Below are 288358 nucleotides of genomic sequence, written 5' to 3'. Positions count from 1 at the left end.
CATGTGTTTTGAGAGAACATTTTTTTCTCTTCAACATATATTTCAAGTATAAATTGGTATAAAATATAAGCCTGTATCTACCAGATACACAATAATCAATTATGCTTCCAATACTTTAAATATACTTGCTGGATTAACATCACAGACTATCAGACCACCACATGCCATCCTGCTTATCCTTCCCTGAAGAAAACTGTAATTCTCCAGTAGGTGTGTACCCTTCATGTCCACCTTTATACACTGCCAGCATCCACATGTGCTTTCATAAACTGCGTACCATCGCTGCAAAAATTTCACATCTTTGCTCCAACTTTTCTTTCACTGACATTTTCTCACTTAAAAATGTTTTTTACTTAGACTTATTGACAGTTCTAATGTTCTCTTCTATGATTAGCTGTTCATATCCTCTACCCACTTTGTACTCTTTTTTTAACTTATGGTTCTGCAGGAAGTCCTAATACATTCTGGAAAACTGCTAAATGTTTGCTAAATGCTCTAAGAAAAATCCTGTCCCAGTCTAGCTTCCCTTTTTATCTGTTTACTAGCTGTTTGCCCTAGAAGAGCTACAAGTCAAATTTATGGATCTTTTCCTGGTTTATGTTTTTCTTTTCTTATCTTCCTTAATCTCATTATCATACTAGTATTATACAAAATTTTCAAAAATATTTTAAAGCTTTGCTTCCTATAGAAAGATCTCTAGTCCATTTAGAGATCGGACTAGTTCTTTTTCTTGTATAGCATATGTGTGCGTGTGCTCAGCCATGTCCAACTTTTGGCAACCCTTTGGACTATAGCCTTCCAGGCTCCACTGTCCACGGGGTTTTTCAGGCAAGAATACTGGAGTGGGTTGCCATTTCCTCCTCCAGGGGATCTTCTGACCCAGGGATCAAACCTGCATTTCTTATGTCTCCTATATTGCAGGCAAATACTTTACCTGCTGAGCCATTGGGGAAGCCCCCCAATATATAGCATAAGTAATGATCTATTTGCTTTTGCCATAAGAGGAAACATTTGAACATAATTTCATAAAAGTCTGTGCTTTATGCACTGATAGGCAGTGTCTTCTTAGTCATTTACCAGTTTCCCATACCTGTTTGTTGTATGTGCCCATAGACATGATGACTTAATATCTGGCAGGAAGACTACCCCTTCTTATGTTCAAAATAAATTCAGCACTTCATGACTCTCTATATTTATAATATTAATAATATTTTAATTCTCTGAAATACAATTAGGGCTTGGCTTTAAAATGCACTGAATTTTAGATATCAGGATTACAATAATTACATTTTTATGATTCTGAGTCTTCAAACTCTAACATATACTTATTGCCATCTATTTTGTATTGTTTTTATGTTCTTCAAAAATTTCCCTAAATTATTCCAGTGGGCATCCAAATATATTGTTAGTCATAGATTTCTTTTTAAATAAATGTGCTACTTTTATATTACTTTTTATTACTGACTGCTGCAGTGCTGTATAAGTAAATGATCATATAGTACCTTTATTTTGATCATGGCAGCATTTCTGTAAGATCTTCCATCGGTTTATAAGGTTCATATGAGCTTTTCTGGCCATGCTTTTTAAAATGTCAATTTTTAAAAGTTCTTTCTCCATTACATTCCCCAGTTCTCTCCTTTACATTCTTTTTTTCTACATAGCACTAAACATGATATAAAAACTGTAACTTTTGTACATTTTAACACATAAAAAAAACCAGTCTCCATGAGAGAAGTGCATTTTGTCTATTTTATTATTATACCAAGTCTTAGAATAGCAACCAGCCCACAAATGGAGCTCAAAAAATACTTGTTAAAGGATGAATAACTGAGTGAACAGAGTTAATAACTGAGAACTACTGAATCTAGACATTTTCAGAAAAAATATGAATGAGGATTTTGATTTGTTACTTGCATAATTCTAGCAGAGATTGAAAACACCTACATTTATAAAACAACATGATTTAATAGCTTAAAAGAAACAGATTTCTAACACTCATATCATGAAATGTGAAAACGTCATAATTTTTGTCACCTTTTGTCCAGGTTATTTTACTGACCACATACTACTATAAAAATAATTTAACTCCTCAAAATATGTAAAGCAGGGTTCTAGGAAATACTAGAAAATTTCAGGAGAAGCAACAATTTTTGATTAAAGATTCTAAACTCAGCATAAAAATTGAAGAACGATGGGGAAATTCTCCAGTATGAAAAGTGGATCTGTTGTTAACATTTTCTTCTGCCTGATTTGTTAGATGCTGAAAATGTGGACATGTCAATTAGGACACTAAGTAGGATTCTTTTAGCTTAATCAAGTCTCATCTACCTTTATGGTTTGGAACCAGAATTATTGGTAAAGTAATTAAACAAATGTAAACTAAATAAGTCACTCACATTTTAAAGTATTGCTAATTAAACAAATGAGATATAGTCATTCACACCTTATAATTTCATATCTTAACATTAAAAGGAATGCTTCTGTTTTTAATGTGAGTTGCAGAAATTCCTGAATCCACAAAGAACACAGCTAGCTTTATTTGTATGTACCAGTTTTTCACCAAATATCTTCAAAAAATTTGACTTCTTCCTAAAATTATGCAACTCTAACAAGGTTGATGACTTGCATATCTTCAGTGTATTGATATAAACTAGCAGTCTCCAGAGAGGATTTCTAAATTCTTTAGGACATCTGCCACACCCCTCCCTCCACTCCCCACCCCTGCCAACATATACTACAGTTGCAGAATAAACTGTGGAGAATAATAACTGGGCAACATCACAATCTTTAAGTGCACAGTTCTCTCAGTAACACCAGTAGAATTCACTGTGAAAATATGTCATTAATATTATGTGGAATCATTGAGTTACAGCTGACCCTTAAACAAAAAGCAAGTTTGAACTGTCCACTTATACACAGATATTTTTCAACAGCAAATTCTACAATCTGTGGTTGGATGTAGAGCGTAACTACAAATCACATGCTGATTAACCCTTCAAGTGTCAACTGTAATTCTTTACTTCTTTCTTTTCTTTTGTCATCACAAGCTTGTATTGTTCACTCACTGTGCCAGGCTATATAAAAGGCAATAAGCAGGGGGAAATATCTTTCTTTAAGGAATTAAGTGGCATGTACAGAAGAAATGATTAGTAAACACATGTAAAAAAAGTTTGATAAGTGCTAAGACATGGTATGGTAGGAAGTTAAAAAAAAACAAAAATAAACAGGTCTCAAGTCTAACATAAAGAAAAGAAAAACACATAGAAGATATAATGATTCAAGTAAATCTGCTTTCATGCTTAATAGAAATCTAAATTTCAGGAAATCATTTCAAACAAAAGAAAACTGAGAAAAAGTAAACAAAATATGAAGGTGTGAAACATCCTAGTCTGCTTGTGAAAATGAAATTAGTTCAATATTCTGGATGATACCTTTACTAGTTTTCTAAGCCTTCTGTAACAAATCATCACAAATATAGTGACAATGCAGATTCCTAATCTTACAGTTCTGTCGGTGAGAAATCCAACATGGGTTTCAATGAACTAAAATTAAGGTGTCTTTAGGGCTGTATTCCTTTTTTAAAGGTTCTCTAGCATAATCCACTTCTTTGCCTTTCCAGTTTCCAATCTCCCCCTATGTCTCGTGGTGCTCAGCCAACAATGTTGAGTATCTCTAACTATTCAACTGTAGGCAACTTTGCTCTTACTCTTCTGACTCTCTCTTCCAAGTCTAAGGACCTGTGTGATTACACTGGGCCCACAGGATAATCCAGTGTAATCTCCCTATCTCATAGTCATATCTCCAAACCACATTGGCAAAGTCCCGTCTACCATCTTAGTGACGTATTCAGATTTCAAGAATTAAGACATGGATATTTTTGGACGGTCATTATCCTGCCACCAGAGTATGTTACATAGGTTATGAGGGGAACCACGGGGAGAGATGAAACTGGTGATTGGAATCTGACCAGGTAATGCAGCCATTAGAAACAATCCCACAGATTTAAATGTACTAATACTATGTCAGTGAGAAGCCAGTGATACAACACTGATATGATTACTTAGTACTGAAAAAGTTTAATCTGGGAGTTATATAGTAGAGAAACGAGAGAACAAGAGTAGAGAAGGAAGGGAACAACAAAATGGATTTAGACAAACCAGCTGAGAAATGTAAATACTTCAATTTAATCAGGAGTGGGGACTTCCCTGGTAGTCCAGTGGTGAAGACTGAGAGCTTCCGATGCAGGGGGTGCAGGACAGGTTCAATCCTTGGCTGGAGGACAAAGATTTGACATGCTGCTCAGCCAAAAAAAAAAAAAATCAAACTGCATTAAAAAAGAAAGAAAGAAAGAAAAGCAGGAGCAACAGATGGTAGAGGAGAGAAGGTAACGGATTCAACAAATATTAGGAACATAAAATCGACAAAGCTCGGTCTCTGGTTGAGATAGACAAGGCTGTGGTCCATGTGATCAGATTAGCTAGTTTTCTGTAATTTTAGTTTCAGTGTGTCTGCCTTCTGATGCCTACCACAGCCTTGTCTATCTCAATGAAACTAAGCCATGCCATGTGGGGCCACCCAAGATGGATGGGTCATGGTAGAGAGGTCTGCCAGAATGTGGTCCACTGGAGAAGGGCATGGCAAACCACTTCAGTATTCTTGCCTTGAGAACCCAATGAACAGTATGAAAAGGCAAAAAGATAGGACACTGAAAGATGAACTCCCCAGGTCAGTAGATGCCCAATATGCTACTGGAGATCAGTGGAGAAATAACTCCAGAAAGAATGATGGGATTGAGCCAAAGCAAAAACTATACCCACCTGTGGATGTGACTGGTGATAGAAGCAAAGTCCGATTCTGTAAAGAGCAATATTGCATAGGAACCTGGAATGTTAGGTCTATGAGTCAAGGCAAATTGGAAGTGGTCAAACAGGAGACGGCAAGAGTGAACGTAGACATTCTAGGAATCAGCGAACTAAGATGGACTGGAATGGGTGAATTTAACTCAGATGACCATTATGTCTACTACCGTGGGCAAGAACCCCTTAGAAGAAATAGAGTAGCCATCATGGTCAACAAAAGAGTCCGAAAGGCAGTACTTGGATGCAATCTCAAAAACGGTAGAATGATCTCTGTTCGTCTCCAAGGCAAATCGCAGTAATCCAATCAATATCCAATTCAATATCACAGTAATCCAAGTCTATGTCCCAACCAGTAACACCAAAGAAGCTGAAGTTGAACGGTTCTATGAAGACCTACAAGACCTTTTAGAACTAACACCCAAAAAAGATGTCCTTTTCATTATAGGGGATTGGAATGCAAAAGTAGGAAGTCAAGAAACACCTGGCGTAACAGGCATATTTGGCCTTGGAGTACAGAATGAAGCAGGGAAAAGGTTAATAGAGTTTTGCCAAGAGAACGCACTGGTCATAGCAAACATCCTCTTCCAACAATACAAGAGAAGACTCTACACATGGACATCACCAGATGGTCAACACCGAAATCAGATTGATATATTCTTTGCAGCCAAAGATGGAGAAGCTCTATACAGTCAGCAAAAACAAGACCAGGAGCAGACTGTGGCTCAGATCATGAACTGCTTATTGCCAAATTCAGACTTAAATTGAAGAAAGTAGGGAAAACCACTAGACCATTCAGGTATGACCTAGATCAAATCCCTTATGAGTATACAGTGTAAGTGACAAATAGATTTAAGGGACTAGATCTGATAGACAGAGTGCCTGATGAACTATGGACAGAAGTTCGTGACACTGTACAGGAGACAGGGATCAAGAAAATCCCCATGGAAAAGAAATGCAAAAAAGCAAAATCGCTGTCTGAGGAGGCCTTACAGATAGCTGGGGAGAGAAGGGAAGTAAAAAGCAAAGGAGAAAAGGAAAGATATTTCCATCTGAATGCAGAGTTCCAAAGAATAGCTAGGAGAGATAAGAAAGCCTTCCTCAGCAATCAATGCAAAGAAATAGAGGAAAACAACATATTGGGAAAGACTAGAGATCTCTACAAGAAAATTAGAGATACCAAAGGAACATTTCATGCAAAGATAGGCTTGATAAACAACAGAAATGGTATGGACCTAACAGAAGCAGAAGATATCAAGAAGAGGTGGCAAGAATACACAGAACAACTGTACAAAAAAGATCTTCACGACCCAGATAATCACGATGGTGTGATCACTCACCTAGAGCCAGACATCCTGGAATGTGAAGTCAAGTGGGCCTTAGAAAGCATCACTATGAACAAAGTTAGTGGAGGTGATGGAATTCCAGTTGAGCTATTTCAACTCCTGAAAGATGATGCTGCGAAAGTGCTGCACTCGATATGCCAGAAAATTTGGAAAACTCAGCACAGTTTTCGTTCCAATCCTGAAAAGGTCAGTTTTCGTTCCAATCCCAAAGAAAGGCTACGCCAAAGAATGCTCAAACTACCGCACAATTGCACTCCTCTCACATGCTCGTAAAGTAATGCTCAAACTTCACCAACCCAGGCTTCAGCAATACGTGAACCGTGAACTTCCAGATGTTCAAGCTGGTTTTAGAAAAGGAAGAGGAACCAGAGATCCAATTGCCAATATCCGCTGGATCATCGAAAAAGCAAGAGATTTCCAGAAAAACATCTATTTCTGCTTTATTGACTATGCCAAAGCCTTTGACTGTGTGGATCACAATAAACTGTGGAAAATTCTGAAAGAGATGGGAATATCAGACCATTTGACCTGTCTCTTGAGAAACCTGTATGCAGGTCAGGAAGCAACAGTTAGAACTGGACATGGAAAAACAGACTGGTTCCAAATAGGAAAAGGAGTACATCAAGGCTGTATATTGTCACCCTGCTTATTTAACTTATATGCAGAGTACATCATGAGAAACGCTGGGCTGGAAGAAACACAAGCTGGAATCAAGATTGCCGGGAGAAATATCAATAACCTCACATATGCAGATGACACCACCCTTATGGCAGAAAGTGAAGAAGAACTAACGAGCTTCTTGATGAAAATGAAAGAGGAGAGTGAAAAAGTTGGCTTAAAGCTCAACGTTCAGAAAACTAAAATCATGGCATCTGGTCCCATCACTTCAAGGCAAATAGATGGGGAAACAGTGGAAACAGTGTCAGACTTTATCTTTTTGGGCTCCAAAATCACTGCTGATGGTGATTGCAACCATGAAATTAAAAGACGCTTATTCCTTGGAAGGAAGGTTATGGCCAACCTAGATAGCATATTTAAAAGCAGAGACATTACTTTGCCAACAAAAGTCCGTCTAGTCACGGCTATGGTTTTTCCAGTGGTCATGTATGGATGTCAGAGTTGGATGGTGAAGAAAGCTGAGCACCAAAGAATTGATGCTTTTGAGCTGTGGTGTTGGAGAAGACTCTTGAGAATCCCTTGGACTGCAAGGAGATCCAATCAATCCATCCTAAAGGAGATCAGTCCTGGGTGTTCATTGGAAGGACTGATGTTGAAGCTGAAACTCCAATACTTTGGCCACCTCATTCGAAGAGTTGACTCATTGGAAAAGACCCTAATGCTGGGTAGGATTGGGGGCAGGAGGAGAAGGGGACGACAGAGGATGAGATGGTTGGATGGCATCACTTACTCGATGGACATGGGTTTGGGTAGACTCCGGGAGTTGGTTATGGACAGAGAGGCCTGGCGTGCTGCAATTCATGGGGTCGCAAAGAGTCGGACACGACTGAGCGACTGAACTGAATTGAACTGGTCTCTGGTTAGAAATGTTCGATGGTAAAATTATGAGGTGATAATGTGTATAAGAGGGCTTTGCTGGTCTCTCAGTTGGTAAAAAATTTGCTGGAAATGCAGGAAACCCAGATTTGATTCCTAGGTCTGGAAGATCCCTTGGAGGAGGAAATGGCTACCCACTCCAATATTATTGGCTAGGAAATCCCATAGACAGGGGAGCCTGGTGGGCTATAGTCCATGGGGTTGCCAAGAGTCAGATACCATTTAGCAACTAAATCACCAATGTGTATAAGATACTTGGTTTGGAGGATCATCATCATCATCTGCGCATGCTCAGTCATTTCTGGCCTTTTGCGACCCCAAGGACTGTAGCCCACCAGGAATTTTCCAGGCAAGAATACAGGAGTGGGTTGCCATATCCTTGTCTTTAGGGAAACTTCCCTACCCAGGGGTCGAACCCACCTGGGTCTCTTGCACTGCCAGTCAGATGCTTTACTGTCTATGCCACAAGGGAAACCCTGGTGGTTTACCAATGTTAAATCCAGATTAAGGTCAGGTGATAAGCAGTAGAATACTTCCATAGGTGAATATCCATGTTTTGAAATTTGATCCATGAATGAGGCCTTAGAAACTAAATTTGAGCTAGGAATTCACATGTGCAAGATAGTACATTGGCCCAGAAAAGACCACTGAAGGTGGTAGGTGGTCATGAATAAGAAAAGAGCCAGCACCAACAGACAGGTTAGCTGAATAGGTAAATGGAGTGCACACATTGACTATAAGTATAAAAGATGGATCTGGAGATTCATTCACTTTTTGTATAAGAAATTCAGCAGCCTGAGGTACCCTGACCTAACTCAATAATGTTTCTCACTAGTATGTGAATTTTTTAAAAATTCTATGCCATGTGATGGAATATATTATGATTAAAACTCTCTCTGATACCTGTTAATGTCACACTTCATAACATCATTCCCTTGTGGACATCAGAGACAAATGTCCTGGGGCTCTGATTCCAAATATAGAATTAACTAGCTCTGTAGTCCTTGAGAAAAATCACTTAATCTTTCTAAGCCTCTGTTATTCTTCTATAACTAGGGATAATAATCTCTGCAGTAAAGGATTATTACACAGATTAAAGACAATGTACACAAAGAGCACTTGGCATGCTGCCTGATCCATAGCAGGTAGCCAGTGATTAAATGCTGCTTTATTGTGGCCCTTGGTGTGCATTTCCATCGTTTCATCAATGAGTGGCATATCCAAACTGATAGATGAATGCTCTGGAGTGTGTAATTCCTATTTTCCTCAATCTAGAGAAAAACTGGTCTCCAGTGTCTGCCTTGATTTGAAGCTGGTCATATCAGGAACATACATCTCAAATGAAAAGACCTGCACGAATATTGATATACACAACCAAGTTGGGAGTCTTAAAAATGACCATCCTGTGCAAAACAATCACTGATAATTTTAAATTCCAACATTTGTGGTCAAAGACAGTTCTGCAAGGTAAACAGCATGGCTTTTGTTCAGACAGTGAATCTTTCTGTAAAGCTGCAATTTTAATGCATGCCTAATGGCAAGCAAGTAACCTTGCATGTTTATTAAATATCTCACTGCTAGATAAATGAAGGCAGTAAAAGATGTTAGAACATCACAAACAAGAGTTCACCTAAGAGACCACCACTAACCTTAAAACTAGAAGACACATCAAAAGCTTTCAAGATAGAATTATAGGGAACATAATTGTTAATATCAAATGGTCAGCTTCCTACTGTACAGTTCAGGGGATTCAGTTCAGGGTTCTGTGATGACCGAGATGGGTGGGATTTGGGGAGAGGGCTAGGAAGGAGGTCCAAGAAGGGGTTCTAAGTATCCATATGGCTGACTCACTTCGTTGTGCAGCAGAAACTAACATAACATTGTAAAGCAACTATACCCCAATAAACAAAAAATAGTTTTAAAATTGAAAAATAGCTTACACCAAAGTGGTTGTCACCTTTGAAGAATCAGTGTAGTAAAGTGATTAGGAATCATCTACAAAGTCCATCAAACCTGATTTTGAATGTCAAATACATTATTTATAAGGCATATTATATACAAATCTCCAAGTTTCAATTGCCTTATTGATTAAATACTTACCTTCAGTAAAACCTAACACTAGCCCAGCCCATATAGAAAATACTCCAGAAGGATTCCTTGTTTCTATAAAATCTTAATGGTATTTCTTTTCTGGAGCAAACTGACATTCCTTTATGTACTGCATATCAGGAATTCTGTCTAAAAATGAACTTGGAGGCCTGAAGGACTTAATGGGAAAATAAAAGAAATTATTTTTAATACCAATGCTATTTGTTGTTGTTGAGTCGTTGAGTCATGTCTGACTCGTTGTGATCCCATGGACTGCAGGACGCCAGGCTTCTCTGTCATTCACCATCTCCCAGAACTTGCTCAAACTCATGTCCACTGAGTCAATGATGCCAACCAACCATCTCGTCCTTTGTCATCCCCTTCTCCTCCTGCCTTCAAGCTTTTCCCAACATCAGGGTCTTTTCTAATGAGTAGGCTCTTTCATCAGGTGGTCAAAGTATTGGAGCTTCAGCATCAGTCCTTCCAATGAATATTCAGGGCTGATTTCCTTTAGGATTAACTGGCTTGATCTCTTTGCTGTCCAGTGGACTCTCAAGAGTCTTCTCCAACAACACAATTCAAAAGCATCAATTTTTCGGCTCTCAGCCTCCTTTACAGTCCAACTCTCACATCCATACACGACTACTGGAAAAACCATAGCTTTCAACAGAAGGACCTTTGTTGGCAAAGTAATGTCTCTGCATTTTAATTTGCTGTCTAGGTTGGTCATAGCTTTTCTTCCAAGGAGCAAGCATCTTTTAATTTCATGGTTGCAGTCACCATCTGCAGTAATCTTGGAGCCCAAGAAAAGAAAGTCTTTCACTGTTTCCATGTTTCCCCATCTGTTTCCCATGAAGTGATGGGACCAGATGCCATGATCTTAGTTTTTTGAATGTTGAGTTTCATGCCAGCTATTTCACTGTTTCTCGTTCATTTTCATCAAGAGGCTCTTTAGTTCTTCTTTGATTTCTGCCATAAGGGTGGTGTCATCTGCATATCTGAGGCATATTGATATTTCTCCCAGAAATCCTGATTTGGTGCTTCATCCAGCCCAGCATCTCGCATGATGTACTCTGCATGTAAGCTAAATAAGCAGGGTGGCAATACACAAATTTGACTTACTCCTTTCCTAAATTTGAACCAGTCCATTGTTCCATGTCCATTTCTAACTGTTGCTTCTTGACCTGTTTACAGGTTTCACAGGAGACAGGTAAGGTGGTCTGGTATTCCCATCTCTTGAAGAATTTTCCAGTTTGTTGTGATCCACATAGTTAAAGGCTTTAATGTAGTCAATGAAGCAGAAGTAGATGTTTTTCTGGAATTCTCTCGCTTTTTCTATGCCATAAGGAATAAGCCATAAGGAAGAGTTCATGTGTGCTAAAAACTATAATATTTTTCTACTAATTTTTGGAAAAAAATGCTAGGTCTACTCTTAGCAGTAATTTGTTTTCTCAAAAAAGACAGCTCATTTAAATACACTGCACATGGTCATTTAAAGATATCACTATTAGAATGTCTTAAGTGTTCCAATTAGCAAGTTGTTTAGGATTAGTTCTGTAGACAAATATATATGTATGATATCAGTCTTTCATATTATCTGAAATAGAACTTTTTATTTATGTTTAGGTTAAAATGAAAAATATAGAGTATTTTTCATTTTTAATAGATTGTGGATTTCATAACTTTAATATTCAGCAGTTTCTCATGTGGTAAAACTTTATTTTTAAAATTGTATTTGTTTTCCAATGACAATGAGAAGTACTGTCAAACTGAATACTGATTTGTAAAAGAAGAAATGGAAAAACTTAATCTACTTTAATTATACCTTTGAAAAGATAATTATGTGACTTAGTTATCCCATACTCATTACAAGGTTTAGACTTAATACCATAGTGAGATACATAATTATTTTTATGATGGAATTTATAGTAATAATAAGAAGTTCTCAAGAGAGAGAAGGTATAAGAATTATAATTCTATTTTTGAATCTTCCTGTGGGTATTTTTCAGAGCTTTTATTAAAATGGCACTTCTCAAGGTGGTTTAACAGTCACATTCAAACACCTAAATTAATCTCCATACACAATTAAAAGAAAGACTATGTACTGGGCATAGCTACTTATATTCTGCAGCTCAGGTCTAAATCTGTTCAACACTGAAGTGAAACACTGGAGGATAGAAAAGGAAGATTTTGCATCAGATAGAAAATATACCTAAGGAATTTACATTATAGCTCACATATATTTATGTAAGCAAAAATTTTACTTAGTTTCACATAAGTAAAATATTACTAAACAATTATAATAAATATTTAATTATCATGGGGCTCATTATGGTATTTCTGCCACCACTACTATATAGGGCATCTACTGTGCTGCTAATAGTGTTTTTCCACTGTGTAACAAAAACATTGCTGTATCCAGTTTGGTCAATTAACACATTTGAAGAGCTGCCTCATCAGAATATATACGCATGCAGCAGTTTAAAACCTAACACTTTTGGAATACTATTCTCTACTACATGGAAAACCTATTCAAAACCTCATTTAAGAAAAAAATGACCATTGTAAAGAAAATAAATCCCAACAGGGCAAATTATATTTTTTTTGGAAACATCATTTAAAAAATATTTATGTAAAGTAGGTAGCCACCAGGAGATTTCTAATCATTAAGTGTTCACACTACTGGTTAGCAGTGGAATTGTGTTAAATTTCTTTAGTGGTTCTGTTGTATTTAAGATGGAGCTTGTTATTTACTGCACAATAAATATTTATAATGGTAGTATTAATATATTTTTTCTTTTATTATTACAACATCTCATCATTATTAGTTTTTGCAAATCTGGGAAGGAAATTTTTAAGTTTTTTTAAGTTTTTTTTTTTAATTAGTTTATTTATCTATTTTTTAACTTTACAATATTGTAAATTTATTTTTAATTGAAGGATAATTGTTTTACAATATTGATTTCATTTCTGCCATACATCAACATGAATTAGCCGTAGGTGTACACATGTCCCCTCCTTTTTGAACCTTCCTCCCACCTTCTACCCTCTTCCACTCCTAGTATTAATATACTTTTGTAGGTCAAAAATAAAATGTTAGCTGATAAACTTAAATGATTGTTGTTGCTGTTTAGTCGCTAAGTCGTTTAGTTGCTAACTTTCTTTGCAACTCCATGGATTGCAGCGCACCAGGATCCTCTGTCCATGGGATTTCCCATTCAAGTATACTGGAGTGGGTTGCCATTTCTTTCTCCAGGCTATCTCCCCAACCCTGGGACAGGGATCTAACCTATATCTCCTGCATTGGCAGGCAGATTCTCCACCACTGAGTAAATCCCCTAAAACAAGTGAAATGACGTCAACAAGTAACTGTGGAGGCTGTCAGTGGATGCTATGCCATCCCAGCCCCAGAGCTCCATGGGATGGGCTGAAGACTTGTGGACTGCATCACAACTTGATTTCTCCTTCCACACAAAAATTTCCCTTAAGTTTCCCATAAGTTTTAATTGTGAAAACCCTTCTAATTAATTTCTTGAGGGAAAATTTTTATTTCAGTCTGCTTCTTGGGGAACACAATCTGAAGATACAGTTCTTTTCCAAAACAGACCTTATTTTTACTTGTCAATTAAAATAATCTGAATAAGGCATCAGGAAATAATCTTAATTTGAATTATAATTTTAAATTATAATTGCTAGCTTTTACTTACTGATTTATTACTTACTGGTTTATTTGCCAGACATAAAGCAAATACAAAACAAATATAACACAAAGATTGTACATGACCTCTATGTTGAAAGCAATTATTTTTTAAGAAAGTATTAGTTGTTTGGTATCAGAAAGTAATATATATATATATATATATATATATATATATATATATATGCATATATTTACTTTTTAACAGTATAATCTTTTTCTTGCAAGTGTTTTATTGCATTTTGGTAATATTTTTTGAAAATTGCTGGGGGAATTTAGTTAGATGTGCTATGTTTTCTATGTTTTTTCTCTTGTAAAGAGATTTTTTTGGCATTTTATAAAAACACTGCTACTTTTAAGAACAGATTTTTGGTGTTGATCTACAGATGGCTTTGGATGCATAAGAATTATTTTAGATTATATGGTTTGATTTTTCTATAACTTAACATATTTTTATCCATTAGATCTGACTTCAGCTGAGAACAATGGCTTACAAAGTTATAATATTGGTGGGTTTATCCAGCCTATTTCACTTTGTATCTTTAAGGTTTTTGCATTGTTTGGTTATTTCACTTTATTTCTCCTCTTTTCCTAGTAAGCATGTGGTTGCATTCATTATTCTTTTGAGATTTTTGCTAATTTGTCTGTATTGCTAAGGTGATATTTTATTTTCCTTCGAAGTGTTTCTTGAGTCTGAGTCTGTTTTACACATTCCCATTGTTGGTATTGTTTTTTATTGAGCTTGTCAATACCTTATTTGCAGTTTTTGCATACCCAAAATACATTAAAAGAATAATTAATGCTAGAGAGTTGTGCTGCCAGTTTTCTCTGGTTTGAGCTTCACATGGGGGGCAGTTAACTAATTGAAATTTTTATATTTATATCTGGTACTGAATTTATTATATTGTATTTATATAACTTTTTACATCTTTTCACTTCATGAATACTTTCTATTGGATTTTTCCTAAAAGCAATAGCAGATGATCATATTATGTTAACAGTGAGAGAGTTTTTACAGTTTAACATATTTTTTCATTGAAAAGAGCACTTTTTCATTCCTCATTCTAGTGTATTTTCTGTACCAGTGTCACTTTGTTTTTTTTCAAAGCAGTTGTTATCCAAAAATGGAAAAAAAAAGCTGTGGAGAAAAATTAGAAACCAGTTCATTTTTATTTGAGCAAAACTACTAACAAAGCCATTTTCAGTTTAATCATTCATGGCATAATGCTTGAGTATATTAAATAATTTTCTGGCATCTTAAAAAGCATGGTGTGTATCATATAGAAAGAACTATGTACCATCACTATGTGGGATTTATCAAGTATGCAAGCCTGGGTTAACATTCAAAAGTCAGTTCATGTAGCACTTTCTTGGTGGCACTGGACATGGAACAACAGACTGGTTCCAAACAGGAAAAGGAATACGTCAAGGCTGTATATTGTCACCCTGCTTATTTAACTTCTATGCAGAGTACATCATGAGAAACGCTGGGCTGAAGAAACACAAGCTGGAATCAAGATTGCCGGGAGAAATATCAACAACCTCAGATATGCAGATGACACCACCCTTATGGCAGAAAGTGAAGAAGAACTAAAGGGCCTCTTGATGAAAGTGAAAGAGGAGAGTGAAAAAGTTGGCTTACAGCTCAACGTCCAGAAAACTAAGATCATGGCATCTGGTCCCATCACCTCATGGCAAATAGATGGGGAAACAGTGGAAACAGTGTCAGACTTTATTTTTGGGAGCTCCAAAATCACTGCTAATGGTGATTGCAGCCATGAAATTAAAAGATGCTTACTCCTTGGAAGGAAGGTTATGGCCAACCTAGACAGCATATTTAAAAGCAGAGACATTACTTTGCCAACAAAAATCCATCTAGTCAAGGCTATGGTTTTTCCAGTGGTCATGTATGGATATGAGAGTTGGACGGTGAAGAAAGCTGAGCGCCGAAGAATTGATGCTTTTGAGCTGTGGTGTTGGAGAAGACTCTTGAGAGTCCCTTGGATTGCAAGGAGATCCAACCAGTCCATCCTAAAGGAGATCAATCCTGGGTGTTCACTGGAAGGACTGATGTTGAAGCTGAAACTCCAATACTTTGGCCACCTCATTCGAAGAGTTGACTCATTGGAAAAGACCCTAATGCTGGGTAGGATTGGAGGTAGGAGGAGAAGGGGACGACAGAGGATGAGATGGTTGGATGGCATCACTGACTCAATGGACATGGGTTTGGATAGACTCCGGGAGTTGGTGATGGACAGAGAGGCCTGGCGTGCTGCAATTCATGGGGTCGCAAAGAGTTGGACACGACTGAGTGACTGAACTGAACTGAGTGAGGGGAATCCACCTGCCAATGCCAGGGGCACTGGTTCAATCCCTACTCTGGGAAGATTCTGCATGCTGCAAAGCAACTAACCCCAATGACCACAACTACTGAGTCCACTCTAGAGACCATGAAAAACAATTACCGAGCCCAAGTGCTGCAATTACTGAAAGCTGTGCACCTAGTGCCCATGCTCCACAGCAAGAGAAACTACCACAATGAGAAGCCCATGCTCCACAATGGAGAGTAGCCCCTGATCACTGCAACTAGAGATGGATCATGTGCTGCAACAAAGATCCAGCACAGCCAAACCTAAGTAAATAAATAAAATTATCCTTTAATGTGTCAATTAATGCAATCCATCACATCAACAGGCTAAAATACAAAAAAAAATCTTCATGATTATTTCAATAAATGCAGAAAAAACATATGACAAAATTGAGCACTTTATTAATGATAAAACTCTCAGTAAACAAGGAATGGACAAGAACTTCCTCAACTTAATAAATAATATCTACAAAAAACCTACAACTGACATTATACTTAACAGTGAGAAACTGAAAGCTTCCTTACCAAGATCAATTTTTCCCCTCTCACCACTCTTTCCAGCATCATACTGAAATTCCAGCTAAGTGATACAAAAAGTTAAAATGGTATACAAATTGAAAAGAAAGACATAAAATTACCCGCATTTTCAGATAGTATAACTCTCTAGGTAAAAAATCCAGAATAATAAACACAAAAATCCTTGGAACTAACAAGCAATTATAGTAAGGCTGCAAGACAAAAGGTTAACATACAAAAGTTGAGTTTATTTCCCTACAAATGAAATATGAAATTAAAAACACAGTAACATTTACATTAGTATCAACAAAAATGAAATATTTAAATATACATCTGACAAAATATCTACTGAGAAGAAAACATGGATAAAATTTTAAAAAAAATTACTAAATAAATAGAGACATATTCCATGTTTATGGATAGGAAGACAAAATATTGTCCAGATGTCAGTTATTCTCAGCTTGATCTACAGATTCCATGTAATCTAATCAAAATCATAGCAAGGGATTTGGTAGATTATATAGAGGCAAAAGAACCAGAATAGGCAACATAACTGAAGGAAAATAACAAAGTTGGAGGACTGACACTACTGTAACAGCACCGACTTCAACAATGACTGGAAGTCTACCTGACATCAACACTTACTATAAAGCTACCATAATCAGAACAGTGTAGTACTGGCAAAATGAATAGACAAACAGATGAACAGAACAGAGAGCCCAGATATGGACCCACGTTGAATATAATTCAGTGATTTTTGACAAATGAGAAAAGGCAATACAATGGAGTAAAAGTAGACTTTTCCACAAATGGTCATGGAACAGCTGGACATCTACAACAACAACAAAAGAATCTAGATACATATCTTACACCATTTACAAAAGCCAACTCAAAATGGATTATAGAGCTAAATCCTATGTTTAAAAGTGCAAAACATAGGCTAAATGTAAAGTGCAAAAATAAATCTCGGTGATATCTTAGAAAACAATCTAAGTGAACCTGGCCATTGTTTAGGCAGTGGCTTTTTAGGTACAACACTTAAGGCACAAATCATGAAAGAAAGAACTGACAAGCTAAACTTCATTAAAATTAACTATTTTTGCTCCACAAAAAACACTGTCAAGGGAATAAAAAGACAAGCCACAGAAAGGGAGAAAATATTTTCAAAAGACATATCTGAAAAAAGATTCATAGCAGCTTTATTTATAATTGTCAAAATATAAAAGCAGCCAAGATTTCCTCAGGAAATACCATGAAAAAACATGGAGGAAACTGAAATTTATATTCCTAACTAAAAAAGTCTGTTCAAAAAGGCTACTTACTATATGATTCCAACTATATGACATTTATTTAACAGAAAGGGGACAACTATGATACAGTAAAAAGATCAGGCTACCAGAGATTGGGAGGGAGAGGACAGAAATAAGAGATAAATAGGCAGAACACAGGATTTCTGCAGCAGAGAAACTACTGTTGGATATTATTCTAATGGATATATGTCTATAAATTAGTCCAAATTCACAGAATGTACAACACCAAGAATGATCTCCAAAGTAAATTATGAACTCTGGGTGACAATAATGTGACAATGTAGGTTTATAAATAGGGACAAATGTACCACTCTGGTAATGACTGCTGATAATGAAGGAAGCTCTATGCATGTGTGGTGGCAGGGGATAAATGGAAGATTTCTGTACCAAACTTCCTCCTAATTCTGCTGAACTTACCCTGCTCTGTAGTAAGAAAGAAGGGGAGGGAGAGGAAGAGAGACAGAAAGAGAGACAGACAGACATCAGGAGGGAAAAAAGGGTGAAATATGTTGCATCAAAATTTGGAAGGAAAAAATTAACCTCAAAAATATAAACTTTAGTTTACATCCTGCTTTCCAAAACAGTAGATGGATTGTCTTTAATTTGCTTAATCTTTCACTGAATAAAAACAGGGAAGGCAAAAACAGCAATAATAGCGGGTATAATAGAAACAATTAGTAACAATCAGTGAACACTTTTTGTATAAAGGGCCATCTCTTAAGCACTATATACATTTTTTTTAAGAAAATTGAACCCTCCCTCCCCAAATTTCCCAGGCTAATTACATGATCATCTCCTGCTATAGATGAGAAAACAGAAACTACAGATTTTACTCTTACCAAGTTGTGACAGCTAACATATTGGTGAAGGTTGATCTTGACCAGGTATTCTAGCCTCAGCACTCATGTCTTTAAACACTCCACTATAACGTTTCCATTTCCTCTTACACGAAATGGAGGTATTATAATATGTACAAAAAAGGATGATAGTGAGGATTGTCTAAGGTGATATACACAAAAACATTTATCAAATATATTGCACTTTAGAGTTAGTTTCTATCATTTCCCCTATTTCCTTTAACATCAAATATTCAGAAACATCATCATAAACTTGGGTTACTGAACTTTGTTGTAGTTTAATCATCAGACCCTAGTAACCTGCATGTGTGTATGGCTTCCGCTGGAGTAGATGTTCTGAGGTGAGGGTTTAGCTAAACTAAGGGTAAGTCAGGCACTCTGTCTATCAGATCTAGTCCTTTAACTCTATTTCTTACTTCTACTGTATAGTCATAAGGGATTTGATTTAGGTCCTACCTGAATGGTCTAGTGGTTTTCTCCACTTTCTTTAATTTCAGTCTGAATTTGGCAATAAGGAGTTCATGATCTGATCCACAGTCAGCTCCCGGTCCTGTTTTTGCTGACAGTATCATTGGAAAAGACCCTAATGCTGGGAAGCATTGGGGGCAGGAGGAGAAGGGGATGACAGAGGATGAGATGGCTGGACGGCATCACTGACTCGATGGACATGGGTTTGGGTGGACTCAGGGAGTTGGTGATGGACAGAGAGGCCTGGCGTGCTGCGGTTCATGGGGTCGCAAAGAGTCAGACACAACTGAGCGACTGAATTGAACTGAACTGAAGGGTAAATAGCTAAACTATTTACCAGAGCATTGTTTGCTTATTAAAAATTGTTTTAGGGGTACTAGTTCATGATGTTTCCAGTTTCATGAATATTTTCTGATAAAATGCTTGCAAAATTCTTTTTCATGATGAACCAAGCTTCTACATTGAGCCTTCTTTGTGTAGTTAATATGTTTATTTCACAAAATCTCTACTGGCTACTCAAATATAAATTAATCGTGATTTTGCTAGAAAAGGTTCTAATCTAATAGAGTATGTCCTATAAGTCAACTAGAGGAATTTCAGAATGAAAATTTTAATAAATCTACTTTGACTACAGAGTTGTTTTTTCTTGTATTCCTGGATCTTAAAATTTTGTACTTGTAAACATGTTTAATTAAATGGAATTAGAAAGGAGTAAAATCAAGTTAAATGTGCAGTTAGACAATGATGGATGGTAACTAAAATAGCTCTTGAATATAAATTTCCTCTTGTTACTCAGTTGAATTAATCCCAAATTCTTATCCTGTGGAGATTGTTTACATATACTAAAAGAAAAGAGGATATTATAGTAGCATATGAGAGCTCCAAAATTTTAATTTCAAGCATTTTAACACATTACATGGAAATTTAAATTTTCCATGTAATGTAGCAGTTGCTGTTGCACTTTCTTACAGTATTTTATTCATTAGTGAAACCAGATTCTTTATGTATAGCAATAAGCAAGTCTAACTTGCAAAACAAAATATTTTAAGAGAATTTTTTCTCAATTTTATTTTTTTCACTGTTATGGTTTTTTTCTTCCCTAAAATGCGGCTTTTCTAATAAAACCCTATGAAAGTTCTCAAAAAGACAATAAAGATATTATCCTGTCAAGAGAAGATTTGGATGCAATTGAAATCATTATATTTATGATTTAAAAGATGAACTAATTCAGAGTAGTACATTAAACCCTTTAAAACAATGCAAATTAAAAAAATAAAATAAGGCAATAAATGTTATAAACCAGGATTCAATTTTAAGTTGTAACATGAGGAAATGATTGATTTTAACTATTTTGGAAAAACATTATCAGTTGTAGAAATGTGCTGCTACAAATATATTAAGGAGAAATATATTTGTTTAAAGATGTAAAAAAGTTATAAGGGTCAATCAAAACACTTGTCAGCAACAAAGCTTGCTATAGTTTTTCTGCACTCTTCAAAAACTGGTTTTATGAAACTGTTCTTTGATATGATGCCTCGGGTTTACAGAGGATAAACACAGAAAACATCCATGTGTTTCATTTTATTAATATAAATTAAATATTTCATTAAATCCTTTGCCTAAATTTCCATTACATAATGCTCCTCATAATACAATACGTTCATAGCTTAAGGTCAGGAAAAAAATTTCTTTTTACAAACAGTTGGGCTTCTTATCATTTGCTGTATAGAGAGCTAGAGAATTTGATTTATAAATATGGGGAATTTAGAGGAAAGTTCCATTCTCTCCTATGTTGCTTTTGTCAGGGGACAATTCTTCATGGTATGGTGTCACTATGTGTTGTGTGACAGTGTTGTGTGACAGCTTTTTTTTTTTTTCTTGGACTAGCTTTTCAAAAATGTCTGTAGAGCACAAAAGAGATAGTATATCTCCCTCTTGAGGAAAGGGGAGATTTTTTTTCTTGACCAGGATAATAAAAATAACATCTTTCTCCAGAAAAGGTCATGCACATTACGCTTTCCAGTGGCCTCTGTGTAAGATGGGGTTTTCCCAAGTTCGGAATTCCTGTCTTAAGACAAGAGTCACCCTTAGGAAAGCATTCTCTCCCCTGCCACTAGTCATGCCCATGGGTCCTTGGGGACAAGGGGACTGGTGTGAACATGCAGTTCAATTTGTCTGGAGCAATAACGTCCTCTCTCTCTCACTCAGGAGTCTCTTGTATTCTACCAGCATTTATGAAACCATAGCAAGAGAAGGAATCTCAGTACTCCATTTTTGACAAACTTCTCTCTTCAAACCTCTTCTTGGTCTTGAAAATACTACTTAAAAAAATTTTTTTTTGTATCCTCCGAAGTCTCTTTTGGAAGTAGGTCACTTATAAATAAATGTAATTTCAGTGCCAACTCTGGTATCTTATCCAAAAAGCCTTCTCAGAGTTTATCTGAATCCCATAGCTTATTATCTCATAGACTTTAAATTCCTGTAACTTAGAGGAGAAATAAAAAAAAAACACATGAAGTTTTGTTTTCTCTCAACTCAGCAAATATAGTTTGATATTTTAAGCTAAAGAGGCAGTTTTTCAATTATCAAATTGAAAAACTTAGAAGCTAGAAAATCTGAGTTCAAATTTCAAGTTTGTAACTTGTTTTAGTTTGGGAAATTAATTCAATTTCACTGTACATCAATCTTTTTAACAGTAATTAAGTGAGGATAAGTCTGTTCATCCTCTGTGTGTCAATACCCACTTCATCGTGTTACTAGGATTTTATAAACTGACACATAAAAGCTTTCTTGTAGTGTCTTTCACATGGTAAGTATTTAAAATTTTAATTATTAAGAATGTAATAATTTGTCATTATCGCAACATTTGGGTAGAATAAAAATAATATATGCATGCTAATTTGCTTCAGTTGTGTCTGACTCTTTGTGACCCTATGGACTGTAGCCCAGGACAACTGAGAACGTGATCATTACAACCATCAAAAAAATATCTATCAGAAAACACTGATTTAAAACATAAATTACAATTTCAAGTTTAGATTATTATTTTTCTTTAGTCTTCTCAGGTAGTGCTTGTAGTAAAGAACCCACCTGCTAATGCAGGAGACAGAAGAGATGTAGGTTCGATTCCTAGGTTGGGAAGATCCCCTAGAGGAGGGCATGAAACCTCACTCCAGTATTCTTACCTGGAAAATCCCATCCCAAGTTTCTTTCCTCTTTCTTACATTATTTATAAAATACCCTACAACGTGGTACTATTCTGGGTTTTTAAGGGACATACTGTTGTAATGAATGCTACGAAATGAAAACAGTAATCAAAAAGAGAGGACTTTTGGCTGAGTCATTCAGGAAAGACTACCTGTACGTGGTAGCTTTTGAACTGGAAGAGAGAGTTCAGGTGGTGTTCTGGCACATGAAATTCACAGAGACTATCTGAGACTGTAGGAAAAAAAAAGTAGAGAACAAAGAATTCTCAAATCTAGATTATTATATAACAAATGTATCCACGTACAGGTAGAACTAGTTTGTTTTACTCCTTTATTTCAAGGATCTGAGTTAATAAGCAGGGACACAATACAATTTTTTAAAAACACTACTTCAATCAAGAATGAATTGTTGTACTTGTGAAGGCACCAATTTTGTACCTGAGTAAAAACACCTTGTATGGGAAGTTCTTCTGTGTGAGTGGGCTACAACACAAAGGGTTGTATAGTTGCAGTTTTCCTCTACAATGTGCAATGTGGAAATAAGCCATATCCACAAATCTCACTGAAGTATGTTAAGTAAGCTTTAATTAGTACTACTTTGGGGTGATGTTTATGAACACTTTAAAATTCAATGGTATAGTTACATATGTTGTACTGTGATGCTTAGGAAAAAAATGATATAGTGACAAAACAATTTTTGTGACAAATGCTTCTCAAATGGCCAGGCTGTTTGAAAATCTCACACATATTTTCCCTTAAGAATATAATAAAAATTAGCAGAAATACGGAAAATTCTAAAGCATTGATACATGGTGAGTTCAAAAAATACTAAAATCTTATACATGTAATTTATGAATAGTATTCAAAAGACTTATTTTTAAGGTAGAAAAAACGTGTGTAAAACTTTCAGATATTAAAAATAATACATGTAGATCATACAAATATGTATAAATTTTACTGCAAAAATATATGAAAAAGGAATAAGAGGTAAATAAGCAAAAAATGCCTCAAGGAAGAAATAAATATGTAAGGAGGATTGTTTCTATCATGTTAATCCACATGCATTTTTTTTTTAAACAATAACAACAAAACTTCTAACTAACATTTAAGACTGAGCAATTTGCCCTGTTCTTTCCTCAAACACTGGTAAATAAACATAAACAGACTTTTTTTCAGGTGAAATCTCACAGGGTCCAAGAAAAAGGAAGAAAATATGACAGAAATACAACTTTCAAAGCTGAAAGGTAGAATGCATGCTAACTGCAATAAGCAAGCTCAAAATATAGAAAACAAAACTGTTTTTGGAAGAACTGGAAATATACAAGGCTAAAGAATGGACAATATCAGACATTTTAAAAAGTGACATCAATATGGTGCTAAAACACAAATAGTGTGGTCTTATGAAATAATATTTAGATCCCAAGGCTTCATAGTCCCTCCTTCACCATGACAGAAACTTAGTGTACTGTCTTAAAAAAAAAAAAAAAAAAAAAGGATAAAGCAACTATAAGTCTCTCTATACAAGACTGAGGTGCATGGCCCTTTCCCTCATGGGAGGTCATGACAGTGAGAGCCAGTGTTGTTCTAGACACAGAAAAAGGAAATGCATTTCTCTGGTCAATGTGAGCAGCCTGAGCACAAAGACAAAAAACACTTAACCCTTTGGAGTCAACCAAAGAAATCTATAAAGCCCATTAGCCACCAAGACAAATCAACACATACAAAGAAATCTTGAATCATTTTGTAGTTATGATCAGTGGACCCCCAAGCATTTGAGGAACATTCATAACAGGAAAGTCTGAGACAAGTTAACAGAATCTGGTGGAAACTTAAGCAATATCCTTAAGAGAGGAAGGACAATTATTCTTAGAGAGAAAATGTGTTACATCCATGAAAGAAGAAATGAATGACACATAAAATGAAACAAATTTAAAATATGAAGATTAGAAAGTAAAATACACACACACATGTAATAGGATAAATAAGATTTTAATCAGTTTCATGAACTCCATCATAAACTATAGTTTCAGAAAGGAAGAATAGTAAAAACAGAAGAGAGATAAGTTTATGATAAATATTTATTAGAAACAAAGGATAAGCATTTCCAGATGAAAAAAGCTATGATTTCAAATATTTCATTAAAAAATATGTACCTTGAGGCAAGCCACTCTGAAACTGAAGAGTACTAGAAGCAAAAAAAAGATACTGAAAGCTTTCAAAAAGGAGGGAAAAAGGTCACATAAAATGTATATAGGTTAATATACACGTATATATGGAATCCAGAAGGACGGTACTGATGAATCTGTAGCAGAGCACCAATAGAGATGCAGACATAGAGAAGAGACTTACGGACAAGGGTAGGGGAAAAGAGGGAGAAGGTGAGATAAATAGAGAGAGTAGCATGGATGCATATACACTAATGCATGCAAGTAGATAGACAAAGGGCATTTTCTGTATGACTCAGGGAACTCAAACAGGGCTCTGTATTAACCTAGAGGGGTGGGAATGGGCAAGGAGGTGGGAGGGAGATTCAAGAAGGAGAGGACCTATGTATACCTATAGTTATTTCATGTTGATGTATGACATAAATCAAACCAATACTGTAAACCAATCATCAGTCAATTAAAAATAAGTAAATATTTAAAAAAGATCAGAAATTAGAACAACACCCAACTTCCTGTCAACATCTACAATCTAGTAGTCAGTACAAATCTTTTCAAAATTCTGAGCGGGAAATAGTTTTCTTCCTAAATTTGACATGCAAAAACATCACCTACGAACTATGTGTGTGTGTGCATGCTCAGTTGCTCAGTTGTGACCAACTCTTTGAGACCCCATGCACTGCAGCCCACCAGCCTCCTCTGTCCATGGGATTTTCCAGGCAAGAATACTGTAGCAGGTTGCCAGGGGATCTTCCTGACTCAGGGATCGGACTTGTGTCTTTTGCGTCTCCTGCATTGGCAGGCGAATTCTTTACCTCTGCGCCACCAGGGAAGCCATCCTATAAACTATAAATTCAAACAATTAACACAGCCAAAAACAATATTCCTCTATGGAATAATCCAGTGAAGAAAAAGCATCTCACTAAAATGTGGACCAAATAATAAAAGGAAAAAGTAAATTTTCTATAATGGAACTCAGTACACAGGAAGAAATCCCAGGGAAATGATGAGACATTCCAAATGAGAGGTGTGCAATAGGCCTAAGAGCATGTCCTGTCCAGCTGTCCAGCAATGTAAAGGGATCTAGGACATTCATACTTTCACAAATTGGGAACATGCATTTTATAGATGGTAACTTAGGATTCAATTCATATGATACATAAGTTCAGTTCAGCTGCTCAGTTGTGTCCGACTTTTTACAACCACATGGGCTGCAGCACACCGGGACTCCCTGTCCATCACCAGCTCCCGGAGTTTACTCAAACTCATGTCCATTGAGTCAGTGATACAATCCAAACATCTCATCCTCTGTCATTCCCTTCTCCTCCCACCTTCAAACTTTCCCAGCATCAGTGTCTTTTCAAATGAGTCAGTTCTTTGCATCAGGAGGCCAAAGTATTGGTGTTTCAGCTTCAACATCAGTCCTTCCAATGAATATTCAGGACTGATTTCCCTTAGGATGGACTGATTGGATCTCCTTGCAGTCCAAGGGACTCTCAAGTCTTCTCCAACACCGCAGTTCAAAAGCATCAATTCTTCAGCACTCAGCTTTCTTCACAGTCCAACTCTCACATCCATACATGACCACTGGAAAAAAATAGCCTTGACTAGACAGATCTTTGTTGGCAAAGTAACGTCTCTCCTTTTTAATATGCTGTCTAGGTTGGTCATAACCTTCCTTTCAAGGAGTAAGTGTCTCTTAATTTCATGGCTGCAGTTATCATCTGCAGTGATTTTGGAGCCCCCCAAAATAGTCTCTCACTGTTTTCATTGTTTCCCCATCTATTTGCCATGAAGTGATGGGACCAGACACTATAATCTTAGTTTTCTGAATGTTGAGCTTTAAGCCAACTTTCTCACTCTCCTCTTTCACTTTCATCAAGAGGCTCTTTAGTTCTTCTTTGCTTTCTGCCATAAGGGTCGTGTCATCTGCATATCTGAGGTTATTGATATTTCTCCCAGCAATCTTGATTCCAGCTTGTGCTTCATCCAGCCCAGCATTTCTCAAGATGTACTCTGCATATAAGTTAAATAAACAGGATGACAATATATAGCCTTGACATACTCCTTTCCCTATTTGGAACAAGTCTGTTGTTCCCTGTCCAGTTCTAACTGTTGCTTCCTGACCTGCATACAGATTTCTCAAGAGGCAGGTCAGATGGTCTGGTATTCCCATCTCTAAGAATTTTCCATAGTTTGTGTTGATCCACACAGTCATAGGCTTTGGCAGTTCAATAAAGCAGAAATAGATGTTTTTCTGGAACTCTCTTGCTTTTTCGATAATCCAACGGATGTTGGTAATTTGATCTCTGGTTCCTCTGCCTTTTCTAAAACCAGCTTGAACATCTGGAAGTTCACAGTTCATGTATTGTTGAAGCCTGGCTTGGAGAATTTTGAGCATTACTTTACTAGCGTGTGAGATGAGTGCAATTGTGCAGTAGTTTGAGTATTTTTTGGTATTGCCTTTCTTTAGGATTGGAATGAACTATGGATGGGAGGTTTGTGATATTGTACAGGAGACAGGGATCAAGACCATCCCCAAAAACAGAAATGCAGAAAGCAAAATGGTTGTCTGAGGGGGCCTTACAAATAGTTGTGAAAAGAAGAGAAGCTAAAAGCAAAGGAGAAAAGAAAAGATATACCCATCGAATGCAGAGTTCCAAAGAATAGCAAGGAGACATAAGAAAGCCTCCCTCAGTGATCAGTGCAAAGAAATAGAGGAAAACAATAGAATGGGAAAGACTAGAGATCTCTTCAAGAAAATTAGATACCGAGGGAATATTTCATGCAAAGATGGGCTCAATAAAGGACAGAAATGTTATGGACCGAACAGAAGCTGAAGATATTAAGAAGAGGTGGCAAGAATACACAGAAGAGCTATAAAAAAAATATCTTCATAACCCAGATCATCATGATGGTATGATCACTCACCTAGAGCCAGCCATCCTGGAATGGAAAGTCAAGCGGGCCTTAGGAAGCATCATTCCAAACAAAGCTAGTGGAGGTGATGGAATTTCAGTTAAGCCATTTCAAATCCTAAAACAAGATGCTGTTAAAGTGCTGCACTCAATATGCCAGCAAATTTTGAAGACTCATTAGTGGCCACAGGACTGGAAAAGTTCAGTTTTCATTCCAATCCCAAAGAAAGGCGACACATGATACATAGAGAACAAAACAGCAAAAATGAAGCAAGTGTCAATAACAGTTGCAAAAACAAAAAATGCAGTCATGTATAATACAGGTTCAAGTTGTAAGGAAGATAGTATAACCATAATAATGTAAATACTAATATGTAATCTAATGAAAATAATGCCATAAATCTACTAGAAGATATGATGTGTGTGCATTTATAGATAAGGAAGTGTGAATTGGATGTTTCTCTTCTGTACCAGATAATATTCAATAATAAATTAAAATCAACAAATATGAGAAGTGTAATATTTCAATTATTAATTTACCATTTACACATGGCTCACTTTTTCAATATTCAATAAATCATTTTCCATTATTTTTAAAGCCTTAGTCATTTTAATAGATTCCTATCACTCAAAATTATTAAAGACCCATAATGTCATTACTCTGATGATGAAAATATTAGTGATAGTTTCTAAGATTTGAGGCTTGAGCACACCTTGGTAAATTATCTGAAAACTGTGAATTAATGAAACATTGCAGTTTTTCTTTGCTTGGTTCAAAAACAAGAGAAATATCTGGCTGTTAAAATTAAGCAAGAGCAAAAAGAGAGAAAGTGAAGAAAGTAGAAATAATACAGTCTTGATATCAATGATGTGTTAGTAAGATAATATATTTTTAACTTCTTTCCATGGCAGCGTGTAGGAAATTTATTCTAGTCTGTATCTCATTTGAATACAGGAAATACTATATATAATTCAGGATGTCTGCTTGCGTTTCAACTTACTAGTTTTAATCTTACCCCCATTCTCATGCCTTTACTATAGTCCATGACTTTCCCCACTGCTATAAATTCATTCTTCTGTGTGTTTAGAATAAGACTGGCTGTCACTGGAAAGGCATCTGGTGAATGGACCGGCCATGTGTCTCAGACGTCTATATATAGACTTAGAGCTGCTTTTTTCCCAAAAAGGTAGAATAGAGACATCTGAACCGCCCTTATGGCAGGATGTTGACCCTCTTCACAACAGAGTCTTCATCTTTTATAATACTAATTTTAACTTCCCAGATTTAATCAGTCAGAATCTCCTGAAATTCAAAGCCAAGAATAAAATTCCACTTAAATAATTAAATAATTATAGTTCTGTAATGAGGCATCCATTCTGAACACTGTATTTAGAATTTGTAAAGTAGACTCGGGCTTTATCATTTTCTGCCAAATTTTCTGCCAAATTTGGTGTATAATGGACAATGCATTAATCAAAATAGTGAACTCACTTGATAAACAATACATTATCACATGTCACGTGTGCTTGAGAAAACGTGAGAATTTGTGGTGACAATCATAAAGTAGTAGTACATGGCTTATCCACAATTCAAATTTAAAGTCAGAAAAAAAGATATCAGAACTGTTAAAATTACCAGCTGTCCATAAAGGAAAAAAAAATATTAAGGTGAATTAATGATAAAAATAAACCAGAGGAGCAAGATTTCTCAGCAGGGAATGCTAGCAGAGCTTGGGTCTGTGAAGATAAGCTGGCTGGCAGTCGCTATAGTGAAAGAATGCCATAGCCAGTTTAAACTATTTTAATAAGCTGTGGCTAATAAGCAAATATGGATTTGGGAGAGAGTCATGTTGCATAAAGGGGAAAAACAAGTCCAGTTATATACAACTAGAATGCTATTATATTGGCATTAGTCATGTATATGGTAAAAAACTAATAATAATAAAATATATAAAACCACAGACCTCAGCTACAGACTGGCATAATTTAATTGAGCTAACCATCTTAATGGTTACCAGGATAAAACCACCAGCTTTTTGCATTGAGCAACTGATTTCACTCTAAGGAAATGTATAGTAAAGCTGAGGCCCGGAGTGTCCCAGTTGATAAAAGGTCCAAATTTCCCGGATCACAACCAATTGTCAGTTGGTTCTAGTACACATCTAAAGAAGGCAGAAGCAACGGGAATCCCAGTAGAACTGATAAGTGACTTTTTCTCATTTTCCCTTTTGAATCTTTCTCTTGGTTCCTTATTGCCATCTATTCTAAAATATTCCCCAATTAAATTTTCCCCAACGTTTTACACTCTTCCTTTTCCTAAATTTTCACAGGAAAGAACAATTCACCTTGCTCTGATATTCTGCTTATGTCCCATGAGCAACTTTTTCTTTTTTTTCCAGTTCAAAGATTCTATCAGCGTGTTTTTCTAAGTAGTAATTATGACACTATCCCAACCATTTCTTGCCTTATATTGAGTGCAACCTCTACATCTGCACCACTTGAGAAAAAAAGAGAGTATGCAACACAGCATGACATGAAACACTGTAGTGTGATGGAAACATTGTCTCAAACTTAAAACGAGCAAGATTTTTGTATAATGAGACTTACAAAATCCTTTGGGGAAGAAACTAGCATTTCTATTAAATTTTGTGTACTTGCATACTACCCAATATTGGACAAAATGGACAGGAAAAGAAACACATCCACGAACAATCATTTTTAAATATTGGAAAATGAAATATAATATACCTGAAGGAATGAAACTTTCTCCCTGAATAAAATCACCATAAAATAAAAGACAACACTCAAACCGAATTAACCTTATTTAGTATCTTCATATGCAATACTATAATTCCCATAGAAATATATACTAATAATAGGGAAAATCACCTTCAGTCAGCAAAACAGAGTGAAAAAATCAGGAAGAAATGAAAAGAAAGTGGATTAAACTCAAGAAAGAAGTAAAAGGAAAACATACAGCGATCTTAAGTTTTCAGACTCCAGACTCCGTATTACCTCTCGGGCACTCAGGAAACAAAACACAAAACTCTCACTAATGTAAGACAGAATAGACTAATTAAAATTTAATAAAAGGCATTGAAGAAAAGGAAGAAGACAACAGAACAAAAATGAGATAAAGAAGGAAGTAAGCATGTCTATTTGATCTCTGGTTCCTCTGCTTTTTCTAAAACCAGCTTGAACATCTGGAAGTTCACGGTTCACGTATTGCTGAAGCCTGGCTTGGAGAATTTTGAGCATTACTTTACTAGCATGTGAGATGAGTGCAATTGTGTGGTACTTTGAGCATTCTTTGGCATTGCCTTTCTTTGGGATTGGAACAAAAACTGACCTTTTCCAGTCCTGTGGCCACTGCTGAGTTTTCCAAATTTGCTGGCATATCAAGTGCAGCACTTTCACAGCATCACCTTTGAGGATTTGAAATAGCTCAACTGGAATTCCATCACCTCCACTAGCTTTGCTCGTAGTGATGCTTTCTAAGGCCCACTTGACTTCACATTCCAGGATGTCTGGCTCTAGGTGAGTGATCACACCATCGTGATTATCTGGGTTGTGAAGATCTTTTTTGTATAGTTCTTCTGTGTATTCTTGCCACCTCTTCTTAATATCTTCTGCTGCTGTTAGGTCCATACCATTTCTGTCCTTTACCGAGCCTATCTTTGCATGAAATGTTCCTTTGGTATCTCTAATTTTCTTGAAGAGGTCTCTAGTCTTTCCCAATCTGTTGTTTTCCTCTATTTGTTTGCACTGATCGCTGAGGAAGGCTTTCTTATCTCTCCTTGCTATTCTTTGGAACTCTGCATTCATATGAGAATATCTTTCCTTTTCTCCTTTGCTTTTCGCTTCTCTTCTCTTCCCAGCTATCTGTAAGGTCTCCTCAGACAGCCATTTTGCTTTTTTGCATTTCTTTTCCATGGGGATTTTCTTCATCCCTGTCTCCTGTACAATATTACGAACCTCTGTCCATAGTTCATCAGGCACTCTGTCTATCAGGTCTAGTCCCTTAAATCTATTTGTCACTTACACTGTATACTCATAAGGGATTTGATCTAGGTCATACCTGAATGGTCTAGTGGTTTTCCCTACTTTCTTCAATTTAAGTCTGAATCTGGCAATAAGCAGTTCATGATCTGAGCCACAGTCTGCTCCTGGTCTTGTTTTTGCTGACTGTATAGAGCTTCTCCATCTTTGGCTGCAAAGAATATAATCAATCTGATTTCGACTGGAAAAGGTCAGTTTTTGTTCCAATCCCAAAGAAAGGCAATGCCAAAGAATGCTCAAAGTACCGCACAATTGCACTCATCTCACATGCTAGTAAAGTAATGCTCAAAATTCTCCAAGCCAGGCTTCAGCAATACGTGAACCGTGAACTTCCAGATGTTCAAGCTGGTTTTAGAAAAGGCAGAGGAACCAGAGATCAAATTGCCAATATCCGCTGGATCATCGAAAAAGCAAGAGAGTTCCAGAAAAACATCTATTTCTGCTTTATTGACTATGCCAAAGCCTTTGACTGTGTGGATCACAATAAACTGTGGAAAATTCTGAAAGAGATGGGAATACCAGACCATCTGACCTGTCTCTTGAGAAACCTGATGCAGGTCAGGAAGCAACAGTTAGAACTGGACATGGAACAACAGACTGGTTCCAAATAGGAAAAGGAGTACATCAAGGCTGTATATTGTCACCCTGCTTATTTAACTTATATGCAGAGTACATCATGAGAAACACTGGGCTGGAAGAAACACAAGCTGGAATCAAGATTGCCGGGAGAAATATCAATAACCTCAGATATGCGGATGACACCACCCTTATGGCAGAAAGTGAAGAAGAACTAAAGAGCCTCTTGATGAAGGTGAAGGAGGAGAGTGAAAAAGTTGGCTTAAAGCTCAACGTTCAGAAAACTAAGATCATGGCATCTGGTCCCATCACTCCATGGGAAATAGATGGGGAAACAGTGGAAACAGTGTCAGACTTTACTTTTTTGGGCTCCAGAATCACTGCTGATGGTGACTGCAGCCATGAAATTAAAAGACGCTTACTCCTTGGAAGGAAGGTTATGGCCAACCTAGATAGCATGTTTAAAAGCAGAGACATTACTTTGCCAACAAAAGTCCGTCTAGTCAAGGCTATGGTTTTTCCAGTGGTCATGTATGGATGTGAGAGTTGGACGGTGAAGAAAGCTGAGCGCCGCAGAATTGATGCTTTTGAACTGTGGTGTTGGAGAAGACTCTTGAGAGTCCCTTGGACTGCAAGGAGATCCAATCAATCCATCCTAAAAGAGATCAATCCTGGGTGTTCATTGGAAGGTCTGATGTTGAAGCTGAAGCTCCAGTACTTTGGGCACCTCATGCGAAGGGTTGACTCATTGGAAAAGACCCTAATGCTGGGTAGGATTGGGGGCGGGAGGAGAAGGGGACGACAGAGGATGAGATGGTTGGATGGCATCACCGACTCGATGAACATGGGTTTGGGTAGACTCTGGGAGTTGGTGATGGACAGGGAGGCCTGGCGTGCTGCAATTCATGGGGTCACAGAGAGTCGGACACGACTGAGCGACTGAACTGAACTGAAGCATGTCTATATTGAAACTTACTGAACACATGGAACATACAACCCCCTTTTCATAAAGACATCCCAATGAGTTATCCATTTAGTTCAGGGTTTTACAACCTTGGCAATACTAACATTCTGGACCAGATAATTCTTTGTCAGGGGAAGTGTGATAATCTTGTGCAATGCATGGTGTTCAGCAGCACTCCTCGCTTCTAACCATTAGATGCCATAGCATCTCACACCTTTCCCAGGTGTGACAACCAAACTATCTCTAGATGTTGCTAAATGTCCTGAGGCTAGGGGGAGGGGTGATCATTCTTAGCTGGTAATTATGGATTTAGCACATGCAGGATGAAATAACATGCCTTACATGCCTAACATGTCAAAGATTAGAAGTTAAATAATGCTATGTAGTTCACAGAACAACAAATGATATCTGAAAAATAGAAACAGAACTAAAAACAGATGGAACATTATTTTATGACAAATTGGGATTGCAGAATGGGGGAAATGTTTCTTAACAAACGGTTTGATGTCAACTGCTTAAATCTATTTGAAAAAACAGAGACTTGTAACCCATATTTTCCCTATGCATAAAATTTTATCCCTAATAAATAAATCATTAATGTGATAGAATAAAATCACAATAAAACCGCAAAGCGGAAAACAGAATAAAACCATTATGAATCAAAAATAGGAAAATATTTCTTACATAAAATATAAAAATGTCTACTATAAATGATAAGACTGACAAATATGATCACAGCTAAATAATTAACCCCTGTTCATATATGTTCATATAAATATACAATAAAGGAAATTAAGGATCAAGTCACTAAAATGTGAGACATGCAGATGATATCACTCTAATGGCAGAAAGAGCAGAGGAAATAAGAGCCTCTTGATGAGAGTGAAGAAGGAAAATGAAAAAGCTGACTTGAAACTCAGCATTCAAAAAATGATAATAGTGGCATCCAGTCCCATCACTTCATGGCAAGTGGAAGCAGTGACAGATTTTGTCTTCCTAGGCTCCAAAATCACTGTGGATGGTGACTGCAGCCATGAAATTATAAGACGCTTGCTCCTTGAAATAAACACTGTGATAATCCTAGACAGTGTATTAAAAAGCAGAGACATCACTTTGCCAACAAAGGTCCGTATAGTCAAAGCTATGGGTTTTCCAGTAGTCACATTCAGATGTGAGAGCTGGACCATAAAGAAAGCTGAGCACCAAAGAATTGATGCTTTTGAATTCTTATATTGAAGAAGAGTCTTGAGAGTCCTTTGGACAGCAAGGAGATCAAACCAGTCAATCTTAAAGGAAATCAACCCTGAATATTTATTGGAAGCACTGATACTAAAGCTGAATTGAAGCTCCAATACTTTGGCAACGTAATACAAAGAAATGACTCAAGGGAAAAGACCCTAATGCTGGGAAACACTGAAGGTGAAAAGAGAAGGAGGAGGCAAAGGATGAGCTTGTTAGATGTATCACTGACTCAATGGACATGAATTTGTGCAAACTCTGGGAGATAGTGGAGGACAGAGGAGCCTGGTATGCTGCAGTCCAAGGGGTCTCAAAAGAGTAAGACACTACTTAGGCACTTAACAACCTCAATAAAATGTGAGATGACGTTATATACATATATATATAAATATATATATACATATATATACATACACACACATACAGATTAAATAGATGATTGATTGATAGGCAATAGATATAAATAAAGATAAAGATATCCCGGTAGATGATAAAAAGAACAAATCAGAATACAGAAAGCCCTTCTTTGGAGCAATAAAAAATATTGACTATACAAAAGCAAAATAAAAAAAAAAATCACTAAAATAGCAAAAAAAAAAAAAAAAAAACCAAAAAAATGACTGATAAATATTTGAGGAGATGAACAACCTCATCAACAGTCAGGGAAATGCAAAGAAAACTAGAAAATATCAAGTATTGGTCAATTCAATTCAATTCAATTCAGTCGCTCAGTCGTGTCCGACTCTCTGAGACCCCATGAATTGCAGCACGCCAGGCCTCTCTGTCCATCACCAACTCCCGGAGTCTACCCAAACCCATGTTCATCGAGTCGGTGATGCCATCCAACCATCTCATCCTCTGTCGTCCCCTTCTCCTCCCGCCCCCAATCCTACCCAGCATTAGGGTCTTTTCCAATGAGTCAACCCTTCGCATGAGGTGCCCAAAGTACTGGAGCTTCAGCTTCAACATCAGACCTTCCAATGAACACCCAGGATTGATCTCTTTTAGGATGGATTGATTGGATCTCCTTGCAGTCCAAGGGACTCTCAAGAGTCTTCTCCAACACCACAGTTCAAAAGCATCAATTCTGCGGCGCTCAGCTTTCTTCACCGTCCAACTCTCACATCCATACATGACCACTGGAAAAACCATAGCCTTGACTAGACGGACTTTTGTTGGCAAAGTAATGTCTCTGCTTTTAAACATGCTATCTAGGTTGGCCATAACCTTCCTTCCAAGGAGTAAGCGTCTTTTAATTTCATGGCTGCAGTCACCATCAGCAGTGATTCTGGAGCCCAAAAAAGTAAAGTCTGACACTGTTTCCACTGTTTCCCCATCTATTTCCCATGGAGTGATGGGACCAGATGCCATGATCTTAGTTTTCTGAACGTTGAGCTTTAAGCCAACTTTTTCACTCTCCTCCTTCACCTTCATCAAGAGGCTCTTTAGTTCTTCTTCACTTTCTGCCATAAGGGTGGTGTCATCCGCATATCTGAGGTTATTGATATTTCTCCCGGCAATCTTGATTCCAGCTTGTGTTTCTTCCAGCCCAGCGTTTCTCATGATGTACTCTGGTAGGGTGCATAAAAAGGAGAACATATATTTTTTATTGGAATTTAATTGGAATAATCACTTCTGGAAATAAATTTGGAATTTTTCAGAAACACTGATGTAAAGACACTCGAGGAACACTGAAGGACTTTTTTTTTTTTTATCAATCTCACTTAAACATTGTTTCACAGAACTGTTCCTAACCTCTCTTGCTAATCCTAGAAACTAATACCTGGTAAAACCTTAATTCCTGTCTTGAAAGTCCATCATCCTACCACATGACAAATGCAACCTAAATTACCCATAATTCCTGAGATTTTGAAAAGTAAGCAAGCCATAGAATCAACCTGATTTTGACCTTATATTTGTCCAACCTATAAATTCCTCAGGACACTCGCTGTGTGATACAACAGCATTCTAAAGTTTCTTTTACCTTGCAGTGGTGTTGGAGGTGGCTCAATCATATGTGACTCTTTTTGACCCCATATACTGTGACCTGCCAGGTTCCTCAGTCCATGGGATTTTCCAGGTAAGAACACTGGAGTGGATTGCCATTTCTCCTCCAGGGGATCGTCTCGACCACTGATCAAACCCAGGGATCGAACCCGTGTCTTTTGTGTTTCTGACATTGGCAGGTAGATTCTTTACCACCATGCCATCTGGGAAGCCCCGCCTGACAGTTTTCTTAACAAAGGGGTAAGTTAACCACTTTCGTTTGGATGTTCTTCTTTAATATTTATGATCCAGAAATATTACTTTTTTATGGACTCAAAAAACCCTGTAGGGTGCTAAAGAAAAAAAAAACATTGTAAAATAATATTTATTGTGCTTTTGTTTCTTGCAACCCCAACTGATGGAATATAAGTGTTATTCAAGAGTAAAATAGATAAATTGTGTTATGTTCATAAAATGGAATACTATCCAGAAGTTAAAAAAAAAATAGCAAACATGAATAGTACTATTTAGCTATGCTAAATATGTAATAAAAAACATTGAGTGAAAAACTAATCACAGAAAAATACTTATGCCATAAATAAGTTGAAAAAATATAAAGCTAGGCTATATGTTGGAGAGGGAAATGGCAACCCACTCCAGTGTTCTTGGCTGGAGAATCCCATGGACAGAGGAGCTTGGTAGGCTATAGTCCATGGGGTCACAAGAGTCGGACACGACTTAGTGACTAAACCACCACCAAGCTATAGGTGGCAATGGAAACCAACATACATGGGGGAAAATAAAGAAAAGTAATGTGATTATAAATACAAAATCTGAATAATATTTTCCCTTATGGGACTGGGAAAGGAAAGGAGTCAGGAAGGAAGATATAGGTGAGATTTCAAATATAACAATTACGTTCTATTTCTTAAGATGGTGCCTTTGCATTTTTGTTCTCTACATCCCATTATTACTCATATATACTGGTAAATCTACTATATATTTAATAAATATCTGTAATCAAACTAACAAATTTACAAGACAAAATTTACGTAGAGAGAGTTTTTAAAGGAGGCGAAACAGAGAGAAAAAGTACAGATTACTTCAAATAGTTTTGTGGATTAAAAGTGAAAACCTCTGGGAAAACCTTTTAAAGCACAGTCATCACTCTATGTTCTTCCAACATTAGCAATTGCTTCTTAAGCTTCATCTTATTTTTCAAAGGGCAATTCATGACCAAGACCTATTAAAACATTGTCCATGGAACTCTATCTCCTGGAACGCCCTTACTGTTAAAAAAAATAAAAAGGCTTACAAAGCTGTCGTTTTTAAGGTTTTCCAATATATGATGGACTTCATGTTTAACTAGTTTCCAGACTCAAGACTGTTGAGAGATCCCATTATATAAAGAATTATGTTTATATGCAATATTGTTTTTATTAGGGATAATTCAATTGATAGAGATTTATTTATAGCAATTTAAAATGAAACATAATTTTGTTTTTAGACATTTAAGGCTCTTAAATTTTAATATGGCCTAACAATAATCCAATTGGATAGCTTCTCACTCAGAATGGAGTAAAATCTCCTGAGTAAATGTATTTTCATAAGGCCATACCACTACTATTAGATGCTGCATTTTGCCATTGCCAAACTGGATTAGAAGCTCAAAAATCTCTCTTTTTTTATAAGCAATAAAAGCAATTTGCCTGAATCTATTACAATATGTCTAATTTATTAACCATACCTTCAAGTATAATATGCTTAATAATTTATACTTTTGAACTAATTCTACGGGTCTTTAATTTTTTAAAGAGAAACTTAACTGATGGCATATGGAAAAGTCATTATTCTAATTAGAAAAATACTGAAACCTTAGAGTTCATTCAACAAATCGATATTTAATTAGCCATGTGCCAAACTGAAGATACCAGTTACTATGGTATATGTTACTAAGATGAGATGTCCGTTTATCATTGATGTAGCTGTGAAGACTAGGTCACAGAGATCCAAATAAAAATGGAATTAAGTACCCACATGGCACTGGCAGACAGCCAAAACACCTCTTCTGTATGACCCCAATAATGGAAACATGTCATCAGATTTCTAAACAAAGCATTTCATCTTTTGTCATTTTTATAGCTGGCTTGTGTATGTGACTGCAAGGAACTTAACAGTGGTAAAATCACAGAGCCGAGTTTCCCTGACTCGGGAATTAATTCAGGCATTTACTTTTTAATAGCCTAAACTTTTAATAAAAACAGACATCCATAAGAAAGTTTTTGTGTTCTTTATATGCTTTAATGCATCTGTATGATTACTACAGATAATGAAAACTATTATTTCTCTTACCCTTGTAAAACGAATCAACACTAATGTCAAGTGAATTTCCCAGCATGGTGCAAGGTAGTTGTAAAAAGTAAAGATTAAAAAGAAAAGAAAAATAAAGAAATATTCCTAATTTGTGAACTGCACAGGAGGAATACTGACTAATCAATACTCTAGAGTCTCACATATTGAAAACACTTCTTTAGAAATATTGTAAGGTAATAGGTGCATACAAAATGTATATATATATATATACTTATTATAGTTAGATATTACAATAATCAATGAAAATATTTATTAGTACATGATGATTTACATATGAGATACTGACTTTCTTATGAAATATTGTCTAAATTCTGATGCAAATATGACAGAAAGCTGCACAGTAGTTCATTTTTAAAATACTAAATATTCACTAAATAGGAACAAAATGTTGAGATATGTAATTGAGATATAGAAATTTGAGCTAAGTATTTTTCATTTGAAATATAAAAGTATCAAAGTAACAGATAATACAAATATTAATCTAAAAGAGGTAACTTAAAGTGACTTAATATTTGAGAACCTAGATTCAAATAAGAGGAACACATTCATAATATTTCATAAAAGAGGTCCTATGCAATCTAACAGTAAAGAAAAGTCAGATTTAGATATATGCCAAGGGCATTCTGTGATATGAGAGAATACAAATTATGATACTTAGTGTAAGATATGATTATGAGTTTGGGGACTATCAACTGTAGGATGTGCCAAAATTAAAACACAGAAAATAATAAAATAATGAAATAGAAAACTTGGTTTTATAGAAAATCTGATGTTGATAGAAGAGAAATAATATTTTTATCAGAAAAACTCAAACCAGTATGGTCTCTAAAGGTGTTAAAACCTAAAAATAAGTCTCATAGTAGCTATGCTAAGACGATGCTTACTTATTTCACTTCAAAATTAATGCAGCCTTGCAGTACTCAACACACTTAAAACTACTTTAAATGAATACTTTTATTAGCATTTCTTACTTTAAGGAAAGAGCATCAAAGTCCACAGAGTCAAAAAAAGAGACAGGAGAGCCAAAAGATTAGAGAAATAGATTTGAATAGGAGTCAAGAGTGTGATCTCTGGGGCCAGGTTTGAATCTCTGTCATCACCTCCTGGTTGTGTGAGCCTGATTAACTTAGCCATTCTCCTATGTTCCCAAATTTATCAAATGCATCTAATAACTGCATTTATTTCAAAATACTTTTGTAAGCATATTTTGTATTCATTAATATACTTGTGTGTCTATAACAATACCTGTTAGAGAGTAGTGCTGGGCTTCCCTCCTGGCTCAGATGGTAGAGAATCTGCCTCTAATGCAAGGAGACCTGGGTTTGATCCTTGGGTCAGGAAGATCCCCTGGAGAAAGGAATGGCTACCCACTCCAGTATTACAATACCTGTTAAAGAATAAATTATCAATAAATACTGACATACTGCTTCATGTTCTTCATTTTCACAAGGTTTGGCTAATCTAAGCAACAAAGCTTGACATATCCAACGTTATAATTCTATACAGTTGGTTAACAAAAAGCTTTACCACAAATTAGCTGCCATTATCTTTTGCAATTACAAACGGTTTTCAAGCAACAGGTTTTTAAAATTTTAAACGGAAAGTTAAGATGCCTATCTATACCAATATCTGTATCTGCCTATCTATACCAATATCTGTATCTAACCCTCTCGCCTCCAACACATTTTCATTTATTAATCTACTAATTGAAAGCAATGGCTATTTAGTGCACATTATGCAGTTTTACTCCTCTATCCTTGATAGCAAAAGACAGAGGAAATGGTATAACCAGAAACAGTAAATTCATTAGACTTATTACCTGAGAAACAAAAAGAATAGCTTGCTTTAACTAAAATCTCTGGATGATGTTACAATATTAGTTTTTATGATAGATGAAAACAAAACTTGGGATTGCAGGGGAGAATGTTTATGTGGGTATACCTTTTATATTCATTTTCTTAACATCAGAGTATATCTCTAATAGTTAAAGTCAGATTGATTGTTAAAGGCCCCTGGTTTTGTTGTTATTCCTTTTGGCTCATTTACACTGAAATTTAAGGATGTTTATGTACAAATAGTAGAGATTTATAAAGGAGAGAGAAAATTATTTGGGATCAATCAAATGAGGTCTCTGAAAAGAAAGGGGCGAATGGAACCCAGACTACAATTTTACAGAATAGAAACACCCTTTTCACTGAGACCAGCAATAGGAAAAAAAAAAAAAAAAGGATCAGTTTTTTAAACATTTTTTATAAGTGAGATTTAAGATGCATCTATGTCAAGAGATTTAATTTTTTTAATTCAACGTCAGTTTTCAAACTGAGGAAGTGGGTAAGCAGATTGAAAATATGAGGGGATTGAGGAATTTGAAATAGCTATTGTGGATAATATTGTCAGGGCCTACTAATTAAGGAACCACAGCAATGTCAGAAAGCATTAAGGACCCCACTGATGTTGTACTAGGAATGTATAATGCCTATCCAACCTGAGCTGGTGCATTACTGCATTATTCAGCATTCATTAGCCTGTTTGTCTGTGTGTGTGTGTGTGTGTGTGTGTGTGTGTGTGTGTGTGTGTGTGTGTGTGTGTGTGTGTAAAAGGAAAGAAAACTGCACTGATTCAGAGGTTTGAGATATTGCCTGCCGTTGGGCTAGAAGAAAATGTGGAAGTGCACACTAAACGTGAATTGAGATGGTGAAGATCTTGTAAAAGGAGTCAGCAGAGAGCCATAGAATTCCTTATAGATTAAAAAAAAAAAAAGGGAAACAATCGTGGATTTAATTAAATGAAGAAACAGAAATCATTTCATCACATATGCTAGGAGTAAATATTTCTTATGTTAACACACTGAAATCTCCAGGTTAACAACCTATAGGAGCTATCATTACAAAAAGTAATTTGTACCACCCTCTACTTTCTTCCCCCATCCCGTGTCCATAAGTCTTTATGTCTCCATATCTATTGCTACCCTGCAAAAAGGTTCACAGAATGGAGAGGGTAGCATGAAAACATGTACACTACCATATATAAAACAGATAACCAAAAGGAATTTGCTGTATGACTCAGGGTATTCAAAGGTCTGTCTAGTCAAAGCTATGGTTTTTCCAGTAGTCATGTATGGATGTGAGAGTTGGACTATAAAGAAAGCTGAGCACCGAAGAATTGATGCTTTTGAACTGTGGTGTTGGAAAAGACTCTTTGAGAGTCCCTTGGACTGCAAGGAGATCAAACCAGTTAATCCCAAAGGAAATCAATCCTGAATATTCATTGGAAGGACTGATGCCGAAGCTGAAGCTCCAATACTTTGGTCATCTTTATCAAAGAACTGAGTCACTGGAAAAGACTCTGATGCTGGGCAAGATTGAAGACAGGAGGAGAAGGGAATGACAGAGGATGAGATGGTTGGATGGCATCACTGACTCCATGGACATGAGTTTGAGCAGGCTCCAGGAGTTAGTGATAGACAGGGAAGCCTGGCGTGTTACAGTCCATGGTTCGCAAAGAGTCAGGCACAATGAGTGACTGAACTGAACAGGGAACTCAAACAGGGGCTCTGTTAACAACCTAGAGGGGAAGCAAGGGGTGGAAGATGGAAGGGAGGTTCAAGATGGAGGGGATATATGTGTACCTATGGCTGATTCACGTTGTTGTATGGCAGAAACCAATTCAATATTGTAAAACAATTATCCTTCAATTAAAAATAAATAAATCAAAAAAGAAATTTGTAATATTCCTCACTTGAATAAAATTATATACATATAGTTGTTAAACTATAAAAACTTGATCAGGATCTAGAACAAAAAATAAATGAAGCATATTATTTTGAGTAAAATTGTCTTTAAAAAATCTGTATCACTCTAGATTACATAATGAGAAATTGCATTGAATTATAGATGCATTTAAAGATATCTACTTTTGATAGTCTGATTAGGAGTCACAACTCTAAATGTCCCCTGCTGGACTATAAATCCTAATGATATCACAACTAACTTTTAGATATAAAATTATAGATTTACCTATCACTGGAGTTGACCCATGTAATTGACCCAAATTAGAAATTATTATTTACATAGACTAATGCCATAATTTCAAGTGATTCCAGAAATTTTCCAAAATTTTACTCATTCTAGAAAACAAATGATCAAATTACATATACAAACATTTTTAATAAGTACAAAGAAAAGAGAACTTGGAAAATCTGCATAACATTGAATAACTACAAAATTTTCTGTGAGAAATGTTTGATATAGGGTAAATCACTGTGAACTTGGAGAAGAAACGGCACCCCACTCCAGTACTCTTGCCTGGAAAATCCCATGGACGGAGGAGTCTGGTAGGCTACAGTCCAAGGGGTTGCAAAGAGTCGAACATGACTGAGCGACTTCACTTTCACTTTTCACTCTCATGTATTGGAGAAGGAAATGGCAACCCACTCCAGTGTTCTTGCCTGGAGAGTCCCAGGGACAGAGGAGCCTTGTGGGCTGCTATCTATGGGGTCGCACAGAGTCGGACACAACTGAAGCAACTTAGCAGTGGCAGCAGCACTGTGAACTAGACTTTTATTTTTAACAGTATTTTGTATGTTTCATAGTGTTTCTATTAGTTTTTAAGGCACTAAACTGTAGGGATTCAAACAGCCAATGTCTTTTGAGAACTAAGCTTATGGAATATAGTCCATTTATTCTGTGGTCTGGCATGTCACCCAACAGTAACTTGACACAAAGCTACCACATTAAACAAACAAACAAACAAACAGGAGTATAAATCTTTTTCTCTGCAGAATGTTTGAGAAAAATATATGAGACAATTTATTAAGATTTCCTCTTATAGTTTCTGGCGCAGACCACATGATAAAAATTTGAGAGCTATTGTTATTTTCTACCATATGTTAATTTTATATCATCAGGGCTTTTTTTTAACATACAATTAAGGATGAATTATACACATATCATATTCCAAGTACAAAAATATGGAAGAACAGTTTGACTATAACAGGTGGCAGTTTCCTTGTCATTTGCCACTGTCATTGCAGTGAAAAACAGAACGAATATTTTCTATAAGAACTGTATTTTTTTTTTTTACTGTTGCAACATCTAGACATTTTTCAGAAGAGAGAAAGACTGATACTATTTTTATGGAGGAAAAAATGTCTTAATACTTCATATACCATGTTCTGAAGCAGAAAGCTATGTTGTTTTTCTCCTCAAAACAATGCATTTGCTTACTGTTAAAATTATTTTGGAAAAGTAGATGTGCACAACACATCTGGAAACTTTTAAACCATATTCTACAGGGCAATAAAATACATGACTTCTATTTATCGCTGATTTCCTTCAACACAGACATATCATTGGCAAGCAGAGAATTGAAGTGTGAAACTGAGCCATCAATTGATAAACAATTTTTATACCATAAAAGGTTATGTGTGGATAATAATGAGAGGACTTCTATTTAAAATATCTTTTTTAAACAGATATAAGGAGTATCAATGGTTTCTGAGGTGGCTCAGTGGTAAAGAATCCACCTGCCGATGCAGGAGCTGCAGGAGACTCCGGTTTGATCCCCGGGTTGGGAAGATCCCTGGAGGAGGAAGTGGCAACCCACTGCAGTATTCTTGATAGGATAATCCTGTGGACAGAGAAGCCTGGCAGAGTACAGTCCACAGGGTCCCAAAGAGTCAGATACAACTGAAGTGACTGAGCATGAACGCAAGGAGTATCTATGGAATATATGTATGTCCCACTACATTCACTTATTATTTAAAAGAGATGGTTTTGGAAACTTGCTTTTTTCACTAAGGAATTCTCTCACATTGCTTTTTTTTTTTAAACAGGAATCCTTGAAAAATTAACATATTCCAATCCCCTAACTTATGGAATTGAGGGAATTTTGACATATCAAATTCAATTTAAAATGAATGTCTGCCTCACAGAACAGCTTCAGTGCATTATCAGTATTTACTGTCAGCTAGAGCAAAAGATACTATTTTTGAAATTTTATGATCGGAGATTTCTGGTTCAAAATGACAGCTGGTTTGCAGGCCCCAAGGGAGCCTTCCACAACTATTCATTAAATACTGATGGAGATACAGTGATATGTTTTTAAAACCCTTAGCAGCCTCCTACAGTAATTCTGACAGATAACCTAATATTGGAATCATGTATGAATTGACACTACTATCAAATACTTAAGAGTTAGATAGAGGAAAAGTGAAAAGATACAGAGCTGGGTTTCAACTCTTAGACTGAGTCCCTAATCTTCTAACAGCTTATTTTAGAAGTGAGAAGATGTCTCATATTCTACTGCCACTGATCAACTAACTGAGCCACAGACTCTGTGACAAGCAGAGACCCTCTCTAAAACACTGGTTTGGAGCTATTCCCTGAGACGGAGATTTCGAATCACTGCTAATTACGTGAAGAACATAGGAAAAAAACAGGTGATGGCAGAGTGCTTTAGGAGGAGAGTGGTACCTCCCATGGGTAAACTGCTGTAAGTAAGGGCAGAGAAAACATAACCTGGCCTCAGTGCTGGCTGATGAGTGCACTCCTCAGTGTACGACACTGGCTCTGTTGTTTTGGTGTGACACCAGAAAACCTGGAAACAATGTTTGGAAACAAACACTTAATCAAAGTAGAGCAGGGCCAGAAGATGAAGAACTGCCAGAAATGGGGAACTGGACTGGGAACTGTGCACATCAACCTTCCCTTCTCTTACAGATTTGAAAACAGAATCTTGAAATGGTGCCAGTTAGCAGGAAGTGGAATTCAAGGTCAATTCCTTCACCTTACCTATTATGACAAGAGTTATACGGATCTTTCCCAAATAGGGGAAGAATGTGAAGAAAAGCAAAAACATGGGTACTATGAAAAAAATACTACAAAGCAAGGGAAACTGAGGGATGGCATAAAAATTTTAATGTTGGTTCTAGATAAAAATACTGAAACACGTACACAGATGTGATTAGAATTAAGAAGGTCAAAGCATGCCTGTGTATATCTTTGTGTACAAAGAGATATTCAATAGAATACTTAGTATAAATAGAAAGCAATTTAAAGAATCAGAAATGCAAATTTTAACAAATACGAATCATGAACTCACTGATAATTAAATGAATAAAAACTACAGTAACAAGAAACTACTTTTCCTATTTAAAGAAAAAAAAGTATTTTTAAAAGGTAACATATTGTTGATTGAAATATGGAAAATGAGATACTTTAATGCATTGTTAGCATGACTGCTAAATTCTACAATCATTTTTATTTGGCTGCATGCAAATTTAAAATGCACAAATACTTAAACACTAAACTTTAGTTCTCAAAACCTTTCCAATAATGATACCTGCCAGAATGTACAATAAGAATGGGCCAAAAGAACTTTCAGTTGGTGTAAATGCTCTACGTCTTTTCTGTCCGATATCAAGGCTTCAAGCAAGACTTGCTTACTGAGCTCTTGAAACAAAGCTAGGGTGCTGACAATCTGAACTCTTGATTTTTAAAAGAAACATATTTAAATTTAAAAGGCTACATGTGCCAGTTGCTACCATTCTTGACAAGAACGTTATAACATATTAAGTTTGAGAATATTTATTGAAACATTTTTGCAATGACAAAGTAATTGAAACAACCTAAACATACACAAATATGACACAAATTAGTATGTAAACAAGCAAATTAACGAGGTTGATCTTTATATATGCACATTACATAGAAATCCCATATAAAATTTTAAAAACTAACAAAAATACAGTAAGCACTACAAAATATCAGCTATTATTATATAAGAAACTGTACAAATTTAGGTATATAATTTATTTATACAAAGATACATATGCATGCAAAATAAGCACCAAATAGATTGTTAACTTCTGGATATGAAATTTAAGCAAAAAATATGATATTCCCCTTCATTTAATTATGTATCAATTAATTTTTTACTTTTAACTAAATTTTATATAGCTTCTAATAGTAATTTTATAGATAAACCCTTGGACTTATGAATAAAGCCTAAAATTAAATAATCTCATTATTTAATTTTATTTAACAAGAGAGAAAATGATGAATACACCAAGATGAAAAAGGTATATGAAACTGATACAGATGACAGTGGATATTAATGGCAAAAAAATGAAGCTATCAAAAAATGAAAAACAGTGGGTGGTCTTTTAAATCAATTACAAATAGATAAAAAAACATCTGGAACATCTGGAACTTTCAGATGTTCAAACTGGTTTTAGAAAAGACAAGAGGAATCAGAGATCAAATTGTCAACATCCGCTGGATCATCAAAAAAGCAAAGGAGTTCCAGAAAAATATCTATTTCTGCTTTCTTGACTATGCCAAAACCTTTGACTGTGTAGATCACAATAAACTGTGGAAAATTCTGAAAGAGAAGGGAATGCCAGACCACCTTACCTGCCTCTTGAGAAACCTGTATGCAGGTCAGGAAGCAACAGTTAGAACTGGACATGGAACAACAGACTGGTTCCAAATAGAAAAAGGAGTACGTCAAGGCTGTATATTGTCACACTGCTTATTTAACTTATATGCAGAGTACATCATGAGAAACGCTAGGCTGGAAGAAACACAAGCTGGAATCAAGACTGCCAGGAGAAATATCAATAACTTTGGATACACAGATGACACCACCCTTATGCAGAACGTGAAGAACTAAAGAGCCTCTTGCTGAAAGTGAAAGAGGAGAGTGAAAAAGTTGGCTTAAAGCTCAACATTCAGAAAACTAAGATCATGGCATCCGGTCCCATCACTTCATGGCAGATATATGGGGAAACAGTGGCTGACTTTATTTATTTGGGCTCCCAAATCACTGCAGATGGTGAGTGCAGCCATGAAACTAAAAGACGCTTACTCCTTGGAAGGAAATTTACGACCAACCTAGACAGCATATTAAAAAGCAGAGACATTACTTTGCCAACAAAAGTCCATCTAGTCAAAGCTATGGTTTTTCCAGTGGTCATGTATGGATGTGAGAGTTGGACTATAAAGAAAGCTGAGCACTGAAGAATTGATGCTTTTGAACTGTGGTGTTTGTGAAGACTCTTGAGAGTCTCTTGGACTGCAAGGAGATCCAACCAGTCCATCCTAAAGGAGATCAATCCTGTGTGTTCATTGGAGGGACTGATGTTGAATCTGAAACTCCAATACTTTGGCCACCTGATTCGAAGAGCTGACTCATTTGAAAAGACCCAGATGCTGGGAAAGATTAAGGGCAGGAGGAGAAGGGGACAACAGAGTGTGAGACGGTTGGATAGCATCACCAACTCAATGGACTTGGGTTTGGGTGGACTCCGGGAGTTGGTGATGGAACAGGGAGGCCAGGAGTGCTGCGATTCATGGGGTCGCAAAGAGTCGGACACGACTGAGCGACTGAACTGAACTGAAACAACAAGGAAAATAGAGAAATGAAAAGTATACAATAAAATATGGATAAATTAGGGAAAATTACATTTATGGAGAAATCTGAATGAAACTGAGTGCAGAAAATATTAGTAAAATGATTACAACACTAATTGAACACTCAAAGTCATCAGGTAGTATATAAATAGTAAATACATGCTAAGCAAAGGAAATGGAATTATGATACAAAAATCAAAAAAAAAAAATTTGAGGTTTCTGCTTACTCTTTTGAAATAGGACCAGAGTAGTCACAAACTGCTTTCCTAGACAAATGAAGAAAAAAATATCAAACTAGATGCCTTTATACCTGGGCTAGAGAATTTTTTTTATAATTTTATCTAATTTGATGAAATTCTGTTCTCAAAAATAAAAATATCTTTGGCTGCCTCTATAGGTACAGAAGCATAGAGAGTTATAGTAGTATATCAAAACCTGAGAATTATCTATAAAAGTCTAGAACAACCAAGTTCTTTGAAAAATCATTTATGTGGTTTGTTAATGAGCCCAGCAGTCAGACAAATTTTCCCACTTTTATCTAATCAGGGAAAACAAAGTGGTCTACATTGCAAGAATTATTATATCATTCTCTTAATTTAAATGATAGTGTTATTAGTTTTAAAAGATATTTATTTTCTTAATTAGTTTTTATTGGAGTATAATGTGCAGACAGAATAAAAAGCAGATTGTAGGATGTCTCTCTTGTGGTATTGCAGAGCAACAGATCTTTGCTTAGGACAAGTTCCCAGAATGGAGAATTGTTTAAAGTTCACTACAAGTATTCCTACTTTATGGAATCTATGGAGTTCAAGAGGGATTTCATTCTTATTTGTGACCCAAGTCTCTGTATGTATCTGGGCCACAAATAAAAGCACATACTAAGTATGTGCTTAATTGCTCAGTCCTGTCCAACTCTTTGTGACCGCATGGACTGTAGCCCGCCAGGCTCCTGTGTCCATGGGGTTTCTCCAGGCAAGAATACTGGGGTGGGTTGCTATGCCCCCTACCAGGGCATACTAAGTACAGACAACCCTAAAAACATTTCCATTTAGGAGCCCAGCTGGTCCCCTCTGAAAGATGGCTACATACTCTTATTCTGAGTCACAGTCTGGAATGTTCTGGATTTCTGCACTTTGTTCTTGCTGAGGTCAGAGAGTTCAGAAACCTGCAGTCAGAAAAGGTCTCTATCTACAGTTTAGCAACAAAGGCAACTGACAGGTAATAATACATTGAGATTACTCTCACCGTATTATTAGGTGTCATTTCCTCACTTGGTAAACTCAGGAAGGAACTTAACTGTCAAGAGTGACAGCAGGAAAAGGTAAAATCTGATTGCTAGGCCACTGGATATGGCATTAGTCAAGTCCCAGAGGGTGCCAGCTGGTTTAGCAGCCAGACGCTGCCACGTAACATAGTGATCAACCCTTCATGAGTGCCAGAAGATGAAGTCGCAGGTCATAAGGAAAGAATTCTGTCATTTCCAGTGAAGACCAGTAAGGGATCCTAAACTGAAAAATATATATATTTTAAGAAGTCTAATTCTCACTTGAAAAATGTCTGTTTTCCTGCATACTGATTCTAAAAAGAGAAATTTATATTATCTAAATTTATCTAAAAAGAGAAAATATATTATAAATAAAATATATAAATTCTAACCAAAAGATAGATGACTCCCTATGACTTTCTAGAAAACCAGAGAATGAAAAATTAAATATATCAAACTTGATTAAAAGCATGCAAAAATCCAAGGAGACCACTCTAGCAGAGAGACAGAAAAAAATTATCCTTTAGAGTATTTCAGGAACAGTTTCAGGCAATTTATTCTAAGATTTCCAGAAGCAGATAATATGCACATCCTTCAAACTGACACTCAGAACAACCAAAACGTAAAACAATGGAAAATGCAAAAGAAAAAAAGTCCCATTCACAATAGGAAGGTACTTTATCAAATCCATAGCAATAAAATTAATAACAAATTGCAGAAATTATAAAACTTAGCTGAACAACATAAATAAAACTTGGCAAAACAGAAGTCTACAACTACATTGGTATTGGATACACCTGTTTGTTTCCAAAATTAATCTAAAATTCATTGAAACGCTTAAAAATTCCAGACTTTTCATAAAATTTAATAAGATATTTACAATTTTCTAGAAGTGAAAGTCAGTAAAATATCTACATTAAAAATCTTAGAAAAACATTAGAAAAATGAGGTAGACCTTGCCCTAAGGTATTAAAATATTTACACTGATTTAGGAAAAATTGAACAATTTAGTTGTATTTAAAAGAAGTCTTTTTAAAAAATGGCAACCCACTCCTGTATTCTTGCCTGGAGAATCCCATGGACAGAGGAGCCTGGCAGGCTGTAGTCCATGGGGTCGCAGAGAGTCAGACATGACTGAAGCGACTAAGCATGCAAGCATGCAAAAGAAATTTTTACTTTTGTGAATTTTTATAAACATAATATTTCTAGAAAACTTTTATAAGAAATATTTAGGTGTATCTGATTTAATTTAAACATCCTTAAATCAAGAGTATAAATCATACTTATATTCTGTAAACTGATTTTCAGAGCTTAGAAAGAAACAGAGTTAGTGTAATAAAGTAATTTTTAAATTTCAAAGCTCATGTCAAACATAAGAGAGAATAAAACCGATTGGAAAATAAACAATAGAAAGGAAACTCATAAAACATATCAAAGGATTTCTAACCTTCAGCTAACACACCTAAATTGCTTAAATTCAGTTACCTATACAAACCTTTCCCCAAGGCATGCAACCCCGTCCGGTATTCTTGCCTGGAGAATACCATGGACAGAGGAGCCTGGTGGGCTATCGTCTATGGGGTCATAAATAGTTGGACATGACTGAGGACTAACACTTTCACTATCATACAAAACTTTAAGAACAAATAAAAGATCTGAATTTCCTTCATTCGTGTTGAAACTCATGGCAAACAATGGGAAGAAAAATACTGTTATAAAAACATATAAAAATATATGCAATATATGCAATGTATTTTGGGTGAGGGGTCTTCCCAGGTGGCTCAGTGGTAAAGAATCTGGTTGCCAATGCAGGAGACCTGGGTTTGATCACTGGGTTGGGAAGATCCCCTGGAGCAGGATATGGCAACCTGCTCCAGTATTATTGCCTCAGAAATCCCATGGACAGAGGAACATGGTGGGCTATAGCCCATGGGGTCACAAGAGTCAATATTTAGTGGAGACATGACTTAGTGACTAAACCAACCAACATACTTCACTTTGTAAATTAGGAAAATAGTCTGGTATGATATACTGTATTTGTTCTTCTGGTTCTTTAGATTTATTCAACTACCTTTAATATAAGAACAATCCTCTTTTCAGATGGCAGTTAGGGAAACTGGTCTGACTAAAAAAGAAAGATCATTTCAGTTCAGTTCAGTCACTCAGTCATGTCTGACTCTTTGCAACCCCATGGACTGCAGCACACCAGGCTTCCCTGCCCATCACCAACTCCCGGAGCTTGCTCAAACTCATGTCCATTGAGTTGGTGATGCCATCCAACCATCTCATCCTCTGTCATCCCCTTCTCTTCCCGTCTTCAATCTTTCCCAGCATCAGGGTCTTTTCAAATGAGTCAGTTCTTTGCATCAGGTGGCCAAGGCACTGGAGTTTCAGCTTCAACATCAGTCCTTCCAATGAATATTCAGGACTGATTTCCTTTAGGATGGACTGGTTAGACCTCCTTGCAGTCCAAGGGACTCTCAAGAGTCTTCTCCAACACCACAGTTCAAAAGCATCAATTCTTCAGCACTCAGCTTTCTTTATAGTCCAACTCTCACATCCATACATGACTACTGGAAAAACCAAAGCTTTGACTAGATGGACCTTTGTTGGCAAAGTGATGTCTCTGCTTTTTAATATGCTGTCTAGGTTGGTCATAACTGTTCTTCAGATGGATGGATATCTGAGTCTCTAGTTTTTAACCACTGACATGGAGGAAGTATAGATTTCTGATATAATAAACATACAAGTCAGTTCAAATTCAACTGAAATCTCAACATCTAGTATCAGTAACAAGTGATAGTTGTACCAGTATTGTTTCTATTACTAATGTATTCATTTTATTGATTTGCTTATGACTGCATGTATTTTAGCATTATATTCTCTATTTTCTTTAGTTAGTTAATTCCTAAGGGCATAAACAGTTTCATTAAGATATGTTTAGAGAGATTGTTGATATTTTTCCCAGAAATCTTAACTCTGGCTTAAGTATTTTGCATGATGTATTATGCATAGAAGTTAAATAAGCAGGATGACAATATAAAGCCTTGTCATACTCCTTTCCCGATTTTGACCCAGTTGTTCCATATCCAGTTCTAATTGTTGCTTCTTGACTTGCATACAGGTTTCTCAGGAGACAGGTAATGACATAGTCTGCTATTCCCATTACTTCTAAGAATTTTTCAGATGATACCCACTCTAATGGCAGAAAGCAAAAAGGAAGTAAAGAGCCTCTTGATGAGTATGAAAGAGGAGAGTGAAAAAGCTGGCTTAAAACTCAACATTCACAAAACCAAGATCACAGCATATGGTCCCATCACTTCATGGCAAATAGAAGGGGAAAAAGTGGAAGCAGTGACTGATTTTATTTCCTTGGGCTCCAAAAATCACTGAGGATGGTGACTGAAGCCATGAAACTAAGAGGCAATTATTCTTCGGAAGGAAAGTTATGACAAACCTAGACAGTGATATCACTTTGCCAACAAAAAAGCATAGATAATCACTTTGCCAACAAGCATCCATATAGTCAAAGCTATGGTTTTTCCAGTAGTCATGCATGGGTGTGAGAGTTGGAACCATAAAGGAGGCTGAGTGCCAAAGAATTGATGCGCTCAAACTGTGGTGCTGGAGAAGACTGCTGAGAGTCCCTTGGACTGCAAGGATAGCAAACCAGTCAATCTTAAAGTAAATCTGCCCTGAATATCCATTGGAAGGACTGATGCTGAAGCTGAAGCTCCTACACTTTGGCCACCTGATGTGAAGAGTCGACTCACTGAAAAAGACCCTGATGCTGGGAAATCGAAGGCAAAAGGAAAAGGGGACAGCAGAGGATAAGATGGTTAGAGAGCATCACCGACTCAATGGACATGAATTTGAGCAAACTTCGAGAGTTAATGAAGGACAGGGGAGCCAAGTGTGCTGCAGTCCATGGGGTTGCAAAGAATTGGACATGACTTAGCAACTGAACAATAAGAGATTGCATTCAAAATTATAATGCAACTAATTTAATACAATGTAAATTAGTTGAGATTGTAAATGATGAGGTACAAAATTCTGCATAGTTTTTTTGAAATTTTGATAGTGAATCTTCCAACTTTGTTATTATTTTTCAAGTTCATTAGGTTATCCTGGGTCCTCTGCATTTTCATATGACTTTTAGGGGGCGTTATTCAACTACCTGGTGGCTCAGACAGTAAAGCGTCTGCCTGCAATGCGGGAAACCCAGGTTCGATCCCTGGGTCGGGAAGATCCCCTGGAGAAGGAAATGGCAACCCACTCCAGTACTCTTGCCTAGAAAATTCCATGGATGGAGGAGCCTGGTGGGCTACAGTCCGTGGGGTCTCAAAGAGTTGGACACCACTGAGCAACTTCACTCACTCGCTCACTCACTCATTCAACTACTACAGTCTGCACTGCTATCCTCAAAAATTCACATTCAACCCACACAGAAGATATGATTCCTCCATCACAGAGTCAACAAAAATGTCATCATATTCTACTACCAACACAAATGGAAAGTACATCTAAGTTTCACTAGGTCAGAAATTCCTAATCTTTTCATCTAAATCATCTAGTTATCAACAGGTGAGGATCCAGTGTAATCCATCCAAAAGTAGAAGTCTTCTCAATCCATCTACTTATAAAACTAGAAAATAAGTTATTTATTCTCAGAGTACTACGGTGGGACAGGCATAGTATAACAGCTATAAACATTTGTACTCAAAAGAGAGACAATGACAGAAAACATTCAGTCACCAGTCACAATTTTCCAACCAAATCCCATCATATCTTAGAAATAACAGAATAACCTTCTGTGGTTTGTAGCTCGGCCTTTTAGACTTGTGGCCCCACTCTCTAAGCCACCATTTGTTTCTTGACAGACAGCATATATTTACATATCTACATATCTACAGAAGCCAAGTAGATTTTTATCATTTTTTTTTTTTTTTTTACCTGTAGAATTTGGGGAGTACAACTGTCCTCTTTCATTTCATACTTTTTACCTTAGACCTTGCTTTTTAAGCTGGCAGTTTTCCTGCTGGTATAAAATTTTCAAGATCCTTGTCTGTCTTTTGTGTATGAAATGTGGGTTCACCTCTTAGAAAACAGTCTCCTTCAGAGATATTTCTTGGATAATCACATTTCTGTTACCTCCTTCATCTGTTAATGGCTGAGGAGCTGAGGAGACCCATGAACCACTGGTATAGCCTTTTCAAAGGGCCTTCACTGTGACTAAATGCTCTGGCCTATTGATTTAAGTTGTTATCCAGTGTCATTTCATTTCAACATAAAGGACTCCTTTTATTTCTAGTTCATCATGTCTGCTAGTGACACATCCTCTCAATTTTTGATGATCTGAGAAAGTCTTAAGCTTTCCTTTATTTTTGGAAGAATGTTTTGTTGGATGCAGAACTCCTGACTGGCATTATTCAAGGACTTCAAATATGTCAATCCAGTTCTTTCTGGCTCCCACAGTTTCTTAAAACAACTGTCAATCTTATTGAAAATCTCTTATATGTGATATCACTTCTCTCTTGCTCTTTGCATGGTCCTGAAACTTTTTTTTTATATTAATTTATTTTTTATTGAAGGATAATTGCTTTACAGAATCTTGCTGTTTTCTGTCAAACCTCAATGTGAATGAGCCATAGTTATACATACATCCCCTCCCTTTTGAAGCTCCCTCCCATCTTCCTCCTCATCCCACCCCTCTAGGTTGATACAGAGCCCCTGTTTGAGTTTCCTGAGCCATACAGCAAATTCCAATTGGATACCTATTTTACATCCTGCCAATTTTGCCTTTGATAATCTTATTAAGAGGTTTCTAGATGTGAATTACTTTGAATCTATTCCATTTGGAGTTTGTTGAGGTTTTTGGATATACAGATTAGTTTTTCATCAAATTTGGGATAGCTTTGGCCCATGAACGTACTGCGGTTCATGGGGTCGCAGAGAGTCAGACACGACTGAGCAACTGGACTGGCCATTATTTATTTTTCCAATATGTTCTACATCTTTTTTTTCTCTTCTCTCTTTCTGGGACTTTTGTTTTACTTCTGTTGGCAGGCTTGATGGTGTCCCGGTATCTCATAGGTTGTGTTCATCTTCATTATTTTTTTCTTCTGTTTCTTAGCCTGAATAATTACAACTGATATATCTTAAATTTTGCTGATTTTGCTAAACATCTTTAATGAATCATTTTAATTTCTTAAAATTATAGTTTCTACATCTCAGATAAAATTCTGTATTTGGTGAGAAACTGTTCTCATATGTTTCTTTAGTTTTCAGATTTTTTTTTTTCCTATGAACATAACTTAAAATCACCACTTTAAAATCTTTGTCTCATTAAGTCCACATCTGGGCTTTGTCTTAAGATGATTTCTATGGACTATTTTATTTTTATGGACTGTTTATATTTTTCTTTCTGTCTTGAGATCATCATTTCTTATCTTTGCAACTCTTGCAAATTTTGGTTAAAAATTAGATGTTTTAAAGGTCACAACATGGCAACTTTATTAAGTAGTTTCTCCCACGTCTCCAGGATTTGTTTTGGTTTCTGTCTTTTTGGTTTTTTTTTTTTTTTTGGTTTATAGAATTTCTTGCAACAGCTTGACCCAGGTGGTGGGTTGTTGTTTGTTTATTTAGTAATTTTTCCAAAATAATCATGTCAAGTTTGTATTCTGTGCTTATGTGGCCACCAGGATGTGTGCAGTTAGCTTAATGGTCTGTCAGAGACTGAACAAGATTTTGTAAGATGCCTGAAATCTGCAAGTCTCCTATTTATTTCCAAGGGCCTCTGTCTCCATATTAAAATTCACCTTCAACGACCACCCAAAGCAGTTTACTACTCCAACTTAGCCTTCACTTCCTGCTGGCATGGAGCTTCAGGTTAGCCAAGGTGAGAGCTTAGTGTCTCTTCAAGCGTTTTATGAGTATGTCCAGTTTGGGCATGTACACGGCCTAGCCCATACATGTGGCCAAATCTCCAGAATATGCTGTAGCTTATCAAAGCCCTCTCAAAGCCCTCTCTGGATGTCTCACTCTCCATATTTTTCCTTTTAAGCTTTTTAGTTAGCCTATAGTTTGTCTCAACTGTTATCTACCACTTAAGGCAGCAGTTCAACATTTCCTTCTGTTTGTTTTGATGAATGATTCCTCAAAAAAGGAGCACTTGATGAGCTCAGTCTGTCAAATAAAAGGCAGTTTTGCAAGCAGTCTCTCAGGGAACATGGCCCTGAAGAATCTCCATTCCTACTCTGCCCTCTCTACCCCCCACCCTAGGGGCTGCCAAGCTGCTGGTTTTCATCCTCAATTCAGGTTTCTGGTTTTCAAGAATACTACAGAATTGAGGCGGGAGAGTTGGAAATGGGGCAAATTGAAATGCCATAAAGCTCACTGTTCTCATTGAGAGTCCACAATTTTTTTACAATTTTTTTTTTTTAATAAATACTCTTCAGGATTGCTGCCCATGGTGGTTAGTTTTCAGAATTTTGGAAAAATTGGCTTTTTTTTTTGGTGGAGAAAAAAATCATTTTTCTGTTCCTCAAGATGACATCCATTTTTAGCAAACATTGCTGGTATTTACATTGTTGGTATTTCTGCTAATCTCTTACATTATGTTGATGCTCTGCTCCCTAGCTTTGGTTTTTTATCTATCATCTGTACCCAGGACTTACAGCAAAGCACAGCTCCCAGGTATCTGGAGCTGTACTTCTCTATGTACACCTATAGTAAGAGCCCTTGCCTACCACTATTTGCCCAGACAGCTCTTGGTTCATGTATAACTGATGTATAAACTTGAAAGCCTATTTCCCTGAGCTCTCTTTGGCTCAGGTTGGACTTTATTGTAGCTATACCCTTAGTTCCTCCCTCCTTTTCCCAGATTTCCTTCCTGACTGTACTTCATTCAAGTTATGTCTTCTGACCTGTCACAGGTATCTAAATCCTTCCTCAGCTGTTTAAAGTTTTCTACTGCCAAATTCATAACTTAGTGCTTAAGCTGAGCTGTATTTTTAGACATATTTCTTTTTGAACTATTCAGTGTTAATATTTCACTTTATTACGTATAATAATTTAATTTCATTCAGAGTAAATAAATTAGAAGAAATTTAACCTGTATTAAATAGATATTATGGCTAATTTTAGTAATTTTACATAATGGAAATATTAGCTGTTAGCCCTGTTCATACTGATTCTTCCATCTCAAATTACTGTTTACATGCTTCAGGCTGAGTTCTAGTTATAATATCTGATTTCATTCACATATTTTAAAATATTCACCTATGTCTGTTTTCTTGTTTATCTGGATCTTATGCAGTTGCATTTTATTGTTATTTTTAATAACAGTTTCTGCTTTCCACTGTATTCCTAACTATTGAGTGCCACATTTTATATATGGAAATAAGTAGAAATAACTTGAAATTCAAATAATTTTACCTCAGAGATCCTTTACTTTTGTTCTGTTGCCTATTTAGCACTCTGATGTCCTTAAGAACAACTTTTATATTTTTTCAGCTTTTCTAGTTGTTCTCAGTGGGACAATGAGTACAATTACATAATCTATAATTAATAGAATTTCATCAGTCACATAATATTTATATATCTGTTTACCTTCTTGTGTTTTACAGCAAATTGTGTCTTTCCTAACGGCAATAGCTTTATCTTATCCATTTTAGATGCCCAGCATCCTGTATGTTGTAACTGTTCTCCATATACACATATTAAACTGTCAATGAAAAACCAGTGGACTAAGATGGTTGCGAATAAATAACAGGAAATCCAGGAAATGTGATAAGCACTCTAGGCAAATAGCAGCATCCAGTAACTTATTGCAGCCTGAAAGATCTGATATGAAATTCTGCTGCTATAAATTCACTAGCTTTCAGAATTCTGTGCAAGTAATAAAAACTCATCAATTTCATTTTTTTATGTAAGATGAACTAAAGTTGTTTCAATGAGAAAACAACTGAATTGACATAAAGTTCCTAGCAAACTAAATAAATAACGCATGAGTGCTCAAACACTGAACTTTTATTATTGTAATTATTATTACCTGATATGTGTACTATGCTAGAACCCAGCCTGTAGGTATCAAGTGGCATGTGAGCAGGAATTTGGGGTTGAAGAATAGGATAAACAAGGCTAGTTGAGCTAATGCTTCCAATACTTAAAATGACTAAATTGGCTATATCTCTTATAGAGATTAAATTTCTTCTAATTCTTTCTCACTAGTCTTATTCTCTAGTGAGTGAGTATTTTTGTGCTGTTGTTTTCTGGGAACTTCTCAAGAATTCCTATCTCTCTTTTACTATATTCTAGACAGGAAAAAGAAATCCAGTAAAATTAAGAATGCTTCATAATTCCTTAGTGAACTTTTCTCTTGATCCCTCAAAACTATTAGTGGGTACGCTTTTACTTTATGATTGGCAATGAGTAAGGACATACAAGCCAAAGTACCCAAAAGAGACTAAACCTGTGTAGCAGACACATGGTTTTGCTGCCCAGCATTCATCCCGTATCTGCCAGTCGAACTGTAACTTGGGGATATCTCTTGGGGAATTTCTCTTCTCTTGTTGAAACAAAGCTATTTCAGTGACATTCATTCCAATCTCAGATTCAATGCCAAGGTTTCAATTAAACACTTGGCCTCAGGGACTGTCATACAACCCAGTTCAGCCATGGCTAATTTTGAAAATGTTTAGTGGGAATCTGGAAGAGCAAGTTCTTTACTCTCCTCTCTGTGGTTTTAGAAGTGAAATATTCTCTCCCCACTGGACCTGAGCAAGAAAGTTTTAGGCCACAGGAGCTTATAGCAGGCAACTGCTGAAGAAATCATTTTGAAAGGCATAGGGGAAAACTGGAAAGAAATTATTACTTTTTAAAATCTTCACCAGGTAACTTCTTACCTGATTTAACTTTTGGTTTTCTGTTTGTGTAAGCCAATCAATTACCACTATACTTTAAGCTGGTTAAATTGAGTTTTTGTAAATATATCTGCAAACTCTTAGTTAACTTTCAAATAAAATAATTCTAAATAGCACATTTTATGTTTCTTTGATTTATAAATATATTCTTTTCTTTAAATGGCAGATACAGACGTTTGATTAGTAACCAAAGTGTAAAGCCATTTATAATGGTTTTCATTTGTTGAAGATCATTTAAAGGACTTCATTGTGTAAGTTTTTCTCACTTTTGTAACTTCAACTTAATTTTTTAATGACATGTTAATAGCAGTTACTCAACAAAAATTTTTTTTAATGTTTGAAATGGTACATTTTATGTTATATATGCTTTTCACAAGAAAAAAAAATCAAAACAAAAAGTTTCCTAATGAGTGGAGAAAGTGAAAAAGGATGAGCATTGAAGGAAAGTTACAGGGCTCAAAATAGCCTGGAGTTAAAACTTCCCTCAGGGTCCTCCCCACCATTCTATACAAAACAAAGAACTCTCTCACCTGAAGAAAAAATGGACATTAAAGTTGATTACACCCAGCTCCCAGCCAGTCCCAGCCTCCGGCTGATCTCCTGAATTCCTTAACCTCAGCATTTAAGAGATAACTAATCCGAACAACCTTGGAGAAGAACAGGCCCCCTTAAGACAGTAGATTTCCACATATATGCCTATATATATACTTACTCTTTTCCTGGGTTAGTGCAGCAGCTCACTAATCTGACTGCTGCCCCTTCTCGCCTGATTAAAGGTGATCTGTTGTTGTAAAGTGACGGTCTGATTCTTTCTCCCAACCTCGCTTTCTCTAATTCCCTTACCCTACAAACATAGGCTTTGGGGACTTCAGGGTGGAAAAGAAGTCTGCAGGTGTCATTTTAGTGGAATCTAAATAGAGAAAGGACAATGGGGGCTGCGACCTTGGTGGGTTTTCTTTGTCCTCCCCTCCACTCTGAGCCCAGGCGTCCACAATTTCCCACCACCCTCACTGTTCTGGAACACCAACCTTAGATGGACGAAAAGATGAGACCCCTGATGGCCTGGAGTCAGCAAGTTATGGGGGCCAGGGTGCTCGACTCCTTGAAGAAAGGAAGCCTCCAGCCCCAAGGAGTCGGCAGCTCTTTCACAAGCAGCTAGCCAGGCCCGCATGGATTTCCCAGCAGCTTCATCTTCATAGAAGTGGGAACACGCGAGGCTGAGACCACGTGCGTCCTCCGACGTCCCAGGGCGCAGCCTCTGATGTCACGGGTCACAGGTCATGACCTCTTACGTCGCAAAGCGCGCTTGCTGTGTGTGTCACGTCCTTATGGATCCATGTGGATAGGCAGCTCTCGGTTTCCACACAGTGTGGTGCTCAGTTTGGTGGAGTGTGGTGCTTCTGCGAGGAAGCTGTTCGTGATGCCGGCTAGTTCCTGGCACGGGTGCCTGGTGGAGGCCAAGGGGACCTTTCCCGCCATCCTGTGTTCTCCTCGGGGCCACAGCATTCCGGATGGAGATGCCCACTGGTGAGCCCTCGTGACCCCTGCAAAGTAGATTGTTCTTCAAAGAGGATTCCGAGCCCAACTCAAATCCCAGTCTCTGCTGAACCAGCCTCTGATGTTATTTGCATGGGATCCGGTGGTCTGGACGAGGTTCCCTGCCCTTGGGTCTCTGGGACGCTGACCCTGGACCAAACTTAGTCCTGCCCTAGTTCTCCGCAGGTGGCTGCCGTGGGGGACGATCGGACAGGGCGAGGTGGGCTTGGGGAAACGCTAATAGGACAACCAGAGTGACCGTATGTCTCTCTTTTCCCTGCTCACCTAGGGAAGGCGTGTCTCCTGGAACCCAAGCACAGGCAGGTGAGTTTCCTGTGCCTTTCTGTGCTCATGGCTCGGTTAGAAGACACCGGCCATAGAACCGCATTCTCATCGAGATCCACTGGGTCTGGTTCAAACCGGAGCCTCAGAAAAACACAAAAAGCACACCGCAACTGGTAGATGCATTTCACATTTCAGCAAATATCTTTGAGTGCTGTTTGTGTCAGGCCTTGTTCTTAGCCCCAGGCATGCAGTAATGCACAAGGATGAAACTGGGCTTTTATCAGGATGAGTGTGAGAAGGAGGGGAGACAGACAAAAATACGTAAACCAAAAGTGCTGTGTCAGGTGGTGATGCTTCCTGTTAAAAACAATGTAGTGAAGGCAGAAGGGAGGACTGACGGTAAGGAGTATTCACCTTAATTAGTAAGATCCAAAAGACTGCATTAGTTGATGCCTGCCTGCATGCTCAGTATGATAGATAAATAAGTTGTTATTATTGTCTAGTTGCTAAGTCGTGTCTGACTCTTGCGACCCCATGGACTGTAGTTAGCTAGGCTCCTCTGACAACGGAATTTTTCAGACAAGAATACTGGAATGGGTTGCCATTTTCCTCCTCCAGGGGATCTTCCCAACCCAGGGATGGAACCCGTGTCTCCTGCTGTTTCTGCTTTGGCAAGTTGATTGGTACCACCTGGGAAGTCCATAGTGTTCTAGTAAAACATGGTATGTGATGTACCGGCCCTATCCCTAAATTCAAGATTTTTTTTTTCTGAAGTAATGCCCTTTATCTTGCTAAGAAGGATATTATATGCAACACTATTAGTTCTGTTATTTATTTAGATGTTACAAAATGTACTGGGTATTGACAAGAAATAAATTATGTATTACTCCAAAGAACACTGATAATTTATGAATTTCTATTAATCCCATTTTACTCTATTTTATTGAACTTGAGAGCTGTGACCTATCTAGAGATTTCAGTTAAATTGAGCTAATTAAAGCTTGGAAATAAGAAGGGGGAAAATGGCATACATGTAAATTACTTAATGCAAATTTAAACTAATGAGTAAAGCAAATTTAGAAGTGTCCTGTTTTTATACACTTAATACACTGTTGTCTCTTTGCCAGTACAGTAAAGTCACAATTATAATATCTATTAAAGAGTGTTTTTTTTTGAAATTTGACTTTTATACATTTTAATGTTTAGAGATCCAGGATAATTTTAATAGAAATACTTTCTTTTGAATTTTTCTGATGGACTACAGTTTATCTTAGGGTTATATGCTGTAAAACTTACTTTGTTATGTATCTGTGTTTTATTTTTAGTGAAACAACTTTGTAGTTGTTTTTAATCTGTAGCACAACATATATGTATGCTTAAAATAATAATTTTATTACATAAACACAGTTAGTAAAATGGGGACATGCAGAAAGAAAGGGATGGAATAAAATAAAGTTCATTGAAAAGCATATGGAGGAAAATGAGAAGAACAATGGTAAGCTAAGAATTAAATATATATTTAAATGTCTTGAATATTTATATGTGGGTTTGTATATGCACAGACACATACATATATGCATGTGTGCATGTGTGTATGAACGTGCTGAGTCGCTTCAATCCTGTCTGACTCTTTGCAACGCTAGGGACTATGGCCCATAAGACTCCACCGTGCATGGGATTCTCCAGGCAAGAAAACTGGAGTCAGTTGTCATTTTCTTCTCCAGGGATTTTCCCAACCAGGGATGGAACCCGTGTCTCTTTAAGTCTTCAGCACTGGCAGGCTGATTCTTTACCACTAATAACACCTGGGAAGCCAGGAAAAAAAAAAGGCTATTAATGGAAATCTAGGTTATGATAATATGTTTAAATAATGTATATATGTGTATGCATGTGTACACATGTAAAGATATGCACCTATGTGCACATACATATGCATGCATGTGTACATATATACATGTGCGTGTATATGTACGTTTGCACATATGCATATATACACCCACAAATATATACATTATTTAAATGTATTATCATAGCCTAGATTTCTGTTAGTAGAATTTCTTTCTTCTGGCTTTATTGAAGTAAAATTGACAAAAATTTTATTTACTTAAGGTGAATAACATTAATTAATATGTATACGTTGTAGAATAGTTCCCACAATCAACCTAATTAACACATATTTCACTTCCGATGGTTATTATCCTTTGTGTGTGTATATCTTTGTGGGGTGTGTGTGTATGTAGTGAGGATACTCAAGATCTACTGTCAGTAGATTTCAAGTATATAGTACAGTAACATGAACTATAGTCACCGTGCTGTTCATTAAATCCCCTGCTGTTCATTAAATCCCCTGAACTTACTCATCTCATAACTGAGAGTTTGTACCCTTTGACCAGCATTCCCATGTTTCCTCCATCCACCAGTCCCTGGCACCACCATTGTATGAGTCTGGCTTTTTTAGATTCCACACCTAAGTGAGATCATATGGTATTCGTCTTTTTTTGTCTCCCTTTTTTCACTTATCATAGTGTTCTCCAGATTCATCCACATTGTTTTAAATGAAAGAATGTTTTTCTTTTTATGGCTGAATAATAATCCATTGTTTATATGCATGCCACAATTTTTTTATCCCTTTGTTTGTTGTTGGACACTTAAGTTGTATCTGTATCATGACTGTTGTGATTCATACAGCAATAAATATGGAGCTATACATATATATTAGAGATACACATTTCACTTCTTTAGGGTATATGTATACCTAGATATAGGATTGCTGTATCATGTGGTAGTTTTACTTTTAAAGAAATTTCCATTCTGTTTTCTATAGTGGCTATAAGAGTTTACATTCACATCAACAGAGTACTGGTTTCCTTTGTCTCCATATCCTCAGCTATACTTGATATCTCTTGTCTTCTTGACAATAGCTATCATAATGGGTATGAGGTAGTTTGACTGTGTTATGACTTGCATTTCCCTGATGATTAGTGATGCTGAGAACCTTGTGATATACCTGTTGGCCATTATTATCTCTTTGGAAAAATGTCTATTTGGGTCCATTGTCCTTTTATAAATTGGATTATTTCTGTTTTTGCTTTTGCTATTGAGTTGTATGAGTTCCTTATATATTTTAACTCTTTCACCCTTTATCAGATACGTGGTTTACAAATATTTTCTCCCAATATATAGGTCACGTTTTAATTTTTGTTGATTATTTCCTTTGCTGTACAGAAGCATCTTAGGTTGATGTTGTTTCACTTGTTTATTTTTACTTTCTCTGCCTGTATTTTTAATGTTTTATCCAAAAATCATTCAGTGCAGTTCAGTCCCTCAGTCATGTCTGACTCTTTGCAACCCCATGGATTGCAGCACACCAGACTTCCCTGTCCATCACTGACTCTCGGAGCTTGCTTGAACTCATGCCCATCAAATTGGTGATGCCATCCAACCATCTCCACCTTCGTCCCCTTCTCCTGCCTTCAATCATTCCCAGCATCAGGGTCTTTTCCAATGAATCAGTTTTTGGTATCAGGTGGCCAAAGTGTTGGAGTTTCAGCTTCAACATCAGTCCTTCCAATGAATAGTCAGGACTGATTTCCTTTAGGATGGACTGGTTGGATCTCCTTGCAGTCCAAGGGACTCTCAAGAGTCTTCTCTAACACCACAGTTCGAAAGCATCAATTCTTCTGGTTTCAGCTTTCTTTACAGTCCAACTCTCACATCCATACATGACTACTGGAAAAACCATAACTTTGACTAGATGGACCTTTGTTAGCAAAGTAGTGTCTCTGCTTTTTAATATACTGTCTAGGTTGGTCATAGCTTTTCTTCCAAGGAGCAAGCATCTTTTAATTTCATGGCTGAAGTCACCATCTTCAGTGATTTTCTCCCATGTTTTCTTCTAAGCATTTTATGATTTTTAGACTTTGTATTTAAGTATTTAATCCATTTAGGGTTTAATTTTGTTTAATCCTAATGTAAGATAAGGGGCCAATTTCATTATTTTATGTGTGTGAATAGTCAGTTTTCCTAACACTATTTATTAAAGAGAGCATCTCTTTATCTTTGTTTATTCCAAATCAGAAAGGACAAGTTATTAATAAATAGTCCTTGTTTGTAGATTATGTATATAGAAGACTTTAGAGTACACACACCACAAACTGTGGGCCCTAAAAAATGAATTTTGTCAGGATACAAAACTAACATACAAAAGCATCAGCTACATTTCTATACACCTGCAGCAAGTTACCAAAAATAAATTAAGAAAACAATGGTCATATGTAATAGCAGCAAATAGAATAAAATACTTATAACTAAATTTAACCAAGGAGGTAAAAAATGTATACACATAAAGCTATTATGACTTTGATGAGAGAAATTGAAAACACAAGAAAATGAAAAGATATCCCTTGTTCATGGATCAGGAGAATTGTTAAAATGCCCATACTACCCAAAGCAATGTACAGATTCAGTGTAATCCCTATCAAAATTCCAATGTCATTTTTCACAGAAATAGAAAAACAATCTCAAAGGTTCTATATAACCACAAAATCAAGCAATCTTGAGAAAGAAGAACAAAGCTGGAGACATCACACCACCTGATTTCAAACTACATGTCCAGGCTTCAGCAAAGCTACCACATAGTAGCTGCCTTGGCATCCATTTTGTTTGATCAAGCAACCAGCAGTAACCTCAAACTGGCACTAGCTCCCGCTGCAAGCATATTACCTAGGTAACAGCCTCCAGAGTCACAAGCAAATATAAGTTCCTGATACAACATACACAAAGTCTTTGTGATCAACAATATCCCCCTACTTCTTAGAGCCTTCCCTTTATGTGTTCTTTAGGTAAGACCTCCATCGGGCTTACCCAAACCCTGCTATTTAGTTTGAATTGACCAATCTGGCCTTAATAGAGGAACCCCCAAGCACCCCACCCATAGACACTGATCAAGTCATGTACCCCAAGTTTGCACTCTGACTTGTCTTCCTGGGGCCGCCCTTGAGGTAAGTGAGTTACTTTTCTATTATAGTTCTTCCTGTGGTTTGTTGTTAAACTGTGACTCACCTTCTCTGGATCCCTGTACTCCACTTAGTGTTAATTTGATAAGTTCATAACACTCTCTTACAAAGCTGCAGTAAAGCAAAACACTATGGTACTGTTATAAGAACAGAGAACAGACACCTAGACCATGGAACAGAATAGAAATCCCGGAAAAAAACTCATGAACATATAGTCAACTACTCTTTAATAAGGGCACCAACAATATTAGTAGAGTTTTTGAATTAAAGAAAATAACCCTTTATTTTAAAGAAAATTATAATAATAGTTTTAAATGCCAATAATTCTCTGTGGTTTGGATTGCTTTAACTCATAGCTATCTGTCAGTTAATTATACATCATCATTTTAAATTTTATAATAATTTCTAATTAAAAATAGTTTTAATGTTTGTCTCTGTCCCATACGTTGTCTGTTTCCTCTGGAATCTCCTTTGTTCAGTGTGTACTTTATTCTCTTTATTCTTTATTTGATGTGTATTTTATCTGCATGACTGTTTTATCCCAGACTTGGGGGATTTTTAATAATTCCAGTTTTACAAATTAAGAATCAGATTGATTATTACATATAGCTGTGGTAGACCTTGTTTGAAGGTAGGAAAGTCTTTCCCAGTTAGAATGTAGAAGACCAACTGTACATTTTTATTAAATTATTTTTATCAATATAATGAAGTATGTTTTCTCTCCTATGAAGAAGAGCTCATATGAACTTGAAAATGATTCTACTTCTGCTTCATTGACTACACTAAAGCCTTTGACTGTGTGGATCACAACAAACTGTGGAAAATTCGTAAACAGATGGGGATACCAGACACCTTACTTGCCTCCTGAGAAACCTGTATGTGGGTCAAGAAGCAAGTTAGAACTGGACATGAAACAATGGACTGGTTCCAAATTGGGAAAGGAGTATGTCAAGGCTGTATATTGTCACCCTGCTTATTTAACGTCTATGCAGAATACATCATGTGAAATGCTGGGCTGGATGAAGAAAGCAAAGAAGAACTGAAGAGCCTCTTGATGAAAGTGAAAGAGGAGAATGAAAAAGCTGGCTTTAAACTCAACATTCAAAACACAAAGATCATGGCATCCAGTCCCATCATTTCATGGCAAATAGATGGGAAACAATGGAAACAGTGACAAACTTTATTTTCTTGGGCTGCAAAATCACTGCAGATGGTGACTGCAGCAGTGAAATTAAGAGATGTTGCTCACAGGAAGAAAAGTTATGACAAACCTAGACAGCATATTAAAAAGCAGAGATATTACTGACAAAGGTCTGTCTAGTCAAAGCTATGGTTTTTCCAGTAGTCATGTATGGGTGTGAGAGTTGGACCATAAAGAAAGCTGAACCCCAAAGAATTGATGCTTTTGAACTGTGGTTTTAGAAAAGTCTCTTCAGAATCCCTTGGACTGCAAGGAGATCCAGCCAGTCCATCCTAAAGGAAATCAGTCCTGAATATTCACTGGAGGGACTGATGCTGAAGCTCCAATACTTTGGTCACCTGATATGAAGAGCGGACTCTGAAAAGACCCTGAAGCTGGGAAAGATTGAAAGCAGGAGGAGAAGGGAACAACAGAGATGAGATGGTTGGATGGCATCACTGACTCAATGGACATGAGTTTGAGCAAGCTCCAGGAGATGGTGAAGGACAGGGAAACCTGGCATGCTGTAGTCCATGGTGTTGCAAAGAGTCACACGAACTGAGTGACTGAACAGCAACAACAACAAATTGTGTTTCTACTTTGTAATTTCTCTGCTTATATTATCCTAACTTTGTGCTGTTATCTTTATTTTTCCTTTCTAGGAATGAAATATAATTTAATACCAAAAGTGATGCACTGTTGTCTGAATTATTTTTCCCATCATGACTAAAATACTTGAATATATGAAAATGCTTTTGGGTAAAAATCCTAATAAAAGTCAAATAGTTTAGGTTTTATCTATATAATCCCATTGAACCTTAATCACAAACATAATATTTAGATAATTTAAATAATTTCCAAGTGACTACTGTTTTGTGAACCTCTGCATGTTTGCCTTTCTGAAAATAAAATATGCATTAAATAACATTTTTTTCTGCTTTTTGAAATACTGTGTTACCATTGCTCATCTGTAAAATAGTAATGATAATTTTAATCATATTACCATGATATTTCCTTTATTTAATTAAAATATTTTACTTAAATTATTTTTCTTTCTTCTTAAGGCCCTATTTTCAGGCATTTTGGTTTTAAGTTACAATAATATATGTTCACAGGCAGTTGGCAGCATGGTAAATTGCTTTTAGAAGGCTAAAAATGTTTTTATTTTTCAGTATTTAAATACTGAAAATATTGTTTGGTAAATTCAGTGGCATTGCTTACTTTGTAAAATTTACATTTCATTTTTCATGCATTAAGGGTAATCACACTTGAATTTAATATAATTACCTATTTATTATAAACTTAGGTTGAGCCCTGAGATTCAAATATATTCAAACACACATTACTTTGAGACATATTCATTTTGCTGAATATAAAGACATCAGTTATTCCATGAATAATGTTTGATGTATATTTCAGTGATAGCCTACTTATTCTATTTGCTTACTACCTGTAAGTTATGATCCTTCATTGACAGTCATTCATTAAATTATTTATATTCTGTTAAATATTTTGAACATGTTGAATGACTTAAGGTTTTACAGACTACTGAAGTAAGGTAAAGAACGACTAAATTCAGGGTTCTACTTACTTATGCTAAAGGACTATACTTAAAAACACATTTTACTTTTTATCACTCTCTCTCAACATTTTCAAGAAGACTTATAAAATGGCTTTTGTACATTCTGAAGTTGAATAGTACAGTCAAGGAGAGAGTCTCTTTATTTTGTTGACAGACCTGAAGCTCGAATTCAAATAAAGAGAAAGAGCTTCTTCACCTACCTATTAGAAAAATAGAAAAACAAAATCTCAGTAACATAGAAATAGTATGTATATTCTAGAAACTGGGGTAAACAAGAAACAAAACCAGAAAGTCAATCACCATTTTTAAATATCCAGTCAAGGGGATGAGACTCACAAAGCACAACTTTTAGGTTGCGTGCATTTTTTCAATTGACATTTATCATACACTGCATTAATTTGAATGTTGTTTTGATGCAGCAAGAAATCCTTAAAGAACTACAGAACATTCATTCTTAGTTACCTGAGACTGCATTATATACAGCACATACTTAGAATAGTACCCTGAAGACATTGTATGTATTTTAACTAAATGGCCTGGGAATAAAAATAGTCACAAATCTACTGTATACAACTGGTCATTTCATAGTACACTAAGGAAGTTTTTGACATAATTCTAATACCTTTTTTCTTGGGATGCTATATTATGACAGTTATATATCACTTGATTTTCCAATACTTTTAAAAGTGTATTTTATATTAAAATCTTAAAACCTGCACATACTTATGACAGCAATATTGATAATTAAATATGGAATCTAAGGGGTTTTTAAATCTTCAAATCACAACAACCTGGAATATATATATTATATATTAATAATTAAATTGATATATTAAATATTAATCATTATATATTAATACCTGTCTTTATCTCATGTTTGTTTATTCAATATCTAGTTAAATATACTTGTTGGTGGAATATTCAGAGTTTTTTATATAGTATTACAACTGTAAGTTCTAGGTTTAACAATAAACTTGTATATAAATGATTTTTGTTAAACTGCAAAGAGAATATATAAATACAATCCCAATTGTTATTACTGATCCCAGACATTACAGCCAAAAATTTTATCAAAAATTAGAAAACATGTTTGAAAATAAAGGATATGAGTATAAGAGAGATGATCAATAGGTATAAATCGTAAATAGCTGTCAGGTGAGTGCTGCATTTCAAATACTTTGCCAGGTGAATAAAATTTCACTTGGCAAGTTTCAAAAGCACCTGGTAAAGGATGCTAAAAATGGAAACCAGGCACACTTCACACTTTCTATCTCAATTTGGTAAAGTACATTTGAGTGAAATGTAGAAATGAAGTAGAAATCTCATAGCTCCTTGCTATGCTGTGGGTAAGTAAAAATATAAAGTGCAGAACCTCAGGAGATGCAATGCATTTCAAATTAAATGCAGGGTCTTCATGTGTGGAAAATGGACAGGTCTGACCCAGTATTTTTTAAACTTTAGCTTATCTTATAAACACTCAGACATTTTATCATACGGAAAAGGAATTACCTTTTCTATAGCATTTCCTTCAGAAACCCTTCATCTCAATTCCTCACTAAGAACGTTTGCAAAACATACCTACTAGACCAGTAATGTCTACAATATTTATAAGTAAATATTTCATTTACGGAAGAAAAGACTTTAGTTCTTAAGAAGACATGGAATTGTTCTTACTTGTGTTCAACAGCTCCATTTCATAGTTGGTTGTCCAAATGTATTATGTGATTTTATGTTATTTTTACATGATATGAATCATTGATGTCTAAAAGAAAATATATTTGATTTAATTTGTTTATAAATTTTAGTATTGGGACTTTACTTTCTAGTCATGATATTGTATGATTTTCAGAAAAGGAATTATGTTTTATCTCACATTATTTTCACACAGCCCTCTGAAGTAATCAGTTGTTATTATTCCCTTTGAACAGTTAAAATAGTTGTAACCAACAAAAGTTTTGTGTGACTGAATCAAAGTTAAACCACTTGTAAGCAGTGGATGAGAGACATAAAAATGGTTTTCTGGCTGTTACTCTTATGCTGTTCCTTGCAAATACTTGAGCCAAGAAAAAACTAAGTTCTGTAAAGAAAAAAGAGAGGTAGTGGAATATTGCCAAGGAAGAATGAAGTTTTTAAAAAAGACTATCATTTTATATTCTTATCACATTTTATAAAAGTTTTGCCTTATAAGGCCAAATATCCAGAGGGTATAGCTTCCGTTAAATATTTTAGAAGTATGTTTGTATATTTAAAAAGCTGAACACTAGAGAAGTTAGGTAAGATAATTACCTTTATAATCAAATACCTATATCTGTGACATATTCATTGGTGGCAATAAACTACATGTCAGAATTAATTTGCACATTTAATTTAAATGTTCTGGATATAGCACAGGACTCTCAAAAGCTTTCATGTTTTAAAACTGTATAACATGGAAATAGAATGGCATACTTGATATTTGTAAACTAATACGAAAATTAATAAAGTCAGAAAATGGTGAATGATTGACACATTCATCATATAAGGGTTCTTTATAAATGAAACAATGTAAAATTCCTGAGAGTCGCGGAAAAAATGCTTGAGCATCAGCAAGCAAATCAGCTTGCACAGGGATTGCTGTAAAGGGATTGATGTCTCAGCATTTCTCCTCTCAGTGGAAAGAGACCTATTCTCAAATTAAGCCTGGCTAAACAGATAAAGGTTGAACTTTTCAACTGCAAAGTAGGTATAGGAATTGCTCCCTTTTTTTTACTGAGACAAGCAGTAAAATTTTACTACACACATCGCCAATTGGGCTTTTCAGCATTAAATACCAGAGAGTCTATTGTGTGGTTGTCTGCAATATAAATGAGGGCTGCAGAGGGGAGAGGTAAACAGGCATCTCAAATGGTTCAGAGGAAGATGGAGAATCAAAAGTAGTAAAGCACCTGCTTTTCTTTGATGAGGTTTCTGACTTCTTGATATTTCAACTTTCATGTGACAGAAACACTATGTGAAAGGAGTGGAAAGAAAGGGTTGAATGAAACTTTGAAAAGTAAAAATGGAAGTTTGTATGTCTGGGCCAGATGTATAAAATCATTAGTTTTATCCCAGTGACAGAATTTTATGGAAAACGATAAAAGTTGCATAAAAGAATGCTGATAGCATCACTTTACTCTCTATTAGCATTAGTTTATATGTGTATGAGAGCGAATATGCACCAGGGAGAAGAAAGGATGGAGACATTTTTTTTTTTGACCATTAAGTTAATGGAGCTGATAAATGGAATTGTAACATTGACACTAAGTGACAGTCTTGTTCCTTTAAAATCTGCTGTTTCATTCTAGTTACTTCAACCTTGAATTTCTAATGTGTTCAGCTATTACATTTAATAGTTGTGTTTGGTGATTTTATGAGATTCCGAAGAATAATAAAAGAAATGCCACTTCTGCCTGAGTAAACTAAGTTAAAACACATTAGTGAAATTTCAAATCTGTATCTACATATAATTGTTGCAATTTCTTTAAAATAAAATCCATTTGATTTTTCAGACTGAAGATGAGAAAGAACAGTGCTAGGTAGCCAGTGAAGGAGAATTATTTCTTCCTGCATTTAAAGAAACAAGGTAGAGAATAAAATCTTTTTGTTTGTTTGTTTTCATTTAATTGTTCTTTTCCTGGGACAGCAAAACATATCTGTGTGTATACCTTCCTGGAGAGAAAAATGTGATCCCATTCTATATCTTTTCAAATATGTAAACCTAGCATCTATTAAAAAATAGTAACTAATACTTATGGCCTATATATATTTAAACGAAGAAAATTTAGCCACGTAATTTGGAAAGACTAAAAGTAAAATTTTTTCTGTCAATACTCTTGAAAAACATGTTGTTTGACATGAATGATAAGGACTGGATTTCTCTTTGTTGGACCTACTTGAAGTCCAGTCAAATTATTGATTAGGCATATAAGTTTTTGAGACATTTTAATTCTTTATCATACTTTTATATTGCCATAGACTTTTTGAAAATAAAATTGTAACTTTTAATAACATCAATAAAAATTTGTTGCCAGATTTTTTTACAGAAAAAATTAATTTTGAATCCAGGGGGAAAAGCTTATAGATTTTTGTATTAGAAAAAGAAAAACTCTGGCTTAAAAAAATGGTATCTTTTCAAAAAGAAAAAAAACAGAAAGAAGGAAAGGAAAGAGGGAGGAAAGGAAAGAAGGAGCCTATAGAGCAAAACTAATCCTTGAAGTTGTGCAATAGTAAGTGTAGATTATTCTTTTTCTAATTATAAAATTTTAGAAGATTCAAGTTCTTAAAAATATAAAGCCAACTATAAAAGTAAGTAAACAATCTCAGGGAACAGCTGTTTCCAAAAACTGCTTCTTTCATACCAAAAAATAAATAGAACAAAGGATTACTTTTGTAAAATTGACATGTTTGTAAATGCTTGACAGAGGTCAGGGGCAAGAGAGGAATTAATTCCAATTGATATCCATAGCTAGACGGGAATATTGAGACTCCATCCAACTGTTGTGACTGAAAGTAAATAGGATACATGAAAAGCATTTTAGAGAGTGCAACATTAAATAAACACAGGCTAATGCTGACACAGTTGATTTATAAGTAAAAGTTCAAGTTAATTTATACTTTGTCTTTTTTTCAAAGGACATCTTCAATTAATTATAGTCCTTGATTGTAAAACTACCTAGCATCAATGGATGATTTTATAACTTGGATATGTTTATTGATGAATAAATGACTCTGGGTATATAGCTCTCTCCTGGTTTTGAAGAGTGCTTCTCTGGAGTGCTTTTGTTTAGAATCTCTCAACTGGACAGTTAGTGTATGAAAAATAGATGCCAAGATATTGTCCAATCTTACTTTCACTTATTCATTCATTTATGTATATATTTATATATTTATACACTTTCAGCATGCATCCATAAGGGCTTTAGGAAAAGAATTTTAACCAGTCCTTCTATTACATATCATTATATAACAACTCTGAAACACAGATGTATACTAAAAAAATTATTTTAATTTTCTTACATGCTTCCTTACCATGGGCTGAGGTCAGCTGAGTTGCCGTTATGCTGTGGTTGGGTTGGAGTGGAGGATAGTGACTAGAATAAGCTGGCTTGCTGAGATGACTAGCACACTCCTTTGAATAGTGCCCCCTCCCAAAGTCACATCCTCCCACAATGTCAGAATGTGACCTATCTGGAAATAGGGTCATTACAGATCAGGGGGTCCCTGAATCCCCAAACTGGTGTCTTTATAAGAAAAGGGAGAGAGGTTCATACACAGAGACACAGAGGAGGCCCTCGGCCAAGAGCCACCATGCGAAGGTGGAGACAGAAATTGAAATGATCTGCATAATGGCCAAGGAAACCAAGGATGGCTGGTCACCACCCTGAACTAGGAGAGAGGCCTGGACAGATTCCCTCTCCCAGAGTCAGGAAGTAAGCAGCCCCACTGACACTGGGTTTCACATGTCCAGCCACCAGAACTTTGAGAAAGTAGGTTTCAGTTGCTTTAAGCCATATACTTAATGGTACCCTGTTGCTGCAGCTCTGGGAAATGAACACAGCTAGCTGTCTTCTTCTCTCTCCATGTAACTCAGCATCCTTCCCTTTCATGTGGCTTCATCACCCTGTCTCTCTATGTGGTCTCTCCACCTGGACAACTGAACTTCTTCCATGCATGTTCAGGGTGCCCACGAGCCCAAACTATTCTAAATAAAAGCCATCAGGGTAATGAAAGCTGAGAAGTAGAAGGGGTATTGTATTACTTCTGCTAAATCTGGTTCAGTTCAGTTCAGTCTCTCAGTTGCGTCCGACTCTTTGCAACCCCATGAACTGCAGCACGCCAGGCGTCCCTGTCCAACACCAACTCCCGGAGTTAACACAAACTCATGTCCATTGAGTCGGTGATGCCATCCAACCATCTCATCCTCTGTCGTCCCTTTCTCCTCCTGCCCTCAACCTTTCCCAGTATCAGGGTCTTTTCAAATGAGTCAGCTCTTTTCAAGCAAATCTCAGGTCACACCCAGGTTTGTAGGAGATGGTAGCAGTGATGAGCACCAGCAGTTGTATATTTCATCAGTGGCCTCTAGTGTCAGTAGGATAATAGTCTTCCTCACACAGTTAAAGATAAATGTCAAACAGGCAGTATGGATTAAAATAAGTTGTAAAACATTAAGGTTCTGTTTCAGAATAACTAAGAAACAATCATGCTCTGAGCCAGAAAGAAATCACAATTAAGCAATTTTTCCTTCTTATTCTTTTCTCATGTTACTAATATCTATTAAAATGAAAACTGTTACATCCATATGGAATCTTCAAAATTTTGACTTGTATATACCAAGGACAAATCAAGTTGTATTGCTTTGGTCTCAAACATTCACATCCGCCTTTAGAGCCCTTTAGTCAATAGACCAAAATTAATGTAAACAAAAAAGCTGTTAAGATTTGAGAATTTTCTTAGCACCTTCATTGAGAAATTACATTGCTGGATAATTATACAATGTGAAGCTTTACAATAGAGGGTAAAGATGATACTTATTGATAATTACCTTGCCTTAATGAAGCTTTCAGTCTATTGGATGATATAGGCACTATCCAAGAGGGAATATATCTATCAAAAATCCAGTAATAACTGTGATGAAAAGTAAAGCAGGGTAATAAGTCATACAGGTTTCATTAGAGTTCACAAAATGTTTTCTGAGATGATAAAAATTTGAGCAGAAAGATGAATTAGCTAAGAGTATAAGCCACTTGAAGATTTTGGGGAAGCTGCAGGCACATAAAATTGTGAAAACAAAGGCAAACAGATAAGAATCCAGTAGCAATTTCTAGAATTTGGACAGCAGGATTTCAATAGTTTTAATTCGGTCCAAAGATGATTATTATTTCTTTCATGCCTTTCTCTTTTCTGATGTGCCAAAACCACAGTGGCTCAGCTAAAACTACTATACAAATCCTTGTCAATTAGCTTACCATTTAACAGTATCTTGCCAAGGCATTAGGTTTTTTTTTTTTTTGATGGCTTTTAAATCTTGGATGCCAAAAAGAGATTTATTTCTCTAAAGACTTCTTGGCACAAATTGAGACATTGGTCCCATGAAGTTAGCCTCACAACTCAGAATCAATTGAAAGAAGTCTTATGTGTGTTTCAGAACCTATGATTTATCTGAATTCCATATGTAAGATCCTAAATAAAGGTTCCTACAACTTTTTTGAAGCTCAAAAGTTATTGAAGTATAAAACCTGTCATAAAAATTAAGGTGGAAATTCTAGTTCAGAACCACTACAGCTCTAGTGTGTGCTCTCCTTACCACCTCATTAGGTAGAACTATCAAAGAGATAAGTAGAATATTTAAAGAAAAAAAAAAAAAAGGATTTACTCACAATGGGCATCGTTGAACATGTTTTGCCAACTTTAAAATAATTGAGAGGAAAACACCCAACAACTACATTATGCTGTCACTTTTGTCACCTGATATCTTGAAAAGAAACATATTTTCTTTAACAGTCACTTCACTTCCTTTTATATGGTGGTCACCATTCCAAGTGCTTTGTTGTTTCATTTTGTTCATTTGATTAGTTTCCCCACAGAGTTTCCCTTAATTTTTGCCCCCGCTGTAGTGCCTTCTGATCACTGAAATTATCTTGGCCAGCTACAGCTTTTCTCTTTGGAAAACTGTGCAATATGTAGCACCAGAGGCTCCAAAGGCTGCATTCTGGTCACCAGCACTGTTCTTTTCAAATTATTTGTTTTTTATAACTGAAGTTAAGATCAATTAATATATTTATAAAATTACCATTACCATCTTTGCTTTTTATTAATAATTGGAATATTTAGATAATTTATATTGATATTTTGTGCAATATCGGGGTTTCCCTGGTGGCTCAGGCGGTAAAGAATCTGCCTGCAAGTGGGAGACCCAGGTTCCATCCCTGAGTCAGGAAGATCCCCTAGAAAAGGAAATGGCAGCCCCACTCCAGTATTCCTGCCTGGAGAATTCCATGGACAGAGGAGTCTGGTGAACTACTGTCTATGGGATCACAAAGAGTCAGACACAACTGAGTGACTAACACTTTCATTTTTGTGTAATTTGGATATGTTTGGGTTTAAGCCTATGATTTGATATCTATATTCTCATTATCTAATCTTTTCTTTCTTGTACCTTCTTCTAAATAAACTCATTTTCTTTTGTGATTTCATCTTTGTTTGCCTCTTGCCTGTAACTCTATGTTATTTTAGTCTTTGCATAGAGTTACATTCAGTTCAGTTCAGTTCAGTCGCTCAGTCATGTCTGACTCTTTGTGACCCCATGAATCACAGCACGCCAGGCCTCCCTGTCCATCACCAACTCCTGGAGTTTACCCAAACCCATGTCCATCAAGTCAGTGATGCCATCCAACCATCTCATCCTCTGTCGTCCCCTTCTCCTCCTGCCCCCAATCCTTCCCAGCATAGGGTCTTTTCCAATGAGTCAACTCTTCGCATGAGGTGGCCAAAGTATTGGAGTTTCAGCTTCAACATCAGTCCTTCCAATGAACACCCAGGACTGATCTCCTTTAGGATGGACTGGTTGGATCTCCTTGCAGTCCAAGGGACTCTCAAGAGTCTTCTCCAACACCACAGTTCAAAAGCATCAATTCTGCGGCGCTCAGCTTTCTTCGCTGTTGAACTCTCACATCTATACATGACCACTGGAAAAACCAAAGCCTTGACTAGATGGACCTTTGTTGGCAAAGTAATGTCTCTGCTTTTAAATATGCTATCTAGGTTGGTCATAACCTTCCTTCCAAGGAGTAAGCATCTTTTAATTTCATGGCTGCAATCACCATCAGCAGTGATTTTGGAGACCAAAAAAATGAAGTCTGACACTGTCTCCACTGTTTCCCCATCTATTTGCCATGAAGTGATGGGACCAGATGCCATGATCTTAGTTTTCTGAACGTTGAGCTTTAAGCCAACTTTTTCACTCTCCTCTTTCACTTTCATCAAGAGGCTCTTTAGTTCTTCACTTTCTGCCATAAGGGTGGTGTCATCTGCATATCTGAGGTTATTGATATTTCTCCCGGCAATCTTGATTCCAGCTTGTGTTTCTTCCAGCCCAGCGTTTCTCATGATGTACTCTGCATAGAAGTTAAATAAGCAGGGTGACAATATACAGCCTTGACGTACTCCTTTTCCTATTTGGAACCAGTCTGTTGTTCCATGTCCAGTTCTAACTGTTGCTTCCTGACCTGCATATAGGTTTCTCAAGAGACAGGTCAGATGGTCTGGTATTCCTATCTCTTTCAGAATTGTCCACAGTTTATTGTGATCCACACAGTCAAAGGCTTTGGCATCGTCAATAGAGCAGAAATAGATGTTTTCCTGGAACTCTCTTGCTTTTTCGATGATCCAGCAGATGTTGGCAATTTGATCTCTGGTTCCTCTGCCTTTTCTAAAACCAGCTTGAACATCTGGAAGTTCACAACACTTCAATTTATTATAGTCTGTCTTCAAGTAATATACTGTATCACATAACCATAAGAATCTTGCAAAAATAAACTAGTATTTGTCCTTTCCTGGCCTTGATGCTTATATTGTATGACCTTTTATTTATATCTATATTGTTTTATATTTGCTGTAATCATTTCATTATATGGTAGAGAGATTTGTCTTTTTAAAGTGTTTTATATTAATATTTCCCCACAGTTACTCTTTGCAATATTTTTCATTCTGCTTGGTATTACGTTCCTTCTTCTTGAGGATTTCATTTGATATTTTTTCTGATATAGGTCAGTTGGTTGTTATTTCTTTCAGCTTTTGTGTATCTGGGGGGAAAAAAAAGCCCCTTATTTTTCTTTTCTTTTTGAAAGCTAGTTTTACTGGAGATAGGCCCCTGATTTGGCAGGTTTGTTTTTTGCTTTTCCTTTCAGTACTTTAAAAATGGTGCTTGTCTGTCTCCTGAGTTAGATTGTTTTCAATGAGAAGTTTCAATAAGAATAAGACTTCTCTTTGTAACTCTGTATGTTGTATGTGTTTATGAGTTCCAAGGTCCAGGGCAGCTGTCTTCTGAGCCACCCTAACCTCAGTTCCTTCAGCTAGTCTTCTCCCCACCCCTCCTTCTGGACTCACACTCACCACGCTTACTTCCCCCAAGCCACACAGCATAACCTGTGGTCTACCACTGTACTGTATTTCCTTCCTGGAAGACCCCAGCCTCCACACATCTGGCCAGCCCCACCCTGGCCTCCAGACTCCATCATGGTGTTCAGAAGAGGATATTTCCTGCCAGAGAGGTCCCAGGAAGGGCCAACTATACTGACAGTGGGCTGGTCAGATTGAGAGAGTAGTGCTCTGAGGCTATTCTTCAGGGGAAAGGCTCTGCTCAGAGGAAAAGACAAGGATGGACTTCCAGGATGAGGCGTAGACACCTCCTACTGGCATGAGGAGCATCTGGCCCCTTAGTCATGAGGGAGAGCCTGGGTGTTTTTGCTTGTATGTAAGTGCAAAACTTACCAAGTGAGTATGTGTATGTGTTTGCATGTATTTTTTTTTCTTTTTTTCTCCACCTTCTATGCGAAGTGCACTTATTTGACTAAGGGATTCACTCTTCTTCAAGAGTAGTGTCAGAATGGGGAGCCTACAGTGTCTTAGGACCCACTGTGGACTGTATACATGTTACTGTGCCTTGGGTACCATATGTAAGGGCTTTTCTTTCTCTGGGACTCAAATGAGCTGAGAAGGCCATTTCATTCACTGGGATAGTCGCCTAGATCTGTTTGTGAGACTATCTACTTTTCCACAGTTCTGGGCATCAAGCTATTTTTGTGTTGTTGTTGTCTCACAATAAGGATCTGAGAGGCTTATTTGGTAGCCTGTGACAAGATACAAAGTGATTCATGATAATAACAACTATATTCTCTCAGCCACATACCACCATGACACTATCCGGAAAGATATCCCTGGGCTCAAATTTTCTACTGGGCTATCCAAAGAGATGAATCTCCTCAATTCAAGACTCTGACACAAAGCAAAACTTTTGGATCATATTTTTTCCATACAGTGACTTAGTCTGGAGTCAGGGGCAGAGGTGGAAGCATGGTCATGTAACACACATATGAATAGTCATACAAAGTGCTAGCTATGTATTAGCAAACAGAAAACAAAACGTATACGAAATTTTGTTCCTTTACCAAGTGTAAATTACCACAGAAATGTAAAATGGCTCAATATAGACCATCAGTTAATATAATCACCATATTAATATGGTTGAGAGATAAAAATCACATGATTAATACCATTAATGTTTAAATGAACTCAAATAAACACATATTTTGTTTAAAATAACCTATGATTAAATTATTAATTGACATTTAAGAACATTAAAATATTGATACTTAAGTTCAAAAAACATCATCCTATTTAAAAAGAAAACATTAGAGATGCTATTATAAGTCAGATATATTCATTGCCATATTGTTGAATTAGAAGTATTGGCTAATATAATTAAGAAGGAGATAGAAATCAGTTAATACACATTGGAAAACAAAGTAAAATTGTCTCTATTTATGTAGATTACCTGGAATCTATGACACTGTCAAGCATGATTTATGAGATCAGGGTTGAAGAAGAGGAAATTCAGGGTGAAGGAAGGGTGGGAAAGGTGAGAAAAGGATGCGAAGAAGAGTTTGGAGAGCAGTGTTAGGGAGACCATCTGCAGATTGACGTGCTTTTTACAGTTGTAACTTTATAATCATATTCTTTCAGTTCAGTTCAGTCACTTAGTCTTGTCTGACTCTTCATGACTCCATGGACTACAAGATGCCAGGCTTCCCTGTCCATCACCAACAACCAGAGCCTCCTCAAACTCATGCCCATTGAGTCATTGATGCCATACAATCATCTCATCCTCTGTAATCTCCTTCTCCTCTTGCCTTCACTTTTTCCCAACATCAGCATCTTTTCCAACGAGTCAGATCTTCTCATCAGGTGGCCAAAGTTTTGGAGTTTCAGCTTCAGCATCAGTCCTTCCAATGAATATTTAGGACTGATTTCCTTTAGGATGGACTGGTTTGATCTCTTGCAGTAAAAGAGACTCTCAAGGGTCTTCTCCAGCACCACAGTTCAAAAGCATCAATTGTTCAGTGCTCAGTTTTCTTTACAGTCCAACTCTCACATCCATGCATGACTACCAGAAAAACCATAGTGTTGGCTAGATGGACATTTGTCAGCAAAGTAATGCCTCTCCTTTTTTATATGCCGTCTAGGTAGGTCATAACTTTTCTTCCAAGGAGCAAGTGTCTTTTAATTTCAAGGCTGCAGTCATCATCGACAGAGATTTTGGAGCACAAGAAAATAAATTCTGTCACTGTTTCTATTGTTTTCCCATCTATTTGCCATGATGTGATGGGACCAGATGCCATAATCTTCATTTTTTGAATGTTGAGTTTTAAACCAGCTTTTTCATTCTCTTCTTTCACTTTCAGCAAGAGGTTCTTTAGTTCCTCTTTGTTTTCTGCCATAAGGGTGTTGTCATCTGCATATCTGAGGTTATTGATATTCCTCTTGGAAATCTTGATTCCAGCTTTTGCCTCATCCAGGCTGGCATTTCACATGATGTACTCTGCATATAAGTTAAATAAGTAGGGTGACAATATACAGCCTTGGCATAATCCTTTCCTAATTTTGAACCAGTCCATTGTTCCATGTCCAGTTCTGACTGTTGCTTCCTGACCTGCCCGAAGATTTCTCAGAAAGAAGGTAAGGTGGTCTGGTATTCCCATCTCTTAAAGAATGTTCCACACTTTATTGTAATTCACACAGTCAAAGACTCTGGTGTAGTCAATAAAGCAGAAGTAGATATTTTTCTGGAACTCTAGTGTTTTTCAGGGATCCAACGAACGCTGGCAATTTGATCTCTGGTTCCTCTTCATATTCTAAATCCAGACTGAACATTTCAAAGTTCTTGGTTCACATACTGTTGAAGCCTGGCTTGGAGAATTGTGAGCCTTCTTTTCCTAGCATCTGAGTTGAGTACAATTGTGCAGTAGTTTTAACATTCTTTGACACTGCCTTTCTTTGGGATTGGAATGAAAACTGACCTTTTCCAGTCCTGTGGCCACTGCTGAGTTTTCCAAATTTCCTGGCATACTGAGTGTAGCACTTCAACAGCATCATCTTTTAGGATTGAAACAGCTCAACTGGAATTCCATCACTTCCACTAGTTTTGTTTATAGTGATGCTTCCTAAGGCCCACTTGACTTTGCATTCCAGGATGTCTGGCTCTAGAGGAGTGATCACACCATCGTGATTATCTGGGTTATTAAGAACTTTTTTGTGTAGCTTTTCTGTGTATTTTTGCCACCTCTTCTTAATATCATCTGTTTCCATTAGATTCACTGTTTCTATCCTTTATCATGCCCATTTTCGCATGAAATAGTCTCTTGGTATCTCTGTGTGGGAGTCGCAGGAGCATGACCTCTGCTGTGGGCAGACAGCATTTCCTTTCCTCCTGCTCAGCTGTTTTGACCTTGGAAAAGTTATTTTGTGATATCTGTTTGCCTCTTGTATTTGCAGTCACCCTACCCCTAACCTGAATAGTAGGAAAACTGGGGTAATGTGGGAGGGCCTGGCGCTGGTGCAGTCTGTGACAAAACATGGTCTACTGGGGGAAGGAATGGCAAACCCCTTCAGTATTCTTGCCTTGAGACCCCCATGGACAGTATGCTGCTGCTTCTGCTGCTAAGTCGCTTCAGTCATGTTCGACTCTGTGCGACCCCACAGACGGCGGCGCATCAGGTTCCCCCGTCCCTGGGATTCTCCAGGCAAGAACACTGGAGTGGGTTGCCATTTCCTTCTCCAATGCATGACAGTGAAAAGTGAAAGTGAAGTCACTCAGTCGTGTCTGACTCTCAGCGACCCCATGGACTGCAGCCTACCAGGCTCCGCCGTCCATGGGATTTTCCAGGCAAGAGTACTAGAGTGGGGTGCCATTGCCTTCTCCATGGACAATATAAACAGTATGAAAGCACATTCTTAGAGACTGAAGAAAAGTGAAAGTGTTAGTCGCTCAGTCCTATCTGACTCTTTGAAACTCCATGGACTGTAGCTCACCAGGCTCCTCAGTCCATGGAATTATCCTGGCAAGAATACTGGAATGGGTAGCCATTCACTTCTCCAGGGTATATTCCCAACCCAGAGATGGAATTAAGGTCTCTTGCATTCCAGGAGGATTCGTTACCACTGAGCTATCAGGGAAGCCGATTTTTAGAGATTATTAGAGTCTGCTGCTGCTGCTAAGTCACTTCAGTCGTGTCCGACTCTGTGCGACCACATAGACAGCAGCCCACCAGGCTCCCCCATCCCTGGGATTCTCCAGGCAAGAATACTGGAGTGGGTTGCCATTTCTTTCTCCAGTGCATGAAAGGGAAGAGTGGAAGTGAAGCCGCTCAGTCGTGTCCAACTCTTAGCGACCCCATGGACTGTAGCCTACCAGGCTCCTCTGTCCATGGGATTTTCCAGGCAAGCGTACTAATTAGTAACAAATCATTTGAATGCTGAGCAACTTGAGTTAGGGTTAAACTTGAGAACCCCATGAAGAGTATGAAAAGGCAAAATGTATGACACTGCAAGATGAATTCCCCAGGTCGGTAGGTGCCTAATATGCTACAGGAGAAGAGTGGAGAAATAACTCCAGGAAGAATGAAGAGATGGAGCCAAAGCAAAAACAACACCCAGTTGTGGATGTGACTGGTGATGGAAGTAAAGTCCGATGCTGTAAAGAGCAATATTGCATAGGAACCTGGAATGTTAGGTCCATGAATCAAGGCAAATTGAAAGTGGTCAAATAGGAGATGGCAAGGGTGTGAACATAGACATTTTAGGAATCAATGAACTAAAATGGACTGGAATGGGTGAATTTAACTCAGATGACCATTATATCTACTACTGTGGGCAACAATCCCTTAGAAGAAATGGAATAGCCCTCATAGTCAACAAAAGAGTCCAAAATTCAGCACTTTGATGCAATCTCAACAATGACAGAAGGATCTCTGTTCATTTCAAAGGCAAACCATTCAATATCACAGTAATCGAAGTCTATGCCCTGACCAGTAATGCTGAAGGAGCTGAAGTTGAACAGTTCTATGAAGACCTACAAGATCTTCTAGAACTAACACCCAAGAAAGATATCCTTTTCATTATAGGGGACTGGAATGCAAAAGCAGGAACTCAAGAGATACCTGGAGTAACAGGCAAATTTGGCCTTGGAGTACAGAATGAAGCAGGGCAAAGACTAATAGAGTTTTGGAAAGAGAACACAATGGTCATAGCAAATACCCTCTTCCAAGAACACAAGAGAAGACTCTACACATGCACATCACCAGATGGTCAATAATGAAATCAAATGATTATATTCTTTGCAGCCAAAGGTGGAGAAGCTCTATACAGTCAGCAAAACCAAGACTAGGAGCTGACTGTGGCTCAGATCATGAACTCCTTATTGCCAAATTCAGACTTAAATTGAAGAAAGTAGAGAAAGCCACTAGGCCATTCAGGTATGACCTAAATCAAATCCCTTTCAATTATACAATGGAAGTGAGAAATAGATTCAAGGCATTAGATCTGATAGACAGAGTGCCTGAAGAACTATGGATGGAGGTTCATGACATTGTACAGGAGGCAGGAATCAAGACCGTCTCCAAGAAAAAGAAATGCAAAAAGGCAAAATGGTTGTCTGAGGAGGCCTTAAAATAGCTGAGAAAAGAAGTGAACCAAAAGGCAAAGGAAAAAAGGAAAGATATACCCACTTGAATGAAGAGTTCCAAAGAAAAACAAGGAGAGATAAGAAAGCCTTCCTCAGCGATCGATGCAGAGAAATAGAGGAAAAGCATAGAATGTGAAAGACTAGAGGTCTCTTCAAGAAAATTAGTGATACCAAGGGACCATTTCATGCAAAGATGAGCACAATAGACAGAAATGTTATGGACCTAACAGAAGCAGAGGATATTAAGAAGAGGTGGCAAAAATGCACAGAAGCACTATATCAAAAAGACCTTTATGACCCAGATAACCACGATGGTGTGATCACTCACCTAGAGCCAGGCATCCTAGAATGTGAAGTCAAGTGTGCCTTAGGAAGCATAACTACAAACAAAGCTATTGCAGGTGATGGAATTCCAGTTGAGCTCTTTCAAACCCTTAAAGATGATGCTGTGAAAGTGCTGCATAAATATGCCATCAAATCTGGAATACTCAGCAGCAGCCACAGAACTGGAAAAAAAATGAGTTTTCATTCCAATCCCAAAGTAAGGCAATGCCAAAGAATGTTCAGACTACTGAACAATGGCACTCATCTCACACACTGGCAAAGTAATGCTCAAAATTCCTGAAGCCAGGATTCAATAGTAGGTGAAGCGTGAACTTTCAGATGTTCAAGCTGGATTTAGAAAAGGCATATGAACCAGAGATCAAATTGCTACATCTGCTGGATCATAGAAAAGCAAGAGAGTTCCAGAAAAACATCTACTTTCCTTTATTGACTATGCCAAAGCCTTTGACTGTGTGAATCACAACAAACTGTGGAACATTCAAGAGATGGGAATACCGGACAACCTTACCTGCCTCCTGAGAAATCTGTATGCAAATAAAAAGCAACAGTTAGTACTGGACGTGGAACAACAGAGTGATTCCAAATCGGGAAAAGAGTACCTCAAGGCTGTACATTTCTACCCTGTTTATTTAACTTATATGCAGAGTACATCATCTGAAATGGCTGGCTGGATGAAGCACAAGCTGGAAACAAGATTGTTGGGAGAAATATCAATAACTTCAGACATGCAGATGACCCCGCCCTTTTGGCAGAAAGCAAAGAAGAGCTAAAGAGCCTCTTGATAAAAGTGAGAGAGGGGAGTGAAAAAGCTGGCTTTAAACTCAACATTCATAAAACTAAGATCATGACATCTGGTCCTATCATTTCATGGCAAATAGATGGGGTAACCATGGAAACAGTGACAGATTTCATGTATTTATTTATTTATTTATTTTGTGCTCCAAAATCACTGCACATGGTGACTACAGCCTTGCAATTAAAAGACACTTGCTCCTTGGAAGAAAAGCTGTGACGAACCTAGACAGCATATTAAAAAGCAGAGACAGTACTTGACAAACAAAGTCTGTCTCGTCAAGGCTATGGTTTTCTTCAGTAGTCATGTATGGATGTGAGAGTTGGACTATAAAGAAATTTGAGGGTCTAAAAATTGATGCTTTTGAACTGTGGTATTGGAGAAGATCTTGAGAGTCCCTTGGACAGCAAGGAGATCCAACCAGTCCACCCTAAAGGAAATCAGTCCTGAATATTCATTGGAAAGACTGATGTTGAAGCTGAAACTCCAATACTTTGGCCACCCGATGTGAAGATCTGACTCCTTTGAAAAGACCCTGTTGCTGGGAAAGATTGAAGGCGGGAGGAAAAGCGGACAACAGAGGATTGAGATGGTTGGATGTCATCACCAACATAATGTACATGAGTTTGAGTAAGCTCTGGGAGTTAGTGATGGACAGGGAAGCTAGGTATGCTGCAGTCCATGGGTCGCAAAGAGTCTGACACGACTGAGCAACTGAACTTAACTGAATTAATTAGTAACATTTTTTCCATTTTAATTTAAGTAGATTTTCTTAACAGTCTATATAAAAAAGTCAATAGTACTGCCTTAAATCTGACTTCAATAAATTCATTGAGAATGGAAAGGATTGTATCATCAACATTCACTTTCTAAGAAGAGGGTTCGCATTTTGAAGCAAATGAAATGTATCTGGAATTAGAATATGTGTGTAAATCTCCTATCAAAAAAAAAGATCCTCTGAAAAATATTGAAGAATCTTTGATTTGGGGGAACTTTGAAATTTCTAGCTTGACAGGGTTTTTGGCTTTCATATTTGCCCATTTTGAACATTTAACTATGGTAATAAATTATATCTTTAGTTTTACCATACAAGGAGTTTCTTTGATTTGAAGAGTATTTGAGAAAGCTTCATGTATTACAGGGGAAAAATAAATGCTACAAATTATGGAACCTAAGTTTTTATTCTTGTATCTTTTTCTTTCATGTAGCATACACTTAGATATTCTGTATGTATTCACTTGAATGTCAGCTCAAAGAAATTGTAAAACCTTTAGATGAAAAATTTTGCGATGTCTTCAGCATTGTAGAACAGATGTAGAAAACACACACACATAAAATGTTAGAACTTATTATTCTTTATTAAAATGGATATAATGATTTCTTTGGGACACAAATGGAGTAAATTACACTTATATTTTAAATCTTTAACAATATTCATGGGATATTTGATTTTGAAACTTGTAACTTTGGGAGCAAGAATATCATCTGTCAGATGCTTCTATTGCTCTAAGACTCAGTTATAAGGATTAAATTAATATTGAATGAAATGCCCTATTTTATTTAGGCAAATGCATTTATTTAATTGAAATGAAAGAATGATATATTCTGACCTTGATTTTCTACTTTCCAAGATGAAAAAAGGCATAACAGTGTTATGAAGGAAAATACATTCCTGCTCTGAGGTTTGTATGTAAACAGATCCCTAATTGTTGATGCATATTATTTTAAAAATATATTATTCTCTATCAACCAAAATGTGAATGAAAATATAAATAAAAGTTATGTATCAATCCCTCAAGTATATGAAATCATATCAGTTACTTCAGATCATTTTTGTTAGAAACAAATATTATGGAAAATTGAAACCCCATGTCAACTTATTTCCTAAATCTTTCTCTTTGAGGAAAGCATTCTCCTGTATCTGATGTTTATGGGCCCCATTTATTAAATCCTTTCCCTACATTAATATATTCTCTTAAGCCATATTTAATATTACTTTACCCACTTTTGAAATATATATTGTTTTAAAAAGTTTGCCTGAGTGAAGTATAGGATGTTCCAGAGGTTACTGTATATGCTAATTGAAGAAAAATATTTTTCTCAAATATCATGTATATATGTTTATATTTTTTAACTTGCATGCACCTTTACTAAAATGTTGTCTTTTTTTACAATGTAGTGTATAATTTATTGAATCCTACATTTTTTTTACAGCTTAATATATTTGTATTATCCTCCTATGTTCAGTATAATAATGACAGTGTTGTCCAGAAATGCAGAGATAAAAAGTTTTGCCCTTTCTATAAGGTTGCTAGAATTTTATAGTGTGTGCAAAGAAATGTGTACAAACTTTCTTTGTTGGCATCATTAACACACCCATGTTGAAAAATTAAAATAAAATCCCAAACCCCATACAATTGAATACTATAAAATGCATAATGTCACTGACATGGAAGATAATTTTTTAAAGTATTAAAATGAATTTTTTTTAGATTCTTATCTAATTAGTACCCAAGAGCAATGAAAGAAATAATGCATGTCAGTAAGAGAGAGTCTTTTATATTTTTCCTAAGATCACCTAACTTTTTTTTTAATCACTTTCTTAATCATAGTGTTTGTTAGTGTTGAATGCTAGTTATTTTAAAATTTTCAAATCAATATGTATAATTATATCAGTAAATGCAAGTTAACATTAAACCCACCTATTGAGAAAAAGAACATTTCAATTCCAATCATTTTTTCTATGAGCATTGTTTCACCCGATTATGAAAGTAAAACACATTTTGTGCTTGGATTGCATTAGCTTGGGACAGTTGTGGTTAACTAGTCTTGATAAATAGATCAATATGAGAATAATACAATTCATCTTGTTTAAATTTCTCTGATATATTAAGTATTCACACAGAAACGCTAACATGTATCAAATAACAATTGAAAATACAAACATTCCTACCGTTTGAAGAGGTTTCAAACAAAAATTGTTTTACATACAGAAGGTTTTTAAAAATATTTCCCTGTAACTTTTTTCATCTAGCCAACATTTATTCATATTTTAATTTTCACTATAATGCTTTAATAATAGCAGAAATGTAATGGTCAGTTTCTCAGTGCCAGACATCTAGTCAGCGTCCGTAATAGCAGTTGTTTGGAATAGTGCCAGTTTGTAATGGAGTTAATAATGTAAGACGATAAAGTAGGCTTTTCACAAAGGTTAATGACTTTAGTTAAATACTGGAACTTTTTTTTAAATATACTGAGCATATGGGCTTTGCATTATTATTATTGTTTCTTTAAATTGTAGTGAACAATAATTATAGTAGATATCAATGATGTGTATCTATTTTTTATTTCAGAAATTTAGAGGACAACTTATTGCATTTTTCTTTTACTATGAAGTGTTTCATTTAAAAAAATCATGAGCTGCAAATGCAACAAAAGAGTAGCAGAAAAATCATCTTATTTTAACTGGTATAAACCTGTATCACTGAATTATCAAATACTGGAGAATGACTCACGGTATCTTTGTGTCTCACAGGGAACATTACATAAATGTGAAATAGGCATTGTCACATTAAACTACTTGGGATTATATTTTTACTGTTGTGTGACCTAACCTATGTTCTCTTCTATTTCTTCTATTGAAGTATAATTGACATCTAGCTTCATATTAGTTTTAGGTATACAATATAATGTATACAATTAGGTATACAATATAATATTTGCACATATTGAAAAATGATTACTACAATCAATAAGTCTAGTCAACATCTATCACCATATATAGTTACAGATTTTTTTCTTGTGATAAGAACTTTTAAGATATATTCTGCTAATTATATATTTTTAGCACTTCCTGGGCAACATATTTAAGAAAGTAAAAGGTATTGAAAAATAACTTAGAGAAAGCATTGTTTCCATGTTAGAGGGAAAATTGATTTTTGTGAAAAGTGTTTTGGAATATATTCTAAATTTGCCATCAACTTATTTAGCTTTTTCTTTCAACATTGTTTTTCAACACAGAGCTAATGGGCCTATTTATATAAAAAGTGATCAAAGGAATTAACTAAGAGTTCATCAGTAGATGTTACCAAAGTATAGGTAGAAAAGAAAAAAAAGCATATGTAAGATTAGCCACATAGAAATAACTAATCCAAGGATACACATAGAATTTCAGATGTAATTCTAAGACCTGAAAGCAGTTAGCCTCTGGTCGTAAAATATATGTGTGCTAAGTTGCTTCAATTGTGTCTGACTCTTTGCAACCCTGTGGAGTGTAGCCAGGCAGGCTCCTCTGTACATGGGGATTCTCCAGGCAAGAATACTGAAGTGGCTTTCCATGCCTTCCTCCAGGGGATCTTCCCTGACCCAGGTGTCTCCTGCATTGACAGAGGAGCCCTTCACCACAGTGCCACCTGACAACTATGATTAAATAGGTGGTAAATTAACAGAGAAATAATGTAGAAGTTATGTAAATTGAAAAATAGACACCTAAATACCACATGGAAACTAATAGATACAAGTATCAATAGAAAGAGGCTGGTGAAATGGATAAGGAACAAATAGAATGCAATATGCATATATGTACAGGAGAAACAGAAACGTGAAAATTTTCCAAAGAAATGTCATTAATACATAAGAAGAAAATCTGAATATACATATTGAGCAACAACTCGATGTTCTATGGAAAAATAATGTAGTTAACAATCAAAAAGACATTCTGTTAAAAACACCAAACTTGAAGAGATAATGGGTAAAAGTTACATATTACAATATCCTAAAAAAAGCAATAACTTTATATTAGTTATATAAGTCCAAAAATTTGAATTTATTTTTTCTTAAGAATATAAACATAGTAGAAGAAGAAACTAGAATACACAGTATAAAGATACTCTATGTATTATTTCTTGGTGGTGGGATCCTGTGTAAAATGATAAATGAAAAGTAATTAAAAATGAAAAATATGTGATTTGAAATGATTGGGATTACCAAATTAAACACATTTTAATGAACTGTGCCTAAATGATTAAGATATTGCTTACTATATAAAATGTAAGTACACTAATTATTAAAAATTAAATTATTTAAAATAAGCAACATTCTGTTTGGTAACATGGACTTGGAAATCTACTTAGTAATACCCTCATCTTTTACAATAGTCAATCAAGATGTTTAAAAATTATAAACCAGAGGATGTTACAAATTAGTAAAGCTGGAGATAGACTTTATAACCTGAGAGTCTGTTTTGAGTGCTAAAAGGAACATGATAAAAGTATGTGCTCAGTTACTCAGTTGTGTCCAACTCTCTGCAACCCCGTAGACTATAGTATGCCAGGCTCCGCTGTCCATGGAATTTTCCAGGCAAGAATTCTGGAGTGAGTTGTCATTTCCTCCTCCAGGGGATCTTCCTGACCCAGGGATGGAACCCACATCTCCTGCATCTCCTTCATTGCAGGCAGATTCTTTACCACTGAGCCACATGGAAACCCTGTAAAACTACATTGTATGTTAAAAAGTACAGAAAGTCAAGATAAGAAAAATGAGGAGTTCTAGAGGAGTATAATCCAAAATGGAGAGTTTGTTTTAAATAAGGGCCAATTAAAAAGAAGACATTTGAACAAAAACATGAAGGTGATAGTCAAGCCAACAGTGCTTCTATCTAACATTCCTTCTAGAGGAAGAACACCCCAGAGGCAGAGAGAGCTGTTGGTACAAAATGTACTCATTGTACGCACTATGGATTTTAATTTAAAAGAAATGGGAGAACCATTTGAATTTTGTTATGTTATAAATGATCTTATCCAGTTTGAACTTTAACAGATTGCTCTGGCTGTTTTGAAAATGTTTGTAAATAAGCAAAAGGGAAAGCTTAGAGACAAGTTTTGAGATCTTTGCAGTAATTCAGAAGAGAAAGAATGGTGAAACAGAACATAAAACAATGGACATGCTGAGAAGTGGTTGGTTTATACATATATTTGAATGTAAAGCCGGTAAGATTTTCTGATGGACTGAAAGAAAGGTGAAAGAAAAAGGTGTCAAGGATAATTCTAAGGCATATGGCTTGAGCAAATGGAAGGACAGACCTAATGGATGAGGTGTGAAGATCATCTTCTGAGCAGTTTTTGTATAAGAATTCAGGAGTTAAATTTAGGACATATAAAAATTTTAGATGTTTCTTACAAATGTTGTATAATGATGACAATTAGATTGAAAATGCAAAATTGATATTAAAGGGGTGTGCCCAGAGTGGAGATGTACATTTGGAAGGATTAAAGGTATATATTTTAAAGTTGTGGCAATGCATGAGCTCTGTAAGGGAATCAGTAAAAATAAAGGACAATAGAGAAAATAATTTTTAAAAGAAGAGTTGAGACATTTTTCAAGGAGTAATCATGGTGTGTCAGAAGTAGAGAATGGGAAGAATAATTGTCAAAAGAGAATGAGAAGAAATGCTGCAAGTTGGGTAGAAGGAAAATCAGATGATTATTATGTCCTGAAGGCCAAATAAAGAAAGTGTTTTAGGGAAAGTGTATCACAGTCTCCTGATTAACCAAGTAAAATGAGTATGTTCAATTGACCATGAGGTTGAATACCATAGAGGTTATTTCAACTTAATATTTTTGCTAAAGTGATGGAGTTAAAAACTTGATTGGAGTAAGGTGAAAAGAAAATTGGGCCTGAAGAATTCAACATTGTGAATAAAGATAATCTTTAATGCAATCTGATGTAAAGGGAGATAGAGAAATAGACCCAAATAAAATCAACTGATCTTTGACCAAGGTGCAAAGGAAATAAAATGGAGCAAAGATAGCCTTTTCAACAAATAGTGGTGGAACAATCAGACATCCAAATGCAGAAAAAAAATGAATCTACATATAGACTATATTTTTCACAAAAATTAATTCAAAATGACTTCCAGACCTAAAATACAAAATACAAAGCTATAAAAATCCTAGAAGATAATGTAAGAGAAAACCTAGATGACCTTGGATGTGGCTTATGACTTTTAAGATCCAATACCAGAAGCACAATCTGTGAAAAAAATATTTTATAAGCTGGACTTAATTAAAAGCTTTATAAAAGACAGTTTCAAGAAATTGAGAAAGCAAGCCACAGATAGAGAATGAATATCTGCAAAAGACATATATGATAAAGGACTGTTATCAAAAATATATGAAGAACTCTTAAAACTCAATAATAAGAAAAGAAGCAATCTGATTAAAAAATCTGCCAAAGATACTAACATACATCTCACCAAAAGATATACAGATGATCAGTAAACATGTGGAAAAATATTTTATATCATATGTCATCAGGGAAATGCAACTTTAACAAGAAGAAGCTACTATTTATTGAGCTTACCTTGTGGCACTAGTGGTAAAGAACCCGCCTGCCAATGCAGGAGACATAAGAGACACGGGTTCAATCCCTATGTCAGGTAGATCCCCTGGAGGAGGACATGGCAACCCACTCCATCATCCTTTCCTGGAGAATCCCATGGAAAAACTGTTTATTAGAGTGGCCTAAATCTGGCACATTGACAACAACAAATACTGGCAACTATGTAGAGCAACAGGAATGCACATTCATCACTGGTGAAATAGTACAGACAGTTTCTAAGACACTTTGATAGTTTCTTAACAAAACTTAACTTACCCTTATCCTATGGTCCAGCCATCACACTCTCTAGAATTTTACCTAAAGAAGCTCAAAACATGTGCATACAAAAACCTGCATATTGATCATAATGGCAGCTTTATTCATAATTGCCAAAAGTTGTAAGCAACTGTGATGCCCATCAGTAGGTGAATGGGTTAACAAATTGTAGTACGTATGTTGTTGTTGTTCAGTCACACAGTCATGTCTGACTCATTGGCAACCACATGAACTGTAGCACGCCAGGCTTCCCTGTCCTTCACTATCTCCCTGAGCTTGCTCAAACTCATGTCCATCGAGTCAGTGATGCCATCCAGCCATCTTCTCCTCTGTCATTCTCTTCTCCTCCTGCCTTCAATCTTTCCCAGCATCAGGGTATTTTCTAATGAGTTGGCTCTTTGCATCAGGTGGCCAATGTATTGGAGTTTCAGCACCAGTCCTTCCAATGAATATTCAGATTGATTTCCTTTAAGATTGACTGGTTTGATCTTCTTGCAGTCCAAGGGACTACCATATAGATGCAATGAAAAAGTCATGGAGGAAACTTCAGTGCATATTACTAAATGAAAGAAACCAATCTGAAAGACTTCTGTATGATTCCAACTACATATGTGATATTCTGGAGAAGGCAAAATTACGGAGACAGTAAAAAGACCAGTGGTTCTCAGGGGTTGTGGTAGGAGAAAGCATAAATAGGCAGACCACAGAGAATTTTTATGGCTGTGAAAATACACTGTGTGATATCATAATGATGCATTCACTGTACTATACATTTATCTAAATCCACAGAATGTAGCAGTCCCAAAGAGTGAATAGCATTGTAAACTGAAACTTTGGAGTATTTTGATGTGTCAGTGTAGGTTTGTTAATTATAACACATGCACACTCTGCTACGGGGTGTTTTTAACAAGGGGTGCTGCGTGTATGTGAGGGGCTGGGGTATGTGGAAAATCTCTGTCCTCTCAATTTACTGTGAACCTAAAATTACAGAGAAATCTGGCATGCTTCAGTCCAAGGGTTCACAAAGAGTCAGACACGACTGAACAACTGAACAATAACAACTAAAACCACATGGAAAGATAATCTTAAAGAGATATATATATATATATTTTAAATGCTGGCCAACATAGCCTTACTATTTCTCTAAGCTTGGCTAAACATCAGACTTTTTCCTGTCTCTCAGCCCATGACCTCACTCCTATTCTAGCCCTTGTGAAATCCATATAGCCTAACCACAGAGGTCCCTCACCTCTCTTATCCTAGAACATTTACCTTAGAAAACTTGTGAACTTGAACACTTCTCTGCCTCTTTGAGATACAAATCTTTTAAAAAAGTGTCTTACCAGTTTTTCAACCCACGACTGTCTCCTTCTAGGACTTGGGGTGTCATCGTCAAGGATGCTACCATCCCTGCCTGCATCCTAGTCTCTGTGGGAGAGTGGGAGCCTAACCTCACCGTGACCGTGCATCCTGCTCAGAGTTATAAAACTATCCTGTACCTCTCATCATAAAACAGACGGATAAGCAAGCACAAATGGCCTAAGATTCTTCGAACTCCACTCAAATATTCTCCTGTCTTTTTTTTTTTTTTGAGGAGTTGTGTTTAGACAGTGTTATGTTCTCTCTAGTCTGTTGCAAGAGCCTTCAATACAATCTTCCTTTACCTGTTTAACTGCAATTTTTGCTTTAACTATACTTAGTGTCATTTTTGTTTTATGAAATGAGTTTCAAGAAAGAACTGTAAGATGAAAAATACAGATGAATAATACTGATTAGAAATAAACTGTGTTAGAATAGCAATCCTTTTTGTTTTCTTGAAAATATCTTTTAAAAGCACAGATCTATTCTAAAACTAGGTATAATCGCTTTAAAAAGGACTAGCAGAGCTTCTTCTTTAGCACATTGTGATTGGAGTATGGTAATTGTGTTCGTTTTAATACATCTGATTTAATGCGTAGCCATTGGCATTTGCCCTGAATATAAAGGAAATATCTTGGACTAAAAATCAATAATAGCAGTTTTGAAAATCATTTTCTATTGATGAGATTCTGCTTCCAGAATAAGACTTAGCCCACAATTTGAAACTTGATAGTAACATGAAAACAGTTCACAAGTACTGTAATTTAAAATTTAACTCACATTCAAATTGAAATGGGAGGAAAAATAAATCCCTGTATGAAGCTGTTCTCACTGTATGTGTTTTGAAGCTTATTCTAAAATGTAAAAGCAACATTGCTATTCTAGTCACAGCAATGCACTTTCCCAAATGTCGTATTAAACTCATTACTGGGAGAATGACAAGGCTTGCTAATGTGATTGTTCTTTCCTCATAATAAAAGCAAAAATTACCAGTGCTTCTGAACTTAAAATAAGATGTGATTGGAGTTAGATGAATTAGTTCTGATGAATATATATTTCAAGTGGTTATGTTTAAAAATATGTATCTGTGAGTATGCTTTATTTCGGTTTTAACCTGTATTTAGCAGACTAAATTTTTACTTTGAATATCCTCATAATAACTTTCTTGATATCAAAGTTGCTGCAGAGTTGCATATTAAAGAAAAGGTTGACACAATATTTGGTGTAAATTGAAAGGCTTTGACTTTCTTTTTTCTAGTGTTTGCTATTTACTTGCATCATGCTCATATAGTCTTTATCACTCCAGTTCCCATTTCCTTGACTTCCTTTTAGAACACCATAATGTGTTTTTCTCTTTGTGTTTAGTGAAATGGTTGGTAGAAAACAAAATTGATGGATATTTCATGAAACATTTTAGCTACATAAAACAGATGCCAGTTTTTTTGAAGTAAATTATAATAGACTACAATAAACTAAACAATTTGCTATCATCTTTCAGCTACATCTGCAACTATTATGCTTAGGACATAGTAACAGTTTTCTGATTGTAACAAATTATGTTATTGACATGTATGAAAAGTTTTAGACAAACAATTTAAGACATTTTGAGATTAGAGGAACATTCGAAAAAATAGATGCATTTTAGTATACAGGTTTAGGTTTTCAAAGAAATATTTTTGCATGTGACTTTAACTTCTCTTTAATAAATACTGAGTGAATAACTAATATTTTCTCTTCATTGCCCCCTACTGCTTTTTAAAATTATTCCTTTTTGTTTTGTTTTGTTTTCTCTGCCACTTTACTAAAATGACCTTGCTCAGGTCATTAAATCAAATTGGCATTTTTCAATTTTCCCTTTATTGGTTTCTTTATCAACATTCCAAATATTGGACCAAACTCCGGTTTTTGAGATGCTCTTTGCATTTCTTTCCTCAGAGTTATTTTTCACATTTTACCAGTTTATCCTAGATTGTAACCTTTGCTGAACTAAAATCTACCTTAAAGAATGTTAAATGTCCTTAGGTGTGAGCTTAGGGTGTTTTCAACTCCTATTGTCCTTTTTCGCTCTAGTCCATTTGCTATCAAGTACAGTTAACATTAGAATCACCCAGGAAGAACTGAAAGCCTGCACATTTTGAGACATCTGCACACAGATTTACTAGTAATGACAAAACAATGTGGGCCATCTCCATAGCTCTTGGAGTGGATATCAGAGACAGTCCTGCCAGAGTAATAGAAAACCTGGGCTCTAGCCTTTGAATTGCAGAAATGGCGGGGGATGGAATGGGTGCCTAGAATTTCTCCTGACCTGTGATAAAGACAAATTTGAACTTCAAACTACTACTGAGTATAATAAATGTGACTATTAAGAATTTCCAGTTTTCTTCCCAGAAAAAGATATTTTGTTGGCACCGACTCTTTATATACACACACAAGTTTTTATTATACTAGAGGATCATAATAATGTCATTATTCTGAGCTGTATCTATTCTGAGTAGAAGGTTCAGGTTTATATATGTTGCATTTAGAATAATACATCTTCCTTAATGAGGATTTTTCATATATTTCTTTGAGATTTGCACTATTTATCTTTGTAAATATTTCTCTCTCTGTTTGAGTATATTGGGATAACCCTCTTATCCTTGTGATTAAGTGATAAAGTGGTAATCTTTATCCTACCCTGGACCTACCCTGGAATGTAATGAACAAGCAACAAATTGATATTTAAAAAGTCACACTGAGCTGTCTTGTTTATTGTGGAAAACAGTACCAGAAAAAAATCTACTGTAAAAATATCCTGTGGTCAGAACTTTCTCTTTATCATATCACCCAGCTGCCTGGTTTGAAGTCCTTATTCACTTGATTCTGTGCCAGCTGCGTATCACTTCTTGGTCTCAGTTACCTCAGTGTCTTAACAGTCAGGGAGCAAACTTTATCTTCATTATCTTTTTCCAGCATAATTGTTTTAAACAATGGTACCTGAAAACATTACCACATCTTTGAATTTCTCAAGAATTTGATGAAGGCAACAATGGAAGCTCTGATGATGATGTGATTATGTAGTGGGTAGGCAGCCTGTTGATAATGAATTTACTCCAGCATTACTTTTTCCTGGATATTATTAAAAGGAATCTCTAGTTACCTTTTAAAATAATGTCCATCATTGGGTCCCAGAGACCAAAGGTAAGCTAAAAATTGTTGGCATATGCATTCACATCAATAAATTTAGTCAGATAGAAAATTAGGTTGCTTCTTCTTTTCTTGACAATCATACAGATATGATTATGCATACAGTGAGGTTATTCCAGCACCTATAGCTGCGTGTAATACCAGAGATATTCACCATTTAGAAACGTGAGCATCGGGGTCAAAGGGAATATAAAAGCATGGGTGTTGCAGATGTGTCACATGGTTGAAGAGATAAGATTGGCAGTGAAGGTCTACCAAGAGGGTAAAGATAGGAGTGATCAAATTCAAAGAGAAATGAGACCTATAGAGGAATAAGCCCCACATTCTATGATATTTTTTCCTCAATACACCCAGTAACCCCTAAGCTTGGCAACCGAGAAACTTTGATTCCAAGTAGAATGTGGCAGTTATGATGCTAGTCACACAGCAGTTTTGGCAGCCTCATTAATTGAGAACACAGACTTTACAAATGTCCAAGGAGGAGTTCTCCCTGCAAATTTCTTTGTCTTTAACTAAAACCCCAGAAAAGCTGTATGTTAGAATTAAAGTCAAATAGTCCAGCCCTCTTCAAAACTAAAGTTTCACATGAATCAATTCAATCACTATATAGGGAAAAGAAATCTTAAACTACTAAAATTACCTGTGGAAAAGTGTTCATTCCTCTCTGTAGGAATATGCACTCATTAAGACCTTACACATTTTTAAAATATGATAGTCATTCAGTAAAAAATAAACAAGCCAGCTAATAAACAGGACCAAATGACAAAAAAAGAGCCCTTAACATATGTTTTTAAATAACTAAGTCAAGTAAACCCAGGAACTCATTTCTTACCTTTATTAAGTACATCAGACTTTATTCCATTCAAAATACTTTCATTCAGTTATCTGATTTCATCTACACAGTAGTCCTTAAGCCTGGTGGAGCAGACAACAGAAATAGACACAGGAGTTATCAGTACACTGTAGTTATTAGACAGGGTCTTTAAAACAATTTTGATTAATTTATTCTCAGAATAAGTGATGAAGAAAAAAATCACACAGACAACTGTCATCTACTTTATTCAATAGAAGTTTTAGAAAGGCAACGGAAGTCATAAAACTTAAGAAATAAACAGATTAATGTATAGTATTCAAGGCAGCTGCAGATAATAATAGTGATGTGGAAGAGTTTGTATTCAAGCCATGATCATTAACCAGTATTTTATATAATTCTATTTATTTATATATGTAAAAAGTTATAGTTAATTGGCTTCCCTAGTGGCTCAGATGGTAAAGAATCTGCCTGCAATACAGGAGACCTGAGTTCAATCCCTAGGTTGGGAAGTTCCCCTGGAGAAGGGAATGGCTACCCACTCCAGTATTCTTGCTAGAGAATTACATGGACAGAGGAGCTATATCAAAAATACTTATTTTAATAAAGTCAATGAAAATTCGTGTTAAGAAATTCTTTCTTCCTAATGATAAAAGGATTGTGGGCCACAAAGTCATTTCTTGACTCTGAAAAAGTACAGATATGTTAGCTTTTTTTTCTGTTTTTGGTAAGAGGGTTTTGGAAAATAAATTTTCTTAATAGATTTTGAGGCACTTTGAAATATGTCAGGTGCTGTTTTCAATGTTACAAAGAATAATAAAAAGAATAGATGTCAAAAAAACACAGAACTGATGATGTAAGTATTCAGAGAATCATTTGTTAGGTGAATACAGCTCAGTATACCTGTGTTGTAGCGTGCCATTGATTTTAGGCCTTTCATTTGTTGGTTGAAAATACATTGTAATGAACATTCTCTCAGCCCTGTGAAAAATTCAACATTTTTCTAAAAATGGAAAGAAGTATCCAATTCACTTCACTTGTATATCAGTCTTCATTTCCCTCTCCTCTCATTGAGTAGCAATCATGCTTTTCTTTATCATCATAGTATTATGAAAATATTTCTTTTTATTGCCAGGTTTCAGCAAGTCATTATCTCAAGATATCCTTACAGTTTTTAAACATTCAAATCAATTACAGAGCTATTTTCTTCCTTACCTTTTATAATTTTCTAAATGTATTTGGATGTCATTATAGTTGAGAAGTAGTTTCATGTCAGTCTGTTTATATATCATTGTCTTCACCTTTTGACATAGCTATGAAATATCATTTAAAAATGAGTGTCATGTATTATTTATAATAGCATGCACATACTTCAGATTTTACTTACTTAAGTGTTAAATGTTCAATGAGTAGATAAAGAAGCAGGTTGAAACTGGAAGGACAATTTTTCGTTGGAAGTTTTGAGAACAATTTAAATAAGAAAACTTTTATGTTCAAAATTGTAATATTTGTATTTTGAATAGATTATTTTAAGATGATCATGTATACTTGATAATTTGCTCCCCAAGGAGAACATACATATACAAGTGATTATTTGAACTTTTGCATTACTTTCAATGTTATCAGCCAGAAATTAAAACTCACACATTTGTGACATAATTCATGATAAATTATGAAAGAAACATTGAGAATGATAATGGTCATAATATTAAGATGATGGCACAAGCATTGGGTAGAGATTTTTAAATTTTTCTCTGCATAATCCATAAATAAATCAATTTATTTAGTGCAGTGACTTCAAATGGACTCAGTTTGAGCAAACTCTGGGAAATAGTGAAGGACATGGAAGACTGACGTGCTATAGTTCATGGGGTCGCAGAGAGTCAGACAAAACTTTACAACAGAAAAACAATAACAACTCAAATGTTAACATTTTTTAGGACTTTTTTGTGCCAGATAAAAATGCTAAGCGCTTGATATGGATTGTCCCAACTGATCCTCTTTAATTAGAACTCTATGCTGAGGAAATTTTGGAATATATTACTGTTTCACAGTTGAGGAAGTGAGAGTTTGAAACTGTGACGCGGAGATTGTCACACAGCTATTATTGATAAAATTCAGAACTCAAAATAAGGTCATCTAAACACCACAAACTTAAACCTTTCCCATTGGTTAACTTGGGTAACAAAGAATTTGTAAAATTTTAATAAATATGAAATAGATGAAACATCAATACAGAGAGAGAAGGGGAATATATACTTGAATTGATATATATGATATGTAGTTTTGGAATTTTTTTTTTCTGATTTGCACTTTTATATTTGGTAATCATATCGGGCTGTGTGTGTGCTAAGTCACTTCAGTTGTTTCTGACTGTGACCCTGTGGGCTTTAGCCTGTCAGGCTCCTCTGCCCGTGGCAAGAATTCTCCAGGCAAGAATACTGGAGTGGGTTATCATGCCCTTCTCCAGGGGATGTTCCTGACCCAGGGATCAAACCTGTGTCTCTTGTGTCTCCCTCATTGGCAGGTGGGTTCTTTACCACTAGTGCCACCTGGGAAGCCTGGAAATCATATTAACAGAAGAAAATAAGGATTGTTATCATTATCTTCAGTTATTTAAGTATCCATTATTATAAGATAATGTAAGCCTTCTTGCTTGAGGGCAAGAAGCCTTCAAGCCTTCTTGAAGCAAGAAGCCTTCAAGACTTATGATTGAAGAAGACAGAAAAAAATAAAAGTTCTGAAAGTCCTAGCTACAGCAATCGAGAAGAAAAAGAAATAAAAGAAATCCAGGTCAGAAAAGAAGTAAAGCTCTCACTGTTTGCAGATGGCATGATACTGTACATAGAAAACCCTAAAGATAGCATCAGAAAATTGTTTGAGCTAATCAAGTGAATTTAACAAAGTTGCAGGATACAAAATCAATATACAGACATCATTTTCATTTCTATATATCAACAATGAAAAATCAGAAAGACAAATTAAGGAATCAATCCCATTCACTACTGCAATAAAAAGAATTAAATATCTAGGAATAAACTCACCTAAGGAGACAGAGAACTGTACACAGAAAATTATAAGACACTAATGAAAGAAATCAAAGATGACATAAACAGATGAGAAATATTCCATGTTCCTGGGTAGGAAGAATCAATATTGTAAAAATGACTACACTGCCAAATGCAATCTACAGATTCAATGCAATCCGTATCAAATTACCAATGACATTTTTCACAGAACTACAACAAAAAATTTCACAATTCATATAGAAACAGAAAAGACCCAAAATAGCCAAAGCAGTCTTAAGAAAGAAGAATGGAGCTGGAGGAATCAACCTTCCTGACTTCAGATCATACTGCAAAGCTACAGTCATCAAGATAGTATGGTACTGGCACAAAAACAGAAATATAGATCAATGGAACAAGATAGAAAGCCCAGAAATATACCCATGCACCTATGAATACCTTATTTTTGACAAAAGAGGCAAGAATATACAATGGAGCAAAGACAGCCTCTTTAGTTAATGGCCCTGGGAAAACTGGACAGCTACATGTGAAAGAATGAAATTAGAACACTTCCTAACACCGTACACAAGGATAAACTCTAAATTTACATTTTGAGTTGCATTCATTACATTTAGGATTAAAGAGCTAAATGTAAGACCAGAAAGTATAAAACTCTTAGAGGAAAACATAGGTAGAACACTTCTGTTTAGCTATAAAATGTATGAATTTCACTCCACCTTTATTAACAGATAAGCAGTTATGTAAAGTCCTTTATATCCTGTGAAATTTTCTTTTGGGTGAAATACTTAAATCCTTAGGAGTTTTTAGAAATTCAATTAATTAGACAAAGAAACAAAATGCATTTTTAGATTGAGCATAAAATAAAGGAGATAACCTGAAAAAGTCTTAAACAAGCTAAAATCCTGTGTTTGTGCCAGGTTTGAAATATAAACCTACTTTTCCCTCTGATGAGAATTATAAAGTTCTACATTTGGGTAAGCTTCCTATTACCTTTGCAGTTTTAAAATTTCCATTTATGATGTAATTGAACACCTTTATTTGCAAGTGCATGTATGAGTACTATAGGTTGCTAGAGAGACATTTCTGATCTGAGAGATCAAGGGTTTGGTCCATTTCTTTTCATGGGCTTATCCAAAGCTGAAATCCTAGCAGTGACAACACTAGCAGTGTCACTAGCAGTGACAACACCGTGGATGTTTTAAAACTATTGTTAACAGCTGTTTTGTATTAATTTAGTATAAAGAAAGCAAATATCATATTGTAGTACATTTATTATTATCAAGAGAGTAAATATTGAAATGATTGTACACTTTGAAAATGTAAAGTCCACATTTTTAAGATACTTGGCCCCCAAACATGAAATGCAACCACAAATTGCAGCCCGAGGAATGTGATATGGAGGAATTTGATCTGTTGGTCCTGAATCAGTGATAGATTCACATGCTCATTTCATGTACACTTCAGGTGAATTTATGCTTTACATTTAACCCTTATAACTTTTTAGTATACTTTATAATTTCTTCCTTTAACTTAGTATTTAGTCTACTGTTTGTATCATCTTTATATATAAAGAAAAATTATATACATAATTTTATGTATATATATACGTATATATATATGTAGAGAGAGAAAGAGACCTATACAAATGAATATTTTCTCCTATTTTCAGATTACTGGTTTGCTTTTATTATACATCATTTTCATCATTTTATCCTAATTATAAAACATATAAGGAATTATAACATACTGTGTTTTCTTTCCAGTGTCAGTGAACCTCTCAATATTTCAATACCAACTCAACAACATTTTCTCTTGGTTCTACTAGGCTGAAATCAGTCTTGCCTCTCTCTATGGCAGTTTGATAGCCATTACCCAGGAGTAGGCCTCTTTGTTGCAGTTGAGCACAGTCAGCTTCTGTTAGGTTAAGGCACACTGCTAGGTTAATTCCCCTGAGACTAAGTACTTTCTTATGTGTCTTATATATTAAAATACAGACATATGATAAACCATTTATGAACAGGCACTTATCCATGGAAACTGCTGGTCCAGGGACTTCACTCTAGTGAAAATTGAACTGAGAACCATGTTTTCAACCAGAAAAAATACCATTTAAAGAATGTGGCTTGATGGTTTGCCACATTTATAGTGTCATAGATATCATATCCTTTGAGATAATTTATTGAAGACAGTTGATGTGGTCCCATGATATGAACTTCAGTACTGTTTGTTCTGAGAGATCAATGTGGCTAAGATGATGATCTGGAATTAGCAGTGAGGAGTTAGGAATGCTGCTGTTTCATCACAAACCCAATTTAAGAGTAGTGTAGAAGAAGCAAAACACAGCCCCTGGAGAGAATTTCAGCCAATGCAGTGCTCTCAAGGGAAATACATATATGAATCAGACATAGAAGCTGAAAGAAATAGAAGAGGCTCAAGATAGAACATCCTTTAATCACACTGGCAGTAAATGTTTAGAGTCAGGAAAGGGTACATGTGTAATGAGATGAGGGAATGTACAGAATTATGTAGGGATGGAAGATATGGGTAATGAATGATATCCTGGGACTCTGGGATTTCATGTGGTCACTGATGAAAGAGAGATGGAAGTGGTGAGGGGTTGTGTCCTGATTGTTTCTTAGGCAGATCTCTGGGGTGTTCGTAGCTGTTTGTCGCTGGAGCCATGTGTTAGCACTCTGTTGTCCCTACTTCATTCTTGGTTAGGAGGGACAGTGTAGCAAGGAATACATAAAGTTCAGGAGTCTGATTCTCATTCCTGCTCATGGTGTTTTAGAGACAGAAGGATGTTTCTGGGATTGTAGTCAGCTCTGCATATTCTTCACTCCTGTCTATTCCCTCAGGCCCCAGAGGTGTATTTACCATATGGAACTTCAGAATTTTAATGCAGCATTATTTATTGGTGATAGCATAGTAGTTTCATATTTTTAAAGTTTAATATTATAAAAGTTTTGTTTATTTATGTAAGAATGCTTATGCTCATTAGCAGAGAATTAGTGCCTCACCTAACAGAGAAGTCCAAGAATTAATATTTAAGTAGTTGTTTGCAGATTTAGAGCAAAATGGTACCAGGAATCATTATTTACTCAGGATATTTTTTTCTTGCTTCTTCATCTTGTCCAATAAAAAAGTTACCTAAAAAATTATATGGATTAGGACCTGATTCAAATAATGGGAATATAAATGTTTTGAAGGAAAGAAATGTGTAGAGAATACAGGAGACAGTGAACTGCTTTGTACAGTGTAAACAGCAATCAAGACTGAGTTTTGAGTATAGCCCCTGAAAACTACCACTCAACCTCTTCCTTTCCAGATGTTGGAGAGTCTTTCTTCATGAAAACTGAAATCACAGGACTCATTTTTAAACACTGGCAAGTCTAAGAGTTCAAGAGTTCAAGATGATTCCACACTACCAAGTAACACTTAAACTCTTTTTTTTAAAGGTAAGATTTAACGGATGTTTAATAAAATTAGACTTTCTTCTTATTCTAATCATGAAAACAAATAAAATGGTAGAAAGAGAAATTATATATATATATTATAATATAGATATATATAGATATAGATAATATAATATATATATATATTCACAAGATTTAGTCTCCTTTCTTTTGAGAAAAGTAGTTCATGACTCCTCATCTGTAAATATGAATGGTGACTATAAGTAGGCAGAAATATGAAAGAGAAAATTTCAGTTTAGCCTAAATGACAACAGCTTATACTTCTAACAATTTACATAAACAGTCCAGAAAACTTCCTTTGCTTTCTCAAAGGATCTCTGAAAAAGTTAATGTTAAAAGCAGAGTTGGACTTATGGTTTACTGCATTTCAGTTTCAATCCAGTTGTCTTCCCCTTATACACTGTTCTGTAGTTGATAGGATGTTACAATTAATATAACTAATAAACTTTAAGTGTTTTTTTATGTATAGGCACTTTACATGGATAATCTAATTTAATTTAATCACTACTTCAACAAGATTTGATTAGGATTGCACAGCCAGTAAACTGAAGAGCTCTTATACCATCCTATGGACTCTTATTCCACGAACTGCTTTGCATTGGTATCTCTCATTTTTAGATCATCAGGGTCAGAATGAGGACAGTGAGTGTGGCAGACCAGACATTGTCTGTCCTAACTCAAACAGTGTTTACTTCTCACTTTATTATGTTTCCCTACCTTATAAACATAGTATATTTCCAAGTAGGTTGAATTACCTAACCATAGCATTCTGTGGAATATTTCAGCCACATAAACATAGTATAATACATAAAATGAAAGCAATTCAAAGTGAGTTTGTCCAGGATTTGTCCTTGAAAGCGTGCTGAGTGGGTTTGAGAGCTGAAAAATAATTGAACTTATTTGATAATGGTTGAACTACACATCTGAAATTCTCTATAATCCTAGTGTCAAACATAATGTTCATAATTATATAAAATACCTTTAATAATCTAAAAATCATTGAAGGCCCTATGTACTGTGGCAGTCTCAATCAAAGTAAGCTCACTGGTGATATGCTTTTAACAGAACATTCAGCAGACCCTAGAGACACCAAGTACACCAATCTGAGGGACTCCTAGAACAAGTAAACCGTCATTAGGTTTGGAGGGCAGGTCAGCATAGCAGTCATTTTCAAAGCACAGTCAAGTAGAAATGAATTGAATATAATCCCTGGGCTGCATATATTCCAGATCAGCTGCTACTACTTTAATAGCCTTTTGGATAAAGGAATTTTTAACAGCTACTCCCTCTGGTTAGTTCATTAAAAGGGTATTTCTTGCACATTAACTTTATGAGAGATAAGAAATCAGAATGTACATAAAATGTGAAGGGAGAGAAATTAATCTATGTCATCTATTAAACAACTACCTGAAATCTAGTTTTAAGTATATTGTGTAGTTTAATCCGAAAATCAATACAGTTTCTTTTTTAAGAAAAACAATTGCACAAACATGAGAAAGAAAAATATCAAGAAAATCTTGTTTCCATATCATACATATCCTTACTCGAAAGCTTCTCTAGTTTATTTTTTCCAACCTTTCCTTATATTCACTTCTCCTTTGTCTAGCAGGAAGAGTTATCTATTCAATGACTGTATCCCTGTTTTTTTTTTCTTTTGCTTAGACATCAATAATGTGTTATATAACCAAATCAGTCCATAGCCCTATGGTCTGTAAGCTATTTGCTTAATATTATAATTTCTCAATAATAAGAAAGACCATCTATATCATTGTCTGCATTTCATTTTCTTCAGTGACACAGGAAATTTGGAAAAATAAATTGTTCTTACTCTCAAACAACTTCAATCAAGTAGGGGAAATATAGCATGAACATATGTACTTATGGCAGGTTATTGTTGATCCCTGTTATTTTTAAAAGCTAATATTATTTTAAAGTCTTTTTTAAAAAAGTTTTACTCTTCATGAGAGTTAAAGGGAAAAATGATATTAGAAGTCAGAGTAAAATAAGTTGCTTTGAAATAAAATAGGAAGTCAATAACAGATGCCAGGAGAGTATATTCCTTCCTTCTTTCATTTAACAAACATCTAATAAGCATATCACGCTCTACTTAAGGTTCCAGGGAAAAGCTTCAGGGTTAACAGGACGACACAATCTCTGTCCTCATGATACTTAAAAGTTGCTGAGATTGAGAGATGTGAAAAACATGCATGTAAGTTAGAGGAGAGAGAACCAGGACAAATACAGAAAGGAAGAGGCAAATACATTACTTGGGAAAATAATAATAATAAATCTACTTACTACCTTAGACAAATATGATTAATCTGAAATTAGATTTGGGACAGCCAATTAGGAAAGACTCTGGAGAAAATAAAGAACACGTTTAAATCATGCATTTTTTTACACAGGCATTGAGGAGGTGTTGAAAGTTTTTCAACAGAGCATTGGCATAAAAAATAAGTTTTGAGGAAAATGAGTAGCCTATAAGGTGAACACAGGAAAGAAAGGTTGGAAGTGGCAGTTAGGACAGTCTGGGGGTGCTTGTGATTTATGCCTCCAGAAGGCGGTACCTCTGAACACAGAAAGGAAAAGATGAAAACTTGAATAAGAGGAAGGAAAATAATACTTATTGTTTGTGTAGGATATGTGTATTTAATGTATGAGCCTACTTAATTCTCAGAAAAACATTTTATTTCATTTGATGTGAATAAATAAACTGGACAAGTCAATTTTTTTCTTTAAGAGGCAGAGTTGAGATTTAAGCCCAGGTGTATGTGAATAAAACATTTATTAGTAGGAATGGCAAATAAGCATATGAAAACATGTTTTATTAGGGATATAAAAGTTACTCAGTGAAAAGCATACAGTGAGAATTCCTAAAAGACTAACATTAAGTTACAAGTTGGCTTCACTTCATGCATTAGCTATCTTCTTGTAAAAGCTACACATGGTATGAAAGTATAAAATTCAAAGTATATTTTCTTATTTGATTTTTCTCATGATTCTCACTATATGTGACACAGACACTGTTCTGACCCTAAAGAAATTTAAAACATCTTTAAATCCCAGAATTCATTGAAACAAGGATCCTCTTTGTATTAAAATGCAGTCTATCAAATATCATATGCTATTGCTTATTATGTGGATTCAAAAACAATGATACAAATGAACTTATTTAGAAAACAAAAATAGAGTCAGAGATGTAGAAAACAAACTTATGGTTACTAGGGGGCAGGAGAAGGATAATTTGGGAGATTGGGTTTGATATATATATATATATATATATATATATATATATATATATATATATATACACTACTATACATAAAATAAATAAATAATAGAGACCTACTGTATAACACAGGGGACTATACTCAATAAACTGTAATGACCTAATGGGAAAAGAATCTAAAAAATAATGGATATATATATATTCATTCTTTTATATATATATATATATATATATATATATATATATATATATCTCCAATTTGCTGTGCACCTGAAACATAAAATTGTAACCAACTATACTGTAATAAAAATTATTTTTAAAAGTACCAAAAAAAAAAAGATTACTCAGGAAAATGGCAGAAAAGAAAGGAAGGAAGGAAAGAGAGAGAGAGTAAGAAAGGAAAGGAAAAAAGAAAGGAAAAGAAAGGGAAACAAACTGTAAATGCTAATTACTAGGGACATTTTGAAACATCTGGCATCAGTACAAAAAGAACATCCTCTCTGGAAAATGGTGTGACACTTTCTTAAAGTGTTAAGCATAGTTTTATCATATGGTTCAGCAATCCAATACTCCTAAGTATTTTCACAAGAGGAAAAAAAAATGTATGCCTACATGAAAGCCTGCACACTAGTTATTCATAATTGTCAAAATCTAAAAACAAAATATCCATCAGCTTATGAATCAACAAAATGCTATGTATTTACTTAATAGAATACAATTCAGCAGTGTAAAGGAATGAAACACTAATGCATTAAAAAATATATATGGGGGACATATTAAAAGCATCATGCAAAGTTTAGGAAACCAATTATGCAAGACACTTAATTATTTACATGACCTTCTGAAAAAGGCAAAAATCTAAGGACTGAAAACAGATCATTGATTGCCAAAGGATGTGGGTGGGAGAATGAGTTTGTTTATAAACTTGTGAGATTATTTGGGGAGACGATAAGAATATTCTCTCTCTTGGTTCTGGAAGGAGTTTACATGACTTTGCATAGTTGTGAAAGTTCTTAGGATTATACACATAAAGAAAAAAAAGGAAATTTATTGTACCTAAATTATTGCTCCATAGAAAACAGCAAATAGTCCATGACTGCCTAGCAGAATGGTGGGTTATGAAGATGAGCTTTAGGGAATGGCCTCCAGCTATTAATATCTACAGGTCTTTTGGAGTGAAGTGGTTTAGGTGTGCTTCTTGACTATTTTTTACAGCTTCGAATAATTGCTTAGCTCCTGTGAAACTTAATCTCTTCATCTTTGAAGTAAGAATTCAAGCATTCCATTGTTCATCCAATGTTTATTGAGCCCCTACTATTATGAGATACTTATTTTCCTATTAGAAACAAATCAGCGAGGAAATGATTCAGTGCCCAATTGTTGGACCCCTTGGAACCTTCGTTATACTGAGTTCAAATAGAAAATAAAATAACGGAATGCCTAATCCAAAGGTTGTTATTGAGGTTAATAATTATTATATATTTAACTTAAGATAGATATATATGCATATTATATATTTAGTGTAGTTATGTATCATTATTTTGTAAGTGGCTTTATTATTCGCTCAATGACAGATGTTCTAATATCATGGCAAAGTGGAATGCCTGGCTGCCATCATTCTGTCAGACTGTTGGGAGTGGAGACAGTCTCACTTAAAAAGCGAGTGTCCTTTTTCTCCTGTGTCAGCTTTCCTAATGCCTTTGTTCTGAGTAGAAACTCTTGCTTAGTGCCTCTAAGCCTTCCAAGAGTGTGAAATGAGATAGTCCTGTGGAAGTTCGGAGGTGAGGGTGGAATATCTAGGGGTGCTACACTGCTGCAACTTACACAGGTTTTGAATCTGCCTTCCTGTTTTCAGCCACACTCACCTTTCCACTTTCAAACCAGGCCTCAAAACCTTTCCAAGTTCCACGCTGAGAACTGGTGTTTTCCAGAATCACCCTCTGCCAGATTAGGTTGACCTGCTACATTCATAATCATTTGCTGCTTTAGTCTCCTTTTCTCTTGTTGTGGGTTGTGTGCTCGTTCCTCCCTTTGCTGTCACTGAAGTGAGCACTGAGGAGGTGTATTAGTTTTGGGGGCTGCCATAGCACAGTGCTGCAGATAGGTTACTTAAGCCAGCAGTCCCCAACCTTCTTGGCACCAAGAGCCGATTTTGTGGAAGACAGTTTTTCCAGGGACCCAGGGACAGGGATGGTTTTTGGATGATTCAAGCGCATTACATTTACTGTGCTCCTTTGAGAATCTAATGCGCTGCTGATCTAACAGGAGCTGGAGCTCAGGTTGTGATGTGAGCGATGAAGAACAGCTGCAAATATTGATGAAACTTCGCTCACTATCCTGCCACTCACCTCCTGCTGTGCAGCCTGGTTCCTAACAGGCCACAGACTGGTACCTGTCTGTGGCTTGGGGGTTGGGGGACACCTGCCTCAAGCAACAGAAATATATTTTCTCACAATGCTGGAGGCTGCAAGTCTGAGATGAAGGTGTAAGCAGGTGCTTTCTTCCAGGTGCTCCTTTTGGCTTATGGTTGGCCATCTTCTCCCTATGTCTTCACATGGTCTTCTCTCTGTTTCTGCGTCTCTTTAAACCTTCTCTTTTAAAGACACTGGTCATGTTGGATTAGGGCCCATCAGTATGACCTCATTTTAACTTCATTACCTCTTTCTGAAGCAATGGGATTTAGGACTTCAGCATACCAATTTTGAGGGGAAAGAATTCAATCTCCAACAAAGTATTCGAAGTCAATTGTTTCTATTAGGAAAATTCTGTGAGCCATTTTACATAGTAAGTGTATGTAAATAAGGAAATAAACAGGCCATTTCATACTTTTTAGAGAACTCCAAAGTTTTTTTATTAAATGGAATTTTTCATATAACCTAAAATAGCTTTCTTATAAACTAAGAGCTATTTGTGGCAACTTTTAATCCTAGAATCTAAACCTGAGCGATCTGTATTGGACATCAATGTCATTACTTCTCTGAAATCTTAAATATAATACTAAATTATGGAAACTGTACACCTTAAATAAATATTTTAAGTGAAAAAATGAATAATTTAATATTAATGAATTAATTAATAATTCATTAAATGAATGAACCTAGAATATCAGCCACTTTCGGCTACAAATCCTACCTGTGAATTAACTCACAAATAACTACATATGTGCCTCCTCTTTGGGTCAGAACTTCTTTCAAATAACAGAAAAGTAATTTTTAAAGAGATAAAGATCATAGAATAACACAAATCAATAGAAGATATCAGTTTAGTGGCTCAGTTGTGTCCGACTCTTTGCAACCCCATGGAATGCAGCATGCCAGGCCTCCCTGTCCATCACCAACTACCGAAGTTTACTCAGACTCATGTCCATTGAGTCAGTCATGCCATCCAACATTCTCATCCTCTGTTGTCCCTTTCTCCTCTTGCCTTCAATCTTTCCCAGCATCAGGGTCTTTTCCAATGAGTCAGTTCTTTGCATCAGGTGGCTAAAGTATTGGAGTTTCAGCTTCAGCATCAGTCCTTCCAACAAATATTCAGGACCGATATCCTTTAGGATGGACTGACTGGATCTCCTTGCTGTCCAAGGGACTCTCAAGTCTTCTCCAACACCACAGTTCAGAAGCATCAATTCTTCAGCCAAATATTTGGAAGTCAGAAGAAAAAAAGACGGAGGATTTTCTACCTGACATCAAGACTTTCTATGAAGCTAGAGAAACTAAATATCTGAACAAAAAATCCTACTGGTAATTAATACCTATGGGTCTTATATTGAACTATGGAATCTGTAAACTTTAAATAAGTATAAATTTGTACAGCCACTATTGAAAATGGTATGAAAACAGTCCTCAAAAATTTTAAAATGGAACAACCATATGAACTAGAAATTCCACTGTTTGCTAATTTTCTGTTGGCTTGATCAATCCATAGGGGTGAGTGAGGTATTAAAATCTCCCACTATTATTGTGTTACTGTTAATTTCCCCTTTCATACTTGTTAGCACTTGCCTTATGTATTGAGGTGCTCATGTGTTGGGTGCATATATACGTATAATGTTATATCTTCTTCTTGGATTGATCCTTTAATCATTATGTAGTATCCTTCTTTGTCTCTTTTGGCAACATTTATTTCAAAGTCTATTTTATCTAATACAAGTATTACTGCTCCTACTTTCTTTTGGTCTCCACCTCATGAAATATATTTTTCAGCCCTTCACTTTCAGTCTGTATGTGTCCCTTGGTTTGAAACGGGTCTCTTGTAGACAGCATATATAGGGGTCTTGTTTTTGTATCCATTCAGCCAGTCTTTGTCTTTTGGTTGGGATATTCAATCCATTTACATTTAAAGTATTTATTGACAAGTTTGATCCCATTGCCGTTTACTTTGTTGTTTTGGGTTCAAGTTTATAAACCTTTTCTTTGTTTCCTGTCTAAAGAAGATCCTTTAGCATTTGTTGAAGAGCTGGTTTGGTGGAGCTGAATTCTCTCAACTTTTGCTTGCCTGTAAAGCTTTTGATTTCTCCTTCATATCTGAATGAGATCCTTGCTGGGTATAGTAATCAGTGTTATAGGTTTTTCTCTTTCATCACTTTAAGTATGTCCTACCATTCCCTTCTGGTCTGAAGAGTTTCTATTGAGAGATCAGCTGTTATCCTGATGGGGATCCCCTTGTGTGTTATTTGTTGTTTATTCCCTTGCTGCTTTTAATATTTGCTCTTTGTGTTTGATCTTTGTTAGTTTGATTAATATGTGTCTTGGGGTGTTTCACCTTGGGTTTACCCTGTTTGGGACTCTATGGATTTCTTGGACTTGGGTGGCTACTTCCTTCCCCATTTTAAGGAAGTTTTCAACTATTATCTCCTCTAGTATTTTCTCATGCCCTTTCTTTTTGTCTTCTTCTTGGACTCCTATGATTCGAATGTTGGGGTGTTTAACATTGTCCAGAGGTCTCTGAGGTTGTCCTCTTTTCTTTCAATTCTTTTTTCCTCTCTGTTTCATTTCCTCTCTTCCACCATTCTATGTTCCACCTCACTTATCCTATCTTCTGCCTCAGTTATTCTACTGTTGCTTCCCTCCAGAGTGTTTTTGATCTCAGTTATTGAATCATTCATTATTGATTGACTATTTTTTATTTCTTCTAGGTCCTTGTTAAATATTTCTTGCATCTTCTCAATCCTTGTCTTCAGGCTCTTTATCTGTAACTCCATTTTGTTTTTAAGATTTTGGATCATTTTTACTATCATTATTCTGAATTATTTTTCAGGTAGACTCTGTATCTCTTTCTCTTTTGTTTGGTTTGGTGAGCACTTATCCTGTTCCTTTACCTGCTGAGTATTTCTCTGCCTTTTCAACTTGTTTAGATTGCTGTGTTTGTGGTGGCCTTTCTGTATTCTGGAAGTCTATGATTCCTCTTTATTGTGGAGGTTCCACCCTTTGAGTGGGATTGGGCGAGTGGCTTGTCAAGGTTTGCTGGATAGGGAAGCTTGTGTCGGTGTTCTGGTGGGTGGAGCTGTATTTCTTCTCTTGGAGTGCAATGAAGTGTCCAGTAGTGAGTTTTGAGATGTCTGTGGGTTTGGTATGAGTTTGGGGAGCCTGTATCTTAAAGCTCAGGGCTATGTTCCTGCCTGGCTGGAGAATTTTCATGGTATCTCTTGTTCTGGATCTTGTTGGCTCTTGGGTGGAGCTTGGTTTCAGTATAGGTATGGAGGCTTTTGGATGAGCTCTTATTGGTTGATGTTCCCTGTAGTCAGGAGTTTTCTGGTGTTCTCAGGTTTTGGATTTAAGCCTTCTGCCTCTGATTTTCAGTCTTTTTCTTACAGTAGCCTCAAGACTTCTCCATCCATACAACACTTATGATAAAGTTCTAGGTTAATGGAGAAAAGATTCTCCACAGTGAGGGACACCCAGAAATGTTCACAGAGTTACATGGCGAAGAGAAGAGGGAGGAGGGAGATTGAAGTGACCATGAGGAGAAGAGGGGGAATCAAAAGGGAGAGCGCAATCTAGCCACTAATCAAATCCCTATGTCCTCTCCACAGTCTGGAACACCCAGAGAGGTTCACGAAGTTACATAGAGAAGAGAAGAGGGGGGAAGGAGATAGAGGTGACCAGGAGGAGAAGAGAGGGAGTCACAAGGAGAGAGACAGATATAGCCAGTAATCAGTTCCCTAAGTGCTCTCCACAGCCTGGAATACCCAAAGCGATTCACAGAGTTAGTTAGAGAAGAGAAGGTGGAGGGAGGAGATAGAGGTGACCTAGGGGAGAAAAGGGAGAGTTAGAAGGGGGAGAGGGCAATCAAGCTGGTAATCACACTCCTAAGTAAAAATGGCTACTGAAGATTGGATTCTTAAAGGTACAAAATTGATAACAAATAACAAAAAGCAAAGATTAAAAATCTAGAGTAAAGGTTAGACTCTCAAAAATACAATATTAAAAAAACAAAACAAAATCACAAAAATTATAAAGATATATATGAAATTTGATTTTAAAATAGGGTCTTTTTTTTACAAGGTAATAGTAGGTGATAAAAATGAAAATTAAAGGAGTAATAAAGGACTTAAAAATAAAAAGAATTAAAAATGATAATAGTAAAAATATATCTAGGAATTTCTCTGGAGCTGTTGCAGGCAGTGTGGGGTCAATTCAGTTTCAGATAGTTCCTTGTTCCAACTTATACTTCTTAAGGTCTACAGGCTCTTCCCAATGTAGTCAGTGCTAACTACAGGGTTTTAATCTGTTGCACCTGTTACTTCCAAAGGAGGTCCCTCTGTTTATTTTGGCTTCTTCTGTTTGCAAGTCTCTTCAATGTCTAATTTCTGCCCTGACAAAAGGGGGTGAAGGTGGTCACTTATTTAGGCTCACTTGTTCAGTTGTGCTGTGGGGAGGGAGGAACACTGCAAACAAATATCACTGGCGAGTGTGGGGAGTGCTTGCAGGGTCTAGGCCTGGGTTTGCCCCCACTCACGGTGTGTGTGCTTTCCCGGTATACACTGCTCAGGCTCCAGGTTGCTCTGCAAGGGAACTGTCTAAAGCAGGCCCTGTGTGCACTTCCCAGCTCTAAGCCACTAAGGTTCAAGTTCTTGGGTACTCCACAAAGGCACAGACTCTGCTGAGCCTGCATTGTGTGCCCTTCCCAGGTCTGAGCAGCTCAGGCGACCAGGTGCCCCAGTTGGAGCAGTGCATCTTATCACCTTGCCAGTCCCAGCCTCTTGGTTTCCTGGGTGCACAGTGGGAGCACCGTCTCAGGTGTGCCATGTGTCTCTTCTGAGGAACTGATCTCTGGCTGTGACCCTCCCGGCAGATGTCAACCGTCCAGGATCCCAGGAAGACTTGGTTAACAACTGGGAGCCTGCTCACAGTTTGGTAGGGGATGCCATCTCTGGGGCCAAGATTGCCCCTTTCCAGCTCTGGCTGTTGCCTGCCTGCCTCTCTGCCTCCAGTGGGGAATGGGCTGGTCCGCAGCCAGCTACCTCTCCTCTGGTATTTGCTCAGTCCTTTGTTCTGTGACTGGGTCCGGCTGTGCCTCGGGTTAGAGCTTTTCGTGGGAAAGTTCTATCTCTCTCTCTCTTTTTTTTCTCTCTCTCTGGCTATCCCACAGCTTGCTATCTCACGTTAGCTCCCTCATATTGTCCTCAGGGCATTCAGGCCTGGTCCTTATCCTAAGCAATGCAGCCTGTGCCTCCCTGTTCAGCCCCTGCTTGCTGCTGGTGGAAGCAAGCATCTGGGCTACTTCTCCACTGGGAGTTGCAGTTAAGCATGTAATCTGTGGGTTTTATTTATTTATTTATTTATTTTTCCTCCCAGTTATGTTGCCTTTTGAGATTCCAAAACTCCCCACAGACCTGCCAGTGAGAGGGTTTCCTGGTGTTTGGAAACTTCTCCTCTTTCAGGACTCCCTCCCTGGGACGGGTCTACATCCCTATCTCATTTGTCTCTCTTTTTATCTTTTATCTTTTGTCCTACCTCCTTTCAAAGACAATGGGCTGCCTTTATGGGTGCCTGGTGTCCTCTGCCAACGTTCAGAAGTTGTTTTGTGGAATGTGCTCTGCATTCAAACGATCTTTTGATGAATTTGTGGGGGAGAAAGTGTTCTCCCTGTCCTATTCCTCCGCCATCTTAGGACCGCCCCATTCACAATTCAATATGATTAAGAGAAATAAAGAGGTGTACTATCAAACCATGAAAAGACACGAAGGAATCTTAAATGCATAGAAATGCTAAGAAAAAGGAGCTAGTGTGAAAGAGCTACATTCTGTATGATTCCACTTTATGCCATTCTTTACAGGGAAAAGCCATAACAATGTAGAAGATCAGGATCTTCCAGGAGTTCAAGAGGAGGTAGGGAGGGATGAGTGCATGGAGCATGGAGAGTTTTAAGGCACTGAAGCTCTTCTGTGTAACACTGTGATGTTGGATACAAGACATCATGTGTCTGGCACAACCATAGAATGTATAACACAAAGAGTGAACACTTACATAAATGATAGATTTTAACTAATAATGATGGATGAGTATTGGCACATCACTTGTACTAAATTCCCCACAATTATGTAATATTTTAATAATAGAAGAAACTGGTGAGGGAAGTGGATATATATGGAAACATTCTGTGCAGCTCTTCTGTAAACCTCAGTTCAGTTGCTTAGTCGGGTCCGACTCTTTGCGATCCAATGGACTACAGCATGCCAGTCCTCCCAGTCCATCACCAACTCCTGGAGCTTACTCAAACTCATGTCCATTGAGTCAGTGATGCCATCCAACCATCTCATCCTCTGTCATCTCCTTCTTCTCCCACTTTCAGTCTTTCTCAGCATCAGGGTCTTTTCTAATGAGTCAGTTCTTTGCATCAGGTGGCCAAAGTATTAGAGTTTCAGCTTCAACATCAGTCTTTCCAATGAACAGCCAAGACTGATTTCCTTTAGGATGGACTGGTTGGATCTCCTTGCAGTCCAAGGGACTCACGAGTCTTCTCCAACACCACAGTTCAAAAGCATCAATTCTTCTCCACTCAGCTTTCTTTATAGTCCTACTGTCACATTCATACATGACTACTGGAAAAACCATAACTTTGACTAGACGGACCTTTGTTGGCAAAGTAATGTCTCTGCTTTTTTATATGCTGTCTAAATTGGTCATAACTTTTCTTCCAAGGAGCAAGCGTCTTTTAATTTCATGGCTGTAGTCACTATCTGCAATGATTTTGGAGCCCAAAATAATAAAGTTTGTCACTGTTTCCACTGTTTCCCCATCTATTTGCCATGAAACCTAAGCTTCTCTAAAGCTAAACTCCATTAAAATGTATTGTTTAATCTTTACATCTAGAGGACTTTTCCTGTTATAAAGTGTTGTATCTACATGAAAATATATAGTAAATTGCTTCCTGAAAATAAGTTATTTTAAAAATAACTTTTAAATAAGTTAGTTAAATAAACAAAATAAATAAGTTATTTTAAAAGATTGGGAAATCATTACTTTGCAACTGTTTTCTTTTTGAATGTTCTTATAAATATTTTAAAATATTTTTCTTCCTGTATTTCTGCCAATCAGGCTCTACCAACAGTAAGAAATATGTTGCAAAACCTTTGAGCTTTCTTCATTTGCGCATTTGTTTGTGTGCATTTGTAGTGTGCATTTGTAGTGTGCAAGTACTCTTCTCATAAACCTGACACCTGTTAAACAGTGCTTATTTCAAGCAGAATTTAATGCTTTACTTCCAAAGTAGTTGAATTAATCTTTCGTTTAACAAAAGTTGGAATAAAATACTATGGACTAATATTAATTATGGCAATCACTCACAAACATTTTGGTTTTAAATATATATAGTGTTTATTGTATAAGAGAAACCATAGTTGACCAAAGGAAGTTCACATTTAAAAACAAGATATGGTGTTACCAGGACTAATCAAACCAGAATTTGACTTGTAGACTCTGTCTGTATCTAGATGAAAGTCTTCTAGCATAGAAATAACAAGTATTCACTAATCTTCAAGTAAGCTTTACTACAGAACAACTGTGGTGGTAAAAACCTATTATTGCCAAAAATTATAACCCATTCAAAGAGCAGTCCATCGTTGTTTCCCTAATGTGAATTTAATGATGTTAGAAACAAATAAAAATTTATCTACATTCTTCCATCTGGTTTACAGTATTATTGTACATGACATCATATTTCCTAGATTTTCTCTTTTCTTAAAGTCATGGAGAAAGTTAAGAAAAATGAAAAGTTCCCCTACAATAAGTATAAATACTGGGTAGAATGCCAAGCCTCCATTTAACTCGTATTTAATTTGTATCGTTGGAAACAACAAGGGATTGTAATCCATCTGCATTTTAATTTCATTTTTAAGGCAGCTTTCTTTGGGAGAAACTCCAGGGAGAACTTCATATGAATTCCTTCAGTGGCTCTGAACTGTACCATATCCTCATTATGATCCTTTAGGTATGCTCAAGAAATTGATTGAGTTCCACAGAAAGAGACAGTTTTACAAATTATTCATAAAAATGCTAAGTTTGCTTTGTATTATTCTAGTTGGAGAATTGTGAGACAGGACAAATAAAGTATCTGCGTTGGTTTCTGAAATATGTGATCTTGGGTGAGGTTTAACTCAATTTCAGTGCTCTTTCCTTATCTCAAGTATACTTTAAAACAGTTATTGGCATCACTGACAGAAGTAACGATATTTTCCTGCTAAATTCAGTGTCTGGAAGGGCTCAGATTCCTTGGAACAAAACTAAGCTCAATGGCAATGTTCTTGATAATATTTTACAACTTTTGCTTTGTGATTCATTAATTAAACATTTGAAACCAGCTGTTTTAGAAAAAAACTTCCTTTTCATCAAAGATTGTAGGGCTCACATTTTTTTTGCTGTTATTGAACAAGTTGACAGTTTTGAGACTGTTTATGAGATGAGTCAGCAATCAGGGAATTAGGCATCTGGAGCCAATGAGTAGAAAGTTCCTCCCTGATATCTCTTAAAATAGTCATTTTAAAGCTGAATTTGGAAAAACAGTCTGTCCTGGACAAAATTCAAGATGAGAGGATATGTTATAATGCATTTAATTTATAACCAATGGTTGTTAAACAGTGTGCTCTTCAAATATTATAGACTGTCTCCTGGATGTTTTGACAATATATGTTCTTAACATGTGAGGCTATGTTAGATATGAAATGGAATGTATCTTTTCCCCCTTTTTCATTTCTAGCATAACTGTGGTGAAGTTAATATTTATTATTAGATATGAACACTTTGTTGCACCTGTAGGGTTGTCACTAATACTTCTCATAAATAAACTTTGAACTCTCAGAAATGAAGAAAAAATACATTCTAAATAGACCAATTCTTGTTGTATAGAAAACATACTGAAAACATAATTTAGGAGACTGACAGGTAAAACAGCAAGTAGCCAGTAAACTTCAAGTAATATAACATCTACTGTAATCAACATCTTCAAGATGGAACTATGTCTTTTGATGTTAATTCCAGTTAAGATTTTAGGATAAATTTCTCTATTGTTTAATCAAGATGAAAAATGAATTAAGCAGTTCTGTTACTCATTTGGACAGGTCATAAGTTTAGTCTGCTGCTGCTGCTCAGTCACTTCAGTTGTGTCCGACTCTGTGTGACCCCATAGACGGCAGCCCACCAGTCTCCCCCGTCCCTGGGTTTCTCCAGGCAAGAACACTGGAGTGGGTTGCCGTTTCCTTCTCCAATGCATGAAAGTGAAAAGTGAAAGTGAAGTCGCTCAGTCGTGTCCGACTCTTAGCGACCCCATGGACTGGAAGCCTGCCAGGCTCCTCTGTCCATGGGATTTCCCAGGCAAAAGAGTACTGGAGTGGGGTGCCATTGCCTTCTCTATTTAAAAAAAAAAACAACTTATTTTCTCTTGACTCATATTATCAATTGATTACAATATTGAAAATATATTTTCTCATAAAAACATAAATACAGATATAGGAAATAAATTATTTTATTAAATTATCTTAAACTGTCATTCTATTCTTTTCTTTTTTCCCCAATGTTATAGCAGCTGTAATTATTGTTAATATATTAATCATGGATAGTTCATGAGAATTCGTCATGGAATTTCATGGGACTATAACTCTCAATATTTACATAAAATTCTTATATCCAGGAAAACAGACCTTATGTTAAAAATAAAAGCAGAACGATTAATGCAATTTTACTGGAAACTAACTTGCACTGAATACATTATATATACATACTATTTATTTCTTAAAATTCCATGAGATATTTCCCTCATGTTACAGATAAGAAAGCTATTTAAAGAGTTTAGGTAATTAGTTTACAAATTTGCAAAGCCAAGATTCATGTCTGCTTTGCCTCACCCAAGGGTGTGCTTGTAACTATTTTGTGACACTGCCTTCCAGAAAGTCCATTTATACAAAAAGAATAAAATCAAAGTATTTAGTAATATCATTACAAAGTGTTCTCAATGACCATTAGATATTTGCAACCTGAGTTTTTTGACATTATTAAAACAACTTTCATTTACAAGGAAGTAAATCCCTCTCATTTAGTAATTCAATACCTGTAATAATAAGTTGGAAGAGCATGTTTGCTATGACCAGTGTGTTCTCTTGGCAAAACTCTATTAGCCTTTGCCCTGCTTCATTCTGTACTCCAAGGCCAAATTTGCCTGTTACGCCAGGTGTTTCCTGACTTCCTACTTTTGCATTCCAGTCCCCTATAATGAAAAGGACATCTTTTTTGGGTGTTAGTTCTAACAGGTCTTGTAGGTCTTCATAAAACCGTTCAAGTTCAGCTTCTTCAGCGTTACTGGTAGGGGCATAGACTTGGATTACCGTGATATTGAATGGTTTGCCTTGGAAACGAACAGAGATCATTCTGTCGTTTTTGAGATTGCATCCAAGTACTGCCTTTCGGACTCTTTTGTTGACCATGATGGCTACTCTATTTCTTCTAAGGGATTCCTGCCCACAGTAGTAGGTATAATGGTTATCTGAGTTAAATTCACCCATTCCAGTCCATCTTAGTTCGCTGATTCCTAGAATGTCGACGTTAATTCTTGCCATCTCCTGTTTGACCACTTCCAACTTGCCTTGATTCATGGACCTAACATTCCAGGTTCCTATGCAATATTGCTCTTTACAGCATCGGACTTTGCTTTTATCACCAGTCACATCCACAGCTGGGTATTGTTTTTGCTTTGGGTCAATCCCATCATTCTTTCTGAAGTTATTTCTCCACTGATCTCCAGTAGCATATTGGGCACCTACTGACCTGGGGAGTTCATCTTTCAGTGTCCTAACTTTTTGCCTTTTCATACTGTTCATGGGGTTCTCAAGGCAAGAATACTGAAGTGGTTTGCCATGCCCTTCTCCAGTGGACCACATTCTGGCAGACCTCTCTACCATGACCCATTCATCTTGGGTGGCCCCACACGGCATGGCTTAGTGTCACTGAGATAGACAAGGCTGTGGTCCGTGTGATCAGATTAGCTAATTTTCTGTGATTATGGTTTCAGGGTGTCTGCCCTCTGATGCCCTGTTGCAACACCTACCATCTTACTTGGGTTTCTCTTACCTTGGACGTGGGGTATCTCTTCACAGCTGCTCCAGCAAAGTGCAGCCGTTGCTCCTTACCTTGGACAAGGGGTATCTACTCATGACGGTCCCTCCTGACCTTGAATGTGGAGTAACTCCTCTCGGCCCTCTACTGCCCATGCAGCCGCCGCTCCTTGGACCTGGGGTAACTCCTCTTGGCCAGGCTTCAGCAATACGTGAACCGTGAACTTCCAGATGTTCAAGCTGGTTTTAGAAAAGGCAGAGGAACCAGAGATCAAATTGCCAACATCTGCTAGATCATCGAAAAAGCAAGATTTCCAGAAAAACATCTATTTCTGCTTTATTGACTATGCCAAAGCCTGTATGGATCACAATAAACTGTGAAAAATTCTGAAAGAGATGGGACTACCAGACCATTGACCTGTCTCTTGAAAAACCTGTATGCAGGTCAGGAAGCAACAGTTAGAACTGGACATGGAACAACAGACTGGTTCCAAATAGGAAAAGGAGTCCGTCAAGGCTATATATTGTCACCCTGCTTATTTAACTTCTATGCAGAGTACATCATGAGAAACGCTAGGCTGGAAGAAACACAAGCTGGAATCAAGATTGCCAGCAGAAATATCAATATCCTCAGATATGCAGATGACACCACCATTATGGCAGAAAATGAAGAAGAACTAAAGAGCCTCTTGATGAAAGTGAAAGAGGAGAGTGAAAAAGTTGGCTTAAAGCTCAACATTCAGAAAACTAAGATCATGGCATCTGGTCCCATCACTTCATGGGAAATAGATGGGGAAAAAGTGGAGACAGTGTCAGACTTTATTTTTTTGGCTCCAAAATCACTGCAGATGGTGATTGCAGCCATGAAATTAAAAGACGCTGACTCCTTTGAAGGAAGGTTATGACCAAGCTAGATAGCATATTGAAAAGCAGAGATATTACTTTGCCAACAAAGGTCCATCTAGTCAAGGCTATGGTTTTTCCAGTGGTCATGTATGGATGTGAGAGTTGGACGGTGAAGAAAGCTGAGCACCAAAGAATTGATGCTTTTGAAATGTGGTGTTGGGGAAAACTCTTGAGAGTCCCTTGGACTGCAAGAAGATCCAACCAGTCCATCCTAAAGGATATCAGTCCTGGTTGCTCATGGGAAGGACTGATGTTGAAACTCCAGTACTCTGGCCACCTCATGCGAAGAGTTGACCCATTGGAAAAGACCCTAATGCTGGGAAGGATTGTGGGCAGGAGGAGAATGGGACGACAGAGGATGAGATGGTTGGATGGTATCACCGACACGATGGACCTGGGTTTGGATAAACTCCAGGAGTTGGTGATGGACAGGGAGGCCTGGCGTGCTGCGATTCATGGGGTTGCATAGTGTCAGACATGACTGAGCGACTGAACTGAACTGAACTGAACTGAACTGAATAATAAGTTTCAGATACTATTTAAAGAAAATAAAAATGTTCCCCTGAGTAAAACAAACCTCAGTATCAGTGGTTCTCCAGCTGTTCAGTGTTCTCTTCCCTGCCCCATGAGTGTGCCCAGCTTTTGCAGCTGTGGAGCTGAAATATGAGTGGGCCTCTAACCATGCCCAATACAGAATGCTGCATTAATAGGAACTACATTGCATTCAGAACCTTCTGTATTGGTAATTTAGGACAGTTGCTTTTACAGAAGACATATGGTTAGCTTATAATTTTTCCTATTGTGCATAAGGTCAAGTAAGTTACTTCTCTTAACTTTTCTAACTGTACAGCCTTTAGGCACACTTGACCTGTAGGAAAAGTCTAAAAAGACTTTCAACCCATTCCTTCCTCCATAGCTTAAGAAAATCTGCTTTTCTCTTCTTGGGATTCAGTCAGAGTAGATCAGAGAGGCTGTGCATAAAGAAAATAAATCTTGGTCTCCTAAGGGAAATGTCATTATATGGGATGAGATTGCCTGAATTAGTACTCAAGACTCAAGGCAAGAGCTTAGGCATTCATTGGGTTGCCTGTTACCAGCGCAGAGTTCAGTTCAAAGTCTCTCTGCTGAATCCAGCAGGCTCTATGCTCTTAAGAAGCACAGAGCATGTTCTTGTGAAGTAATGAGTATAAACATGCAAGCCTTGGTTCGACATGATCAGAAAGAGTGTTGCTACATCTGTGCATAAGTATTAATTGTCGTATTTAGTTTTGTCTTTAATACAAATGTGTTGTGACAGCAACACATTTAAAACTGTTCAGATTTTTGAATTTGGAAAAATTTGATGTAACAAAATGAAGTAAGGTCAAGATAATTTCAAGAAAAAATATTAGATTGGTTACTCTTGAGGCAGTTGGAAACCTGGAAATTAGAGACATTTATATTGATTTATATTTTGCAATTAAATAAATAAAGATGTCAAGCATTTTTTTTAAAAGCTAAAACTAGTATCTAATTTCCTATTGTTAAACTAGCCATGTTTACTGTATTTCCAGGTAGAATCAATGGAATTTTATGTTAATGTTTCATATGACTAAAAAATAAGTATTATCCACCTTATATACATATCTTTTCTTAATTCTGAATAAGTGAAGTCACTCAGTCGTGTCTGACTCTTTGCGACCCCATGGACTATAGCCTACCAGGCTCCTGCATCCATGGGATTTTCCAGGCAAGAATACTGGAGTGGGTTGCCATTTCTTTCTCCAGGAGATCTTCCTGACCCAGGGATTGAACCCGGGTCTCCCGCATTGTAGGCAGATGCTTTACCATCTGAGCCACCAGGAGTTCTGAATAAAGCTATAAGGTAATCACAGAACTGACCATTTCCATCATAGTAAAACAAAGTAGAGGAATGTTAATTAGAATAATATCCTTTTATGACCAAACATTATATGATTATATGTCCTTTAATACGCTTTAACATTTTTTTGCAGTAAGATTTCCATATTAAGGAATTCTTTTTTTTTTAATTAGTTTATTTATCTATTTTTTAACTTTACAATATTGTATTTGTTTTGCCATACATTGACATGAATCCACCATGGGTGTACATGTTTTCCCCTTCCAGAACCCCCTTCCCACCTCCCTCCCCATCCCATCCCTCTGGGTCATCCCGGTGGACCAGCCCTGAGCACCTTGTATCATGCATCGAACATGGACTGGCGATTCGTTTCACATATGATAGTTTACATGCTTCAGTGCCATTCTCCCATATCCTCCCACCCTCGCCCTCTCCCATAGTCTATAATACTGTTCTATTTATCTGTGTCTCTTTTGATGTCTTGCATACAGGTTTATCTTTACCGATTAACTAAATACCATATATATGTGTTAGTATACTGTATTGGTGTTTTTCTTTCTGGCTTACTTCACTCTGTATAATAGGCTCCAGTTTCATCCACCTCATTAGAACTGATTCGAATGTATTCTTTTTAATGGCTGAGTAATATTCCATTGTGTATATGTACCACAGCTTCCTTATCCATTCATCTGCTGATGGGCATCTAGGTTGCTTTCATGTCCTGGCTATTATAAACAGTGCTGCGATGAACATTGGAGTACACGTGTCTCTTTCAATTCTGGTTTCCTCAGTGTGTATGCCCAGCTATGGGATTGCTGGGTCATATGGCAGTTCTATTTCCAGTTTTTTGAGGAATCTCCACACTCTTCTCCATAGTGGCTGTACTAGTTTGCATTCCCACCAACAGTGTAAGAGGGTTCTCTTTTCTCCTCACCCTCTCCAACATTTATTGCTTGTAGACTTTTGGATAGCAGCCATTCTGACGGGTGTGAAATGGTACCTCACTGTGGTTTTGATTTGCATTTCTCTGATAATGAGTGATGTTGACCATCTTTTCATGTGTTTGTTAGCCATCTGTATGTCTTCTTTGGAGAAATGTCTGTTTAGTTCTTTGGCTCACTTTTTGATTGGGTCATTTATTTTTCTGGAATTGAGCTGCAAGAGTTGCTTGTATATTTTTGAGATTAATTGTTTGTCCATTGCTTCATTTGCTATTATTTTCTCCCATTCTGAAGGCTGTCTTTTCACCTTCTTATAGTTTCCTTTGTTGTGCAAAAGCTTTTAATTTTCATTAGGTCCCATTTGTTTATTTTTGCTTTTATTTCCAATATTCTGGGAGGTGGGTCAGAGAGGATCCTGCTGTGGTTTATGTATTAAGGAATTCTAATAGTATTCATTACTAAAATTCCATGTTTACTCCTCAAGAGATAAAAGTTCTGCTTCCCACTATTTATAATTTGAACAAGGAGCAAGTGGTCAATAGAAGCATTGTCAAAATTTAGGCCATTAACAATACCGGTATTTCACAAATACCAGGAATTTATACTATATCCTGTCAGCGTGTATATAAGTTTAATAGAACTCTTTGGTGAGTCTTCCGGTCTCAGGAGGATATAGATTGATAATATTTGGTGTTAAGTGCTGGGCTCTGCACTTACAAGATGTTTTCTAAATCTTTCTTATGCTTTCTATTGAGTCCATTGTCAAAGGAAATCTGTCCTTAGAGTAATTGAAAACTGCTCCATATTGTCATTGGATGATATACAGCAATACACTTTGATTATAGTGACAAACATTTTTATCTTTTACCGTCACATTGAACTGTGAATATAAATGATTTGTCAACTGTTGACAAGCAGATAATTGGTGTAGTTTGTTCAACGGAAATTACGTCTATTTTTTAGATCTTCTGCATGGTTAAAAATATTAATACCATAAGTCACGTTTCAATGGAAATTTGATAGCCTTACAAGCTCTTCTAAATTCTAATCAGAATTTGTTTTCCTTCATTGCTATATATTGTTTGCTAAAAGCAAAAATCACACATCTTAGCAGTATTGTCAGGATAACAATTTATTTGATCAATGGTTTAGGAATCATTTGATAAGTACACTGTGTATTTAATTATTTTGGCTTCACTTAGATAATAGTATTAAAGAATAATTTAAATACAACAGACTGCATTACCTAAATTCTCATGCATTGGAAAACTTTCACTGTTTCAAGTGAACACATGTTTGGGTTGTTCAAGACATCAGTAGAAAGGATCCTAGGAAAACTATGCTCCAAAGCTACTATAAAGGTGCTAATATAATACTATAAAATACAAATGTAGTAATAAAAAACTCATTTTTAAACCCCACAAACTATTGCAAATTTCTAAATTTCTACAGGTTACTCCAAAAGAATGACAATCCTAGTTTTCAGGAGAAATATGAACACTGGACAGTTCTAGTTGCAAATTCTTACAATGAATTACAACTCAGATTTCAAAACATGTAGTTTTTATTCCTTGTATTACGTATGATACATACATATACATATGTATATAGTATTCATATATGTATACATATATATATATACACACACATACACACAATGTGTGCTAAATATCTATAATGCACACATAAACATACATGTATACTAATTTTATATTGAACCAGAATGCATGCAAGAATGTTAATATTTTATTTGGTATGTCTATGTTATTCAGAATTAAAGCTTAATCTTTCAAAATGATATAAATTAGAAAATAGCAGCTTTGATACAAGGGTTTATAGAAAATATATTTTATAATAACCCTTTACTCCAGCTACAAGGATCGCAAGAGGCCTATTTTGAAAAGCTACTCAAAGCTGAGATAGTGAATGACAAAAAAGAATAATGAAAGCTATTGGTAGTTATTATTAAAATGTTATTTCATTTTAATTGAGTAAATTTGTTGTATCAAAATCAGACATATACCTTGGAGACTGTGCTTTCTGTTTCAGGCCACCCCAGTGAAATGACTTTCATGATAAAGCGAGTCATATAATTTTTTGTTTTGCAGTTCATATGAGATATGTTTACAATATATTATTAAGTGTGAAATAGTATTAAGCCAAGTAAAGAACATACCTTAATTTTTGTTTAAAGTGCAGTTGGGAAAATGGCACCAATAACTTTGTTCCATGCAAGGAACCAGACATCCTGGAATATGAAGACAAATGGGCCTTAGGAAACATCACTATGAATAAAGCTAGTGGAGGTGATGGAATTCCAGTTGAGCTATTTCAAATCCTAAAAGATGATGCTATGAAAGTGCTGCACTCAATATGCCAGCAAATTTGGAAAACTCAGCAGTGGCCACAGGACTGGGAAAGGTCAATTTTCATTCCAATCCCAAAGAAAGGCAATGCCAAAGAAGCTCAAATAACCGCACAATTGCACTCGTCTCACACGCTAGTAAAGTAATGCTCAAATGTCTCTAAGCCAGGCTTCAACAATATGTGAACCTCAAACTTCCAGATGTTCAAGCTGGTTTTAAAAAAGGCAGAGGAACCAGAGATCTAATTGCCAGCATCCGCTGGATCATCAAAAAAGCAAGAGAGTTCGGGAAAGACATCTATTTCTTCTTTATTGACTATGCCACAGCCTTTGACTGTGTGGGTCACAACAAATTGTGGAAAATTCTGAAACAGATGGGAATACCAGACCATCTGACCCACCTCCTGAGAAATCAGTTAGAACTGGACAGGGAACAACAGACTAGTTCTAAATAGGAAAAGAAGTAAGTCAAGGCTATATATTGTCACCTGCTTATTTAACTTACATGCAGGGTACATCATGAGAAATGCTGGGCTGGATGAAGCACAAGCTGGAATCAACATTGCTGGGAGAGATATAAATAACCTCAGATATGCAGATGACACCACCCTTATGGCAGAAAGTGAAGAAGAACTAAAGAGCCTCTTGATGAAAGTAAAAGAGGAGAGTCAAAAAGTTGGCTTAAAGCTCAGCATTCAGAAAACTAAGATCGTGGCATCTGATCCCATCACTTCATGGCAAATAGATGAGGAAACAGTGGAAACAGTAGCACACTTTATTTTTTTGGGCTCCAAAATCACTGCAGATGGTGACTGCGGCCATGAAATTAAAAGACTCCTTGGAAGGAAAGTTATGACCAACCTAGATGACATATTAAAAAGCAGAGACATTACTTTGCCAACAAAGGTCCATCTAGTCAAGGCTACGGTTTTTCCAGTAGCCATGTATGGATGTGAGAGTTGGACTATAAAGTAAGCGAGCACTGAATAATGTATGCTTTTGAACTGTGGTATTGGAGAAGACTCTTGAGAGTCCCTTGGACTGCAAGGAGATCCAACCAGTCCATCCTAAAGGAGATCAGTCCTGAGTGTTATTGGAGGGCCTGATGTAGAAGCTGAAACTCCAATACTTTGGCCACCTGATGCAAAGAACTGATTCATTTGAAAAGACCCTGATGCTGTGAAAGATTGAAGGCAGGAGGAGAAGGGGATGACAGAGGATGAGATGGTTAGATGGCATCACCAACTCAGTGGACTTGAGTTTGGGTAAACTCGGGGTGTTAGCGATGGACAAGAGGCCTGGCGTGCAGCAACCTATGGGGTTGGAAAGTGTTGGACATGACTGAGCGAATTCACTGAACTGAACTGATGCAAGATTGCCACAAACCTTCAGCTTTTTAAAAAAATATATATATATGCAAAGTGCAATAAATCAAAGTTCAAGAAAATAAACTATGTCTGTATTGGAAATACATATCCAGATTGTCAGTTTGCATTTATTTGGGGATGGGCATATAAAACATCAGTAGACACCACTGAGCTCATATAGACTTACATGTAGTCATAATTATGGGACTTCCCTGGTGGCTCAGAGGTTAAAGCATCTGCCTCCAATGCAGGAGACCCGGGTTCGATCCCTGGGTCAGGAAGATCCCCTGGAGAAGGAAATGGCAACCCACTCCAGTATTCTTGCCTGGAGAATCCCATGGATGGAGGAGCCTGGTAGGCTACAGTCCATGGGGTCGCAAAGAGTCGGACACGACTGAGCAACTTCACTTCACTTATTGTTCAGTCTCTAAGTCTTGTCTTACTCTTTGGGACCCCATGGACTAAGGCATGCCAGGCTCCTCTATTTCCCACTATCTCCAAGAGTTTGCTCAAATTCATGTCCACGGAGTTAGTGATGCTATCTAACCATCTCATCCTCTGATGCCCCTTCTTCTTTTGCCTTCAATCTTTCCTTGCATCAAGGTCTTTTCTAATGAGTCGGGCTCTTCACATCAGGTGGCCAAAGTCTCTTTATATACACTTACATGCACTCATAATTATAAGTAGTTATATATATGGATTCCCTTGTGGCTCAGATGGTAAAACATCTGCCTGCAATACAGAGGACCCATGTTCAATCCCTTGATTGGGAAGATCCCTTGGAGAAAGAAATACCCACTCCAGTATTCTAGCCTGGAGAATTCCATAGACAGAGGAGTCTGGCAGGCTACAGTCCATAGGATCACAAGAGTCAGACACAACTTATCAACTAATAATTGAATGCATTTAGGAATTCTTATATGATTAAGTTAGTAAAAATCAGCATAGCGAATTTAAGTGGTTGCTGAAAATAAGATTCTTAGTCTATAACAGACTATTCAGTTCAGTTCAGTTCATTCGCTCAGTTATGTCCGACTCCCTGCAATCCCATGGACCACAGCACGCCAGGCCTCCATGTCCATCACCAACTCCCGGAGTCTACCCACACCCATGTCCATCGAGTTGGTGATGCCATCCAAACATCTCATCCTCTGTCATCCCCTTCTTCTCCTGCCATCAATCTTTCCTAGCATCAGCTTCTTTTCAAATGAGTCAGCTCTTCGCATCAGGTGGCCAAAGTATTGGAGTTTCAGCTTCAACGTCAGTCCTTCCAATGAACAACCAGGGCTGATCTCCTTTAGGATGGACTGGTTGGATCTCCTTCCAGTCCAAGGGACTGTCAAGAGTCTTCAATACCACAGTTCAAAAGCATCAGTTCTTCGGCGCTCAGCTTTCTTTATAGTCCAACTCTCACACCCATACGTGACCACTGGAAAAACCATAGCCTTGACTAGACGGACCTTTGTTAGCAAAGTAATGTCTCTGCTTTTTATATGTTGTCTAGGTTGGTCATAACTTTCCTTCCAAGAAGTAAGCATCTTTTAATTTCATGGCTGCAATCACTATCTGCAGTGGTTTTGGAGCCCAGAAAAATAAAGTCAGCCACTGTTTCCACTGTTTTCCCATCTATTTGCCATGAAGTGATGGGACGAGATGCCATGATCTTAGTTTTCTGAATGTTGAGCTTTAAGTCAACTTTTTCACTCTCCTCTTCCACTTTCATCAAGAGGCTCTTCAGTTCTTCTTCACTATCTGCCACAAGGGTGGTGTCATCTGCATATCTGAGGTTATTGATATTGAATTGAAACAAATAACTTGATTAAAAAGTTTAGTTAAATTATCCTTTAATTGGTTGTAAAATTGTATTAAACCCAAGCTATTATTGTTGTTTGCAAGCAATGACCCAAATCTGTGTTGGCTGCTGTTTATCCTGTATTTTTTGAGAAAAGTTAGTTCTATTCTTTTTATTCTGCTTATATAACAAAATTTTTTATTTAGAGTTTCTTTTTGTCTAATTGCAGATTTTTGATGAAGATTTTATAAAATATTATTGTTAGGGCCAAGTAAATCTTAGTTTTGTTACAGACATTTTATTTTCAAAATTCTAAATTTTCATGAGAAAATTACCAGCATATTGCAAGAGCATTAATTAAATTATCAGCATTTGTCTGACTGAGATTTCAAAAGATGTTGTCCTAAATATCGATGTTGACTCATTGTTTACAAGCTGTTATTATTTTATAAAATATAACATTTCCTTATTAAAATTATAGAATTTTTCATGTCTCTGTAATCTTTTATTTTTTTCTGTTTAAATTACAGTATCTAAAACTATGTTGAGACTGTTAATCATATGTTAGAAAAGAAAACCGTAACATTAAACAAAAACTGAACTTATATATGAATATGTGTGAACAGAATGGCAATACGTAGACTCTAAAAATGTCAGTGTAAGTAATCTTAAAAATCAATGGGAAAAATGATAATTGCTCTGTGGCCTTTTTGTTTGTTTTAGCTGTTAAAACACTAAAAACTCTCTAACAGATGGAGAAAACCTCTCTAACTGCTGGGCAAATTTATAGCGAGAATTTTTTTTAAAGCCCAGTACAGCTAATAGATATTTAGAATATTATAATACCAAACATTAGAAATATTGAGTATTAGAGTGTTACTTTTCTGTTTTTTTAATCTTATCAAGTTTGAAAAATGCTCTCCTTTTCTCACCATAAGATTTATGAAACATAGTATCTTTCTATGCTTTGATGAATTACGACTACTTCCTAAGTTTGGATAAGCTTTCAACATTTTACCCTTTGCAGTTTTAAATGTCATGAAATAGATCTCACTTCCTTTAATGAGAACTTTTTGCCAGTGTCACTTCCTCTGGGACATTTTCATCCTTTTTGTCACAATCATTTTTCTTACTTATTTTGATAATGTTGCCTAGACTAAGTTTATCTGTATGCATATCTAGACTCTGTAGAATGACAACTGTGTCAATATTCCATGGTCAGCTATTTCTTCTATAACTTCATATACCTTCATTTTAAATTTGTCATCCAGCTTTATCACTTTTATTTGCTGCAGTTTCATCTTTGGATAACTCTCTCTTTTGTTGGGTGACTCTCTCTTTTGATTATCCATTTTTGTAAATTTTCACATGGATTAAGCACTGGGTATATAACCAGCAATAACTGATTATGAATACAACTTTGCTGTCTGTGCAAGACTTCAGAGAAACAAATGAACCAAACGACAGATGGCCAAAAATAGAATTTGGATTGTTATAGAAGGTTAGGAGACAAGAGACTAGAGAAAAAGACAGGGAAGGATATGGTTACAATTTATGCTATGAGTTCTGTGCATGAATAGTGCCCAACAACAATGATAATGGTTGTTGTTCAGTCACTCAGTCATGACTGACTCTTTGGGAACCCATGCAGCATGTCAGGATTACATGTCCTTCACTATCTTCTGGAGTTTTTCAAAATCATGCCCATTGAATCGATGATGCCATCCAACAATCTCATCCCCTGTTGACCTCTTCTCCTCCTGCCCTCAATCCTTCTCAGCATCAGGGACTTTTCCAATTAGTTGGCTCTTTGCATGGGGTGGCCAATATGTTGAAGCTTCAGCTTCACCATCAGTCCTTCCAATGAGTATTCAGGGTTGATTTCCTTTAGGATTGACTGGTTTAATCTCCTTGTTGTCCAAGGCAATCAAAGAATCTTCTCCAGCACTACAGTCCAAAAGTATCAATTCTTCAGTGCTTAGCCTTTTTTATGTTCCAACTCTCTCATCCATATGTCACTACTAGAAAAAACAAAGCTTTGACTATACAGATGGACCTTCGTGGACAAAGTGATCTCTCTGATTTTTAATATGCTGTCAATGTTTGTCATAGTTTTCTTCCAAGGAGCAAGGGTCTTTTAATTTTATGGCTACAATCAACCTCTGCAGTGATTTTGGAGCCCAAGAAAATAATATCTGTCACTCTTTCCATTGTTTTCCCATCTATTTTCCATGAATTGATAGGATCAGATGTCATGATCATGGTTTTTAAAATGTTGAGTTTTCAGTCAACTTTTTTATTCTCCTCTTTTACTTTCATCAGGGGGCTCTTTAGTTCTTTGCTTTTTGCCATTAGGGTGGTGTTATCTGCATATTTGAGGTTATTGATATTTCTCCCAGCAATCTTGATTCCAGTTTGACTTCATCCAACCCAGCATTTCACATGATGTACTCTGCATATAAGTTGAATAGTGTGTGAAATTCACTCAGTCATGTCCAACTCTTTGAGACCCCATGAACTATACAGTCCAGAATACTGGAATGGGTAGCCATACCCTTTTTCAGGGCATCTTCTCAACCCAGGGATTGAAGCCAGGTCTCCCACATTGCAGGCAGATTCTTTACCAACTGAGCTACCAGGGAAGCCCATAAGTTAAATAAGCAGGTGACAATATAAAGCCTTGAGGTAGCCCTTCCCCAATTTTGAACCAGTCCTTTGTTGCATGTCCAGTTCCAACTGTTGTTTCTTAACCTGTATATAGGTTTCTCAGGAGACAAGTATGGTAGTCTGGTATTCTTATCTCTTTAAGAATTTTCCACAATTTGTTGTGGTCCACACAATCAAAAACTTTGGCATAGTCGATAAAGCAGATGTAGATTTTTTTTTTTCTGGAACTGTCTTGCTTTCTCAATGATCCACGAATGTTGGCAATTTGATCTCTGGTTCCTCTGCATTTTCTAAATCCACCTTGAACACCTGGAGTTTCACTGTTCACACACTGTTGAAGCCTGACTTGGAGAATTTTGAGCATTACTTTACTGGCGTGTGAAATGAGTGTAATTGTGTGATAGTTTGAACATTTTTCAGCATTGCCTTTCTTTGGGATTGGCATGAAAACTGACCTTTTCCAGTCCTGTGGCCACTGCTAAATTTTCCAAATTTCCTCATATATTGAGTGTAACACTTTAACTGCATCATTGTTTAGTATCTGAAATAGCTCAGCTGAAATTCCATCACCTTCACTAGCTTTGTTTATAGTAATGCTACCTAAGGCCCACTTGACTTCACACTCCAAGATGTCTGGCTCTAGATGAGGGATCATGCCGTCATGATTATCTGGATCATTATGATCTTTTTTGTATAGTTCTTCTGTGCACTTTTGCCACCTCTTAATCTCTTCTGCTTCTGTTAGGTCCATATCATTTTTGTACTTTGTTGGGTCCATCTTTGAATGAAATGTCCCTATGGTATTTCTAATTTTCTTGAAGAGATCTCTAGTCTTTCCCATTCAGTTGTTTTCCTCTATTTCTTTGCATTGTTCACTTAAGAAGACTTTCATATCTCTCCTTGCTATTCTTTGGAATTCTGCATTCAGATGAATATATATCTTTCCCTTTCTCCTTTGACTTTCATTTCTCCTCTTTTCTCAGCTATTTGTAAGGCCTCCACAGAAAATCATTTTGCCTTTTTGCATTTCTTTTTCTTGGGCATTGCTTTGGTCACCACCTCCTGTATAATGTTATGAACCTCTGTCCATAGTTCTTCAGGCACTCTATCATGTCTAATCCCTTGAAACTATTTGTCACTTGCATTTTATAATCATAAAGTATTTGATTTAGGTCATACCTGAACAGCCTAGTGGTTTTCCCTACTTTCTTCAATTTAAGTCTGAATTTTGCAATAAAGAGTTCATGATCTGAGCCACCATCAGCTCCTGGTCTTGTTTTTGCTGACTGTGTGAAACGTCTTCATCTTTGGCTGCAAAGAATATAATCAATCTGATTTTGGTATTAACCATTTGATGATGTCCACATATATAGTCGTCTCTTGTGTTGTTGGAAGAGGGTGTTTGTTATGACCAGTGCATTCTCTTAGCTAAACAACTCTGTTAGCCTTTGCTCTGCTTCATTTTGTATTCCAAGGCCAAATTTGCCTGTTAACTCCAGTTATCTCTTGACTTCCTACTTTTGCATGCCAGTCCCCTATGATGAAAAGAAAATCTTTTTGTTTTTTTTTGGGGGGGGGCATTATTTCTAGAAGGTCTTGTAGGTCTTCATGGAACCATTCAACTTCAGCTTCTTCAGCATTAATGGTTGGGGCATAGACTTGGATTGCTGTGATACTGAATGATTTGCCTTGGAAACAAATGGAGATCATTCTTTTATTTTTAAGATTGCACCCATGTACTGCATTTTGGACTCTTTTGTTGATTATGAGGGCTACTCCATTTCTTCTAAGAGATTCTTGCCCACAGTAGTAGATTTTATCATCATCTGAATTAAATTCGCCCTTTCCCGCCCATTTTAGTTCACTGATTCCTGAAGTGTCATCTCCTGTTTGACTACTTCCAATTTGCCTTGATTCATGAACGTAGCATTCCAGTTTCCTATGCAGTATTGTTCTTTACAGCATCAGACTTTAGTTTCATCATCAGACTCATCCACAAGTGGGTGTTGTTTCTTCTTTGGCTCAACCTCTTCATTCCTTCTCAAGCTGTTTCTTAGCTCTTCTCCTGTAGCATATTGGACACCTACTGACCTGGGGGTTTCATCTTCCAGTGTCATACATTTTTGCCTTTCCCTGTTCACGGAGTTCTCAAGGCAAGAATGCTGAAGTGGTTTGCCATTCCCTTCTCCAATAGGATTTGTACAAATGAGTAATGTAAGTTGGGCACAAAGGACAAATACAAACAGAAGTGTGGGCAAAGAAAAAAACACGAACTAAAACATACGCAGAAATACACACACTGTGGCATGCATGATAGTGAATACCAAAAGATGTCAACCTCCTGGCACCCATAGATAAACTAATTTTACATCAAATAGGAATTAAATTTTCAGATGGTATTAAGGTTAACACTTGTGTTGGTTAACTGTGTATATATGTCAGCTTTGCTGACTAGGCCACAGTGCCCAAATATTTGGTCAAAGATCAGTCAAGACGTCCAATGAAAGTGTTTTTCAGTTGAGATTAACATTTAATTCAATAGATTTAGCATAAAGCAGGTTATTTTCCGTGATGAGTTTGGACTTCATCCAATCAGTTACAGATCATAAGGAAAAGGCTACAGTGCCCTGAGAAAAAGAGGATTCTGCCCCAGATTTCCTTCATTCTTGAAGTTCGAAGTCAGCTCTTCCCCGAGTCTCCATCTTGTGGGCTTTGCCACCATCTTTGGACTTGCCAGCCTCAATAATCGCATGGGCTAATTCTTTAAAATAAATCTCTCCCTCTCTGCATATGTGTATATCCATCTATTTGTTCTGTTTCTCTGGTGAACTCTGACTGATAACAATAGTGAACTAATGTTAAAATAAGGAGATGATCCCAAATAACCTGGGAGTGCATATGATTGTAATTAAAAGGGTCCTTAAAATTGGAAAAAGTGAGAGCCAGAGAGACACATGAGCATGGAAGACGCCATGCACACTTGCTGGCTTTGACAATAAGGTAAGCAGACCGACAGTCAGGGAATGCCAGAGGCATCTGAGGAGCTGAAAAAGAAAAAAAAAAATCAGGTGCTCCCACAGTTCAGTTCAGTTCACTTGCTCAGTCATGTCTGACTCTTTGCAACCCCATGAACCTCAGCACATCAGGCCTCCCTGTCCATCACCAACTCCGGAATCTACCCAAACCCATGTCCATGGAGACGGTGATGCCATCCAACCATCTGATCCTCTGTTGTCCCCTTCTCTTCCTGCCCTCAATCTTTCCCAGAATCAGGGACTTTTCAAATGAGTCAGCTCTTCGCATCAGGTGGCCAAAATATTGGAGTTTCAGCTTCAACATCAGTCCTTCCAATGAACAACCAGGGCTGATCTCCTTTAGGATGGACTGGTTGGAACTCCTTGCATTCCAAAGGACTCTCTAGAGTCTTCTCCAACACCACAGTTCAAAAGCATCAATTCTTCGGCGCTCAGCTTTCTTTATAGTCCAGCTCTCACATCCATACATGACCACTGGAAAAACCATAGCCTTGATTAGACGGACCTTTGTTGGCAAAGTAATGTCTCTGCTTTTTAATATATTGTCTAGGTTGGTCATAACTTTCCTTCCAAGGAGTAAGTGTCTTTTAATTTCATGGCTGCAATCACCATCTACAGTGATTTTGGAGCCCAGAAAAATAAAGTCAGCCACTGTTTCCACTGTTTCCCCATCTATTTGCCATGAAGTGATAGGACCAGATGCCATGATCTTAGTTTTCTGAATGTTGAGCTTTAAGTCAACTTTTTCACTCTCCTCTTTCACTTTCATCAAGAGGCTCTTTAGTTCCTCTTCACCTTCTGCCATAAGGGTGGTGTGATCTGCATATCTGAGGTTATTGATATTTCTTCTGGCAACCCTGATTCCAGCTTGTGCTTCCTCCAGCCCAGCGTTTCTCACGATGTACTCTGCATAGAAGTTAAATAAGCAGGGTGACAATGTGCAGCCTTGACGTACTCCTTTTCCTATTTGGAACCAGTCTGTTGTTCCATGTCCAGTTCTAACTGTTGCTTCCTTACCTGCATACAGGTTTCTCAAGAGGCAGGTCAGGTGGTCTAGTAGTCCCATCTCTTTCAGAATTGTCCACAGTTTATTGTGATCCACACAGTCAAATGTTTTGGCATAGTCAGTAAAACAGAAATAATGTTTTTCTGGAACTCTCTTGCTCTTTCAATGATCCAGCGTGTGTTGGCAATTTGATCTCTGATTCCTCTGCCTTTTCTAAAACCAGCTTGAACATCTGGAATTTCACAGTTCATGTATTGCTGAAGCCTGGCTTGGAGAGTTTTAAGCATTACTTTACTAGCATGTGAGATGAGTGCAATTGGATGGTAGTTTGAGCATTCTTTGGCGTTGCCTTCCTTTGGGATTGGAATGAAAACTGACCTTTTCCAGTCCTGTGGCCACTGCTTGGTTTTCCAGATTTGCTGGCATATTGAGTGTAGCACTTTCACAGCATCTGCTTTCAGGATTTGAAATAGCTCAACTGGAATTCCATCACCTCCTCTAGCTTTGTTCATAGTGATGCTTCCTAAGGCCCATTTGACATCACGTTCCAGGATGTCTGGCTCTAGGTGAGTGGTCACACCATCGTGATTATCTGGGTCATGTAGATCTTTTTTGTACAGTTCTTCTGTGTATTCTTGCCACCTCTTCTTAATATCTTCTGCTTCTGTTAGGTCCCTACCATTTCTGTCCTTTGTTGAGCCCATCTTTGCATGAAATGTTCCCTTGATATCTCTAATTTTCCTGAAGAGATCTCTAGTCTTTCCCATTCTATTGTTTTCCTCTATTTCTTTGCATTGATTGCTGAGGAAGTCTTTCTTATCTCTCCTTGCTATTCTTTGGAACTCTGCATTCAAATGGGTATATCTTTCCCTTTCTCCTTTGCTTTTCACTTTCCTTTTTTTGACAGCTATTTGTAAGGCCTCCTCAGACAGCTATTTTGCTTTTTTGCATTTATTTTTCTTGGGGATGATCTTGATTCCTGTCTCCTGTACAATGTCACGAACCTCCATCCACAGTTCATCCGGCACTCTATCAGATCTAGTCCCTTAAATCTATTTCTCACTTCCACTGTATAGTCAAAAGTGATTTGATTTAGGTCATACCCGAATGGTCTAGTGGTTTTCTCCACTTTCTTCAACTTCAGTCTGAATTTGGCCATAAGGAGTTCATGATCTGAGCCACAGTCCATTCCTGGTCTTGTTTTTGCTGACTGTATAGAGCTTCTCCATCTTTGGCTGCAAAGAACATAATCAATCTGATTTCGGTGTTGACCATTTGGTGATGTCCATGTGTAGAGTCTTCTCTTGTGTTGTTCAAAGACGGTGTTTGCTATGACCCGTGTGTTCTCTTGGTAGAACTCTATTAGCCTTTGCCCTGCTTCGTTCTGTACTCCAAGGTCAAATTTGCCTATTGCTCCAGGTGTTTCCTGACTTCCTACTTTTGCATTCCAGTCCCCTATAATGAAAAGGACATCTTTTTTGGGTGTTAGTTCTAGAAGGTCTCGTAGGTCCTTAGAACTGTTCAACTTCTGCTTCTTCAGCGTTACTGGTCGGGGCATAAACTTGGATTACCATGATATTGAATGGTTTGCCTTGGAAATGAACAGAGATCATTCTGTCGTTTTTGAGATTGCATAGAAGTACTGCATTTCGGACTCTTTTGTTGACTATGATGGCTACTCTATTTCTTCCAAGGGATTCCTGCCCACAGTAGTAGATATAATGGTCATCTGAGTTAAATTCCTGGAATATCAATGTTCACTCTTGTCATCTCCTGTTTGACCACTTCCAACTTGCCTTGATTCATGGACCTAACATTCCAGGTTCCTATGAAATATTTCTCTTTACAGCATCGAACCTTCTATCACCAGTCCCATCCACAACTTGGTGTTGTTTCTGCTTTGGCTCCATCCCTTCATTCTTTCTGGAGTTATTTCTCCACTGATCTCCAGTAGCATATTGGGCATCTACCGCCTGGGCCTCGAAGAAAAAAAAACAAAAACAAAAAAAACCAACCAACTCCTTGATTTTAGCCAGTGAGACTTGTGTTGGACTTGTTACCTACAGAATTTCATGGTAATGAATCTGTGTTGTTTTAAGCTACAAGTTTGTTGTAATTTGTTACAACAGCAATAGGAAACAAGTGTAAACCTAGAGATATGCAGCCATATCAAAAATTTCCTCATGAATTCTGAAAACCTGCTGTACATCTTTGAAAGCATTTGAACAGCATCACTTACTTTACTAGAAATAAGATGTCCCTCTGACATTATAATTACCTCAAGGATAAGAGATCTTATGGGGTGAAATTTGTAGAACATTTTGTTACTAAAACCAAATAAATCACCCAATCATAAATTAATAATAGGTAGAGTTTTTACATGAAATTTTGATATTAATTTAATTTCTCTTAACATGTCAGATCATAGCTCCCTTCTTGTTTGTAGCAGCTAAATGTATACCTGCTGAATGGACTACCAACTGAAAATGCTGCTAAGTGTGAAATTTCTGCAAGATGTTTGCATTAACCATGTCATAATATTTTTGATTGTTACGGGGCAATTGAAATGAGATGTGTATATTCTTCCGTTTTTCTATCCTTATCTCTTTTCTACCCACTATCTATGTGTGGTGGAAGAAAGTATGATTTATAGGTGCATCCTATCAAGAAGTGTAATCATTTTCTCACTTTTTATGTTAGAATAGTTGCCAGTGATTATAATAATGGCTATTTATTCCCATATATGATTGATACTACATTGCTGATCTGATCTACTTACATTGTAGTCAGGTAGCTAGAAAATCCTTAGTCAGTGTTGATGGACAGGAAGGAAAGGACATAAAGATGCCTTTAGCTATTTTTAAGTATCATAGAAATCATCCCAGATATATTAAATTCAGGGACCACTTAATTTTCAAAGAACTCTTATCCCTCAAAGATGGTATAAGCAAGAGGAAAGGTTAACTGTCAAAATTTAAAGCTATTAAATAATTTCTATATCTCAAATATTGCAGACCATGCTACATGTATGGATTTTAGATTTTTAAGTAGAATTATTTTTATCATGTGTTCACTGAAAGTATTTTGAGACTTTTCTAGTGTGTGCAAGCAAACTAAAAATGAAAATCCTGGGAATAAAATGGTCTTTAGGAATTATTAGTATCACATAATCTTTATCAAATAACAGTAAATTTTTAGAAATTGATATATAATAAAACATACTTATGTATTAACTTTTGCACAGCAAGCACAGGAAATTGTGAATTAAATCTGATTCCTGCCCTCTAAGCCAGTGTTGAGAAGAAAACTTTTTCTTTACTTTCTTAGGCTTGAAAATGGAAGCCTGCAAATTAAACTACCAAAAAGCAGATCAAAAGGACAAAGAAAACATTCAATTTTATTAATATTTTGCATTCACAGAAGTTCACAAAAGAAATGAACTTCAAAGAAACAGGTAGATCCGAGGGCTTATATATCATTTTAACAAAGGAAAGGCGATTTAGGTTTCAGAGGATGAGAAATCATGGGGAAGGGGAGAGGAAATATATGGGGGAGCTCATGGGAGATCATGGTTATTTTATCTCTAATTTAGTAAAGTCTGCTTTTGCAAACTCCTGTGTCCTTCTCTCATCAGTGTCCAGTGATGAGTGTTCTTCTTCATCCTAATATAGGAAAGACATCTTCATGAAAGGAAATTATGTCCTGCTTTGAGATAGAGAAAGGGATGGCAGAAAACACTTCCTGTATCTGTTGCTTTTCAGTTGCCTTAAATTCAAAATAATCCATATGTCAAAGTGACATATTTACAGTGGTATATTCTGTCCTCCTTCACAAGGCACTGCACTTAGACCTTGACATACTTAAGACGCTTAACACTTTCCACAACCCTACCATATAAGTACCATAATTATCCCCATCTTAAAGACTTACAGTCTCAGAAACTTTTCCAACTCATATTGCAGTACAAATGACAAAGTTAATATTTGAGCTCAGATTTGTCTGGCATGGAATTCTGTGCTCTTCAGCCATACACTTCATTAAGTAGGAATTAGATATGTAGAAAGAGTTGAAAAATGTATTCCAGGAAGAGGAAGGAACTTTTAAGGAGACTCATATATGAGAGAGATGTACACCTGGACATTAGCGTATAAATCAGAGAAATGAAAAGAGATGAAGCTAGAGAAATAACCAGGGGTCAGCTAATGAACTGTTTTAATGAACCTGGACTACATCCAAAGAATTCAGGCTGAAAAGATGATGGGAGCAAGATTTAGGTTGAAAGCTCATCCTACCGGAATGCAGAAAAGACTGGAATGGAAATGGCCTAGAGGCACAGACTAGTATAAAGAAGCTACGTATTAACATGATATGATCCAGCTGAGGGATTCTGGTGGCCTGATCTGAGACAGTCCCACTTGAATGGCGGGAAGTAAATGGATTACAGAAACATAAAGTAGGAAGGATGGTACTCAGTGAATACCTTGAAGGAGTGAGGCTGAGGAAAAGGAGGAGTCAGATTTACCTATGGAATGATAATGGGTAGAACAGAAAAGAGCTTTGGTGGGGGGGATGAGATGAGGCTCTAGTGAGTAGAAATCTCTGGCTTCAAGACAGGGATAGAAGTGTATCACTTAGGAAAATATGGATTGCAACTGAGGCATGATAGTTGATAAGATCTCCTACGTTGTGTATGTAGAATGAGGAGAAAAAAGGTTCCGAACACAAGGAGCAGTACCAAGGAGGGAGGCATTAGTGCAAATAAAACCAGAGAGGGAGGAGTAAGAGAGAGAGAGAAGATTAACAATTTGTTGAATATGGCCCTTACGTTGAGGTATATTCCTTCTATGGCTACTTTCTGGGGAGTTTTTATCATAAATGGGTGATGTATCACCCATTGTTGTAACGAGCCCACAGGAAACATTAGTCTCGATGAAAAACTGAAAGCATTTCCTTTAAGATCAGGAACAAGACAAATGTGACCCCTCTCACCACTGTTATTCAACATACTTTTGGAAGTCCTAGCCACAGCAATCAGAGAAGACAAAGAAATTAAAGGAATCCACTCTCAATGTTTGCAGATTTCATGACACTATATACAGAAAACCCTAAAGAGGCTACCAGAAAATTACTAGAGCTACTCAGTGAATATAGCAGATTTACAAAATATAAAATTATTACACAGAAATCCCTTGCATTCTATACACTAACAATGAAAACTCAGAAAGAGAAATTAAGGAAACAGTCCCATTCACCACTGCAACAAAAAGAATAAAATACCTAGGAATAAATCTACCTAAAGAGACAAAAGACTTGTGTACAGAAAACTAAGATACTGAAGAAAGAAATCAAAGACAACACAAACGGAGAGATATGCCATGTTCCTGGATTAGAAGAATCAATATTGTGAAAATGATTATACTATCCAAAGCAATCTGCAGATTCAGTGCAATCCATATGAAACTACCAATGGTATTTTTCAGAGAACTAGAACAAAAAACCCCACAATTTGTATGGAAGCACAAAAGATCCCGAATAGCCAAAGCAGTCTTGAGAAAGAAGACTGGAACTGACAGAATCAACCTGCCTGACTTCAGACTATACTACAAAGCTATAGTCAACAGACAGTATGGTACCAGCATAAAAACAGAAATATAGACCAATGGAACACGATAGAAAGCCCAGAGATAAACACATGTGCCTATGGGCACCTTATTTTTGATGAGGCAAGAATATACAATGGAGAAAATATAGTTTCTTCAATAATTGGTGCTAGGAAAACTGGACAGCTATGTGTAAAAGAGTGAAATTAGGATATGTCCTAACACAATATACAAAAATGAACTCAAAATGGATTAAAGACCTGTAAGACTAGCAACTATAAAACTCGTAGAGGAAAACTCAGGCAGAACATTTTTGACATAAATTTCAACAAAATCCACTTTAAGTCACCTCCTAGAGTAATAGAGAAGGAAATGGCAACCCACTCCAGTACTCTTGCCTGGAGAATTCCATGGGTGGAGGAGCCTGGTAGGCTATACTCCATGGGGTCGCAAAGAGTCAGACATGACTTAGTGACTTCACTTTATTTCTTTCTATAGTTTCTTTTGGAGAGGGAAATGGCAACCCACTCCAGTGTTCTTGCCTGGAGAATCCCATGGATGGAGGGGCCTGGTGGGTTGCAGTCTCTGGGGTTGCAAACAGTCGGACAGGACTATGCAGCTAACACACACATAGTAATAGAATGTGCTATTTTAAATCCTAAAAGATGATACTGTGAAAGTGCTGCACTCAATATGCCAGGAAATTTGTAAAACTCAGCAGTGGCCACAGGACTGGGAAAGGTCAGTTTTCATTCCAGTCCCAAAGAAAGGCAATACCAAAGAATGCTCAACATACCACACAAGTGCACTCATCTCACATGCAAGTAAAATAGTGCTCAAAATTCTGCAAGCCAGGCTTCAACAGTACATGAACTGTGAACTTCCAGATGTACAAGCTGGATTTAGAAAAGGCACAGGGACCAGAGATGAAATTGCCAACATTCGTTGGATCATAGAAAAAGCAAGAGAGTTGCATAAAAACATCTATTTCTGCTTTATTGACTATTCCAAAGCCTTTGACTGTGTGGACCACAACACATTCTGGAAAATTCTTAAAGAGATGAGAATACCAGACCACCTGACCTGCCTCCTGAGAAATCTGTATGCAGGTCAGGAAGCAACAGTTAGAACTGGACGTGGAAAAATAGACTGGTTCCAAATAGGAAAAGGAGTCTGTCAAGGCTGTATATTGTCACCCTGCTTATTTAACTTATATGCAGAGAACATCATGAGAAACCCTGGGATAGATGAAGCACAAGCTGGAATCAAGATTTCCAGTAGAAATATCAATAACCTCAGATATGCAGATGGCATGACCCTATGGCAGAAAGCGAAGAAGAACTAAAGAACCTCTTGATGAAAGTGAAAGAGCAGAGTGAAAAATTTGGCTTAAATCTCAACATTCAGAAAAGTAAGATCGTGGCATCTGGTCCCATTACTTCGTGGCAAATAGATGGGGAAACAGTGGATGCAGTGGCAGACTTTATTTTTGGGGGCTCCAAAATCTGCAGATGGTAACTGCAGCCAAGAAATTAAAAGATGCTTGCTCTTGGAAGGAAAGTTATGACCAACCTAAAGAGCATACTAAAAAACAGAGGCATTACTAACTTTGTCAACAAAGATCCATCTAGTCAAAGCTATGGTTGTTCCAGTGGTCATGTATGGATGAGAGAGTTGGACTCTAAAGAAAGCTGAGCACCAAATAATTGATGCTTTTGAACTGTGGTGTTGGAGAAGACTCTTGAGAGTCCCTTGGACTGCAAGGAGATCCAACCAGTCCATCCTAAAGGAAATCAGTTCTGAATATTCATTGGAAGAACTGATATTGAAGCTGAAACTCCAATACTTTGGCTACCTAATGTGAAAATTGACTCATTTGAAAAGACCCTGATGCTGGGAAAGATTGAAGGCAGGAGAAGGGAATGGTAGAGGATGAGATGTTTGGATGGCATCACCAACTCAATGGACATAAGTTTGAGTAAACTCTGGAAGTTGGTGATGCACAGGGAGGCCTGGTGTGCTGCAGTCCCTGGGATCTCAAAGAGTTGGACAGAGGGACTGAACTGAATTGAACTGAGAGTAATAGTAATAAAAATAATCACAAATGGGATCTAATGATAAAAATACAGTGGCTAATCAAACTTAAAGACTTTTGCCTAGTGAAGGAAACAATAAACAAGGTGAAAAGACAACCATGGAACAGGAGAAAACAGTAGCAAATCAAACAATTGACAAAGGATTACTCTCCAAAATATACAGGCAGCTTATGTAGCTCAATACCAGAAAAACTAACAAACCGGTCAAAGTGTGGGCAGAAGACCTAAACAGATATTTCACCAAGAAGACATACAAATGAATAGTAAACCAAAGATGCGCAACTACGCTCATTATTAGAGAAATGCAAATAGAAACTACAATAAAGCATCAATTCCTACTGGTCAGAATGGCTGTCATCAAAATATTTACAAAACAATTAATCCTGGAGAGGGTGTGGAGAAAAGGGAACCTTCTTGCACTTTGATGGGAATGCAAATTGAAACAGCCACTATGGAGAACAGTATAGAGATACCTTAAAAAATTAGGAATAAAATTACCATATGGCCCAAGAAACCCACTACTGTGCATTATAACTTAAGTAAACCATAATTGAAAAAGACACATTTCAAAGACATTTGGAAAAACTCAGCAGAGGCCACAGGACTGGAAAAGATCAGTTTTCATGACAATCCCAAAGAAATGCAATGCCAAAGAATTGTCTGAGTAACAGACAATTGCACTCATCTCAAACGCTAGCAAAGTAATGCTAAAAATTCTCCAAGCTAGGCTTCCACATTCCTTGAACAAGAGCTTCCAGATGTTAAGCCTGGATTTAGAAAAGGGAGAGGAACCAGAGATCAAATTTTTAACATACGTTGGTTCATAGAAAAGGCAAGAGAATTCCAGAAAAACATCTACTTTTGCTTAATTCACTATGCTAAAGCCTTTGACTGTGTGGATCACAACAAACTGTGGAGAATTCTGAAAGAGATTGGAATACCAGACCACCTTACCCGCCTCTTGAGTAACATGTATGCAAGTCAAGAATCAACAGTTGGAAACGGACATGGAACACGGACTGGTTCCAAATTGGGAATGGAGTACTTCAAGGCTGTATATTGTTACCCTGCTATTTAACTTATATACAGAGTACATTAAGTGAAATGCTGGGCTGGATGAAACACAAGTTGGAATCAAGATTTCCGGGAGAAATATCAATAACATCAGATATGCAAATGACATGACCCTTATGACAGAAAGTGAAGAAGAACTAAAGAGCCTCTTGATGAAGATTAAAGAGGAGAGTGAAAAAGCTGAAACAAAGATCATGACATCTAGTGCTATCACTTCATGGAAAATAGATGGGGAAACGATAGAAACAGTGACAGACTTTATTTTCTTGGGCTCCAGAATCACTGCCGATGGTGACTGCAGCCATGAAATTAAAAGACTCTTGCTCCTTGGAAGACAAGCTATGACAAACCTACATAGCATATTAAAAAGCAAAGACATTACTTTGCCGACAAAGGTCTTTCTACTCAAAGCTATGGTTTTTCCAGTAGTCATGTCTGGATGTGAGAGTTGGACCATAAAGAAAGCTGAGTGCTGAAAAATTGTTGCTTTTGAACATGCTGTGGTGCTGGAGAGGAGTTTTGAGAGTCATGTCTGAACTTCTAATCCATCAGTCCTAAAGAAATCAGTCCTGAATATTTAATGGAAGGACTGATCCTGAAGCTGAAGCTTTAATACTTTGGCCACCTGATGCAAAAAATTGACTCACTGGAAAAGACCCTGATGCTGGGAAAGATTGAAGGCAGGAACAAAAGTGGACGACAGAGGATGAGATGGCTGGATGGCATCACTGACTCGATGGACATCAAGGCCCAGGTGTTGATGATGGACAGGGAAGCATGGCGTGCTGCAGTGCATGGGGTCACAAAGAGACAGGCTCTACTGAGCCATTGAACTGATCTGAACTGAACCCCAATGATCATTGCAGCACTATTTCCAATAACTAGGACATGGAAGGGCTTCCCTGGTGGCTCAGATGGAAAGGAGTCTTCCTGCAATTCAGGAGACCCAGGTTCGATCCCTGGTCAGACAGATCCCCTAGAGAAGGAAATGGCAACCCACTCTGTTATTCTTGCCTGGAAAATTCAAATAACCGAGATGTCCATTGACAGGTGAATGAATAAAGAAGATGTGGTACATGTACACAATGGAATATTATTCAGTCATAAAAAGGAATGCATTAGACTCAGTTCTAATAAGGTGGATTAACATTTGTTGTACAGTTGCTCAGTCATGTCCAGCTCTATCCGACCCCATGGATTTCACCAGGCTTCCCTGTCCTTCACCATCTCCCAGAGCTCAAACTCATGTCCATTGAATCAGTGATTGCACCTATCACCTTGTCCCCTGTCATCACCTTCTCTTCCTGACTTCACATTTTCCAGCAACAGGGCCTTTTCAAATAAGCCAGCTCTTCACATCAGGTGGCCAAAGTATTGGAATTTCAACTTTAGCATCAGTCCTCCCAATTAATATTCAGGACTGATTTCCTTTAGAATTGACTGGTTTGATCTCCTTGCAGTCCAAAAGACTCTTAAGAGTCTTCTCCAACACCACAGTTCAAAAGCAGCAATTATTCGGTGCTCAGCTTTCTTTATACTCTAGCTCTCACATCCATACATGACTACTGGAAGAACCAGAGCTTTGACTGGAAGGACCTTTGTTGGCAAATTGATATCTCTGCTTTTTAATATGCTCTCTTGGTTGGTCATAACTTTTCTTCCAAGGAGCAAGCATCTTTTAATTTCATGGCTGCAGTCACCATCTGCAGTGATTTTGGAGCCCAAGAAAGCAAAGTCTGTTATTGATTCCATTGTTTCCCCATCTATTCCATACCATTCCCAATTTTGAATCTATTTACTATGAAGTGATGGGACTGGATGCCATGATGTTAATTTTTTGAACTTTGAGTCTTAAACCAATTTTTTCATTCTCCTCTTTCACTTTTATCAAGATGCTCTTTAGTTCCTCTTCACTTTATTCAATAAGGGTGGTGCATCTGCTTATCTGAGGTTATTGATATTTCTCTCGGCAATCTTGATTCCAGCTTGTGGTTCATCAACCTGGCATTCCGCATGATGTATTCTGCATAGAAGTTAAATAAGCAGGGTGACAATATACAGCCTTGATGTACTCCTTTCCCAATTTTGAACCAGTCTGTTATTACATGTATGTTTCTAACTGTTGATTTTTGACCTGCATGCTGGTTTCTCAAGAGGAAAGTAAGGTGGTCTGGTATTCCCATCTCTTTTAGAATTCTGCACAGTTTGTTGAAATCCACATGGTCAAAGGCTTTAGCATAGTTCATGAAGCAGAAGTAGATGATTTTTTTCTGGAATTCTCTTGCCTTTTCTATGATCCAACAGATATTGGCAATTTGATCTCTGGTTCCTCTTTCTTTTCTAAATATAGGTTGAACATCTGGAAGTTCTCAATTCACATACTATTCAAGTCAAGCTTGGAGAATTGCGAGCATTACTTTAATATTTAATATGAGTGAAATTGTGCAGCAGTTTGAATATTCTTTGGCATTGCCTTTCTTTGGAATTGGAATGAAAACTGACCTTTTCCAGTCCTGTAGTGACTGATGAGTTTTCCAAGTTTGATGGAATATTGAGTGCAGCACTTTAGCTGCATCATTGTTCAGGATTTGAAATAGCTCAACTGGAATTTCATCACCTCCAGTAGCTTTGTATCTCTGTGTTTAGTGTTGCTTCCTAAAGCTTTCTTGACTTTGGACTCTAGGGTGTCTCTCTTTAGGTTAGCAATCACACCGTCATGGTTATCTGGGTCATGAAGATCTTTTTTGTGTAGTTCTTCTGTGTATTCTTGCCATCTCTTTTTAATATCTTTAGCTTCTGTTAGGTCTATACCATTTCTGCCCTTTATTGTGTCCATCTTTGCATGAAATGTTCCCTTGGTGTGTCTAATTTTCTTGAAGAGATCTCTAGTCTTTCTCATTCTATTACTTCCTCTGTTTCTTTGCGTTGATCACTTACAAAGGCCTCTTATCTCTCCTTGCTATTCTTCGGAATTCTGCATTCAGATGGGTATATATTTCCTTTCTCCTTTGCATTTTGCTTTTCTTCTTTTCTTAGCTATTTGTAAGGCCTCCTCAGACAACTATTTTGCCTTTTTGCATTTCTTTTTCTTGTAGATGGTTTTGATCACTGCCTCTTGTACAATGTCATGAACCTCCATCCGTACTTCTTCAGGCACTCTATCAGATTTAATCCCTTGAATCTATTTGTCATTTTCACTGTATAATTATAAGGGATTTGATTTATGTCATACCTGAAGGATCTAGTGGCTTTCCCTACTTCCTTCAATTTAAGTCTGAATTTTGCAATAAGGAGTTTATGATATGAGCCACAGTCAGCTCCTAGTCTTGTTTTTGTTGACTCTATAGAGCTTCTCCATCTTTGGCTGCAAAGTATATACTCAGTATGATTTTAGTATTGACCATTGGTGATGTCCATGTGTAGAGTTTTCTCTTATGTTGTTGGAAGAAGGTGTTTGCTATGATCAGTCCGTTCTCTTGGCAAAGCTCTGTTAGCCTTTGCCCTGCTTCTTTTTGTACTCTAAGGCCAAACTTGCCTGTTACTCCAGGTATCTCTTGACTTTCTAGTTTTGCATTCAAGTCCTCTGTGATTAAAAGGACATCTTTTTTTGTGTGTTAGTTCTAGAAGGTCTTGTAAGTCTTCATAGAACTGTTCAACTTCAGCTTCTTTGGCATAAATGGTTGGGACATAGACTTAGATTACTGTGATACTGAATGGTTTGAGTTGAAAATAAATGGAGATCATTCTGTCATTTTTAAGGTTGAACCCAAATAATGCATTTCATACTCTTTTGTTGACTATGAGTACTACTCCATTTTTTCTAACATACTCTTGCCCACAGTTGTGGATTTTATTGTCACTGGAACTAAATTCACCCATTAATGTCCATTTTAGTTCACAGATTCCTAAAATGATGTTCACTCTTGTCATCTCTTGTTTGACCATTTCCAATTTACCTTGATTCATAAACCTAACATTCCAGATTCCTATGCAATATTGTTCTTTACAGCATCACACTTGGCTTTCACCACCAGACAAATCCAAAACTAGGTATTGTTTCCACTTTGGCTCAGGCTCTTCTTTCCTTCTGGAGCTATTTCTTTGTTCTTTTCCAGTAGCATTTTGCCACCTACTGACCTGGGGAGTTCATCTTTCAGTGTCATGTCTTTTTGCGTTTTCCTACTGTTCATGGGGTTCTCAAGGCAAGAATATTGGAGTGGTTTGCCATTTCCTTCTCTAGTGGACCATGTTTTGTCAGAACTCTCCACTGTGACCTGTCCGTTTTGGGTGGCTCTACATGGCATGGCTCATTGTTTCATATAGTTAGACAAGGCTGTAAACCATGTGACCAGTTTTGGTTAGTTTTCTGCAATTGTGATTTTCATTCTGTCTGCCCTCAGATAGATGAGAATAAGAGGCTTGTGGAACCTTCCTGATGGGAGGGCCTGGCTGTGGGGAAACCTGGGTTTTACTCTGGTGAGCATGGCCCTGCTCAGTAAGTCTTTAATACGATTTTATGCAGATGGGAGGGGCTTTGTTCCCTACCTGTAGTTTGGCATGAGGCCAAACTATGGTAGTGAAGTGGTGGTAATGGTGACCTCCTTCAACAGGACTTATGCCAGCATGTTGTGCTTCCCTGAACTGTTGTATTCAGTGACCCTGACCCTGAGGCATGCCACTATCGACCCACACCTCTATGGAGACTCCTGGACACTGTTCAACAGAATGAAGTAAGTCAGAAAGAGAAAAACAAATATTGTGTATTGATGCATATATATGGAATCTAGGGACTTCCTTGGTGGCTCAGACAATAAAGAATCTGCCTGCAATGCATGAGACCCAGGTTCATTCCTTGGGTCAGGAAGATCCCCTGGAGAAAGGAATGGCTACCCATTCCAGTATTCTTGCCTGAAGAATTCCATAGACAGAGGAACCTTGCCAGCTACAGTCCGTCTGGTCACAAAGAGCTAGACATGACTGACTGAGCAACACACACACACACACACGGAATCTAGAAAAATGATACTGATGACCCTATCTGCAGAGTAACAGTGGAGACACAGGCATATAGAACAGACTTGTGGACACAGATAGGGAATGAGAGAGTGGGACGAATTGACAGAGTAGTCTTGAAACATATATATAGTATACAAAATAGATTGCCAGTGAAATTTCTGCATGATTCAGGGTGCTCCAATCTGGTCTTTGTGACAATCTAGAGGAGTGGGAAGAGATGGAAGGTGGGAGGAAATCTCATGAAGGAGAGGACATTTGTTTACCTATGGCTGATTCATGTTGATATATGGTGGAAACCAACACAATATTGTAAAGCAATTATCCTCTAGTTAAAAATGAATAAATTTAAACAGAGAAGATTAATGAATCATTTGTCTTGAAAAAGCAGAGATTCCTAGAGTGAAGGGAAAAATTTCAAAAGAACTGCCCAAATTTATCACAGTACTGCAATGAGTATCAGTCTTTCAGGTTAAATAACGCAAACCTAGGTTACTAACTTCAGCCAGTGGTCAGATGGCATAAGTGAAAAAAAAAGTATAAAAAATAAAAATTAGTTGTGGGGCTAGAATGTATTTTACATATGTATTCTAGTTGTTTTTTGGTCTCCCACCACTGGGAGGTAGGCCCTATGAAGATTGCGGTTTATTTTCTATTGTTGTATTCCCATGAGTTAACTGATTACCTTTTTCCTAAGAAAATCATCTTCATGCAGAGAACTTATGAATATAAACTGCAAATGTTTAATAAAAAAATCATAAAGAAAATCAGTTGAAATAATACATTTAAGGATCTTTCTGAACAAGGCAAAACAATACTTAATCAGTTTTTTTTTTTGCCTTACCAGGTACTGCAGTTTGAACATGCCACAAGCTTTATTTCATATTAGGATATTTTGCTTTCAGCAAAAGTTTTTATATAATTGATTGATCTTTTTCAAGTGTCAAAAAGCATCCAGGAAGAAAAGTTTATTTAACATTTATAGACAATACCTTCTAGGGTAATGTTAGATAACTTCTCATGGAAAAATGTGAAGATAAGAAAACACATTTTAATTCAAGTAATACAGTACCTTGAATATATATTTAATGACGCCACATTTTTTAAATCATGGAGAGTACTTTTGTGATTTGATGACCACAAGAGTTCAAGTGAAGCAAACAAAATGTAGAAGGTTTGATTACAAAAGTTGTAATATATTTCATAGTCAGGGCTTGCAAAATTTTTAGTTATGTTTTTATTTTCTCTAAAAACTGACATATTGTGGAGACTATACTGATGTTGACAGACCAGGGTTATAAATATATTTATGGGAAGAATTATTGCATTAACTAAACAAGCTATTGCACCAGGAACAGCCCCTGGGCATTTATATTCAACTTCTGCTACATTTCCAAGGACAGACCACCCTGATACTGCCTGTCTGTGAAAAGTAGGTAGTGTTGAATATTGGCAAGTCCCAGTATAACCTTTGCAGAGACCTTGTATGGAAAAAATTTCTTCTGAGACTAGTAAGAATTTGCTGTTATTTCCAGTAGCATGTTTCTTCCTATTTTTGTTTTTCCAAACTTTGAGTATTTTACAGTGCTTTTAAAACCATGATGTGTTTATTTAAAAATGGATTCATATTTAAAAAATTTTAAAGTATACAATGTCATATCTAGAGCTTTAGGTAAATAATTATTGGCTCTAGACTTTACTTCACTTATGTTTTGTACACTTTATTTTGTAGGTATTAACGATTTAAGTTAATCAAAAGCATTATATTTGACCTATATTTAATACACCTACTTTTTCCATTTCCTTTTCTTTCATATGGCAGGTATTACTTATGGCTATAAGAAAAATGTATTACAAACTTTTCAAATATCTACCAACTAGTAGCCATAGTTATTTTTGTAAATGTTCTTAAGTAAGAACTCACAATATGTTTTAGAACAGATTGTTATAGTTGCAAAAACATGAATATTCTGAATTTTTAGCCACAAATCACTTTGTAAATGGTTGTGTGTGCAGGGGCAAAAGGTATCACCCAAGAGAATTTTCTGCATTGAACCTGTGCCAATTTTGAAGCAACACTTAGGACTTGGCCATAACATCCACATTTTTAAAAATCAGATTGCATGAGGAGACAAGAAGGAAGCTTTGAAAAATAGTATTTGGTTAGACTTATTGAAAATACTTTTTCATGTTACTTATTTCCTTCAGATTATTTATTTCATAGCAGTCATCTCATCTTTCCATTGAATTGGAATAACTTCACATATTTTCCAATGTAATTCTGTTGTTACATTAGGTATATGTTCCTAATTTTATAATATCAAAATTGAAAGTGAAAATCAGCAATTTTCCTCTTTTGTATGTACATTAAAATGTGTGTGTGAGTAATCTTTGCAGACATGTAATCTAGTTCATCGAGTTGTGTAACGATTGAGCTATAATAAAAATTACATTGGTATCTACATGTTCCTAGACTTGACCAGATCTCCACGACCTCATTTTCCTTAGGCCCTACTAAATAGAGCAGGAGTCAAAACATCTCCTTCCAAATGAGAAAGGACTACAGTTCTGACTAAGTAAACCACAGTCATCGAGTTTAGAGGCCAGATGTAAGAGGAAAATGAAAATGCCCCGGGGAAGTGTTGTCACAGCTGTGATCCAAACGCCAGAATAAGAATATTGCAAATAATAAATGCTGAATAAATAAACAAATGAAATAAATACTAAGAAAAAAGCATTAACACGTATCTTAAAATTAGACATTTTTACTTTGTCATGAAAAAAAATGAAAATGAAAATGATCATGAAAATGATCACTCCATCCTCGAAAGAAGAGAGAATCTGAACAAACTGGAAATCAGTAGTTCTTGTTAAGGTCACAGGTAAACCTCTTCCCTGAAAACTGGAGAGACAGTGAATACAGAGAATCAGAGCTTATAGACAGGTGAAGCCACATTTGAGAGGCCTTAGGTCAGAGCCTTGGAGGAACACCAGAGGGTTATTGACTAGTTACTGGAGACTGAATTTGGATTAGAGAAAAAAAATCAAGTGTCAAGTTTTAAGTTATATCCACATGCATAGTCATGATTTTTACCTCCAGAATTAGCACTGGGTTTTTAGGGTGAAGAGCAAAGAAAATTTCCCTAGTGCTTCCAGCAAGGAGAGGGGGAAAGTAACTAACTTGAAATAAACTTTAAGAATTATTTTCTCATTAACAAAGGCCTGCCTTCAAGAGAAATTAATTTGCTTGAACCAAAGTAATGTGGAGAAAAGGAAATACCCAACTCGAAGCCCCTCTAGTTTTGAACATAAAGAAGGGGAAGTAGCCAATTCCAGGTCCTACTGAACTTTCTATCTCATGTAGCTGGGAAGTAGGCAAGCTGAGAAGCACTTCTGAAGGTCTCAAGAGGTGCAGGTTCACTGAAAGACTGAGATCTAATCATAGGACTGTAGAATGCTTCTCCTCCCTCCACACTTTACCATCACATAAGCAAGACTTTTACATGAGAGAGGATTACATCTGTAAGGAAGTGCAAGGCTCAGACTCTGTACAAGAAATAGTCTCTATGGAAATATACCAAAAAAAGTTAGATCATCAGAAGAAAGTTTAACCTCTTATTCCTACAGGAAAAGCAAAAATAAACTGAGCCAATGTTTATTAGCCAGGTAAACATGAAAAACTCACCTAAAGGTTGGTTTACTTCAGTTCTTTTTACTAAACACTATGTCAAGCTCTCAACAAAAAAATTATATAGATGCTAGGGTATTAAAAAATAAAGCTTCAAAAACAGACTCAAGTATGGCAAAGGTGTGGAATTATCAGACAAGGAGTTTTTAAACTATCAAAAAATAAATAAAATGATGAGATGCCAGATTAAGAAAAATACAGAGAAACAAAATATCCCAATATATGAGAGAAACAGAAGAAAAATTTTTAAAAATCTGAATTAATAATGAGAGTACATGTGCAATTATGTGACATCCAATTTTAAAACCTGTAATCACTAAAGGACAAGGAAGCCTTGTGCACTGTAGTCCATGGGGCTGCAAATAGTTAAGGCTGCAAATAGTTAAGACACACCTGAGCAACTGAACAACAACAACAAATCAATGAATTTAATTTTCTAGTAACATAAACTATTAGTTCTACAAAAGATATATATTTGAATAGACTACAAGCAATATTTTAACATTAAATACCTGCCATTAAACAAGATTACTTTATAAATGTTAAAAATCATATACTTCAAAATTTGTTTAAACTTTTCTAAATCATACAACAGGGATAGGTAAAACATGGAAGAGACATCTCTTAATTTCTTAATAGTAAGATCTGACTGAGATAATACAAACTGGAAAACAAAAAATTACATATATAGTTTAACTCAAAAAATTATAGACAAATATTAGTAAATTGAATGCAGTAATGAAAAGAAAGACTAAAGTGAAAGTCATTCAGTTGTGTCTGACTCATAGTGACCATATGAACTGTATGGTCAATGGGATTCTCCAGGCCAGAATACTGGAGTGGACAGCCTTTCCCTTCTCCAGGGGATCTTCCCAACCTAGGGATCGAACCCAGGTCTCCCACATTGCAGGCAGATTCTTTACCAGCTGAGCCACAGGGAAAGTCATAGTTAAATGGGTTTTAGTTTTACAATGAAGAAATAACATGCATAAAACAACCAGCAACATAATTCATTAAAATTGCAAAAAAAATAAAAATAGACATAAATGACAAAAATTATCATTTAATGACAAAAATAGATAAATTTTAGGGTTCACACCTATTAAATATTTACACTAAATGTTTGCATTAAAATGATCTTAATATAGGAGACCTTTCTAAAAAACCAACCTCAATATCACCCAGAATCATGGAATGTCAAAATAAATTCCTTTAAAATAGAGAAGAAGCCAGAGCTACAAGACTTAACCATTATTATTATTCATTATAACTTTTGAAGTCTACCTTATAAAAGAAGATCAGAAAATACAATAATATTTTTTGATGATGTGCTTATTATATAATTTCTCCACATATGACTCTTGAAAATAATTTATGTTCTTTGTTTGCCTCAATATTCTCATTTGTAAAATGAAGTTAATAAAAGAAACTATTTGACTAGTTTGTTATGAGGATAAACTTAAGTCAATTTACACAAAATATTCAGGAGAGTATCTGGTATACAGTAAATACCATAGATGTACTTGATGGTATTTACTATTATTACATCTAGAAAAACAAGACCATACATTAAATATTCACTTTACAATTGGTGAGATGTTAATAATTAGCCCCAAATGTTTTATGAATATTAAATGTTATGTTTTAATCTGCTTTTCTCAGTGCCAGAAGTAAGAAATCATTAATACTAAAGAGAATATATGATTATTGAGGATTTGTTACTAAATGGTTCCATATAGAGTCCTTACAAATAAGTTTTCAGTCTTGATAACAAATGAAGATATTAATGATGATGATGATGATGATGATAAAAATAACTGTCTCCTGTTGATTCCTTACTATGTAATTTGCCAGCTTTAGACTTACCCATTATTCTCCTTTATGTTCACTCCTAATTCTATCCAAGTATTATTTTTTGCCATTTCCTAACCTGAACTTAAGACTAAATCAGCACCAAGACATCTAATATAAACACATGAATCAGAAACATATTTATTAGGCAATAAGTTTAACCATTAACTTTATTGGTATTTGTGGAGGATAAACTGAGAGTATACTGCTTCCATGTTAATTATTTTGTCTAAAGATCAAGCCATATTATACATGTAACCATTAGGATAGATTTGTTTGGAATGCACAATTTTCCTTCATTGTATTTGCATTTTAAAATACTACTTTCATTTGCAATGAAAAGCATTACTAGGTCAGTTACAAAGGACATGACATGATATTCATGACAGTTACATTAATTTGGGCACATTTTAAGAAATCACTGTTTTCCCAGTAAATACACATATAAAGACAAGTAGAAAAAAGAAATGTAGGTTCCTCACTCAGACTCACTCAAAACCTAGGTAATTCAGTTCCATAAACCAAATTTACCACTTGAAAAATTTCCCAAAAGTTATTCAAATTAATATTTCCACAGAATGAGAAGTTTCTGTTAGCAAAGTGTCCCTACCACATGTCAAATCTCTACATGTCAAACTATGAGGACTTTCCATATTTCTTCAAAGAGATTTTCCATGAATACTATAGAACTGCACTTAGATTTGAATGCCCAGAAAAACTTCAGCTTTCCTAAGTCTTTAGTATATATTTTTATTTCTTGTGATCAAAACTATGAGTTCATGTGTTTCTATTCTCTACCCAGGTTATAACATTATTGTGTACACACATCTATGTAATGACTATAGTCCTACATTTATCCTATTATATTATTCTTGTTTGCCTTGATATAAAATTTTTCCTCTTGTCTGTTTTTTGCTTATATCTTCTAATTGCTTTTTGATCTTATAATCAAATATGAAAACTATGTATATTTGATCTTGTAATCAAATATGAGAAATATATTTTTATGGGTGTGATAACATGCCAGTATGAATAGAACACAGGGCATCTCACATGAAGTAGTTAGATATGAAATCAGGCTCTTAAATTAGGGACAGAGATTAAAGGGAAGATACATCACACTAAAGAATCATAATTTTATCCATTAGATAATGGGGAACAGTGAATGAAGATTTTTAAAGCTGAGGTTGTTTGATAAGGTTAGACAAGCAGAATATTGGATATAATAATGCTTGATAAGAGATAATTGCATAAACAAGTGACCTGGAACATTTGGGGCAGTTCGGAGACAGCATTATTTAAATATCTCAGTGTTTTTCTTTATAAGAAAGGAGTAGCTTCAGGTATTCAACAACTATGATTCATGTGCTACAGAGATTTTTTCATTAAAATTTATGAGTAAATATTTTGAAATCGCATTATATGAAAAACTTGCTTTCAAAGATGTATAACCAGAGGACCAGTGAATCACCACGGTGAGTGTAATTAAATGCGGTTGAAGTAAGGAAACTTTCATTTTGGAGAGATGAATTAGTCCCAATTAAAATAGCACAATTATAACTAAATTTTGTGTTGGCATATTTCAAATGCATTTAGTTATTTAATTTTCCTGCATTACTATGTGTGCTTAAAAGCAAGAACATTTTCCCTCAGTAAGTAATGCACTGAATATTTACAGTATTGTGGTGTTAATGTTCAATTTAAGTTTACATGAAATGAATAGGACTTATAATTCCTAATACACAGATTCTTCTGAAGCACCACTTTTAAATAACTTAAATTCATCTGCTAATGATCTAAATTTCTATTTGTTCTTGGAACTACTTATATGACAATGATATCAACTGCTACAATGTAATTGGTTTATTTAAAAATATTTATAAAAAATTAAACTATGATCTCATGAATTCTAATTTTAGAATAATAGAATCTGTAAAGAATTTATAACTAAAAGGAATTAATTTAGTGACTTTTTAAGCTATAAGCCATTTATTCACTTAGGAGTAAGCATCTACTATGTAAAATACTGCTTTGGACAGCAAAGAGATCAAACCAGTCAATCCTAAAGGAAATCAACCCTGAATATTCATTGGAAGGACTGATGCTGAAGCTGAAGCTCCAATACTTTGGCCATCTGATGCGAAGAACCAACTCATTGGAAAAGACCCTGATGCTGGAAAATATTGAGGGCAAGGAGGAGAAGGGGGTAACAGAAGATGAGGTGGTTGGATTGTGTCACCGGCTCAATGGATGTGAGTTTGAGCAAACTCAGGAAATAGTGAAGGACAGAGAAACTTGGTGTGTTGCGTTAGACATGACTTAGCGATTGAACAACAACAATGTAAAGTACTAAGCTGAGAATTGTGGGGAGGATAAAACAATAAACATATATTTTCTCCTCTCAGGAAATGTATAATATAGATAGAACGTGAGACAAATAATATCTGCATTTTATATGAAAAAAAAAAGACGGTAAAAATTTTTAAGCATTGTGTGTAGAGAGCACATCTACTTAAGGAAACCAGTAAAGATTAAATAAGGTTTTGAGTGGATCTCTTATCCCTTGTGATTGTAATGTCTTTGAATTTTTAATTCTAAAGTTGTCTGAATGAGGATAAAATTGATTTATTTCTTGACATTTCAGTAGAGTGTTTATACATAAGATAGACTGACTTCCTGCCCTAAAATTTTTCTTTATAAGATTCTTTCATGTTGTTGCACATAGCTATTGCTTCTTCCAATTCATTTATTATATAGAATTAGCTTATATCACAATATTATAATAGATTTATTCAACAGTTGCTCTTAATAAATGATCCCCAAATGTAATGATAAAGGTACTCCATTTATTTTACGCTGACAGATTCTATGAACCACAATTATGGCTATAAATCTAATAGGGAGAGCTTATCTCTGCTCCCCAAGGAGACTCTCAGCCTGAGTACTAGAAAATGGCATCTCCATATGGAGTGAAAGTCATTCAATCATGTCAGACTCTTTGTGAACCCATGGCTTGTAGCTCACCAGGCTCCTCTGTCTATGGAATTCTCTAGGTAAGAGTACTGGAGTGGGTAGCTGTTCCCCTCTCCAGGGGATCTTTCCAACTTAGGGATTGAAGCCAGGTCTCCCACATTACAGGTGAAGTCTTTACCATCTGAACCACCAGGGAAGCCCATTCCTACAAGGGATCTACCCAACCCATATGGTGTAGACTTCCTAAAGAAATATGTTGGTTGTATTCCAGTTGCTGGTAATGAGAGAAGGAGGGAAGGAAAGAGAGAGAGAAAGAAAGGTGTCTTCTCACTTCTGTAAGTTGCAAGGATGAAATGTCAGTGTCACATTATAAGAGTAGCCTGTAGGATGGAATAAATGGTTTGTCTTGGAATAAATGATTTATCTATTGAATATATCGGGTTCAGGTATGAATGCAGATTCTCAAGTATGGATTTGAAGATTAAAGAGACAAGTTATTTGCCACCACACACCCCCAGTACAATAGCGCAGCAAAGCATAATGCAACCAGTATAGGCACTTTCATTTAGAAAATGGGAAAAGAGTGGGAGTTCATTGGACTGTATCATTTCTGAAATCCAGCTGGACCCATGTTTCCAGTTCCTTGGATAGCGGCTCAGTTCTGCCACCTGACGATCATTCTCTGCGTCTCTGGGCTCCACTTCCCAGAACCTTGGTTCTCTCTGAGCCATTGTTTATTTCCCAAAAGAAAGTCTCGTCTACAACTGAGTAGTTTTCCCAGCCTCATTCTTGCCCAGAGTGGTTTTTAAGTTCAAAAGTTTAATTTTGTAAAATTTTTGCCCCTTCTTATTCCAATTTGGCAGTGATTACATCTGTAATATTCTCTTTTAAAAAGTCTGTTTCCGAACACCATTCCATGTTCGATGCATGAGACAAGGGCTCAGGGCTGGGGCAATGGGATGATCCAGAAGGATGGGATGGGGAGGGAGGTGGGTGGGGGGTCCAGGAGGGGGAACACATGTAAACCCATGGCTGATTCATGTCAATGTATGGCAAAAACTATTGCAATGTTGTGAAGTGATTGGCCCCCAACTAAAATAAATAAATTTATAAAAAAAATAAAAAATAAAAAGTCTGTTTCCAAAAAATGTGATTGGGGATTAGTTCTTTAGACAAAGAGTTAAACTCTCAAATCATTTAGAGATAAGCCCTTCATTCCAATCCCAAAGAAAGGCAATGCCAAAGAATGCTCAAACTACCCCACAATTGCACTCATCTCACACACTAGCAAAGTAATGCTCAAAATTCTCCAAGCCAGGCTTCAACAGTTCATGAACCGTGAACTTCCAGATGTTCAAGCTGGATTTATAAAAGGCAGAGGAACCAGAGATCAAATTGCCAACATCCGCTGGATCATCGAAAAAGCAAGAGAGTTCCAGAAAAACATCTAATTCTGCTTTATTAACTGTGCCAAAGCCTTTGACTATGTGGATCACAACAAGTGGTGGAAAATTCTCAAAGAGATGGGAATACCAGACAACCTGATCTGCCTCCTGAAAAATCTGTATGCAGGTCAGGAAGCAACAGTTAGAACTGGATAAGGAAAAACAGACTGGTTCTAAATAGGGAAAGGAGTATGTCAAGACTGTATATTGTCACCCTGCTTATTTAACTTATATGAAGAGTACATCATGAGAAATGCTGGACTGGATGAAGCACAAGCTGGAGTCAAGTTTGCCGGGAAAAATATCGATAACCTCAGATATGCAGATGACACCACCCTTATGGCAGACAGTGAAGAAGAACTAAAGCGCCTCTTGATGAAAGTGAAAAAGGAGAGTGAAAATGTTGGCTTAAAACTCAACATTTGGAAAACTAAGATCACGGCCTCTGGTCCCATCACTTCATGGCAAATAGATGGGGAAACAGTGGCTGACTTTATTTTTGGGGCTCCAAAATCACTGCAGATGGTGACTGCAGCCATAAAATTAATAGATACTTACTCCTTAGAAGGAAAGTTATGACCAACCTAGACAGCATATTAAAAAGCAGAGACATTACTTTGCCAGCAAATGTCTGTCTAGTCAAAGCAATGGTTTTTCCAGTAGTCATGTCTGGATGTGAGAGTTCGACGGTGAAGAAAGCTGAGCACTGCAGAATTGATGCTTTTGAACTGTGGTATTGGAGAAGACTCTTGAGAGTCCCTTGGACAGCAAGGAGATCCAACCAGTCCATCCTAAAGGAAATCAGTCCTGAATATTTATTGGGAGGACTGATGCTGAAGTTGAAACTCCAATACTTTGGCCACCTGATGCGAAGAACTGACTCACTGGAAAAGACCCTGATGCTGGGAAAGGCTCAAGGTGGGAGGAGAAGGGGACAACAGAGGATGAGATGGTTGGATGGCATCACCGACTCAATCACATGAATTTGAGTAAACTCTTGGAGTTGTTGCTAGGCCGAGAGGCCTGACGTGCTGCAGTCCACGGGGTTGCAAAGAGTTGGACATGACTGAGCGACTGAACTGAACTGAATTGGGGAGGTTTATATCATTTTCCAGTTCATGAATCATGGCGATATGATGGGTGGAAGACAGGTTTGAAGAGGATGATGCCAATGGGGTTAAATGGAAGTTAGTGTCTTCTGTATTTCCCTTGATATCCTCTTACAGCTAAGTAAAAACAATAAATCTCCTCTAGTGGGGAAAACCTTTTATGATTGGTTCTTCTAATGTATTGATATCAAATGAACTGACCTTGAAGCTGGTGTTTTGTCATATATCATGTTTCAGAAACTCTATTGAGACTAGAGTTTCTTTGTCTATATTTTTGTCCAAAGAACAATTATTCCTGGAATATTTTATGTAATCCCATTTTTTATTTAGTAGGAGTTCTTTTGCCTTCCCATAACTGCTTATCTCTTATCTTTAGATTTATTTTAAAACTATTTCTCTTTTGCTTACATTCATATATTCTTTAGCCTTCTTTTTATAATAATAAGAACAAGTTTCAGGAGAGAGCACAGGTCCCTTTTTTTCTGTAATCTTCTAAAGAATCTTGCTCTCATTCTCTTGATTTGGAAGGTCACCAAGGTGATATAGTCACTAGTTTAATGGAGCAACTAGTCTCCCAACTGCTGACCTCTTTTACACTTTTCATTCTGTTAAATTTCCTTGACCTTAAAATTCATACTTTCATTAGCCTTGAATCAGAAATGCACTACTATTAAGACCGACATTTTAACTTTTATAGTTAATCTCACTTTCTTCACATTTTTCTCCTCCATTTTTATCACAGTTCTCCTTATAGTGCTCAAATCTTTGTCTTTTACATATCACAAATTAAAACTGGTTTAAACACTGTTTTTGACTGCACAAAACATTAGGCTCCTAAATAGTCTTACTGGGAGATCAATTGTTTGAATATGCTTGAGAAACCAACTTCAGTCTCCAATAAAATGCATGGTTACTATAAAAGAACCTTCATTCCCTTCAATTAGTCATTTTCCTTCTCTCCATACCCTTTCCTGGATTTGTTGTTTGTGGATTTTTTGATGATAGCCATTCTGATTGGTATGAGGTGATATCTCATTGTAGTTTTAATTTGCATTTCTCTACTAGCGATTTTGAACATCTTTTCATGTGCATATTGGCCACCTGTATGTCCTCTTCAAACAGACATCTTTCTACACTGGCAATATAAACTAGGTGACTGTCATGTGATATAATTATTAGCTACCTATTTTTCAAGTAGGTAAGTCACTAAATCGTTTCTTCTTGGTAGCTGACTTGTTTAACATTCAGAAGTAATATACTCTTCCTTCTAACTGGCTTCATTATGTGAAATTATTTTAAGCAATTATTTAACTCTGATCCAGCACCAACTGGCAGATAAATTCTGAAGAGAAAAGAAAATAATTTTTACACTGTGACCATTACTACAGTAACATTTACAAAACTGTGTTCTATAGGACATAGATCTAACAAACATTTCATTTTGGTTAGGAACCAAAAAGCTTCCTAAGGGAAAATAAGTTTTGAAAATGCTGCCAGTATATTCTCCTTCACAAAATGGTTTTGTATATTAACGACTCTGAGAATGCCTGTGATGAGAAGTACCTGACTTTGTTTAACCTGAGAATTTCTCATCTTATTTGTCTAAAAAGTAATCATTAAATTTTTATTTTTAAAAACACATGTTAAAAATATTCGGGACTAGTATATCATGAGACACTTATGAGATGTGATTTGAAATTATACCGTGGGTCACCTGGAACATATGCACATGACATATTTGCTACCTATTCTTAATCAGAGAATAGAAACCAGTGTTTACAGATAATTTGTATTATAATTTCATAAGCACTCGTGTTATATTTTGATCATCAGCAGTATAGGATTACACATAAATATAAAACTATGTAGAACTGTAATATATTCACTACTTAGGAAAAGTAGAAATACATAGACTTTAGTGTTTGTTTAATAATTAGTCCCAAGTGACTGGTCGACTCTCACTATTGAAGATAATATATGTACAGCAAGTTAGGAATTAAAAACTTCCTTTTTTTTACATAAATGCCATAACCAATTATCAGATTAGCTTTATATATATTATATTTATTTTTTCAGCTACTCATAAATCAGAAATACATATAATTATACTTACGTACATAAAACTAACAACCAAAAAACTACCTGTTGAAAACTAGACTTTTAAAAAAAAGTATAACTATTTTAAATACTCTGTAATGACATATATGCAGAAGAATTTTTAAGAGTGGATATAACTTTGCTGTACAGAAGGAACCAATGCAGCATTTTAAATCAGCTATACTCCAATTTTTTTATTTAAAAAATAAAAATAAAACTCAACAATAAAAAAAGATATACAGTTCTCTTTGATTAGGCAGCAATATTGAATACTACAAAGCTAGAAATTATTTTCAAATGGAAATATTGGGTTTAATTTAATGTGTGTATTTGAGAATATGTAAGTGGACCATGTATTAGCACAAGTATTAGCATTGCCTAGTATACCTTTGCTGCCAATGAAATTTAGGTAAGTTGGTGAGAACTATTGGAAAGGTTTTCTCACTTATAAAGTGATGTGTATAGAAAGAAACTTCAGCTTAATTCATAAGTTGTTTTCATATCTTTACATGAAGGGGTTATTAAATGTATGGTTTATTTGCAAAGGCTCTTACAGAATGGTGGTATAAGCTATAGGTATAAAATGACTGTGATGAAGCACAAAACTCAGCATCTAGAACAAAATGTGTTGACATTACTGATGTCTAACATTATTACCTCAGTGAACCAAACCAAAATTTACATATCCCCAAAGAGGGCATAAGTGCTTCCCTGATGGCGCAGTTGGTAAAGAATCTGCCTGCAATGCAGGAGACCAGTCCCACCCTGGGTTGAGAAGATCCCCTGGAGAAGAAATTGGCAACCCTTTCCAGTATTCTTGCCTGGGAAATCCGATGGACAGAGTAGCCTGGCAGTCCATGGAGTTGCAAGAGTTGGACTCGACTTAGTGACTATACCACCGCCAAGAGAGCATAATAGCAGTTTTTGTGATGGTTAAATAAAGTTACCGCATAGTTGATGGCTGATGTGATGCTCTTAGCAGAGCCTTTGCCACAAAGTTCAGTATATTCTAATCAGCCTTATTACTACTCTGTTATTTTTAAGATGGGCTTCCCTGGTGGTTCAGATGGTAAGGAATCCACCTGCAATGCGGAAGACCTGGGTTCTACCTCCAGGTTGGGAAGATCCTCTGGAGGAGGGCATGGCAACCCACTTCAGTGTTATTGCCTGGAGAATCCCCATGGACAGAGGAGCCTGGGGGGCTACAGTACATGGGGTCACAAAGAGTCGGACACGACTAAGCGACTAAACACAGCACATGGTACATTTTTTACATGTTCAAATTCATCTTTGCCTATGCTTTGTTCCATACAGCTAAATAGCTCAAATAAATAAAACTCGGCTAAGTGTTGTGTCTCTGATGAAAATTTATTAGGAATCAAGTGAATTAAAAGGTCAGACATGCGTAATTAAAGTAGATTATATGTAAATCCTGAATTTGCATACTGAAGTTTAAATAACTGCAAATATTTTTTTCTTAAATGAAAATCTTTGAAAGCTAAATGATTTGAATAGATCAGTTCAGGTTACTCAAGCTATTGACCACACAACTGAGATGTAAACTGAAGGAAATGACCTTACATTGTAGAACTTGATTTCTCTGAAAATAATCATTTAGTGAATAATATAAAAATTATTTATTATTTTTAAAAAATCTCAATGCATCTTTTCTTCCAAAGTCATCCCACCTCTGTACTTACTGTACTTAAAAAACCTTCCACTTGAAGAGATGTACACTGATGAGTACATAAAATAGTGATAACATTTTTAGAATGTTTTTCAACACTGAATAAACATATGGAAATTTTTTTTTAGCTTCCAGATTTTCTGTATGAACAAGTCATAGAATAAATCTTAGAATTCAGGTGCAGTGTCTTTCATTTTGTAGGAAAGTCTTCTTTGTTGCCACATAGTTGATAGTCCAGAGGCATTTACACTGAAATATTATTTTCCATTCTAGAGCATGTCTTAAAATTGTCACTAACTAGAGGGAAAATCTCCTTCCTGTGTTATACATTTTCTGCAATAAAAATATAAAAAGAGCCATTAAGCCCTTCTCCCTAATATATGTGTGTAATAATGGTTTTGTGCCATTCTAAGCAAATTATTTGTTTAAAAAAATGTGTTGGTATTTAATTACTCTAATCAATTGTATCTTAGTGATTATATACACAGATCAGACATGTAATATTAGAAAAAGTACCAACCACTCATCCTGCTTTTTCCTAAGTGTATTTTCCACCAACTTTGAATCTTATTTTACATCTTCCTAACAGTATGATGTACTAGGATTTGAGTTTTCTTCTCTGTAGACTGCAACTTTAAATGATATATATAAATTTGATGTCCTCACTGCTTTCAATTACCATATTTACTAAATGAGGCCTGCAAAGCTTTATTTCCTGTTTATCCTTGAAATTTATGCTTATTTTTAAAGGAGATAACTGTTTTTATATAAAGATGACTCAAAAATCTTTACAGTGACTCATACCCTGACACTTATTCTCAATTTAAAATTCAACTTGACCCTTTATTTTTTTTAGAATTTGTTCTCTTTCCATTGTGCTGGATAATTTATCATTGCTATCATTCCAGATTACATGTAGGATATAAACTAATTTTCAGTTGCTTATAACATCAGAATTTTATTTGTGTTCATTTCGTATAGGTTGGCATGGGAACTTGATCATCGTCTCCCAGAGACTTTGACTAACAGAGGCTGCAGTGGGACATATGTTTTCATATCAGAGGCAGAATAAAAGAGAATGTTGTGACTTATTTTGAAAGCTTCTTCCCAAACACTGCTCATTTAACTTCTTCGAAGTAATGCCCAAATGTCAGTGAACAACAAAAGTGATCTCACATTGTCTCCATCAGGAGAGAATAGGGCACTTGTGGTGATTCAATCACCAAGTCGTGTCCTATTCTTGCGACCCCATGGACTGTTGCCTGCCAGGCTCCTATGTCCATTGGATTTTTCAGGCAAGTATACCAGAGTGGGTTGCCATTTCCTTCTCCAGGGGATCTTCCCAACCCAAGGATTGAACCCTCATCTCCTGCGTTGCAGGCAGATTCTTTACCAACTGAACCACCAGGGAAGCCCAAGGCACTTGAAAATAGCTTTCATGATGATCACACTTAAGGCCAACAATATTCATATTAAAATTACAGTAGTCCCCCACCTTATGCACAATTTCAGTGTCCCTCAGTCAACTGTGGCCTGAAAATATTAAATAGAAAATCCAGAAATAATTCATAAGTTTCAAATTGCAAACCTTTCTCTGCATCCTACCTAGGATCCCCAACCATTAACATCGTCTGTTCTTGGCATTGACCCATGGACATTACCACAGGTTAATGATCCAGGATCACCCAAAACAGATGATGCTTCTACTGAAGGATCATCAGAAAGTCAATAGCAGTCCTACAGTGTGGAGTCATTCACCTCACTTCATCTCATCATGCAGGCATTTATTACCTTACATCATCATAAGAGTGAGTACAATACAGTAAGATATTTTAAGAGACCAAATTCATACAACTTTCACTGCAGTATAGACATAATTATTCTATTTTATTATTAGTTACTGTTGTTAATCTCTTACTGTACCTAATTTATACATTAAACATTACCTATATATATAGGAAGAACATAGTATATATAGGGTTCAATGCTATCCAGGGTTTCAGGCATCTACTGGGAGTCTTGGAACCATTTGCCTGTGGATAAGGGGGGAAAAATGAACTTCCCACGGGGTGCTAGTGGTAAAGAACCCACCTTCCAACGCAGGAGACATAAGAGACCTGGGTAAGATCCCTGTTTGGGGAAGATCCCCTGGTGGGCTACTGTCCATAGGGTCGCAAAAATCCTATCTAATAACAGCTTCAAATCCAAGTCCCGAAGTTATATTTCTTGATTCAGACAACTTCCAATTTAAAAAAGATTTTCTTTTTGCTGCCTCATATTAAATAATGGAATACAGATGGAATTAGCTTTAAAAAAAAAAAAAAGCATCCCTATAATAAAGAGGAGAAGCACAGAGTCACAACAGTCCCTTGTCAGTAGTTTCCATCAACTCTCACGGGGCTGAGATTAGGCTGGGCTCCTACCCGGGGGTGCGCTTTGCCTTGTTGAGGCTCTGATTCGTCCTTAGGAAAGCTTCTCTGGAAGAACCAGCTTCATGAGTGTGAAGCAAGTGTGGTAACACAGAGCCCTATTTTCAGGAGTGTCCCCACCCTTCATGAAATGTTTTTCTGTCGTCCTTGGAAGTTCTAAACTCCATCTTTGAACATTAATTTTGTGAGTGAAGTCTAACTGCGCAGTGGAGCATGCGTGTGAGCCAAGGAGATGCTGGGTGACGGAAGCACACGTGGACCCTGGCTGTGGGGACCCTGGGTGGAGGGAAGGGGTTATGGGGCCCTTAGAATAAGGGTGGACAGCGCGTGCCCTGAGCACACACGGCTGCTGGGCACACGCTAGCCTGGGCGGTCAGAGCCATGAGACTCTGGGGAGCTGGTCTGAGCAGGACGTGAACCAAAAATTTTGATGATGTTGAGGGTAACACCCACCAAAGCAGCAGTGAGACAGTGGGACTGTGATCCAGGGAGAGGAAGGCACTTTGCCCCAGGGCAGCACCAGCCTGGAGGTCAGAAATCATTTTGCCAGAGATCCCCCAGGATTTGTGCAAATATTCATTCTCTGCGAAAAAGAACTGCTGGCACTCAGGCGACCCACCCTGTCAGTAAATTATTATAAAACTATATCACAGACATGGCAAAAAAAAGTCAAGAATGAAGCCATCTGCATACTGTTTGAGAGTCAAATTGCAAAACAATACCAAATCCCTCAAGCATGCATATAATGTCCCAGCATAATAAATTGGGTCTTCCTGTAAACACCTTGGGGTGTGACTATCCCAATATACTAATGATTTTCCACGGAAAGGAGAGAATAGGTGTTGGGAGTTGGGGTGAAGTGGTGTGTCGAAGAAGTCAGTATAAGTCAACAGTGGCAAAATGAGTGGCAGTGGAGGGCGCGGAAGTTAGAATAGTTTTTGTGTTTGGGACACAAATGAATCTGGGTTTAAGATTTTATTTACAGCTTACAAATCTTGGGCCAATTGGTAAAAATTGGTTAGATGACCCTGCCTCTTGGTAAGATGTGTGCGCTGCAGACACTGGAGGTGGGAATAAGAAGCCCCTTGTCAAGGAGGCCTTGAATAATAGACTAATAGTAGTAATAATAATAATCACTATTAAATGACAATAATAATTAATATTAATTAATTATAAATATAGTTAAATACATATAATGATATTTAATACTAGTAGTATCATTGCTCAGGTTTTAAAGGGTACTGGCTGGTGTAGGGAGGTCATAGTAGGATCTCCAACTACTTTTAAGGATCCTGTTTCCTGAATAAGCTGGATAGCTCTAGTTTCCTGAGCCCCAAATGTGTCAGGAATGTGAAAGAACATGTTCTGATTACAGGGATGGTCAAGAGGAGGTTGGGCTTCTTTAAGAAGGGAAAGAAAACCCAGATGACTTCTCAAGGCTTTCAGAAGGCAAATATAGGGTAACTAAGTTTATCCTAAGTTCTCTTCATTGTTTACATTTACAGTTGAATTCTACGTTACACTAGTTATGCTTTTATTTTCATCACTGCTAGGATAACTTAATAAACCATTTTGACCCAGTGATTTATTTTCATGAGTTGAAGCTCTGATGCAGTATAATATTAACAAAGAGAAAGTTTGACAAACAATAGTAACAGTGTGTTAATAATGTGATAAAATGATAAGCTGAGATGAAAGGCATTGTGTTGACATATACTGAACAAAATGATGAACACATTCCTTGTAACACATTTACAATCTTGAGAACACTAGTGATTCCTATATATGCAATTCAATGAGTAGGAATATTGGCTATTAATATATTTCAGACTTGTTTTAAATTCCAATTTTCTTTTTTGCTCTAAACATTACAAATTGCCTTAGAAATACCTTTTATACCATAAGACTGCATCAGTAGTCTATGGATTCTGTTTGTTAAACAGTGTTTATGGAAATATTTTGCAAATCCCTAGTATTTCAGTGAGGTAGAATTTACAAACGTCTCTTCCTTTTTAAACATTTTGGAAGCAAAAAAATCATTAATGCCAGTGAATTACCCCTAAATTCAATTTGCTTCCATCTTAAATAATGTTGAAAAACAAATCACTTATATTTGAAGCCGTATCTGTGTCTATGATTAGTAATCAATGAGTGTCTCTGTTTCCACAGTTAGTTACTGCCTTTGTCTTATTGGTGAACTCTTTGTCAACAGAGCAATTCTTTTTTTCTTGTTTGTTTCTTTGATTATTTTTAATCATAATGTAGGTCCTTTTACAATACCTAGTCATGGGACAAGTCAAAAAATAATTTTTAATGGATGAAAATGAGGATAACTGCTTTCCAAAATTGACTAATTGTATCAAATATCACATCAATAAAATTATTTTATATTCATTTTCTTACTGCATGATTTTCATTAAACATGTATTAATATACTTATCAAGAAACGTTTTACAACAAATGAATAATAAGGTCACAACAAACAGAATAAAATTTAGTAGTTGAAATATTCATTTTCCTATGCAAATGTATAGAGCAAAAACTTTACAATTTTCAAGGATGAATCCATTCTAAATGGTATTAGATTTATAGTGTTGTTTAAGAGAAAAGCATTACACTATCAAATATATGATACAGTGTTAGTCACTCAGTGGTTTCCAACTCTTTGTTACCCCATGAATTATAGACCATCAGCCTCCTCTGTCCATAAAATTTTCCAGGCAGGAATACTGGAGTGGGTTGCCATCCCCTTTTCCATGGGATCTTCCTGACCCAGGGATTGAACACTGGTCTCTTTCAGGCAGATTCTTTACCATCTGAGCCACCAGCAAAGCCATATATGATAAAATAAGCCACATATTAGGATATCAGACTTCTTTATATTTTCGCAATTATTTTTCATCAGTGGAAATAATACATTATGGACATAATCTTGGATGTTTCTATTTAGTTGCATCAAATTGATGAGTGGCAACATCGCAAATAGATGGGGAAATAGTGGAAATAGTGACAGACTATTTTTTGGGCTACAAAATCACTGCAGATAGTGACTGCAGCCATGAAATTAAAAGATGCTTACTCCTTGGAAGAAAAGTTATGACCAACCTAGACAGCATATTAAAAAGCAGAGACATTACTTTGCCAACAAAGGTCCCTCTAGTCCAAACTATGGTTTTTCCAGTAGTCATGTATGGATGTGAGAGTTGGACTATAAAGAAAACTGAGCACTGAAGAATTGATACTTTTGAACTGTGTTGTTAGAGAAGACTCTTGAGAGTCCCTTGGACTGCAAGGAGATCAAACCAGTCCATCCTAAAGGAAATCAATCCTGAATATTCATTGGAAGGACTGATGCTAAAGCTGAAACTCCAATACTTTGGCCACCTGACGAGAAGAACTGACTCATTGGAAAAGACCCTGGTGAAGGCAGGACCCAGATTGAAGGCAGGAGAAGAAGGGGCTGACAGAGGATGAGATGGTTGGATGGCATCACCGACTCAATGGACATGAGTTTGAGCAAGCTCCGGGAGTTGGTGATGGACAGGGAGGCCTGGCGTGCTGCAGTCCATGGGGTCACAAAGAGTGGACGTGACTGAGCAACTGAACTGAACTGAACAAATCTGCTAGATACAAATACCCACTTTAATGCAATATTATTACAAATACATTTGAAAAGCAACCACTGGTTTGAGCTGTTTGAGCACTTCCTGTCTCTCCTCTAGAACTTGGACCCTCATATATAATCCACCCGCTACTTCATACTCATTCCACACCTACTGATTTTTCAGGGCCTGTTTCATTGTTCCATTTCTCACTGCTGTTCTGTCATGTGTTTCTTGACCCCTCATGAAATCCTGCAGGTCTTTCACATCTAATTCAACATATCTAAAACTAAAGCCTATCTTTTTTTCTCAAACCTGTGCCTTTTTATGCCTTCTTTAACTTAAGAGGTTGCAATATCTCACCTCCTGAGCCAACTGAAACTCTCCCCATAAAATGAAAAAACTGCCCATCCTTTATTCCTCACAGCCACTTCTGGTGACTGTAACTGTGGCCTGAACCTTGAGTCCTTCACAGAGCATCTCCATCCAGCATTTGTATGTGCATGGACTCTGATCTTCAAGCACTGTTTCATGTAATCCCATGTCATTCATATTGTTGATGTATTCAAGTCTTTTATAGCTTCTAGGTGCCGAAGGTATAATTGGAATTCTGTTCAGTCTGATTTCAAATTCTGTTCAGAACTAACTTCCCTTGACGAGAATGATTCAATTGTCCTCTAATTGATTTCCATGAAACGTCCCATGCTACAATCAATTCTCCGCAGTTTCAGATTTTCCTAATATTTAAATCCTTCTAAAATGCAAATACAATTTTACTTCCTTGCTCAAATATATTCATAGCTCTTTGTAAGCAGTGTAAGTATAAACTCCATATTTCAAGGCTCTCTTTGATCTGTCTTTACACAGATCCATTTCTCTTCATAATCAAATGCTATACTTAAGCCACCCTAGACATTATGTAATTTCTCAGTAACCTCCAGGATATTTTTAATTGCTTCTGATCAGTCTCTTTGCTTTTCCTGAAATTGTCTTTCTCCTCTGTGTAGATTAAAACTCCTTCCTGCTAATTTGGTCAGAAAATTTCATTTCAATCTAATTGTACCAAAGATGTAGCTCTAAGATATGTCTATCACAAATTTGGTTTAGACACATTAGAGAAATGAAAGAATAAGAGACTTTTGTAAGAATATATCCATTGTAATTAGAAAACAATTTTATTATATTTTATTCATTGTTTATAGGTAAGTAAGCACTTTTATAACACTATGGCATTATATTAACATATCCTATATTCTTTTGCCACAAAATGTAGATATAGTCATTCTACTGTTTATTCCATTTTTAAATTCTCAGAATGTGAAGGTTTATATCTTAGTTCTAGTAGTCCGTACATTTGCAATGACATTTGCAAAAGTCAGCTCTTAAACACAATGCTGCCAAACACATCACATATTAAAACATGTAGAGATTAATCCCTTTTATTACTCAACAAACAAAAGCATCAGTTACATGTATATTTTCCAATTACTTTCAAAATAAAATATACAGAAATGGCACAGGCATATATTAGCAGAATGTTCTGTTAAGCTGTATTTTCAGTTAATTGTTTCTGAAACTAATGTGTTTGAAATAAAAGAAACAATTTTGATCATTTTAATGTTTGTAAATATTGGAGGTAAAATTTGAAAAGAATATCTCAATGCCTTGTCTCACTTTTTTATATACTTCATTTATAAGGGTATTTAATGTTTTATACAATTTATTTTATAACGAAAAACAAATTCAATAGCTCTTTATCCAAATTTCCTTACCCCTCCTCATTTCTCTCTACTTCCTCTGCTTCAAAGATAACACTATTAACAGATAAATGTGCAAATGTTAATATACTGGTTTGACCCTAGGCAAGTTATTTAATGTTTCTGATCTTCAATTTATTCATCTGTAAAGTGAGGATAGGTATAGAACGTAGTATTTCCATGGTGGTCCAGTGGATAATTATCTATCTGGGAATGTGAGGGAGATGGACATATCAACACAAGTTAGTTGTTTCTTTCAAAAGCCCATATCCAAGAAAGGTTAAACCATCAACCAAGAAATAACTTGACAATTTACTTGAAGACATTTTGACCAGTAAATTTCAAAGACAACAGCAAACAGCTCACTTCTTAAACACTTTCTGTTTGTCCATCAACATTCAAAACCCTTTCCTCACTCTGCCAATCCTAACAATATCACAAATACTATCACAATTTTACCAAATGCCAAGCAATTGCCTACCATGGAAAGCCTATCTTAAATTACCTGAACCCAGGCCACAGAGTGCTATGCATTTCCCACTTTTGATTTTCCCTTCTGAGAGAATGCTGACAATGCAACAGGATAGTTTTCTCAGTTAGTGCTGTAAGTTTAATTTTGTTCTATTAACAGCTTCTCTAGTATTATTTGGGAGAGATAAAGAGTATTTTTTAAGTACTTAATAATTAATTAATTGATTGAAATATTTAAACTTTTACCTCACATATTTCCACTGAGAACGTTTTCACTAAAGAAAACATTCATAGTTTTAGTAACTTTTAAAAAATATTGAAAAGAAAATTTTTCCCATTTTTATTATTTTGAGAAATCAAATCGAGGTTTCTTCCTTTAAGACATAATGGGGAAAAAAACGCTTACCTTACCTATCTTAGATATTGGCAATTTAAGGAATCATAATTTATTGTCACTTATGTCAAGAATCTTAAGATCTGAAATCATCTTTACCTTCTTCAACTTTTTGTGCTTTCAAGATTACATATTTTGGACTCAGTTTATTAGCTTATTTTTTCATAAAATAAATGATCAAATTGTGTTATTTCTCTGTGGGTGCACTATGCCTTCCAAGTCTTTAAATGTAAAGACAAAATTCCAGTTGCAGCAATCAGTGTATTTACATGGTTTATGGTAATTGGAAATACCCCCTCCATTTCCCACAGGCTTAATTAGGAAAAACATCAAGAAGTTTAGTGACTTTAATTAGATAGTTATTCAGCATATATTTTTTTCATAATTAAACAGTTCTGTGGCTACTACTCTCATCACAACTATAATGAGGAAATAAATTACATTTTAGAAATTGACCAGAGTTAATAAGCAATTTCAATGAAAGCTAGATCTATCTTGACTCCAATAGTCAATGGGTATGACCAGTTTATCATTTCAGATTTATGGTATTCTGAGCTTCCCTAAATTGAACATAAACTACTTTAGCCATAATATTATAATGAATTGCTACCCTGGTAACATGAATCTAAAGTGAAGTTTAATAAAATATATATAGTAGAATTTTTATTGAAATAATATACTGTCACATTTCCAGAAACTTTTTTTTTTTTTTTTTACTGGGCTGCATGTTTATTTTAAGCATCAGGTTTTCTTTTATACTTTTACAAAAGCATTAGGTCAGAGGTATGACATCTTCAGTTTCCCCTTACCCATATTTACTGTCTCCATAAATCATTGTTGTCCTTCAGGGTTCTCTCTTAAGTGTCTTTGTGATAACATTGTAACTCAACTTTGTCTCTGGGCTCTATATCACATTCCTCAGTTTATTTCTTATCTTTCTAAATCCTGTTATCCCCTAGTAACTTAAGCTCATCATCTCCTAAAAAGGCTTTTAGCTATTAGTATCTCTAAAATACCTAGTTTCCATAAGCTATAGTAAAATATGCCAACACTACAACATACCTTAAACTTTTAGCTTCTAACTATTCTTAATTATTCCTAACCCCTAAACTCAGCAAACTTCTTTTGCCATAAACATTCCCCTTACAGGCAGGTTTCAGATAACAGTGTTTCCCATGGTCTCAAGCTGCAGCCTATGTGCTCATCCTGGAGCATTCTTTGTAAAGATCCTTGAACAAATGTCAATAGTTAACTTTATGGATTAGAACATTCTTTCCAGCCAACTCAACTGGAGGAAGGAAAGGACAAGTCAGAATCACAAGACCTAACTCCTTCATCCCGGGACCATGCCTGCCGGATGAGGAGAGGGGGTTGGGGCCGTGCCTCCATTTTGTCAGTAATGCCTATGGCGGCTCCCGACATCTCCCCCTTTTTTATTTTTTAGAGCATAGGTGTGAAACTCAGTAGATAAAGCAGAAACACTTCGGTTGAGTATTCTGAAAAGGCACGGGGCTAATACACAAATCAGAACCAACAGGCATAAGTACATGGCTGTATTAATCATTGTAAAGAAGGATCCATGGGAAAGATATCCCTCTAGATTTTTAAAAAGGGAATTAGAAAGCCATTGAGAGGAAAAGTCAGACTCCGCCTGGTTCATATTCTGGATATTTTGATGTAACTTAGAAATATCAATACTAGAATCTGAGTGATTCCAAACGCCTAAAATACGGTTTCTAATGCGTTCCCAAGAATGCACAGAATCATTCACTTGTAGAGGGGTAACGCACATCTATTTAAATTCAGCATGGCACCTTAAAGACAACTTAATTTTTAAATTTGTAATTTCTTGCCCTACAAGCAGGACTGCTTCTTCTAAAGCATTGACCTTACTTTCTATCTTCCTATCTATAATTTCCTGTGTAGCAAGAGCTACGGAGACATTTTTGGACAGGTGGTCGACAAACGAGGCACATGTTTTGACAGGGCAACAGCAGAAACCGCAACTGAAGCAATTGTGGCAATCAAGGCAGTTATTCCCACAATCAGAGCTGCAATGAATCTTAGGTCGAGAAATTAAGCCATTAAATTCATACAAAACTTTCAATGCATAATCATCAAACCATCGTCCCTCTAATTTTACAGGAACCATCAAATATGGTGGTTGCTTTACAATCATCACAGCCTTATAATTACTATAATCGTTCCCATCAACACAATTTGATATAAAACAATTTACACATTCAACATTATAAACAGTTTTTCCTTTAAGAACTCTCAAATCATTCCGATTTTTGGCCAACAGAAAGGCATAGGGAGAATGCATGCAGGCCCGTACAATATATCTTTGTTCATTTAAAGGTCTGTGTAAAATCACAGGTGCCATAGCAGCCAATGCTCTCCATAATTCAGGTTGTATAGGACCTGTTTCATCGAAACTCACTAAAGGAGGAACCCATCCATTAACATGCCACCTAGTAATTGCTAAAGGATAAGGGATAAATGAATTATTTCATATGGATCTATAAGGTTTTTCAAAAATTAAATTCAACCGTTGATCTGAAAGATAGGGGCACCCCCTTTCAATCAGAGAATGTCTGGTGGCAACAATGGGAATAAATAACTTTAGGGCATACATGCATTCTTTCCAACGAGGAAAGACAGAAATTCTGCTTATACTTTCCCAAGCCTGTAGTCCTTGTTCATCAGAATCCGGGGCAGGGAGTACACAGCTCGGAAAGTCCTTTAAATGAGGGGCTGCCTGTTTTATGGCATCATATTGTCTTTCTTGCTCCCCCGGCATCGGCAGCTGTAAGGACCAAAAGTCTCTCTTGCCATTGCTTCTCAGAGAATCAGTAAGCATGCCTTTCAAGGAAGTGCTAACACATCCATTCAAAACCAGAGCTGATCTTAGTAAGGAGGAAGGTTGCTGCTGCTAAGTTGCTTCAGTCGTGTCCGACTCTGTGCGACCCCATAGCCGGCAGCCCAACAGGCTCCGCCATCCCTGGGATTCTCCAGGCAAGAATACTGGAGTGGGTTGCCATTTCCTTCTCCAGTGCATGAAAGGGAAAAGTGAAAGTGAAGTCGCTCAGTCGTGTCCGACTCTTAGCGACCCCGTGGACTGAAGCTTGCCAGGCTCCTCCATCCATGGGATTTTCCAGGCAAAAGAGTACTGGAGTGGGGTGCCATCGCCTTGGACAAAGCAAATAGGTGGATAAACGGACACGCCTGAAAAATTGAAGGGAGCACTGACCACTGTTTTAACATTATTAGGATAGATGGAAGCCCCGCCCAAAAGATGAGTATCATTAACAAAAACACGAATGGTCTCAATTATCCAATCTACAGGCCGGAAAAAAGGTGGATTAGGCAAATAGGTCCAATGAACTTTTTCTGCGCTGGAGGGCCTTGGCTGACAAGCCAACACAGCAAGCATAGCCACAAACATTACCATAGGAGTGGCCTCATATCTCCCCCTTTCTATTAATTCTTCAGCCTGCTGAGCAAAGTGTTTCAGCTGGCCCCATGTTGGCACCGTGCTGGAGGTAGTTGCTTGAGTACGATGACGACGGCGGCGAGGTGGAGCAGAATACGGTTGGACTCCATCAGCATATCTCTTTTGAAGTGCCAGGTGCCTGAAGCGATGTACTAGCAGTGAAGCCTCAGGTGAAGGGTCACCCGCCCTTCGGCTTTTCCCTGGTTCCCTCAGGTCCGGACTCGACAAGCTTCTGATCTCCCCAATATCCTTCAGTCCCAGACTCCAGGACTCCAGGGATCTCAGTGACCTCAGTGGTCTCTGTGGTCTTGGAGATCTCATGGGGCTGGACATGTCGAATCAGTCTGTCAGGAATCTAAACAGGAGAAGTGGAGTCCCTTCAGGTGTCCCTGTTCGGGCGCCAGGGAATCGCCCTGAAGGGATGAACGAGGTCGGCTAATGATGCAGCCTCTCACTCATTTGGACTGCATCTTGGCAGAGAAAATGATGCAGCCTCTCGCTCAAAGCACTGGGCTGCATCCAGAAACTTTTTATTATCCATTTTGTATGACAAAATATAAACCTAAGATGAAAAGGATATTAGTGATGAATGGTTGAATTAGCAAGTATTCACAATTTTGGAGAAGAAAATAGTGGGATGCAAACAAGATCAGAAATTTAGTGACCTCAAATAAAATGAGAAAAATCTATTAACTAGTTTCTCTCTATACTTTAAAAATAAGTATTCACAGCTTTAATCATATGATTTGCTCACAATTATTAATGCAAGTAAACTAGTACAAATTATCATTCAAGGGTAAAAACAAAATTGATGCTTAACTCAATAAACAAATAATTCAATACTTTGTTAAGGACCTTTATATATCCATATTAAAGTTGTGAAAGCTAATTACAAAGAACATTAAACACTAAAATATTTTTCTTTAGAAATATCATGGATCTTATATGTATTATAAGTATTATTCATAATGTAAGTTATGTCAGAAAAAAGGTAAGTTCTTCATTGTGATTATAATAATAATGTAATACAACAATACACTAACACATGTTTGTTGTTCAGTTGCTCTGTCATGTCCAACTCTTTGCAATCCCATGGACTGCAGCATGCCATGCTTCATTGTCCTCCACCATCTCCCGGAGCTTGCCCAAACTCATGTTCATTGAGTTGGTGATGCCATCCAACCATAGCATGTTTAGAATTTATGAGATATAATAATAACCAAAAAATGTCATGGTGAAGGAACAACATTATACATTTAAACATACCTAAATTATCTTCTAAATCTTGGGAAAATGGAATTCATCTACAAACACTTTATCTTAATTTAAGCAGAAATACTATTAGAATTAGAGATTTGCATTTACATTTCAGCCTCTTTCACCTCTGGAAGCAATGAAAACAATTTCTAAACTATGTGCATTCCTTCCAGGCTCAATGTCAGTAAAGTAGCTTATCTTTGAATTTCTATCATTCATTCATGTCTAGATATTAATGTTCTTCCAATTTTCAACTATTCAAGGATGTAGGCCTGAGAAAGAAAGAACAAGGGAGGGAGGGAGGGAGGGAGAAGGGGAAGGGAGAATAGGAAGGAGGGAGAGAGAGGAAAGAAAGGAAGAAGAAAGATTATTAGGTAGTTGATTAAAAAAAAGCATGCATGCAATTGTTTTGTTAGGAGGGTTGTGAACTTCACTCAGCGTGGTATGGAAGGGGAAGACTGGGGCTGCATTAATGTTTCTGTAATTAGGACCCTGTTGCAGAGCTGGCTACAGGTCTCTGAAGATGACATCACACTCTTTTTCTTTCACTCTCTCTCTTCTCCTCTTCCCTGTGTTGCCTTATTTTCACATTCCATCACCATCATACCAACCAACATTTGACAGATTGTGACTCCCTGAAATACCTCAGTAGTCTTTGGTCAGTTTTCATTTTTTTCCAGTCCATGTGCTTCTAGTAGCCAATGCTTCAGTTTTTCCATCCTTAAGTAAGATCTGTCTTTAAATAATAGGTTTGAGTGCACCACTCACTTTTCTTCCTGAGGCCAAGTCACTGATACCTTGGCCACTATCATTTTGGTCATTTTATTAAAAGAATAGGAATAGTTTTACTCCTTCCCTTTGCTATATCCTAATGGCTTAATCTTTTTTTTTTTCAGTTTTAATGAGATATAGTTAATATATAGTATTAGTGTTAAGTGTACACCATAATGATTGGATGTATGTATATAATGTGAAAAGATTACCACAATAATTGTAATTAGCATCCATCAGCACACATAGTTAAAATTTTTCCTTGTCAAGAAAACTTTAAAGATCTACTCTTGTAGCAACTTTCAAATACACAATTTGAAACTACAATCAATGTGCTTTGCCTTACCTCCCCAAACTTATTTATCTGATACCAGAAGTTTGTACCTTTTGACTACCGTTTCATCAGAGACATACAAATACAGTCATTTCTCAGTCTCCACAGAGGACTGATATCCCCATGGATACCGAAATCTGCAGCTGCCCAATTAATTATGTAAAATGGTGTAGTATTTGCATATACCCTTTACACATTGTCTCGTGCGCTTTAAATAATCTCTAAATTACTTATTTTACCCACTACAATGTAAATGCTATGTAAGTGTTGCCTGTGCATGGCAGATTTAGGTTTTGATTTGGGGAACTTTATGGAATTTTTTTCAAATATTTTTGATCTCTGATTGGTTGAATCTGCAAATGTAGAATCTGTGGATAGGAGGGACCAACTATACTGTATGATCTCATTTAAATGTAGAATCTTAAAAAAAAAAATCAGCTCATAGACAAAGAGTAAAGATTGGTGGTTTACTTTTTACAGTGAAGTTTCACATTCGCTAAGGAAACCGCTGGAATGGGTCACAGTGACATTTCCAACTGTTTCTAGCTTCTGTGCCTTTTCTTACACCAATATGAGCTTTAGAAAGGGAATTTCACTTTCAATCCCTACGAGGTGTGTGGCCCTCTCTTACAAACATCTGGTTCACTGACTTCAGGTATAATGTCTTCTTTATGAGGGCAGAATTCATCTTTCAATTCACATGTGCCAGTTACAATCATTTCTCTCTTTGTTATAAATTCTTATTGAACCTCCCTTGACATTTTGATATTTACCCTGATATCATCAAAGCCTGTAGCATCAATAAGTTTCTGATCTAAGCAACCAGAAAAAACAAAGTTTGCATTAGTTGGACATTTTGTTGGGCTTTCCTGGTGGCTTAGATGGTAAGGAGTCTGCCAGTAATGCAGGACCTGGGTTCCATCCCTGGGGAAGGAATTGGCAGCCCACTCCAGTATTTTTACCTGAAAAATCCCATGGATGGAGAAGCCTGGCAGGCTATACCCCATGGGGTCGCAAAGAGTCGGACATGACTGGGCAACTAACACACACATAACACACAGACATTTTGTTATTACTTGATTAGGATTTCCGACTCCCTACCTTCCTATCCCCAACACTAGTTACTTTAGAAAATTACTTCTATCACTACCAACGGCCTATGCATCATTACCAATTTGTTTATTTTTATTAAATAATCTTTTTATGTAACAAAAATCCAATTTAAAAAGTGTCTCAAAAATGAATTCATGGATTCACTCATGAGACTGGGAAGTTGAGTCCTTCATAATCTTCAAGCAGAGCTGAATATAGGAGATCAAAGAAAATCCATATGTCCCAGTTTAGTTATGTCCCAGAAATCTTTCCTTCTTTTTTCTATTTCTTTTTAGGTTTTTATTTAGGGGCAAAATTGGTTCCAGCCACTTTAGTTTTATAAATTGTAACCCTAGGAAAGACAAAACGTCTTTCTGATAGTGGCATAAAAAGGCAGAGGCATGGCTGTGACTGGCGTTAAGTCCATAATTCACTTGTCTCTGAAAAAAATCTCCATGCCCATGAGGTGAGCCCCCTTCTAACTGAGTGTTGGGGAACAGTGTTTCTCCATAGAAATACTTTGCTTTCACAAAACAAAAGGTAACTATTTTAAAGGAGTGTATTGCTTGAATTATTGTATCCAGGATTAACAAAATAAAGGATTCTATCATGTAGCAATAGTCAGAAATCCTGTGGAAAAGAGTGATATACTCAGAGTATTACATTCTAAGAGTGTTATTAACTATAATAACCGCATACAGTGGAAGGTAAGGTATACCTTACCTTCATACTTCATATCTTTACTGCATACAGGAAAGATAACTGGTAACATTAATGAATTTAAGGCAAGGGAGAAGTGGATCTTACGTGAGACATAAGAGTTGTTTCCATGTGTCTATGTAACTCTTGTTAGCAATATATGAAAAAGTTTGCTATATCTTTCTAATTTGCAGTATCTTGCATATTATGTAGATATTCAATAAAGTCCTCATAATGAAAGCTCTTCATTTGCTATACTCTTGCCTGGAAAATCCTATGGACAGAGGAGCCTGGTAAGCTGCAGTCCATGGGGACGCTAAGGGTCGGACACGACTGAGCGACTTCACTTTCACTTTTCACTTTCATGCATTGGAGAAGGAAATGGCAACCCACTCCAGTGTTCTCGCCTGGAGAATCCCAGGGACGGGGGAGCCTGGTGGGCTGCCGTCTATGGGGTAGCACAGAGTCGGACACGACTGAAGTGACTTAGCAATAGCAGATATATTTTACAGGATCGAAATAAAACTTAAGATGAAATACATAGAAACCTATAAACCAAAAATAACTACTCTTAAGAGATTTTAAATCACCTTAAAATTTATTGGACATGTGATATCTCATTTGACATAAATAGAATATATCACCTGTACTTTTCTTTAGATTGAACTCTTCAAAATAAGGAAGATGAGCATATATGTGGGCAAGAGTGTACTCTGTTTCAATTTTCAATGACAAAAATGAATTGTAAATTTTACTGTATTCTGTTGATTTAGTGTACTATAAAAGTCTCCACCATCCATTACATTTTATTCCTTAACTGCCTTAATGTAGCAATTAGGAGTCGATTAGAAGTGTCCAAGAACAATAATACTTAAAGATCAATTAGGAACCCATGCTGCTAGGAAGATTAAATATTTACTAAAATAACAACAGCCTTGAAACTAATGGTTCAAACTTCGTTACTTGAATACATTGTTTGAACTGCTATTTTCTGCCTCACTTCACTGTAATTGCAAAATGTAACAGTAGCAGTAAACGTTTCAGACTAAAGTACATAAAAGGCACAAAGCTTTTAGGTCATAATGACACTTGTTTAGATATTGTACACAGAACACAAGCACTTTTTTGGTACAAGTTTAGAAAGGTCTGATTGAAAAGAAAGATTTGTAATTTTAGTATTTAAGACTAATTATATTTATTGCCATTGATGGAAAATAAAGCTACTGAGTTTATTTCTTATGGAGGAAAGAAAACCAAAATTGAAATGTGTTGGACTACACATTATGCTTTAGTAATTTACATGGCAACAATTAAAGTCACAGCTATGTGAAAATTAAGTCACAAGTTTCCAAGGACACTCTTTCCAATTTTTCACCACTGTAAATGTTGCTGCTATAAGTTGTTTCACCTATAAAGTTTGTGTATTTACTGTGTAGACTATTGATAGGCACTGAGTAGTTTTTTTTAACAGTAGCTTATAGAGTTTTCTGAATTATTTTACCATCCTGAAGTTTAAAACATGTTTATTTTTTATATATTTTATTTATAGGCAAATAAAGCCCCCCAACAATTTTGATCCCATCATTATTGTAAAATTTCTAAGAAATTAAAAAAAATTGTAATCTTAAGCAGGATTATTTTACCATCCTACATTTTAAAACAATTTTAGTTTTTAATTTATTTTTTAATTGGAGGAAAATTGCTTTACACTATTGTATTGGTCTCTGCCATGCAACAGCTCGAGTCAGTGTTAATTATACATATATCCCCTCTTCCTTGAGTTGACTTTCATAGTTATACCTCTGAGTTATGTCCACAGACAGCAAAACTTCAAGGATACCAAGGTGGACTCATGAGTACATGAATACCTAAATAAATAATGACTTGGAGGGATCCAGTGGTGACTAGATCTGTAGGCAGGATCAGACCTTAAAAGGAGAATGTAGACCTGGATTGCAGTGTGAAGGCTGGTAGGAACACTCAGAAGTCCAGAGAAAGTGAGCATTGTGCTTTTTATCTCCCTCTGCTTGCCTTCTTCAGGGAGGAGAAAAGACTAAGGTCATGTGAACGTGCCCCTTAGAGACAAAGCACTTGAAAAGACTGATCATATTGTTATTAATAATATAGCAGAAGGATATATAAAACTGAAGTGTTATATAGATTGTGGGATACAAATATTCAGCCCTGCCCCCGCAAAAAGGCTTATTTAAAATGAAACAAACATGTTTAGTTGGAATGATCTAAAATTTAGATATATGAATGTGTGTATATATGCATTCATTCTTCACTTTATTTTAAATATAGCAGTTTTTCTTAGTAAAACTGATTAAAGGTAATATTGAGAAAATGGTTTGTCATTAGGGTTTATACATGGAATGATGAAAAAGAAAACATTCCAGGTCACTTTTTTATATCAATCAAGTAATAAAAACTTTAAGTATCAGTACTAATTCATTCTTACACCTTTTCTAACATATTTATGCTATATAGGTTTCAATATATGTTTGAACATTAAATTTCTTAAAATAGCACAAATCAGTGATAGTATATGAACATATTCATCAGAAATGCCTGTCCCTAAAATGAGTGCATTTGAATATACTGTAACCATTTCAACTATTTGTAAGGCCATGAGGTCTCATCTCCAGGAAACCAGCTAGATGATATCTGATTGAATTTGTTGGTGTTCCAGTGTTTAGAAGATAATGACTCATTAAAATCTATATTATTAGTTAATAAACAGTTCTCACATAAGTGACATCATTTTGAAGACCAAATAAATTAGTATCTTTTCACATGCTATGCACAATTAATATAAGCTTAATTAAAAATAAAAATAAGATTAAAATTATTAAAATGGCAAATGATTATATATTTTTATAATCTCTTAACAGAAAGTTTTTCCTTAAGAAACCCAAGAGCTACAAATAAAAAATATGGACACCTATGAAATATGTTATTTTCTCTTTGCAAATTATGTTTATAGAAATAAAAGAAAAAGAAATCGCTCATGAAAAATATTTTTTAAACCAATCACCTTTCATTGTCAAATGCCAGCCAAAATAGTGACAATTTCCACCTTGTCGAGATGCTTTAATGTGTCTATAAAGGCTTCTCCCATCTATCCAGTTTCTCAAAGTCAGAAATCTGGAAGCCATCTTGTATTCCTTCCTGTCTTTACCACCTATGCCCAGATGATCACCAATTGTACTGAATCTCTCTACCTCTGCAGTGTTGTCATTAAATTGAACCATTTTCTGGTATTTACCTCTCAGCCACTCTAACAGCCTCCAGGGTGCTGCTGCTGCAGTCCATGCATTCACTCTTGGAACTCCAATCTATTCTCTAAAAGCAACTGCCAGAAAGAGCTTGTTAACATGTAAATCAGAGATGGAGAGGAATTAAATGTGGGCTGAAAATATATAACTATGCTAAATGCAGTTCAGGGAAAGCTTTAACTGAAGAGACATCTGTGTTTAAACAGTGTGAATGAGCCTTTATAAGAAAAATAGTTTCAAATGCAAAGATGAAAATGTGTTACTGCATTTTCAGGTCTCATATGCTGGAGGGGTTTTCTTTTCCTTTTTTCTTTTCTTCTGAAGCATCTGGATATTAAATCATTCTTGGCAAGGAATGTGAATAAGTAGACAGGGAGACAGTTTTAAATTCCTTTATCTCTCTGTTCTTCCCAAGGAGTGAAATAATTTGAATTTCTTTAGTAAAATTAGGATCTAGTCTTATAATTGCAGTAACAGTGGTAGACTGTATGAGAAATAATGATTAAATTTATGAGTAGTTGTTGTGACTTTATGCTGAATATTTAGTCATTACAGAACCTTAACATACTGCAGAAGAAACTTGTTTTCAGCTTTTCCTAATCCCATTTAGTTTATCTTGTCTTTCCTACGTCAGTATATAACAGCACCGTACACACAAGAATCTAGGATTAACTCTTGATTTATCTTTCTGATACCACATATCTAAGCCAATTTTTCAAATTATGAACATTTAAAAACTCTGCGTCTGATACCCTAAGCCACACCAGCATCACATTCCCTCTCTTTTGAACTATAGAGAATCCTCCACAGATTTATTCATTTTCCTCATCCCAGACTTAATTTCTTTATTGTGCATCTCATTAGTTAGATTATTTCACATGTTACAAAGTCTTAGATATTAGATATGTTAGATATGTTAGAATATATAACATCACATTATATTATTTTTTTGTTTCTTGATCTCTCTCTTCCCACCAAAATGAGGATTCTGTGGAGTTCTATATCATTAAATTCCAGAATGATGGTGATACTAGAGTAGGCTTTTAAAAATATGATGAATGTCATATTGTTAGATAATGGTATATTAAAACAACAATGAAAAGCTGAAAAACCACTACATACTTGTTAGAATGGTTGTACTAAAGCACTGACAACAGAGAACACTGGTGGGAATGTGGAGAAACAGGAACTCTCATTGACTGCTGGCAGGAATGCAAAGTGGTATAGACATTGTGAAAGACAGTTTTTTTACTTTACAATATTGTAGTGGTTTTTGCCATACATTGACATGAATCAGCCATGGGTTTACATGTGTTTCCCATCCTGAACCCCCCTCCCACCTCCCTCCCCATCCCATCCCTCTGGGTCATCCCACTGCCCCTGCCCTGAGCATTTGTCTCATGCATTGAACCTGGAATGGCGTTCTGTTTCACATATGATAATATACATATTTCAATGCTATTCTCTCAGATTGTCCCACCCTCACCTTCTCCCTCAGAGTCCATAAGACTGTTCTATGCATCTGTGTCTCTTTTTCTGTCTTGCATATAGGGTTATTGTTACCATCTTTCAAATTCCATATATATGCATTAATATACTGTATCATTGTTTTTCTTTCTGGCTTACTTCACTCTGTATAATGGACTCCAGTTTCATCCATCTCAATAGAACTGATTCAAATGTATTCTTTTTAATGGCTGAGTAATATTCCATTGTGTATATGTACCACAGCTTCCTTACCCATTCGTCTGATGATGGACATCTAGGTTGCTTCCATGTCCTGGCTATTGTAAACAGCGCTGTGATGAACATTGGGGTACACGTGTCTCTTTCAATTCTGGTTTCCTCAGTGTGTATGCCCAGCAGTGGGATTGCAGGGTCATATGGCAGTTCTATTGTGGAAGACAGTTTTGTCATTTCTTATAAAACTAGACGTATTTTTACCATATGATCCAGCAATTATACGCCTTGATATTTAGTCAAAAAAGTTTAAAACTTATGTCCACAAAAAATCTTTCACATAGATGTTTATAGAAGCTTTATTCATAGCCGCCAAAACTTGCAGGCGACCATGATACCACTGGAACAGATAAACAAACCATGGTACATCCACGCAATGGAGTATCATAATGTGACATGAAACAGTGAAATCCAAAGCCATGAAAAGAAACGGAGGAAACTTAAATGCATATTACTAAGTAAAAGAAGCCAGTCTGAGAAGTCTGTATCCCAAATGATTCCAATTATATGATATTCTGGAAAAGATAAAATTATGGAAACAGTATAAAGATCAGTAGCCAAGTGCAAAGATGGATAGAAGAAAGAAAGGGATAAATAGGTGGTACAAAAGAGATTTTAAGGGCCATGAACGTATTCTCTATGTTATTGTAATATCCAAATATGCCATTATAAATTTGTCAAAACCAATGAAATATACAATAAAATGAATGACCCTTAAGATAAACTATCAGTTTACTTCAGTCACTCAGTCATGTCTGACTTTGCAACCTCATGGACCGCAGCATGCCAGACTTCCCTGTCGATCACAGACTCCTAGAGTTTGCTGAAACTCAAGTCCATCGAGTCGGTGATGCCATCTAACCATCTCATTCTCCATTGTCCCTTCCTCCTCCTGCCTTCAATCTTTCCCATATCAAGGTCTTTTCCAATGAGTGAGTTCTTCGCATCAGGTGGCCAAAGTAATGGAGTTTCAGCTTCAGCATCAGGCTTTCCAATGACTATACAGGACTGATTTCCTTTAGGATTGACTGGTTTGACCTCCTTGCAGTCCAAGGGACTCTCAAGAGCCTTCTCCAACACCACAGTTCAAAAACATGAATTCTTTGGCACTTAACTTTCTTTACAGTCCAACTGTCACATCCATATATGACTACTGGAAAAAGCAGCTTTGACTAGACAGACCTTTGTTAGCAAAGTAGTGTCTCTGTTTTTGCATATGCTGTCTAGGTTGGTCATAGGTTTTCTTCCAAAGAGCAAGCAGCTTTTACTTTCATGGCTGTAGTCACCATCTGCAGTGATTTTGGAGCTAAAAGAAAATAAAGTCTCGCACTGTTTCCATTATTCCCCCAACTATATGCCATGAAGTGATGGGGCCAGGTGCCATGATCTTAGTTTTCTGAATGTTGAGTTTTAAGCCAATTTTCACTCTCCTTTTTCACTTTCGTCAAGAGACTCTTTAGTTCTTCTTTGTTTTCTACCATAAGTTTGGTGTCATCTGCATATCTGAGGTTATTGATATTTCTCCCTGCAATCTTGATTCCAGCTTGTTCTTCATCTAGTCCAGCATTTCACATGATGTACTCTGCACATAAGTTAAATAAGCAGGGTGATGATATACAGCCTTGACATACTCCTTTTCCAATTTGGAACCATTCTGTTGTTCCATATCCAGTTCTAACTATTGCTTTCTTGACCTCCATACAGATTTATCTGGAGCCAAGTAAGGTGTTCTGGTATTCCCATCACTTGAAGAATGTTCTATAGTTTGTTGTGATTTACACAGTCACAGGTTTTGGTGTTGTCAATAAAGCAGAAGTAGATGTATTTCTGGAACCCATTTGCTTTTACGATGATCCAATGGATGTTGGCAATTTGATCTTTGGTTCCTCTGGCTTTACTAAATCCAGCTTGAACATCTGGAAGTTCACAATTGATGTACTGTTAAAGCACGGCTTGGAGAATTTTGAGCATTACTTGGCTAGCGTGTGAGATGAGTGCAAATGTGCAGTAGTTTGAACATTATTTGGCATTGCCTTTCTTTGGGATTGGGATGAAAACTATACTTTTCTTGTCTTGTGGCCACTGCTGAGTGTTCCAAATTTGCAGGCATATAGAGTGCAGCACTTTCAGAGCATCATCTTTTAGGATTTGAAATAACAAAACTTGGATTTCATTACCTCCAGTAGCTTTGTTCATAGCAATACTTCCTAAGGCCAACTTGACATCACATTCCAGGGTGTATGGTTCTATGTAAGTGATCACACATCGTGGTTATCTGGGTCATTAAGATCGTTTTTTGTATACTTCTTCTGTATATTCTTGTCACCTCTTCCTAATATATTCAGCTTCTGTTAGGTCGATACCATATCTGTCCTTGTTTGTGCCCATCTTTGCATGAAATGTTCCCTTGTATCTCTGCTTTTCTTGAAGAGATCCCTAGTCTTTCCCATTCTATGGTTTTCCTCTATTTCTTTGCATTGAACACTTACAAAGGCTTTCTTATCTCTCCTTTTTATTCTTTGGAACTCGGCATTCAAATGAGTATATCATTCCTTTTCTGCTTCACCTTTAGCTTCTCCTCTTTTCTCAGCTATTTGTAAGGCCTCCGTACACAATCATTTTGCCTTTTGCGTTTATTTTTATTTGGGGTGGTCTTGATCACTGCCTCCTGTACAATGTCACGAACCTGCATCCATAGTTCTTCAGGCACTCTGTTTATCAGATCTAGTCCCTTGAATCTATTTGTCACTTCCACTGTATAATCATAAGGGATTTGATTTAGGTCATACCTGAATGGTCTAGTGGTTTCCCCTACTTTCTTCAATTTAAGTCTGAATTTGGCAATAAGGGGTTCATGATCTGAGTCATGGTCAGCTCCCTGTCTTGTTTTTGCTGACTGTATAGAGCTTTTCCATCTTTGGCTGCAAAGAATATAATCAATCTGATTTCTGTATCTATCATCTGGTGATGACCATGTGTAGAGTCTTCTCTTGTGTTGTTGAAAGAGGGTATTTGCTATGACCACTGTGTTCTCTTGGGAAAACCCTGTTAGCCTTTGCTCTGCTTCATTTTGTACTCCAAGGCCAAACTTGCCTGTTTGTTACTCTAGGTATCTCTTGATTTTCTCCTCTTGCATTCCAGTCCCCTATGATGAAAAGGGCATCTTTTTTGGCTGTTAGTTCTAAAAGGTCTTGTAGATCTTCATAGAACCATTCAACTTCAGCTTCTTCAGCATTACTGTTTGGGGCATAGACTTGGTTTGCCTTAGAAATGAGCAGAGATCATTCTGTCATTTTTGAGATGGTACCCAAGTACTGCATTTCAGACTCTTTTGTTGACTATGAGGGCTACTCCATTTCTTCTAAGGGATTTTTGCCCACAGTAGTAGATATAATGGTCATCTGAATTAAACTCACCTATTCCAGTCCATTTTACTTCACTGATTCCTATAATGTCGATGTTCACTCTTGCCATCTCCTGTTTGACCACTTCCAATTTACCGTGATTCATGGACCTAACATTCCAGGTTCCTATCCAGTATTGTTCTTTAAAGCATCAGACTTTACTTCCATCACCAGTCACATCCTCAACTGGATACTGTTTTCACTTTGGCTCCATCTCTTCATTGTTTCTGGAGTTATTTCTCCATCTTCTCTAATAGCATATTGGTCACCTACTGACCTGGGGAGTTCATCTTTCAATCTTATATCTTTTTTTTTTTGCCTTTTCATAGAGTTCATGGGATTCTGAGGCAAGAATACTGAAGTGGTTTGCCATTTCCTTTCTCCAGTGGACCACATTTTGTCAGAACTCTTCACTATGACCCATCCTTCTTGGGTGACCCTACACGGCATGGCTGATAGTTTCACTGAGTTAGACAAGGCTGTGGTCCATGTGATCAGTTTGATTAGTGTTCTGTGATTGTTGTATTCATTTTATCTGCCCTCTGATGGATAAGGATAAGAAGCTTATGGAAGCTTCCTGATGGGAGAGACTGTGTTGGAAACTGGGTCTTGATCTGGTGGGCAGGGCCATGCTCAGTAAATGTTTAATCCAATTTTCTGTGTTCCTTCTCTGTTGTTTAACCTGAGACCAAACTATGGTGGAGGCAATGAACATAATGGTGATGTCCTTCGAAAGGTTCCAGTGTAGGAACTGCAGCCCTCAGTGCTCCCAACCCTGCAGTAGGCCACCCCCAACCCATGCCTCCACTGGAGACTCCTGGACACTCACAGGCAAGTCTAGGTCAGTCCCTTGTGAGGTCAGTGCTCCTTTCTCCTGAGATTATAAACTAGAGACTTTGGCTAATAACAATGTATTGTGGTTGTACCAGTATGCCACACTAATATGTCAGCAAATTTGGAAAACACAACAGTGGCCACAGGACTAGAAAATGTCATTTTCATTCCAATCCCAAAGAAGGGCAATGCAAAAGAAAGTTTAAACTACCACACAATTGCACTCACTTCAAATGCTAGCAAGATAATGCTCAAAACCCTTCAAGCTAGGCTTCAGCAGAATGTGAACTGAGAACTTCCATATGTACAAACTGGATTTAGAAAAGGCAGAGAAACCAGAAATCAAATTGCCAACATCAGTTGGATCATATAAAAATCAAGAGAATTCTAGAAAAATATCTATTTCTGCTTCATTGACTGTGCTAAATCCTTTGACTGTGTGGATCACAACAAACTGGAAAATTCTTAAAGAGATGGGAATACCAGACCACCTTACCTGCCTGCTGAGAAATCTGTATACAGGTCAAGAAGCAACAGTTGGAACTGGACATGGAACAACAGACTACTTCAAAATTGAGAAAGGCATCTGTCAAACCTGTATATTGTCACCTTGCTTATTTAACTTATATGCAGAGAATATCATGAGAAATGCTGGGATGAATGAAACACAAACTGAAATCAAGATTGCCACAAGAAATATTAAACTCAGATATGTAGATGACACCATCCTTACAGCAGAAAGCAAGGTGGAACTAAAGAGCCTCTTGAAGAAGGTGAAAGTCAAGAGAAAATGTTGGCTTAAAACTCAGCATTCAAAAAACTAAGATCATGGCACCCAGTCCCATTACTTAATGGCAAATAGATGAGAAACAGTGGAAACAGTGACAGATTTAATTTTCTTGGGCTCCAAAATCACTGTGGACAGTGACTGCAACCATGATTTTAAAAGACACTTGCTCCTTGGAAGAAAACCAATGACAAACCTAGATGGCATATTAAAAACACAGACATTACTTTGCTGACAAATGTCCGTCTAGTCAAAGCTATGGTTTTTCCACTAGTCATGTATGGATATGACAGTTGGGCCATAAAGAAGACTGAGCACCAAAGAATCGATGCTTTTGAACTGTAGTGTTGGAGAAGACTCTTGAGAATCCCTTGGACAGCAAGGAGATCAAACCAGCCAATCTTAAAGGATTTCAACCCTGAATATTTATTGCAAGGACTGATGCTGAAACTGAAACCCAGTGCTTTGGCCACCTGATTCAAAGAGCTGACTTATTGGAAAAAACCCTGATGCCAGAAAAGATCGAAGGCAGGAGGAGAAGGCGTCGACAGAGGATGAGATTTGTGGATGTCATCACTCACTCAATGAACATGAGTTTGAGCAACCTCCGGGAGCTGGTGAAGTACAGGGAAGCCTGGCATGCTGCAGTCCACGGGGTCACAAAGAGTTGGACATGACTGAGTGACTGAACAAAAATTAATAAGGGAAACTGTGTGAAGAGGGAGGGATTAAATGAGAACTCTGTATGTTCTGTTCAATTTTTCTCTTAAATGTAAGCTTCTCTAAGAAATAAAGTCTGAACTTAAAAAATCTGTAAGAGAAAAACAGAATGAACATCTGAATTAACACCCTCACAACAATGAAAAACTTCCACATACTGAAAAAATAATACTGAGTAGTTCATTGTTCAATAAAAAAAGTGAAAACTAAAAATGGAAATATAAAAAGAAAAAAGATTAGTAAAATTAGTTAAAACAGATTAGTAAAATTGTTTTATTACTCATAATGTCACATGATGTCATATATCCATGCTTCTTAATGTTTGAATCATAATTACTCTAGATAACAGGCATTTTATATTTGCAATCAGAAGCTATATCCATGAGTATTAGTAGTATCAACCCTGTCTACTATGATATGTTCAGAGTTTATAGAGCATGAAAACAATCTAGACCTTGAATGCAGTATTGAATCTTGCTGATAAAACTAATTGGTTTTAGTTCCCTTTTCAGAGGAATTATTGATACCTCTTCAAGTTCTTACATTGATTCTCCAACTATTTCTTAAAGCAATAGTAGTAATTAATATTATCCAATGAAATGCATTTTAGGTTAAATTATTAATGTATAAAAATCATTAAGAAGAAGTATCTATTAGATGTTAACCATCTAACTGCTGTGACTATGAAAGTATTGTTTGTTTTCACTGTCTTTACTGTAAACAGTGTCTATTAAATTCTTTCTGTATCTATATAGTATGAATATATATATATTATATGATAGACATCAATGTATCAATTAGATGTATTAACTTATGTGTCTAGTATATATGTATATTATATAATTTATAAAGTGAATATAGATATATAAATCATGATATATGTTATATATTATATTTATTATATGAGTATAATATGCATACTATGGATGTGAATATGCATATAAATGAATATGTTATTATATATATACAATAAGAGAGAGATACTCTATAAATAACTAGCTGAACCATATTGATGCTATAAAAATACATGGTTAGATGTTTTCACTGAACTATATACCCGAATGAAAACAGAATCGTCTAATAAATTCAGTTCATATGTGTCAGATCTGAATTATCTGATCTGAATTTATATTGAAGATTTGAATCCTAAATATCTATGAAACTGAAGTAAAATTCATTTATTTCTAGAATGATATTCCAGCTTGAGAGTTATTTATTTTTAATATAAAATCAATTAATCTATCATATCCTTTTGCTTGGTTTTAAGTGAAGTATTTTTATTCAAATTAGAGTACAGTAGAATATCTCAACTCTCAGAACAAGTTTATTGGATTGCTTAGAATTTATATTAATGAGAGAATGGATTTTGACTTTGGGATATAGACTTCAATTAAATTGTCCAGCTAAGTAAAGGAAGTTTTTATTTGTGTGAGCAAATATGCTTGTAAATATACAAGCTAATTTACATGTACTTTGACTGAGGTGCTTCTTGGCTATGTGAATTATTCTATATTGCCCTCATGATTTTTATTTAGTGTTGCAGTTGGTAATGGCAAGTTTCTTTGTTTGTAAAACACATTGTGATGTTTTATGGAATTAATTAGCCATTTACACTTGGTAAGGGTTTGAAGATCTTATAAGTATAGAAGGTTACTCAATATAGTTTTCATCCCACTGGAAGATATTACAAAGAGAAGGATAACGTGAGATCGCTTTTCAGTCACTGTAGATCAATACATTTTAGAGTGAATGGAAAACAAGAATGATTATGTTTTCTGAAACATAAAATATTAATGATATTTACATAGTAATTTTGAGTTAAAGAGAAGCTATCAACTTATAATTTATAAATAAATCAAACTTTCCAAAGTTAAACATAGTAGACTAATATGAAGTTAAGACAAAAGGGAAAATGGTATTTTTGTGACATCAGTGAAATTTCCCATCTTCAGTATGAACTGAAATACCATGCTATTCAAGGACAGACACCACTGGAAAGTCTTTTGTAGCCACGGCTCCCCACCTCCACTCACCTACATGCCAAATAGGTTCTAAGGCATTCCTAAGTCAAGATAGCACTGTATTTTTCCTGTGTCAGAGATAAAACAAAAATAACAGTAAAAGCATAATAAAAATAACAACATAACAATAAACAATACAAAAAATAATGGTTAGCATTGTTTATTTTTGTCATTTGTTAAGTATGAGTGACTTTATGACATGAATTATCTAATTTAATTCTTACATCAACCTTATGAGGCTTTTCTATAATAAGCTATTTTATGTATGGGAACCTTAAATAGCTTACCTCAAATAATGTTTTTAATATATAGTAATACCAGGAGCAAGCTGATCTTAGTTTAGGAAGGATGGAAATATTGAGTCGTATCATTTTATCCTGTAGAAAATTGTTGGAAATGATGGTTCACTGGGCAGCCACCTCTTTTGCAAAGTTTCTTCGAAACATGGACAAGGCTCAGAAAGTGGCTGTGGGGTTCAGCCTCAGCAGCTCATGGCGGAAGTGGGGAACAGACTGAGCAGGAAGTGCTTTCAGGCTGCAGGACGGACACACAGGGCTGAGGGCCTTCCTGAGGGCACCGCCCCGCCTGGAGCAGCCTGTGCCCTGGGCAGTGCCAGGGGACGAGGGGGGACGCCCGGCTTCCCACCCCCCACACTTCTCCTGATCTCATAAGAGAGACAGCCTGGGGCCTTGGGCTTGCCCCTCCCCAGACCTGGTCTGTCTCAGTCTTTTCGTCAATGGTGCATGCACCGTGTCTACCTTCTCTATGCTTCCTTTCTGTAGTGGGCTTAGTTTTAAATATAAACTTTAACTGCCTGTGGGTGAACAAGCAAAGCTTTTAATTAACACTTTATTATCTTTAATGATAAGGAGAAGAAATAAATTTGGAGAAGGAAATGGCAACCCACTCCAGTATTCTTGCCTGGAGAATCCCATGGACAGAAGAGCCTGGCAGGCTACAGTCTATGCGGTCACAAGAGTCAGACAAGACTAAGCTACTAAACCATCACCACCACTATTATACTTAAAAAAAAAAAAGTACTGGATGAAGACTCAGTCCCGTGTGCACAGAGCGAGATTCTGCAAGACGTGGCACAGAACAGTTACTGGGTATCTGGACTTTCTATAGAATGTGTGGTTGTTGTTGTTGTTGTTGTTGTTCAGTCACTAAGTCAGGTGTGACTCTTTGTGACCCCACAGACTACAGCAGCCAGGCTCTTTTGTCCCTCCACTGTCTCTCAGAGTTTCTCAAATTTATATCCACTGAATAAGCGATGCCATCCAACCATCTCATCCTCTGCTGCCTCTTTCTTCTTTTGCTTTCAATCTTTCCCAGCATCAGGGTCTTTTCAAATGAGTCAGCTCTTTGATTCAGGTGGCCAAAGTATTGGAACTTCAGCTTCAGCATCAATTCTTCCAAATATTCAGGACTGATTTCTTTTAGGATTGACTGGTATGATCTCCTTATAGTTCAAGGGACTCAAGAGTCTTCTCTATAGCACCAAAATTCAGAAGCATCAATTCTTTGGCACTCAACCCTCTTTATTGTCCAATTCTCTCATCCATACATGATTACTGGACAAATCTTAGCTTTGACTATATGGACCTTTGTTGGCAAAGTCAAGTCTCTGCTTTTTAATAGGCTGTCTAGATTTGTCATAGCTTTTCTTCCAAAGAGCAAGCATCTTTTAATTTCATGACTGTAGTCATGTTTGCAGTTATTTTGGAGCCCGATACAATAAAATTTGTCACTGCTTCCACATATTCCTCTTCTATTTGCCAATTTGCCATGGGGTGATGGGACTGGATGCCAAAATCTTAGCTTTTTTTTTTTATTTAATATTGTTTTACCACATGTAACACTGTATTGAGAGACAGATGTGCAAAAGCCACAGTGGAAAAAGCAAACCAAACAGGCCAGTCAATTCAGGTCCTGAAAAGGACTTTATAAGCAGTAGCAGACCCTAGCCATATAAGGGATCTGTATGCTCTTACTGTAGTGTGCTTAGTTTCTTAGTCACGTCTGACTTTTTGCGACCCTATGGATTGTAGTCCACCAGGCTCCTCCGTCCATGGAATTCTCGAGGAAAGAATACTGGACTGGGTTTCCATGCCCTTCTCCAGGGGATCTTCCCAATCCAGGGATTGAAACTGGGTCTCCTGCATTGCAAGCTGATCCTTTACCAGCTGAGCTACCAGGGAAGCCCGTATATTCTCACTAACAAAGCTTAAATATGAGCCTCAAGAGGCTCAAGTTAATTTGCCAGCAACTTACCTGCCTTCTAGAACAAAAATCAGCACTCTTTAAGGACAAGAAAATCTCAACTCTCTGTAACATAATATCTACAAGAACCAACATAATTTTTTTAGAAAAGAAAAATAGGTGTGACATGTAAAGAAGAAATATGTGACCGCAAGCAGGAAAAGAATAACTGTCAATAGAAATAGATCCAGATATGAGATGGACATCATCATTAGCATTCACAAATGTGAAAACATCAATGACAAATATGCTCAAAGATGTAATGTAAAAGATTGGGGTCAGCAAGTTATGGCCCACAACCTAGCCACCTGTTTTTATAAAGTTGTACTGGAAAATAGTTAAACCTAATAATTTACATATTGTTTAGTATTGCATTTGCAAAAAGCAGAGTTAACTAGTAGTGATATAGACTATATGACCTGCAAGCCATATGTCAGGAATTTAAAGAAAAAGTATTTGGCTCTTGAAAAAGATGAACATAATAAGTGAACATAAAAAAAAAAAAATTAGCATAGAAATGAACACAAAAGAATAAAGAGGATGAGAAGTAGCAGATATGTCATAAAGTCTGTTTTTTTACACTTTTGAACTTCTTTAACACAAAAGTAACTGCCTATCAAAAATAATAAAACTCTATTCAGAGTTTTCTCTGATTTTTTTTTTCCCATTTTCAAGTTAGCCAAATATTTTGTAGTAACAGACTCCTTTCTTCTTAGGATATATATCTATTATTCTCCATTAGGGATTTACTTAATTATTATAGAGTAGAGAGGTATTGACAAGTACCTCACTTTGGATATTCCATAAAAGCAACTACATGATAACATGGATTATACACAAAGGAGTAAAATAAAGGTCAACAGTAGTAAGGTTAATAGGCTAGGGTCCATGGAAATACTCTTATAAGACTTCTATTTACACATAAAATGGTATAAAATTAGCACATAGAATTCTGTAATAAAGCAGGAATGCGAATTGTAAAAATTCTTAGAAAGTGCAAAAATAAAGCCCTAAAATAAATTTTCAATAATGAAAAAGTTAATATAAAAGAAGGCAGCAATGAAAAAACAAAGGAAAAAAAATAGATGGGACAAATGTAAAAGACGAATTTGGAAGACTCAAACCTATTTATACCTTAGTTTTCAGTAGAATTGCTTTTATTGACTTCAGTGTGGCATTCTTTGCATGTATATGTGTATCCTGTTTAATGTGTGACTTGATTTCTACTACCCATCTTCAAAATGTCACTCTCATTATTTCTCCAAAGACTGTTGCTGCTGCTGCTGCTTAGTCATTCAGTCATGTCCAACTCTTTACAACCTCATGGACTATATAGCCTACTAAGCTCCTCTGTCTATGTGACTCTCCAGGCAAGAATACTGGAGAGGATTGCCATTTACATCTCCAAAAGGTTGATTCTAGCATACTCAACTCTTCTCTTGCACAACAGTATTTATATTCTGGTTAGTTTTTTCATTTTGTGTTTTCCATACAATTGCCTGTCTGTTTTTAAGTGTAATTATTTTAAAGCTATTTTCAACATATTATCTCTTACTTACTGTTCAATCTATTGCACTCAAAAGTTATTAGTTTTTTAAGTAATTCCTATTTGCTTCTCCTGTGTAATTGCTGATAGTTTCTTTGTTGTCTCTTCTATCCTTTGCCATATTGATTTTAATGTCTATTTCTGAAAACTGCTTTGTAAAATATCTCCTTCATATTTGAAATGTTTCACTTTTTTAAAAGTTGGAAAATAATCTGTATATATATACATATATACATATATATATATAAACTGAATCACTTTGCTATACACCTAAAATTAACACAACATTGTAAATCATCTATACTTACAAAGAAAGTTTCATATTCTTCTAATGTTTTTTAACTGAATTATGGACTTCTATTTGTTTTGTTTTGTTTTGTTTTGTTTTGTTTTTTAAAGAGAATTTGAGGCTGTGGTTGTCATTTTCCTTCAAAGAAGATTTATGGTTCCTTGGGTTGGGCAACTCTTCTCCTCATGTTAGCAGTCTCATATCACTTTCCCTAGTGGGAGACTAAGATGATATGAAGTTAGGCTTTAGTCTTTTGTGGCTGAGTAATCTGCCTGGGAGAAGGAAATGGCAACCCACTCCAGTACTGTTGCCTGGAAAATCCCATGGATAGAGGAGCCTGGCAGGCTACAGTCCACGGGGTCGCAAGAGTAGGACACTACTTAGTGACTAAACCACCACCAATGTGGCTGGGAAATCCCACTGACAGAGGCGGGCTATAGTCCATAGGATGGAAAGAGTGGGACGTGACTGAGCAACTTTACTTTTCACTTTTTGAATCAGTAATCATCTCAACATTCAGATGATCACCAAGGCAAGATCAATAACCTCTTGTGATCTTTAGAGTACCTTCCCTTTGGTCTTGTCTTCTCAGCTTGTTGAGATTTTTTAATGACCAGATGTTAGTTTTCATGTACCAGGATATTTGAAAACTAACATCTTCTAGTCATTATTTTTTAAACTGATAGGTATACTTAAAAAGGGAAAAAAGCCTTCAGAGCTAAAGTTGTTCAGAGTATATAAAGCATCTAATAGACTAGAACACACAATGATGCAAATACATATTCACAGAATATAATAGTAACACTAACCTGAAATTGAAGGGTATTTTCTCTAGAAATTGTAGGAAAAAAATATTGTGTAAAAATCAATAACTATAACATTAGCATTCATTCAATAGGCAGTGATTCATAACTAATTCATTTCACCGTCTCATCTATATTTTAGTGACGTGAACAAATAGAAATGTATGGTTTATAATAAATAAGTTATGGGTATGCTTTATGTTTAATATATGTAACCTTGATTTAATGCAATTTCTTAGAGATCCAATAATGCTGACTTTTATGATTTATAACTTTTTATCTAACTTTTTGTGCTTAAAAGTTAATTCTGAGAACTCTCAAATGAGTTTTTTGCAGTATAACTCAGAGATTATAAATTTAGCATTAAATTTCCTCGTCCAAGTAGTTGATAACTTTTTTCCAGATAAAACATATTTTTCATTACTCTTTTCACTACAGAATATCTATTTCCTAATTATGTCTCTGTCCAAACACCTAAATAAGTAAAGCTATCCACCTATATCCAGCTATCCAACAATAACAGTTTGGTGAAGACTTGTAGAATGAAACCACGAGAGAAGATTTCGAAGTACATCGTTTCTTATTGTCTTAATATTTTCTGGTAAATAAAGAGTAAAGTCAGCAGGAAACAGGAGCAAATTCAGAGGGAGAAAGGTAGAGAGAGTGTCAGAAAAAAAGAGAGAGAAAGTAGGAAAAATTCAGGGAAGTGTTCTGAAGGGAAAAGTGGCAATCTAAGTTTACCTAAATTAATGAGTTGACGAAAAGTTAAATATTAATTTGGTTATGTTTTGAATTGTCATATCTTATATTTTTACATGCAGCTAACTTATTTTTGTTCTTCTCTTTCCTTTATTTTCCTTTAGTGGTATTATGAATTTATGCTTAGAATTAAACTGAAAATGGAGAAAGTACTGCTATTGTATTTTGCTTTTAAATAAATTGATGGGTGGCATGGGCAACAGGATACTGTCTTATTTGTTCAGACTGCTACAATAAGAATATCATGCTGGGCGGTTTAAAAAACAAACATATATTACAGTTCTGGAGATTAAAAGTCCAAAGTCAAGTTGCTGATCAATTCAGTTTTGGTGAGGACCTGTATCCTGTTTCATAGACAGCTGTCTTGTTGAGGTGTCCTCATGTGACAGAAGGAGCAAGGGAGCTCTCTGGGGTCTCTTTTTTAAGGGCACTGATTCCATTCATGACACCTTCACTCTCATGATCTGATCACCTCCCTAATGCCCCACCTTCAGATAGCATGACATTGAGGATTAGTTTTCAATATTTGAATTTGGGAGCAACGCAAACATTCAGTTTATAGCAGACCAATATTCTCCAGCTAATGGACATCACCAGATGGTCAACACCAAAATCAGATTGATTATATTCTTTACAGCCAAAGATGGAGAAGCTCAATACAGTCAGCAAAAAACAAGACCGGGAGCTGACTGTGGCTCAGATCGTGAACTGCTTATTGCCAAATTCAGACTGAAATTGAAGAAAGTAGGGAAAACCATTAGACCATTCAGGTATGACTTAAATCAAATCCCTTATGATTATACAGTGGAAGTGACAAATAGAGTTAAGAGACTACAACTGATAGACAGAGTGCCTGATGAACTATGGACAGAGGTTCGTGACATTGTAAAAGGAGACAGGGATCAAGACCATCCCCATGGAAAAGAAATGCAAAAAAGCAAAATGGCCGTCTGAGGAGGCCTTACAAATAGCTGGGAAAAGAAGAGAAGCAAAAAGCAAAGGAGAAAAGGAAAGATATTTCCATCTGAATGCAGAGTTCCAAAGAATAGCAAGGAGAGATAAGAAAGCCTTCCTCAGCAATCAATGCAAAGAAATAGAGGAAAACAACAGAATGAGAAAGACTAGAGATCTCTTCAAGAAAATTAGAGATACCAAGGGAACATTTCATGCAAAGATGGGCTCAACAAAGGACAGAAATGGTATGGACCTAACAGAAGCAGAAGATATTAAGAAGACGTGGCAAGAATACACAGAAGAACTGTACAAAAAAGATCTTCATGACCCAGATAATCATGATGGTGTGATCACTCACCTAGAGCCAGACATCCTGGAATGTGAAGTCAAGTGGGCCTTAGAAAGCATCACTACGAACAAAGCTAGTGGAGGTGATGGAATTCCAGTTGAGCTATTTCAAATTCTGAAAGATGATGCTCTGAAAGTGCTGCACTCGATATGCCAGCAAATCTGGAAAACTCAACAGTGGCCACAGGACTGGAAAAGGTCAGTTTTCATTCCAATCTCAAAGAAAGGCAATGCCAAAGAGTGCTCAAACTACCACACAATTGCACTCATCTCACACGCTAGTAAAGTAATGCTCAAAATTCTCCAAGCCAGGCTTCAGCAACTGTGAACTTCCAGATGTTCAAGCTGGTTTTAGAAAAGGCAGAGGAACCAGAGATCAAATTGCCAACATCCTCTGGATCATTGAAAAAGCAAGAGAGTTCCAGAAAAACATCTATTTCTGCTTTATTGACTATGCCAAAGCCTTTGACTGTGTGGATCACAATAAACTGTGGAAAATTCTGAAAGAGATGGCAATACCAGACCATCTGACCTGTCTCTTGAGAAACCTGTATGCAGGTCAGGAAGCAACAGTTAGAACTGGACATGGAAAAACAGACTGGTTCCAAATCGGAAAAGGAGTACGTCAAGGCTGTATATTGTCACCCTGCTTCTTTAACTTCTATGCAGAGTACATCATGAGAAACACTGGGCTGGAAGAAACACAAGCTGGAATCAAGATTGCTGGGAGAAATATCAATAACCTCAGATGTGCAGCTGACACCACCCTTATGGCAGAAAGCGAAGAACTAAAGAGCCTCTTGATGAAAGTGAAAGAGGAGAGTGAAAAAGTTGGATTAAAGCTCAACGTTCAGAAAACTAAGATCATGGCATCTGGTCCCATCACTTCATGGGAAATAGATGGGGAAATAGTGGAAACAGTGTCAGACTTTATTTTTTTGGGCTCCAAAATCACTGCTGATGGTGATTGCAGCCATGAAATTAAAAGATAGGTTATGACCAACCTAGATAGCATATTGAAAAGCAGAGACATTACTTTGCCAACAAAGGCCCATCTAGTCAAGGCTATGGTTTTTCCAGTAGTCATGTATGGATGTGAGAGTTGGACAGTGAAGAAAACTGAGCACTGAAGAATTGATGCTTTTGAACTGTGGTGTTGGAGAAGACTCTTGAGAGTCCCTTGGGCTGCAAGAAGATCCAACCAGTCCATCCTAAAGGGGATCAGTCCTGGGTGTTCGTTGGAAGGACTGATGTTGAAGCTGAAACTCCAATACTTTGGCCACCTCATGCGAAGAGCTGACTCATTGGAAAAGACCTTAATGCTGGGAAGGATTGAGGGCAGTAGGAGAAGGGGACAACAGAGGATGAGACGATTGGATGGCATCACTGACTCGATGGACATGGGTTTGGGTAGACTCCGGGAGTTGGTTATGGACAGGGAGGCCTGGCGTGCTGTGATTCATGGGGTCCAAAGAGTCGGACACGACTAAGCGACTGAACTGAACTGAATTATTTGCTTGTGTTAAGGGGAAATCCCCTTAAAAACAATAAAGTAAATTCATAAAAAATGTATGACTAACTGAGATATTTTCAGAAGAATGGATTTTCCAAGGATAGCCTTCTTAACGTGCTCCCAAATTCACCAACACTGCACATACTGATATTGTTGACATGATTAAGATACTGTGTGGAAGCAGTATCTTAATATATATATAGCAGTATATTTTCTAGAAAATATAATGTTAAGAAAATATAGAAATATAGAAAATATAATGTTAAGAAAAATAATGGATGACATTATTTAATCATGTGTTGTGTTACTATTGTGTATTCTGTGCATCCATTCTTCCTTGATTTTTGAATATATTTTGAGTTAGCCACAAAAGAATTCTCTAGTCCTAGTCATGAGTTCTGATGAAATTATATCTTAACCCCCAAAACATAGAAGTAAATAAATATCCTTTCTATTTATGGTCAGGTGACCAACAGTTTCTCCAAATAGTAGTCACCTTCACTGTACTAGAAATCATGTGTGAGGTTTATACAACAATCTTTATTTCTAGCACATTGAACCAAAATAGATTATTTTAGAACTAAAATTTCTCCACACTATATAAATCGAACTTCAATTTAAGTTCATTTTAGGTCCATCTATAACTTTTAGATCACTACTTTTGGAGAGCATTGATGCAGAAAATCACATTATTTAAAAGGGAATGTTTTAAGATGACTTTAATTTTAAAACTCAAAATCATATATCTTAACAATAGATATTGTATAGGAAGCTTATCTCTGTACTCTGGAAGTTATACATTTTCCTATTTTCTTTTAAGTTAGGGCTTTCATTTAACTAGCCAGTGTAACATGCAGTAAAATTCCTGTTACAATTTATTCACAGCCATTTGAAGAAGAATGGTTGATAGATTGATATATTCTGAAATTGTGTACTGAGCTAGAAGAAAACAAATCTGAAAAATATATAAATCTTTTGTCAAGCGTTACAAGTTCAAAACCACTTGAAGATTTTCTACATCTTGCCTGATGTTTAAATACCTGTGTGATGACATATTGAGGTGAGAGTCCTCAATGAAGCAGTGCTGTGTATTTGAAAGCACTTGCATTGATTTTATCACTAGATAGCAGCTATGTGACAACTGATGGATGGTAGGGACCACAGTCCATTAACTCTATGTGCCTGTCTCCTGTCAGTAGACTTTTAAAGTCTCCTTATTCCACACATTTGATATTTGCTAAAACAGTACACTTTTATTTGGCCAATATATTTTTTGCTCAAGAAATCAATGGTAATAATTACCCAGAGTAGATTTAAATAATATGTATTCCAATTGATTAATTTAACCAATAACATAAGATATATATTAATTCCATTAAGAGACAGATGCATTGCTCTTCATTTTCTGTTGAATTCTTAGTTCTTAATAAATCATCCTGTTTATCAATAGTGCTGCAGGACATGGGGATATTATCAGTTGGTATGTGATGAACAAGTCTCAGAAGGCTCACTCCACCTCACAAACCCTCTATAATGTCAGTTGTTTATTTAACACAGAGATCCTTTTATAATAATATAATTTATAAAAGAAATATATAAATCTGAGAAGCCTGAAGAACCTTTTTAAATGAAATTGTTAGAAAGTTTTGAAAATCTTAAGGGTCACTAAAGATGCATCTGATAGTAAACAGCTTCATGGCTCTTTTTATCTGAATATAATTGCTATAATGAAATCCATGCAAGATCAGGTGGTCAAAATTAATATGGTGAAAAGATCTAGATTGAGATTCTAGTCCTATCATTTACTATGAATAGCTGAATTTCTTAATTTTTCCTAATCCCAGTTTTGTCATCTGTAAAATAAGAATAAATGTAGCTAAGCTGTTGTGAGCGTTAGACATAGGACATGAAGCAGATTCTCAGCAAATGGGTCTAACATTTTATAGACCAAAGTTTCAGGTAAAATTAATCCAGGCATTTGGTATAACTGACAGATGTCAAGTAGAGTCAGAGAAGAAAACCACAATTTATGGTCGAAGAGACATAGGTCCAGCTTTATAAAGACCTAAAGGAATTCTGTTGATTTGGTTTTCATAGTACACGTCATTTTCAGATGAATGATTAGAGAAATCCCAGAAAAAATCTAGATTACATAACATACGAAACATAAAAAAATAAGTGTGCTATAATTTTTCTAACTTTCAGACATTATATGTTAATAATCTTATAGAGAACATAACACTAAAACTATGTAAATAAGGATTATATTAGAGAATTTACTGTACTCATCTGTTTTATGTTAAGTGAAGTCATTCAGTCATGTCCGACTCTTTGAGACCTCATGGACTGTAGCCTACAAGGCTCCTCCGTCCATGGGATTTTCCAGGCAAGAGTACTGGAGTGGGTTGCCATTTCCTTCTCCAGGGGACCTTCCCGACCCAGGGATCAAACCTGGGTCTCCTGCATTGTAGACAGACGCTTTTACCATCTGAGCCACCAGGGAAGTAGCTTTATGTTAAAGTAACTGTAATGAAACCCCAGAATTACCATAACAATCATTTTTTTAAAATTTAGTCTGAATATCTGGCATATGTTGCTGTTGTTGTTTAGTTGCTAAGTCGTGTCAGACTCTTTTGTTACCCCATGGACGGTACCCCACCGGGCTCCTCTGTCCATGGGATTTCCCAGGCATGAATACTGGAGTGGGTTGCCATTTTCTTCTCCAGAGGATTTTTCCAACTCGGGATAAAGTCCACATCTCTTACGTCTCCTGCGTTGGCAGACAGATTCTTTACCGCTGAGCCACCAGGAAAGCCCATTTGGCATATATGGGATCCTAAATTATGTGAAAATAAAATTACATGATTCATATGATTATCATACATAAAAGCACATGTAAATCCTACAAATATTAATAGTGAGTTGATGTCAGAAGTCAAGTCATTGGGAAAAACAACAAAAAATATGATTAGCAATTGATTAAATTGTGAACTAGGGAAATATTTTTAAACCACAAAAATTATGGATGCTTTGGACAAAAAGAAGCTTGGATAATATGATTGGACAAAGAGTAGCAATTTATAGGTCAAGATATCCCAATCAAAATTATCTTTGTTTGATACAAAACTGAAAGTCAAATAGGAATCTCAGTAAAATATTAATAAACAAGTGCTACATACTCATCATATCCAAAATATATCATTTCCATTCATATCATTAAGTATTCCTAAAATTCACAGATGATATTAGTAAGATCTCCCTTCACAATAATAACATAGACTAAGGAGAAGAACATATTTTAACAAAATATCTCATTAAACATACAAGATTATAATTATTCATAATATTTGAGGTATTTTCAAGGAAATACATTATGAAGACATATTGAGATATTATTTTATTATTAAATCCACAAGGATAAATTTTAACGACAAAAGTTTTAGTGTTTTTAGTGACAAAAGATAATGCTGATGAAACAGATATGTTGAAACAGTATTGGTAGTAGTTTAAAGTGCTGCAGTTTTTCTGGAAGACAATCATGAAAGTTGAAATATTTTTTTACCAAGTAACTGTGATTGGGGAATCTGTCCTAATGAATAACTTCAATGGTGATATATATGTTACAGTAAATAGTCATTATTTAACAAAAAAACAACACAATAACATATTTACTAGCTCCAGGTAACCTTAATTCCTTGAGAAAAAAATGGCAAACTTTTGAATTAAGATATTGATTAAAAGAGTAATCTATGCATTACAGATTTTTTAAATGTTCATTTCTTTTGGGACATTTGCAACATTTTTCATTCCTTGGTTTTTATATCTCCTTTTCAAGGTGACATTAATTATCTAGTGAACAGATATATATGATTTTTAAAAGTTGGGCAATAATTCATACTCTTTTATAGAGCAGCAATGAAACTATCTTGTGTGTTAATTTTGTGTCCTGCTATTTTTTTCAAAGAGTCATCATAATTTATAACATTGAATCCCTGAAGCACATTATTCTATTTATAAAATTTAATTGTTTGCTGAGCATTGTTTCATAAAGTTCATACTTAGAACTTTATGCTCGACTAATTTTGATGGAAAAATAACTGGAGAGAGAACATAAGGACAAGAAGAAAATGAAAGAAATAATACTTGGTGATTAATTGTGCTTGGTTTAACAGCAAAGAAGTCTGTGTTATAAGTGTAGAGGAAATTCTTTTGGCAAAGAGTGATTTGCTGCTTCAATTAATGACAGGAGGAAAACTGGAAAGAAATAACAATTTTCTAACATCAGTTCAGTTCAGTCACTCAGTCGTGTCTGATTCTTTGCGACCCCATGAATTGCAGCACACCAGGCCTCTCTGTCTATCACCAACTCCCGGAGTTTACACAAACCCATGTCCATTAAGTCGGTGATGCCATCCAACCATCTCATCCTCTGTCGTCCCCTTCTCCTCCTGCCCCCCAATCCTTCCCAGCATTAGGGTCTTTTCCAGTGAGTCAACTCTTTGCATGAGGTAGCCAAAGTATTGGAGTTTCAGCTTCAACATCAGTCCTTCCAATGAACACCCAGGACTGATCTCCTTTAGGATGCACTGGTTGGATCTTCTTGCAGTCCAAGGGACTCTCAAGAGTCTTCTCCAACACCACAGTTCAAAAGCATCAATTCTTCGGCGCCCAGCTTTCTTCACCATCCAACTCTTACATCCATGCATGACCACTGGAAAAACCATAACCTGACTAGACAGACCTTTGTTGGCAGAGTAATGTCTCTGCTTTTAAATATGTTACCTAGGTTGGTCATAACCTTCCTTCCAAGGAGTAAGCGTCTTTTAATTTCATGGCTGCAATCACCATCAGCAGTGATTTTGGAGCCCCCCAAAATCAAGTCTGACACTGTTTCCACTGTTTCCCCATCTATTTCCCATGAAGTGATGGGACCAGATGCCATGATCTTAGTTTTCTGAACGTTGAGCTTTAAGCCAACTTTTTCACTCTCCTCTTGCACTTTCATCAAGAGGCTCTTTAGTTCTTCTTCACTTTCTGCCATAAGGGTAGTGTCATCTGCATATCTGAGGTTATTGATATTTCTCCCAGCAATCTTGATTCCAGCTTGTGTTTCTTCCAGCCCAGCGTTTCTCATGATGTACTCTGCATAGAAGTTAAATAAGCAGGGTGACAATATACAGCCTTGATGTACTCCTTTTCCGATTTGGAACCAGTCTGTTGTTCCATGTCCAGTTTTAACTGTTGATTCCTGACCTGCATACAGGTTTCTCAAGAGACAGATCAGATGGTCTGGTATTCCCATCTCTTTCAGAATTTTCTACAGTTTATTGTGATCCACATAGTCAAAGGCTTTGGCATAGTCAATAAAGCAGAAATAGCTACCATGGGCAGGAGGCTGGGGGCGGCAGCCGAGAGGAGCTTTCTAACATCAAGGAGAATAAATTCAATATTGTATTAACTTTAAGGGAGAACAGTATATTCAGTACTATGTTTCCTTTCCTTAACCATATTTTTCCTTAGTATCAATATTGTTTAAAATGTCAGTTCTGTCTACTAACAACACTTTTACAATTATTTAGAAAGAAAAAAATTAAAAGCACATTTGCTCGCAAATCTTTTTAACAACAACAACAAAAAGCTAATAATAGTTAAAAATTTACTTTTATGCTAAAAGGGCACTAAAATTTAAGCAGTTGGTTCTATATTTCTGGTTGTGAACTAGTTAAATACAATATATTCCCAAGCACTATTATAATAGGTAAAAAATAGAATCTTCTTGGGGAAAAAAATGTTAACACTTTGTTTTTCTAGTTTTATTGAGAAATAATTGACATGCATCACTGTATAAATTAAGGTTTTTAGCATGATAGTTTGGTTAGTATTATATATTGTGAAATGATTACCACATTAGTTGTTAGCATCAGTTCATTTTCTCATATAGATACAATAAAAAGATAATTTTAAAAAATCACCTTGTGATGAGAACATGAAATTTACTTTCAACTTTCCTATATATCATACAGCAGTGTTAGCTATAGTCATCATCTTGTGCATCTCTAGTAATTATTTATATCATTAATGTAATGGCATCTGGTCCCATCACTTCATGGGAAATAGGTGGGGAAATAGCAGAAACAGTGGCTGACTTTATTTTTGGGGGCTCCCAAATCACTGCAGATGGTGACTGCAGCCATGAAATTAAAAGACGCTTACTGTTTGGAAGGAAAGTTATGACCAAAGTAGATAGCATATTGAAAAGCAGAGACATTACTTTGCCAACAAAGGTCCGTGTAGTCAAAGCTATGGATTTTCCAGCAGTCATGTATGGATGTGACAGTTGGACGGTGAAGAAAGCTGAGTGCCGAAGAATTGATGCTTTTGAACTGTGGTGTTGGAAAAGACTCTTGAGAGTCCCTTGGACTGCAAGGAGATCCAACCAGTCCATCCTAAAGGGGATCAGTCCTGGGTGTTCATTGGAAGGACTGATGTTGAAGCTGAAGCTCCAATACTGTGGCCACCTCATGTGAAGAGTTGACTCATTGGAAAAGACCCTGATGCTGGGAAGGATTGGGGGCAGCAGGAGAAGGGGACGACAGAGGATGAGATAGCTGGATGGCATCACCAACTCGATGGACATGAGTTTGGGTAAACTCTGGGAGTTGGTGATGGACAGGGAGGCCTGGCGTGCTGCGGTTTATGGGGTTGCAAAGAGTCAGACATGACTGAGCGACTGAACTGAACTGGAAGTTGTACTTTAGACCACCTTTCTGCAGTTCCCCGTGTCCCTACCCTCTACCTCTGATAACCACAAGTCTGATAACTTTTCTATGAGTTTGGTGATTTTTCTTGGTGGTGGTTTGTTTTGATTTTTAGATTCCACATATAAATGGGATATATATTGTTTTTCTCTGCCTAATTTACTCTGTCTCCATCTAATTTACTTCACTTGGCATATTGTCTTCAAGGTCCATCCATGTTGTTGCAAATGTTGCAGATTTCCTCATATTTATGGCTGAATAACATTTCATTGTATATATCACAGCTATTTTATTCTTTCATCCACTGATGGACACTTAGGTTATTTCCAAGTCTTAGCTTGTAAATAATAAACATGGGTGTGCATATATTTTTTCAATTCAGTGATTTTGTTTTCTTTAGATATATCCTCCAAAGTGGAATTCTTGGATCATGTGGTATAGGGCCATAAAGTCAGACACTTTAAAGTCAACTAAGCACTCAGCACAGCAATAAAGTTGAGAAAGTAAAAATGAGAGTTGCTTCAGGATCAGGATGGTATATATATTTTAAATTTTTTGAGGCTCCTCCATACTGTTTTTCATAGTGGCTGTACCAATTTACAATCCTACCAACAGTGACAAGGTCTCCCCTTTTCTCCACACCCCCTGTTATTTCTTGTCTTTTGGATGGTGGCTCTTCTATCAGGTTTTAGGTGATATCTCCCTGAGGTTTTAATTTGCATTTTCCTAAGTACAAGGAGATCAAACCAGTCTAAGATTTACTCCTAAGTAAAGGAGATCAAACCTGAATATTCACTTTAAGGACTGATGCTGATGGTGAAGCTCCAGTATTTTGGTCATCTGATGTGAACAGATGACTCACTGGAAAAGTCCCCGATGCTGGGAAAGACTGATGGCAGAAGAAGAAGATGGCAGCAGAGGATGAGATGGCTGGACGACATCACTGATGCAATGAACATGAACTTCGGCAAACTCCAGGAGATACTGAGGGACAGGGAGGTCTGGTATGGGTCCACGGGGTTGCAAAGAGTCAGACACGATTGGGCAACTGAACAACAACAGCAAATACAAGTGATGTTGAGCATCTTTTCATATACCTGTTGGCCTTTTGGATAGTTTCCTTGGAAAAACTTCACTTCTGGTCCTTTGTCCATTTTAAAATTTGAGTGATTTGTTTTTCACTATTGAGTTGTAGTGAATTATTTACATATAAATTTTTGTTATGTGAATTATACACCACTATTACTATATTGCAGAGAAGGCAATGGCACCCCACTCCAGTACTCTTGCCTGGAAAATCCCATGGACGGAGGAGCCTGGTAGGCTACAGTCCACGGGGTCGCTAAGAGTTGGACGACTGAGCGACTTCACTTTCACTTTTCCCTTTAATGCACTGGAGAAGGAAACAGCAACCCACTCCAATATTCTTGCCTGGAGAATCCCAGGGACGGCGGAGCCTGGTGGGCTGCCGTCTATGGGGTCACACAGAGTCGGACACGACTGAAGCGACTTAGCAGCAGCAGCAGCAGCATTACTATATTGCAGAATCTAACTGTGACTATATATTTACCATTACCAGTGAGATATACACTGTACTTTTTATGTCTTTAATGGTGTCAGTGTTTTGTTGTTGCTCAGTCTCTTAAGTCGTGTCAGAATCTTGACTCTTTGCAACCCTATGGACTGCAGCCCACCAGGCTCCCCTGTCCTCCACTATCTCCTGGAGTTTGCTCAAATTCATGTCCATTGAGTCAGTGATGCTGTCTAATGATCTAACCCCTGCTGCCCACTTCTCTTCCTGCCCTCAATCTTTCCCAACATCAGGGTCTTTTGCAATGAGCCAGTTCTTTACATCAAGTCACCAAAGTATTGGAGCTTCAGCTTCAGCATCAGTGCTTCCAATGAATATTCAGGACTGATCTTCTTTAGAATTGACTGGTTTGATCTCCTTGCAGTCCAAGGGACTCTCAAGAGTCTTCTCCAGCACCAATATTTGAAAGCATCAATTCTTCAGCACTCAGCCTTCTTCATGGTCCAACTCTCACATCGGTACATGACTGCTGGAAAAACCATAGCATTGGCTATTTGTACTTTTATTGGTAAAATGATGTCTCTGCTTTGTAAAACACTGTCTAGGTTGGTCATAGCTTTTCTTCCAAGGAGCTAGCATCTTTTACCTTCATGGCTGCAGTCAACATCTTCAGTGATTTTTAGATCTCAAGAAAATAAAACTGTCATTTCTTCAACTTTTCCCCCATCTATTTGCCATGAAGTGATGGGACTGGATGCCATGATCTTCGTATTTTGAATAGTGAGTTTCAAGCCAGCTTTTTCACTCTTCTCTTTTACCATCATCAAGAGGTTCTTTTGTTCCTCTTCACTCCCTGCCATTAGAGTGGTATCATTTGCATGTCTGAGGTTGATATTTCTCCTGGCAATCTTGATTCCAGCTCGTGATTCATCTAGCCTGACATTTCACGTGATGTACTCTGCATATAAGTTAAATAAATGAGATGACAATATACAGCCTTGTTGTACTCCTTTCCCAATTTTGAGCCAGTCTATTGCTTAGTGTCTGGTTCTAGCCATTGCTTCTTGACCCACTTACAGGTTTCTTAGGAAACAGATATTCCCATATCTTTAAGAATTTTCCACAGTTTGTGATCCACACAGTCAAAGACTTCAGCATAGTCAATGAAGAAGATGTTTTTCTGAAACTCCCTTGCTTTCTCCATGATCTGTCAGAAATGGAGGAGAGAGAAAGATGCTTGATCAAACAAAAGCTGAGGCAGTTCGTTACCGCTAGACCTGCTTTACAAGAAATGCTCAAGGAGGTTCTTTTGAGTGGAAGTTTCACATGCTAGTAAAGTAATGCTCAAAATCCTTCAAGCTAGTCTTCATCAGTACAAGAACCAAGAACTTCCAGATGTACAAGCTGGATTTAGAAAAGGCAGCAGAACCAGAAATCAAATTGTCAACATTCATTGGATCATGGAGTAAGCAAGGGAGTTTCAGAATGGAATTATGGAATTCTTGACTGACATTTTTTCCCCAATATTTTGAGTATGTCCTCCTATTCTCTCCTGGCTCAAAAAGTTTCTGTTTAAAAATCCACTGATAGGCAAATGGGGTTCCCTTGTACGTAACTTCTTTTCTCTGCTGTTTTTAAAATTATTAGTCTTTGACCTTTGTAATGTCCTTGGTAGATAGGGCCTGCTATCTTGTTCTGTTTCTAGGTGAGGCAACTCATTGAGCTTTGAAGACATGTGTGACTTGGGGCAGGGGGGATATGCCACTGCTTGAGAACAGTCAGACAGAACTGTGGGTGTCGTTTTCTTCTCAAGTGAGACTGTAGGATGGGCTCTGAGCTTGCTTGGATTCTCTGTCAAGCTTACGAGATAGTCAGGATTAGGTGTTGGATTCAGTAGCTGATGGGTTATGAATTAGGTACCTTGTCCTGATGGGGTAGCAGGATGGGGCATAGAGCCTTAACAACTCAGAATCAGGCCAGTGTTAGTTGCTGAGTTATGTCCAACTCTTTGTGACCCCATGGACTGCAGCTTGCCAGGCTTCTCTGCCCATGGAATTCTCCAGGCAAGAATAATGGAGTGGATAGCCATTCCCTTCTCCAGGGAAATTTTCTGATCCAGAGCTCGAACCCAGGTCTCCTGCATTGTAGGCAGATTCTTTACCATCTGAAGAACCACAGAAATCCAAAATAATACCGGAGTGGATAGCCTGTGGCTTCCCTGAAGACTCGGGCGGTAAAGAATCAGGCCAGAGTGTACCCTAAGTTCCCCAGACAGGTGAGGCTGCTAGTTTTGCTCTGCAGATGGGAGAAGTCACAGGCTGTGCTCTGTGTTCAGGTGCTATTGTGCTTCAGGTGTTGAACAGTCTCCGTAGCATCGTGTGTGCTCTGGGTGGGTTCCCCGGTCAGATAGATTAGAAGGTTTATTTAGTGATAAGTGGGGCTATGGATTATAATCCCTGCCTGGACATTGCAGGAGAAGCAGCCATGAAGATGGCAAGGTTCTTTGTTGTCTTAACTCAAGACCTAACTCTGTACCCCATGTTTCCTGAACAAATAGGGCCACTGGTTTTGTTTGGCAAACTCTTAGCTCTATCTGCCTTTCAGCTAGACTGCCCCAGGGCTTTGCAGTCTCCAGAATTGTCCCCAGTCCCTCTGGGCAAATATATCTGGAAGATGCTCCCCAGTGGGTGGGGCTATGTCTGGGCTCCCTTACCTACAGAGGTAGGGAAGGGGCCTCCCTCAGCTACTCTGAATTTCCCAACAGAGTGTGGGGAGAAGCTTGATGCTACCCTTGGCCTTGGCTATGAATTATTCCCCTGCTGTAGGGAGCACGGAGATACCCTATGCCCAGTATTGACTTTGCTCTGAGGACAATCAGCTCTGCCTTCCTCTCCACTCGAGGGCCACTGGACCACACAGCTCCCAGGAGTGACCGCTAATCCTTCTGTTCAGACAGGCCCAGGAGACACTCCTTACAGAAGCTGGGCTATATACCTCTTTGTCCGGATATGGACAGTCTGGGTTCTGGCCCCCACAAAAGTTCTTGCTTAAGGCTCCAAATCAGGCAGACCTGCACCTGTCAAGTTCTCTGGTCAGAATGCACCCCCAGCCTGGTTCTGCAGATGACCTCTGCTGCTGTTGGAATGAGAGCTTTGGCCCTACAGGCAAGAATTCTGCCAGGATCTGTGCGCTGATGGATTGTTATAAGTCCCTCTCTGCTTCGCTGTCACAGTCAGATTCCCAGTGATTGAGTCCCACAGACCCCTGCCATCCTGTGGTGCTGGATCAAAGTAGGGGCTCTGGCAAAGCCACCTACAGTGCTCAGGGAGAATGCTGTCCCCCATGGTTCTCTTTCTTCACTGGAAGAATTAGAGGCTCAGGGCTTGAGACTACTCCGCATGGTTCTACACCTGGCAGAAAGTGAAGCCAGGTGGTCATTCTGCGGCCCTCTGATGCAGGCCACCTTGGTCTTTGTGGTACAGCAGGTGCTTCAGCTTTACCTTAGTGTTCTAAGGTCTTTTCCATGTATCTTGTTCTTGAATAATTTTTAGTTGTTCTTCTTGTAAGGAGGAGATAAATCAGGAACAAACTATGTTGCCACCTGGGTGATGTCACCCAGCCAATGCTAGCACTCTTATAACTATTCCACATATTAAGCAATGATACAGATGCAGAAATTTCCTTATTGTTATTCTCTACTAGACAGTAACTTTGTAACTCCCCTAAGTTCCTTCTTTTTTACTGAAGAAAAGAAGCTCCTGCTCGCTGCTTAACATACTTAGGTTTGAAGTTTGGAAAGTTTCTCCATTCTTCTGTTCATTCTCTTTTAACCAAGGTTCTTCACTTTATCTTGCCACCCTCTAGCACCATGCTAACAGTTGTACTGAACACCTGTCCACCAACTGAATTCAATTCCCTATACTTTGATTATCTCCCAAGTTCCAGTCACCATTATCTCCAGCCAAGACAGGCTAACTAGTCATACTGTCTCTTTGCTTTAAACTCAGCCTTTTATCATTATCTTCCACAAAGACATGAGTGCAGTTATCTTAGAATACAAATAAGATTTTATTTATCAGTTGGATGTTTAAAACCTTCCAATGGCTTTGAATCACATATAGAAAAAGTATGCAAACTTTTTCTGTTGGCCTTTTAGTCCCTGCAGGATATAACTCTGACTTCTTGAACATCATCTACTACACACTCTTTTTTAAAAAAATTTTTCTTTTATACTTTTTTTGGCCACATAGCACGTGGAATTTTAGTTCTCTGAGCAGGGATTGAACACATCCCCCTGCAGTGGAAGCATGGAGTCCTAACCCCTGGCCCACAACCACACACTCATAACCCCTGGCCCACAACCACACACTCATATTCACCCTAGTCTAAGGTTACCAAATTTAGCAAAATGGGAAGAGGAAAAAAAAAGAACACACATATAAATTAAAAAGATTTAAAAAAAAAACAAAAAACAAAGCTCTTTTTAAAGTATAAGATGTATCATCCAATGATTGGATATATTTATACTAAAAATATTCTTTTAATTTGTTTTTTAATATTTTGATTGGACTTTTTAAAAATTCAATTTTAACTGGATATTCTATTTCTTAACTGACAACTCTACTCTAGGCCTCCAAATTTAGCTTCCTCAAAATCTTCAAGCATGTACATTACAGAGTTTTTTAATATACTCTTCCATATGCTTGAAATACCCTTTTTTAAAGTTTTCATACACAAAATTATTAAAATTTTAAATGACAATGAGGCCTTCAAATAAAACACTTGTGAACATTCAAATGTAGTGGCAAATGGCCAAATACACTTTTTTTCAAACAAAAAAGCCAGTTTCACAAGCCTAGGACCCGTGGCATCAAATGTATATAAAGTGTAACATAAGGAAAGAAAAGGAAGGAGTTTGTGAGGCAAAATTCCTTAGAAGAGAAAAGGAATACAAAGCAGGTGAAAAGAGAACAACTCAACTGTGGTGTCCTGAATAATGGCTCCCAAAATATGCCCAATCCTTAATCCCTGGAACCTTGGATGCTGTATTATGTGGCAAAGGGATCTTTTCAAATGTGATTCAGTTAAAGATCTTGAGATTGGGCGATTATCATGGACTATCCAGATAGGCCCTATGTCATTATGATGACCCTTATGAGAGGGACCCCAGAGAGTCAGCAGAGAAGAAGGCTATGAGATGACAGATGCAGAGACTGGAGAAATGCAGTTTGAAGGTAGAGGTAAAGACATAAACCAAGGAGCCCAGGAAGTCAGTAAAAGCAGAAAAATGCAAGGCAACAGATTCTCCACTCAGACCTTCAGAAGGAACCAGCTCGGCTGACAACTTGGTTTTTCAGCCCCAGAAGACTCAGCTCTTAGGACTGTAAGAGAATACATCTGTGTTGTTTTAAGCCATTAAATCTGTTGCAATTTGTTACAGTGCCTACAGGAAACTAATATGAGAGCAGACTCAGTTTCTACTCTTTTCCCATTGCAGCTTCCAAACTTAATGATCAAGGATTTTTTAAAGGAACCTTATTCATGTTTGTTTTAAACTTGGCTTTCACCCAGCACTCCAGTTAAATTAAGTCTGACTTAATCATTCTTCTGTATTACCCTGAGTTCTTTTTAAAAATGTTGGTGGGGAAACTGATTTCAACCCTCAACCTGGTTTTTTTATAGAAAGTACAATGAAACACCATGGCATTGCTTAAGAAATATGCTAAGAAAAATGCATTAAGCCTTTTAGTTTAGCTGTTGAGTAGTCTTGTTGACTATAGAATGTATTTTTGGCACTCCTTGAATGATTCAGTTTGTCTACTTCCCTTCAGAAATCAACCATGTAAATAAATACATCTGGTAGCCTCTCAAGTCCGTTGATAAGACATCAAATTATGTGGTTTTAGAATTAGGGAACAAAAAGAATTATTATGCATTAAGCATGTTCTAAAAATAAGATAAAAGGATTGCAAACATAATAGTATTCATAAATATGAGGCATTACAATATGAGCACAATTATGATAAAGGATAGGGGAGGAATAGTAATGATAACCAGGATTACTGCTAGAACTGAAAACGTTAAGAAACACTTAACCTCTTTTTTCAAAATCCAGGGGCACAGTTTAGGCTTGATTTTAGTATTAGAAAGTATACTTACTTAATTTTTCAACATAATGAAACAATTTATTAAAATACCATGATAAAATATCTTCAACACTGCAATTCTATAGAAGTAAACAATTTGGCAGCTTCAGGAAAGAGAGATACTTTTGCTGCAAATACTTATCTGAGATTAGTGTAGTCATCTTAAGATTATACAAACACAAAATATAATGAGTGCACCAGGATAGGAAGGAAAATTATCATAACATTGTCATTTTGTTCTGTAGGCACATATTCTCGTCATCCTATAAGTACTGGTTTGCCCAAGTTTCCACCTCATTCCTTCTTTGTATTTTATACAGCTTTCCAAAGAAAGCCCAATCAAAAATTTAAAAATCAATCATTCCCATCTTACTTAATGCTAATTACATTTCTGCATATTTACATAAGCAATAAATATCATCTCCTAAGTGTCCAGGATCAACTTCAACTCAATCCAAAGCTACCTTTAAGAATCTGTTCCTTTTCTCCTGTATTTCTAACCTTGATGAATGATACTTCTGTACACTTGCCCAGATGATGTACTAGAAACCATCATAAACGTCATCTCTTTTCAATTTTTAATCAACTGTTAATCTATTTCCCCACCTCCATCCTGATTTCACTACTGTTCCATCATCTGCTTTTGAGGTTGTCTCAGTCTCTCTTCGCTGGCCCTATCTAGTCAATTATATTTTATACAGACACACAGAAAAAATAATTTTAAAAGTTGTAAAACCAAAACTGACCCACTGAAAATATGTGTGACTAGAAGGTAAGTTGATGTGAATAATTAAAACAAAGCACAGAGAGATTTAAATACAGAAAGAGCCAGTAGATATTATAGGACACCAAGGACAGAATGACAAGATGTAAAGCTGGCTAATCACAGTCCCTAAAAGAAGAAATAAAGACTATAGAAGAGAAACAGTCTTTCAAAGATCATATGTAAGAATCTTCCAGAGTGGTTGAAAGATGTGCACTCTCAGCTTGGCTGTCCATTGAGTGATACACAACTTGTCTGGCTACTGCTGCTTGTACTCTATAAGAGTTTGCACAGTTTTAAGTTTTGCAGATTTGTCATTTCTTTTCTTGCTTTGACAATACTATTCTTGGCAATACAATTCCTACAAATCTAAAACTATAGTCTTTTTGTTTCTGGCCAGTTCAATGTACATACTACTACAGATCTTGTCTATATACAGTTGTTAGGCCCCAGGGCTTTGTCCCACGTTCAGCGGACTGTGTTCTCTGCTCATACCTCTCTGTCTCTTGGCTTGATTGAGCTTATGTGAAACAGGCAGCTCAGGTAGGGTCTTATCCTCTCTCCTATGCTGGCTCCCATCTCAGGGCACAAACCTCCCAGCAGAAGACATGTCTAGAAGTGGTTTGGGTCAGATATTTATTCTTTCATAAGACATATACTTTATGATCACTGCTTCTAACAGCTCAACCTTGTTATATGGCACCTAAAGGCTCCCAATTTCAGAATTCTCCATCAAAGTGGACTGTCAGCCAGAAGCAGCTTAAGCAAAGCTTCCTTTCCATCCATCACAACTTGCAGACAGCAATTCGCACTTGCAGACAGCAATCTCTGGTGTGTTTACATTTTTCTTGCAGGATTTTGTTTAAAGTGGAAAGAATCAACAAAAATATATACACTTTCTTAATTTACTCTAACATTTCCACTATGTTACAGAGAGGTAAAAATGCACTCTACCTTCCATAATACAATCAACAAAAGGAAACCAAATGTTTTTTCAGGAATAACAATCTTGTAAATACATTAGTTTCACCCAAATCATTGTTTATATTCAGCTTAAATCCAAATAATTCCTTTGAAATATTATTCTGGAAAATAATTATAAAATTTAAATGAAGAAGTCAGCATCTAAAAATAGTTTGAAAAAGAAGAATATGTGGGGATAGCTAACCTTATCAGATATTCATATTTATTACAAAATGATCATACTTAACAGTTCTTTGATGGCTCATAGATTTACCAGTTAAAATATGGATCATTATAAAAACTCTAGAAAGAGATGAACACATATAACAAACACTGCTATACAATAATGGTAATATCAGAAATGTTTAAAATAACTATTGTGGACAGTTGCTTCAATATCTATAAGCTGATGACAGTGAAATCAAGTTCTTTATTTTATAATACACACAAAATTTAATTCTAGATAAACTAAAAACTAAAATCTGGTGAAGAAATAATAAAACATTTTTATGATCTCCATTTTGTAAATAGAGGGACCTCTGTAGAAGTACACATTATGAGTAAATCAAGAAGGCAGAAGTTAATCATTTGATTATTTTGAACTTGAAGATTTAAATTCATAGTGTAAAGATAAACCAATATTTCTGAGATCTTTGAAAAACATAGCCATGAAAGAATAATATCCAAAATATGTAAGTGTGCAATTAAGAGAAAAATCAAATATCTCGGGAGAATGTGACCTGAAGATGGAAACTGTTTCTGTGCAGAGGGAAACATATAGATGGCAATACGTTAAATCTTATTAGTTCTAGGGGAAATGTAAGTTTTGAAAACATTGAGATACTTCATCCTGATGAATACATCTTGCAGAAAATGGTGCCCAAGTGCAAAAAGCATGTACAAGAAAGTATATAAGCAGTGTTGCTTATAATAGCAAATAACTGGAAACAAATTACTATCAGCCAGAGAATAGATAGTCATATTTATTGAATAGATGTTTATACCATGGATTATTATACATGAAGGGAATGAATACACAACAGTTATCTAAAACAGTATTACTAAGCTTTAAAAAATGCAATATTATATGCAAAAGGTCAGTTATGGGTAATTACAGAGAATAATACATTCTTTGTTAAGGGCTGAAAAACAAGCACAATGGGAAACATATTGTTTAAAAACAAATGCCTTTATTAAACTACAGTAGAAAGATAATTTCTGATAAGCAACTGCATTTGACAAAAGGCAGGAGCAGAGAGAAGTACATAGTTTAATGTAAACTCAACACTAATATTCTAGGTCTTAATTTGATTTATAACTCAAGGGTACAGATGTTCTAATGATACTGCAGAATTACATGTATATTATGCATATTGTTTTGTGTACATGAAATACTGCAAAGTAGAATGTTTAAAGTTCAGTGCCACTTTTCATCCTAGAATCAGTTCTTGTCCCATGTACACACACTGATGAATAGATTTGAAAAGATCCATGGTCTCCCTCTCCTTGGCCTCTTGCTAGAGTGCTATAGTATTTCATCTTTGGTGCCTCTTCACTCCTTTGCCTTGTGAAGAGTAAAACATTAAGCCATAGTGGTCAGTTTTTTTAGGACTATCACTTAGATATTGGGCTATAGATGTGTACATGCATCAGGAGAGCACATAGACGAAGTCCATGTGTAAAGGATAGAGGGATTAAGTTTCCAAAATCAAGGAAAACAGTTAAATTGATCTGAGAAATCTTTTGAGAGAGGAGAATGAGAACTGCCCAGAACTTCAAGGTGTTAGTGGAGAAGACAAAAGATGTTTTCACCAGAATTTCCTCAGACTGTTTACAAATTCAATGCTGCCAATGAATGTTTAAGAAAAACATAGTTTAGAGCATGCTCTATATAGACCTTCTCTGAGATTCCAACACTGAGCCATTCCAACATTGGATTTTCTTGCTCAACAGAGAAAAAATTAAGAATGAAAAAGGATGTATGTTCTGTAGAGGTGTATGATATCCAGGAGAGTCTTAAAAAGATTGGTGATGGGCATTTGCCAGGCTTGTATGGCTACCCAGTATTTTTACTTCCTGCTAATTATTCCACCATGGAATTCATGTCTTGGATTGAGACAATGATGCTTGGAGGTCAGTAACAGCACTGATCATCTTCTTCCTAATTCTCAAAACATAATCACAGTCACACACAGCATTTAATGTTTGGCAATGATGACAACAACATCCTAACTACATCAGTTCTGCAGCTTCAGTTATTTTTCTTCCTTTTTCTTTGTCTGTGTGCTCTCAACATAAGAGTTAGGTCCTGTTGTGTACAATGAAAACTAATAACAAGATCCACATGATAGACAATGCAGTTGACTTCTTCAAGTCCTACTTCAAACTGCTTCTCACCTGCTATATTCCACTAAAGAGGCTAGAGAGCAAATACTCAACATCTAGTCTCTCTCTGAACCTAGCAGTGTTTGTGTTCACAGTTTAGGGGATGGTTTTCCCTTCCCAGAACAAAGAAAGAAGGAAAGAAGCGGTGGTAGGGTGGGGAGGGCAGAGAAAAAAGAAAGAACAAGAAAAGGAAAAAAAAGAGAGAGAGAGGAAGGAAAGAAAGAAAGGAGGAAAACATGAAAACAAAAGAGAAAGGGAAAGAAAAAAGGCATAATTTTTTGTTGTTTTAGTTGTTTATTTCAATACAAAAAGATGTTACAGCCACATTCCAACCTTAAATTTTAAAGTTTTAAGCAATGAGTATTTAAGGAGCATATATCGGACATGGAAGGCCTCCCAACAGACATCTTCACATATAAAACAAAATACAGCTATTAAGTATTTAGTCACTGCTTGTTGATTTTTCCATTGCTCTAGAGCCTATTTAACATAGTTCATGGGGGAAAAGAAAAGATAAATATCACTGCAACTGATAACGTTTGGCTGGCTTTTATTATTTAAATAATGAACACATGTTATTACATGAACAAATGGGCACATTACATACAGAATATATAGAATTTTTAATGAAAATTAAAACTATGTCTTAAGTTTAAGTCAGATTTCAGATTAGAACTTAACCTTTAATGAATTTATAATCCTTACTGTGCATTGTATTAGTCACGAGTAAAGAACATGAAATGTTCTCTGCAATTAGGATTTTACTTACATTCTCAATCTAAAGTTTAATTTTTATCTACATTTTCGTAGTTGTTTCCCAATTGTATTTAATCAATAGTAATGAGAGTAGCTTTTCCTCAACAATCTGTAGATTCAAAATGGATATTCTAAATATATTGTCTCAGCCTCAGTCTGCTGTCATAGGCCTCTCAGTGTCTGCCTTCTATGCCAGGTATTTCTGGGAATCAGCAGAGTTCTTCTCTGTGCTACTCAGGAGGAAGCCAAATCATGTTTTTCTGCTCCACTGTCCTCCTGATGGCTTTCTGTGTGGCGTCTGCCCAGGAAGAATGCTGTTCAGCGGGGCACAGCTGTTGTCTGCAGGGGGTTTCCCCAGGCCATCTGAAGCGCAAACTAGCTTTCTTGTAGGTCTGAGTCAGCCTTTGGCACATTACTGCTTAAACTCAGAATCTCAGAAAGTACTTGTCAGCTACTTCATCTCATGACAATAACCCCTAAAGATTTGAAAGAGTGGTATGTTCTTGTTGACTGCTTGAAATAGACCGTGGTAATACTATTTACATCATGGAAATAAGCACATGATACAAATCAAGTTCAAGTTATGATTTTTTAAGGAGGGAGTGGTTGTTAAACATCTGCCTAACACAAATGATTCAAAACAATCACCAAAAAAGATAGAAAAAACTAAAAATAACAACAATGAGAAAAACAAAACTATCACTGATTTGGGGAATGGAAAGAATATAGCATAGAACTTTTCCCATACCATCATTTCCTCATCCATCTCTTATCAGAATCTTCTTCATGCGGGGGAAAAAAATCAAATAAATAAACCAAAACAACAACCAAAAAACTTCATTTCTCCACCTTTAGCCATAAGCAAAGGACCCATTTATATTAACTCATGGAAATAAAAAGCCTGGATTTTTATCAGATGATTGGATGGCATCACTGAATCAATGGACGTGAGTTTGAGCAAGCTCCCAGAGTCGGTGATGGACAGGGAAGCCTGGTGTGCTGCAGTCCATGGGATCGCAGAGTCAGACATGACTGAGCGATTGAACTGATTTCTACAAACAACTGTATTCTGAAGATTCTCTGCTAACACTTTATTACAAAAGTAATTTTTTTATCTCTCTCTCTCTCTCCCCCCAACACACACTCACACAATCCCTGAACTATGCTCATAAGAGTCAAATATCCTTGAACTGACACCCCAACAGCTTTCTCTTAATGCTTTTACCTGTTTCTCTGGATTAATAATCCCCATTCTCTAAAAATTTACCTGACATTCCTGACATTGATAGAGGATTAAGTTCTCAGAAATGTTGAGCCAGAAACTACTTCCAGTAAATAATAGGATCACTATTCTGCTTTGGATACTGAAAAGAAGATAATGAATTCTTGAGAACTTATTGCCAAATTCAGACTTAAATTGAAGAAAGTAGGGAAAACCACTACACCATTCAGATATGACCTAAATTGAATCCCTTAGGATTATACAGTGGAAGTGACAAATAGATTAAAGGGACTAGATCTGATAGACAGAGTGCCTGATGAACTATGGACAGAGGTTTGTGACATTGTACAGAAGACAGGGATCAAGACCATCTCCATGGAAAAGAAATGCAAAAAAGCAAAATGGATGTATGAGGAGGCCTTACAAATATCTGGGAAAAGAAGAGATGCAAAATGCAAAGGAGAAAAGTAAAGATATTCCCATCTGAATGCAGAGTTCCAAAGAATAGCAAGGAGAGATAAGAAAGTGATCAATGCAAAGAAACAGAGGAAAACAACAGAATGGGAAAGACTAGAGATCCCTTCAAGAAAATTAGAGATGCCATGGGAACATTTCATGCAAACATGGGCTCGATACAGGACAGAAATAGTATGGACCTAACAGAAGCAGAAGATATTAAGAAGAAGTGGCAAGAATACACAGAAGAACTGTACAAAAAAGATCTTCATGACCCAGATAATCACGATGGTGTGATCACTCACCTAGAGCCAGACATCCTGGAATGTGAAGTCAAGTGGGCCTCAGAAAGCGTCACTACAAACAAAGCTAGTGGAAGTGATGGAATTCCAGTTGAGCTATTTCAAATCCTGAAAGGTGATGCTGTGAAAGTGCTGCACTCAATATGCCAGCAAATCTGGAAAACTCAGCAGTGGCCACAGGACTGGAAAAGGTCAGTTTTCATTCCAATCCCAAAGAAAGGCAATGCCAAAGAATGCTCAAACTACTACACAATTGCACTCATCTCACATGCTAGTAAAGTAATGATCAAAATTCTCCAAGCCAGGCTTCAGCAATACGTGAACCGTGAACTTTCAGGTATTCAAGCTGGTTTTAGAAAAGGCAGAGGAACCAGAGATCAAATTGCCAACATCCGCTGGATCATTGAAAAGCAAGAGAGTTCCAGAAAAACATCTATTTCTGCTTTATTGACTATGCCAAAGCCTTTGACTGTGTGGATCACAATAAACTGTGGACAATTCTGAAAGAGATGGGAATACCAGACCATCTGACCTGTCTCTTGAGAAACCTGTATGCAGGTCAGGAAGCAACAGTTAGAACTGGACAGGGAACAACAGACTGGTTCCAAATCGGAGAAGGAGTACGTCAAGGCTGTATATTGTCACCCTGCTTATTTAACTTATATGCAGAGTACGTCATGAGAAACACTAGGCTGGAAGAAACAAAAGCTGGAATCAAGATTGCTGGGAGAAATATCGATAACTTCAGATATGCCGAAGACACCACCCTTATGGCACAAAGCAAAGAAGAACTAAAGAGCTTCTTGATGAAAGTGAAAGAGGAGGTTGAAAAAGTTGGCTTAAAGCTCAACGTTCAGAAAACTAAGATCATGGCATCTGGTCCTATCACTTCATGGGAAATAGATGGGGAAATAGTGGAAACAGTGTCAGACTTTATTTTTCAGGGGGCTCCAAAATCACTGCTGATGATGATTGCATCCATGAAATTAAAAGACGCTTACTCCTTGGAAGGAAAGTTATGACCAACCTAGATAGCATATTGAAAAGCAGAGACATTACTTTGCCAACAAAGGTCCGTCTAGTCAATACTATGGTTTTTCCAGTAATCGTGTATGGATGTGAGAGTTGGACAGTGAAGAAAGCTGAGCACTGAAGAATTGATGCTTTTGAACTGTGGTGTTGGAGAAGACTCTTGAGAGTCCCTTGTACTGCAAGAAGATCCAACCAGTCCATCCTAAAGGAGATCACTCCTGGGTGTTCATTGGAAGGACTATCGTTGAAGCTGAAACTCCAATACTTTGGCCACCTCATGCGAAGAGTTGACTCATTGGAAAAGACCCTAATGCTGGGTAGTATTGGGGCAGGAGGAGAAGGGGATGACAGAGGATGAGATGGTTGGATGGCATCACCTACTCGATGGACGTGGGTTTCAGTAAACTCCGGGAGTTGATGATGGACAGGGAGGCCTGGTGTGCTGCAATTCATGGGGTCGCAAAGAGTCGGACAGGACTGAGCGACTGAACTGAACTGAACTGAACTGAACTATGGGAAAATCAGGAAGTCTACTGAAATTGAATCTGACTCCATTTTTTATATTTGTTCACAACTGTCAAGCCCCAACACTTCCGCTTCTTTTCCCTCCTGTACCTAGCTTAGTGCAAGTGCATAAGAAAAGCCAAGTGCTCCCTACCTCAGTACTGGCTGGAGGTTCAGACCACCCAAGCCCCAGCATTTGTGCAGGAGTCATCACCCCCCAGCCCTACCTCCTAGGCACCATGAAATTCCAAAGCCACTCTGTACCCTCCTTTCTCAAGCTGTTTTCTGACATGCCTGGAACTTGCCTTGCTCTCTCCAAAAAGTCTCACAGTGTGAATGATAAATACTTTTATATATTGTTTGGTTTGTGTATAACATCATCAGTCATGACATATGAATCAAATTTGGTGTGTATGTGGAGAAGGGACGTACATCTTGTCTGTATGAAATTAGCCAAGTATTTACAGAGGCTCTTTGGGCTGTATTTGGTCCAATAATGGGAATGTATAACTAGGAGAAAGTCCATAAGGAAATTTAGACTTGGCTGGAATTCATTTATAAGGAATTAAGCAGTTTGTAGGATAGTACTAATGTGAGAATTTGCCCATATTCCTCGGTGTAGTGTAAGGTTTGTCTTGCTTTTAATGATGCCGGTATTTTGGTCCTGTGCCTGGACTCCAGTAAGTGGAAAAGAATGCAGTACAAATAACTGTACATCCGTCAACTGCAATGTAAGGCAAGAGCTCTTTGTCTATCTTGTCTCGGCAGTCTATCTCCCAGTATCTAGAATAGTGTCTAATATACAGTACATGATACAATAGAAAGAAGAAGCTGAGCAGAATACACTGAGTACAATATTAGAAGTACCATAAATATTTTATGCTTATGTAGATTATCAAGGACCATCTTTTGTCTGAGAACAGAAGTGAAAGAAGAAAAGTGGCAAAGACTGTATCGTGGAAGATACACGATATCTTTTGAACTTGCTTGAGAAATGTTCAGAAATTCCAATAGTGAGGCCTGCAGAAAACAGACTTAGAATTGGGAAATAGCATTTTAAACATTGTATATTTTAAGCAATAAAAGAGAGCTGAGAATTCAAGCCTGATAGACTAAAAAAAGTCTAGGTGAACAACAACTTGCATTCAACTTGCATCTAACAAACACAGTGTTTAGGGAAAGTGAACAGCATTTTTAAAAGCTGTACATAGTATGATTTCAGTATAAAATTCAAAACATGCTTTTAGCAGTCTGAATCCTGGTAACCCAGGATTACCAGGACAGTTTAGTAAATGGAAGGGTCATAAGGGGGCTTCTGGAATGTTCCTAATTCTCTGTTTCTTGGTCTGGGCACTGATTAAACAAATATATTCAGATTACAAAAATTATTCAGCTGCATATTGTGATTTGTATGGTTTTCTAAATGGATATTGTAATTTAATAAAGTTTACTTTCAAAATTAAAATAAATATCAACAATTACATTCTGAGTAAAAATTTATGAATGATTAAGTTTGGTTACAGATTAAATTAATATTGAATAACAGCAGGATACACATTTGGAAATGAGTGATACTGTGATAAGCTATAAAAATGGTTCTCAAAGCTTTGGGATGCCAAAATTACACACAGAAGTATAAAGAGTGGTATAAATACAGTTGTGTTTTGCCAAAACTAATCTGAAATTAGTGCAGCTAATGAAAGGTAAAGATATGGCATGGCAAGGCCCTGGTACAGGTGGTAGAACAAACCAGACAACAGTTAGTTCAGCAGTGCGTTCATGTGATAGCAGTGGGAATAATCACACAAATCAGACCCTCTATGTACTAACATATCCCCCCATTTAAAAAGATTAAGCTAAAAAGAGTGTGATATAAGGCTACTAAATCTTCTAGCTAATGATACTAGAAATGCTAAAGTAAGGAATTTGAGGCTTTACAAGTTGGAAATGAAGGACTGTCAGGACATGCTTGAATTCTTCCCTTTCCTATACTTGGAGAGACTGAGAAAAATTGAAACTGCTCTTTGTTTGGAAAAAGTTCAATTAAATCAATGTCTCAGTGTCTTTTGGGGAAAGTCAGCCATTCACTGTATGGTGCTTGGACTCTATTTCAAAGTGGCCCAAAGGTGTTATAAAAAGTGGTAATTAGGTTTATCAAACTGATTTGTATAGACTTTCGCCTGAAGCTATGGCTTATTCGTTTCAATAAACTCAGTGATAACAGGTTTAAGCCTTACTTATTTTCTAAGCAAAAGCCTCTTGACCATAATACAGCCTGACATGAAGGAGGCAAATTCTTCAGCTCTTATTCATTCAAAGTATAGAAATGTGCAATTTGACCTGGCAGCACATTGATAGGACACTAATTGTGCTTCATCCTGGCATAATTCCTGGACACAAGCACACAACAGAAGACGACTGTCATCCCCTTGGCATTGGTAGGGAGGGTGTAGTTGGTACAATCTGTTTGCAGGAGCCTGGATGACTGATTCAGGGCTCTGACAACACACTACTCGAATATATGTTTTTTCAGTTCCCTAAAATGTTTCACTGCTATTTTAGGGACAATATTTATCATGTATTATTTTGTTTTACGTGCTTTGCCACCTCTAGCAGAGCAGTTCGCAGAAGGAAATTAGATTATGGGGATCTTGTAAGGCCCCACCAAGCCTACCCAGCTACCTGCTTTGGCCGCCATCTCTCCTTCTCCTCCTGTTAGAGTGAAATAGGTCCCATCTTCCTACCTACGGGTTACCTGTGTATAATCTGGTTCCCATAGTTAACCTGTTTTTATTGGGCATCATGTTGGCTATGCACACTATTCTACTCCTCTGTGGCACTGACTTATTTAAAAGAAGACAGATTCCACTAATAGGAATGAATTAGGCACCTATTATATTTTTGCTTCATAAGTTATTTATCAGGCTATGTCCCAAGAAAAGCCCCCCAAATAGGACAAGAATTTCTCTGGAAAAATCATAGTAAGCAATGATCATTGGAAGACTTTTTATATATTTCTATTCTTCTTTCTATATATGCAGTGCAGATTTTTTTTTTTCCCTAGAAAACTCCCTTGATTTCTGGATCATGACCCAGGAAAATACACCCTGAGTTGTAATGATCAAACAAAAGTAATTGAGAGAAGGTACTATAAGAGTTAGTGTGGAAGGGTTCCCTGGGAAGATCTATCACTCTCTCCACTGTTCCCGTGTCTACAACACACATGGGACACATAATGTGGAGGCCAAAGGACTTGCTCCTCTTCAGTCAATTGTGTCACGGAATACACTGTTAATAGGAAGAGACCACACTCATGCAAGAGATGGGCTCTCATCTTTATGGGGTCCAGTGGTCTCAGAAAATTGTTATATGTCTCACTCCTTTACTACATGAATTTCGTTAGTAAAAACACCTAACACTTCTAACACCATGTGGCAGAGGTATAAGTTGTTGACAGGCATCATGGAGAGAACACTTGATATGCTAAGGGAAAGGCCACCCCACATGATTATTTTAATTTAGTTATTTAAATTGAGTTGCCTTTCTGAAGGGTCCTAAAAATCTCTTACCAGTTCAACTTCACTGCTAAAGCTCAATATTCAGAATGGAGAGAAAATTAGGTCATGCTAATTTGTATACGCGTATTATCTGAATATTTCTGAAATGCATATATATTTATATACACATACTCATGTACATACACACATATGTAAGCCTACATATGTGTGTGTGTGCATGCATGCTAACAGTTAAAATCGCTTTATAGGCCATATATTTTTGAACACATGCTCCTTCAATACCCCCAGAGTATATGAATATTGAATGCTAGTTCACATATTCACCAAAACATGTGACAGCACTGAATGTTGAGATTACAAATAGGACTTGTCATGCTGATTAACTCCAGTTACTCTAGGACAGAATTAAAAGATATCTCCCTGCATTAAATTATAAGTTCATTTCTTACAACACAGCCTGATTGTAATGTTCAAAGGGAAACATTCTATGTGATGTTTTAGGATTCTAACTTCCTCTGAATTTCTACACGGCCAGATTTTAGAGCTGTGCTGTCCAATACTGTAGCTGTGAACCCCAGTCAGCTCTTTAAGTTCACATTAATTAAAATTACTTAAATTTACTACTTAAATTTACTATTACTTAAATTTACTTAATTTACTACTTAAATTAAAAACCTAGTTCCTCCAATGCACTAGCCACATTTCAGTTTCTCGATAGCCACCTACATGCGGTGTGTGGCTGCCAGGTTTGAGAGTGCAAAATTATTTCTTCTTGAGCCATTCATTCATACTTATGGCAAGCAAAGGAAGATAGCGAAAACTGAAGATCATTTAGGAGATTTTGAAATTCGTGCTTGAAAGGAGGGATTTCACTTTCTCCAATTTATTTTAATTATAAATAGGCTCTGCACCCAAGATGAGGTCAAGAGGAATTGCAAATATATGTTTATGCCAATGAGGAAAGTTTAGACAGCTCACTGAAAGAACAACATTGCCTCCACTACAGTCTGCTATAGCCATTGAGCATTTACTCCATTTTTCTTCAGTGGATAAAATGTACTCACATACCTTTCCCCAAAAGAGATATCCCAAAGACCCAATCTCTCTCAAAGTCCACTTAGAATTTAGAGACCACACCAGCTACATGAAAAAGTCTCATTAGAATAATGAGCATCTATCATAACACCTAAACTAGTTGAGATTTTCTGAAGATATTTTTAAACCATATGATTCAATAGGGATATAATATAGGAGACAAGATTATATTAATAGAAAAACTGAAAATGAAACCTATGCTCTTTGTGATTGAAGCTATGGATTAAGATTTTGATATAATGACTTATAAACCAAGGTTGACTTCATTAAATAAAGATGGTGGGAGAGGCCATATTTATTACTGTACTCTTTTTCATTCCACTACCTATGTCGATATGTCATACTTATAAAGTAATATTTTTAAGGATAATACACAAATACAAACAGAACTTGAGGTGCCTTTTAGCTTAACAAATGAACTGTTGTATAGTGAGAATTTCATTAATCATTTATCAAAACTGACGACTACATCTGTATCTACTTCTGGAAAGTCAGACCGTATATTTTATCAGTATATTATGCCTTTGCTTCAAATAAATGCATTCTGTTATTAGGAATTAATTGGAGGAAAACAGCATGCCCATGGGTTAAAACTTAAAACAGTGGCTTTAGGATTAATACAGAGGTGGAATGAAAACATGATGTTTGTAATTGGAATCCTTTTATGAGGGAATATCAAAGAAAAAATTAGTCAATTACCAAGCAACAATGAAAAATGCAAAGATGACTCCTGGTTATATCCCACAGCTGCTCTTGCACATCCTGGAAAATAGTCTCAATTATAAACTTGGCACAAAGAATAATGTTTGCGAGTTATAATTAATGGAACTTTTATGAGCTGATTTTCTCAGCTTTATGACCAGTAAACTACAGGTAAACAGAATATTCTATTACATTTAAGAGGTTGTTCATAATTTAGAACTGTTTAATATGCAAATAAGATTACTTAGTGTGTTTACCTGAAATTTGGAAATATTCTTCAGAAATAAGAGAATAAATAGACAAAGTGTGCATTTTAAGGGTGTATTTTTTAATAATGACTAATTTAGTTTCATTTATTCATGCTACTCTCATAACTGATTTGCATATTACCAAAGTAAAATAATCATTTGGAAAAAAGTTATTTTTATAAAAATATGGCCCCTTATTTTGTGGAGGTGATTATTTTTAAATTACACCAAATCTTAATGATGAAATAAATAATTCTTCATTCAAGCTATCTTTTTTCACTGGGACAAATTAGAACATGAAATATATTTCTCAGTATAATCACTAATTAAGGAATGTACTTGTGAACTATTGACTCAAATTTCAAAAGTTAAATGTCATACATTCATTTCCCTGTAGTGCATATTTGTATGTATGTACTTACTTGTATGTATGTACTACATATTTGTAAATATGTAGTACACATTTGTATGTATGTATGGAAATATGCAGTACATATTTCCCTGTGAATACTCTTGTTGAACAATAACATTATAAGTGCTAATATACTTCTTTAGATCTCTGTTAGCTAAAGTCAACGAGATGCTGCCGTTCAAGATGTTCTATTTTGATCAAAGAAAATCTAAGGGGCAAGCTTTTTTTTTTCCAGCAGATAACATTAACTATCTCCAAATATCTATCTCTCCATTTTTGTTTATGTAAGTCCCCTACATAATGAGTTCCATTCTGAGAGCACAATTGTAAGTCCAATTTTTTCATAAGTCCAACAAAGTTATCCTAGGTACCCAACTAATACAATCAGCTATATAATACTGTACTGTAATAGATTTATAGTACTTTTCACATAAGTAATACATAAAAATAAATGCAGAAAGTAAACATTTGTAATCTTACAGTACAATGCCTTGAAAAGTACGGTAGTACCAGCTATATCACTGCTACTTTTACACTTGCTTCGTGGGCTTGGAATAAAGATACTGTACCACTGTACTCTAGACAGTACTGTACACTGAAGTACACCAAGACACAACCACTTGTAGAGGATGCACGCATGTGACAATGTATGTCAGACACGTGAACTAATGTGGTCCGACATGAGAACACATGTTCACATCTTTGAAAGGTCACAAGTTGAAGGTTTGTATCTAGGGGACTTACTGTAATGGAAACTACTACCTCATACTTTAGGGGTATGCATGGACGACTGAACTGAACTGATGGCTAAATAGCAAACCTTGAAGCTGATGTAACCATGTAACTAAGGTCTGTCAAATAAAGTATGAACAGAAGTGATACGTGCAACTTGTGTGATATCTTCCCAATGAAGTTACACCGTTTTTACTGCCTTTCCCCTCCCAAGCCCTGCATCCAGAAATCAGGTACTATGACGAAACCCTTTAAAGAAGATGGACAAAATCTATACCCTGAATGAACTATGGAGCCAAAGGATAGAGAAACCTGATTCCGTGTTGAATGTCTTCATGAAGCAGAGCTGCCCAGTTTTGTTAGATGTACTCCTCCAGACTTTTTCTTTTTCAGACTTTTTATAAATTTACTCTTCTGGGTCCTAGAGTCACACCCATATTTGTGGTTTTCTCCTCCTCCATTTTCCCCAGAAAAAAACATCACCAGGACCTACGAGAACTGTCTAGTAAAGCATAACTCACCCAAGAGGAATATTTATGGAACAAACTGAGAGGGCAACATCAAAATTCTCTTAAGTGGGCAGAGAAGAGAAAAATTTATAATTCATAGAAGAAGATAAGAATTTCTACAATTAGCAGTGGCAAATTCATTATAGAGTTTGAAAAATAGTTTCAAATTGTAAATTAAAAAATTAATTTTAAAAAGATTAAATTAAATTAAATTTAATTTAATTAAAAAAAAAGAAAAGGAGCAGACTTGAGTTTTTTGTTTAAATATTATGTCATGGGATAGAGTTAGAAAGGCATATTGTAAGAATCACTAAGAGGGACACACTCAAATTTATACTTAATCAGTGATTATTATATATATTTGAAATTTGCGAAAGGAAGATTAATTATAAATGGAACATAAACTAGCATATCCTCCCTATGAAAAACTTTGAAATTCTTAACTAATGCATATTAGTGATTGTATGAAAATCCTAGAATGGTTACAATTCTCTGATCATCATACCTATACAATACTTGATAATTTGAAAACTTAAAATATGCTTTAAATTACTAAAGGATAAATTACCTTATGTCTTGCCTTTGGCTGTAAGTTTCTAAATTCAGTCTCTTCTTTCGTGTGGAGTGAATATAACCCTCAATTCTTAATTGAAGCATGTACTTCAGATGTTGAGCCTTTTTTATTTAAAGCTTATTCATATCATTTTTTAGAAGTAATTGTGACTGACTCAACTCTTGTGGCTTTTCCAAAATTCTGCTTCCATGTTATAGTAACAGAAGTGTGACTTCAATTTTCTCTTTTCAATTGAGAAATAATTGAGGACAGTTTTGAAAAGGAGTCAAGTGCTTGTTTTCTCCGAATAATCCTGCAATTTTGTTTTTTGAGTGTACCATCATGGATAATGTGTTTAATGCTGATGAGCAAATTGCATTTAAGCCAGAAATTTAAGAAGGGTTTGTAGATAAAAGAAACACAGTGGGTAAAAAGCAGATAGAGCTAATTAACGTGGATCCATTCCAATGGAAAATTGTGGGTTTGGCAGTTATGAAAGGAAATATGTGGTTTAGAACTCAAATCACAGAGATGAACCAAGATACTAAAATAGACAGCAGCCATAAAGATAGGGGTATGTTGAGCTGAGTAACCAGTTAAAATTATTATGCACATTTTAGCAAAATTGATATTAGGCTCCATTTTATGAGTGAGACATAGATTTAGGCTGATATTTTATTATTAAACAATGACTAGCACATTAAAAATATAATGGAATAAATACCAAGTTTAATTTTCTCAGTGTTAGCAAAGAATGTGTATGTTAGTCACTCAGTCATGTCTGAGTATTTGTGATCCCATAGACTGTAGCCCACCCTCCAGGTTCCTCTGTCCATGGAATTCTCCAGGCCAGAATACTGGATGGGTTGCCATTCCCTTCTCCAGGGGATCTTCCCAACACAGGGATCGAACCTGGGTCTCCTGCATTGGAAGCAGATTCTTTACCATCTGAGCCACCAAAACTGCTCTAGACAATTAGTACACATGATCTCTTCAAGATGTTCCCCTAAATACTTAGGCTAGAAATAAAACTGTTCATCTTTCAAAGGAAAGACTAAATAGATAATAAAGGAAGAAGAAGAGCCTTGTGTGTATTCATGCTTTGTTTTCTTATTTTTCTTTGTGAAGGAGGGTGTGCTACTTTACTTAAAAGACTGGGATGGAAATAAACTTTGAGGTACAAAATACTAATTGGAAAATGGACTTGTTAAAAAAACTTTTTAATTCTTTGGTTTTCAGATGACTTGGAATCTACCATAGAAAGGTAATTCAAATAAAACAGAAGTAATATACCAATGACTGCAAAAGCTCAGTAAACTCAAATTCTTTAACATTCAGTTCAGTTGCTCAGTTGAGTCTGATTCTTTGTGAACGCTTGGACTGCAGCACACCAGGCTTCCCTGTCCATCACCAACTCCCAGAGCTTGCTCAAACTCATGCCCATCGAGTCAGTGATGCCATCCAACCATTTCATCCTCTGTCCTCCCCTTCTCCTCCTACCTTCAATCTTTCCCAGCATCAGGGTCTTTTCAAATGAGTCAGTCCTTTGCATCAGTTGGCCAAAGTATTGCAGTTTCAGCTTCAGCATCAGTCCTTCCAATGAATATTCAGGACTGATTTCCTTTAGGATGGACTGGTTTGATCTTGCAGTCCAAGGGACTCTCAAGAGTCTTCTCCAACACCACAGTTCAAAAGCATCAATTCTTTGGTGCTCAGCTTTCTTTATAGTCAAACTCTCACATCCATACATGGCTACTGGAAACACCACAGCTTTGGCCAAAGGGACCTTTTTTGACAAAGTAATGTCTCTGCTTTTTAATATGCTGTGTAGTTTGGTTATAGCTTTTCTTCCAAGGAGCAAGTGTCTTTTAATTTCATGGCTGAAGTCACCATCTGCAGTGATTTTGGAGACCGAGAAAATAAACATTTAACATTATCTGATTATTAATATTTACCAGATTTGATCATATGTTTCATCACAACATACACATTTATAATAACATAACCAAATTCTTGTGTTCTTCTCCTCAATCTTATGTGCTAGTTCATTTAGCAAACTTCAGAGGGGAAAGAATCTTAGAAGAATTTAACAAAGGAGACAAAAATGACTAAATGTTACAGTTAACTGGTTGAGCATTTATTTGAATTAAACATTTAAATGTGGCTAATTAACTCATTAACCTTTACATTAAAAATTCTGCTTCACACTGTGTCCTACACTGTACTTCAGCTGTGGTTCAGGTGTTACTTAATTAAATCTTAAGCCAAGATATTTGTTCGAAGATTCCCTATTAACTCATTTATTAGGAGACCATAAACACTCAGAATAATGCCCAGATATATTTTACTATTATTTTATGATTAAATGAGTTTCACTCTTATAACATGCCTATCTTAACAATTTGACAAAAAACACAGATATTTTTATATTAGTTAAAAGGCTTAATTATGAAAGCCTCATGGCTTTCAAATATAAACATAATTGGAATTACAGATTTTTTGTATGAGTTATGCATTTTCACTTCAGTTTTGTACTGTTTTATGATATAATATTTATTTTAAAGTGTAATTTAAGGGAATTTATTTGAAGTAATGAAAATTCTGTTACATATAAAGATAAATATTTATATGTCAGAAACTTTTCTTTAATTAGAGTAAAAATTCTATATCTTATTATGCTTAGTATATCATTATGGGATAAGTAAAAATTAATCTTTTTCATAAATTAAAAGAATAGAAATACTCTAATCACAGCTTGACTTCTACCAAGTATTAAAGTAAGTTACCTATCCACCTATCTATCTATCCAAAGTGTATCTTCTTTTCCAAATAGTACAATTGCTTCTTAGAGTGCCTTTTCCCAAGATTTCTATCACATGCTAAGTTGCTTCAGTCATCTCTGAATCTATGCAACTATGGACTGCAGCCCACCAGGCTCCTCTGTCCATGGGATTCTCCAGGCAAGAATATTGGAGTGTGTTGCCATTCCCTTCTCCAGGGGAATCTTCCCGACCCAGGGATCGAACCCAAGTCTCTTGCATCTTCTGCTTTTGCAGGCAGGTTCTCTACCACTAGCACCACCAGGGAAGCCCCAAGATACCTATTACCATATGACTTTATCACTTCCCTCAATTTCTCAACAGTGAAACAATTTAGGGTAGTTTTTTGTGCTATATAATTTATACTTTGTCATGGTTCATTTAAAAAATGAAATAAAATAACTCTTTTAGGTAGAGATTAGAAGAGACTAATGAATGAATGAAAACTGTATTTTCCAGGTTAACTAAATTGACAATAGAAAATCTGGAACAATGATATTTACTAGCATAAATATATACAGAAGTTTCCCCTTCTAGAATATTTTAGCAATACATACATCATCTGAATAAATTGCTTATTGTTAGTACACATAAAATTTGAGGTGTGTTTTTTCTAAGTTTTTACTTATAAAAAAAAAGAGAGAGAATCCCAAAATCTGTAAGGAGCAATATTTTAAACAGCATTTTTTTCAATTATTGTTCAAACCTCACAACTTGATGCATGGAAAAGAAAAACTTCAGCAGCTATTTCTCCTGCTTTTGGTTCCAAAGGTTTTGGACTTCAGGCATATTTTATCTGTGCCTGGTTCTCACTTTTATCCTTTGAATCAATAGTAAAGTGTAGTGTTAGTTAAGATCTAATTTTGAGAGATCAACTCTTATCTTACAAGTTTGTGGCAATAGCAAGATTGTTTTTCAGACCCATGGTTCACTTTTTTGACAGAAAAGAGAGAGTGGTAAAACCTGATGAGACCTGGACTTCAGGATGGCTTTCTAGGCATCCTTGGGATGAAGTGGTGGACATCCCAGATAACTTTACGGCATGATTTTCAAGAGTCAAACCAAGGGGACTTGGCCAAAGGAAGAAACTAAGAATGAAAAGCATTAAAAACATAAACAAAAGTCAAGAAAAATTACTACTTCCTTGTTGTTCATAGTATCCCTATTGAAAACTTACAAAGAAAGAAAATAGAACAATCTTAAGAGAAAGTAATATATTTCTTTACATCTCTGTTAATAAGAAAGATTTTGTATTGCCCTGAATACCTGAATAGATATAATAAGTGAAGACAATACATGCAACTGGGAGCCAGGGCCAGATGACCATGGAGTGCAGAGGATATTCTATTCAGACATAGCTCTCAAGATAATATGATTCTTGTGCAGATTAGAGAGGGGATTTTAAAAGGCCTAAAGGATAACCTAGAGGAGATAGTGATTCTTGGAGGTTACTGTAATGGCACATCATGCGTTGGTAAGTGATACTGGAGAAGGGTATTCTGTCATTTCATCCCCACAGCACAAAGGCAAGATGTCAATGTTTAATATGTAACAACAGGCTCTTAAAAGTTGAATAAGTATGAACATCAATGTGAGGAGTTGTTATATTATGTAGCTGAAAGGTCCAATTTGGGAACTGACTGATTGTACATGATCTCAAAAAAATAACTGAAGAAACAAGATTTCAGCAGAAATTTTGCTATTCTTAGTCAACAACATTCTATCTCAAATATGGCTGCAAATAAATCTCAGTTCCTGATATTAATTCCCATGTGTAGTCCCTTCCTCATTGAATCTAGGATTTTCTATGTGACTGGTTTCGGCCAGTGGGAGATTAGCAAGCATGATGCACGCAGAGGCTTAAAAAGTGCTTAAAAATTGGAGTTTTCCTCATGGAATGTGAGGTCTTCCTTTTAGGGGAACTGCTCCTAAATTGTCCTTTGGGGGAACTCTACCCAAAGTGCCCTAATTGCATCTAGTTGTAATTCAGATTATGATATAATGGTCTTCGGGCCTGTCCAAATATTGTAATTGGATGAAAATCTGATGGTTTTAGGATTGGGAGTAGTTTGGTATGTTTTACATGTAGAAGGAAAAGGAATCATTGATGTCAACGGAGAAGACTATGGCAGACAGTTAAAATGCCCTTCAGCTCCTAAACCACTAGTTCCAGTATTTATACATTTTTTGTATTCCCCTTCCACACTGACTCCTGACTTTTGACTTTAATGAGTGAAATACAAGTAAAGGCTTGAAAAACTCTCTTGCCTACTCCAAGACATTTGTAAGAATATAAAATATATTTCTATAGTATTTAAACTATTGTTATTGCAGGTATATTTTAAATATACATACCTAAAATATATGTAAATCAAAACACACAAACTGAAAAAGAAAAATGGGAAAATATACAATAGAAAAACTATAACCAAAATAAAGCTGAGTAACTATACTAATAGTAAATAACACAAGCAAAATATTATTTGAAAATAGAATATCATTATAAAATGGTAAGTTGTTAATAGTCAATCATTAACATTCTAAATATATATATTTGTTCTTGTTTATTCACTCAGTCATGTTCGACTGTTTGCGACCCCATGGACTGTAACCCAGCAGTCTCCTCTGTCCATGGAATTCCCAGGCTAGAATACTGGAATGGGTTGCCATTTCCTTCTCCAAATATGAATGATATATTCCTAAAATATGTAGAGCAATAATAGAGTCAATTATGAGAATAAATAGTAATGTAAGGAAAAATTACATAGCATTTTAATATGCCAAACATTAATGCCTCCAAATCAAGCCATACCCAACACAGTAGTTGCAATGATCAATAACTGTAATAGTTCCCATTGTATATGGAAATGATTTTGATAATTTTACTGAATATAAGGTGGTGAAGTGTAAAAAAATTTTTTAAGAATTCAGTGGTAGTTCAGTTCAGTTCAGTTCAGTTGCTCAGTCATGTCTGACTCTTTGCGACCCCATGAATTGCAGCACGCCAGGCCTCCCTGTCCATCACCAGTTCCCGGAGTCTACCCAAACCCATGTCCATGGAGTTGGTGATGCCATCCAGCCATCTCATCCTCTGTCATCCCCTTCTCCTCCTGCCCCCAATCCTTCCCAGCATTAGGGTCTTTTCCAATGAGACAACTCTTCGCATGAGGTGGCCAAAGTATTGGAGTTTCAGCTTCAACATCAGACCTTCCAATGAACACCCAGGAGTGATCTCCTTTAGGATGGACTGGTTGGATCTTCTTGCAGTCCAAGGGACTCTCAAGAGTTTTCTCCAACACTACAGTTCAAAAGCATCAATTCTTCAGTGCTCAGATTTCTTCACCGTCCAACACTCACATCCATACGTGACTACTGGAAAAACCAAAGCCTTGACTAGATGGACCTTTGTTGGCAGAGTAATGTTTCTGCTTTTCAACATGCTATCTAAGTTGGTCATATCCTTCCTTCCAAGGAGTAAGCGTCTTTTAATTCCATGGCTGCAATCATCATCTGCAGTGATTTTGGAGCCCCCCAAAATAAAGTCTGACACTGTTTCCCCATCTATTTCCCATGAAGTGATGGGACCAGATGCCGTGATCTCAGTGGTAGTACAATCATGTTAAAAGTCAATCATAGAAGAATAAATAAAAAATATTCTATGAAATAAAGGAATTAGAAGGGAACAGTAAAAATAAATGCAATTGGAAATTAAATAGACATTAGTGAATGATGAGGAAATGAAAACAAAATCCAGAGAACAAAAAATGAAATGGATTAGAAAACTGGTAGGGTAAAATATATGAAAATATTGGGAAAGCAAAAAAAAGAAAAAACACTAAGACATAAAATGAAAAATATACATTGGCATACAGAAGAGAAAAACTTTACTCTGGCATAAGAATAAAAGATTGAATAAAGATACATACATAAAAGACATTTTTAGTTGGAAACAAGATAAGCTGAGGAATTTATGCTATATAGTGTCAACCTTCTGAGTACAAAAAAAAAAAAAAAAAATGTAATAGAAGAAGAAATGCTGAATTGGTCCAGAAGCTCAAGGAACGTGAAAAAGATCTGAAAATCTTTTCTGTGGGACATAAGTAAAAAGTCAATACAGACTTAATTTAAAAACACTAAGGAGATTTGGTTAATCTGACTTAGGAAATAGGAAATGTATTAAACAAGGTTTAATAGCTATTTTACTATTAGGGATGTTCAGCAACCTAAGAATGAGAATTTGGATGTGTGAGGATTCACATATGATCACATGCACACTAGTGTTATTAAACAATCCAGGGAAAGATGCTAGCTAGCACAAAAATGCTCTTTCTCTTTGTCTTTCAGTATTTTTACTATGTTGTGTCTGGGCATAGATCTTTCTACATTTATATTACTCGAGTTTGAGCTTCTAGGATATGCAGATAAATATTTTTCAGCAAAACTGGAGTAGTTTTCAGTCACTACTTTTTCAAATATTTTTTCTACTTTTTCTTCTCTTTTTGGTACTCCCAACTATGTGTATTTTGATGCACTTTAAAGCATTTTTCTTCTGTTTTGTTTTCAGATTGCTTTATCTCCATCAATCTAGCAACTTAACTTCAAATCTTCTGCCAGTTCAAATGTACCCTTGGGTCCTAATAAGTTTATTTCAGTTGTTGTATCAATACATTTCAAACCAAGAATTTCCATTTGTGAAATAAAATTCATATATGATGGCAAGACAAGAAAAACTTAAACATAAAAACCATGGTGGATTCATGTCAGTGTATGGCAAAACCAATACAATATTGCAAAGTAAAAAAATAGATAAACAAATAAAAAAACATTGTCTGCCCATTGGCTCCCTCACTCCTTTCTGCTATGCACTGTGTATCTACATTATGCATGGAACAACACTCCCTCGGTAGAAATGTCCAATCAACCATAAAAAGCAGTATTCTCAGTGTGATCATATGACTGGAAACTCAAAGAAATAATGTGCATGACTTAATTAATAAAGTTGAATTCCATATCAAAAAATAAAGGTTCCCTGGTGGCTCAGCGGTAAAAAATCCACCTGCCAAAGCACGGGTTCAATCCCTGGCCTAGGACGATCCAACATGCCACTAAGCAGCTAAGCCCATGCGCCACGGCTACTGAAACCTGAGCGCCCTTAGAGCCCATGTTCGTCAACAAGAGAAGCCTCGGCCATGAGAAACTGAGCTCAGTGCAACTAGAGAGTAACCCCCGCTCACCAAAACTAGAGAAAAGCTTGAGCAGCATCAAAGACTCAGCACAGCCAAAAGTAAAATAAATAAATATTCTTTAAATATTTAAAAAATAATAAAAAATAAAGCATATAATTTCTTTCAAAAAAAGAAAAAGATCATCATTCTCCTAGCACCAACAAGACAGCCCCTTAAAAGATAACATTTCTTCTTAATTTTGTAAGGGAACATAAGGGCTGGCTTGTGTAAACTGTCAATAATACTTAATTTAATGGACATTCCTCTGTCTCAAAAGCTTATATAACTTTGCTTTGACCTCTAACAGGAGGTACAGTTCTCAAAACTTCCTCAGAGGCTCATTCCCAGATTATAAACTTCAAATTTAATAAAATTTTCCATTTCTTTCTTAGATCAACTAATTTTTGTCAACACATTTTATTCTTTATTAAAATATCTCTCTCTGTGTATTCTCTATTTCAGGAGATTTGGTAGTCTCTATTTTCTTCTTTTCATGCCTTCCTTCACTTTAAGCATGGTTTTCTTTAGTTATTGAACAAACTTATAATGATTGATATGGAGTCTTTGATAGACGTGATACCAGGGTCTCTATCACAGAGGCAGTTTCTGTTGCCCACTGTTTTTCCTGCATATGGGTCAAACTTTCTTGCCTCATAGTTTTTGGTTGAAAATTGGATGTTTAATATAATATATCGTAATAACTCTGGATACTAATATTCTCCCCCCTCTCTGAAGGTTGTTTTGTTGTTTACTTGTTTGTGAGTTATCTTAGAAAATCTAATTCCTTTGTAGTGTGAAGTATTCTATAGTTTGAAAGAGGGTGCAGTTTTGAGCTTGCACACAGTCACAGAGGAGGACAAAGATTTTAGCAGGTCTCTCTGTGACTCTCTTCTCCTCTGTTTTCTCTTAAACTCTCTGCCTTGTTTGGTATTACACCACCTCATTTGCTATCTGGCTTCACTAACTCCTAGTTGGTTGCTCCACTGTTTACAATGAAGCCCTGGGGCATCACTTCCTCATTAGTCTGATCCAATTACTTTTGGGTAGGAGTAGTTTCTGAGGTCATTTCTTTGAGGTCTGTTCTGAACCCAGGAGAACTCTCCTTAGCTGTCTCTATTCCTGATTCTCTCTGGTAAATTAACTGGTCTGTGGTTTACCTTGTTGCTCTTAATTAAGAAGAGCAGTTGTTTTCAAGAACACCCATAGACTTTAACTTGCCCTCTTTGTTTCAAATAAATTTCATGTCTTTGGGGAGAGCTCCACTGCCCTCTTCTACTCCTAGGAGAAGAGACCTTACTCTAGGTGCTGAGTGTAGTGGTACCTCTGGTTTTATGATTTCCTCTGAGACAGCTAAGGCAAGGGCAACCTAGGACCCAGTACTTTCATTCTGAGCACCCAGGGCATAAATTCTATCCCTGGGTAGATGCTGGTGCTGGAAAGGAGATCCAGTCTCTCAGCCACACTTAGCAAAAATTTAGCCTTTTCCACTTAGAGTTGGAGAGGATGAGAAATGCTGAGGTCCTGATCCTACCCGTGAGATAAAATAAATCTCTGTGGAGAACTTCTCATCTTTTCGGCCATACCTCATGGAGTCCAGCTGTTAAGTGCTATTAGTCTGAGGGAGATGGGGATGGAGGAAGCAGATCATGCCTCACAAGTCACAGAATTTGGCTGTTCTTAAGAGTTTTTGTAAGTTTCTTGAATAAATGTTTCTTCATTTGTTTTATGCCCTTAGGACAATTTCTAGAGACTTTAAACAGTTATTTTCTGTAGTCTTCACCAGCTCTGCTTGTTTCACTAGATATTAGGTCAGTGGTCTTCGTAAGGCTGCCATCTGGGAAGTAGAACCCTGGCTAAATATTCTTGTTAAAATTGAAGAGATGGAAAATAAGTTGTTTTAACAAAAATAAGGACCTCCAAAGTCACTATCTTATAGAAGACTAAAGAAATGAAAGGTTTATTTTCAGTAGCAGCTCAAGTATAACTTGTGTTGTTTCCAAAATAATATACATTTTTGTAGATGAATCAATAGCACTTACTCTTTTAAAGTCTAAATGAATGTATATAATTATAATTAGAGCAGGTTAATGAACGGTTTTTGAATTTGATCAATGTATTAATTTCTAGCATGACTGAACTATCTAATGTCATTTTTTTAAAAAATAGTGATATTCCAACTAAATCATTGCATACTAGAAAACTTTAGCAGTCTCAACAGCTCAGTTCAGCTCAGTCGTGTCTGACGTTTTGTGACCCCATGGACTGCAGCACGCCAGGCTTCCCTGTCCATCACCAACTCCCAGAGCTTGCTCAAACTCGTGTCCATCAAGTCGGTGATGCCATCCAACCATCTTATCCTCTATTGTCCCCTTCTCCTCCTGCCTTCAACCTTTCCGAGCATCAGGGTCTTTTCCAGTGAGTCAGCTCTTCCCATCAGGTGGTCAAAGTATTGGAGTTTCAGCTTCAGCATCAGTCCTTCCAATGAATATTCAGGACAGATTTCCTTAAAGATTGACTGGTTTGATCTCCTTACAAGTCTCAATGATTACTTGGCATATAATTGTGTATCATTTGACTATTCGTACTTGTCAATTTTGTATTAGTACCAACTGAACTAGGTTATTTGTCCACTGCAACCAGTGGGAAAAATCCATTATATACTACATTATGCCTTAGAAATCATGTTTGATTTGAATGGTGAAATAGTGTTTATATTGGCAGATACCTATTCCACAGCTGAAGCATGAACAACTTCAGTGGTTTTTACATAGTGTTTGCTCAAGAACCAGCTTTTATATATGTGTTTTTTGCTTATGCTCTGGAACTTACTCCAAAATAATTCCAATTATATTGAGTCTTTTGTTCTTAAATCATCCCCATGATCACTGTTGTGCATCCATGTGTTGTGATATATTGACTCAGTCTGTCTACTGAAATGTGATTGAATTTATTCAGCTGGATATTGGAATGCCTGTAACAGTATATTTACAGTTCATTTATTTTTATGCTATCACTGTTTTGTGATTGGCAGGTCCATGGTCACATATACAAAAGTAAATCAGAATTTTACAAGTATTCTGCCCAAAGCAAATAGTAGTTAAAAAATGCCTGGTGTTTGACCTGCATTTTTCCTGTGGGTTTTGGTGATATTCATCATTTGATCTAAATTTGATTTAAAGACATACACAGAGAAAGCATAATTCTGTTCTTACTGTATATAAATTTTTCTTGGATAGTGGAAATGAAAAGAGATGAAGCAAAAATGACACAAAAAACAGAGTTGTAAGCTTTGACAAAACTCCAAAGCCCCATTAAAGAGAAGAATTTGAATTTTCAGCTTTTAACATGAATCACATTATGTTCAACACATGTTCAAACAAATATATTATTAGTACACTGAGAAAAATGGTAAAATAACTGTATTTAGGTTTATTATTGATACTATCAATATTACTTTTGGAAATTGATAGTTGGATTAAAAAATAAGAAACGAAATAGTTTAAAGTAGTAACATATATACATATATTTTTATGCTTGTAACTGTGATTAAAATGCTCATTAATAGTTAGAAGCCTTTGAACAAGTTTGATCTCACTTTCCTTAATTAATAAGATATGTATAATAATGTCTATACTGACATATTTTTGGTGAGGATTCATATTAAATAATGCTATAAACACATTGTTCAATATGAAATTTTGATACTTTAATGTCTTTTAATCATTACTGAAAAAATAATTTAGTAGCCACATATCACGTAATATGTTATGCCTAAAACTACTCAGTTTCAATTACATACTATGTACGTGGTCGATACTTAGAAAAAGTTAATTGTGGTTATATCTTCCAGCACCTACATGCTTTAAAAGTGGGAAGTTAACAAGCAATTTTTGTTACCCAAATTTATTAATTTATAAAATGATATTTTAGTATTAGAAGTGAATCTACTGAAATCCATTTATCCATCTTTCTATTAGGCCAACATGACCAAAGGAAGTAAAGGGGATTTGCTTTGGTCATAACAAGGGAAGAAATAGGATTAGGATCAAGATCTACAAATTTTTTAGTTACGTTCTCTTTCATATTGTGTCACTGTATACAAATGCAAAGTATTTTATAGTCAAATTAGTTGAATTACTGATAGTTACATTTCCTTGCTTTATGTTGACAAATTATTCCTCAAAGGAATTTTAGTCCTGACTATGATTTATGCAACCAGATAGGATATCTCCCTTTCAACAGTAATTACCACTGGGTTGGGGGAGGGACGCTTCATTACTAAAATTGTTCAGGTGTATATTATACTTTATACAGACTGAAATCACAGATACTTGAAATTGTACAAATTTAATCTGAACAGGAAGTCTGTTTATGAGAAGGCTTAGCCAAGGAAACAGTTCCATGATTATTGGAAACAACACAAAATGTGGCTAGGTTTGGAGATGAAAATGTTATTTGGCAATGGAAACTGTTGATGCAGTTAAACATGACCACTATAATTTTGCCACAATTATTAATAAACCTCTCCACTTTGCACCGGAGAAGGCAATGGCACCCCACTCCAGTACTCTTGCCTGGACAATCCCATGGACGGAGGAGCCTGGTAGGCTACAGTCCATGGGGTCGCTAAGAGTCGGACACGACTGAGCGACTTCACTTTCACTTTTCACTTTCATGTACTGGAGAAGGAAATGGCAGCCCACTCCAGTATTCTTGCCTGGAGAATCCCAGGGACGGCAGAGCCTGGTGGGCTGCCGTCTATGGGGTCGCACAGAGTCGGACACGACTGAAGCGACTTAGCAGCAGCAGCAGCAGCAGCCACTTTGCACTTTTTAGTGAAGAAGACAAGAAATGGACACTGTAGGAAGAGAAGCGTAAAGGTTTCTACAGATTTTTCACTGAAATCTGACGAAGAACAAAAGGAAGATTTAAGTTATGTGAAAGAAATGATGGTATTTATTTGCCCTCTTCATCATAATCTAGATAAAACACGTTGATTTAATGTCTACTAAATCAATTTAATATTATTGATTATTATTTAATGTCTGTTATGTACCAGGCATTGTTTCTATGTGGTAAAAGTGTAAAAAAGCATCTACCTTTTAGACTCATAGGTTAGTGGAAATAAGAACACACATGTGTAAATAACCAAAGCTACTAAGTAGAATTTAAGTAAGTGCATAAAATTATGAGTAATGAGTGTTTACGTCTACAGAGGAAGATGAAGAAACACTATGTGAGTACAAGTATTCTTTTGAGTTAGGGAAAAGGAACATTTTTACAGAAAGAACAGTATGTACATAAGTGTAGGCAACAAATAAAGCTGTTTGGCTATGAAAGAACTCAATTTCAGATGGCAACTGTAGTGAATTAAGGTAAAACTGTGTTCAGTTTTCTACTCCATAATGAATTTAGTCAATCAAAAAATATACTTCCTGGTTAGAAATTCAAAGATCTTAACTGTAAATGAAAAACAAATGCTTCTGTAGTGACAGATTCAATTTAGAGCTTTCAAAATCATCAGGTTACACAGGCAAACATGTAACTAATAGCAATGCATGAAAACAACCCCGATTCCCTATAAAATTGCTCCTGAAAATATCACAGAAGTTCAGTTAATCTCAAAATGGGCAATCATTTTGTGTAAATAACATTGATGTAATTTTCTGAGTGTGGTAATGTATTTAGCAGAATTTGATTCATAAGTCCTACACTTAGAGACTTAAGTTATTGTTTAATTGTTTAATTTCCATTCAAAATTGTGAGTTAATTAAACAGTAGTTTGTCAGTATTCATTTCAGTCTAGTTCATCATTGGCTATATAGTTTTCTATTGTGAATCAGCCTAGAAACAAAAATCAAGGTTTGTATTAAATGTACATACTAAAACATTGTGTTTCTTTCAAATTTCACAGCAGAAAAATATTTAGAAAACATATGTTAAATCACTAGCAAAATGTCATATTACTGCAATAAAGAATTAATACTCAAAATTTACTGATAAAAGATTTAAATTGAGATGATACACATTAATTTCTTTATTGAATTTTGTGGTATATGAATAACTAAAAAATTTGTTTTGTCATGCATAAAATAGAATAAGTTCCCTGTATACTTGAGGAACTAGCCCGTGCCGGAGGCCAGGGACGGCGGCCGAGAGGAGCTACCCCGCGCCCAAGGTCGGGGGCTGCGGCCGAGAGGAGTTACCCCAGGTCCAAGGAGGAGTGGCTGCATGGGCACAGGAGGGCCGAGAGGAGTAACTCCACATATAAGGTCAGGAGGGGCCGTGGTGAGTAGATACCCCTTGTCCAAGGTAAGGAGCAATGGCTGCACTTTGCTGGGGCAGCTGTGAAGAGATACCACATGTCCAAGGTAAGAGAAACCCAAGTAAGACGGTAAGTGTTGCGAGAGGGCATTAGAGGGCAGACACACTGAAACTATAACTACAGAAAACTAGCTAATCTGATCACATGGACCACAGCCTTGTCTACCTCAGTGAAACTAAGCCATGCCCTGTGGGGCCACCCAAGACAAATCAGTCATGGTAGAGAGATCGGACAGAATGTGGTCCACTGGACAAGGGCATGACAAACCACTTCAGTATTCTTGCCTTGAGAACCCCATGAACAGTATGAAAAAGCAAAAAGATAGGACACTGAAAGATAAACTCCCCAGGTCAGTAGGTACCCAATATGCTACTGGAGATCAGTGGAGAAATAACTCCAGAAAGAATGATGGGATGGAGCCAAAGCAAATACTATACCCAGCTGTGGATGTGACTGGTGACAGAAGCAAAGTCCGATGCTGTAAAGAGCAATATTGCATAGGAACCTGGAATGTTAGGTCCATGAATCAAGGCAAATTGCAAGTGGTCAAACAGGAGATGGCAAGAGTGAACGTCGACATTCTAGGAATCAGCGAACTAAGATGGACTGGAATGGGTGAATTTAACTCAGATGACCATCATGTCTACTACTGTGGGCAGGAATCCCTTAGAAGAAATGGAGTAGCCATCCCAGTCAACAAAAGAGTCCGAAATGCAGTACTTGGATGCAATCTCAAAAAAGACAGAATGCTCTCTGTTCGTTTCCAAGGCAAACCATTCAATATCATGGTAATCCAAGTCTATGCCCCGACCAGTAATGCTGAAAAAGCTGAACTTGAACGGTTCTATGAAGACCTACAAGACCTTTTAGAAGTAACACCCAAAAAAGATATCCTTTTCATTATAGGGGACTGGATTGCAAAAGTAGGAAGTCAGGAAACACCTGGCGTAACAGGCAAATTTAGCCTTGGAGTACAGAATGAAGTAGGGCAAAGGCTAATAGGGTTTTGCCAAGAGAACGCTCTGGTCATAGGAAACACCCTATTCCAACAACACAAGAGAAGACTCTACACATGGACATCACCAGATGGTCAACACTGAAATCAGATTGACTATATTCTTTGCAGCCAAAGATGGAGAAGCTCTATACAGTCAGCAAAAACAAGACCGGGAGCTGACTGTGGCTCAGATCATGAACTTCTTATTGCCAAATTCAGACTGAAATTGCAGAAAGTAGGGAAAACCATTAGACCATTCAGGTATGACCTAAATCAAATCCCTTATGATTATACACTGGAAGTGACAAATAGATCTAAGGGACTAGATCTGATACACAGAGTGCCTGATGAACTATGGACAGAGGTTCGTGACATTGTACAGGAGACAGGGATCAAGACCATCCCCATGGAAAAGAAATGCAAAAAAGCAAAATGGCTGTCTGAGGAGGCCTTACAAGTAGCTGGGAAAAGAAGAGAAGTGAAAAGCAAAGCAGAAAAGGAAAGATATTCCCATCTGAATGCAGAGTTCCAAAGAATAGCAAGGAGAGATAACAAAGCCTTCCTCAACGATCAATGCAAAGAAATAGAGGAAAACAACAGAATGGGAAAGACTAGAGATCTCGTCAAGAAAATTAGAGATACCAAGGGAACATTTCATGCAAAGATGGGCACAATAAAGGACAGAAATGGTATGGACCTAACAGAAGCAGAAGATATTAAGAAGAGGTGGCAAGAATACACAGAAGAACTGTACAGAAAAGATCTTCATGACCCAGATAATCACGATGGTGTGATCACTCACCTAGAGCCAGACATCCTGGAATGGGAAGTCAAGTGAGCCTTAGAAAGCATCACTACAAACAAAGCTAGTGGAGGTGATGGAATTCCAGTTGAGCTATTTCAAATAGTGAAAGCTGATGCTGTGAAAGTGCTGCACTCGATATGCCAGCAAATTTGGAGAACTCAGCGGTGGCCACAGGACTGGAAAAGTTCAGTTTTCATTCCAATCCCAAAGAAAGGTAATGCCAAAGAACACTCAAACTACCGCACAGTTGCACTCATCTCACACGCTAGTAAAGTAATGCTCAAAATTCTCCAAGCCAGGCTTCAGCAATACGTGAACCGTGAACTTCCAGATGTTCAAGCTGGTTTTAGAAAAGGCAGAGGAACCAGAGATCAAATTGCCAACATCCGCTGGATCATTGAAAAAGCAAGAGAGTTCCAGAAAAACATCTACTGCTGCTTTATTGACTATGCCAAAGCCTTTGACTGTGTGGATCACAATAAACTGTGGACAATTCTGAAAGAGATGGGAATACTAGACCATCTGACCTGTCTCTTGAGAAACCTGTATGCAGGTCAGGAAGCAACAGTTAAAACTGGACATGGAACAATAGACTGGTTCCAACTAGGAAAAGGAGTACGTCAAGGCTGTATATTGTCACCCTGCTTATTTAATTTCCATGCAGAATACATCATGAGAAACTCTGGGCTGGAAGAAACACAAGCTGGAATCAAGATTGCCGGGAGAAATATCAATAACCTCAGATATGCAGATGACACCACCCTTATGGCAGAAAGTGAAGAAGAACTAAAGAGCCTCTTGATGAAAGTGAAAGAGGAGAGTGAAAAAGTTGGCTTAAAGCTCAACACTCAGAAAACTAAGATAATGGCATCCAGTCCCATCACTTCGTGGGAAATAGATGGGGAAATAGTGGAAACAGTGTCAGACTTTATTTTGGGGGGCTCCAAAATCACTGCTGATGGTGACTGCATCCATGAAATTAAAAGATGCTTACTTCTTGGTAGGAAGATTATGTCAGCCCAGATAGCATATTTAAAAGTAGAGACATTACTTTGCCAACAAAGGTCTGTCTGGTCAAGGCTATGGTTTTTCCAGTGGTTATGTATGGATGTTAGAGTTGGATGATGAAGAAAGCTGAGCGCCGAAGATTTGATGCTTTTGAACTGTGGTGTTGGAGAAGACTCTTGAGAGTCCCTTGGACTGCAAGGAGGTCCAACTAGTCCATCCTAAAGGAGATCAGTCCTGGGTGTTCATTCGAAGGACTGATGTTGAAGCTGAAACTCCAATACTTTGGCCACCTCATGTGAAGAGTTTACTCACTGGAAAAGACCCTAATCCTGGGAAGGATTGGGGGCAGTAGGAGAAGGGGACGACAGAGGATGAGATGGTTGGATGGCATTACTGACTCGATGGACATAGGTTTGGGTAAATTCAGGGAGTTGGTGATGGACAGGGAGGCCTGGCGTGCTGCGATTCATGGGTTCGCAAACAGTCGGACACGACTGAGCGACTGAACTGACTGATACTGATACTTGAGCAATATTCAGGCATACACCCATCTATTAATTTAAAATAAGTTCTGAACAATCCTTTCAATGTATTTTACTCTCTATATATGTCTTCGTGTTTAAATATTCTCTATGGAATTTGACTTCCCTTTAATTATTATAATTTTTAGAAAATGATAGATTGTGTTCCCCTTCTTGGAAAGATACATGGAAATTTTGTCTTCAAATTTGCCTTAATCTTTACATTTGCTAGGAGTCATTCAAAAGCTCAAGTAAATGTCCTTTTACTAATATTTTTCTAGGAATCCTTTATTTGAGTTTAAATTCTAAGTTAAAGTACATACTAATAATATCACATGTCCCAGCCTGGGTCATCACCACTAGAAAATTTAAAAGAAAAAAAAAAAATGTTACGCTATGTCGGGAGCCGCCATAGGCATTACTGACAAAATGGAGGCACGGCCCCAACCCCCTCTCCTCATCCCACAGGCATGGTCCTGGGATGAAGGAGTTAGGTCTTGTGATTCTGACTTGTCCTTTCCTTCCTCCGGTTGAGTTGGCTGGAAAGAATGTTATAATCCATAAAGTTAACTACTGACATTTGTTCAAGGATCTTTACAAAGAATGCTCCAGGATGAGCACATAGGCTGCAGCTTTAGACCATGGGAAACATTGTTATCTGAAACCTGCCTGTAAGGGGAATGTTTATGGCAAAACAAGTTTGCTGAATTTAGGGGTTAGAAATAATTAAGAACAGTTAGAAGCTAAAAGTTTAAGGTATGTTGTAGTGTTGGCATATTTTACTATAGCTTATGGAAACTAGGTATTTTAGAGATACTAATAGCTAAAAACCTTTTTAGGAGATGATGAGCTTAAGTTACTAGGGGATAACAGGATTTAAAGAGATAAGAAATAAACTGAGGAATGTAATATACAGCCCAGAGACAAACTTGTTACAATGTTATCACAAGGACACTTAAGAGGGAACTCTGAAGGACAACAATGATTTATTGGAGACAGTAAATATGGGTGAGGGGAAACTGAAGATGTCATACCTCTGACCTAATGCTTTTGTAAAAGTATAAAAGAAAACCTGGTGCTTAAAATAAACATGCAGCCAAGTGCTCTGAGCGAGAGACTGCATCATTTTCTCTGCCGAGATGCAGTCCAAATGAGTGAGAGGCTGCATCATTCGCTGACCCCGTTCATCCCTTCAGGGCGATTCCCTGGCTGCTGGAGCTGGACTCCGGCAACCCTATTGTTGGGGTCCTTTAATGGACGGGAACCTGGTGGTATGGAGTTGATGATAAGAAAGTGAAAGAAAGAAGGAAGAAAAGAGGCTGATATTCCCTGGTTTACACAGTGTGCCAATATAACTCTAGGACAAAGAGCTAGCACCGTCTACACAGGCTCAGGGCGCCCTCTCAAAGAGGTCTTGAAAGCCCTGGCAAGTAAGTAGACATGGTGGACACCTGTGCTCCGTGGAAGGAGCCTGAAGTGGAGAGAGAGAGGGAGAGAAAGAGAGAGAGAGAGAGAGAAAGGGAAATGAAGAAAGACAGGGGAACTGATGTTCTGGTGGAACAAAGGCATTTATTCAACATATCGTAGGCATATATATACTGTCTTCCAAGATAGCTTTTTCAGTAGAGATAGGGATCAAAAATGTTACAAATCATCCAGGAAACTTGAGGCTAGAATTCGTCTCAAAGAGAGGAGGTTGTAAATAGTTACTTTCCATATCAAAAGGGAAGAGAGTTGAAAATGGTTACTTTTCACCTTATGGAAAGGCTAGCGAAGGTAATTCATCAGTTCAGTTCAGTAATGCATAGATTCCTATTGTTCCTGGAAACCACCTGAGGCTCCTCTTGCCCCTGCATTCAGGGGCTGATAAGGAACAGAGGATTTATGCAGGACCGAAAACAGCACACAGGAAGCCTCCTGTTAAATGTTTCCTGACACCCTATCTATTAGTAAATAGAACAATAGTAAGAGCTGGTAAAGATGCCAGCTAACCAGATTCCCTCAATAACTGTTAAATACACACATCATTCTTGATGTTGTCTGTTCCTCAGAGACTTTAACAGTGTTTATAAACTTCCAAAATTTCAAAAAGAAACCTCCACCAATCTCCAATTGCTTGACGATCTGTTAGTGTTAGTCGCTCAATTGAGTCTGACTGTAGTCCGTGAGTTTCCTCTGTCCATGGAATTCTCCAGGTCAGAAATGGAGGGGGTTGCCATTCCATTCTCCAGGGAATCTTCCCTACCCAGGGACTGAATCCAGGTCTCCCGCATGGCAGGCAGGTTCCTTTCCATCTGAGCCACCAGAGAAGCCCTTGATGATGAGCCTTATTATTACTTTATCAGTTTCTGAGAAATCCAAGTTTAGGTAAAACTTAACAACTTAATTCCCAGCATGTGGTACTTTATTTTTCCTCTGGCACTGAGACTTGCACTATTATCAGTCTTTCTAACTCAGTGAATTTTTGCCAGCACTACCACTTAAATTCTGGGCAAGATTGAAGGCAGGAGAAGAGGACAACAGAACATGAGATGGTTTGATGGCATCACTGACTCAATGGACATGAGTATTTTAAAAAGCTCCAGAAGATAGTGATGGACAGGGAAGCCTGGCATGCTACAGTCCATAGGGTTTCAAAGAGGCAGACATGACTGAGCAACTGAAAAACAACAACCACCACTTAAATACCAGCTTTATCACTAAGTAACAGTGTGAACTTGAGCTGATCTCAATGTCTTTTTGTTTTAGTTTCTTATATGTGAGTTCAGTTCAGTCATATCCAACTCTGCAACCCCATGGGCTGCAGCACACCAGGCTTCCCTGTCCATCACCAACTCCTGGTGTTTACTCAAACTCATGTGCATCAAGTCAGTGATGCCATGCAACCATCTCATCCTCTGTCGTCCCTTTTCTTCCTGCCTTCAGTCTTTCCCAGCATTAGGATCTTTTCAAATGAGTCAGGTCTTCGCATCAGGTGGCCAAACTATTGACATTTCAGCTTCAGCATCAGTCCTTCCAAGGCATAAGGACTGATTTCCTTTAGGATGGACTGGTTGGATCTCCTTGCAGTACAAGGAACTCTCAAGAGTCTTCTCCAACACCACAGTTCAAAAGCATCAATTCTTTGGTGCTCAGCTTTTTTTTTATAGTCTAACTCTCACATCCATACATGCTACTGGAAAAACCATAGGTTTGACTAGAAGGACCTTTGCTGGCAAAGTAACGTCTCTGCTTTCTAATATGCTGTCTAGGTTGGTAATAACTTTTCTTCCAAGGAGCAAGTAACTTTTAATTTCATGGCTGCAGTCACCATCTGCAGTGATTTTAGAACCAAATAAATAAATAAATAAGTCTCTCACTGTTTCCATTGTTTTCCCATCTATTTGCCATGAAGTGATGGGACTGGATGCCATGATCTTAGTTTTCTGAATGTTGAGGTTTAAGCCAACTTTTTCACTGTACTCTTTCACTTTCATCAAGCAGCTCTTTAGTTCTTCTTCACTTTCTGCCATAAGGTTGGTGTCATCTATGTATCTCAGGTTATTGATATTTCTCCTGCCAATCTTGATTCCAGCTGTGCTTCATCCAGCCTGGCATTTGGCATAATATACTTTGCATATAAGTTAAATAAACAGGGTGACATTATGCAGCCTTGATGTACTCCATTCCCTATTTGGAACCAGTCTGTTGTTTCATGTCCAGTTCTAACTATTGCCTCTTGACCCGCATTCATATTTCTCAGGAGACAGGTAAGGTGGTCTGGTATTCCCATAGCTGGTTGGTAAAAGATCCTGACAACAACCAAGTCTGTGTTATGAGAGTCAACCAGAGATGCTTAATAGATGTTTGTTTTTAGTTGTCAAATGTCCCTCCACAGAATACTCTTCTCTAGTGTGTGCATGCAAAATACTGTGTTCTTCTTTTAAATTAAGGAAGCAGTGGAGATACCTGTGATGTAATGCTATCTACATGCTCACATAATTAATCAAATTTTGTATTTTTGGTGTCGAGTTTGCAGGTACTGCTAAGTGTTACAAAATAAAGTAAAAACTCTTGGCTGTCTGAGAAATCCTCCCCACCACTGATGCTTTGAACCCATTATAATGCTATTATTTTTCTAAAAAGTTGGAGATGATCCACTTATTTCCCACTCCTTCACTCAACTAATGTTTCTATTAACAGTCTAAAGGAGCTTGAAAATATTTCCTGGGGTATATACTTTGCAAGTTCAACTATAACCAAAGATGTCAATCTAAGGACTCCTGGGATAGAAATAGAGAGAATCAATGCCCTAAATGAAAGTGCAGATTTATGAGATTTTAATAGGATTTATTTTAACTGTTATGTAAACGTTATAATGGTAAAAGAGAAAATGATCTAGATACATCTAGAAGTAATTTATCTTTCATGGAATACAAACAGATAAAACTATTGAAAAATTAGTTTTAAATGATACTGTAAATATATTCATTTATATCTAAAACAGATATTTACACTTAATGGCAAAACTGCAGACAACAGTAGAATTTTTTTATCTATACACATGCATTATAAGTTAGAAATCATATCAAACGAAAGTAGTATTAATAATGTGGGCTCTAAATTATCACAGCTTCCATGACCAATCTAAATTTCTAATGAGATTTGATTAAATTTGATTTTAAATTTGATTAAATTTTCCACATGATTTATCACAGCGAATAAAAGCAAAAGTGTGATAATTATGTCTTTTAACCATCAGCTCTATATTCCCAGTACCCAGTGTATCACTAGAATAAATATCTAATCACCCCATTTCCAAATCAATATTTTAAACACATAAACTAGGGGAAGAAAAAAAAATCCAAGAAGTCTGAGAACAAGTTTTAAACAACTGACTGTGTAAAAACAAGATTATCAGACCATTTATTTTTTGGTCAATAGAGGAAAGTAAGCCCTGTGTTGGCAAGAGATTTCTGTAGTTGCAGAATTCCTATAAAGCTGGTATCATTCTTTTTCAGCTTTTAAAAGTTTTTCTGAGGTAAGAAATAAATTGAGTTCAGATCATTTCTGTCAGAATCACTGTTTCAAAAAATGACTGAATGTTCATTCTCAGCTCTACCACTAACTCTCAGGCTTGTTACAGAAACTATATTTGCCCGGTTCTGTCATTTCAATGTTGTCCTTAGGTTGTGACAGATGAAAAGAATTTCCAAACTGTGTTCAGTTCCCTTTTAGTTTTTTCTCTTTTAGAATCACTTTCTATTAATTCCACATCAGCATATCCAGACACTATTTATGGATATTTATTCTGTTGTACTTAATAACTGCAATTTTCCTCTCTGCCTATGCTCTCTTAGGTTGGCATCTCACAGTTTAAATAAAGGCCAAGGGTAATATACTTGTAAATACAATGAAAGCATTCATGCAATATTTTGGAGGATTGACTGCAGCATAAAATTAGACTTGTGTGTGTTCTGAGTCAAATCCACTATGCTGCTAAGTCACTTCAGTTGTGTCCAACTCTGTGTGACCCCATAGACGGCAGCCCACCAGGCTCTGCCATCCCTGGGATTCTCCAGGCAAGAACACTGGAGTGGGTTGCCATTTCCTTCTCCAGTGCACGAACGGGCAAAGTGAAAGTGAAGTTGCTCAGTCGTGTCCGACTCTTAGCGACCCCATGGACTGTAGCCTACCAGGCTCCTCCGTTCATGGGATTTTCCAGGCAAGAGTACTGGAGTGGGGTGCCATTGCCTTCTCCAATCCACTATATAGCTATAGTTTAAAACTGTAGTTTTTAACCTGAGTAGGCTGCCATGCTACAAACTTTCTTCTCCATGTATAAACCAGAACTTGATCATCAAGAGTTATATTAAACACAATAATAAAAAGAGAAAAGAAATAGTCCTTAGTTTCATATTTTATTATATGTTTTCTTAAAGAAACAGTCCTTAGTTTCATATTTTATATGCTTCCTTATAATGATGTTTGATGTACTCTTTCATGTGTTACCAAATATAATAAGAGCCATAATCAACTATTTGTATTATGCATCAATTAAAGTACCCTTTTTGAGTCCTAATTGCTTCCGTAGGGCCATATATGTATTTTTGAATAAAATAGCATGATGCAAACATGCACATCAAAGCAGAATAAACAGATTTGGAGAAACAGATTTGAGGCTGGCCAACTAAAGTCTTAAGAAACTTTGCAACAAGAACATTAATGCTTTAATTATCCTAATAAAAATAATAAAAGAACTAATGCAGCAATAATATGTTGAATTCCTAAAATACAACAAAATATCAGACTTAATACACAGCCCTACCATTTTAAAAGGTGGAACTACAGTGAAGAAAAACAATCCACAAAATGAAAAGACAGCTGACAAAATGGGAGAAAACATTTGAAAATGATTCATCAAACAAGGGATTAATCTCCAAAATATACAAACAGCTCAAAGAACTCAATATTAAGAAAATAAACGATCTAATCAAAAGATCAGCAGAAGTCTTGAACAGACATTTTTCCAAAGAAACCACAGAGAAGGCTAAGAGGCACATCAAAAAAATGCTCAACCTCACTAATTATTAGAGAATTGAAAATCAAAATCACAATGAAGTATCACTTCATACCTGTCAGAATGGCTATCATCAAAAAGTCTACAAATAACAAATGTTTAATGAGGATGTGAAGAAAATACAACCCTCATATACTGTTGGTGGGTATGTAAATTGGTGAAGCCACTGTGGAAAACAGTATGGAGTTTCCTTAGAACACTAAAAATAGAACTACTATATGATCCAGCAGTTCCTCTCCTGCGTGCATGCTAAGTCACTTCAACCATGTTCAACTCTGTGCCAACCCTATGGACTGCAGCCCACCAGGCTCCACTGTCCCTGAAATTCTCCAGACAAGAATAACTGGAGTGGGTTGCTATTTCCTCCTCCAAGGGATCTTCCACTACTGGGTGGATATACATCTAGAAAAAATGAAAACATTAATTCAAAAAGATACATGCACCCCAATGTTCATGGCAGTATTATTTACAACAGCAAAGACATAGAAGCAAGCCAAAGGCCAATCAACAGACAAATGGATTAAGATGTGATGTATGTATGTACATACACATCCACACAATGGACTATTACTCACTCATAAAAAACAATGAAATACTGCCACTTGCAGTATGCACATGGATGGACCTAGAGAATATTATGCTTAGTGAAGTAAGACAAAGAGAGAAACCCAGTTAATATGTCACTCACATGTGGAATCTGGAAAATAGTACAAATGAATATATATACAAAATAGAAACAGACTCATAGAAAACAAGCTTCAGTCCAGTTCAGTTCAGTCACTCAGTCGTTTATGACTCTTTGTGACACCATGGACTTCAGCATGCCAGGCCTCCCTGTCCATCACCAACTCCCAGAGTTTATCCAAACTCACGTCCATTGAGTTAGTGATGCCATCCAAACATCTCATCCTCTGTCGTCCCTTTTCCTCCAGCCTTCAGTCTTTCCAAGCATCAAGATCTTTTTAAATGAGTCAGTTCTTCCCATCAGGTGGCCAAAGTACTGGAGTTTCTGCATCAGCATCAGTCCTTCCAATGAACACCCAGGACTTATCTCCTTTAGGATGGAGTGGTTGGATCTCCTTGCAATCCAAAGAACTCTCAAGAGTCTTCTCCAACACCACGGTTCAAAAGCAGCAATTCTTCAGTGCTACTTACAGTTTACCAAAGGGGAGATGGGAGGGGGAGAGGGTTGAATTAGGGTTACAGAATTAATAGATACAAGCTACTATATATAAAGAAGATAAGCAACTAGGATTTACTGTATAGCACAGGGAATTATACCCAATATCTTGTAATAACTTATAATGGAATATAATCTGCAAAAAAAACTGAATTACTATGCTGTATACCTGAAACTATTAAAATTATACAATCAGCTATTCTTCAATTTTTTAGAAAAGTGGAAGTAGCTTGTCTAAATGGTATACAAGTGATGGAGTTACCAATTTATGAAAACAAGGATGAGATGTGAAAATACCAGGAAGAACAGTGCAATCAGCACTGCATGGACAGAACATGTGACCAAACTAAGGCAAAAGGAAGACCCTGATGTGAAACTGGCATTGAGTTTTCACAGGGCTTGCTGAGGCTGGATGGTTTAATGTTCTGTATCTTTAGTTGTTTTACTTGAGAGCAGGAAACATAAGTGTGCTGGGAAAACACCATATGGCCTAACACAGCTTCCATCTTCAACAGTGTCATCCCTTCTTTACCCAGTCATCCAAGAGCTAATTTGAATTACAGAAATCTTCAGAGAAAATAGAAGGGACTAAATGAAAACAATTATTTTTATTGGTATAAAACTGTTGTTACTCTATATATAAACACTTGCTTTAGTATTTTCACTTTTATGATATATATGAATATAACTATCATAATTTTGGAGTAAATTTTAAAGCTCTGCAGAAAGTTACGCACAATGATTGCCTTTTTCCATGTTAGAAATATCCCATTTTCATCTATTTTCTTATTTCCACATACATATATAATTTAAGGAATTTAGGTCAGTAGGAATTATGAAAATAAAACTTGTCACTAGTACATTTAAAGGAACTTCTAATTCTGATTCTTACATTTTCCAAAATTTCAGAAAAGATGTTTGCAGTTTCTTTGCTTTCTTTTTTTCTTACAAGCTTGTGTTTTTCTCATATTTATATCTGATGATATGCCCTATATTCCCACTCCAAATTCCACTAAGATCTAATTTAGGTGTTTTCTTACATGATTTTCTGTTATTCTTTCACCCTTTATGATATTTTTTTCTTTGTGAATGTTTCTTGGACATTCCTCCAAGTTCTCAAAGCTTTTACTTACCAACAGTTATATATTTCCTGTCATTTCTAATTTGGGGTATAGTCAGCATTTTGAATAACTATTTGTGAAGAAAGGTGGCCTCAATATTCTAAACATAACTCATGGTCTTGAAAAGGCCATTAAAAATATTCACTTCCCTCATGCTCCACCAGAGTTTTTTCTTAAAGTTCTTTGAAAAGTTTACCGTTATCTAGGGAGCAAAGAAATAGCTTTGGTTACCTTTTAAAGAATTATCAGCTAAGATTACAGTGTTCCTGCTCATCAATTTGCTTTTCCACACTGATCTCTGACTTGAAATTTTCAGGCTGTCTTGAAGGTCAAGTAACAAAATAGCACTATTCATTATAGGGAACATCACTCCTGCCCTTTCGTTTGGAGGACCCTGCTGCTCCATAGGTATGGCAGCAAAAGGAGGGGTATGAAGGCTCCATCTGCTTCTGACCTTTGTAAGCTTCATTCCAGTAGAAGCAAGGATTAATGGAGAGAAATGACTCCTCTTTTGAAAATATCTTGTTAAAATTTCACAACTCAAAAAGAGGTGTTCAAATGCTCTGTTTAAAGAACCTAATTTTTAAAATAAAAATAGATTATACATTCATTATAAGCCCTGGATTGTTAAGACATTTAAAAACTCTTTTCTCTCACATAGTCATTGGGCTTAACATGCCCTTTTATACCCTGTTTCCAAGATAACTCATGCATCTGCTTCATGACAGGACTTCAGTCAGCATGGAGTCAAGTATTAATGTCCTCTGTTTCTTTTTGTGGAAAGATTTAATTGTGTTTTACATCTTCTGAGTCACAATATTCTGATAGTTTCCCTTCACAATTCCTATCCTCTGCAGGCTCAGCAGGGTGACAACTGATGTTCTTCTTACAATATCAAAATCTGACTTATAGGACACTGACCTGAACTGGTATATGAGCAAAAAAATAATAATTGTGTGGGAATCATTATATATTTTGACTTCTCTTTGTTTCATCACAATAGCCTACCCTTGCTAACACACTCTTATGTTAGCCCAATGTCTTAACTGAGAAAATACAAGCATTTCTCATTCAAATATGAAAGTTATCTACTTAAAGTGTTTATGCCTTTGGAATTAAATTCTAACTGCCAAAAGCTCATGTGTTCAAGACTAATTTTGATAAATCCATAATACAAAATTGTACTCACAATCATTGTATTAATATGCCAACAGCTTTAAATGGCCTGAACAATTTGCTGCAGTATGTTTTGAAAAAAGAATGGAATATATTTGTTTAATCTTCAAGTTTGATTTCTTTTCATTTACTTCATAGATGCTAATTTTTATCAGAAGATTTTGCCCTATTATTTTATTCTTTGTGATTTTTTTCTCTTTTGGTTCAGAAATAACATTTAGTTAGGTTATCCTTTCCAAATAGATTTTCTTTTTTTTTTTAATAAATTTATTTATTTTAGTTGGGGGCTAATTACTTTACAATATTGTAGTAGTTTTTGCCATACATTGACATGAATCAGCCATGGATTTACATGTGTTCCTCATCCTGAACCCCTCTCCCACCTCCCTCCCCATCCCATCCCTCTGGGTCATCCCATTGCCCCAGCCCTGAGCATTTGTCTCATGCATTGAACATGGAATGGTGTTCTGTTTCACATATGATAATATACATGTTTCAATGCTATTGTTCCAGAACGTCCCACCCTCACCTTCTCCCTCAGAGTCCATAAGACTGTTCTATGCATCTGTGTCTCTTATTCTGTCTCGCATATAGGGTTATCGTTACCATCTTTCAAATTCCATATATATTTTCATCTGTTTAGTCAATGTTCCTACATTTCACTCTGGTCACCATTCTTTAGTCTACTTATGTCTTAGATGTATGTAACTATCTTGAGCATATGTAATTCAGAAGTTGCACTGCAATGGTTTTTTATATTTTTCCTAAAAGAAAACTGGAGACATTCTTCAAAGTCAGAAATCTTCAAGTCTTGTCCGTTGCTTTGCCGGGTCCATTTTGTGAAACGCCGGGACCTTAAAACTAATATCAGAGCCATTCTCAAATATTCTATATTTTGAAAAAGAACTATTTCTCAAATGTAAATATATAGTTTTATGGAAAACCATAGAGTGACATTCAAGATAACAGATCTATGGGGTTGAACTTTCATTTTTTTCCAGCATAATATAAAAACATCACAGCTGGGATTCACTGATGAATTCATAAAACATTTACCAATTCATTTTTTCTAAAGAATCATCATTCTCCCAAGAATCAAAACTAACAACAAAAGCAACAAAATGAGAATTCCAAATCAGTAAATTAAAAGAAAGTCTGAAATGTTATATCAAATCATACTGTTGCCCAAGTGATATAATAAAATCTCATTTGGGCAACCATATGAAAGAAGATTCTGGAGTAAGTAAAAGAAATTTAACAAATTCATCTATATTTTATTGGATTCTCATTGTATTTTTGCAGGTAGAACACCTAGATTTGACACTGATCTACAACATAGTTGGATTAAATGGAAGAAGTAAGGAGACTGGTGGAAAATGTATGTGCCCAGTGGAACCTGGGTGGGAGGAAATAAATAAGGGGCTGTAGTCACTGGGAGAAACTGTGAATTTTATGTAAGTGTGGCACATGTGTGTGAATAGGGAATGTTGCCTCCCCTTCCTGTAGATGAAAAATATTGCCCACTGTCTCAGTTCTATAAGGCTCAAGCCATCAGGCCCTGTAGCTGCCCGGGACAGCGCACCCTGACAGGATGGCAAAAAGCAAGAAACATTCTGTGCCCTGGATACTGGCTCTAGATAGTGAAGATGCCTATCAAAGGGACCATTTCAGTGAACCGAGATCTCTGCATCTTCTCATGTGCAGAAAAGCACTGAAAACACTAACTTGAGGTGTTTGTTCTTTGTGATTAGCAGTCGCCTTGTGGTGTTTTATCACATGCTTTTTCCCAGCAAAAATATCCTATATATCCTGGCTCCCCCCTCCCCTCTTCAGGGCAGTTTCTCAGAGCGATCCAAGAGGCTGCCACCTGTGTTACAGTCCTCAGTAAGATCCCAGAGTAAAACATAACTCACAACTTTTAGGTTGTGGGTTATTCTTCAGTGTGTTCAGGTATAAATTAAAGAAACAGCAAAGTTTGATTCTATGTTATTGAACTGTTTTTTTTGTCATTCTGTCAATTGGAAGAGTTGGAAGGATTAAATGATAACGAAGATACATTACCTAAAATGACTTAGAGCAGGAGAAATAAAGAGAAGAAACAGTTGAGTTTCATTGTGATAAAATCAATATAATATAGATCAATTCTATATTTACAAATGCATAATTCTGATGAACTTGAGCAAACTTTGGGAGATGGTGAGGGACAGGGAAGCCTGGCATGCTACATTACATGGGGTCACAGAGTCAGAGACGACTGGACAACTGAAGAAAAAAACAATTTTGATGTCAGTTCTTGTGCCTGATAAAATTCTGACAAAGACTACAGCGACCAATAAAACTACTTTCTTGCTCCTAAATATCTGGGAAAACATCTTATTTATTTATTTATTTATTTCTGTTGTTGTTGACATTCCTAATTACATCATGTATTACACTCCTACTAATTTTGTTTAATGGAAAGGCATTTTATTTTAAATATATCAATGTGTACACATCCATTTTAAAATTGTTTTCTTCTTCTCTTGGACATCACTGGAAAGAAAACAGAAAAGTGAGAAACAAAATTGTAAACTTTGAAGAAATCAATAGATACCTAAAACTCAGAATCCCAAAAGAGAAGGTATTTCCAAAACCTCCTCAAGGTCAAGTAAGTTCAGGAAAATGTAGATTATCACATCCATTATCACATGTCTTGAAAAAGCTTACAAAGCACACCTCAACAAGTAAGAAGAACACCCTGAAATGGAAAGCAAGCTATTGGAATAAAGTGCAAATAGCTGGCTGTGAAATTTTGATGGGTTGGTAGCTTGATAGACAGGAGTGAAAATGGGCGGTTTACCTGTCTGGACAGGAACAAACTCTGGCAGCAGAACGGGGAGGGCTACTCAGGGCTGAGAGGAGCCCTACTATGTCACTCTTGACTGCCTGGGGAGACCTCACTCACATACAAATAACGCTAAAAGGGAAATTCTGGGAAACCTGGCAACATGAGTCTGGTTTCCCACTCCCAACCCCCAACAAACAGTCATCTGGTTTGGAGAAGAGAAATAATTCAAAAGAAACAAGTACAGACCTATAAAAGGTAATTAACACGAATAGGACAAAGAATGAAGCAACAAAGGAAAGAACACTTATCATCAGAAAAATATCATAAAAATGTTGCTGTAGGTCAGATACAAATCATCACAAAAATATTACAATTGATTATAACACTACTGAAGCAGTCATGTTAATAATGCAAGAGCACTGAACATTTCTTCACAGAGATGAAATGGTGAGAAGAAAATGAAACAGAAGTTGTTAAAACTCAAAAGAGAACTGAAATTTTAAAAGTCTCGTAAAAATAAAGGCTAAATTGGAAGAAGCGAAATTGTATGAATGTTGAAATACTCATAAGAAAAAACACAGCACAACACTTTAAAAAGTGAGCAAAATAGAGTATGAATAAAAAAAATACAGAGAAACTTAAAACAAGCAGTAGTTTTTCAAACATCATCTAATACACTCAACCAGCATCTCCCTCCAAAGGGTCCAAATAAGATAATGGAACAAGGGGAAAATGTTTATAAATTCAATGTAAGAAAAACTTTACAGATGTCAAAGAACATATTAATTTACTTCATTAAAGGAAATACTGCATCTTAGGAGAAGCTGATCTAACAGTATCTACTGTAAAATAAACCCTTTAAGTTAACTGAATTTCAAATTTTATATAGATATGAATGCTTTGGGCAGACAGGAAAAAAGATTTAATTCATCTATAAGGTGAAACAATAGGCTGACCTTCAGCTTCTCCACAGCAATACTCGATGTTATAATGATCGTAAAAATTCACCTGTACGATCTTCAAGGAAAGAAAGTGTGACCTAATAATTTTAGAGCTAGCCAAACCACTATTCAAACATGAATGAAACAGGGACAAGGGAGCTATATTTTTTAACTTACAAGAAACCAGAGTTACTAGTAAGTTCATTTTAACTGTAAGTTCATTCTGAAGAAATTCTCAGAGAACACATATCATCTACCAAGAAAAAAAATGGCAAATGAACAGCCAAGGGACATTAAATCTATTTAACTGTTTCAATGAATAGGACTAAAAGAAAAGGATGTATTATGCTTACAGAACATAATGTGACTTTTATGAGAACAAATAGTGAAGAAATACAGAAGAGATATGTGAGATATTTTAAGTGTGCTGATTTCTAAACTTTTACTAGCTGGAGTAAAATATATATTATCTAAATGCATAAATTAAATAATAATATATTAACAATACTAAGCTGTACTAAAACTAGGAAATAGAAATAAGGGTAGAAATGAAAAATCTAACAGAAAAAGGAGGGAGAATTTTTTTCATCACATATTTTACCATGTCTTTTAAATTTGAGCTATATACAAATAATAGCTATCAAAAGAACAAAATATATGAAAAATCATAAACAACTAATTAAAGAGTAAATAAAATTCCTGACTTATTCTGGAAAGCAGTGTATGACAAATATTCCTAGATAGTCAAATAGATCTTAGGATTTCCTAATACCGAGTATCTCAACACTTAAATAACATCAGCATGCTACTAGCAACCTTTACACAAATATCAAGTTGTGGTTCACAGGGCTCATGAAGTCTCTCTGTTATTATAACTTGAAATGTGTCACTAATTTAATGCACAGTCAAAAGCAGTGAGATATTGCTACAAGGATATCAGCATACTCACTTTGATTACCTATATTTACATTCAGATAGTATTTTATTTTGTTGCATGATGAAAATATTAGAACTCATGAGAATGTAATATTTTTTCAATTGCTCATGATACTTGTTTTAAAATTTTCTTTAAGAACTTTGCATACATATATATAAGTATTAGTTTAAACTTATATTTTTCTCCTTGATTTACATGAGTAAAATAACACTTTCCTCTAAAAACACATTATGATCACTACCAGTACATGAATGACAAAATGTACTTGGATTTCCTTTTTTAGTCTTAAAATTTTGCTGGAAATCTGGCATGTCAGATATGTGTTGACAACATGGAAGCTATTTCTTGGAAGCTGACAACTCTGTTCTATTTTTCTTATGCACTAGTAATGGAAATCTATTTCTGAAAATTAACTTTATATCATGAATATACAAAAATTGATCTTAGAATAAAAGGTGAAATAAAAATGATTTTTAAATATTCCAAAGCTTTAAAATCAAATCTGGAGATTAAATTCACCTGGAAATAAATTCACATATATGAAAACCTCTGCGTGGGTCCCCTCAGTTTCAAGGCTCTTTTTTTTTTAGATTACATTTCAGCTTTATTTTATTTTATTTTTTTTTAATAAATTTATTTATTTTAGTTGGGGGCTAATTACTTTACAATATTGTAATAGTTTTTGCCATACATTAACATGAATCAAGGCTCTTTTGAGTTGCCTTCACACCTATGACTGCCTCTGGTCACTTATTAACAAGAGGTTTTACAGTTTATCAAAATGTCCTTAGGATGATTCTTAGTACCAAAGTACCTGATTCTCAGCTTTTATAATACTTAAGTATCTTCCCACTGTGAGCATTTCAAATAAATGAAATTACCAAACCACAATTTAGTAAGATACTGAACTTCAGTTTCTTCAAAACTGATATGTTTCCATGCATAACCTGCTAACACACTAAGAAAATTAAATAGAATTGAAAAGCATCTCTATTTTGAATTAAATAATATGGAACAAAGAGAAAATGCATACTTTTTAACCCTAAACCACTCATTGGGCTTCCCTGGTGGCTCAGAGGGTAAAGAATCTGCCTGCAATGTAGGAGACCAGGGTTCAATCCCTGGGTCAGGAAGATACCCTGTAGAAGGAAATGGCAACCCACTCCAGTATTCTTGCCTGGAGAATCCCATGGACAGAGGAGCCTGGTGGGCTACAGTCCATGGGGTCACAAAGAGTCTGACACGACTGAGTGACTAACACTTAAACACTTACCCCATTTATACATAAAAATTGCAGTGAACTCTCAAAGGAGCAATTATTAAAATAAACTCTCTGAAGACAGAAATGTACAAAACATCTCCTAAACTTTTCATCATTAGAGAGTTTAATTTGTTCTCAAGATTAAAGCCATAGTGAAATTAGCCATAATGATTTGCAAATTAAAACTTCCATCCTTCCAAAGTTAATCAAAAGTGGTCAGTAATAAATGTTAAAACTGATATTAAAAATTACAAAATTTATTCATTTATTAAGATGGCTAAAATTCTCTAAATCTCTGTTTATCCACAAATATGTGATAGTCTTTAGATAGTCCTTGCAAAGCAGAGAGACCAAATGTTATAAGCATTTGCAGTTTCTGCTCAGCAGGTACTTTTAAGGAAAGAAAAACTAAACAAATTCAGTTATTTGAAAAATAACTGAAGCAATAACACATGAAGTCTACTATCTTCTTAGTTTTTCCTTTTACAAATTAAGAGTTCTATTTTGGAGAGCATTTATGTTACGTAACGGAAATAAGAAAACAAATTGCATATTGTTTCTAGAGAATAGTCTTTCTTCACTTTCTCATTCTACTGTCAACTTGTAGTTCAAATCTGGACTGAAAATGTCAGTAAAAATAAGGAATCTAAAATAGCACTGAACATTTTACACTTTAAATTTTATGATTAATAAAACAAAGAATCTCACTTCTCAAGATACATAAGTGCAATGCTGTTGCTGCTGCTAAGTCACGTCAGTCATGTCCAACTCTGTGCGACCCCAGAGACAGCAGCCCACCAGGCTCCTCCATCCCTGGGATCCTCCAGGCAAGAATACTGGAGTGGGTTGCCATGTCCTTCTCCAATATATAAGTGCAATAATGACTCGCAAAAATATATGAGAAATTGATTTCATCATTCAGTAGATATATATTTCCCTTCACTGATCAGGCACTGTTTTTGTACATGAGAGACATAAAAGTGGAAATGGAGATTTGAAACTAGCATGGTCCTTCAGTGTTGTCCCAAGGAGGCTTGATGGCAAAATTATTCAAGTCCTTTATCAGTCAGTCATTAGATGTGGTCTGTCCTGGTGTAGACTCTGCTACTGAGGACACCTAAGGATGCCAAAGATTTCTGCCCAAGCTGTCACCTATACTTCCCCAACACAAGGTCTTATTTTTATAGGATCCATGTGACACATTACAGCATCCACCAAAATCAGATTAACTAGTGAAGTTATTTGAAGTTACTCCACCTATGCAAGAAATGTGATACAAAGATTTGGGCGTGGCTAAAATAAAATACAGTGACACCACCAAATTATAGGAAGTACGGAGAAAAATTGAATCACTCATATATTGCTTGTGGGAATGTAAAATGGTACAGCCACACTGGAAAGCAGTTTGGTATTTTCTTATAAAACTGAACAGGCAATCATCTTCTTATCCAGCAAATGGATTTCTGAGCATTCATCCCAGAGAAATGAAAACTTATGTTCAAAGAGAAACCTATACCAGAACCTGCAGCAGCTTTATTTGTAATAGCCAAAAAGAAACTAGTTCAGCAGGTGGATGGTAAACAAACTGTTGCATCCAAACTATGGAATACTTGTCAGCAATAAAAAGGAATGAACTATTGTTACATATAACCACTTAGATGAATCTCCAGGGACTGATGTCGAGTGAAAAAAAAGTCAACCCCCAAAGGCTACATACTGCGTGATTCCATTTATGCCGCATTTTCAAAATTAAAACATTTTGGAAATGGAGGAGCATTTAGTGGTTGCTGGTGGTTGGGGACCATAGTCAAGGAGGTGTTAGACAGGTAGGGATGGTTCTAAAAAGGCAAAACAAGGATTGTTGTAGTACTTGGTCTGTTCAGTATCTTGACTGTCATGGGCTACGTAAACCCATTCAGGTGATGAAATTGTATAGAACTTACTACACATAGAGAAAAAATGAGTGTAAGTAAATCTGGGGAACTCTGAATACAATTGGTAAATTGCATCAATTCCAATACCCTTGTTGAGAAATTATACTATAGTTTTGCACAGTGTTATCTTTGTGGGGTACAAAAAGTACAAGGAATCTTTCTGTATTGTTTGTTGCAGCTACAAGTGAATCTACAATTATCTCAATAATAATTGCAAATTACAGTGTCTAGTAGAATGATATAGATAATGTTTGTGTTCAGACCTGAGAGAAACCACAGTGAGACAGAGTAATTAGAGAAGGGATAAAGAAGACATTAGGTCTTAGGCATTAAGTCGTTAGTTTGATAGGTAGAAGCAAAAACGCCGAGCACATCTGTGACCACCACAGTTGGTAAGCCCCATTATTAAAATAAATTTCCTCACTTAGTTCTTGGAAGAGGTCATGAACTCCTCTTTGAAGTCTGACTCTTCTTTTCCTTATTCATCTTTTTACCCCCAGAATGTAGCACTGTTACTTGCATGCAGTTCCTGATCAGGAAGTGTTCGGTGACTGAATGTGTGATTTAATCAAAAAGTTTATTGATAGAGAGGAATACAAAGTTATTTTATGATAGACTGCAAAAGACTGCAAATGCTGGAATGCTTTTCACACTTAGGAAAGTTAATAGGACGAGAATGAATGTAAACAAAAGTGTAATTGCAGATTAGTGAAAACGACACTGAAAATTGATTTGAATTAAAAGAGTTTGAATGGAAAACAGGGAGCTTCTTATTTAAGATTTTGGAAAGAGGGAAACTATATATCTTCTCCATATGCATGTACAGGAAAAACAATTTCAGCAGTCTTAGATTTGCTTTCCCTAGGTTCATAATCTAAATTCACAGTTTTACCATCTCCACCGCTGTTGAGGGCTCTGGAGGTATTTGTCAGTTCTCTTCCTCTCTTACCAAATATATCAAATTAGCCTGTATTCTCTTCTTGATATCACTTCCAAAGTGTTTCTTTATTTCCATTCCACCTGTCTCTATTCTAATTCCAGTTCTCATTATCTCTCACTTACACTAGGCAATCATTTCCAGACCAGTATCCCTGTTGGTAACTTCCTCAGCTTCAAATCCATGCATTGTACTGCCAACAGAATTTGTTTGCTAAAACAGCCTTGACCGAGATGCACTATCGTTCAGAGAGCTCCAATAGCATTTCTTCTCTCGTGATAAAGTATGAAGAATCTCAGGAAAACATACAAATTTTGATTTAATTTAGCCTCAGTCATTCTGTCCAGTATTAATGCTATTAAATATCTTTACTTACCATTTTTCAGCTTGCCATGCTATCTTAAAAAACACATATTTATTTTACTATTATTTCAGTCTTGAGTGCTATTTCACATGTCACTATATTCTTCAGAATGGATCTCAAACTTTAATTAGTAGTGTAGTGTGTTAGATGTTCAGTCATGCCCGACTCTTTGTGACCCCATGGACTGTAACACACCAGGCTCCTCTGTCCATGGAATTCTCTGGGCAAGAATACTGGAGTGAGTTGCCATTCCCTTCTTCAGGGGATCTTCTCTACTCAGGGACTAAGCCCAAGTCTCCTGCATTACAGGCAGACTCTTTACCATCTGAGCCACCAGAGTAGCCCAAACCTTAATTACTTTTCATTAAAAATTTATTATTTCTTTCTAAATCTCTTTGTTTATATATTCCTTATATTTAGCACATTACAGTTAAGCTGTTTTATTAAACACTTCCTCTAACATTTGATTTTTAAATCAAATTTAAATCCTTGAGAGTAGACTTCCCTGGTGGCTCAGAGGTTAAAGTGTCTGCCTCCAATGCGGGAGACCTGGGTTCGATCCCTGGGTCGGGAAGATCCCCTGGAGAAGGAAATGGCAAACCACTCCAGTATTCTTGCCTGGAGAATCCCATGGACAGAGGAGCCTGGTAGGCTACAGTCCACGGGGTCACAAAGAGTCAGACATGACTGAGCGACTTCCCTTTCCCTTTCCCTTTCCTCTAACATTTGATTTTTAAATCAAATTTAAATCCTTGAGAGTAGACACAATGTCTTTTTCTATTAGTATCTGAAAATAGGTCTAGCTTTCACTGAACTGATTTCATACATTCTGTCAACAATTATTTACTGTAGTTGCAAGGCATATGTCCACATATTATAAAGGAGACAAGAAATAAAAGATACAAAGTCCTTGCCTTCATCTAGCATTTATTCTGCTGGGAAAGACAAGCAATAATAAATGTACATATAGTAGTAGGTCAGATACTAAAAAGTACCTGCTATAAAAAAATAAATAGAAAGAATATTAAACTGAACTGAATTCATGAATGATATCAAGAGTTAAAATATCTTTGTATAAAAGTCAAATTGACATGTTAATTCTTCTGGGATTACATTCTAAATGCATATCTAGTATTGTGAGTGATAAAACTATCACACATTTTGTGATTGCTGGGGATTCAGAAAGAGATATTTTAAATGGATGAGAGAAATCAGCAGTCTTACTGATAAAACAGCATAATGCCACAGACATTAACCACCAGATTGTGATACTCTTTTTCTACTTATGGCAATGCCTCTTGTTCTTAAAATATAATATGGAAATCATGACCAAGTTATCTTCAGAATTTTTACCCCATGTTGCTATAATTATAATATGTTAGATTAAAAGTGTTTTGGAACCAGAGGGCAAAATGAATTGCAAGTTCAGGGGCTATGGAAAAAGGCATTTCAAGATTTCAAAAGCTAAGAAAAAATATATTTATTTAAAACTTTACATCAGAGACAGATGGAAGAATTAGAGGTTCCTATATTCTCTCTGCCCACTAGAGTCACACAATTCCTTCTGAAAAAAAAATGAGAAAGTAGTAGAATGGCTCCTACAGATTAGGAAAATGAGAAAATTCTTACCTTGAAACAGGTAGGAAAGTTTGAGATATATTCACCATAAACCCCACCTACAGGACATCATTGTATAATCAGGAGGGAACTTCTTACCCCCAGCTTTTCCCTAAGGAGTGAAGAGTTTGGACCACACATCCAGTTATCCAGCTCTTACAGTTGCCACCTGAGGCCCTGGCTCCCAAATCTCCCAGCTTGGAGAGCCGATGGGATTTACCATTCAGGAGTCCCTCGGGACCGCAGTAAGCAATGATGCAGTTTTTAAATGGGCACTGAACACCTCCTGTGACTCTTCCAGGGCTCAACACAGACCTATCAGGCAGAGACATCCTGCCCAGTTTCCTCTTGGAAGGGATGTGACTGTGTATTTTCTCAACTGACATCCTGGGATTGGGCCTCTGGGCACTAACTGAAACCACCCCCCTTAACTTCCTACCCCTGACTCACTCTGACAATAAATCCAAGTTCTTGCTTTCCCGTAAATCCAGTACCCCATCCCAGCTCCAGGACAGTGTGGTATAATCAGGAAGGAACCTCCTACCCCAGCTTCTCCCTGAGGAGTGAAGGGTTTGGACCACACATCCAGAGCCCCAGCTTTTACGGCGGCCACCTGAGGGCTGAGTTGATGGGGGATATTGAGGAGTCCCGGGACCACATTAAACAAAGAGAGAAGTTTTCAACAAGCACATGAGTGCTCCCCACAGTTATTGCCTCACTGCTGGGCTCAGCACAGAAGGAACAGGCCAAAGGCTCATTGCCCAGTTTGGAAGATTTTTGACTGCATCCTTTCCCAGCTGTTGCCTGAGGTCAGGCTTCTAACTTAACAGCACCCAAAGTGAGGGGTCCCATAGTTATTAATTTTCTGGAAGCACGCATTAGTGTGTGGACTTCCTTTGTGTTCCACTGGGCTTGCCCCAGCGTTAAAATCAAGTCAGAAGCAGCTGCCTGAAAGGTGTTCATCCACTTATCAGCTGCCACCTGAAGGACAATCATAAACCACCTGACTCTAAGAGATGACAGATGAACTACAATAAACAGACAAATTTTTAGAAACACACAACTGATAAAACCTGAATCATGACAAAAAATAGTAAATCTGAAGTAATCCCAATAATTAATAAGGATGTAGAGTCAGTCATTGAAATCTCACAACAACAACAACAAAAAATATACAGGTTCTGACGGCTTCACTGGTGAATTTTATCAAACATTGAAAGAAGAATATCAGTCCCTCTTAAGCTCTTAGAGAGGAGGAAATACTTCCAGACTCATTTTATGAAGGCAGAATTGCCCAGATAAAGGCACTATAGGCACTATAGAAAAAGAAAGTTACAGGCCAAATGCCAAATGAACATAGATGCAAAAATCTTTAGTGAAATATTAGCAGACTGAAGTTAACTGTACATTAAAGAATCGTTAACACTGTGATCAAGTGAGATTTATATCTGAGATACAGAATGGCTTAACATGTGCAAACCAATAAATGTGATATGCTACATTAACAAAATGAAGGATAAAAATAATATCATCTCAATGCATGCAGAAGCAGCATTTAAAAATATTTGAAAATTCACTATCCTTTCCTAGTGGAAAAAAATCAACAAATAGGTATAGATAGAATGTATCACAGCATAATAAAAGCCATATATGACCAGCCCACAGTTAAACTCATTTACAAAAGTGAAGAGCTGAAAGTTCATCCTCTAACATCAGGGACAAGACAAGGATGCTCACTTTCATCAATAAAATTCAACAAAAAAATTGGAAGTGTCAATTCCCAGAGCAATCAGATGACAAAACAAAATAGAGGGCATCCAAATCAAATATTTTCATATGATAGATGTTATACATAGAAAACCCTAGACTCCACTGAAAAACTGATATTTGTGCTCAGGCTCTCAGGCTAGTTAATGCATTCAGTAAAGTTGCAGAATATAAAATCAGTATATAAAACCCAGTTGTGTGTCTCTATATTAAAAGCCAAGAGAAATTAAGAACACTGCATTTATAATATAAAAAAGAATAAAATATTTAAGAAGAAATCTAAGAAAGGAATAATTTCACAACATATACCCATATCAGATCATCATGTTGTATGCTTTAAAAACATTGCAGTGTTATTTATCAATTATAACTCAAATCTAGGGGGAAAATTTTATATCAAATTATATATCTTTTTAACTTTTTTATTTCATGTTCTTGTTTTAAGCAGGACTCGTCATTAAGTAAGGATTTGGTGAGTACCATTAATAATTCATAGTAATTTTTATAGTCTTAACTATAATACTTCATGTTATATAATTGGCTATAATTTTAATTCATGTATATCATTTATGAAACTTGAATATGCTTTTAAACTGGTTTTTCACATAACATAATATATATATCTTATTATATCATTGTATAATATTAATGTTCACAACATAACGTCAAGAACTTTATGGCATTAATGATCTTTTTAGGTTAACAGTTAAGTACTATAGTCACATGGTCATATAAAATTATTAAATACTACATAAGGACTTACACAAATGAAAAATTTCTTCCTCCTCATTTCTCTTTTTCATTTCCTAAACATTTTTGTTTAGCGATTTTTTGTTTGTTTGTTTCTTCCAGCACTAAACTCCTTATTGTAGGAAGTATGTGCCTGTAACCATAATGTTATTTATTATTTTGAGACCTTATTTATTAGTTGTCCCTATGAAATGTGAGAGCTTCCCTGGTGATGCAGATGGTAAAAAATCTGCCTGCAATGTAGGAGACAGGGAATGGCTACCCACTCCAGTATTCTTGCCTGGAGAATTCCATGGACAGAGAACCCTAGTGTGCTACAGTCCATGGGGTCGCAAAGAGTCAGACATGACTGAGTGACTATACTTTCACTTTCATGAAATGTGAGGTGTATATGTACTTATACTCCCCTTCCTCTTCCCAAATTTTAGAAATTATAATATTAGTTGTTACAGTGGTTATTTTTTAGGGGGGGATTAAAGATAACTAACATTCATATTCTTAGAATGTTTAAATGATGCTGGAAAAAATAACATAGTTTTTAATTTTTATTTATTTATTTTTGGCCATGCCTTGTATGGCTGGCAGGATCTTAGTTCCCTTACTGGGGATTGAATCCAGGCCCACTGCAGTAAAAGTGCAGAATCCTAACCACTGGACCACCAGGGAATTCCCTGAATAACAATTTTGAATTTTAAATACCATCTGTTATTTAATATCATAGTATACTATATAATAAACCCAACAGTTGGGGGCTTAAAACAATGTCCATTTATTATTTCTATAAATCCACAGGTCAACTAGGTTGTTAAGCAATCTTGGCTAGGCGTGGCTTGAAGTTTTTTCTGGTCTCTGGAAGACAATATGCATAAGATGATCTTGTTTGGGAATGAAGTGGCTTTTTTGCTAAATGTCTCACAGTTCAGAAAATTTGTATCCACTTATCCTTGTGACAGCAGCAGAAGTCCAGGAGAGAGCAGACTCTGCAAGGCCTCTTAAGACATGACCTTGGGTGGCAGAAGATACAAACTCATTTTTTAACACCATGGATACAGGGAAAGGTGGAGAACTGGTGTGATCTTTCCTATAACTTTACCACAAAATGTTTGGGATACAGTCCATACTAACAAATATATCTGGTTCTGTCATCAGAATCAAAATATAACAATTTGGCAATATTTTTTTTCTTTTTTAAGCAAATAACTAAGATAGCTATTTTACTATATTTTTAACTCACACAGTGAATATCATATTGAATGCTATCATATGGAATGAAGATTCTATCTTTTCAATTAAATTTCATTGCTACTAACATATTAATATAGGCACCAGTAAGACATGTGTCTTGACTAAGAAATGTGTCCCACAGAGCTACCTTTTCCCTAAGTATGAAAATTAAAAAGCTAATGTTTAAAACTAAATGTAGGTGCAACAGGAAAAGGTCCACTGAATCCCAATTCAGCACTCTGCTATTTTAGCTCCCATACCATCAGTCATGATGATGCTATTTAAAGAGACTTGTAAAATATAATGGCTGTGATTAGCCATTTAAATGTATAATTCATGAGGACAAGTTGCAAACATTTCTGATATATGAAGCAAATCTATTTTTCATTTGCATTTTCAATGACTATTCTGAAGGAATTTTTAATTTTGCTTGTCTGATGTTTAAAAAGAATCAAACTTAGGATCTGTATATCATTTAGTCCAATGTATTACTTGTGAAACTAATTTACTCCCTTAAATGTACTGTAGGTTAAGAAGGTCAATAGTCTGCTTATAATTATCAGTTATCTATACAGTATGAAATGCATCAAAAGAAAATATTAGTCTATTAAAAGAGGCCATTTTCCTGTGATCCACATTAAGCAATTCTAAATGGCTAACACTAATTTTATAACATTCAATAGGAGGAAGAGCTTACCAAAATGCTTCCAACTGGAATACATCAGACTCTGGTCCTTTTCCTTAGTATATTCACATTGGATGGGATTTCTTTCACCTTGCAATGTTGCATGTTGAATGCCTATAATGTTACAGATTTTAAAAACTATAGTTAAAATGAATCACTTGAATAATTTAATCAGAAAGAATACCTTTGCTATGGCCTGAAAATGTTTCTGCAGTGCAAGCATAAGGAGGTATGAGGTAATCAATGATGGTTTTGGGAACATAAATAAGAGAAGCAAAGCTTCAAATAATTGAATCTGTGATACATTATGAGAGGGATCAGGGGAGAAGGGGTTCAAGATGACTGATAATTCCAGTTATAGATAGGCAAAACAGGTAATTAGTGGGGAGAATATAAGGAGGAGGCCAGAAGGCCACATAGTCATCAAAAATCATCAAAATAGCCTCCCTATTCATGTTTATTTCTACACCACTAATGAAAATATGCCACTCTTCTTTGATGCAGGCTGAATAATCTAATTTTGGCCTGTTCTTCTTAATCCACAGATGTGAAATAGTTACCTGAATGACAAAGAGATAAAATGACCTCTTAAAGACGGCTGTGCAAAAGTCACACAAGCACTAAACAGGGAGCATACCTTTGGAAATCAGGTCTTATAACTAGTCAAATAAAAACATAAATTCACCTTATTTTTCTCTTATTTATGTTCCATTCTGTTCATCAAATTCTAAATATATTGAAAACTCAATAAAGTAAGTTATGAAAACACAAAAAATTTATTTTAGCCCAAACCTCACTGGCAGCCATATGTTATGTGCTCTGCACAAATTTTTGAAATATCTGTGTATAGTAGAATAGCTAGATATTTAATTGATACTAAATGAAAAGAAGCCCCAGGATATTCATGAATATTTCTTTTTATTTTAAATCTATTTAATTGGAGGAAAATTACTTAACAATATTTTTATACAATATTGGCATACATCAACATGAATCAGCCATAGGTATACATATGTCCCCTGATCCTGAACCCCTCCCATGTCCCTCCCCACCCTATCCCTCTAGGTTGTTCACAGCATGGCTTTGGGTGCCCTCCTGCATGTATTGAACTCACACTGGTCATCAATTTTACATATGGTAATGTATGTTTCAATGCTATTCTCTCAAATAATCCCACCCTCTCTTTCTCCCACCGAGTCCAAAAGTCTCTTCTTTATGTCTGTTTCTCCTTTGCTGCCCTGCATGTTGGATCACTAGTACTATCTTTCTAAATTCCATATATATGTATTAACTTATACAGTATTTGTCTTTCTCTTTCTGACTTAATTTACTCTGTATAATAGGTTCCAGGTTCATCTACCTCATTAGAACTGACTCAAATGCATTTCTTTTTATAGCTAAGTAATATCCATGAATATTTCTTGTTACAATAATATTCAGTTCATTCGCTCAGTTGTGTCCAACTCTTTGTGACCCCATGGACTGCAGCATCCAGGCCTCCTTGTCCATCACTAACTCCCAGAGTCTACCCAAACCCATGTCCATTGAGTTGGTGATGCCATCCAACCATCTCATCCTCTGTCGTCCCCTTCTCCTCCTGCCCTCAATCTTTCCCAGCATCAGGGTCTTTTCAAATGAGTCAGCTCTTTGCATCAGGTGGCCAAAATATTGGAGTTTCAGCTTCAACATCAGTCCTTCCAGTGAACACCCGGGACTGATCTCCTTTAGGATGGACTGGTTGGATCTCCTTGCAGTCCAAGGGACTCTCAAGAATCTTCTCCAACACCACAGTTCAAAAGCATCAATTCTTCGGTGCTCAGCTTTCTTTATAATCCAACTCTCACATCCATACGTGACTACTGGAAAAACCATAGCTTTGACTAGACGGACCTTTGTTGACAAAGTAATGTCTCTGCTTTTTAATATGCTATCTAGGTTGGTCATAACTTTCCTTCCAAGGAGTAAGTGTCTTTTAATTTCATGGCTGCAGTCACCATCTGCAGTGATTTTGGAGCCCCCAAAAATAAAGTCAACCACTATTTCCACTGTTTCCCCATTTATTTGCCATGAAGTGATAGGACCGGACGCCATGATCTTAGTTTTCCGAATGTTGAGCTTTAAGCCAACTTTTTCACTCTCCTCTTTCACTTACATCAAAAGGCTCTTTAGTTTTTCTTCACTTTCTGCCATAAGAGTAGTGTCATCTGCATATCTGAGGTTATTGATATTTCTCCCGGCCATCTTGATTCCAGCTTGTGCTTCCTCTAGCCCAACATTTCCCATGATGTACTCTGCATATCAGTTAAATAAGCAGAGTGACAATATACAGCCTTGACGTACTCTTATAATATTAGCAAGCTGCATAATAATATCATATTTTATGTTGAGTCAATTTCAGTGTTTTTTAACATTAAACAGAACTAGACATTGTAACTACTAAATTTCAATTATATTTTGACTTAAAGTTACCACTGCACTATCTGTTAACAATGGAAAAACAAGAGAGAGAAATCTATGGAACTTTAGATATCTTCTTCCAGGAGAGTGGAGGTTTGCCTCCACTGAATGAAAAAAAAAAAAGAAATATTATTAGAAAAAAAATTCCTTAAAAATCCAATGTCTTTATTTAAACTGTAATTATTAATAAAAGGCACAAGATCAGATTTTTGAGCAGGAAGAGTTTTGTAGTTTTCTATTCCAACACCCTCAATGCTACAAACGAAAACCCTAAGTAACACCGATGCAACATGACCTATTTAAAACCACAAATCAGACTTAGACTTATGAGTTAACAGCACAGCCTGAGTCTACAGATTATGGGGTTCCCTTTTAGAAGTCTTAGACTTTAACACCATTTTTCAGCCTCTAGCTTTTTTTAACTATTGGGAACTTGACAATGAAATAAAAATATTTTTCTTGTGGGTAGCTGTAAGGATTAAATGAGAGACCATGGGGAATTGTGTTTGGCAAAATAAACAACAACAAATATTCAGTGCTCAACAAGTAATCTGTCTTGTCTTAATCACCATGAAGGTGATAATAACTCGTGAAAGGTCTACAGTTTGAGAGGAAGGCTTATGCAATTCTCAAATTCAAATGTGAATTTGAATGGAGTAACTAGAAATTTGCTGTAGATGAGGCAAAACAGACCTGAAAGACTGCTAAAGAAAAGACGTAAATTTTAGTTAAAAATAAGTGGAGGTGGGAGATGCATATGAATACATGTACAGATCTCTACGTTTTGCAAATTTTGTCTTGAATCTACTTTTCAGCCAAGCAAACAAACCCTTCAGAATCATAGCTATTAGGGGAAGTATGAGTAACTGGAGGAATTTGCCACAAAAGTGAAAGTTTTTAGCTGGATTCTACAACTCTTTGTTTCACAATCCCTCTTCACCCTATCCTGTATTTCAAGTCTTTCAAGTTGTCAGCAGTCCTCTTAAATAAAATAAAACGAAAATGGCAATGTATTTTTACCTAAATAATTTGTATGTAGTCTAAAAATGTCTCAATTGTGGAAATATATAGACCGTTTATGAACACAAATGAAAAAAATAGCATGTTGTTTACTATTTGACTCAAAAATATAATTGAGCACATTAGATATTATAATCTTCAAAATAAACTAAAAATATGTATCTGATTTTTAATTTATGCTATTTATATAGAATGAAAACATGTTGAAATAAACTAGAACACAAACATTATTAAAATACTTAGCTAGTTAAAGTTTTAAATTAATGTAAACTGTGTAACGTTCATTTCACATGCTAGCAAGGTTATGCTCAAAATCCTTCAAACTAGGCTTCAGCAGTACATGAACAGAGAACTTACAGATGTACAAGTTGGGTTTCAAAGAGGCAGAGGAACCAGAGACAAAATTTACAACATCTGTTGCATCATAGAAAAATGAAGAGAAATCCAGAAAAACAGCCACTTCTGCTTTATTTACTACACTAAAACTTTTGACTGTGTGATCACAATAAACTGTGGAAATATCTTAAAGAGCTGAGAATACCAGATCATAATACCTGTCTCCTGAGAAATCTGTATGCTGGTCAAGAAGCAATAGTTAGAACCGGACATGGGACAATGGACTGGTTCCAAATTGGGAAAGGAATAAGTAAAGGCTGTATATTGTCACCAAGCTTATTTAATTTATATGCAGAGTACATCATGCAAAATGCAAGGTAAGATGAATCACAAACAGGCATCAAGATTGTCAGAAGAAATATCAACAATCTCAGATACGCAGATGAAACCACTCAAATGGCAGAAAGAAAGAGAAACTAAGAGGATGAAGGTGAAAGAGGAGAGTGAAAAAGCTGGCTTGAAACTCAGCATTAAAAAAATTAAGAAACATATGAAAAGATGCTCACCATCACTCATTATCAGAGAAATGCAAATCAAAACCACAATGAGTTACCATTTCATGCCCGTCAGAATGGCTGCTATCCAAAAGACTACAAGCAATAAGTGCTGGAGAGGGTGTGGAGAAAAGGGAACCCTCTTACACTGTTGGTGGGAATGCAAACTAGTGCAGCCACTATGGAGAACAGTGTGGAGATTCCTCAAAAAACTGGAAATAGAACTGCCATATGACCCAGGAATCCCACTGCTGGGCATACACACAGAGGAAACCAGAATGGAAAGAGACACATGTACCCCAGTGTTCATCGCAGAACTGTTTATAATAGCCAGGACATGGAAGCAGCCTAGATGCCCATCAGCAGACAAATGGATAAGGAAGCTGTGGTACATATATACAATGGAATATTACACAGCCATTAAAAAGAATACAACTGAATCAGTTTTAATGAGGTGGATGAAACTGGAGCCTATTATACAGAGTGAAGTAAGCCAGAAAGAAAAACACCAATACAGTATACTAACTCATATATATGGTATTTAGTTAATTGGTAAAGATAAACCTGTATGTGAGACATCAAAAGAGACACAGATAAATAGAACAGTATTATGGACTCTATGGAAGAGAGTGAGGGTGGGATGATATGGGAGACTGGCATTGAAGTATGTAAATTATCATATTGAAACAAATCGCCGGTCCAGGTTCAATGCATGATACAGGGTGCTCAGGGCTGGTGCACTGGGATGAGCCAGAGGGATGGGATGGGGAGAGAGGTGGGAGGGGAGTTCTGGAAGCGGAAAACATGTACACCCATGGTGGATTCATGTCAACGTATGGCAAAACAAATACAATATTGTAAAATTAAAAAATAAATAAATAAACTAATTTAAAATAAAAAAAATTAAGAACTTGGCCTCAGTCTCATCAAGTCATAGCAAATAAAAGGGGGAAAAGTGGAAGCAGTGACAGATTTTATTTTCTTAGGCTCCAAAATCACTGTGGATGGTGAGTGCAGCTGTGAAACGAAAAGATGCTTGCTCCTCGAAAGGAGAACTATGATAAACCTAGACAGCATATTAAAAAGTAGAGACATCAATTTGCTGAAAAAGGTCTGTATGGTCAAAACTGTGATTTTCTAGTAGTCACGTACAGATGTGAGAGTTGGGCCATAAAGAAGGTTGAGGTTCCAAGAACTGAGAGTTTCAAATTGTAGTGCTGGAGATGACTATTGAGAATCCCTTAGACAGCAAGAAGCTCAAACTAGTCAATCCTAAAAGAAATCAAGCCTGAATATTTATTGGAAGGACTGATGTTGAAGCTGGAGCTCAAATACTTTGGCCACCTGATGCAAAGAGGTGACTCATTGGAAAAGACCCTGATGCTGGGAAAGGCTAAGGGCAGGAGGAGAATGGGGTGACAGAATGAGATGGTTGGATGGCATTACCAACTCAATGCACAGGAGTATGAGCAAACTGTGGGACAGAGTGAAGGACAGGGAAGCCAGGAGTTCTGCAGTCCATGAGGTCACAGTCAGACACAACTTAGCAACTGAATAACAACAAACAGTATAATACTATGCCCAGCAGGAATCACACTGAGTGAATTTTCTTCTAGGAAAAAAAAAAAAAGATTTTCTCTGCTTTTTAATTATTGCTAAATGCAAGTATAAAAACTTACTGCTTTAGTGTTTCAAAATCCTGTGTTAAAGTGTGAAGTTATTCTAGATTCATCTAGAAACATATATTCCATAGGTTTTATAAGATTTAAAAATTCTTTTAATGATGGTATACAACACAGTGGCACTTGGATAGATGAAAATTGTCTAACTCTATTACTTACAAACAAGAGAAGGTTGTCAGATAGGTTGCACCCAGGAATAGGGTGCCAGTAGCTAGAGTTATAAAGGGCAGCTTATATGTGATGTATGTCGGCAGGGTGGGGATAGTTAGATTTCATAGGCTCCCTGTGGACTGGCTGCTTTGAATGATTTCCCAGATGCAAAATATTCTTCTTGTTGTTCAGTTGCTAAGTCGTGTCCAGCTCTTTGAGATCCCATGGACTGCAGCACACCAGTCTTCCCTGTCTTTCACTATCTCTGGAATTTGTTCAAACTCATGTCCATTGAGCCAATGATGCCATCCAACCATCTCATCCTCTGTCACCTCCTTTTCCTCCTGCCCTCAACCTTTCCCAGTATTAGGGTCTTTTTCAGGGAGTTGGCTTTTTTGCATCAGGTGGCCAAAATATTGGAGCTTCTGTTTCAGCATCAGTCTTTCCAATGAGTATTCAGGGTTGATTTCCTTTAAGATTGACTCGTTTGATCTCATTTCTATCCAAGGGACTCTTAACAGTCTTTTCCAGCATCACAGTTCAACAATAGCATCAGTTTTGGGGGGTTCAGACTTCTCTGTGGTCCAACTCTCACATCCATACATGACACTGGAAAAACCATAGCTTTGACTATTTGGACCTTTGTCAACAAAGTGATATCGCTGATGTTTTTCCTTGTCTAGTGCCCAACTTGGGGGAATTAGGGTAGTTGCATAGTGGTTCTGGAGTCTAAAATCTGCCTGATAAGGGAAGTGCTTGGTATGTGAACTTAATCAGATGTTCAAGACGAACTAACCAGTTCTAGCCTGAGCTTCAAAACTGATCTCATCAAATAAAAGTTTTTTGAAGACAGCATTAAGAAAAACTATCATACATCAAATTATTATCCTAGGAAAATGAGAGAGGTGTGTGTCTGTGTGTGTGTGTGTGTGTGTGTGTGTGTGTGTGTGTAGGTGCTCAGTTGCTCAGTCATGTCCAAGTCTTTGTGACCTATGAACTTTAGCCCACCAGGCTCTTCTGTCCATGGGATTTTCCAGTCAATACTGGAATGGGTTGCTGTTTCCTCCTTCAGGTGATCTTCCTGACCCAGAGACTGAAGCCACGTTTCATGCATCTCCCACAGTGGCAAGTGGATTCTTTACCACTGAGCCACCTGGGAAGCCCCAAACAACCTCCAGGCAAGAATACTGGAGTAGATTGCCCTTTCCTTCTCCAGGGAATCTTCCTGACCCAGGATTGAACCTGAGTCTCTTGCATTGCAGGCAGATTCTTTACTGTCTGAGTTTCTGGGGGAGTGGGGGCAGAACCCACCCCCTCAAAAAAATCCAACAAGAATCTTCAGTTACAAATACTGGAAATAAACTACAGATACAAAACAAACAAACAAAAAAAACTGTCAAATTAAAAGCTATTAACACACTATAGAATAAAACCTAAAAAAATTTAAAAAAAAAATGTTTTGACCTGAATAGTAGGTTGTATAAATTATTGATCCCCTTTACAAGTAAAAAAATATAGATTATTATAAAGCTATCCGAAATAACTACTTATGACCAATAATAAGAATCCCTAATTTCTCAAATACAAAACACTGTGAAGACTAAATAATGATATGCTTTAATCTGACTTAAGCAAAGTCGCGACAGACTTCATTTTTTTGGGCTCCAAAATCACTGCAGGTGGTGACTGCAGCCATGAAATTAAAAGACACTTGCTCCTTGGAAGAAAAGTTATGACCAACCTGGACAGCATATTAAAAAGCAGAGACATTACTTTTCCAACAAAGGTCCATCTAGTCAAAGCTTTGGTTTTTCATAAGTCATGTGTGGATGTGAGAGTTGGACTATAAAGAAAGCTGAGTGCCAAAGAATTGATACTTTTGAACTGTGATGTTGGAGAAGACTCATGAGAGTCCCTTGGACTGTGAGGAGACCAGTCCTGGGGGTTCATTGGAAGGACTGATGCTGAAGCTGAAACTCTAATACTTTGGCCACCTGATGCAAAGAACTGACTCATTTGAAAAGATCTTAATGCTGGGAAAGATTATAGGTAGGAAGAGAAGGGGATGACAGAGGATGAGATGGATGGATGGCATCACCGACTCGATAGACATGAGTTTGACTAAGCTTCAGGAGTTGGTGATGGACAGGGAAGCCTGGATGCTGCAGTCCATGGGGTCACAAAGAGTCAGACACAACTGAGCAATTGAACTGAACTGAACTGAACTGAAAGTAAAGTCAAAATATACTATGTGTGGTCAAAGCTGAGAACCAAAACTCACTGCTAGTTCTGGCTATTTGTTTTAGACCAATTTGAAGTACATTTTACATCACTTAAATTACATTCATTTTAAACGTACATCTCAAGTTTTGACAAATTCATACACCTGTGTAACCATAACCACATTAAAATATGGAACATTCCATCATCTCCAAAAGTTCCTTGAGTACATACCATGAAATTCTTCACCTCCAGCCCCAGGTAGTCAATCACTATGGCTTAGACCTATCGTTTCTAGAATTTCTTATAAATGGAATTATTCATCATATATATACTCTTTTATATTTTGATTCTTCCACTCAACATGCTTTTGATAGTTCCCATGCTATTGCATACAGAAGTTACTAACTTGTCTTTATTACTGAGCATATTCCGTTTAATGATTACCTCCATTGGTTTGTTGCTTTACCCACTGATGGATATTTGAGCTATTTGACCAAACATTTTGGTTACTATGAATAAATCTGCTATGAACTTTTGTGTGCGAGTCTTGTTTCTCTTTCATAAATACCAAGTAATAGGATTGCTTGGTCATATGGTAAGTTTAATTTTATTAGAAAATGTGCAACTGTCTTCTTTCCAAAATGTCTACAACATTTTGTATTCCCACCATCAATATATAATAGTTCTGTTTTCACATTTCCCTGTGTTTCCTATGGTTTCGACAAGTGTTCTGAGACATGGACAGTTTAGAACTCAAATTATAGTTTAGCCCAGTACTGAAATATCACATATTGCATGATGAAATTTCTGCTTGAATTTATCCATTGTCAGTATAGGAATTTTAGGGTTGGTTCCAAAGTAAAAGCTATTCAGAATTAAGTTAGTATTAGAGGTCATCTTCATTCATGTCTTTTAATGACAATATTGTGACTGACTTCTATGGACACTCTGAAAGTTTAAGAAATATAATACCAACCTTATTTGCATATCTGGTAATATGTCCTTACTTTTAAGGGGAGAAAATAATATTTTACAGAGGCACTGTAAATGGTACTACAGTTTAGTTGCTTGTTTTATTCATGAATAAAAAGAGACAGGTAGTAGTGAGACACAAGATCACAGTGAGCCAACAAATTCCAGGCATCTGCTAGGGTCTCTGCTTGTGCTTTTCTAAATAAGCCCGACATCAGGGAAAATACAGAGGATCAGTTCTCCCAAAAAGTTGGTGCTGAGACAGCTAATCTTAATAAGCATAGAAATCTTGAGGGGTATTAAGTGGAATTACTTAACTAGTTAATCAAAAAGCCCAGTATGAGTGAGGGTAGCTTAATATCTGAATGGTAATTCCCTAGGAGAATTCCCAAATAAAACTTCATCCAGATTTCCTTGTCTTTAAATACATAAAATAATTTTGAAGCAAAACAGCATTTAAAAGTTTTAAATAATTTTATGAAAAGAAAGATGAGTCCAGATTACAGATGAGTCCAGAATTTCAGAAAGGTTACACTGGAAACTTTCCAGCACCCACAGAAAAAATCAAAGCAGAAAGGAATATGTAAAATACAAAGAGAGACTACAGCAGCCTGGGTAGCAATGCAAAGAGAAAATTATGGGAAATGAAGTAGTTTCCTCTGGGGACTGACGAATGCACAATTTTGAATCCATGCTGTTTCCAAGATATTAAAACTAAATATAGTACATCTGCTCTACTGCATCAGGGATAATATATCACAGTGTGAAGTTTCATGATGATTATGTGAATTCAGCTGTTTTTTCTGGATATTGCCATTCCTTTGCTTTTTTCATTATCTGAGAACTAGAAAGGCTGCTTTTAAGGAACTAGTGGAAAAAAATAGCAATCCAGGTGACACCATAATGAAAACTGCAGCAGAGTAAAAATCCTATATTGGAAAGCAGGCTGGTCTACAGACCTAGGGCTGATTATGTTGTTGGATGACTAAATACTCCAGGTTGGTACACTGCAGCGGATGACATGCAGTCCACACTGCCTACACACCAGTTCAGCCATATGATATCATTTCTGCCTGACTTCAGAGAAACTACTGACCCAAATCCTGAGGTTCTGAGTAAAAGTTATACAGATACAACAAGGTATGAAAGGCATATGCATTCAAAGCAAAAGGAACAGCTAAGAATTCCCTGATATCATAAAAACATGTTATGATATTGTGCCATGAAACCATCAACTACTCCAAATAACATTATGAAAACACAAGCAAATGTTTCTGTTTCCTCTGTTACTTATAAAAAGCAAAGCAGAATTTTTTTCCTTGCCAACTTAACAAGGAGATGAGAA

General features: G+C 36.6%; 1 long non-coding RNA gene and 2 other non-coding genes across 3 annotated transcripts; 2 read left to right on the top strand and 1 right to left on the bottom strand.

The window, feature by feature from the left end:
• The first annotated feature begins 60433 nt into the window (after window positions 1-60433).
• LOC145504987 (uncharacterized) lies at window positions 60434-250475 on the top strand. Its single transcript, XR_014052673.1, has 4 exons — window positions 60434-60670; window positions 60969-61003; window positions 151240-151359; window positions 248780-250475. It is a non-coding gene; the product is annotated as an uncharacterized LOC145504987 (long non-coding RNA).
• TRNAW-CCA (transfer RNA tryptophan (anticodon CCA)) lies at window positions 129569-129641 on the top strand. Its single transcript has one exon. It is a non-coding gene; the product is annotated as a tRNA-Trp (tRNA).
• A 25828-nt stretch (window positions 250476-276303) lies between the features above and the next one.
• TRNAK-UUU (transfer RNA lysine (anticodon UUU)) lies at window positions 276304-276376 on the bottom strand. The gene has a single exon. It is a non-coding gene; the product is annotated as a tRNA-Lys (tRNA).
• Between the last annotated feature and the right edge of the window lie 11982 nt (window positions 276377-288358).

This window comes from Giraffa tippelskirchi, chromosome 5 (assembly GCF_054371585.1).
Source record: "Giraffa tippelskirchi isolate mGirTip1 chromosome 5, T2T-mGirTip1v1.2.pri, whole genome shotgun sequence".
Classification (NCBI taxonomy): Eukaryota; Metazoa; Chordata; class Mammalia; order Artiodactyla; family Giraffidae; genus Giraffa; species Giraffa tippelskirchi.
Note: the sequence above shows the minus strand (reverse complement) of the source record. Positions and strands in the feature narration are given on the sequence as shown.